This window comes from Nyctereutes procyonoides, unplaced genomic scaffold (assembly GCF_905146905.1).
Source record: "Nyctereutes procyonoides isolate TBG_1078 unplaced genomic scaffold, NYPRO_anot_genome, whole genome shotgun sequence".
NCBI lineage: Eukaryota > Metazoa > Chordata > Mammalia > Carnivora > Canidae > Nyctereutes > Nyctereutes procyonoides.
In genome coordinates this window covers 38258449-38502241 of record NW_026575024.1, presented here as the reverse complement: position 1 = coordinate 38502241, position 243793 = coordinate 38258449, and the positions used below count along the sequence as shown (strand labels likewise).

At 39.6% G+C, this 243793-nt stretch overlaps 2 protein-coding genes and 1 long non-coding RNA gene across 6 annotated transcripts; 1 reads left to right on the top strand and 2 right to left on the bottom strand.

The window, feature by feature from the left end:
* Nucleotides 1–3525: 3525 nt before the first annotated feature.
* SPTLC3 (serine palmitoyltransferase long chain base subunit 3) lies at nucleotides 3526–149995 on the bottom strand. Of its 2 annotated transcripts, XM_055304171.1 has the most exons (13): nucleotides 149548–149625; nucleotides 148283–148423; nucleotides 108042–108227; nucleotides 93171–93325; nucleotides 92393–92541; nucleotides 76661–76785; nucleotides 74396–74489; nucleotides 60280–60385; nucleotides 51896–52115; nucleotides 43131–43257; nucleotides 16911–17046; nucleotides 11700–11829; nucleotides 3526–7326 (listed from the first exon to the last, which is right to left on the bottom strand). In XM_055304171.1, the coding sequence occupies exons 2-13, from the start codon at nucleotides 148352–148354 to the stop codon at nucleotides 7213–7215; spliced, it is 1614 nt and encodes a 537-aa protein (XP_055160146.1). In that variant the 5' UTR covers nucleotides 148355–148423; nucleotides 149548–149625; the 3' UTR covers nucleotides 3526–7212. The 2 variants fall into 2 exon arrangements, with proteins under 2 accessions (XP_055160146.1, XP_055160137.1); XM_055304162.1 differs by lacking the exon at nucleotides 148283–148423 and having other exon boundaries at nucleotides 149548–149995.
* Nucleotides 51978–116690, top strand: LOC129496157 (uncharacterized). 3 transcript variants are annotated; one of them, XR_008661673.1, is made up of 12 exons: nucleotides 51978–52051; nucleotides 53986–54127; nucleotides 56345–56482; nucleotides 57028–57161; nucleotides 57773–57864; nucleotides 89630–89738; nucleotides 92290–92378; nucleotides 93729–93893; nucleotides 110846–110950; nucleotides 111261–111356; nucleotides 113128–113200; nucleotides 114852–116690. It is a non-coding gene; the product is annotated as an uncharacterized LOC129496157 (long non-coding RNA). The 3 variants fall into 3 exon arrangements; XR_008661674.1 differs by lacking the exon at nucleotides 53986–54127 and having other exon boundaries at nucleotides 51993–52051; XR_008661675.1 differs by lacking the exons at nucleotides 89630–89738; nucleotides 92290–92378.
* Nucleotides 149996–198983: 48988 nt separating the features above from the next.
* LOC129522500 (ORM1-like protein 2) lies at nucleotides 198984–215482 on the bottom strand. Its single transcript, XM_055344818.1, is given in 3 exon segments — nucleotides 198984–199224; nucleotides 199226–199444; nucleotides 215433–215482. Coding segments are annotated over 3 exon segments (510 nt in total).
* Nucleotides 215483–243793: the final 28311 nt, after the last annotated feature.

The window sequence follows — 243793 nt, the reverse complement described above, 5'->3', positions numbered from 1 at the left end:
AATTTTTCTGTAAAATATGCTGGTAATACTGACTATTGATAGGACTTAGAGATTTATCTATGTAGAAAATCTATAACATTTGGTTGATCCTACTTAAAGTTGTCTCATTAACGAAATGTCTTGGGATGCCTGGGTGGCTCAGCAGTTGAGTATCTGCCTTCGGCTCAGGGCTTGATCCTGGAGTCCCATGTCGGGCTCCCTGCATGAAGCCTGCTTCTCCCTCTGCCTGTGTCTCTGCTTCTCTCTCTGTGTCTCTCATGAATAAATAAATATGTCTTTAAAAAATACATCTTATCAATGTATACTTTGAAGTTTTATCTAAGAATTTTTGAATTAAAATCTCTTCATAAATATTTAGTTGAAAATGTTTTAGGGGAACTGAATAATATTTTTAAATATCAACACATTATTTTACACATAAGGAAAACACATTGTATCATAGATAGCTATAATTTGGGACCATGCTGTATTGATGCCTGATATGGGCAGAGATGTTTTTATTTATTTTTTATTTTTTAAGATTTTATATATATATTTTAAGATTTTATATTTTTAAAGTAATATCTACACCCAATGTGAGACTTGAACTTACAACCCTGAGATCAAGAGTTGCATGCTCCTCCACCAACTGAACCAGCCAGGCGCCCCTGGGCAGATGTTTTTAAGAAGATAAAGTATATGAAATTGGTATGGACATTATTAAGATAGTTGCATTTCTTAACTAAAATTATTTACAAAATAGACATATTATGGGAAAGTCATGTGTTGTTGGCAAAAGAGATTTTTTTTTTTTTTTTTTAGAAAAACTCCTAGGCTGATTGACTACATCAACGTGTTGAAAAATTTTCATTCAAAAGATGCTAAGATCTTTTTCCATGATCTCACATTGCTACCCATTCATTTTTCACACATGGAGCCTTGTTCCTGCTGGGGCTCACAGTGAAGTTGTAGGCTACGTTGATCTCCTCACAGTGAAGCCATTACACTTCTTTCATTCTTCTACACATTTGCTCCATGCATGCTTAAAATCTGGAAAAAACATACTCATGGGGCTGGAGAAACAAAGAAGCAGCAATTTCCTTGCCTTATTCCTTGTCCAGTGATGAAGTAGAGAATATGATGTGGTGATTGGAGCCAGACCTAACCCTGGCCATAGGCATTGTAGCCGACCCAAACCTAATTAAGAAAGATCCTGAATAAACTTGGGTGACAGCCAAAATCACTAGGCTCCTCAATCAATATTTTTGATATAAAAATTAGCATCTGGGCTAAGTAAAAAGGAGCACTGTTTCATGCCACAGCAAAAGGAAAGAAAGAAAAATAAATAAGAAAGAAAGAAGAAGAAAAAAGAAAGAAAGAAAGAAAGAAAGAAAGAGAAAGAAGAAAGAAAGAAAGAAAGAAGAAAGAAAGAAAGAAAGAAAGAAGAAAGAAAGAAAGAAAGAAAGAAAGAAAGAAAGAAAGAAAGAAATCTCTTCTTGCTTCTACTCTGACCTCCTTATGTTGAATACATTACTGATTTGTATCTGTGATAATTTTCCGACCAGTTGACTTAGAAATGTCAAGTTCTGTCCTCAGCTCTGTCACAGGCATCAGGCTTTTCTAAATGGGTAAGCTGGTCTCACTTGTTCTCTTATTCCTGCTCGAGTTACTCTGCTGATATATAAAGTTTAGCTGAAATAACTTTGTAAGAAATTTGACTGGAAAAGGAATACAGCATTCTCAGAAAAGTAAAGCTGACCCTGTTAGAGCTTTAGAAGTGCTCTTTACATACTGTGCATCCCCTGACAACTTCAACACACTGATCTTCCAAGATGAGTCCACTTTTAATATCTATGAAAATGTCCAGAGGATAATGTATATTGGAGTTCTTTGTAGAGTGTCTGACACATGATAAGTGTCCAAAAAAAAATGATTGACTTGCTATCTTTCAAGACACTACATACCTGCTTTAGAAATAATTCCTAGTCTTGATTCTGGAAATTGGCATGCAGGATATGAGATAGAGAAAGAAAACATTAATATTTGACTCATGGTCATGCTTTTGTTATCCTATAGACTACTTTTTAAAAAGATTTTATTTATTTATTCATGAGAGGGAGAGAGAGAGAGAGAGAGAGAGAGAGAGGCAGAGGGAGAAGCAGGCTCCATGCCAGGAGCCCGATGTGGGACTCCATCCTGGGTATCCAGGATCACGCCCTGGGCTGAAGGCAGTGCTAAACCGCTGAGCTACCCGGGCTACCCTACAGACCACTTTTAATGAGATTGAGACAAATTAAGGGATAGGTGAAGATCTCTCTATCTTTTAGAGAGATTCAGTGAAATATTCCCTAATGAAATCATATGATTTCTGGGGCTTGCTTCAAAGTAATCTGTAAGTGGGGAACTAGATTAAAAAGATTAGCCATGAATTGATAATGTTTGAAGCTAGGTGATATAATGGATTTATTCTACTATTCTCTCTCTCTCTCATTCTATATTTACAATTTTCCATTTTAAACTGTTTTAAAAGGGGCTGAATTAGAAATAGTTATTTTTAAGTGGATGGACTGCTGTCAGCTCAAAGCCAAGTTCTTCCCCCCGAAGTGCCTTTGGCTGAATGGAATTGTCTTGGCCAAGGTAATGCCCTCTCCCACACCTCTACCTTGGCAACTTGTATCTCATGTAGTTGATGTAGTATATCTTGTAGTTGATGGCAGAAAGGGCATAGAAGCCTGACTCCCTTGCTTCACTTTGAGATAATTCTGAATGGCCATCTCTGATGCATAGCTCCCCAGGGGAGTGACTAAGGCCTTTTATGATAAAATCATAGTTAGGCTTCTCCCTTTTCCAATCCTGTCTCCGTGCTCTATCCTACATATTGTTCCATTGTATGTGGTCCCAGTGGTATGCTGGTAAAGGTTTAACAGATGGCTCTCCAGATCCTGAATTTGTAGTGTTTGCTGATTCCATGATGTAAATACTCTCCCTACATAATTTCAAGCTACCAAGATAATTTCTGATGTCGCAGAAGGAGGAGTAGGGAACAGATGAGCACAATTGGTTCTTATGACATAGTTCAAGCCAGCGCCAGCCACCCTTGCCCATTTTCTCTTATGAAATTCTTTTTTTAAAAAGATTTTATTTATTTATTCATTATAGACACAGAAAGAGAGAGAGGCAGAGACACAGGCAGAGGGAGAAGCAAGCTCCATGCAGGGAGCCCGACGTGGGACTCGATCTCGAGTCTCCAGGATCACGCCCCAGGCTGAAGGCATTGCCAAACCGCTGAGCCACTGGGGCTCCCCCCCTAATGAAATTCTTAAATGCAAATCTCTGAGTCTCTATTTAGGGTAATCCAAACACAGAACCATCAGTTATTTTTTATTATTGTCTATTTTGGTGATTTGTCCATTAAAGAAACTAATATTTCATAGGCAGAATGAAATGAAATTGGTCACTAAATGTTTCATGGAAACACACACACACACACACACACACACTCATAATACTATAAGACAATGTCCCACAATAATTGCTTAGAAGCAATTAAAATACAGACGCCTTTTAATTTCCAAAAATTACACAGCTGCATAGGGTGTTCTGAGAAAACAGACTTCAAATATGTTGTCCATACAGAGATCAGGAAAAATAGCCAAGAAATTACCAGGTAAGTTCAAAATATAGTTGTTATTATTGCCATAAATTCAAGTACATGACAGAGAGTTAAGTTTTCCTCATTGAAAATTGTAAGTCAGAGTAAGCCATTTATAATACTGGTTATCTCTGAAGAAAATATAGAGGAACATTGCATGTGTGAAGAATTGTTAACTTTTACCCTATTTGAGAGCTTTTGTTGGAGTAAATAAATAATCAGAGGCAGATTATTCTTAATATCCAACTTTGTAGAAAGAGAAGGTACCTGGATAATGGGAACAAAATGTCCCATTGAGAAGAGATGGGAATAATTCACTTAACTTCAGTAGTATAAACACCTTGTCAACAGAGAATCAGGACAAAGTTTGTTATGTTAGTAGGGACAACTGATCTATGCAAACAAAAGCTCCAACAATGGTTCTCAAATTATGACATGGGTTAGAAGCTCCTGAGGAGGCTGGCTGAATATAAGTTCCTGGGCACCACTACAGCTATTCTGATTATGTGGAAGTCTGGTGGGGGGCCCAGCGATCTGCATTTTAATAAGCTTCCTAATGAATTCTGAAGCCCATGGTGTCTGTCAAACCAAAACATGCTGAAAGGCAGTGTAGCCAAACATCTACAATAACACAGTTCCACAATAAGATTAGGAATGTGTTTATGCCATTTCCCTGTTAAGCAAGTGTATCTCGCCTACAAATATCCCCCCTACGAATACCACTTTTAGAACACCTTCCATCTATTTATCAACCAGATTCTCACCAGAGCCAGATTCTCACCTCTGTACCTTTATACTCTTGCTTGCTCTGTAAAGGAAGGGAAAAGTGTGTGCGCATGCGCACACACATGCATTTGGGATGTTTGGGGTACATAACAGAGCTTGGTTAGAAAATTCTCGTTCTTAACCGAACCGGCCAAAGGGACATTTTGGCTGTAGTATAGTTCTTGAGACTCAATAATCCCTACTGATTTGAAATTGTGGTTTTATTAACCTAGCAGATGTTTTCTTATAAAAATTAAAAATTCTCATAATTACCTTCTTAACCAACCACATTCTACATATGACATATACTCTTATATTACCATCCCTGTGGGATCTGGGCCTTCCTAATGTTCTCAGGAAACATTGTATTTGATTTATAGTTGTTCTCATAAGTGTATTCAGTGTAAACCCTCTGACAGAGGTAGTTTTTTTTTTTCTTTTGTACCTGGGAATGTAATAAATTGTCCCAGGACTCTGGGATCTTGATGAAGCAGGAGTAATGTCCCCCTTGCTCCCTAGGCCATGTAGATAAATAATTATTTTCTTATCATGAGTCAGACTCAAGATCCTCCATAAAAGTCATGTGATAGATGAAAATTCCTGCTTACAAAGACACCCCTCTAAAGGCTTAAAACTCAAAGGGTGGGTGTGAAGGGGTGTGTATGAAGATGATGGACATCTAGAATGGAAGGGGATGTTTATTGCTTGCTGTACCTCAGTAAAGCTCAGATGTTTCACTGCCCTCTTTGTCTACTGTTCCTTTTATAGAACTGAAGACATTTACACATTTTGGACAATTGACTAGAATTAATTTCATTTAAATGCACATTTTCAAGAGGAAAACTTTTTTGGGGGACACGTATACCACGTATATTTTCTTTGCATCGGTAATGGTGCACCAAATCATTGGGGAGAGTTGGAATTTAGTTATCACAACTAGTGACTGGATGGGGCAACTGCATTGTCAGAATTCACTTCCTCTCCTCTTCTGCTGATAGTGATGCTTACAAATGTTTGTGAGAAACTTCATCATTGTGATCCACTTTTTTTTTATATTTACTTATGATAGGCACACAGTGAGAGAGAGAGAGAGAGAGAGAGAGAGGCAGAGACACAGGCAGAGGAGAAGCAGGCTCCATGCACTGGGAGCCCGACGTGGGATTTGATCCCGGGTCTCCAGGATCGCGCTCTGGGCCAAAGGCAGGCGCCAAACCGCTGCGCCACCCAGGGATCCCCGTGATCCACTTTTAAGCTGATATACCTGGTAGGGGTTATACTTTCCCCATAAAAAGCTTTCCACATTGATCACTTTTATCCTTTAATCAGTCATGAGCACCAGGGCATATTGCTCTCTTCAACACTGGTGTTCTGGCCTGGGTTTCTATCTCAGTACACAGCATGAGAGCTTGGGTCCATCTGTGTCATGAGTCAAACCTCTCTTGAAGTGATTTGTTTATACTGTCATTTGATGGAGTGGAATGTTCTGTAACTCATTCGAACTATTACAGAAGCTTTGCTAAAAGGTCACCACTGCTCTTTAGAGTTTCCAAATCTGGGAACCATCTGGGAGCTTGTTAAAGATAAGGTTTTCCACTGGCTTTTTCCATATCAACTAGATCCAATTAGCAAAGAGGTACTATTCCATTTAAGTTTGTGTTCACATTTAGAAAGAGAGAGAGAGAGCAGAGGCAGAAAGATAGAGACAACTCAAGTAAATTACAGTTCGTTGCCCAATAGTGTACAAGCCCACTTTACACCAGAGTTGGATCACATGTGCCAGCAGACAGTGAGAACTATTTAATAGGCTTGAACAGGGGTGTCAGTCTTGAAAAAGTTGAATAGAATTTGCTTTTTAATGTCGGTTTTGAATCAATACATTCAAGTATAGTCTGGAGAGTCAACTCTAAAGGAAATTGAATCTCACCATTTACTAAAAATTTAATAGGAAAATGACAAGTCATTCCTTAGAGAAATAAGGGTTATGTATGCAAGTGAAACATTCACTCCACATGGCACCAAAACCTTCCAGTTGTAACATTACGGTTTTACTCTAGGCCTAAAATTGGCTTGTGTTTGCTTTCTGCCCCTTTCCTTATGAAACAAAAGTCTTGAATTTTCCAAACCTCAAGAGCTCAGCTGTAAAACTGTAGGATACCAGCAAGAGGAAAAGGAAAGTTTCCTTCAAAGATATCTCTAGTCCCTGCTGGTCAGTCCTACTCTCTCTCTCCAAACATTAACTAAGGCTTTGACACTCAGCCTTGGATAAAGTCCAAATGCGGCAAATGGTAGAGGCAACATTTCTTTACCCTCCTGCCTGGAGCTCCCAGTGATATGGATGAGTTGTAGCTGGGGCACATATGGGGAAACAAGGAGGTCGGCTACTGCCCATGACCCTTGCTCACATCTGCAGGTGAAATAAGTAAAAATATAGTGAGATTTACTGAATTAAAAACCCAAACCCTCTCATTTGGTTGGAACGCCTGAAAGAGTCTGGACCAAAGAGTCTGCACAGTAGCAGCTAAAGCATGGGCTCGCTGCCATTAAAAATGTTCTAGGAAGTGTGTGTGTGTGTGTGTGTGTATTTGTAGTAGGATACTTGGGAGAGGAGAAAGTTAAAACCTGGAACCATATTTTTGTCTCTGCACTCCCGAGTTGGAGACATTAAAAACACAACATTTTCTTCAGTTCAATTAAGCTGGTGTGGAAACCAAAATTGTGCATAGAAAGGGGGGGAGAAATCCATTTATATTTCTTTTGAGGCATGGGGGGGGTGTCTTTCTGGCAAAGTCTTTAGGTGCAACTCAGGACCAGGAAACTTAATCGTCCAGTTCAAAGCTTGTCTCATCGTACAGTTCAGGGCGTGCTGACTTCCTGTGCCGGGAATACTTCAGTTGCAGGAGATCACCCATTTCATCCAGGTTTTCCAAAACCTGCAAAGAGATTGCCTTCCATCAGTTATTTTTTAAACCCCTAAATGGCTCTGCGATCCAGAACCTCACTGAGATTCAATCTTCTTTTGCCAACTTCCTTGATTTTAAAGAAAAGGAGAAAGATCCAAATCATTAAGGTATGGAATGATACCAGACCTTATAAACCAGCCCTAGAGGAATGTTAGAGGCTAACTCATTTTACCCCACATTATGAATATTTAATTTATTTTGGAGGGTGTGAGGAGAGGGATAAAACCATCCATGCTTACCCTTTCAGACTTTATTTTAAAGTTTAATGACATGTATAACTTTGTGGAAGAAAGAGGTAAGGCTGCAGATTACATTTGGGTTTATGTCCTCATGACACAGCAAATCAACCTGGCCAGGAGCAAAAGGGAACATTGTGGGAGCTGATTAATATCGTTCCCTCTCTCCCATATTTCCTCATCCTCAGCTTTAAATACTCATCTGTATGTTCCGTGGAATCGTAGGACTTAAAACCGAAGGGGACCGAAAGCTCATCTGTTTCAGTTCTCTCAATTCAGGCAGATAAATGTATCCCCAATTTTCCAAAGAAAATTCTGGGTCCAAGACTGAGACCCAGAATAGGCAAAATGTACTTTTCATATCTAGTATATCACTAATCTTACGGTACTGGGCATGCCTTTTTAATATTTTTAGGCCTGTCTTGACCTGTCAAACAAGGAGGGCAATATTAGGATCTAATGCTTTGAAAAAGGTGAAGATGTTTTTTTTAACACTGGAATAAATGACAAGTGGAGCTTACGGGCTCTCCTCTTTGGGTAGTCTTTCAAACTGGCAACAAGTTAGATATCCACCAACATAGGAAGAGTCATTGATTTCTGTTTGGTAGCATTATGGATAGTTAAAACATTCTTTTTACTTCAATGTACTTCCTAAATTTTCACATCAAGTCTAAGGACTAGGACAAAGCGACAAAAGTTATATTTAAAATGATGTCAAACTAGGATAGTGTCTATTGCTCTTTGCTGAAGGTGGGGATGGAATAGCTCTGAGTGGGCATCTGCATACTTGGGGGATATGAGAGACAATTGACGGAAGGTGTGGAAGAAGAATAGAGGATTTCTATTTATTGTAATCTCAATCTTTTTAACTTCCATTTTTGAGTCTGCTATAAAATGTACATAATATATTGGCAATGCATATATAACTTATAAATGGATTTATGTTGAAGCCCACTGATCAGACTACGCAGAGCACACCTGTACTCAAACAAAGGTAGGTTTATTTTACTTGTGGCAGCTGGAAGCATGTATTAGAGAAGAACCATCTTAGTAAGAGGGAGTTGGGAAAGGCTTCTTACCACATTTGGACTTGTGCTCAGGATGACTCTAAGGAAGCAGGGACCAGTCTGGGTTGATGCTGTCTTGAACAAGTGAAGTTCAGTGATTAGCTATATACAGAATTCTTTTGTATATACATGTAGAATTCTTATGTGGAAGATGGGATGACTATAGTGAGGTCATTCGTAAAGGTGTAGTCATCACTCGTGTTAGAAGAAGGAAATTCTAAGCTACTTCGTATTTGTAGAGTTGCCTCATCTCTGCCTTGTACCAAATGTGGTCATAGAAGGGACTTGTCTAACATGTATTTCCTATGAGTGTTATGTTCAGTTATCTACCTCTATGTGCTCACTGTTCAAGGGTCATTTTTCACTCTCTTATGTGTAGATTAAGGAGTTTGCCCATAGTTTTTTTTTTTTATTTATATAAGTGACTGATTTCAAAAGTTTAGAGGCATCTGTTGAGATGATGTCCCAGTGCTCCTTCTAAACTAAGTATTCCGGGATCCCTGGGTGGCGCAGCGGTTTGGCGCCTGCCTTTGGCCCAGGGCATGATCCTGGAGACCCGGGATCGAATCCCACGTCGGGCTCCCTGCATGGAGCCTGCTTCTCCCTCTGCCTGTGTCTCTGCCTCTCTCTCTCTGTCTCTCTCTCTGTGTGACTGTCATGAATAAATAAAAAAAATAAAAAAAAATAAAAAAATAATAAACAAGGTATTCCATAGGAGTTAAGAACTTGCGAAGAGAACCATGAGGTCTGATGTCTCCAGAATTGGGTATTCATGAATATCTCAGTGCTGTTGGGGGTTACAAAAAATACAAATCTCCCACTGCTGCCCATCCCCCCCCCATCACCTCTGGGAGCATGCTCCCTGGTCGTGTCCTTTCCTCTCCCATTTTCCTTCCTTAATGTGTAAACATGTTCAAGTTTTTCAAGGGCTTTTCTAAATCTATTTTTCTTGCTTTTGCAGTCAAAGCTCTTGAAATATTTGACTACTTTTTCTATTTAAAAGAAACAATTTGTTAAAAAAATAATTACCAGAAATACATACTCCTTTTGGAGAACCTGAACAACACAGAAAGCTATGAAGAATAATAACAACAAAGTTCACCCAGCATCTCAAAACCTAGAGTTAGCTCAATTATTAGTGTGTCATGCAAGAAACTGTTAATATGCATTCGGTAGTGGACACTGGTTTATTTATTTATTTAGGTAGATACTGGTTTAAATCTTAAGAATGTAATGGTGAAGCAGAAAGACAGACACTATGTGTGTGTGTGTGTGTAATTTTTTATTTGAGCTCAAAGTATTCACTTTTTTATTCCTTGTATTCTTATTCCTGTTCCCTACATTCTCCTCAAACTGTCTTCTCTGAGGAACATCAAGTTTCTACTAAGTGTAATACAAAAGTTTATTCCCATCTCTTATCCCACTTAAAGCTGCTGTAGTTTCTTGGAGACCTTTGGATTCTTCCCCTCCTTGAAACTTTTTCCTTTTTACTGTGTTTAACAGTACCCTAATTCATGCCTTTTCAGACTGTTCCAGCCCCATCAAGGTCTAGTTCCTCGCCTATGATTCCTATGTCTAGCCTGGGATGTAGGCAATCTGTAGGAATCTGCCCTTGGCCTGTTCACTTGCATTTGGAAATTATATCTTCTCCTTTAGCTAAAATGATCTCTCAGTTCCCTAAACTACAGAAGCTCCAGCACTGCATACTCTCCTAAGCTTTAGAATCTGATTTTCTTTTCCACAGATGGCCCATAGATGTATAATCTCATTCTGTCTATAATTGAGCTCATTTTGTTCCCGCAGGCCAAGTGATGATTGGCTGTTTTTTATTGTTTACCTTATCTCATACAGCTGCTTTAGCTTTACCATCCTTCCATTCACCAGGTCTGGAGACTTTGAATGGTCTTTGATTCCCTCTTCCCACAAATTCCCTGTATCCAACCATTTGCCAACTCTATGCATTTATAATGTCGGTTAATAGATCCATTACTTTTGTTTCCACTGCCATTGACATCTCTTGTTTTGTTCAAACAGCTCCATTTTATGTCCCTTCTTGCCTTTTCCCTTTCTAATCCATTTGTCACATTTATTTTGTAGTGATGTGATTATATCACTCCCTTGGTTGGAAACCTTGGATGATGTTCCACAACTTTTATTCAAATAGGCCCAACTCAAAAGTCACCTCTCCTATGAAATATATATATACATACATATATAATATCCATATTCATACATATTATGGATTGTTATATGTGCATGTATATTATACATATACACATAATTCATTTCCATCTTCATATATAATAACTCATTCCCACCTTCATGTTCCACAGTTGTCTGTATTTCTTTTCCAAGATGAATTTATTCTGCCTGGTATTATCACTAGTTGCTTATTTATTAGTATCTCCTCTTAGAGTTTTTGCCCCAGGGTTTTGCACATAGTAGACACTCAGTGGGTTTGCTAAATTGCTTTGTCACTAAAGACAGTTCCATCAACTCCAAACTGATTGAGATAGCTTAGTTTTCTGCTATCACTCATTCACATAAAGATCAAAACCAAAGGACAATGAAATGCGGTTTTTAAATCATTTATACCCCATGTAGGTCTGGACCTATCTTTGTTATTACTTTGCCAACATGTTGCTTAGTCGGGTCATATTTTATTATGATGGACGTGGCGGCTATGAGAAGTGTCAGGTTGCAGGCAGTCAGTGCTGAAATAGCACGTCAGATTAGCTTTTGCATTTAGGAACAAGTAACTAGTACAACGTATGGCTACTCAGTCAGTCTTTTTTATGAAACCAAAACACTACCTTGAGTCAAATCTTCACTGAACTCATTTTCTTTTTCTATTCGCTGAGTTGATCACATTGTTGGGCATTGTTGGCATACCCTTGTTTTTTAGCAGTGAGTTTTATTAGTGTTGGTTTTCTAAAACACTAAGAGAAACCCAGGGAAACTTAAGCTAGCTCAATAAAAGAACATGCTTCCAATGCAAGGTACCAGTACTGGTGATTCTGTTGGCCTGTGATGTACTCACTGTGTCTAGCATCTCCCGCGTATGTGCTGCTGAAATACAAAACCGAGCCCGAGCTTCTGCGAGGGGAGTAGCTGGAAATCCAACAACCACCACCCCGATTTTTCTATTTAACAGATGCCTTGCAAAAGCCCTATGGGAAAGGTAAAAGAGAAGGTTAGCTGAGAGATGACAAAATCATGTGGCAAGAAAAGGAATATGGCTAATTGACATTTCTTATAACAATAAATAGAAGATGACTGAAATTACTAAACTTCTGTTACATACAATTGACAAGAAAATGGGGCAGTTCCTTGATGGCACCCATAGCTAAGTGTGTATATTATGGGACCTGGCCCACTCTTTAGAGCATTGTGAGTATTGAGTCTTTGACATTGAGCAGAAAATGCTGATGTACATGAACCTGGATTAATGAGTTGGTGTTGATGTAAAGTCCTTTGTTTGCAGGATTCCTAGAAACAAAAACCCAACAGCTAACACAATGCAATTACATAAAGAAACAACCTATATTAAGTGCACTTGTTTTAAAAGTTTAATACCAATAACAGAGTAGGGAAATTTCAAGAAGCCTACACTTAGTGACTATAATTTGAGAACCAGGATCTGAGAGTCTGCAGGAGCTAATCCCAAGCTGTATTCTCACTCGGGAGCCAAAGATTTTTTTCCCCATTAAACCAGAGATGGAAACATAGCAAGGGTCTCCTCATTTTTTTATTGTGTGAATGAATACACCCATGTATGTTCAAGGATATTAAACCCATTGATTGAGTTGAAGGGGAAATGGGGCAAGAGGGACACGGGGAAAGAAATGTGTATACAGGGCAGCCCCGGTGGCTCAGAGGTTTAGTGCCGCCTTCGGCCTGGGGCCTGATCCTGGAGACCGGGGATCAAGTCCCACGTCGGTCTCCCTGCATGGAGCCTGCTTCTCCCTCTGCCTGTGTCTCTGCCTCTCTCTCTCTCTCTCTCTCTCTCTCTCTCTCTCTCTCTCTCTCTGTGTGTGTCTCATGAATAAATAAAATCTTAAAAAAAAGAAATGTGTACACAGAGAGAGGCTTGTCGGTAGCTTTCTGAAACAGGGTGTAACCTTTCTCAGCTGTGATTTCTTCCCCTTCATTGCTTCTAGACCCTTTTTCTCAGAGCTAATTTCAGTAATGACTCTAGAATATTGAGCTCTCAATGTAGATTTTTTTGTGCTAAGCGCCAATGTAAAAAATGCCCCTAAGTGAATCTTTCCCCACTCTGTGCTCTGTTGCTCTCTGCAGGAAACCTTAATTACTAAATGTCTCTGCCCACAAGCAAGGTAAATGCCTCAGATTTGTTTTTAGCATTAAGAGGTTTCTGGTGTCCTTTTTTAGGCTGGAAGCTGGCAGCACCACGGCACCTTCCAGTCATAACTCAGGAAGAATTCTTGAATCAGACATAGAGAGCTAGCCTGGTCATTTATTCATTCCTCTTGCAATGGAGCTGTCTGCCTTTTTGGTTGCCTCATGCAGAATGCATGTTATCAAATGAAGTGATGGAGATTGCAAGATCTACTGAACACACAGCCTCTCTGGCCCCGTGGCCCAAGCAAGGCAAGATTCGCCTTTGATTTGGACTGGGAAGATTAACAAGGAGATTGAAGCTTTCTGAGAGAGCTTGAAAAGCAGAGGCTGTTCTTTCTCTTTCTTGTTCACCCTATGGAAGGCTGCCCATGGAACTACACAGGATGAGAGCCCATAATTATCTGAGAAACAAGGCAAGTCCTTTTATTGCTAGAATACAAACCACCTGACCCATGATCTCAGGCTAGTTTTCGGGACTCCCCAAAGACCATTTTCACTGTCTGCATGTTTCTCTTTGTACCAGAGGAAGCGAGTTTTGCCAGGGAATGTAGAGCAAAATATATGACTGTTGATTCATTAGGCTAATCTGAGGCCTCCTTGGAGCACTTTGGGGCTTAAAATTTACACTACTAAACCTGGCCTCCTTTAGTTAATGTGTCTGATTGCCCTGAACATTTATTTTATATAATGAGCCTCTGGGTTTGTACTCCCCAAAACAAATTAGAGCCAGTGTGAGCTGAAAGAAACTAGACTATGTGGATAATAATAATAATAAAACATTATCACTGCATTATGTGCAGCATCACTGCATCCTGTATCCTACCATCCTGCAAGTGTATGACAAGGTCCATGGAAGGAAAATGTAAACTCTGCACCAGATAGTAAATGCAATATATCCTTGATTATGTAAGTGAATGTTTTATGGGTGAAATCACATTATACTGAATGTCACGGAAGATTCCAGCATAGAGTTGCAGTGAAACTTTGCTCAAAAGGATATCTGGGTGGAAACTGTATTTTCATCTGTAGTGGGTGGACATGTGGAGAAATCATAGTGCTTTAATAAAATCAAAGGATTGAAAATGAGCAAACGAAAGATGTGCTCATACACTGGCTTATATAATTAATTCCTTGTCTCAAAAGCTTTTCTCCATATAAGCTTTCCGTTGAAGAAATATCTGAGACAAAAACAAGGCCAGCAGGGAAGCTCTTGGCAGCAACTCCTGCCAACTGTAGATGACATTACTTTTTGTAACTAACCTATTCTAAGTTTCCTTAGGCAACTCAAGCAATTAGTGTTTTTTTTTTTTTCCATTTGCAGTGATTGATGTCTTTCAATTCACCATGGAGAGTTAAACTTATACTCTGTGTTGCTTTAATGAGATGTGCATTTTTCCCCCTGGGACTAAAGGTTCAGAGGCTGTGCAATGCACTGAAAAGAGCCCTGGTTTAGGAGGCAAATGGAGCTGGCTTTGAATTCTGGGCCCTACTGCTTACAACTTGAGTGATCCTTAGAAAGTAGTTTAAGTTTTATGGGTCTTGGTGTCCTTGTTCATAAACAAGGGCCAAGAGTCCACCCTTGATAGGTGATCACTGTGTCTAACAGTCTTGGCATATAATCAGCATTCAGCCACATTAACTCCTCCTTAAATAACATCTTCACTGGAAGGTACTAGATAGTGTGACATATCATCCCATGTCCATGGCATATTTGATTCACACAATAGCAGGGTCTCCACCTATTATTTTCCCAAAAGTTCTATTTTTATTAATGCAACCAGATTGCAATAATTATTTTGGAGAGACATGCAACCATGGTGACTCATTCTGCACTCAGTTGAAACTAATACTAATAATCATTATACTTGTAGAAGTACTAGTAGTAGTAATAATAACTACCACTGATTAAGTGCTGATAGTACACCAAGTACTATATTAAGTGCTTTATATATATTAACAATGAACTACTAATAAGAACAGCTCCCACCTAATAGCTCCTATTTAAGAGACAACATAAATGCTGATAGACTTTTTCATGTTTAATTGAAACAATTATGAAATAGGTACTATTACATCCTGTTTTAAAAATGAGAAAACTGGGGCATCAGAAGGTTGTGCAACTTTGTTCAAGATCCTCTAGCTAGCAGGGGGCAGAGTCCAATTTTTCCTCATTCTAAACTCTTCACTACACCAGGGAGCACAGTTTTTATACATAATACCCTCTGATTTTATTTTTTACATTAGCTGTTGTCCATTTAGGACTCCTGGAATATAAAGGAGCGGTACTCCCTTTCTCTTTCTGTTATTGCAAAGTTGAATTCTTAAACTTAAATGCATTTGTTTTCACTCTTCATGGACTCTTCTCATGGCATGGATTCCTGGTAAGATTCTATTTCCAGCCCCCACCATCAAAGTCAGAAGTATCTGGCATGCTCCCTACTGCCACCCTCCAGCATTGAGCACTTTAGGCTCTCAAAAATAAAATAAATTTATTTTTGGTGTCTTCATTTGAGCTATGGTAAAATACTAGATAGAAATGGGCTAAGTGTGAAATCTTTCTTTCAGAACATACCATTTTGCCAGCCATTCTGAATAAATGTAGGCTTTCTTCTGTACTTTCCAAAATCAGATGGTAAAGGGTTTGGGATTGTATGATACTTTGAATCACTGTTGCCATTGCTCCCTGCCTTAAGTACCAAGCAGTATCCCATGTGACATTTCTGTAGCACACCCTCCTCTTGATCACTCACTCCATGCATTGTTAGCCTGATCCAGATCTGTGAGCAAAGGGCCCATTGTTGGTAACGGTGTACATGCTAAAGAACTCATGTGTGTGTTTTAACTGCTTGCTATATTGCTATGGTGAAATGATACAAGAATGTACACTGAAGAATTAATCTTTTGGGAACTAATAACTCAGTCCTATCCACCATGAGTTCTCAAATGATAGCCCCCGAACCTCTTCTTTATACTTAAAATGCTCTACCAATCTATTCAGACTGTTAGAGAGTCAAGCAGAAATTTCCAACAATGGGGTTATGTTGCAGGAGAGTCAGGACCTTCAGAATCTCATAAATATATGTTGACTATTACTTTCCACCATGCACATGGTCAGGCACCCAAATAAACATTTTATATTTAGAAAGGACTTTAATTAACTTCCTTTTAATAATAGAGGTAGTCTGTGGCAGTGTGGAGAATGGCTCATGGATAAAATTGTCTATGCCATATTGAGAAAAAGTCATTTTTTCTCCTTATGCAGTTGTTCTCATGCTCAATTTCAGAATTACAGTCAGTGGGAAACAACTCCACATGGGTTAACAGGCGAGGCATTAAAATTTGGTGTTAAGGGCATGAGCCTAAGTTTGGATTTGATTTGCCTCTTGATGTTCTCTTGATTTTATTACTACTCAACTTGTATGACTTTGGCCAAACTATTTAACTGTCCTCAGCCTCAGTTTCCCCCACAAGTGAAATAAGGCTGCCTCCTTCTGAGGATGGCCATGAAAGGTCAGTTGAGAGAGCATGGAGCCTGGTAATATTGTTTTCAAATGTTGGGAGAGATGGTCTCCAGAAGTTGCCCCTGAAAAAGACTGTGGGGCAGAAGGAGGGCACAGGATTATCCTTAATTTATAGTTGAGGCCTAGGGGGTGAGACCCAGATTCACAGGGCTTGAAAGTAGAGTACACTTGATTCCCTTCTTAGGAGACCTGTGGAAAGGCGTTGCTGATGGGCTGACAGGTGGCTTCCAAGAAGCTGTACAAGTGAATTCTGAACTTGGCACCCCATTCCAAGCAATGCCTATGCTGAGCCTCTTAGAGACAGGAGCACTGTCTTGGTCAGATCACCTTGGGGCTCCAGTGTTATTCTGAAGTCGTTGAATACTTACGCTACTTTGGCAGGCATGTAAAGAAGCAGGGGAATAACGGGAGATTCCTCATTGCCATAGATAATGAATCCCATTTCATTCAGTCTCTGTCTGAAGTATCTCGTGTTTTTTGCCAGCTGCCGTACTCTCTGCAACCCTGAAAGGAGACAGGCGTGAAATCCATCAATTCTCACAAGGAAGAGAGAAGCAAAGGTCCGATGGACTTGGCAAGCATTCCTAAGTTTTTCTCTAGGCCTGCATCATTAGCTGGGAGGGGGTCAAAATAGGGTGGGTAGATGTCTCTTGGTGAGGAGGTGTGGGCACTGAAGCCTAAGAGCTGTCCTGAGTCTGGAAGACAGGATTGGTGGGGGGTGGGTGCTGGTAGGTGCTGCTAGCAAGCAACTAAATGCAGGCTAGCCTGGGTAGGGAGCTAGAGGGTCAGAGGGTGTGTCTAGCAAGAAGGAAGGAGATGAGCTATCATTTACTAGGTAGCTACTGTGTATGGATTCTGTGCTAAGTGCTTTGAAGACATTAACTCAGGGGAAGGGAATGTGACAAGAAGTCACACACACACACACACACAACCCTGTTGTTGGTAGAGGCTTTTTAGCCCAGCTAAGCTGGCTCATTAAGTTGCTTCTCACCCAAATCTCTAATCAAAGGGTACTTCACCTACCAGAACGTGAAGGGGTAGCACATGCCTCAAAAAAGATAAGTCAGGGATGCCTGAGTGGCTCAGTGGTTGAACGTCTGCCTGCAGACGTTCCTGGGGTCCTGGGGTCCTGGAATCGAACCCCACATTGGGCTCCCCACAGGGAGTCTGCTTCTTCCTCTGCCTATGTCTCTGCCTCTCTCTGTGTGTCTCTTGTGAATAAATAAATAAAATCTTTAAAACCAAACAAAACAAAAAGGTCCAGCTGAAACCAGAACTCTTCCGTGAGGCATTTGGTAGTGATAGAGAAATAGACGTAAAGGAATAGAAGGAAGGGAAGAAGGAGGCCTGTTTTCCCCAAGGATAAAAAAATGACAGTGTGGGCTCCAAACAGGGGGTCAAGGAAGGTATGTGTGTCCATTTCTAGGTCACTGGTACTTCAGCTCAAAAGCTTAGCCTCTGTCTTCTATGTGTGTCCTGGGGGTGGGAGGGGGGAGGGGTCACACATATGAGATGACCAAGGGAATTAAAGAGTGGAAAAGTTCTGAAGACATCTGTCTATGCTAATGCTGTCTCCAATGAGGCAAGAGAGCAAACAGCCCAAACCAGAGCGTATTGCTTGATACATTGATCTGCTTGATACAGAAAATTGAACAGAATTGGATGTTTGAGTCCTCTAGAAATCAGTCCAACATTTGCATCTGATACAAAGTACCTGTTGAGCAGGAACAGCTATTGCAGCTGACCTCCATTATGATTGGCCAGGGGTCCCTTCAAACTGATCAGAGCTCTTGCTTGACCAGTTTTTCAATATTCTGAACATCCCTCCTGGATGTCTGCAAATCTACAGATGGAAAATGGGCTAAAATGTCAGTAAATATGTCAATCATAGTCTCCAGTTCCTTCCAGGAGAAAATGGCCTCGGACTGTGTCCTGACCGAGAGTTGAGCAGTGGGCATTTTGTGCTCAACATCCTTCCTTCAGGGGGGCCATCATGTTCAGGTAGAATTGGCCTTCACTTTCCTCTTTGCTCTAAGGGTATTGTGGACCAAAGCCTGGCCAATTGAGATACGCCATCCTCCTGATTATTGGTTCATGACAAAATACAACCTGGGCCTATCAGAATCTTTCAGATCTGCTGAAGAAGAAGTGCATGAATGAAGTCATCCTTAAGCTACATGTTTGTCATCATATGGAAGAAACATGCTTGAGAATGATATTGACTCAAAGCCAAGGTATAAGACAATAAGAATCCTGATGGCATCACTGGAACCCTTAGGCCTAGCCATGCCTAAGTGAGTCTATCCTTTGGACTCTCTGTTGTATGAACCAATACATTTCTTTTTCTTTTTTTTTTTATGATGAAGTCCCAAGAGTTTGTTTATTTATTTTGTATATATTTTTTTATTGGAGTTTGATTTGCCATACATTTCTTTTTCTTAAGCTGTTTTGAGTTGAATTAATACAACCTATAACCAAATATGTTTGAGTAATTCAAGAGGCCACCTATTGGATGAGGTTACCTCTAAAGGACAATAATATCAACAACAATAATACTTGTAGCCCACAAATACGTAATGTCACCACTGTTATAAGCACTTGACATTTAATAATTTATTTAGTCCTCACAACAATTGTATTTAACTAAATGCTATAATCTCGTGTTACACATGAAGAGAAGCCAAGTAACTCACCCAAGTTCACATAGTTGGTAGGTAGCAGAGCCAGAATTTGAACTTGGGTAATCAGGTTCTAGAATCTGTGCTATTATCTCTACATTATGCCCAAGATTAGCAATGGATGATGTCCGTCCAGATAATGGATGATAGCCAACACTTCACTACAAGCTCAAAAAAAAAAATGTATCTCTTCCAGTTGTTAGGATCATTGTTTTACCAAGTTTTTCTAGTAGAGGCAGTTCAGAAGTTGAGCACTGAGCAAGCTTTCAACAGCCTCATGTTGTGAGAAAAGGGGTAGGACATCAAGAACTAGAGTCTGGGGATCCCTGGGTGGCGCAGCGGTTTTGCGCCTGCCTTTGGCCCAGGGCGCGATCCTGGAGACCCGGGATCGAATCCCACATCGGGTTCCCGGTGCATGGAGCCTGCTTTTCCCTCTGCCTGTGTCTCTGCCTCTCTCTCTCTCTGTGTGACTAGCATAAATAAATAAAAAATTAAAAAAAAAAAAGAACTAGAGTCTGAAGCCTACCACAGGGGAGGACTGATGAACTCTCTTCATTTGGGGTGGGGAGCCAGAAGGGCTACTCCTGAGAAGAGTGAACCGGAAGCAGACAGCCCCTCAAGGGCATATTCTTTATCTAATTACCTGACATTTTTCACTAAACTCTACTGCTCCCAAAACACTTCAGATCTTCCTTTGAGGGTTTTCTTTTCTTACTAGGCCCAAATCTACTTGATTTCTATGACCTCTTAAATGTGCTAACAATATATGCAAAGGAATGGAAATTTAGCTGAGTGGAACACCAACCAACAAGGAGGGTGTTGAATGATCCAGTTGTCCCTGTTTTCTGTTCCTACCCTTCACACAACTTCAGTTCTCTAGGAAGACTCCTTTTTGGCTCTGCCAGCAGGCTGTGATGGAGAAAGCATCTGGGTTATTGTACTTTTTCAGGAAAGCTGACCTCTCAATTACACCATGCTGGCACCAGCTAAGAGATGCATGACAGCCTTGATTGAAGGCCAGTCCATTTGGGTGTTGGCCAGAGAACCATGAGATAGTCTATCACCAAAGAGATAATAAATATGAATTAAACCAATAAGATCCTTTTGCTGGTAGAGTGTGAATGGGAAATATTTAGAGGGAACCGACAATTGGTATGAAGATTAGAAATTGAGGGACATAGAAAAGTTTATTCTCAGAATCTGAGACAGAGGAAGACACTGGTCAGTGGCAGTGATGATAAACCACAAAGAAGAGAAGCAGGCAGTACAAGGGTAGTTAATAGCAATTGGAAGAGAATAAGTGGAAACAGGGAAGAGCTTATAGTCTAGTGGGAAGACATATTACATATAAAAATGGATGTAAAATTGCAACTCTAATGAGTGCTTTGAAGAATGTTATGTAGTGTTCTGAGAACTGATATTAGATAGATTGGACCAAATCTGAGGAAGTCAACAGATGATGAGTGCACTGAGATTGAAGGGTAGATAGATGTTAACAGGTAAAAAATTAGAGGGGTGCATTTCAGGTACAGGAAACAGGTGCAATGATCCAGTGGTCTGTAGAAGAAAAGAGTGATTAAGAACCAGGTAAGATGAAAAAAAAAAAAAGAACCAGGTAAAATGTGGTTAAGTGTGGAGCAAGATGAAGACTGGACCGATGGGTAAATTATAAAAAAAAAAAAAAAAAAAAAAAAAGGAGGATAGGGATTGAAGAATCCAAAATTTGGTAGTTGGGAAGAAAATGAACTTAAAAGGGAGACAGAGAAATCAGGGAGGGAGAAGACAAGTCAGCCAATGAAATAGTGGTTTACTGAATTTATCAATATGGCAGGAAGTCATTGATAACCTTTACTTTAGGGTCCCTGGTTGGGACTTTGGTTTTACAGAAACATAGCTGGAAGTATGGTTTACTTTAATTCATATATGCTTTTATTTTCCCATCCACCTCCTTCAAAAAAGAAAAGATAAGCCCTCAACCCTAAAATTCGAGATCTGCAACAAGAATACAAGAGAGAAGGAAAGGCAGAGAACTATTTGTATAAATTTTGCTGCATAGACAAATCCTCCTTGGTGCTTAAAAATGAATTGTTTTGTAACATGCTGAAGTGTTGGAAACTTGTATGTGTACAGAAAGCAACCTATTTGTGGGACAGAACTAGAAATGAGGAGGAGAATATTTGTCTTCACTTTATTTTTTTCCTTTTTAAAATTTAATTTAATTTTTATATATGTATTTGTTTATTGGAGTTCTATTTGCCAACATATTGTATAACAAACACCCAGTGCTCATCCACTCAAGTGCCCCCCTCAGTGCCCGTCACCCAGTCACCCCATACCCCCTCCCACCTTCCCTTCCACTACCCCTTGTTCATTTCCCAGAGTTAGGTGTCTCTCATGTTTTGTCACCCTCTCTGATTTTTCCCACTCATTTTCTCTCCTTTCCCCTATAATCCCTTTCACTATTTTTTATATTCCCCGTATGAGTGAAGCCATATACTGATTGTCCTTCTCCGATTGACTTACTTCACTCAGCATAATACCCTCCAGTTCCATCCATATCAAAGCAAATGGTGGGTATTCGTCATTTCTAATGGCTGAGGAATATTCCATTGTATACATAGACCACAGCTTCTTTATCCATTCATCTTTCGATGGACACCGAGGCTCCTTCCACAGTTTGGCTATTGTGGACATGGCTGCTAGAAACATCGGGGTGCAGTTGTCCCGGCGTTTCACTGCATATGTATGTTTGGGGTAAGTCCCCAGCAGTGCAATTGCTGGGTCATAGGGCAGTTCTATTTTTAACTCTTTGAGGACTCTCCAGACAGTTTTCCAGAGTGGCTGCACCAGTTCACATTCCCACCAACAGTGCGAGAGTGTTCCCCTTTCTCCACATCCTCTCCAACTTCTTGTTGTTTCCTGTCTTGTTAATTTTCGCCATTCTCACTGGTGTGAGGTGGTATCTCATTGTGGTTTTGATTTGTATTTCCCTGATGACAAGTGATGCGGGGCATTTTCTCATGTGCTTGTTGGCCATGTCTATGTCTTCCTCTGTGAGATTTCTGTTCATGTCTTTTGCCCATTTCATGATTGGATTGTTTGTTTCTTTGCTGTTGAGTTTAATAACTTCTTTATAGATCTTGGATACTAGCCCTTTATCTGATAGGTCATTTGCAAATACCTTCTCCCATTCTGTAGGTTGTCTTTTAGTTTTGTGGACTGTTTCTTTTGCTGTGCAGAAGCTTTGTATCTTGATGAAGTCCCATTAATTCATTTTTGCTTTTGTTTCCCTTGCCTTCATAGATGTATCTTGCAAGAAGTTTCTGTGGCCAAGTTCAAAAAGGGTGTTTCCTGTGTTCCCCTCTAGGATTTTGATGGATTCTTGTCTCGCATTTAGATCTTTCATCCACTTTGAGTGTATCTTTGTGTCTGGTGTAAGAGAATGGTCTAGTTTCATTCTTCTGCACGTGGCTGTCCAATGTTCCCAGCACCATTTGTTGAAGAGACTGTCCTTTTTCCAGGGAATATGCTTTCCTCCTTTGTCGAATATTAGTTGACCATAGAGTTGAGGGCCCATTTCTGGGTTCTCTATTCTGTTCCATTGATCTATGTGTTTGTTTTTGTGCCAGTACCACACTGTCTTGATGATCACAGCTTTGTAGTACAACCTGAAATCCGGCATTGTGATGCCCCCAGCTATGGTTTTCTTTTTCCATATTCCCCTGTCTATTCGGGGTCTTTTCTGATTCCACACAAATCTTAAGATGATTTGTTCCAACTTTCTGAAGAGAGTCCATGGTATTTTTATAGGGATTGCCTTGAACGTGTAAATTTCCCTGGGTAGACATTTTCACAATGTTAATTCTTTCAATCCATGAGCATGGAATATTTTTCCATCTCTTTGTGTCTTCCTCAATTTCTTTCAGAAGTATTCTGTAGTTTTTAGGGTATAGATCCTTTACCTCTTCACTTTAAAAAATTCATCTATACATCAAAACTGCACGTTTAAGAAGGTGAGAACATAAGGAGTAGGGGGAGATGGTGGAAGAAGAAGGAAAAGAAAAAGAGGGGCTGAAGTAAGACTTGTTTTAAGAAGGTGATTCAAATGAAGGCACAGATATACATCCCAGCCACCAAAATGTATTCCATATGGCCTGTCGCCTTGTATGTTTAGCTCTTTTGTTGATCGTTAACTACACAATGAATAGATGACTTCATCAGGCTGGGTCTGATGATTCCTAAATGATCCCCCTCAAAGACTAGAAGAATTTCCTGGCCTGGAAGTGCATGAGTGACTTAAATTGCTTTTCCCAATGGCATTATCTTTGCGCTTGCTCATAATGACTCATCTATCACTGGGTTGCCCAGCTACTTAATTGGCCCCGTCTGTCCCCTTTGCCTTGATTAACCCAAGTAACTGGATCATCAGCTAATATCATCACTTTACTACTTCTAGATCCTTTGGAGAGTGGACCAAATAGATCAGAATATTGATCCCAGGGGTAGCTGACTCTTAAGAATTGCCTTGGCTTTTCTATCTTTGAATCATTTAGCACAGCATAGCTGACAAGCCATTATGATACACTTCATGATCACCATGTTTCCTCATATAGATCACCGTTAATGCCTTTGAGGTCCTTTGCATCGACCAAGATACAGCTCCTTTCAATTATTCTATTGCTCACTCTTTAAAATTGGAAACATTCTACTCTTGTAGGGCCTGAAGGCAAAGAGGAATTTATACATATAAAATGCTACTCATCTAGACAGGATATTGGGTGATTTTATTAATTGTGGTGGGCTTTGAGATCCTCATTTGAAGAGTGCCTTGTAAGAGTAGGAGGAATTTTTAGCACTTGTCTTTTTGTACAGAGATGGCCATGTCAGGGTGGCATGGAGAATGGACATTGTGGCCACATTCCCTTCCTAACACTCAAAGCCTCTAATTCAACAATTTCTGGTTCTTGTTTCACATATTACATAGAAGACAGAGGTCTCTGCTCAGATAATTATGAAAATGAGCTGATCTCTTATGTAGGGTTCTGGAGAGTTTATACAGACTGTTTATTTTACTATATTCTGGGTTCTCTGATAAAGGAAAAGGCTTTGGAGTTAAATGGACTAAAAAAACTGAAATCCATCTGGAGTAAGGCTTTAAAACTTCAGTTTTACCTGTAAAATGTAGATAAGTAAGCTCATCATCCAGGAAGATTGGTGGAAATAAAGGGGTTAATATAGAAACATGCTTCATATTGTGCCTGGCATGCAGAAGGTGTTTGGAAGTTTAATTACTTTTTTCCATGGGGTAGTAGGTCCTAGCACCTCAATGGCACCTCAGAATCACCTAGAGAGCTTGGCAAAATCCCATATCCAGAATGTATCCCAGACCAGTTAAATCAATATAAATCAGGATAGGATCAGGCATGAATTTTGGTTTCTACAAGGTATAGCCATGGAGACCTGGATGTCTCAGAAACAGTCATCATTGCTAGTCCAAGACCAAAGTCATGCATGTCTGTGTTAAGTGCATGATTGTGTCCTGGATATGTCTTATTTCTCAGTTGGACGTGGAAAATAAAAGATGGGCACATGATTACCTCCCAGCAGTGCTTGGGTGCTTAGAAAGTACGTTTTTGTGTGTGTGTGTGTGGGGGGACCTGTTCCTTAGTTATCTGCTCCAAAGCGCTCATTTGACTTGAGATCAACCCAACTGTCAACCTCACTCCTCTTATGAGGCTGTATAAAAATCCTACTGACCTGTACATTCCTATTCTGCCCATTCAGATTTCTAGCTCTGCCAACTTGAGAGATGGGCTAGGTTAACAGAGGCCACAAACACTTTAACCTTCTCTCCAATGCTGTTAAAACAAAAACAGCTGGGGCAGGGGAAGGAAAACAAATAAAACACAAAGCATCCCACTACAAAGCTTTGCAGTCCCCTAATAAAAACAATCGTCTGTGGCGTTTCCAAAAATATGTTTGGGGCAACTCAATCTCCAGGGGGCCAGAAAGCATTGCAGACAGTGGAGACTCCCAGAATGACCCATCAGAAGCCAAAGAAGGAAAATTCGTTGTCTGCTAAACCATCGGCATGCCAAAAAAAAAAAGAAAGAAAAAATAAAAAAAGAGAGAGACCTTTCCCTCTGAGACTAAGTGGAAGAGGCGGATTTCGTGAGCTTGTGAGCCAGCACGGGTGCCATTCTCTATTTTCTGCAGATTTTGTAAGCTCATTTGCTAACAGAGGAAACATGAATATGTGCAGATGCCAGAGAGTGACTTATTTTATTATTCCCCAGGCATACAGATGCACATAAAGAAGTACTTGCTGCTGTCCCTCCTAAAATTATTTAGCACACCACCACGACGGTTGGAATACAAATTGAACAAATTCAAACATGCTTTTAGGTAGCATTGCTTGAAAAATGTTGCCTTTTTTTTTTAAGAGATGGGAAGAGTCTTTCTGCAAAACATTTCTCACAATTTAAGAAGTCGATCTTTCTAGCAAATCACATTGATATTAAAGAATGTCTGAATGGCCTGAGAATGCCTAATTTCCTTGCCTCTTGCCCTTTCTTTGTCCATTCACTCACAGCTTCTCCCCCTTGCTCTGTGGGGCAGGGGCGGGTGGTGGTGGTGGTAATGGGGAGGGACCATGGATCATGACAGCAGGAACCCAGCGGTCTGTTATTTTAAGCTCTGGACACCAGATAGGACATTTTGTTTCCAACACACTTAGGGGCAGAGCGATCTCAGTAAAGATCAAGAGGCAGCAAGACCATAAGAATCACATTAGCAGTGACAAACTTCCCAGTGGGATGGAGAAAACGGTTTGGAGTGGTTTGCTGAGAGGAACACACATTTTTATCAGGCACTGAAGCTCTCCCTTTTGATGTCCGGAACATATACATATGTTCCAATGACTCTTCAGGCCACTTAGTTGTACCCCTGGGGAATGCACGCAGGAGCAAGGAGGCTGGCCATCAAGGGTGGACAGCTGTCTGTCCAGCCCGATTTCAAGAACCCCCGGAGGATGCCACTGTGTCCACCTCCCTACCCACTGCTTATATACACCCTCAGGAGTTTAAGCCACAAGGAGAGGTGGGAATGGACATGTCTTTCGTACCTATTATGAGCCAGAAACTGTGTTTTGAGGACCTATTTACAGATACAGAAACTGAGTCTGGAAGATCATTGATGTCTTACCCAGCTGACCCGGAAACTGGCCGCACCCCCGGTCTAATCAAAGTCTGTTCTTTGGAGAGAAGCTGGTAAACTCATTTCTGATGAGGTGTGAATTCCATGATTCACGGATTCACACATTTCACAAATGAAAAGCACTCACTATGTACAGGAGCCGGGCCAGCTGCTAAGGTAAAGCAGAAGATGAGAACATTTTGAGGCTGTTTGGAAAGAAATGATCTAATGGGAGACAGGGCAGATATCAAATAATATACAATTGAGCAGAAGAGCCTTAAGAAAGATCTAGACAGAGTTGGCAGGCTTTTCATATAGCAGTGCTTCACGAATACTTACAAAATGAGTGATAAGATTTAATTTTAATCTGCATTTAAATAGAAAGCAGTTATTTTAGCAAGTTCCAACTTAACGGATTTTCTACATTAAATGGGGTAGTTTGGGAGGCAAGGGGCCTTCTGGGAACTATGTAAATCAGTGATTCCTAGATAGAGGAACACACTGGAGTATTCTGAGAATATTTCTTTTTCTAGAATACATAAAATAAAGCCTCCCCCCGGCCCGTAGAGATTCTGCTCCAGAAAGGCTCCTGGGGTAACTGTGTTGTGCACCAGTTAAGAATCATTGCTTGAAGCCATAACTTTTATTGTGGGTGTTGATTCTACAAAGATACTAAGGCTGATCCTCTGGTCTGAAGACACCAGAAAGCAATTTTGTTTCAGAGTATTTTGTACTGTCAACATATTTGTACCTAAGGTTCCACCTGCCCTTTCCTTTCCTTTCCTTTTTTTTTTTTTAAATGAAGATGAGCAAGTAACTCATCATCTCTGAGCCTTCATTTACTGATCTGTTAAATAGGGATGATAGCAACAACTGCCCCATCTATTTCCTAGGACTTTGGGGGAGGATGATATTTAGTGGCTGTTGGGTTCAGTGGAGGATTAAATGGTGAGTGTATCTACTATTTTCAAGGAACTCACAGACTCAAAAAATTCATGTGACTGTAATGGAAGGTAGAAAATGGAATGCTCCATGAAGAAATGCTCTGAGATTTTGGAGCAAAGAGCTAGAGGTGATAAGTTAATATATGCATCTAAGTTTGGAGGTGAGGGGGCACCTGGGAAATGGCTAACTCACTTGCCACAACGTTTGCATCGCTCGCAGTCATGAGAAAGATCCGTGGAGTCAGACCATTGACAGCTGTGAATAGCACCCTAGGATTTGGAAGCTTTTGGTGGTTAATAGGGAGCCATGGCAGCAACATGAGTCGGACATACCATGTTCTGAGGGGATTTAAGAAGAGAAAGCTCATGGCATATAGAATGTAGATTCGGATGAGGGAAAAACTGGAGGTGGTAAGACAAGTAGGAAGCCAGACCGGCAGCAAATGTTTGAAGTGGGTGAGGAGGTGTGTGTCAGCAACTGTTCTGACCTATGGCAGGAAGACAAAGGAGGTGGCAAAGGACAGGTCCTGGGCTGAGCACACTGGGTTAATGGGGTTCCCGAAAAGTCTCTGAGAAACGATGTAATTAGTGAAAGTGGCCATCTGAGGCAGCTATCTACATGATTCCAACCTCTGGCTTTCAAAGTGTCTGCTGGGGATGCGCTGGAGAAGCCTTATATAGGGGGTGTGGGGAGACAGTGAGGGAAGGCTTAGCAGGTCGGCTGCCCCTCAACCTGCACCCACTACAACAATAGCATCAAGGCCAAATATTCAAGGACTGTAAGCTCAATTTCTTGGGTCTAAAATCAGCTCTACCTTCTTGAGCAAGGCATTTAATCTTTCTGTAACTCAGGCTCTTCATCTATAAAATGGGAATAATGACAATGTAATAATATTAATATGCATTACATTGCACTATGCAGATTAAATATTAAGCACTTAGAAGCGTCTGGCACACAATAGGCTCTATATGATGAGTATTATAAAGTTGCAAAACTATATATATCTTATTAAATGGACTTCCATATACATTTCATTTGAAAAAAATTCTACAGTTCAAAAATGTTGAAATCTATTAATTTGAACCAAAGCCCAAACTGTCCGACTTGGATTTGCCCTATAGCGCTGCACCCTTGAGCTCAGCAGAAGTAACCTGTGGCACTTGCATCCAATCTGGCTGGTCCTGTGCCCTCCTCAGTTTCTTGTTTGTTGTTTGGATTTTTTGGTGCCTGGGACATGTCCTCCAATGGCTTCTTATCCACCAGAATTAAGTGTTCACAGGAATAATTTTCATTTCTAGTTTTCAAGTTGAAGCATATGATCAACTTGTATTTTACTCTTATAGAGTAAAATACATTTTAGGGACATTAGTAAATGTAAAAGAGTAAAATACATTTTAGGGACATTAACCAGTCCTTAAGACCTGATCGGGTGAGCCCTTAGAAGGGACTGGACTCTACTTGAAGAGAGATTCAAGAAGAGAGAGGGGGATTTGATGTGAAGGAGATTCTCCATTGCTGACTTTCAGGTGGAGGGGCTGTGTGGTAAGGAGTTCAAGCAGCTTCTAGGAGCAGGGAGGGACCAGCTTACAGCTGGCAAGGAAATGGGGGCCTCATTCTTCAAACCCCCAAGCTGGATTGTGCCACAAACACGTGAGCTTAGGAGAGGAGCCTGAGCTTCAGAAAAGAGGCCAGCCACGGACACTTTGATTCGTTCTTGTGAGAGCCTGGAGCAGAGAACCAGACTCCTGACCCAAGGAGACCGTGAGATAATAAATGATGTTGTTTTAAGCTGCTAAATTTGTGGTAATTTGTTATGCAGAAATAGAAAACTAATACATTCATTCTCTCTAGCCCAGAGCACACGCTGGGCTTCTCCAGGCACAAATCCACCTGCTTAATCCTCCCCAGCTGTGGCTGGTAGGGTAGCTGGTTTTCTCCACAACTTGTCCAGACAAGAGTGGGGCTGGGGCATGGCACCCACTGCCTTTGGGGGTTTTGCTGCTTTGCTGCAAATGAACCACTTATGGGAAAAACAAAGATCAGCATGTAACAGCAGCTCCCTTTCCCCCTCTGAGATGCTACAGCTGGAATCATGTTCTTCCCTTTCTCCTGTTCTACTGAGCCAATATGGAATTCCACATGTGCTCCATCACAGACTCCCCCATCTCAGAGTCTGTCCACATAGAAGAGACAAAAGCGAAGAGGAAGCTTCCGTAGGACTCATGGTGTAAAAGGATATGTTGTTTGTAGGGCGGGTGGAAGGAAGTGACCACACTAACCTTTTGCCCCAATGCCATCTAAAAGACAAACAGATCCTCTTTACACTCTTGCTAGGGAAATTTTGTAAGGCCTCCAAGCAAGTGTAGAATTTACAGAGCTGCCCTAAACTTCTACCCTTGCCTAACTCTCAAGGTGAAGTCAATGAAGGGATGGAAGATCTGGCAAGCCAGTTCTGTACAACCAGATAAGCTTCCCCTGCTCGTTGGAGTTCAGTTTGCCGGCTGATTCTGTGTTTATGGGATACACCCAAGCTGTCCTCTGTGCACAGAAGCAGCAACGAGGCAGAGAGGCAATGCCTGTCACTTGGCTTGCTCACCCCCACCTGAGGTCCACACATATAAAAAAGGCCAGGTAGGACTGTCCAACCCCCAGCACAGGTGATTAATCATGACGGAGGCAGCCCCTCGGTTGAAAGCCAGCGGAGCGTAGCACCCGGCCATCTGTTTTGTATTAGCTGTTGCTGAGATGCCAGTGGCCTGAAACCTTTAGAAAACACAGAAAGCCCTGAGCTTCTTTCTCTGCCTCTGTCTGGTCCCCTGCGGGTAATGAAGCACATATCTTCAGGAAATAGCCACTAACTCCTCCCTCAACAATACCTGGGTCCTCGGAGGGCCCGTCCAGGTGGGGTTCTCTGTGGCCTCCGCTCCCATTCACTGAGGGATTTCCAAGGGACTGGGTCTGAGGGAGGACAAGAAACTGTAGGAAGCCAGCCTGGTATCCACTCTCGGCCCAGGTAGGTGCTAAGAAACATGAAACGTTTTAAAATCGCAGGTCTAGTTATTGGAGTTTCTTGGCCCCAGCCAGAGTTCTTTTGGTTTTCTCTGCCCCTTCCTCCCTTGGAGGAGGAAACAGAATTCCTGGTGAAGAGTAAATTAGCCAGGGCAGCCCCAGATAAACCTGGCGATGTGGATGGATTAGGGTAGTTTGCAGCTCCCACACAGCACGGAAGAAAAGCAACAGCTTATGAGGGAAGTTTGCAAATGTATCTCATGTCAAATATAAACAGTAAGAAAGTGAGAGAATTCGACTGGAGAGCAAATTGCTGTCACCCAGTGGACTCCTCCCGCCCAAGTGTTAAATCTTCCCAGTTAGTCACTCCCATTTTTAAAACTATCAAACTCAAGTGTAAAAATATGTGTGCCCTGTTCCAGGACCCAGAGCAAAGGTCCAAGGTCACAGCTGGAAGGTGCTGGTGCCACTTTCTCTAAGTCCACATCGGGTTAGAAGCAGGGTCAACACCTCACCTGCCAATCTCATGATAAAAGTTCACAAATGACCAGGATGAATGAAATAATCCATACAAAATGATTTAAAGATAAGGCATGCTTGTCTTTTCCAGTTCAAATGCATTATATTTTAAGCCTCATTCTTTTTTTTCTTTTATCCTTAGGTTTTCTTTCCAAAGGGTGAAAAACAAAACAAAACAAAACAAAACAAAACGAAAGGAAAATGATCGAGGTTCATAAGTTAATGAAGTTCCTTGAAAGATCTTGCCATTTCAACCCACTCTTCCTCTCAATAACTGAATAAAAAAAATCTTTGAAAAAATCTCTTTTGCAAAAAAAAAAAAAAAGAAAAAAAAAAAGAAAAATCTCTTTTGCAAATCTCACATATGGGATAGCATGAATAATCTGGAGTGAACTTGCCCATGTAGACGTAACAGAAACAAATATTAATTCTCAACGTAGATGAAATGTTTCAAGTGGTGTTGGGCAGGATCGTATCTTCATACGAAGTAATCTTGACATGAACTCTCTAGTTTTATTTCTTGGTCTGGTACAGAGTGATGAGTCACCTTGACTAGTCAACTCCTGGGTGGTGGTGTGATGAGCAGCAGAGGTTCAATTCTTGTTCAAGTCTCTTAACCCCATTTAGGTCCATGGTCCTCAAAGAACCCAAGGGTGGCTGAGTAAGAGGATTGGGTGATTCAAAATGACCTCCTCCATTTCAGATAACTAGCCTAAATGTGCATGTTTATCAACTGCATGTTTTAAATTGTAATGTTCTATATTCTGTCCCATTACAGTCCCCTTTCCAAAAAAAAAAAAAAAATCCTACTTGTCTGAGAGTATGTTACTACTATTTCCAAAATATTCAGTCTTCCCTGTCCTGGCCTGACTTCCAGAGCTGTCCCAATTTCATGCCATTAAATTTCTTCTGGGGAAGCATTATGCCCAGGGTCCATTTTCTGCCTCCAAAAAGTGCACACACTATTGGAGAATTTAGCCACATAATAATGATAACGATCTGAATACCTGCCATAGCCTGGGTCTAGGTTCTGTGCAAAAAAAGCAGAAATGGTTGTAGTAAAACCCAGACTAGGAGCCCCGAGAGTCCCTATAGAAGGAAGAGAAATTCATCTTCAGTCCTTTGGATTTTGTTTTTCTTCATTTCTTAGCTTCTTTTATTCCATTCCAGGTCAAGAGTTTATTTACTAAGTCAATAGGGAAAGATTGGGAAACTGTCTAAAATATACAATGTCTTCCTACAGTATACATCCATCAAAAGTTTGGGAAAGAATGTCCTGGACTGAGGTTACGTACTGTGGCAAAGACTGGCTAGCTAGCTATTCACTGAATCCATTTCCTTCTAGGCAGACGGTTACTTCATTTCTCTGGCTGCTTTGTGGTCAGGCAAGGTCATGTGGCTGAGTTATGGCCAATAGAATGTGGGCAGAAATGAAATGTGCCTTTCCAGTTATGGCCCATGAAAACACCACATACACCATCCCCTATGCTCCTTACCCTTTCGGTGGCAAGCTTAGAAGCCAAATGTTGAAACTGGAGAAGCTATAAGATGGAAGAAAGCTAGCTTCCTGGACGAGAACTACCTGTGCAACAGGAACACTCATTTTGGACTTTATACGACCAAAAAAATAAATTTCTGTTGTGTTAAGCGATTAATATATTGGGGTTTGTCTGCTACAACAACTAATTACCTTAACTAATACTAGCTTTATAAGACTGTGTATAACTTGAAAACTTTCAAGGGTTTAAAATCCTAATGCCTTTCTACTTTCATTGGCTAAATGGTATAAAGGGAAACTGTAATTTTTGTTGGAGAAATTTAGTTTCTCAACCTCTCATTACTAGTCACCAAATAATGTCATGAAAACATGAAATTTCTTGATTGAAAAAAATCTTAAGTGCAAATCATCATTAAGATGGAGGAGGGGAGAGAAGGAGGCCCCTCCAGCATATTCAGTGGAAAATGTCATTTTGGATGCCTAAGAATCAACCTACTCTCCTCTATTTGAGATATGTACTTTGCCTCGGACATAGAGGATTAGCTGGTGGCCAGTCCTTACTGATTACTGTGTATAAAAAAGTCACAGGCACTTTTGAGCTTTGGATGTCTCCACAGGAATCGTTAAGTAAGGGATTCAGCTAACTACTTGGATAATTAAAGGAAAAACTCCATTTTTGTTCCTGCTATTTGTGTAGCATTGGCTTGAATTACCCAGCTTATTCACCTCTGTATTAGATGGTGTCTAGACAAAGCCTTAGTATATGTGATAATATAAAACCATTCATTTATCAAAAGAATAGAAAAGGAACACTAAATTTTGGCCCATACATGTATCTATCAAGGAAGTGACTCTAACTCCTGTATTTGAACCAAAATAATTCTATAGGTAAACTCTAAAGAAACATCAAAATCGTCTATCGGTGGTGATTAGGCTCTAAGCTTTGCCCAAGAAATCTGCTTAGCCCCACATCTAGTCATTGAGTATTCATTCATTTACATATTTGACGCTTAAGACACAATTAACCTAACGCTAACTATTTGGAAGGGGGGTTTGGGAGCATATGGCTAACATAGGAGAGAAAAATTGCAGGAGATGGAGGAGGGAAGGAATATTTTCTGAATCCAGTCACTGAGATAGGGCTTAGAAGGCTAAATAGGGGTTAGGAGATAAAGAATGGGTGTAAGTGTGTGCCACCTGTGTGGCTCAGATGGTTAAGCATCTGTCTTTGGCTCAGGTCATGATCTCAGGGTCCTAGGGTGAGGGTTGGGGGGGTGGTCTGTGCTCAGCAGAGAGTCTGCTTGGGATTCTGTCCCCTCTCCTTCTGCCCCTTCCCCTGCTTGTGCTCACTCTCTCTCACACAAATAAATAAATAAATAAATAAATAAATAAATAAATAAATAAATAAATAAAATCAATCTAAAAAAAAAGAGTAAGTATTAGTAGGTTGGGGGAGGGGGGAGGGATGAAGGCCTTCCAGATGGAGGCGATATGAGCATACATAAGAGAGGTACCAATGTGTCTGGTGAATAGTTGATGGGATATGGCCAAAGCTTACACTGAATTGGGTCATTCATTCCATCAACATATATTGCTTGAGGTTGGGGACAGTGTCCCTGTCCTCACAGCATTTGTATTCTTCTGAGGGAGACAGACAATAACCAAGGAAGTAAGTATATAATTCCAGGTTGTGATAAGTGCTATGAAGAAAAATGGTGCAGAACAGGGGAGTTAGAGAATAACCCACAAAGAAGATGGTGATATTTTACGATGGTTAGGGTTGGTGGCAGGAATTAGAAGGGTCATTCTGCATGAACTCCCATTCCAAGATGTTCTGAGTCCAAATTTAACCTGGGCCCTGAGTTTGGTTCTGAGTCTGTTCTGAGAGATGAGCCTGAGTGGCGAAACCACAAGGGCATTCGTGTCTGGGGTCAGGAGCAAGGAAAAGTCTTATGTGGTGGTCAAGGGATCAAAATGAGGAAAAGTGGCAAGCCTCTGGGGAATTAGAGAAAGTCTTGATCATTTCATTTCATTTTGAAGATAGATTCTTTGTTTGTGAGGCTAAGAAAAATTTTATTGGTGACATTTTTTGACTTATCCATTGATTTTAAACATGAGCTAAACTTGTTCAATTAACAATATATGCCCCTCCCAAAAAAAAAACAATATATGCCCCCTTTCCATTAGTTCCTTTTTTTTTTTTTTTGCATAGAAACTGGTCATCTTTGGCCCCTCTGATAGAATAGAACCAAGGATTTTGCAACAATGAGACAGAATACTCAGTTTTAATTCAGAATAGGCAATGTCATCATAAAATAAAGACACCGTGACATAACCAAATGTAGATTTAAAAGACACCACCTCTTCATTTCAGGAATGGAGAGCCTCCCCAGCCCAGAGGCTGATACTCAGAGGGAAAAAGGAGAGAAATCTCATTAGCTAAGAGCCTTCATTCCCCAACCCTGCCAAAGGCAGCAGGGGATGTGCAGCATTCTGGGGCCCAGGTAATGATTTCTTCACAGATGGAATGTTTGGAGTACTTCCCAAGTCAGGAAGGAAATAAAATCTCAGAAAGATTTAGTGTGAGGAAGCCCTCTGTTGGGGAGCATGTCTATTTAATCCTTCCTTCTCAGATCCTGGGCCCATCATAGTTTTGATTCGCCAATGGGCAAAGGAAGCCAGCTTGAGGAAGAACTCCTTGTACTGGCACAATGGCTAGAAGTACTTAGCTTTCATTTGCAGACTCAGTTTCTCCATCCTTCCTTAGCCTTATTGCTCAAATTACCCAAACCAAGGTTTCCAGGCTCTGTTAGGCTTGTTAAGCATTTTCTTCATATTGAAAGTGGAGAATTGAGGCAATTATCTGGCTAATATCTAAGTTTGATCGATTATATCTAAGATGACTGAGGAAGGATACTAGTAATACTGTGGTTGTTTGTGTCGTCCTTTTGTAGCAATAATCTCTGCATACTACTTTCAGAAAACATTAAATTAATAAGATAAACCATCCTATTGTTATTCCATCCTGTCAGATTCCCATAGTTTTGAGGATCTCATGTAGTGGTGAACTGCCTTATTTCCAGGAAGAGCACAATTCATCATTTTGTCTTAATTTTACCTTTAGTTTTTCCTCTACCAACACAATATCCAGACACATCCCCCTTGCTACTCAGAAACTCCCTGCAAAAGGGAAAAGGGGGACAAGTGTGACTTTGAAGAAAAATAGAGAATTTCGTTTTTCTTAACTTTATTGTATAAGCATAGGATATTTTATTAGCAATGGTGATGGTGTAGGCTACTGAAACTGGATATTACACATTAGAAATTGGAATTCTGTATTTATTTTCTCTTCGAAGTAAATTCTCACTACTGTTCTCATTTCTAGGGATACTCCTGGCCACAGGGTATAAACATTAAATATTTCCATGTGTACAATTCCAAAAAAGAGTGATTCAAAAAGTTGGTGATCATTCCAACAGCCTAGCACTGAAGTAACAGCAGGGAGAAGGATGGTTAGATCTCAGATATTATGATTATTTCTAAAGCCATTTTGGTGAAATAAGAAAGGAGTTAGCTAATGGTGTGTTTCAAATGTAAATACTGACCTGTTAATTGTAGCTACAATTGTTCCCAAACTATTCCTGTCTCTGGTTAAATTTCATATCTAAAAAAATTGATGTTACGCAAAAAATAAAAAATGTTACATGTCCAGATTAAATTTAGATAGTCAGATAAATGGGTATGCAGATTGCAGGTTGGCAAGGAGACAAGTGTTTGATAAGATATATAATTGCTATTTTATCCTGATGTGAAATTGAAACTATTACAAAATCTTAGTATCTGATTTTCAATAGATGTATTAGGTTGAGCAGACCATCTTTTTAGAAATGCCAATGTCATTTCAATACCATGTCATCAAAATTGTAACCACAGCAGGAAAATGAGTGTCCAATAGGAAGCTGATAATTACAGTGCGAGTTCAAGCAGACCCCACACAATTATAGGAAAAGCCATTCTTCCCAAGTTATGAATATGAAAGATTTGGTTGTAGCTTTTTTTAACTTATTAAAACTCTTCCTTCATAATTTAATTTAAACTTAGCAGTTGCTCATTGGGGATCTCCTTTGTCACCAAATGGATTTCACCTATTGAAGATGTACTAAAGAATTGGAGTAATTATTATATCAGTTCCATCCCAGGAGACATAACAGGAATTATTAGAGAAATGACAGTCTCTCTGTCAGATGTCTGCTGTCAAATCAAATAATATAATCAGTGTTGTGATCATGAACTCTTAATGACTTTATGCACTTCAAAAAGTTATATGGAAGCGTAGGTTTAAGGGAGAGGCTATTGTGAGCACAGGTGCTTGGTGAGGGGAGAGCTCTTGGCTATCAGGCATCAGTGCACTGTGGATTTCTTATGAATAGAAACCATCCCGTTCACATCATTAGTGGTAAGCATGACACATAGCAGGCCTCCAAACATATTTTCCCAGTTGAATTAAAAGAAAACATGCTAAGTCCCAATTGTGCATAATACAGATGCTGATAACATATCTGTTCTGGGCTATCTTTCCCTGAATCAAACAGAATCTCTGAAAACTGAATATTGGCCATCTGAACATTGAGTTTGCCCATGGAGCTCGGCCTCTTTCTAGGGATTCTTGCCCTATGTCTATGTCTAGTTTTGTACTTATATTCATATGCTAATTATAATGGCACCGATGTCTGAAAAAGTTGCCCACATGTCCCCAATCATCACTTCATGTCTCATGGAATGATGGGACAACCGGATGGGAGGGAGAAACAGACTACAGGCCGTCATACAGCTGTGATTCTCAAATTCTGGTTCCTGGGGCAGCAGTAGCAGCATCACCTGGGAGCTTATGAGATGTGCAACAAGCATTTCTGAGCTAGAAGCTGGCAGCAATCTGTTCTTACCACCACCCCCCAGGTGATTCTATACAGGCTCAAATCTGAGAATCACGTCTCTACATAAGGGAAAGAATAAAGTGTGTGTGTGTGTGTGTGTGTGTGTGTGTTTGTGTGTGTGTGGTATGCTTGTGCGGAGGGAAACATAAAGAGAACAGTGGGTGGAATTCTGGCAAATGCAGACGGGGGGACATACCTAACAGAAAGGAGGAGGAAGAAGAGACAGAAAAATTTTTAAAAAGAACCAGAAGAGAAGAGCAACTCCACAACAAAGAGAAGACTTCGAAGAAGAGAAGAGGAGGTAGTGGTGTCAGTCAAATCTGGCCAGAGGAGGGCTAATGGAGTAGGTGGACAGCAGGGACGTTGGAGGGAGCAGAGTCTATGGAAATGGGCTGAGGACAAGCTCAAATTGCTGAGCACTGAGTGTGGAGGAGGAGGGAGAAGCAGGCAGTAAAGGCCCCTGTTTCAGAGAGATTTGCAGCCATGGAAGAGATGCAGCCTGCTGGCTTGTGAAGAGGAAGAAGGGGTAAGGGAAAGCTTTTTAGGACAAAGGAAGTGAGCAAGTGAATAAAGGAGGGAGTGCCTGTGGAAGGTGGCAAGGGAGAGAATCCGAGCACAGAGATGTGAAGGAGACAAGGCTCATTCAATTGCTGAGCTAAGCATGTCTTCCCACATGCATTTGTTGAGAACCTGTAATTGCCCAGCACTGTTCTCAGGGTAATGAATAAAACAGACAACGTGCTTGCTCACCTGGAGTTTACATCCTAGGGAGGGGGAAAAAAAAACAGGTGATACATATGTAATTTGTCAGGTGCACATAAATGGCATGAAGAGGAGAGCAAGATAAGGAGAATTAGGGGGACAAGGAGGAAGTGTGTTCAGGATAGACAGAGTCACTCCTCTAAGAGGCTGATGGTAGGCAGAGATGCTAGGAACACGAGGGAGTGGGCCGCACAGCTACGGGTCAGAAACACAGGTCTGGAGGGGCTGGCAAAGACAAGTCCCCCTGCAGGAGTCATTCCCTGCGTTCTGGGAAAAGCAAGGATGCCAGCTGCTTGGGGTGGACCGAGGCGAGGGAAAGGCGGTGGGAAAATGGAAGACCACATTATGAGAAGCCTTGGAGGCCACGGTCTGAACTTGACACTCGTTAAGACGGGAAGCAGTGAAAAGTTCTGCACGAGAGGTATTCTGAGTTACACTTTAAAAAAAGCTGACTTTGATTTCTGTGTAGAAAACAAGTCCCACAACAGGCAAGAGCAGAAGTGGAGAGGATATTCAGGAGGCTACTCCAGGAATCCAGAGGGCAGCTGACAGAGCTAGAGGTGGGGCTGGCAAGAAGGGAGCAGATTCTGGGCATACTGTGGGATTTGCTGATGGAGTAGAGGGAGGTCTGATAGAGAGGCAGAATTCTAGGATGAGCAAGAACTTGAAAATCTGGAGGTCGGCAAGTAGTAAATAATAGCAACTGTTGGCTTTTAGTGAGTATTTCCTATTTATCAAGTGTCGTGCTAAGTCCATCACCTGTATCACATCTCTTACTCCTATGTACGACCCCAGTTAAGACTAAGGGACCGAGGCTAAGCGAGGGTAAGCAGCCTGCCACTCACGGAGCGAGGGTGAGGGTGGCTGGGGACTGGGGCCCACGCAGCCTGCAGTCCGGCTGCAGAGCGCACACCTTTAGTCCTCCATGAGATACATGCTCTATTTTCTCCCCAAGAGAAGAAAGGGAGAGTGGGGAAGGAGGACCAAGATCGGCCGTTGACAAAGAATACTGACTGATTGAAAAATGCATATCAAAGACTTAAAATACTTAAAATAAGATAACTGTCGCTTTCCTTAGGGGGTTGTTATGGTTTGGGGCTCAGCCTCCTGTGGCTGCCTGTGCCATGTGTGGGTGAGGAAAACGACTGAGCTGCAATCTTCCTGGACTTCCTCAGAAGTGATGTCAGTTACAGAGAGTCCGAAATACCGAGTGATCCCTTCAGCTACCACATGGCTGTGGAACGCATTGCTGGTTTCCAGTCCTATGAGATAAACATCCCCTCGATCTTGTTTAGCAGAAACACTGTCCTGAAATCGAGGAGGCCAGCAAGATGCTAGTCGGATCATGATGTATTTATTAAGCTGAGCGGTGGGTTTGACACTCAGAGGAACACCAGATGAATGCAAGACACATTTCTTGCCCTTAAGGGGCTCACAGCATTGATTTGGCTTATGGACCACCCAACAATCATTAGGGTGGAGAAACCAAATCTCCACCTTGGGCTCACTGTGCTGCACCACGTGACAGGCCAGGAGATGAAAAGGCCTCGGTGCACATGGAATGTGTGCACGGTCTGCAGTCCTCAGCCTGTGCACATGAACTCCACTGAGCAGCCTGGCTGCAGAGTGAAGGTGGCTGTTGGTGCATAAACATTGTCATTTCACTGAGACTGCTATTTCATCTTTGAACCTCGGCTTCAAAGGAACACTGACCTTATTCCTGTAGCTTGCCTTTCTTTGAAGCCTATGGCTTTGCATTGCAGATTAAAGCAAAGATATTCATCAAGGGACAGATCTGGCCAACTGCTCCCCATACTTAGCCCGAAACAAAGCCTTAAAAGGCTCCAATCACAGTTGCAGTGGAGTGGGCCAAAGATGAAGGCTTGGAGCTGTGCTCTCTTTCTCAGATCCTATAAGGCTGTGCTGGCATGACAGAGTGTATCCCTTTGAGCTCCAGGCAACTTTACCCCGAGAGTCCCCGTGTATCTCAGGAGAGAGGGGAGAGTTAATGCAATATTCTCAACCTGTCCTATTCATTTTATTTAAAGCAGGCATTGTCGTAAATGAGGCCAGCACGAACATTCACTGGTGCCTTTGAATTCTTCAAAAGATGTGTCAGACAGAACCATCTGAAACTTGGCTGATGATTCTGTCAATTTTCTTTTCTACTACTTTCCTTTGTTCACCCCTTTGAAAAGAAATTGTCCTATCTTTCCCCCTGGGTTCTCCCATCTTGGCTCTAAGAAAACAGACTTCACACATTGCCTTCTCTGTTCTTTCTTTCTTTATTTTCCTTACTAAGATGGCAAGAGAAGTAAAGGGAGAAACTTTAACCGGGAGGCAAAAAAAAAAAAAAAATCATAAGCAAATAATTCTTTAATTATAAGGCAAAGAGAGAGAATCAAGAAAAATACTTCCCACCTCAGAGGAAGAAAAATTGATGATAGATGACTATCAAAGAGCAAATGATCATATTTTTCATTGTGATTTTTCTGCAGATCTTCAACTGTAATCAGATAAACGGAGTGATTTCTGTCTGTGATGAAGTGGTAAATCCAGAGGAGGGAAGGGAATGACTGTCAGGTTGGATACATGTAAATCAACTACTGATAGCATATACACTAAAGGGTTTAAGAAATTAGTGATCCTTGCTGAGACATAGGCTAACTTTCTTAGTTATTCATCTTTAAAATATGGCCCAAAGAATAATTCTGGCTATTGTTCATTAAGAAATGCATGGGGGCTCAGTCAGTTAAGTGTCTGCCTTTGGCTCAGGTCATGATCCCAGGGTCTTGGGGCTGAGTCCCCTGTTGGGTTCCCTGCTCAGCAGGAAGTCTGTTTCTCCCTCTCCCTCTGCCCCTTTACCCACTTGTGCTCTCAAATAAATAAGTAAGTAAGTAAATAAATAAATAAATAAATAAATACCTTAAAAAAATGAACGAATGAAGTTCAGGAAGATCATCAACATTGCTTTGTGAGAAGCAGTGGTTCCAGACCAGTTTTTTCATACAACCAGACAGTTCACGTTGGCATGACAGATATGGCTCTATTTTTAGCTTCACTTTAAAAGGTTGAAAGATATCTGCATATCTATATCCATATCCTTTAATTTACCAACTCCTTCTCCCAAAAATTTGGATGTGGTCATATACCTAGTTTTGGCCAAAGGACTATAAACAAGATGTTAATGTCACTTACAGGTTGATGTTCTCCTGTTCTCTGCCATGGTGACCATGAAGGCCATGTGAGGAGATGCCCTAGCCACAGGTTAGAAGTAGCCTGAATCACTGCTCCTATGGAGGATAGCTGTGCAGTTATCTGATTTGTATTAGACTTGATGTGAGCAAGAAATAAACCTTGGTTCTGTTAAGCCATAGAGATTTTCAAGGCTTATTTGTTATGGTGGCATAACTTTGCTTCTCCTGACTAATCCAAGGCCTTGGAGGACATCTAGTCTTACTTCACTTCTATCATAAGAATCTTTCCTACAGCATCCCAGAGATGGGGTCCAAATACTTCTCACTTGAGAACTAAACACCTCAATAATAGTAGCAAATAACAGTAGCAAGCAATTACATGACATTTACCAAAGACTTGTTTTCAGACATAATTTTAAGTATTTTATATATCTTAATTTACCTAACTCTCACAAAAGCACGAACTCATCAATATTATTTTCCTCTTTTTTACAGCTGGAGGAACTGAAGCTCCAAGAAGTAACTTGCCCAGAGTTGAACAGACAAGTTAAATCACTTTCCTATGGCCACAGAGCTAGTAAACGGGATCCCAGGAGTCCAATCCAGGCAGATGCTTTCAGTTTCTGCCCTTAACCATTGCACCACATGGCCTCCCTAGATTGGATTTTTATTTCCTTCTCACACAGCCTATTCAACAAGAGACAGAATCATAAAACCCTAAAGACAAGGTTGGAAGAGACTTTGGAGGACTATCAATCACTGCATTTTACGTGCAGGAACAAAATCACTCTGCAGGCCATTTTTCTGCTTTAGTGAAAAGGAAAGGTCTGTCTCAGGGGTTTTCAAACCAGTGTCCTGGGGAGCACTTGGGCTCAGGAAAAGGGCCTCCAGGGCTGTCAGTATGGAGGGAGGTGTATACACTACTTCAACCAGCTCAGCCCTGTTCTAATCTGTTTTATATAGTAGACTTCTGGGTAAAATTTGTATGTGAGTAAAGTATTCTGCTGCTTTAATAAAATCAGGAAATGGACCTCCCCAGGCTTTACTGAAGTAGCAAGGCTTGGAAGGTGGCACTAAACAATGGAGGGCTTCCCACCAGCTGAGAGGTGGGATGCAGCATGGGGATTCTATAGCCCAGTGACCAGTTTTGGGGCCAGGATAATTTGCTACTTAAATGCACTCAAGATTGCCTGGCAGCAAGAGCTGCCTTATTCATCACTGTATCCCCACTGTGACATGTAGTAGAAGCCCTATAAGCTATATCTTAAAGATAGAAGGCAAGCTCCAAAAGGCTTTGCTGAAACAATTTTTCAAAAAGATTAAGCTCATTTGGGTTAAGCAAAGGAGCACAGTTTGGCTGTGGAGACCCAATGTAAAAAAGATGTCTGGAAAGTTATTGTGTGTTTTTATACACGTATCCCCAAATAGCCAGTGATGGTAAATCCCTCCCCAACTCCTACTTTTTCCCAGGGAAATACAAGTGACGGCCCCAAGCAAGCACAGGCAAACACATATAACTGTTTGCTTTGTTTTAACACAACTGATCACAGAAAGTTATCCAGATTTGCTGATCACATTGAGAAGTGACTTAGAAAGTTTTCTTTGCTTTAAAAAAAATATTTCCTTTGTGTGTGTGTGTGTGTGTGTGTGTGTGTGTGTGTTGGCAGCAGTTTTAGTACATTTTTGTACTATGTATGATTATATATCATGTATAAAGTGGGTTTGTATGAATTTACAAATTGGGTTAAGACAAAGGTATATATCTGAGAAGGGGGCAGATTGACGAGGCAGGAGGAAGACAGAAGTCTGAGAAAGGATCTATGAGAGTTGTGCCCCCTACAGAACCTCTTACCTTCTGTGGTACCATCCAGTCCCATGATAAATTTCATTGATCTGATGATTTGCTCAGCTACTGGGGGGCTCATGGATGTGGCATATACAGCACTATGTGAGTGAACTCGTAAATAATCCACAAGCTCCTTTAATAAAAGAGGAAACAAAAAAAAGAAGGCAAATAAGTCTTAGTGTTGGTGGTGAGAGTCACATCTAATCTGCTCCCCATCCACCATGGCACAAGACATTTGATCCTCACATGTGATCTGATTTTCAAGGGGCATCACCAAACTGTTTATTTTTTCTATCTCTTCTTAGTCTCTCCTTCAAAAACCTACAAGGCATGCAAAAGTGGAATGCTGAGAATTTGGAGTTGAGGTCTGCAAGGCAAAACCATATGTATAAAGGAGAAATGATTTCCCAAACATTTGTTGACTACTTAGCAGGCACAAGCACTCGCTTAGTATTTAGGAGTATCCAAGAATATAGGATGTGGTTCTTGCCATTGAGCATATAACATTAGATTGTGCCAATGAAAAGCAATAAGGGGAAAAGTAACAGGATATGCAGACCACTATATGCAACAGGGGTATAAGACTGCAGAGGAAAGAGAGGGGTATTGCTAGCTGGAGCAGACAGGGAAGGCTTCAGTGAGGAAGCAGAATTGTCTTGAAGAATGAAAACAGATAAAGAGGAGTGGTGGGGGAGAGAGTGGCAGAAGGGAGAGGTGGGAAATTAAACCAGAGTGTAGGATCAAATAAGCTCTGGTTACAACTTGGACAGTAGAGAACTATTGGAATTTTTGTGCAACACTATTTGGAGTGCTGACCCACTGCAGTCTGCTGGTCTTCAGTGGCAGGAATGATTCTTCACTTGCATGCCTGACTCCCGAGGCCCAAAATAAGGTCCCAGGTAAGCCTGCTGAAAGCCTTAAGATGTTCCAATAACCCAATGCCACGATGGGGAGGGGTGCATGGGAGGTGCTCAGCCATCTATCTGCTGACCAGACCCTCCACTGGCCCGCTGGTTCTGGCTCTGGCTTGGGACCTTCAGGATGCTTTGCAGAAAAGCTAATGGGCTAATAATACTTCTCTGCATTAGCAGCAAGTCTGTAAAGCATCAGCCACCTTCTCTCTTCAAGGATGAGGAGACAATTTAGAATACCACTGAGGTGTCTTTTCTGATTATCCCTGCGTAAAGGTGAACTGGGAGGAGCCCTGCTTCGGGCAAGCCCATCTCTTCCTAAACCCCTTCATTAGCTACACCTGTCCCCAACTCCAAGCCTGGGACTGTGCCCACCCTTCCCTTTCCCATCTCTCTTGGGGAATAGGTGGCATGGTTGTTCACAAGCTTCTTAAACATTCTTAGGTCATCGTCTTCAGTAAAGTGAATGGCCTGTCTCACAGGCAGTGGCTGATGTGATGCATCTACCTGCCTCCTGGGGGGACCTGGTAGCTCCATTCTGTCCCTCCTGCTTCCTTCAATGTGTCCTTCATTCTAAATCTCCTCTTTCATGGATCCTTATTCCCTGACTTCCTTTCTCTCTCTTGTCCTTCATTTCACACTCTTCATTTCTTTTCTTTCTTCCTTTTCTTCTACTCTGATTCCTTCTTTCCCTCTTTCATTTTGAATTCCCCATTTAAATCTTTTCTTCCTCTCCAGTCTTAAGTATTTCCTTCCTCCCTCTGCTTCCCTTCCCATTCCCTTCCCCTCCATTACCTCCCCTTCTGCCTCTTCTTCCCTCCCATCCTCTCCTCTCCCTCCCCTTCCCTATCCTTCCTTTTTTTCTTTTTTCTCCGTACCCCTGGGGGGCCTTTGTCCCTGCTTTCATTTTTCCAGCAAGTTTGTGGGAGGACTTGCTCCAGGCTCTGTTCTAGATGTGGGAGTCTAAGAAGAGAAGGGGGATGGAAAGGCTAGTCCCTGGCAGCCATTATTCATTTACATTAAAATGAAGTTTCTACCTATTCTTTGGTTTAGTGATCCTCATACAAGCAGTTGGGTGAGTTTTCACTGTTTAAAGAGTACATGCATGATGATGGCCTGACTTAAGGCACAGGCCACACAGTATTTGGAAAGTTCACTCTGGGGAATGGGAGAGGGGGGAGCCTCTAAGAGAAAGAGGCAGTCATTTCCCAGGCTGTTCTTCACAGTTCTATGCTCAGTGCTGCTCCAAGAGCAGCAGCAAGGGTTTTCTTTGTTTGTTGAGAGTTGATGCCTCCTGGAAATCCTGGGGAAGCCAAGTGGAAGACAGTGGGAAGGACACAGGTGACAGTATGATAGGGGCTTGTGTGGACCAGAGCTGAGAAAAGGGCTCTTCTAAGCAGGTGATCTGGCCTTGAAGGATGGATGGATTGGGACAGATGCAGGGGAGGGGAGAGGCAGGGACATGTGCTAAAATTGGGAATGAGGATTGCATCTTATCAACAAAGAATGGAGGAGTCAATTGGGAGTAGAGGGAGAAGCTAGTGTTTCGAAGACAAGGTTATCCCCATAAAGGGAAGAGTTGCAGGACAAGCTCTGGAATCAGACTGCTTGAGTTAAATCCTGTCTCTCCCACTTAACCGATATGTGACCACCAGCAAGTTACTAAACCTCTCCGTGCTTTACTTTTCTTCTCTGAAAAATGAAATAATACTAATACTAACTTCAGGGTCATCATGAAAATTAAATATGTCTAGAAAAGTGTCTGGTACAAAGTGAATATCAAATGAGATTGGCGGTTATCATTAATAGATTGTCAAATCGAGGATTCTTAGAGCTGGGAGCATGGGCTGGGAGGAGGGGACCAAAATACAAAAACTCCTTGGAGTGTCTCTATCCCAACCCCCTTATTTGGCAGAGGGTAGTGTTTTAAGGTTAGCTAACTACACCCTGGTACACCTGGGCAGCAAACCAAAGGTTTTCAGCCCAGCTCTTCCTCCATCCTTATTGGGATGGTAATGTTAGGAGGGAAAAGAGAGGCATTTTAAAGAAAAGAATACCAGACTTCATGACAGATGGCATGGCTCTGAGAACATTATAGGGCTTGAGCTAACATGACAGCTGATATTCCTTGGCCACTTGAGGCTCCATTTGAAGGACTTTCCATGGATTAACTTATTTAACCTTCCCAATCAGTCTGATGTAGGTATTATTTTTATCTCCCTTATATAGTTGATTACTGAGTCACTGAAAGGGTCAGAAAATTATTCAACCAAAACATGATTGGATAACTAGGATTTGGACCCAAAGAGTCTGGGTCTAGAGTTCCCACCCTTAGCACCATACTATAATACTTTTCCAACTAGAGAGCTGGCTTGGCAGTGAGGGGACAGGGGAGCTCAGAGATGACTTTCTTCACTTCCATTTCACCTGTGGTGCTTTCCCTAGTTCACAAATTGCTCCTTTTTGGGGGGAGGAAGGGAGAATCTCTAATATACTCAACTGTTAACAGTACTAAATTACAGAGTGAATTGCATCAGTCTCAAAATGCTTTGAGGCTATTGCTCTTATATCACCAAAGAGAGTGAGACTACTTTGAGAGTTATACCCTCCTCTAAAAGCCACAGTGGTGGGTACCTAGCAGGGCCTGGTAAATACTGATGATCTAATGAGGAGCAAAGGCCTTTAGGGACTGAGGAAGAACGGTGAGGGTCCCTGAAGTATATAGGGAACTACTAAGCTGCATTCTTAGGAACAAGTATAGAAATATTCTCTTAGTTTTGGGGCATCACTGACAAAGATCATACAAAGTAACAAAACAAAGCTTCCTTGGGTTTCTCAAGGGCTCTTCCCAGGGTCCCCAACGCCTAATTTTCCTTTCCAAATTAGGGAATTTCATAAAGCCAAGGTTGTCTGCTTCTTAGTTTGAATAAATGCCTCATTAGTGCAGTTATTATTCCCTTTTAACATTAAGACTATCTTGCCCACAACCTTATTTCTTTTAGACTGAGTCCCCTTCCTCTGAGGGTCTGAATTTGTGGACCAGGCTAATTTTCTTGTGTGGCTCAGAAAGTGGGGCTCCTTAGGTAACTTCTGCAGAGCATCAAGGAAGGTGTTGATGCCCAGATTCTGATTCCCCCATTAGGCACCAGGAACCATGACTTAGGATTTGGCTTTGGTCCCTTCAAGGAAAGTCTGGGTTATGTCTTCCTTCAGAGTGGGTTAGAGGTCTCCTCATACTGAGGTCTCCAAGTTCACTTGTAAGTTCAAAAACCTGATTATTTTCTCTAGCCATAGGCCTGGAGTTCAAGGGCAAGGGTGGTTTGCTGAGGAAATCAGAGAGGAGGCTCTTAGAATAAACATCATGGTGTTCATACCATGACCCCCATTTACTTCAAAGGGCTGTTAAATGCAGCCGCGGCCAAGCATACAGGGCAGAGCTGGCTTCGGTTAGGGGCCTGCCTTTGTCTGGCGCCCAGGCTTCTGGGGCTAACGCTCACCCCAAATTTGGCTGCCCTGTCTGATTTCCCTCCTCCAGAATTCTAGCCCTACAGCCTATCAATCATGAAGGCTACCTTTGCTGCACACATTTGCAAGTCTCAGTTCAGCCCATGGAGGCTATGAAAGCCAGTGGTTAGCAGCAGGCATACAAGGGGACTAAGGCTGCATGCCTGAGAAACACTTGGATCCCCCCGCACCAGCTCCAAACAAGGTCTTTAGTGTTGACCACATCTCCTCAGCAACTGGACTGACACAAATTAAAAAATAAACATAAACCTAGCTCCATCAGCTCAGGCATCCTTAAAGAAGCCATTCATGGCATGGAGCTCTGATTGGTGGAAAGAAGTAATTATCTGACATTTCACCTCAAAGGTCATGAAAGGACAGAATGTTCCAAGTTGAGTTGTTCGCAGATCATTTACAGTAGCTCCAAACTCAAAGTGAACAAAATAGCAAAATCTTGCTGGCTCTGGAGAGACCTATGGTTTCCCTATGGCGGGGAGAGAAGGTCGAGGCCAGGGCAGTAAATTCCAGTAAGTAGAGATGAATTTGTCAGACATTCTGTGACAGCCAGCCTGGGGCCAAGAAAAAAATCTCTTCTCTGGGGTACTATCTTAGCACCAAATCAAGTTTTTCTTTTCTTTCTTTTTTTTTTTTTAATAGGGAAGCATTTATTTTTTAAAGATTATGTATGTATGTATGTATGTATGTATTTATTTATTTATTTATTTAGAGAGAGAGAGAGGTGCAGAGACACAGGCAGAGGGAGAAGCAGGCTCCATGCAGAGAGCCTGTCGTGGGACTCGATCCCAGATCTCCAGGATCACGCCCCGGGCTGCAGGCGGCGCTAAACCGCTGCGCCACCGGGGCTGCTCCAAATCGAGTTTTTCTCCCCTTGTTTGTTTCTAAACACTTTTCCTTCTGTGACGTATCTTGTCACTTACCTACATAGTCCCAATCTTGATCAGCTCCAGAAAAGCTTCTAGAGCCTCCTAGAAACTGTTAAAAGGAATATAGTCCCTCTACTACTAACCCTAACATTGATATTTAAAAAGAGAGCCAGACAGTTTTATCTTTTTTATAGAGTTTTTGACTCAAGTAATCAAATCTCATGATTTACTAAGATCCCCATGAACGCAGTAAAAATGAAATTATTAGGGTTTCAGAAAAAAATGTAAGGTCCTAGTGTGTGTTCTTTAACACCTTTTTGGTTAATTTTGTTGCTTTTGTGCCCATTGGCTAGAATCCTGGATATTTTGCAGTACCTCCCCAAATTGAGGTATACACGGCAAAATATCCAGGAAAAAACATGATAGAATTCTAAAACTCTAATTATTTCAATAGCTAAGTAGAAAGATTTCCTTCAAATTAAAACTGTTGGCATTTGTCCAATAAAGTCTAAGTGAAATTTTTTCACAAAAATAATTCAAAATTCAGGGAATAAAAGCTATGATTTAAATGGAAACTATACCTAATTTAAAATTAACATAAGTTAAAAAGTTAAAGGTACAGACAAGCAGATGCAAAAATTCCATTAACTTGGCTTATCAGCTGGGAAGCAAACCAGTATATCTGGGTTTGCCACAGACTCATCAAAACCATTCCAGACAGGTGTGTATTTGACTGATTTTGAAATCATCAGGGAACAACACAAGTGGCCTCCAATCTCTTGCTCACCTTCCACGTCTTAAAAACTGCCCTATGTTTTCTAGAGTTTGCATCTTGCTGTTTTAGGGCAGTTAAGTCTCTGCATAGGCTAATGGACCTCTGCCAAAGACTAGCTTGCTGCCATCTAGTGGTCAATTCGGAGACTACAGTGTAGTATGGACGGGGATGGGGAGGGGAGAGGGAGAGGCGAGTGGAGAGGAGGGGGTTGGGGAGGGATGATGCAGTGGAGGGGAGGGGGAGAGGAGGAAGAAGGGAGGGGAAGAAGGAGAGGAGGGGAGGGGAAGGAGAGCGGACGAGGAGAGGGGGAAGAGGAATGGGAGAGGAGGGGGAAGGGGAGGGAAGGAGGGGGGAAGGGGAATGGGAGAGGAGGGGGAAAGGAAGGGAAGGGGAGTGGGGGAGGTGGAGGGAAGGGGGAATGGGAGGAGAGGGGAAAGGGAGGAGGAGAGGGGAGGGGGAGGAGGATGAGGAGGGGGAGAGGGGAGGGGAGAGGGAGAGGAAGGGGGAGGGGGACAGGGAGGAGAGGAGAGGTTGTTGGGGAGGGATGATAGAGTGGAGGGGAGGGGGAAGGAGGGGGAGGAGGAAGAAGGGAGGAGAAAGGGGAGAGGAGAGGAGGGGGGAGGGGGAAGGGGAGGGGAGGGGAAGGGAGCAGGAGGGGAGGGGAGGGAGAGTGGGTTGGGGAGGGATGTTGCAGTTCTCTGGATCCAAGCATGCAGAGGATGAATATTTTAAAGAGCAAGGAAAGGAACAGATAGATCTATATGTTTTTCTGCATTGCGATTAATGTAAACAATTTCCCAGGACTGCCCAGTTGTCCACCCCAAAGGAATACAGGTTACACAGACAGGAACAAATACACTTGTCAAACAGTCCTACTGGCTTGAGGATAGAGAATAAGAGAGAATCAGAGTGAGCTGGTCCTCACTTCCAGGCTAGTCAAGAGCCTTTGTTTAAAGTGAGTATCACAGGAAGGAACTCCAAGGGGAAAATGTGACATCTACCAAATTTGACAACATTTCAAGGATCCGCTTGCTTCCGTTTATTCAGGTGCCCTTGGCAGAGGAAACAGAGTTACGCTTGGTTAAAAATTCTGTAGCTCAGAACTGCTGCTAAAGTAATTACAAAACCACAAGCTCACAAAGCAACGCAGCCGGAAAAGGGACCTCCTAAATTTGAGACCCTCTGATCCCTCCGCTTCCACAGTTGAGGAAGGGAACATTTAACCTTTCACCAGATTTAGCTAAATTTTGTAGCATTCCCTATGTTTTTAGCATTACCCAGCTAATTCCCACAGGCCAGTGAAGGGAGGATGGAAAACAATGCTTTGAGTTCAGAAGAAAGTAATGCTTTTTGAAGGGTCAAGGCCACTGAAAACCCTGAACATTTTAAGCGCTTGTGTATCTCATGGCAGGGCAAGTGGCTATAGATTTCACTGTTTTAAATCATAGGCTTTCAATGACCAGACTGTTTTCTGCTGCAATCCCTGATTTGTCTGACTGGGTTATCAGGAGTCTGAACTTTTGTTCCTGCTGGTCACAATGAGTAAGTTATTGGGAATTTTGGATAAGCTGTTGATGCCATCTGCATGCACTGGTTTGGGGCCTGGTGTGCCTCCTCGGTGGAGCTAGCATCACTGCCACAAGTTACTTTGGGACAGGTGTAGGCCTACATGAGATAGCTCTCAGGATTTGGATACAGGGCAGGCAACTGACTTCTTTATCTATCTCTCAAATCCAGGTTTGAATTTTTCATTTTCTCTTTCTCCCTCCCTTCCGTCCTCTTTTTACATTTCTTTTAAACATGTATTGGTTTATATTGAAAACCCCCCTGGAGATGTTGGTCATAAAAGAACAAGGATAACACTCAATAGTCTGATCCCATCAGATCAGAATTTTAAGTCATGTAGATAGGACATAAGAAGGGCATCTTCTGGCTCAGTTGGTGTAACATGCGATTCTTGATCTCCAGCTCATGAGTTTGAGCCCCACATTGGTGGTAGAGATCACTTAAAAAAAAAACATAAATAAATAAATAATAAAATCTTTAAAAAAATATATGAGAGGGTGACAAAAATTGACCTGTGGCTTATCCAAAATGTGGGAGAGAATTATTTTGCACAGAAAATCTCCTTAAAGGGCATGATATTGCTACAATTTTGATTAAAACTCTTAAAACCCAGAACTTGTAGCACAAGGCCAACCTCATTAATATCTGACCTTTGCCCACTGTTGCTGATGTCTGCTTTATGTTTTTTCATGCCACAAAAACCAAGCTGCTCACAGTTCTGTAGCATCCCCTTAGCATTTCTGTGGTTTGGTATACATTATTCCCTCTTTTTGAAATATACCCTCTCCCCATCATTTGCCTATAAGAATGATATTTATTCTAAGACTCCTTAGATACTACCCTGCAGAGTTAACAACCCCTCTTCTTGTAGTAAGTCTTTGCCTGTGTACACTGCCTGTGTTGTCATTTTATTATAATGGGATTGCTCATCACATGCTCCTCTTCACCATTTGAGGGTGAGTTCCTTGCTATTCTGGGCTTACTTGGCTGTGGACCGACTGTATCTAGGCTGCCATGATTTACTGAGGTATGGTGAACTGCACTGAACTCTCATGGAATCCAGAGCAGCCCTACAAACTGTGTCGCCAGAGCATTCAGGTTTTAAGTAGACACAGGGAGTCCCTCTCTTACCTTCCTTCCAGCTATGTAACCTCCTGCAGCTCCAAAGCTTTTGGTGAATGTGCCCATAAGCACATCGACATCTCGAGGGTCCAGTCCAAAGAATTCTACAACACCCCGGCCAGTTGGGCCCACGGACCCAATACTGTGAGCTTCATCTATGTAGAGGTAAGCCTTGTATTTCTTCTTTAGAGCCACGATCTGGGGCAGATGCACGATGGAACCTTCCATGCTAGGGCATAAGGAGAAATGCTTGTCATTTGTGTATACTTTCCTGGGAAGCTCTGTAATGGTCTCCCTTCCAATGTGTCTCAGACATCGTGCCCTGACACCAGTCAGCGGTGACAGGGACATGCAATTCCTTTCTTCTTACAGCATATTTTATTTGGCTCAGACAACCCTCTCAATCTTGTAAGGTTAATTTGACAATATTTTCCTTGAAAAAAAATAATTTATGTTCAATAGATTTCAGTGCTCTGAGTTGTTATAGCTAATTACTACATAAACAATTAGCTCACTGCACTGTTGATCAGTTTATTCATAAAGTCAGCTAGTGTAACTAGACTGACCTTTTTTGGATTCTAGGTATTTTGCTCATTTTAATTAAATTACAGTAATTCATCTTTTCAAGCTTGCTGCTATTTGACCAGTTCTATCTGACCTAAATTCAGTGCTTGGATTGCCAAAGATCAAAGGAAAGAACTAAAAATACATAACAGAACTCTGCTTAAGACACACAGTATTAATGAAAGCACAATAGAAAGTTCTTAGGCTGTCTTGATTGGAAGTCAAGGGTGTCTGGTAGTGACCCTTTTTTTCTGTTCCTTTAGGGAAATCTTCTCATTTTTGAGTGAGCATCAGAATCCCCTGCATGGTTTGTTAAAACACAGATTACTGCTCCCCCCTCACCTCCTTGCCCCCAAGTTTCTGATTTAGCAGGTCTGAGATGGGCTGACAGTCTGTATTTCTACCAAACTCCCACTTCTGGTTAGGGACAGCACTTTGATAACCACTGCCGTAGATGAACCTTTTTGTTTTAGCCCTAAGTGTTTAATTTTTCATGGTATTGTAAGCTGCAAAAACCTCTTCAGGTCCTTCAGAAAAGGGAAAAATGTGAAGTAAAGAAATAAGTAAAATTCACATTTACATGGCACCTTTGGAACTCAGTGGATGGAAAAGAAGTTTTGGCTTTAATCAGTTCTCAGAACACTTTGTGGGCTGGGTCTACACCACACACAGTTTTGACTGCCCTGACAGTTGAGTTCTATGAAAACACACAGACTCTCACCCTCACCACACAAAGGAGCTTGTCAAACAACTCAAGCAACCCTTCAATTGAGTTCAAGAAGTAATCAATTGATGCAAACAGAAAGTTGAGCTTCTCCCTTCTTCCTATTTAGTTTATTTATTAAGTTTAATGTATTACAAAAATAAACTTAAATGTTAGGTTGATTCAGTAAAAACAGTCCGGCTGGTTGTTCAGTTATCCAGGCCCAGGGGTATTGGTTTGGAGGGAGTATGATGACCATCAAGTGTAGCGTTTGTGCTTTTGGCTTCTTTAAAGGACTTTATTCTTTAGAGCAGTTTTAAGGTCACAGCAAAGCTGAGCAGAAGTTACAGATTTCCTGTATACTCTGTCCCACATAGGTATAATCTACCCCATTATCAACATCCTCTACCAGAGCAGTCCATTTGTTACAAATGAACCTACACTGACACATCATTGTCACCCAAAGTCTACAGTTAACCTGAGTGTTGCCTCTTGGTGTTGTGCATTCACTAAGTTTGGACCAATGTATGATAACCTGTATCCATCATTATGGTATCTTACAGACGTTTTTTACTGCCATGCCTTTTCATGGCTTGAGAGTTCATTTCTTTTTAGTGCTAAATAGCATTCCATTGCCTGGCTGGACCACAGTTTACTTATTCATTCACTGACTGAAGGACATTTTGGTTGCTTCCAAGTTTTGGCAATTAGGAATAGAGATACTATAAACATCCATGTGCAGGATTTTGTGTGGACATAAGTTTTCAACTCTTTTGGGTAAATACTGAGGAGCATGATTGCTGGATTGTATGATAAGAGTATGTTTGTTTAGTTTTGTAGGAAACTGCCAAACAGTCTTCCAAGGTGGCTCCACTATTTTGCATTCCCACCAACAATGTATGAGCCTTTGTGTTGCTGTGCATTCTCGCCAGCATGTACTGTTGCCAGTCTTCCAGATGCTAGCCTCCTAACAGGTGTGTAGTGGTATCCTATTGCTTTAATTTACATTTTCCTGATGACATATGATGTGGAGCATCTTTTCTTACGTGTATTTCCATTTATATGTCTTCTTTGGTGGAGTATCTGCTAAGGTCTTTTCGATCAGGTTATTTGCCTTCTTACTGTTGAGTTTTAAGAGTTCTTTGTATAATTTAGGTAACAGTCCATTATCAGATGTATCTTTTGCAAATGTTTTCTCCCAGTCTGTGGTTTGTCTTCTCATTCTCTTGGCATGGCCTTCTGCAGAGCACAAGTTGTTAATTTTAATGAAGTCCAGCTTATTGCATTTGTGTTTTTCACAAGGTCATTCTGAATGGCTGTTTTCAGATTTTAATGAAATGAAAACCAAATACAGTCATCTTCTCTTATATAAGTTTGTGAATAAATTCCAGTAACTTCTTTGATTAACTGCTTGTTAACATGGTTTTCACTGAGAAGGCACAGCCATCTCACTAAGCTTAGACTGTAGCCACACCACTTACCAGCTGAGGACTTGGGCATCTCACATGATGTTCTCTGCTTCAGTTTTCTCTTATGTCAAGTAAGCATGATGATGGAACCCTCTTTATAAGATCTTTCTAAGGAAGCCTAGAAATAAAGTTTGTAAAGTGTCTTGGCACATAATGAGCACTTATTGGGTTGTTCTTTTTCTTAGGAGGAGCTTTGGGAGAAATGTTTGCAACGAGGCCTGACTTGAGAAATTGTGAGCCCTACACAATGCTCTGTGTTGAATCTTCTAGGAAAGAGGCATATGGGTGTCATACATAATAAATGGCTATATTCCCTCAACATTCTAGGATCTACTTCTCATCTTTAACATGTTATAAGTTGGTAACACAAGTATGCTAAAAACTTGACATGTCACAAATAGCCATTCTTTGTTCTGGAACTGAATTTGGCAGGAGCCAGAGTTAATGCTGAACAGTTTGCAGACACTCAAGGCAGCTAATTAGCCATCCTTCGCTGGGGCTGGTCTAGCTGATGTTAGGAGTCTGCCCACCTGGTTTATATTTCTTTCTCCAAGATTAATGACTCTACAGTACTGCTGATTTCTGGAGTTACTGCAGGGTACACATGAGTCCTAGAGAGAACTCAGCTTTTATAAAAAGCTATATTCACTCACACTAAGTTTTCAATTTCTCAATGTGACCAAATTTGAATTGAACCTTTTCTTAAGGAGGATAATGAGATTTGTGCAGGCAAGAAAAGGTTATCTATGTTGTTCCTGTAAATCGCTGTCAGAAAATACAGTGCCAAAAATGAAAAAGAAAACAAGGACAGTGTTTTATTTTTTCTTCTTGAATGGCAAGTTGTGCTTTCTTTTGACTTCAATTAAAGAAAAACAACTAAAATATAACTATAGGTAGAGATAATTCCACCACTTAATTTGAAGCTCAGTGCAAGGACTTGAATTAGTCTTAAACCAACAAGCTGGTGAACAATTTCTTTATATCTTTTCTGTTACATAATGTATTAGCTAAGTGACAGGACTCTTTTGAAATTTCCTTTTCATCACCTTCTCCTCCACATATAAAGCATATTATCCATTGGCAGGATTGGGAATTAAACTACCGGTATGTCAACTTACATGGTGGAAAATCTCCTTGGTGGGCCCCAAGTACAATCCAACAAAGGAAAGAGGGTGAAAAGAGCTAAGACTAATTAAAAATAAAGTACTTTCTTTTCCTTTTTTCTTTATTTGTTTAAACCATAGGTTAAAGTTCTCAACCCTTAAACTTACACTATTTTGTGAAGGAGAATGGCTTATACCCTTAGAGAGAATGGTATTCTGAGACTTAAACATTTGTTTACATATGTATTTTTTGGAAGGGCTGTTCCCCATACCTTTTATTTTGAAAGTTATGAGTTCTAGTTATGCTACTTTATATCCTAGGTTATCTGGGAACCCCTCCCCTTCTCTAGTACATTTTTTGAATAATTTTGAGATTTCTCAACCACAATGAGTCAACTAACTAGACTTTTCAGAGATACAAAACTAGAAAAGTCTGACTTTAAAATAATACTTAAAAGAGAATGCAGATGACAATACTAAAATAATACTATTGTACTTTTAAGCCCCAAATCATGAACTCACAGATTTTGGATTTTAAGTTTCAATCTCCCTATTTTTAGGTAGGTAAATGATGAAGGCCACATGGATGACTTTACATTTTCTATGTTTACATCATCAGATGGGGACACATGAGTGGAGTCTTCTGTTGATGCTGGGCCTCTGTCCCAGCAGGGCTACCTGGTTTGAATCCTGGCTCTATTTTCTCTCAGTTATCTGCCCCGGCTCAAGTGTCTTCATCTTCACAGTAACCTCAAAGGTACCAGAGAGGCTTAACTTACTCAAGGTCATACATGTGAAGTGGCAAGTAGACACATAGTAAATGTGAGCTGATACCCATCCTCCAGCTGGGTAAAGAGCAAACAGCTTCACTAATGTAGAGAGCTTACTGTTTTCCATGCAGCAACTTCTTCAATTAAAAATGAATTTAATGATGAAGACAGCTGCTCTTGGTTGTGGGCTTACTATGGGCTGGGCTTCTGCCAAGAATGAGATTCAATGATCCTACTTAATACTTACAAAAGAACCCTATGAAGGGCACCCAACTGTAGGTAACAACACTAGGATTTGAACCCAGGTCCCAGGCCTCCTTCCAGATCCTGGGTCCTCCATGTCCTCCTTTATATAAATAATGAGACATAGATGGTTTATGGATGGTGACATTATTATTGTTATTATAATTATCATTATCATAACTGCTTTTGTGGAGTTTAAGGATTTCTTAGACTTAGTATCTGGATACTTTTTTTTTTTTTTTTACCTTGATACCTGCCTGAAACTGATTTGGCTGACTTCTATTTTTAGGAATTATGAAAAAAATTGACTTATGTGAGGCATTTGTTGTGGGGAGACTTTGCCCGTGGTGGCAAACAACAGCAATAGATAAAAACAAATCTGGGAGTGAAAAAACAAAGGAGGCTTTGATTGATGTCAACAAGGTATGTGTCCATAACACATTGCTAAAAAGTAGAAGTGCATTTGTGAACTGTTGATTTCACATTCCTAACCCTGGCTCTTTGGTAAATCTTGTGGGAAATAATTTCATTTTTTGGTGATAGCAGCAAGTGAGATCATCCACTATGGTCCAGAACTCCAGTCTAGGTTATCTTTATTTTACAGATGAGGAAAATGAGGCTCTAGGAAGTACCAAAGCCTGTCTAAGAAATGCCCTGCTTCCTAGCTTCAAATGAGCCCTTTTAGGTCATAATTTCATTTAAAGACAAGATTCTGTGCAGATGAGGTAAAAGAAAGCTCTCTGTGAAGGGAAGTCCATGAAGAGTGGAGGTTTCGTTGTATAAATAAATGTCAAGCTGATTGAACCACTGTGGCAGATTGCCTCCAAAGATGGCTGCCTTCAAGTCTTCCCATCGCTCTAAACACAAGCCAACCCTCCCATCAGGAGGTGGGCTCTATCCCCCTTCTCCTTGAGTCTGGGTTGGCTGGCCTTTTGCCGTCCTTTGACCCATCGTGCTTGCAGAAGTGATGCCATACTGGTTCTGGGCCTAGCCTTGAAAAGACTGACAGTCTTTTCCTGTTTTCACTCTCTCAGAAGACAGCACCATGTTGTAAGGAAGTTCTGGCTTGATTGCTGAGTGAGAAGAGCCTATAGACAAAGCACCCCAGAGAAGAGAACGGAACAAGGTACTTCTGTCAACAGCTAGAACTCAGTGAGGTCATTTTGGATGTTCCAGATCCCAGCTCGACTTCTAAAGGCAACCTCTTAAATGACCACAGCCAACACCATGAGGAGCAGAAGAACTGCCCAGTTGATCCAGGGAACCCACAGTGGTATGGGAAATAATAGCTCATTGCTGTGTAAGCCGTCATGCTCTGGGTGGTTTGTTACATGGTATTAGGTACCAGAGCAGGCACCATTGCTCGTGAAGCCCTAGTGCTGGTTTGGTGCCTTGTTGGCTTGGAGCCGGAAGTCCACACCTGGCTCTCCTGTCCTCCTGAGCTTGTGGTAGGACATAGGCCCCAGCATTAATGAGCCCTGCTGCTGGAGTGGTTTCTCTGTGTAACTGATGGGAATAGTTGACAGTAAAATGCTGGTGGTCTACTTAACTTCAGCCATGATCAAAGTACTTAAAACACGACTTTCCTTTAGTGGAGCCAAGTTTTGTTTATTTGAAGTTGGATTCTGTCAACTCTGGTTCACCCAATCTGCTGTCCCTCAGCTGATCCCTGCTCCTGCGAGTCCAGGCATGAATGACAGGTGTTTAGATAAGGGCTCCCCTCCTGGGCTGGCAGCTGGCACAGATCACACAGGGAGAAAGACCTGTGCTTGAGGTCATGACAGCCCAGAGTCCATATGCGATCATTTCCTGAAAGTAGCAAGTTCAAGGCCAGCGAATAATTAATGAAACTGAATTATTAATTGAAATATTCCACATCAGGGTCTTTCAACCTCAGCACTGTTGACATTTTGAGCAGGCTGATTCTCTGATATAGGGGCCTGTCCTGTGCATTGTAGAATGTTTAACGGCATCACTGGCTTCTGCCCACTAGATGCCAGTAGTACTCTATGGCAGCTGTGACAACTGAAAATTGTCCAAAGTGTCCAGGATAGGGGAGGGTTGAGGGGAAGGAATCACCTTGGTTGAGAACACTGCTCTAGGGTGATCCCAAAGACTTCATAAATAGGACACTGTCTGGGGGCTGACCTGAGGAGATACTGATAAGTGATGCATAAAGTGGGCTACTCGAAATGCCAGCTCTGCAACTCTACGGAAGAACTGGAAACGCCCAGAACAGTGGGCACTGGGGAAAAGGCTGAGGGAAAAAACAAGATGGTACCTGGCTTATTATTAATAATAAATAATAATATTATTATTATTTTAAATTTAGGAGAAAGCACTTATTTTTCCCAAAAGGGATGGAGACTTTTCTTCTGTTATCCATTCAGGGAACAGAAATGATGTGCACTCTGGCTAAATCAAAAGCTCCCTCTGATCTAAGTCTCCTTTGTAAGCACACCTTTCCTTGTGGGGAAGTTAAGCTTTCATTCCCTTACATTCAGTATTGTTCACTTTTCTATAAGAAACATCTCCCTTAATTCTCTGAACATTAGGATTGTTTGAGAACTTATTTAAGGAGGCAGCCCTCTGAGGTAATGTTTCCTTGACTCAAGGACTAGGGCATTGGACAGAACAGCTTGGAGGCAATTTCCATTTCAGCAATGATAATCAATTCAGACAGAGAATGAAGCCCATTCCATCACAATGTGCCTTGTAAAAACTCTCAGTGACTTGGTGGGTGTTTTGTCTGCTTGGCTTCAAAGCAGTGGGAAACTGACCTTCAGATGCCAAGTTCAGCTGCTCCCACCTCTGGATCAAGAATTGCCTTTGAGATTAGCCTTAACCTTGTGGAAAACGTGCAGGCTTTTTGTATTCTAATGCAAACAATTGGCCAAGTTCAGCAAGCAACTGGAGTTTAGGTGCACTGTCCAGTTAGAAGCATCTGGGAACCTATCAGCAATGCCATAAAGGCAAGAAGCATTCTTTTTTTTTTTTTTTTTTTTTTTGCGAGAAAGAGCATGTGAGCCAGGGGCTGAGGAGGGCAGAGAGAGAGGGAGAGAAGAGAATCTTAAGCTCAGGCTTGATATCATAACCCTGAGATCACGACCTGAGTGGAACTCAAGAGTGATGCTTAATCAACTGAGCCACCCAGCCAACCCAGGCAAAAAGCATTCTGATATTGAATAATCCAGCCCCCATAGGTCTTCAAAACTGTGAGACAGCCAAAAGTAGCAGAAAGAATCAATGCAAGTCAGCAATGCCTTGTGATGACCATTCTGAGGACATCTGCTTTCACAAGCATCCAGCCTCTGAGGTGTTCTTCCATATGTTCAGACATTGAAAAGACAGGTGACCCAAGGCCTGACAGCTATATGTTGGTAGCTCTGGCTCAGGTTTCTTCATAATACATTATTTCCAACTCATTTTTCCATTGAGCGAGGAGAGGTCAGACTTTCCTCATTTGTCAGCTTGCTGTGGGACCTAGTGTGTTAAAATGTCCCTGGTTAAAAAAAAAAAATGTCCCTGGTTATTTCCATACCTGTAGATGCCCTCCACTAGGATGAGAATCTTCTTCCAAGCTCTGCGGACTCGAGGCTGGCCGTAGATTACAGCATCTCTCAGGAGCTTCTCTAGGCTTTGCATGTCTTTAAATAATAGCAAAAAAGAAACTGAGTCATGAGGTTTTCCTTTTCCTCTCCCATTTTCTTTTTTGAAAAGGCATCAGATTTCGTAGGCTCAGTCTCAGACCTGAACTTTTTCAGAGAGAAAGATCAGAATCAGAGAACACCTGGGGGGGAGAGAGGCTTATATTTTAGTACAATTTAATTCTGACAAAATGACTAATCAGGTTTGTATAGCACACAGAATAAACCGTCACTGGAGGTGCATGGTTTCATAGGCCCTTAAAAGGCTATGTTCTCCTGCTTCAGCAGAGATAGAAACATGGGATAAAATGCATCCCATGGGCTTTGTTACCAGGTTAAAATTAAATCAGAGAGGTATCATTAACTAAGGCTCACCAATTGTTTCAGCACAAGCATGTTAGAGTTTAGTTGAGTTTATACACTCTGAGACCTGACCTTCCATATAGTCCAACTTCAGAGGCTTCAAAACTTTAAGTTAGGGGAACAATTGGCATTCCTTGGCAAATTATTTGGAAGCATCTGGACACATTAGTAAGTGCTCACAATTACTGAGCCTTATCTGCATTCTGGGCATCCTTCTAAGCATATCTTTTGTAAGAACTCTTCTAATCCTTACCATGACCCTGAAGAGGAGGCACCTTCATTTTATATTTCAGGAAACTGGGGCACAGGAAGGTCTGGTAAATCTCCTGAGGTCTATGATCACAACCAGTAGAGGCAGGATTTGAACCTATGCAGTCTTGTACCATGACCCACATTCAGAACCACTATCTTCAACTGCCTTAAGCAAGAGCTGTTGTCCCTTCTTCCCAAGCTCCGTGGTCATGTAGAACAAGGAAGGATGGATGTCTGCTAGATTGTTCTTGTTAACTTGTGATGCCAAATATAATGAATAGTGACTTTTCATTTATATGCAATCAAATGTAGATGACTGGGCTTTGGTTGAGAGACCACTGGGAAAGACTGGTCTACATTCCAGCTCTGTGTGTGTGTATGTATGTATGTATGTATGTATGTATGTGTGTGTGTGTATGTTTAACCTGCAAAGCCTAGAGAGAAAGAAATGGCAGAGGCTCATGTGCATGTTTTTTAGACTCATTATATTTCTACTCTATTTCTTTGTACTTCCTGAGCTGTCCTTTTTTGAGAATCTGACACTGAAGTACTTTAGATCTAGAATCTGATTTTAATTTGAAAAGATGGAGATGCTACTGAACAGCTGACCTGTTACATAATGTTCTCCAGGCATTAAAGACTCCATTAAAAATGCTCACAGGGGAAACCTAGCAGAGATAAATGTAAAACAGTACAATCAATATTGGTTTGGGCCAATAGGCCAAAGAACAGGTGTGCCAAAGAAACAGCTATTCGTTGGGTTATCACTGGTCTAACTAGGTTCAAGTTAGCTGAGATTCTTGGTTTCAATGGAGAGCCCCAAAACTTTACCTTTTAGTTCCCAGTCTGCAGTTGGATCTATTTTAAGGGTTTCTTTATAGTGCTAGTTCTCGTGGACGATACTTGTGCCAAATCAATGTGTTTTCATTGAATTGGTTGCCTTCCCATGGAAAAAGGAAGGAGAATAACACTTTGGATATCAATAGAAATTATTAGAAAGGATAACTGCTTCATGTCTACGATAATATTTCTTTAATTACCCGTGTTTTGTTTTAAAGACAGGCATACATCTTCGATCTTCACAGATGTAGTGAGTTTTAGTGACATGACATTATTACCCACTAGATGGCAGCCAAGGAAACAAAAAACAGCTTTCTTATTTTGGGAATCTCCAGTATAATAAACCTTCGCCTGTATGGACATTTTGCTTTAGGCTGGGTTCCTAAGATGTTGAAGGAACCTCTGTGATTAAGGGAAACAGCTCCTTTTTCTATAATCTACTGCAGACCTGTTAGTCTTTGAGTCGAATGAAGAGATGTTGAATCTAAGTATTCCTGTTTAAAAAGTGTTTTTCCTTCTGGGAATTGGAATTTATAAGTTCTTTATACAGAAATGACACATGATGAGTGTGGTCCCAATGCCATAGTAATAAAAACAAATCCAAGTGAACGAAACTAGGAGTCATTTCAAAATAAATATTCTAAGACTTTGAAAAATCTGATATGCAGAGATAATTCTATTGTTTATACAATCAAATAGGTCACATACATATTATAGGCTTAAAGTGCCTGGGATTAGGCTTAAAATGAACACCACTAAAGAAAATAGAAGATTCTCCCCATTCTTTTTATAACAAGCAGGACAGAAGGATAGAGGACAAGCCTTTAAATGGCCCCACGATGTATCTCATGCATTTTGCAGATAGAAGCAAGAGGAATCCCGGTTCCTTCTACGGCAGGGAACCCATCCTGTTCCACTTGAATAGAGTTCCATGGGCATAGGGTTTGGTGAAACGTTACAAAAACCCTGGTGTCCACACACTGGGATTCTTGAGCAGAGGGAAAATCAGTCTTTATTTCCCACCTTATTTCCAGTGAGCAGGAACTCACTGACCCCTTAGAAACACAGAAGCAAGGCAGAGAAAGGGATGACTTCACTCATGTGGAATTCTGGACCCACATTAATGTCTGGAAGCTTCTCTTTGTTTCTTAATGTCTTGCTCTATAATGCTACAGTGTATAGGTAACAGACCTGTAGGATTCAGGGGTTTGTGGTTTATGTTCTGCAGGACTTGTAAGAGTCTGCTGTTTCAACAAGCCACATGCTAACATCTGCAAGGGATTTTTAAATAATGCTGCTTATTAAAGAACATATATTTGCATTCTGTTAATCCTCATGACACCTCTAAGAAGTAGGAAAGAAGGATTAGGTTTTTATTTTTTTCTGATGAAAGGTTTGTAAAACCAACCACCCAAAACCAAATGCAAACAAACCAGTTTCTTGTTTCTTCTTTAAAGAAAATTCTGAGATATGGAAATTCACATAAAAGAATACATTTGATGCCATCAAGGTGCACATACACAGCACTATTGTACAGTATCATTCTAAACTTACTACACACTATGGACTTGTAATTTTGCCACAAGTTTGGTATCATCAATGCCTTAGACACGATTCACCACCATCAGGCTGACTAAGGTGATTTCCTTTGGTTTGTGAAGGGCTGAGAAGAGTGAGCTGGCATCATGAGTGATGAACATTTAGCTATTAAAAATGAAAGCATGGAGGCCACATTCTGGTGATCCGTGCAAAGCAAGTCCTGGTCTGTCACAGGAATGGCTAATCAGATTACTGAATTGCTAAATACCTGAAATGATCCAACGAGGTGCCAAAAACTACAATCAGGCTTAGGTGACAAATACACTTTGAGAGCCTATTTCTGAGCCTGTCCTTAAATTCAAAGCCCTGATAATATCAGCAAGCCTCTGGGATCTGGGCAAACTGCAGATAATGTTCTGTGAAGAGCAGGTGCAAGGAAACATGGAAGCCATAATCTTCAGAAAGGAGGTTGGGTGTAGTTCAAAGAGTGTCTTCCTGAAGATATGAAGTTGATATTTCTCTTCTTTCTGGCTCTCCAATATAGTAATAATTTTCTTTTGCAACAGCTTTCTTCTTCATCTTCTCTTGTGCAATTGACCTTTTGTTGAGACATGAGTGCTTCCCTTATTGCCCATCCCTCAATGGCTTCCCCCTCCTCTGGATCCAAGGCCAGTCGTGGTGGTTATGATGAATATCAGCCTCTACTTTCCATATGGTGCTCAATGTGGTTGATGGTTCATACTTGTCCTTCAAAGCTCCACAAAAACCACCTCCAGGTGCATTTAGATATACCCTCTGCTTTTGTATTCCATGGACTGCGCACCAAAAATATTTTCCTGCATGCACATGATAGGCATCCATCAGATATCTCTTAAATGAAAAGATGGTTGCATAATGAAGGAATGCTACTTGTTACTCTAAGTCCTTGCTCCCCATCTGTTCCCCCATTCTTCTTGTTGCTTTGGAGACACTCAATTTCATCCTTCCATATTGAGTCAAAATGTGAAATATTAAGCAATATTACTTAAGTAACTGTGAACAATGATAAATAAATTATTCTAACTTTTAAGCCGGTGATGGGAGGATATGCACCTCTTTAGACTTTAAGAGAAAGCATGATCATAATGGCTAACTTTGGTAAGCAAAGAAAATGTTTTTCTCAAAGTCACATTCATGGAGTCTCTTCCTCATGAGATCAATGAGGGAATCCCTAATGCATTGAAAATTTGGTACATTAAGTTTTACAGTTTGGGTAAATATTTTGGTTCAGATTTTCTTGATAGCTCTGTCAATATGCAGGCAGGTGTTGAATGGCCTTTAGGCAGGTTTGAGAGAAGCAGGGTGATCTCCTTGCAAGAGTGCAAAGGCAACTGGGAGCAGAGGGCCGAGCTGAGTTGAGGGTAAGGCAGGTGCTAGGGGCAGGGCCTGTGTACCTGGAAAGGGGATCATACCAGGAACTTCTGACCTCAGAGACAGGAGATAAGGACAGGAATAACCTAAAGCATGGGAACAGAGTGTCCTTAGGCTCTGGCCCAATATAGCATGTAGGGCTCTAGTTCTCTAGGGAGAATTAAACACAGTACTGAGTTGGGATCTGTAAGCACTTGAGGTCAGTGCAGGAAGGTGAGATATGATTCAAGGAATGATGTGGGAGGCTCAGCAGTCAGTGCTGGGATCCTGCATCTCAGGTCAATGGCAACCAGAGCGAACCCTAGCTGCATCTGTCTAACCCAACTGCCCCGCTCAAGGAGAGCTGCATGGGAGAGCAAGTCTCCTGCACTTCACCAGCCACGGGGAGGCAGTGGTGGAAAGGGCTGGGGAAGGAGGTAAAAATGCTTTGCGCTTAAAAATGGGAACTGGACTCAGATCTCCTCAGTGTAAATGTCAGCTCTGACTCTTACTAGTTCTGTGTCTCCTCAGTACTCTGTGTCTATTTCTTTGTAAAAAGGAGATAATGCTAGTAGGTGCCTTGTGTAGTTATGAGGCTCAAATGAGTTAGTACATGTAAAAGGCTCATTACAGCAAGAGTTCAATACTGTTGGTTGCTGTTAAACATATCGAGGCAATCGCTGTGTTTATTAAAGAGAACAAGCCAGATCAGGAGTCCAAGTCAGACCGTAAGATCTGAAAAGTTGTGGCTCGTAAAAAGTCATCTCAGTGCTGTTTATAGGTTTGACCTTGTACTCAAATAGCACTGCTGAGCCCTCAGAGGCAGAACTGAAGAGTTTTCCCACAAACTATTACACTCATTCTTCTGTCTCCTCTTGGCCTTTAAGTGCTTCTAGGTTCTTCTTCTCCACTTTTTTTTTTTTTTTTTTTTTTTTTTACCAGCTGCTCCAAATTCTTGGCCTGCCCAGGCCTCTGACCCCATGGCAACTCTCCCAGCTGAAAAGACTGCTTTTCCTCTCCAAGACAAGTTTAAGAAGCCCTTCGTGACCCCCTCGAGGACAGAGATTGCCTATAGCCTCACTAAGTGTGGTCCCACCCCAGCAGAATCAGCATTACCTGGGAGATTGGCAGAAATGCCAGAGCTCAGGCCCTACTCCAGATCTCCTGAATCAGAATCTGCATTTTAAGCCCCCACCCCCATCCTGCCCCACTACTGAATTTGGTGTATGTTAGTCTGAGAAACATTGTTCTAGAATCTAGGTCCTATGTAATTATCAGTAAAGTGAGCGGACTCAGAGAAAAAAATATTTTCCCAAATCTCTGGAAGAAGATATCAACTTTTCCAGAGAGTTAACATTTATCCAGGGTTTGAAGGCCTGGAATGCCAGAGCTGTTAATACACAGCTGGGAGGATGTTTACCAAAGGCATCCAGGTGCCCCAGGGAGCTGAGGCCCACTTGCTCAAAATGCACCAGAATGGTGATTGTCCCTGCTTGGAGCTGACTCCTTAGCTTCAGCTATGAAATGTCTAAAGAGTCTGTTTTGTGGTACCTGATGAATTGCAAAGGCAACCTCAGACCTGGCTATTTCACTGAAGCTGCCCAAGGACAAAATGCAAGGAGATATTCTTAGCACTTAGCCAGAGGAATTTAGAGGGTCAGCTTTAACATTCTGAATTAAAATTTAGGCTACTAGCAGGATAAGCCATCACACTAGATTGATTTTTACAAAAGGACCCACAGCTCTTTGGGTCCTACATATGCCCTGGCAGTAGCTGGACTTAGCTAGCAGGTCAGAGCATTAGCAGATGCTGTCCAGGCCCTGCCTGTATCCCTCAGCCCACCTCTTATTGCAAACATAGACCTTTCTTTGTCCATGGGCTTTTCTCCTGGCTGTGGAGGCCATACTCAGCCTGAGCAGGAACAGCCTCCAGCCACCCACAAATGGGAATTGCTGTATAAATAACACAGTGCCCCCACTGTAACACTGGGGGCGCTGAGGTATGTAACACTGAGGGTATGTCTCAAGTGAGATTACATTGAGGTATGTCTATACTGGCACCCAGAGTTTCCTAGGAGGACTGAGCTCCAGTTTTCAATTGTGGTAACTTGCTTGACAATACACCCTTTGTTGGTTGCTTTCCCTTCTTTGTCTCTATTCCCCACTCATCTGCTGGTGCTTCCTGGGATCATATCCTACATAAATGACTTGTATTCAAACCCTTGTTTCAGGCTCTGCTCCTGGGAAAAATGAATCCAGAGAAGAGCAACACACTTGGGTTTGAATTTTGACTTTTGCCATTTATCATGTGTGATATTGGGCACATCATTTAATCACTGTAAGAATCAATTTCCTCCTAACAAGTAGAGATAATGGAAAGAACTATGAATATGGGTTTTTGTTAAAATTAAATGAACTGATTATGTAAAGGGCTTAATATAGTGCTTGGCTCTAGTGAATGCAGAGTAAATGATAGGTACGGTCTCATTAATTGTCAATATTCACTATCCAGGAAGAACTAATCTAAGGTGAAAAAGAAGTCAGGTATCCGACTTTGAATTTAGTACTGCTAAAAATGCACTTCTGATTCCTTGGAGAGTTTCCCTGGAGAGTAGCCTTTGCATGTTCCGATTTTGTTCCCTTTCAGAATTTTCCTTCTGTTTGGTCTCCTTTGATCCTTGTTCTGATTTTGTGGGAAACTGAGAAAGAAGTGAGGAATAGCTTCAAATTAGTTGTCATGCATGTTCACATAGGATTCAAAGCTTATAATGGTCTGAATAGGTTTCACTGTACCTTAGGTATATTTTTTACCCACACACCATTCAAAAATTCAGGGCCTGGAATTCTGATTTACATACAGTTGCTGTAAATAACAAAGGGTATCCTCTGGTACTGATTTATATAAAATAGGACCTCTTCTCCTCCAAAAGTGAGGGTAGTATCTTCAAGATGTAAGCAGAAGACACATGTAGAGGAAAGCTCAGGAGAGCAGAAGTAGAGAGTTGTATGAAATCTCATCATCCCGATATTTAAGAACATTCTGGTTGAGGTGGCTATTCCTAAGAACCTGTCTCACAAGTTATTGGCTTCCATCTGGGCTGGTTGCACGTCTCATACACACACAAGAAGGCAATTTAGTATCTTCTACATCTTCTTTACATTATCATTCCAATCTGTGTGGATGCACATTAAGGATTAAAGCATCATTGTTTACTGAGGAATTTAGTATTATCCTGGGAATAGCAAAGCAAGAAAGACGGCCAGCAGCAACTGATTCCTTACATATTGTGACCCCATTTAATTCTTCCCCTTCCATACACCATCCCATTTCTCTCACCTTTCAAGGAAGCAAGTCATTCAAAAGACCCTGGAAATACCCCTGCTCTCAGAAGTGGCTGTTTTTCTGATGTGAGCACAATAGCTGGGAAAGAATGCCCATTGCAAAAGTAGTAAGCATGCTGGCGAGTGGGAACAAAGATTTTGTGTGTCTGAGAATAAAAGTATATTCGTTTCCTTTTGGGCTGTAAGAAATTAGCACAGACCTATAGCTCACAAACAGCAGAGATTTATCTTACAGTTCTGGATGCCAGAAATCCAAAATGGTCTCACCTGGCTAAAATCAGGGTGTGGGCAGGGCTGCTTTCCTTTCTGGAAGCTCCAGGGGAGAACCATTTCCTTGTCTTTTCTGGCTTTCAGAAGATTCTGGCTTTCCTTGGTGCATGATCTTCCACTTCAAAGCCAACAGTGACCATCAGCATCTTTCTAACACAGCATCACTCTGACACTCACTCTCCTGCTTCCTTTTTTACATATAAGGACCATGTTACACTGGACCCATGCAGACAAATTTCTTTATTTTAAGGTTAGCTGTTTAGCAATCCGAATTCCATCTGCAAATTTAATTCCTCTTTATCATATAATGTAATATATTCACAGGCTTTGGGGATTAGGACATGAACAATTTTTCATTTTTTAGTAGGTTCAACACCCAGCATGGAGACCAATATAGGGTTTAAACTCAGGACCCAGGAATCAAGACTCAATATAGGTCTTAAACTCAAGACCCAGAAATCAGGCTTAACCAACTGAGCCATCTAGGCACCCCCAGGACGTGGACACTTTTAAAGGCCATTCATTATTCTACCTATGACAGAAAGCTAAGAGCAACAGCAGCTCATACATAAGAGAATTTTCGGTTTAGTGCTGCCTTCAGCCCAGAGCTTGATCCTGGAGACCCGGGATTGAGTCCCACGTCAGCCTCCCTGCATGGAGCCTGCTTCTCCCTCTGCCTGTGTCTCTGCCTCTCTGTGTGTGTGTGTCTCTCATGAACAAATAAATAAAATCTTAAAAAGAGAGAGAGAATTTTCACTAGATAGTGGAGTTCGGACCCTTGCTGCACACAGCCCTCAGTTATTTGGAAGGGGTGGCATTTGTAGGGACAGCTCCAGGCTGCACCACTGAACAGCTGTATGATCTTGAACAAGTTGTTTAATACCTCCAAGCCCACATCTCCTCTTTTGTAAACTAGCATCTACCTCATGGGGTTGTCCATGAGTTATATAAGTACATAAGAGAAGGCCACTGGCTGAGCATCAACGTAAATTCTCAATGAGTGCTGGTTGCTGGTATAAAATAACTGCAACTAACAATTATTATAGAGATGTAAGTGAGAACTATTATTTGTGTTCTGTGAGTACAAAGGGAGGACATGAGGAATAAGTTACTGAATGTGTTGAAAGCTTTGTAAAATTGGTAGATAAAATTGATTTCTTGAATTATAATTTCAGCAGAAGATTAAGGAATTAAAATTTTATTTGAATATTAAACTTAACAAAAAATTGCAAGAATAAGAGTACTACAAAGGATACCCATGGGGGCACCTGGGTGGCTCAGTGGTTGAGCATTTGCTTTTGTCTCAGGTCATGATCCTAAGGTCCTGGGGTTGAGTCCTGCATTAGATTCCCTGCAAGGAGCCTGCTTTCCCTCTGCCTATGTCTCTGCTTCTCTCTGTGTGTCTTTCATGAATAAATAAATAAAATCTTTAAAAAAAGAACACCCACGTACTCTTTTACCCAGATTCATCTATTAACAGTTTATTCCATTTACTTTATCACTGTATCATCTATCTCTATGCATGTGTGTATGTATATATGTGCATGCACACACATACAATTTTTTACTGAACGGAGACTAATTTGCATATATCATGGCATCTCTGAACACTGTAGTATATCTTCCCTAACTAAGGATATATCCTCTTATGAGACTACAGCAAGGGTCAGCAAACTTTTTTTCTACAGGACCAGATAGTAATATTTTAGGTTTTGTGGATCGCATATAGTCTCTGTCACACATTCTTCATTGTTCTTTATACAATCCTTTAAAAATGTAAAAACTAGGGACACCTGGGTGGCTCAGCAGTTGAGCATCTGCCTTTGGCTCAGGGCGTGATCCCAGATTCCTGGGATCGGGTCCTGCATCAGCTCCTTGCATGGAGCCTGCTTCTCCTCCCTCTGCCTGTGTTTCTGCCTCTCTTTCTGTGTCTCTCATGAATAAATAAATAAAATCTTTAAAAAAATGTGAAAACTATTCTTAGCTCACAGGCCACAGTTTGTTTACCCTGGATGACAGAGAAGCTATTCACTTCAGTATATTTAACGTTGATACCATAATCTTACCTCGTAGTGTCTAACTACTAGCATATTCCAATTTTGTGAACTGGCAGGAATGTCCTTTATAGCATCTCCTTGTCTCTTTCAGAATCCAGTCTAGGGTCAGGTACTGGACTTAGTTATCACAGCACTTTGGTATCCTTTAATCTGGATCATCTTCTCAGCCTTTCTTTGTCTTTTACAATATTAGCATATTTGGAGAATACATTCCTTTTTTTTTCCTGTTTTCTTTTCAAAAGCATATTTCTACTTCAGGGTTGTTTATTGATAAAATTCAGTGTTCTGATCTGAACACAACATAAGTCATGTTGAGTCCTTCTTAGGGCATCACATTTGGAGACACACACTTCCATCTGTCCCGCATCAATGAAACTGGCATCATTGTTACCCACTGTCTAGATGTTGTCAGATTTCTTTCTCATGTAATTACTATTCTTTCCTTTGGATGTATTTTCACTGGAATTGTTAACCTGAGAGGGGAATCTGAAGTAGAAGATATGCTATAGCTGTGTAGGGTGCCATGGGCTAGACCAGGAGAAGCCGGTTGAACTACTCTATGTCCTAGGAACAATTGAGCAATTGGAACTAATGGAAAGATTCAATCTGTGGCTGAACTGCATCAGTTTATTTGAATATTTAAAATAAAGTTGTTTTGTAGGGGTCTGCTTAGAAGTTTTCCCATTGTATAGTTTCTGATAAATCATGTGTATATAACTGTGTTTGAACAAAACTGTAGAAATAATCTTCACTGATGTGTTCATGTTGTTGGCATCTACTCTGTATATCCATGAATAGGAGCGGTATTTTTTGGTAACTGTGGGACTGGGATACAGGTGACGATTATCCCTTCTCTTTATAATTTAGCCTCAGCCAACAGGAAAAGAATCAATTCAAGCCATCCCCTACCTTACTCCCCTCAAAAGAGGGGTTGTTAGCATGGTGGGTCAGGGCCTGATATTCCTTTGCCATATGAGCCATGGGAAACTATCTCAAAAAATATTAGCCAAACCCTACTTCACTTCCTGACCTATGTGCTATAGGCTCTCAAGTTTCTTGTCTCCATGCAGACCAAGAATGGTTTGTCCTCCACCGTGTCCCATTTTGGCTTCTTTGCCAGTGATTAGGTGTGTAAAGCAGTTGGGTAAAAGGACTGCTGAGTCATTCATTTTAGATTCATAGGAAGAGGAAGTGGGAAATCACACTTGGGTGTCCAGTTTCTGCATAGTAATGGTGGCTAGAGAAGCTCCGTTAGTTATCTATGGCTATGTCATAAATTATCTCGAAACAACAAACACTTATTATCCACAGATCCTAATTAGGATTAGGAACCTTAGGTGGGTGTTCTGCCTCAAGAAAGTTGTGAGATGCAGTCATGATGTTGGAGCTACAGTCATCTGAAGACTTGAGTGAGGCCAGAGGGTCAGCAAAGATATCCCATTCACCTGGTTGTTGGCAAGAGGCCCTAGTTCTTCTGCATAGGCTGTATAAGTGCTTCCACTACTGAAGAGCTGAGAGAAGCCACAATGCCCCTAAAAACCTAACCTTATGAATGACATACCATCACCTCTAATGTAATCTTTTCATGACATCAGCCAACCCTGAGACTATGCAGGAAGGGGCTACCCAAGGGCATAAATACCAGGAGGCGGGGGAAATCACTGGAGAATCACTACCACAAAAGTCTTAAGTTGGAGAGTAGGAAATTCTTGGTTAGTGATTAAGAAAAATTCCGGTTGGGTATGTATGCATATCTATCTATCATCTATCTATCTATCTATCTATCTATCTATCTATCTATCATCTATCTATCTATCATCATCATCATCGCCTCTATAAAGCCTTCAAGGGAAAAGTAGATAATGGTAGAATTTGGGCTAAATTCCATATAATAACAAATGCAGGATAGAGGAGGTGTACGAGAACTGTTTTGGGGGACAGCTGATCTTTACAACCAATAAGCAGATGGTCTTTTCCATGTGATGTTATTCAAAGCTTTAACTTAAAGCCTATATCTCTGTTTTCACTGCCACTAGACATAGGGGAGGGCCACTAAATGTTTTGAGCAAATCCAATTTATCTGGAGTATAGCATGGAATGAAGCAGAACTGTCCAAATGCGTTCTGTTGCTTCTTGAAGTACATATATCATAGCTTGTATATATATCCTAGGGGCTCTACATTGACTGGCCAAGACCTTATTTTTCAGGCTCTTCTTCAAGTAGTTCAGCTTACGCTAGAGGTCTTGCTTTATACCATATTATTCTGTTTGAAATACCTTTCCCCTTATCTCCAATCAGAATTCTCTTAATCCTTCAAAGTCTATGGCAAATACTACCCATTTCACTGCAATCCCCAAAATGAAATGACCTCTGCATTATTCTGGGTCATTATGTTTTCTACTGTCCTTTAGTAGCACTGGCAGTGAAAATGATGAGGATAATAATAATCATAAGAACACAGCAGATACAAGCAACTCAGAAGTTTCTATTGCCAGGCACTGTGCTAAGCAAGAACTTTACATGCCTTCTCCAACATATCATGAATCAGGCATCGTAATTATCCTCATTTTTGAATAGGTAAATTGAAATTCGAGAAGGTTAAGTAATTTCCCAAGGACCACATGCTAATAAGCTATAGAACGAGGACACAAATGCTTGGGTCAAAGCCCATACTTTTCTTTTTAACACCAAAGATATTGTATGCAAACAATTATATTTTAGGAAAATTTATTTACAAGGAAATTGACAGATTTTAAATGTAAAATTCAATGAATTCTAATAAGAATGTAAACATCATCCCAATCAAAATATCAAACATTTCTATCACACCCTAGGAAGTTCCTTTTTGCCTCTTCTCACTGATTCCCTCCCCCACAATCAAGGGGCAAGCATCGTTATGATTTCTATTACCATAGATTTGTTTTGTCTAGTAGTGTTTTTAATTTACTATAAACAAATTCATATTGTATATACTATTTGTACCTGATTTATTTCTTTAGAAGTAATTTTTCTTGAGAGTCATCCATGGTGTGTGTATCAGTAGTTTATTCCTTTTTTATCAGAGTGTCATATTCTATCACATGACTACAGCACAGATCTTTTCCATTCTCTTGTTGATAGTTATTTGGGATGTTTCCAGTCTTGGCTATAATGACTAAAGCTGCTATGGACATTCTTGTACAAGCCTTTTTATGGACATATACTGGAAATTCCAAGATTAGGAATTTATGGGTCACAGTATAGGGATATGTTTAGCTTTATAAGACTGCCAAGCAGTTTTCTGAAGAAGTTGTATCACTGTACCCTCCAGCAGTGGGCAAGAGTTCTAGTTGCTTCATATCTTTGCTAATATTTAGTGTTGTCATCTTTTTGATTTTAGCTATCTTGGTGGGCATGAAAATATCCTCTGGCCAAAGCATGTACTCTTAACCATTGCCCAATATTGCTGTGGCCCTTTTTCTACTTAACCTAAGATACAGTTACTTTGATTGATATGTATCTGCTTCTCCTACTAGATTGTAAGCCGGTGCTGGGGGGTGGGATAGTGAAAGGAGACATTGTAAGGAAGAATATGACTTTTTACCTGACTATAACATAAAACTTAAGTCTTAGACCTTTTCTAAGGCAGAATTATAGAAAAGGAAGTTATAACACCTCTGATAATTAAACATCAGTGTCCTAAGAGATCAGTCATGTCTTCTGAGGTGGCATGGTAAGACCACTAATAATAGTGACATTAATGTGTTTGGGTTACACTTAGCAATCTGGGTGTTTAAAGCACTTCAGCCATTTGTTTTGGGTCAGCAGAGGTTAACAAGCCGGTAGTGAATATAAACATAATTGTGTTTCATTAGGTTAAGTTCCCAGTTTGAAGGGTAAGGACAAAGCCCCATTAATTATTTTTACTTCTTTCTAGAAGCAAGCAGTACATGTTGGGATAAATTCACTGATACTCACTGTTGTGTTTGAAGATCCTTATAGTTGCACCTGAAAGTCGGGCCCCAAGTACAAGAGATGCATGGTTTAACTCATCACTTAAAATGAGGCATCCCTGTTCAGAGAATAAACACACAAAACACAGGCCAATAAATAAAATTAAAGAAAAACAACTGTGGGAAGAGAAAGACACTTCCAGACCTGTAACACACATTCCCCAAACCCTCTTTAATTTTAAAAGGCTGAGTTCCACCTGGTGTCTATATGGATAAAATCCTGTAGACAATTAGCTGATGAAGATGGGGATTTTTTTTAAGGGATTACATCTTTAACCATTTGCATTTGATATTCATCGGAGAACATTATTCAAGATCTTGGTTAAAGGCCGCTCACATTTTCTAAAGAATTGATGTTTGACAGGAAAGTGGATATACTTTTGGTGGATTTTGGACTTGCTGGAGTTCTTCGATCCTGTGCTGGATTATTTGGGAAGGTTTTGGTATACTTCCTCTAGAAGGTTTTGGTATACTTCCTCTTTTCTGTAAGGCCTTTCAAGCTCTTGTTCTTCTATTCTCATTTTCCTCTGTATTGACATCCTTGTACACAAAAGCATCAGTGCTTTCCAGCTAAAAACTTTGCATTTGGAAAAGTATGGATGGCAATTCAGTCTGAGGCCAGTGAAAAAGATCAATCAAATTTACTGCTTATAAATTATGGTTTTGAATCTTTTAATTTCAAATTTTCTAAATTATAAAACTGCTCAAGTGTACCAAAAATGCATAGACAAACTATGGTGGCCATTTGTGGTCACCCAGAATCTTTGAGTTCTTGCTCATATTTTGGAAACTCCATATATTACATGTTTTAAATTTGGAGGGGAAGAGCCAGTGATATTCTTATACCTCCATCCTCTAGATGTGTGTTTATGTATTTATAATTTTTTGGTGGGCATTTGAGAGTTACTGGTAAACTTCATGATATTTCACCCCTAAATTCTTCATCATATAATTACTAAGATTAAGGACATTTTTTGGTTAAATCACAATGCACTGATCATGCCCAGGAAATCATTTATGTAGTGCATTAAGACATAGTCCAAATTCATCTTTCTCCAACTGTCCTAATTATATCAATGACTTTTATAGATGTTATCTCTCATTCTATTTTTTTCAGTGCAGAATCCAATCAAAGAGCATATATTGCATTTAGTTGTCCTGAGTTAGATTTTTTTAAACCTAAATATGATTATGGCACTTGCTTACTTAAACTGAGCCAACCAACTTCCCCATTTTCCTCAGAAAGAATTTCCAATACTCAAGCATGACTACAAGGCTCTTTGCAATTTGGCACTTGCCTTCATCTCTGTTCATCTCTGTTCTCTTCTTCATCTACTATCTTTTATTTTAGTTCTTCCAAAGCTCAGTGCTTTATGCATGCTGCTCCCTTTTCCTTATCTTAAAGAAAAAACTTTACAGACAAGTAAGATTCAGTTCTCATGTCATCCACTTTGCATAGGCATCTCAGCCTTTCTCATGAAGAGCTTGGAAGCAACTCTTTTGCACTTCTCCACGTATACACTTGTCTTTTCTGGGGTATTCATCCTATTTTATTTGGTGCATTGTTTCCCCCCGCTAGACTGTAAACAACATAAATTTACAAGGCACAGGTCTTGTTCATCTTTGTATGCCCTGTATCTTGCCTTATATGAGGACAAAGTAGTTTCTCAATAAGTGATCTATTGAATGAATAAATGAATGAGTGGCATGAACAAAATATTTTATTCAAATAAATGCCCAATAATTGTTTGCTACATTGTAAATGAGGACTTGGGAGCCTTAAAACTTAATTGCTCTTGGGATCCCTGGGTGGCTCAGCAGTTTAGTGCCTGCCTTTGGCCCGGGGCATGATCCTGGAGTCCCGGGACTGAGTCCTACATCGAACTTCCTGCATGGAGTCTGCTTCTCCCTCTGTCTGTGTCTCTGCCTCTTTCTCTCTGTGTCTCTCATGACTAAATAAATAAAATCTTTAAAAAAAATTTAATTGCTCTTGCTAAACTATCATCAAAGATGAAATGTGACCCACATCTAGGACTGTAATTCTATAAACAATATCACTATGAACAGATTTGCTGGACTAAGGTGGTATATTTATTTAGAAAGCTAGGTATTCAATCAGCTTTTCCTAGAAAAAGGATCTTCTCAGCCATACTTCTAATGAAGGACCTGCTCAGAGTTATAATTCTTAGGAATAACATAGCAGAAGACAATTATGTTAACAAATTCTCACCTTTCCAACTAGAGCAGGGATATTCATTGAGTTAGTTGCAAATCCCATCCCAAAGACCATAGCTGCTTCTACATTCAGGAACTTAGCCACAAGGTTCTCCAACTCTTCATGCTTATCCAAGGTTCCTGCACATAAAATGATAGGATGAGTGAGTCTTCTTTTCTCAACAAGATTGAAAATTCAAAATCCAGTGCATACTCATCACCAAAAGACATGTGTGAAATTGTGTATAGCAGGTATATTTGCTACAGCTGCAATCAAGAAACAATCCACATATCCACATACTGTAGAATGAATAAATTAAACACCTTGTGGAGGTATTTACATAGTGGCATTAAACGCAGTAATGAGAAGGAACAATCTATTGCCCTACACAACAAAATGAAAAAAAAATCTCACAAATATGTTGTTGAGTGCAAAAAGTCAGATACTTATACACTCATACAGGCTGAATTCATTTATACAAAGTTTATAAACAGACAAACCTAACCTATGGTGTTAGAAGTCAGTATAGTGGTTAATTTTATTAGAAACATGAAGAGAACTTTGAGATTTTCTTAAGTTAAAGGAATATTGTTAGCATATTCGGAACTATTATAAACCTAAGGATCAACATATTTTACTATTACAGAGTGTGATACCAGAATTTTATTTAAACTGGTAAATTAGCTTGCTTACTGTGTTAAAACGGTGAAAGGCTACACTTGAGAAGGTATTGACTAGTGAGTTCAAAGAGTTATTTTGCATTTAATATGAAAGAGGACATTACATGGATCATCTTTGTCCTTCCTGAGAGGTCACATTGTCATACAACAGATGGCTAGAGGCCTTTCTTCTTAATCTGAATTCATTTACCCCCGAATTGTCAGAAACCATAGTGAACAAATATTCTAGCATAATTAATTTTGGGGGTGTGGAGTTAAAAAATTTAAATTGTCATTTAAAACTTTATTATCAAAGATGTAGAGAAAAAAGAAATACTATAATTTAAGGATAAGACATGGGCACATAGTCACTTATCAGATTTGTTTTTACCTAAGGGAAACTGCATCCCAAAGGGAATGACCCCAAGGATAGGTAATGAAAGACCATTGGCCTGGGTATGACAGCCTTGGGTTCTGGCCTCAGCTAATCCACTAAACAGCAAAGTGGCTTCTGGCTACCTCTCCTTGAAGTTTCCAGAGAGGCTGGGCGAGGTTCTGTTTTAGGCTTCCCTCATGTTGGGAGTGGTCTTTCCTCCACATACAATGGTCTTCTTGTGGGTCCCACTCATTCTTTGAGTCCATCTAATATGATGTCTTTTCTCAGATGCTGTTCTCAGTTTCCCCAGCCAAACTTGGTCATTTTCTTCCGAGATCTCATAAGCTTCATCACATAATGATTATAGCACTTATTAAGTTGAACTGAAAACATTCATGGGGCCATTTTCTCTACCACAGAAAGAGCCCTCAGGTGCTGATACTGTGTGTGAGATGTTCATCTTGGCAACCACAGAGCCTAGACACATGGTAGGTGCTTGTTGAGTTGCATGCTACCTTTTGATGGAGAATGAAGACAGGACTGGGCACAGAGTAGGGGATGTCACAAGGAAGAAGGTTGAGAAGTCACATGATGCCAGGGCAACAAGTGAGCTCCACTTTGGAAACACCCATACCTGAAGAAGACCTCCAGCAAGGTTGGAGGGTGCCCAAACATTGCCAACTTGGTAAATTTCTTCATAAGCCTTTCCTTCCCAGAGAGTCAGGTGACAACTGTGTCCTGGCCCAGTCCCCCAGAAGTAATGAGTAGAAGTTCACAGTGAGTCTCTGTGATGTCTTCCTTCATATTCATCTTCCCCAAATCTGCCATCCAGGGGTTTATCTATAACAACTGCATCACTAAAAGTCTTCAGGATAATTTAGAATGTGTTGTAAGCACTCAAACAGCCAATAAACTAGTAAGAAGTGGGTATGTCCAAAACCATACCGAGAAAGGACCCTCTTTCAGTCTGTACCATTAGCCTTGGCTTAAGGAGAGGAAGAAGGGAGGAAATACAGGTATTCATATTAGGTCTCCAGATCTAGCCTTCTTTTGGATCTCCAGTGGTCAAATGTATAGTAAACTAATATTCAGATATACCAATTTCTATGACCACATATGTCTCACAGCTGAGTTATGAGTGGTTTTGCATGTAGGAGCTTATCTTCGTTTGTAGAAAACAACAGTCCCCACTCTCAACACCCATTTTCATCGAATTTATGTTTGGTGCTCACAGCCCAAATTTAATAAACAGATATGAGAGTTGCAGGATGGCTGGACACTTTCTACTTCAGGAAGCCATACCTCTCAGACTGGGCTGTCTGGATGGGGTGCTCATTAAGGAATACTGAAAATTATGGTTCATTTGAATTAATTGCGTGCTGCTTTCCTTTTCCTGTTCTTCACATTGAAGAACTAAAAATGTAGGAAGAACTTAAGGGAAATAAAGCAGTCACAAAAACTTCATGAGCTTGCTTTCTGCAAACATTCAGGCCATATCCTAATCGGGTGGAGGTGCCTGAGTCATGTCAAGTTGCAGTTGGTGGTCTGAGTGCTGAGTGGGTCCAGAAATTATATTCAACATTTTGTCTTTGTTATATAAATATGGAAATTCTTTTAATCCCCGGAAAGCAGAGCTATAGTCCTAACCAAAGGTACAAATAAATTCCTAGTAATTTTTCTCTTTCTCCCTGACTTTAGCTTCTTTTTTAGTCTCTGAAGGTCAACAACAACCACAAATTGGCTAGTGACACTAGATCTCCAAATTGCTATGCTGTGCATATATTGACACTTGTTCTCATCCTGAAGGTTTATTTATCCAATGGGATACTTAAAACCTGCTTCATGAATAAAACAACTGAATAAAAAGCTGGATGTATCTTCTTCCCAGCTCTCTCAATGGTATTTTCCTGTGCCAAACACTGGGCTTGCTGCCATCAATCAAATCAGTAAAAATCAGATGCAGGAGAAAGCACCAATATTATGCTTATGTACTGTATACTTCTGCTGGATTTTTATTGATTACTGACTGGCTCATATTTTTTAGTCAGAGCATACAGACTGTTGGCCTTCAAACTGACACTGACTAATAGTGAAGAGTGTGGATGTTATTAACAAGCTTATTTCGCCACCACCAATTCTTCCTGTGTGGCACATGTGAAGACTGTTTTCCAAACTGTGACTGTAGTCACTTTTTGTCCTGAATATCCTGTTTGTAGATTGTTTCTTAGACTTGATCTAGAAGCAGGCTCACCTGGCTGTTCCAGTTGTGCCATGGATATCAACCCACATCTGAGCCACTTTGCTTGATCTGGGATCTGGATGTGGGAAGTTAGGGGTAGACATTGACAATGTCCTTGGTCTTCCTAAAGTTGATATCAGTGGCTGTAAAGGATATACATAGGGTCTGATGTTAATGAAAGTTAATTTATATCCTTAGTGTGTTTGGATGCAACAGGATTTTTTTTTTGTCTAAGTGAAGTAAGAGACTAAGCTTTGATGTACATTGATGTGCACTGGATTTGGAAATCTGGACAACTGCTAATAAATCTAGAGGACTCTTCTTCCCAAGTTGCAATGATGGAAGGTACTTATCTGCAACAGCAAACATTTTGTGGAGGGTCAGAGAGAAAATAGTCTGGACTTTGTGGGCCAGATGGTCCCTGTTTTTTAACTATTCAACTCTGCTATTATGAAGTGAAAGTAGTCATAGACAGTACACAAAAGAATGGCTGTGGCTATGTACCAATAAAACTTTATTTATCAGTACTGTGATTTGAATTCCATATAATTTCACATGTTGCAAAATATTATTATTTTTATTTTTTCAACCACTTAAAATTGTAAAAACTATTTGTGACCTGCAGGCACTACAAAAGCAGGAGGCAACTGAAAGAGCCTGGTGACCCTTAAAGTGGATGGTCTCTGGTTTTAGCTATGAATGGCATGGGGTAGTGCCAAGAGCTCTTCAGTGGGACTCAGGAGAACTGATCTCTAGTTTTGACTCCTCAAAACTAGACTACAAAACCATTGGCAGGTTACTAAAAAATCTCTAGACCTCATATATCTCATTTTATGCTCCTTGTATGGGTAAGGAGAAGACAGTAGAAGATCCATATATTCTGAAATTCTGTAAGTTTCAACTTTGTTCAGTCATCCCAGGTATTACCTTACTGGCAAGTATTATACTTACATAAAATTATTGGGATATCTTGTTGAGTTGTTATGCTTGCTTGGCTTTGTTGAATCTACAAAGCCAAATCTACACTTGCAGAAATATCTCTGCTAGTTGCAATTTGGCTGTGCTGTAATTTCTGTCACTGTCAAGAGAAGGGCAATTACCTTGTCAGAACTATAGCAGGTATCGGGAAATTGCCAAAAGGCTTTCAAGAACCAAGATATACTTTCATTTTCCTACTCTCAAACATTTCCTCTGATTGTCTCCTTTAAAAATACTCTTAAAGGAAAATAAAGAGGCTTGAGAGAAATGGAACGAAATCTCATTAATCAGAATTTATAATAATTTGGTCAGAAAGGAACTGGCATTGTTTATGAAGAATTTTGCTGTTGTAAATTAAGAAGGCAAAACCAATTGATGTGGGCATGTTTATAGCTTATTTAATTGAATTCACTGCTTTAGAGCATATTGATGGAATTGATTTGCATAAAATTATGTTAATTAAAATTGCTTTTTTAAAAAAAGAAAACAAGATCTCTATTTGATAGCAATTTCTTGAGACTGCCCATTCTCATAGGAACTTGAAGTCCATAAGATGATATTTATTCAAAATTGCTTTAATTTAGACATTTTGCAGATTTAGGCTAGTCTCTTTTTTAATAGTTCAGGCTAGTGAGACTATCTATACATTTCCTGGACCTAGACACAAATATTTGAAAAAGAAACAGAAAGGCCCTTGATAGTTTGAATGAAATGATAGCAGAGAACTTTTCAGAAAGAGGCAGAGGGAGACAAATTATCAAATGATTTAGGACCATGTTCTGAAACATAAACAGAAATTTCAGCAAATTGGTACAACTAACATAAAAATCATATTTGAAACTTGAAAATGGAAAATAGTTTCTCATTATATCCAGTCACATTGATTCCTAAGTTAATGTGTCCTTTCCAATTTTTTGTCCTTTCCAAATATTTTAAGATAAAAATATTTGAAGGCTGTTTTTTAAAATTGCAATTATAATTTGAATGAATATTCTCCACAAGGCAGTTTTGAGGTATGCTTACTCTTCAGGTTTCTCTGATGAGCTGAATTAAGCACAAGGCTTTCCTTCTCAAAGGAAGAAAGGTCTCTAAGTAGAGAGAGATGAGCTTTCCTTGGCACAGAAGTAGTCTTGCGGCATTCCATGAGTTTGTTTTCTTAGAAGTGAGCTTCTGACTAACAGTTGCTAGCAGCCCAAAGGACTTACAGAGCATAGGCATTCAAATAATACACTGTTACTACACATCTGCTCCTAATCAGGTAAAGAGAGACCAAGAAATTAAACACCCTCATAGAATAAAAATGGGGAAGGGGGAAGAAAGGAAATAAAAGTTTCTCTTTCATTTGCCTAAATTTAACCTTTCCTGAATTTGGAAATCTAGAGCAGCAATTAGATCAAAGCTAACTTTCTTCACTGACTTTCTGGTTTGTCTCTTACTTATCTTTTTTTTTTTTAATAGACCTTATCCCCCTCATCCCCCAGTGGAGTGAAGGTAATATTCACTCCACATAAAGTAAAAGACCATTGCACTTTGGAAAATATTTGATTTGGTCAAGAAAGTCAGCCACACAAGAGAGTTGGTTCCCAGAATGTAGTCCCCAGAGCAGCAGCATGGATATGACCTGGGAAGTCATTAGAAATGCAAGGTCTTGGGTTCTATTCCAGCCTGGCTGAACCAGAAACTCTGTAGGTGTTTTTCCAAGCCCTGCAGGTGATTCTGATGTAAGCTCAAGTTTGGGAGCCACTGGTTTAATGCTAAAGAATCCACATACCCTGTGGCAGGGTCCCTCCAGTAAACTGGAAAATTCAGTCTGATTCAGTGGGCCAATCTTGGAAGCCCAAAGAAATCTGTGCCTTCATTTTAGACTCCTATTGACTTTTAAGGAAATAATTAACCCAACAAATATGAGATCATTGTTGAAAAATCAGAAGATACTACAAAATAAAGTATAACCATCTTTATCAATGCAAATAGTCATGTAAAGTGTATGCTTAAAAATGGACTCATAATAAACATACTGTTCTATAACTGTTTTATCCTCTTAGCAATGTATTTTCCACTTTGAGAAAATGGAGGACTAGGAAGGCATACAGTTTATCAAAGGCCCTAGCTAGTTAAATGGGGGAGAACTAGGATTTGAACTCAAGTAAACTAATCCCAGAGCCTTTGCTCTCAACCACATTGCTGAGAAACTGCATTATAATTTTACATGGTTAAATAATATTATGTGGGCAGCCCGGGTGGCTCAGCGGTTTAGCACCACCTTCAGCCCAGGGTGTGATCCTGGAGACCCAGGATCGAGTCCCTTGTCAGGCTCCCTGCATGGAGCCTGCTTCTCCCTCTGCCTGTGTCTGTAAGCGCACCCCCCACCCCGTGTCTCTCATGAATAAATAAATAAATAAATAAAACCTTTAAAAAAATAAGATTATGTTAAACATATCTACCAAATATATTGTCAATTTCTTATTGTTGGAAAGTCATGTATTTTCCTAGTATTTACTATTAAGCATATTGCAGTGATTATTCTTGATCATACATTTCTCAATCACATATCTTTGAACACTTAATTCAAAAATTTTAAGGCAAAATTTCTCAAAATGACATTGCTGAGTTAAATGTTTTTCTTTTGATATATTTCAAATTGCCTTCCAATGTACTCTACCAACAGTATATAAGGATGCCCTTTTCTTTATTCCTTTGAAACTGTGGGATATTATTTTTTTAAGACTTTATTCATTTATTTGAGTGAGAGAGAGTACGAGCACAAGGGAGAGGGAGAAAGACTCCCTGCTGAGCCTTGGAGATGGGATCCTGACCTAAGCCGAAGGCACTTAACCGACTGAGCCACCCATGCGCGCCTATGGGAGATATATAAATATATATTTTAACTTTTAACTTTTGCCAACTAGGTGAGAAATAGTAACTCTATGTCTTAATCATTCTTTGATTATTAATGGGACAGAGTATTTTCCACAGGTTCATTGGCCACTTGTATTTCTTTTTTCTCCTTAATTGCCCATTTGTATACTGATCCACTTTTTAATGTAAAATTTTCATTACACTGTAACATACATGTAAAAAACGAAAGAAATTCTGAGTATTGAGCCTATGAAGCCCATATTACTGCATAACACACACACACACACACACATACACACACACCAATATAGACAGCACCCAAGAAGTCCCTTTGTGCCCTCTTCTGGTCACCATCTAGTTCCCCTGAAGGGTAACCACTTTGCTATGCATTCTCAGCAGGGATAATATTGCTCCTAAAGGAGGGAGGGCAGATAACTTACTCTATGTATATGGCACAGATCTCCATAACCTACATAAACAGATATTAAAATATCACAGGAGGGAGTGATAAAGAAAAGATTGAGAATATTATACTATCCTGATTGCAGTCTTGCTTCCTTTGAAGTTTCTCAGAATCTTGGCCCACTTTTTGAGATGTTCTTTTTCTTCTAGTTTGTAAGTCTTTACATGTTAAGAACATTAGCATTTTGTTTTATATTTTGCAAATAACTTTTTCTAATTTTGTTCCTCGACTTTTAACTTTGTTGGCATGGTTTTCACATTTCATGTTTCATGTTTAAATGCTTCATCTGGTTGGCTCTTTTCCATTATGATTTCTGGAAGTGCTTTCTCTGGTTCTCCTGAGCATGAGGACACAGTAGACTACTGAGTCAGGTTTGACATATTTAAAGGGCAAGTGTTTTTGTCTAGAAGTTGGGGTGGGAGCAAGCTGCCTTTCCTCTAACAGGGAAGAGTGCTTGCTTTCCATGGATAAGGGTGGCCTGTGTTGCATGGAGTCAGCCTGGAAGTCATTTAAAATGGATCCCTCCCACTAAGAGGATGTACTGCCAGGTAAAGTGGGTTAGGTATAGTGAGTTCTCTGGAAGGTCATTATGGTTATAGAATTGAAAGGTGATTATAAGTGACAAGCTGGAGAAGAGACTGTTGTGATCTGAATGTTTGTGTCTCTCCAAAATTCATACTGGAAACCTAACGCCAAAATGATGGTAATAGAAGGTAGTAGAAGGTAGGGCCTTTTGGAAGTGATTAGGTGATCACTAAGACGGAGCCCTCATAAATAGGATTAATGTCTTTATAAAGGAGGCCCCAGACAACTGGCTCATCCTTTCCACCATATGAAGGTACAACCGGAAGTTTCCCACATGGAAGAGGCCCCTCACCTGACTATGTTCCTAGCTTCCAGAACCATGAGAATTGAACTTTGTTGTTTATAAGCCACCCAGTCTGTGATATTGTTACAGCAGCCTGAACTGACTGAAACAGAGTTGTTACGCACATCAAAGGAACTACAGCCTGACAGTCCTAGCAGGGCCTTACCCAAGGAGTACATAGAAGTGCATTTTGTATTTGAATTGTTGGAGTCATTTTACTCTGTTCATTTGTTATTCATTCATCACTTCAGTTATTCATTCAGTTTCAGTTTATTTATGTAGTTATTTCTGGTGATCTTATTTATTATTCTTACATATAAGATTGTTCTTATATATTTCAATCGCAAATGCATTTGCAATTTACACAAGTGGAATCTACTGAGATATAATATGTGAAGTAGGAATCTAACTTATTTCCTTATGTAATCTGCCAGTTATCATAATACTAAATATGACATAATTGGTCATTTTCCAACTGATTTGAAACATTGTTCTTACTGTATACAAATGAGTATGCCAAGTGTCTGTCTCTAGACTTCCATTTAGACTCCCTACTTCTTCTCCCCATCTATTAATATCACTGGGATGGTGTTCAATTTACATATTCATTTGGAGAAATATTGATAGAAGTATAACACCAGGTCATTCCCTTCTAGGATTTGTTATCTCATTTTTTTCAAGTCTTCTTTTAAGACCTTTACTAAACAGTTTTAGTTTTCTTAAAATAGTCTAGACATTTTCAACATAATTTCCTAGATGTTTGCCAGTTTTGCTCATATTTATTAATAACAATTTCTCCAACATATCTTCTTATTGTTAATTATTGACTTTACCATATGAATTTAAATTTATTTATTTTTTTATTTATGGAAGCCACCCACCTCCTCCAGGGACCAGGCTCTTACACCCACCCACCGACCCACCCACATACACACAGTGTGCCAGTTACATGCCTAACTAGCCCCAGGTTACAGAAACCCCCGAGTATCCTAAATTGCCCTACCCCCCACTGTCTTCTCTGGTGTGCAGTCCTGAGCTAAGATACCCCCATTTCCCTTTCCTACTGTGTCCCCTTGGTTCCTTTTCTCCTGCTTCTCTCTTATTCCTCTTGTCCTCATTTTGCCTGCCATTGACAACAGCTTCCAATGGTCTGTCTGGAGTGTTCATGCAACCACGAATTGTCGTGTGTGGATGCATTTGAAATGTTGGCAAACAGGACTTGTCTACATGCAAGTAGGTCTTTATTGTTTTTTATTGGATATTTATTATTTCTAATAAATTTTTGATTATTTAAATATGTAAATTGGAAGAAAGTAGACCAAAACTCTGTCCTTCCTGCTTAGCTCCCTCTAACATCAATGGTGGCCCCAAGAAGAGCCCATGTAGAGGTCCTCTTTGTTCTTCACAGATCACAGCTTGAAGACCTGGGAGGTGAACAATCAGATCATCTAAAAATAATGGGTGGTTTACCTCTTATTATATCACTTCTTCTTATTCTGTCACACGGTAGTCATTCAATGAATATTTATTGGCTTAAAGAGTGAAAAATAAAATTATGTTGTCTAGGACTTCCAGAGGTTATTAAAAACAGTGGATAAACACATCTTTATCTTTTTTCTGACTTTAGAGTGAAAGTTTATAGTGTCTCAACATGAAATATAGTAGTCTCTTTGTTTGAAGTAGGTATTTTTTATTGCATTCTGGAATCACCTATTTTTATTCTATGAAAATTTGTACTAGGAAGGGATACTGAATTTAATAAATGCCTTAGTGTCACCTATCAAGATAATTGTACGTTTTCTTCTAGGATTTTTCAATGTTATGAATTGCTTTATTATTGAGCTAGCTATCCTCATAATCCCTGAAATGACTACTTGATCATGGTATCTTGTTATTTGAATATACTGTTTGGTCTACAATGTTAATTCCTTACATATTTGTTTTGCTAAGTAATACTGCCTTACAATTTTTCTTTTATTAAATGCTTGTTTGTCAAATTATGTTCAGCGGTTGCCAAGTCTGGTTGCCACTCATCAAAATCACCTCTAGTGACTTATTAAAACACAGATGTAGACATTTGTTCTTCTCTATTTCCTAAGTTTCTGTTTTTATTTTTAATAATTCAATATTTTTGCTTTCCTTTTACTCCTTACTGCATGTGTAGCTTAGTTTACTAGCTTCAATCTTTCTTCCTCAGTAAAATAAGACTATATATTTTCCTCAGTACACAGCTAGTTGGACCCTATGGTGTTCTCATCGTTTCTAAATATGATCTAAAAGTAATTTCATTTCTCTTTTGATTCAAGAGTCTCTTAGGAAAGAGCTTTGAAACCTTCCAGAGATTTTTTTAAAAGGTGAATGGGTGACGGGCACTGAGGGGGGCACTTGACAGGATGAGCACTGGGCAAATTGAAAACCAATAAAAAAAATAAATTTATTATTAAAAAAAATATTTCTAACTTTATTATTTATTTTTAGCTTTATTTCACTGTGATCCAATAATGTGACCTATGTAGATTTCACTTTTTGGAATCTAATGAGATTTTCTTCATGGCATAACATATACTCAATTTTTGTGAAATTTCACTATTTAAAAAGAAGTATACTTGTAATATGTTTAAGGCTCATAATTCAATATATAAATATTAAATGAAAATAATTACATTGTTAGTGTCCTTTATGTTTTATGTTAGTGTCCTTCCCTTCCCCCTCCCCTTCCTTCTTCCTTCTTGCCCTCTCTCCTTCCTTCTCTTCCTTGCTCCTCACCTCCCTCCTTCGTTGCCCTCCTTCCTTCCTTCCTTCTCTCCTTTCTTCCCTCATTTCTTCCTTTCTCCCTCTGTCTCTCCCTCCCTCCTTCCCTTCTTTCCTTCTTTGTTTTTCAAGGACTGAGAGGTACTTTGTGGTCTCCTATCACTATTTTATTTGTCTTGCTTTTGTTTCTAATCAGCCTGTGGAATGTTAAATTGACCCACATGATTTTCAAAGTCTCTCATAATTCATTGTCCTAATTTCCAGGTATACAGAAAAATAAACAGCCATCTATGTCGGTGCTGTGCTACTTGATGCATGGAGGCTATTGGAATTGAATCTGTCTTCATATGGACTCTCCACATAATTTTTATGAGTCTCTTATGTTTATTAATGACTAATAACTTTAAGCTAATCTGCTTTCCTGTTTGTTGGCATTTGCACCACACATTTAGGTTGTCTGTTTATTTTTTAAAGTTTCAGCTTGTTCTTTACACTTTGGCTTGATATGAAAAAAGAAGAAGCAATTATGCATTTTACTTTGCCTCAGAGGCTGCTGCATTACATTTTTCATTGTCAAACCAACATAATCAGATAAACACCTTCCATATACAGAAAAATTAAATCGTCCTTTCAAATAAAGAAATTCAAAGATCAATGTGGAGCTATCTTGCATAATGGAGATATTACTGATTATTGTTTGATGTTAATACTCAGACATCATGAACAATTCTCAATCCCGGTGCTGGAAATTTAAAACTCCATGTAATTTTAGAATCTGTAAACAGTTATTCAAGTGACTTTTCAGCTAAAAATCTGGAGGCAAGCCACCTTAAAAAAGAGTATGTTGAGCAGCAGTCTCTTCAACTTTTGATAAGCCATTCAGTCCAGCGTTCACTAGTTCACAGTGTAATATCACACACAACAATACTCAAAAATCTCTAATCCTTCATGGTGCATTAAGAAAGTTATTAGGAAAAACTGGGCTGTAATTACCAAAGATATAACATATAGCACACTGTTTAAAGGAGACAGCCCGGATCAAGTAGAATTCTAATAAAAAAGCCCCCATGAACACAGAAGATAAGAATGAAAAGTGTCAGGCATTTTAAATGCTTGATTATGACTCCAAATTGCCATTTCACTCTGCCTCGTATTTAAGATATCAAAAAATGTGCCATCCCCCAATCATCCTATGGAAGGTTAAATTGACCACAACACAGTCAAAGCCTCCCTTAATTCTGTATGCCACTATCGTTTAGTTGTACATGAAAATAAATAGTAGCACCTCATTTCACATGTTATAAGCAGCATTTGCAATCCTGTACATATGTGTCTGGAAATGTTTCGTTACTTACAGCTCAGCTGTATTTTGGGCTCAGTTCTGACATTTGCAGGTGCAGATTGGGCACCCAGGCTTACTCTTGGGCTCTTTATTTGTTGTTCTTTTTACTGAATTAACTTCCCTGTTGGGCACTGAGTACATTTTGGTGGTGGTTGCAGCAGGGAGGCAAGAACCAGGTGTCTGGCTGGAACATATCTTTCTACTTTTCATCCTTTGGAATAACTTAAATTTACTTGAATTTGTTTTTGATTACAGCATATAGTTGAGTTTGGTTTTTTGGCCAAATCTCAGTTCTTTTATTTCAGTGGGCAAATATGTTCTTCTCAAATATTTTTGTCCAAGATACCATGTGTGGTCTTCTATCCTTTTACTATGCTTTAAATAATTCCTCTTGATTTATTTTGTATTTAATTTCCTATTTTATGATTTCTGTATGCTTTTCCCTCCAGAACATTGGAAACTATTTTTAAAAGCTCCAGGAAACTACTCTTAAGTGACTAAATGTACCTAAAACTTTTACTTTGGGTTCCTCAAGAAGCATTTTTGGTTGCTAAATTGGTAAGCCTCTATATTCCCAAATTTTCATTGACAATCCACTGCACTGTTACACATTTTCGTAAGACTAGTCTATGCTTTCAAAGGTTAGTTGCATTTCTTGAAATAAGTGGCAATCAGAATTATGCCACTAATCCTTGCATGCTATGCTAAGGTTACTGCTTATATTGCAGAATACATTCAAGTGTATCCTGCTTATTTCTTTATTTCTTGATTGCTCCTATCCACCTTTGTTATCAGTTTTTCCGTTTGCCTAAAATTAAGTGTGGGTGGCTTCTATTTTCTTCTCTCACTGTTTCCTTGAAAACTGTTAAAATCGTCTTCCTAGAGCTTGAGCCAGAGACTAAGAGAAGCAGATAAACACTAAAAGCCTAGCCATTCAGAAGGTTGAGTAAGTGGAGAAAGAACTTACGCTGCAGAAAGTCCAGACTAGGATTTTTATCTCTGCCTGGCTTCTCTGAGTTCATTGAGTCTGCAGAATCAGGAACTTCTATTCCATATCTGGCTTCCATAGGAAGAAAATCATTAGCCTGTATCATGTTGCTTCCCTTTAGCTTCTGCTGCTGTGTCTGGGGAGTGTTCTGTCTCAAGGAGTTGGGAATCATCATCCTCAGGAAATGTGTTTTCTGTCTCGTTCATTAACAATCCTGGTGTTGGTGTCACCGGTACCAGAGAAAATGCCTCCAAAGCTTACTGACTCCATGTCTCTTATGACTGAGAGTAGTGTTCCAGTCTCTGCCCCACCCCAAATGGGGTATCATAGGTGACCCAGTTCTGCTAAGTCAAGTAGAAGTTTCCTTCTGTATTCTGCTTAAATTTGTAGCCCCCCTACCTCAAAATGAAGATAAGATGCCTTTCTTTTTTTTTTTAAGATTTTATTTATTTATTCATTAGAGACACAGAGAGAGAGATAGAGACACAGGCAGAGAGAGAAGCAGACTCCATGCAGGGAGCCCGATGGGGGACTCAATCCTAGGACTCCAGGATCATGCCCTGGGCCAAAGATGCCCAACTGCTGAGACACCCAGGAATCCCTACTTTATTTTTTAAAATTATTTTTACTTTGGTCTGTTATCTTTCAAAGAAATTTGCACAGAAATATACATATGTATGCATACTTAATAGCCTTTAAAAAAGATTTTATTTATTTATTTGACAGATTGAGAGACAGCAAGCATCCCATAAGATGCCTTTCTTAACAAAACTGAGCAACCACTTATAAAGTCTGTAGCTTTAGCTAAATGTTAACTGAATGTATGGATTTAAAAAGTTAACTTTGTTCAACTTGTTCTTTGTTACATGGATCTGAATAATTACATGTTTTTAATGCTCTTCTCTCAATTGGTTATCTAAGAGGGGCATGTGGCTCATTTTTCATTACTGGTAAAACTTTTTAGTAGATATACCTTGGATTCTTAGACTGGCCTGAAACTGACCTGGTAAACCATTCATGTATCATTGTGAACAGGAAACTGCTATCAAGAAGCTAGCTAGAAAAAAAAAAAAAAAAGAAGCTAGCTAGACTGGGAATTAGTATGGTTACTAAACTACTGGGGCACATCACTTAGTTACTATGATCCTCAGTTTCCTCTCTAGAAATGAAATAACATCACTTGTGCTGCCGCCTAGTGCAGAGGACTTTTGTGAGGAATAAATGAGATGATGTATAAGAAAACACTGTCAGGAATAGCAAGACACTTTATAGGAGTAAGCTTGTACCACTCTTTCTCCCTGAGGTGAGGAGGAGCAGAAATTTCAGAGAAAAATGTTTCAGCTAAAAGGGAAAAAAATGAACAGTCTGTTCCACCTTGCCCATTCATTCATCATTCACTTATGCATTCAACACAATGGACAACAAGACCAATTCAATCCCTCCCTTCATGGAACTTATGTTTTTAGTAGCAGCAATGGGCAATGTACAAATACAAAAGCAAGATCAGTGATGGACATCATTAAGAAAAGTCGGAGAAAGAGCAAAATCTAAACAAAAAGTTGTTCAATGGATATGCAATTTCAATGATGCAAGATGAGTAAATTCTAGAGATCTGATCTACAACATAGTGCTTATAATTAACAATACTACATTATGCACTTTAAAATTTTGTTGAAAGGGTAGACCTCATGTTAAGTGTTCTTACCACAAAAGGTGGAGACACAGAAATTTTCCAAGGTGATGGATGTATTTATTACCTTTATTTCCAAGGTGATGATTTCAAAGAGTATATGTATGTCTAAACCCATCAAATTGTACACGTTAAGTACAGTTTTTAAAAATATCAATTATACTTCACTAAAACTGTTTTTTAAAAAAGACAAGTCTTTTTTAAAAAAGACTAAAACTGTTTTAAAAAAAGACAAGGAAAGATCCAGAAAAGGACCAGATATAAGAGGCACAATAGTTGCTATTTTAGATAATGTGGTCTAAGGAAAGATTCATTTTTATTTATTCTGGAGAATTAAAATCTGTAATTAATATACTGCCTGGCAAGAGCATAATGTTTGAAATGTCCAAAAAGACCTTCATATACATTTTTTATTTTGCATTTTATAACAGCTTTTTGAGGTACACAGTCTAGAATACGATCTAGTTTTGAGAAGTTGCCACAAGGAATCTGAGACCCAACTGGACAAAATTTCAAAATGGTGAGCATACATACCCATTTCATGTCTGGTGCTGGCCACACCTAAGCCATACTCTTCTAAAACATCCTTTACTGTCCTCATAGATTCATCATAACTGGCGGCCAAGCCAAGGAAGTTATATGAACCCATGTTGATGACATCTTTGATGATTCTTCCAGTAAACCTGTAGAGAGAAGAATACAAAGGGCTTTCTCAATTAACATCACCCTAGTGCCCCATAAAATACTCTTACAAGGAGATCTTGGGTCTGGCCCAAATCATATATTTTCTTTTTCCTTTCTGATGTGCATTGCTGTCAACACAAAATGGCCTGCGTCCCTGGAGGACACTAATCATGGAATGAAGCTGGACAGAGCACTGGAAAAAGGTCTCCCAAGCCAAGGAGTATTACTTAGCCCTGGCTTTCCATGGGCATTTGGTTCTGTGACACCTGTGCTCTTGTTTAAATTCCAGCAAGGACTTTCTAGGTGAGAGAGAGCCATGGTCATCACTGTCTCCTTCAGCGAGAAGTAGAGGGGCATAATCTGTCAATAAAGCTGAAAAGACCCTTCCTGGCTGGCTTCATGTATACTGCACCTTCTGACACAGGCTTTACTTTTACTAATATAACATAGCCACCTTTGGCAATGGAATTACCGTGACCTCTGCCACTGGACTTATGAGGGCTTGCAAAGGGCTCAATGATGGAAGACTAGCAACTGTTTGGTTCATCAACTCTGTAACTTGGTGCCCATGCCAGGATTTCCTGGAAAGCATTTCTTTCAACCAAGCCCCTCCAGAAGGTTTCCTCACCTAAATGTCCAGTTGTAGTCATCTGACACCCTCTCCATCACATCAAACCGAGATCCCGGGGCACTGCAGATGGGCCGGTTCCAGTTGTCTCTGATTCTTATGTACAGGTTCCGTGTGTAAAAATTCTCAAAGTTTTGATAAAGCGGCACAAAATCCTGTTACAACAGAGGGAGCAGTTTACCTTTGATCTCCTGCTTTTTGTATTGTATTTGCAATTGAAGGCTGGAAGAGCCATGCAAATAGTCCACTTGCAAATAGTTTTTGAGAAAGGGCCCATAGGTAAAGAAATAGGTGGGTTCCCAGATAACGCTGTGGCCTCCATCTCTAAAGAACTTATATTTTAGTGGGAGGAAGTAAAAAATGTGGCACAGAAAGGTAGCAAAGACGATAGTGCAATACAAGATTAAGTCTCCAAATGAGCGGTAGACACAAGAATCCTGCGGGATTCCATCTGAAAAGTAACAATAAGTGTTTATGTCAAAGAAGGTTAGCTGGAAAAAAAGTTCTTGAATAATAATTTGGTCTTAACTTTTTTTTAACATGAATATCCCCACTCAGGTTTTCAGAAATGTGGATGAACTTGATATGGGACCTTTTGGCAAAACTCTTGGCAGTTGGCTGGCTGTCATATCGCCAAGGGCCTAGAAACTCAGTTGATGAGCTTGTGGAGACACCTGGCTTCACCCACAGTTGAATTAACAGCACTGTTGTCCTGTATAAAAGGTAAGCCATGCCCAAGAGTTTTGCTATCCAGCTGAGGCTCAAAGCAAAACATATGTAACTTTTAGCCATCTAACTCCTAAGAGCACAAGGCAGGAAATACAAGACTTTGGTCTAGGCCAAGTACTTTAGGCACTTGTAAGATTAGAATGAGAGGGAGAGTCACATTTTGGTGGAGGAATCAAGGTAACTTTACATATGAGGGGTCTCAAAGCTCGGCACTGAAGGTGGGATGAGATTGTTTTGGGTAGGGAGGCTTGGAGTCGGCACTCAGAATAAATGGGTCTGTGTTGGAAGTGTAGGGCGTTTTTTAAAAGAATGAGTAAAAATAAAACATAAGGCATATTTTGTTACTCTGCTCAGAATCTCTGAGTGGCTCCCACCTCACTCAGAGTCAAAGCCAAGATCCTGAGTGGTCTAATCACTGTTACCTTCCTGATACCATCTGCTACTATTCCCTGTGGTATATTAATGCTGCAGTATTCAGTTGGGCACAGAAAGTGGGAATCTTAAGTGTCTGTATGAAGAATTCACACATTATCCTGGAGGCAATGGGGAACCACTGAACAACTGGGAGGGAGCTTTCTTATTCTCCTATCCTCTTTGAGTTCTTTGTTCTCCTTCCTCTTATGGAATAGAGCTGACTTCCTGTTGTAACAAGGAGGACCAGGGTTAAGGCTTTGTGGAAGACCTTCTTAAGCTACTGGTTTGGCCTACTCATCTCCTAGCTGATCCATTTCAGAGGAAAATATATGGAATCTGCAGGCTTTGATGGCTTGTGGTTACATCCAAGCCAAGTTTGCTTTGCCACATCATTAGGTTTTTGGTGGCAATGGCATCATTTCTGGGGGGAAGTTGTGAATATGTATTAGAAAGAATGTTTATAACCACAATCCCAGTACATATTGGGGACTATCTATTGCACATGAATTTGGAGGATGAAAGCCAACTTTATTAGTTACATCTGAAAGTTGAAAATCTCTTACCAAATTAATTTATCCTCGAATAGCTAAGTATCCTGACAGAAGTTTTAATAAGATTTAAAGCTACATGGTTATGATAATTATACCCTTTTATATTCTAACAGGGAAATGGACTATTTTCAAGAAAAAAGGAGATTTGGTAATTTCAGGAAATTATTTCCAAATAATCCAAATATTTCCTTTTCCAAATTATTTCCTCTTTTTTTTTTAAAGCTGTTTACTGATTCATGGTTACTCCATATCCCCAAATGTCATTTGTGTCCTTCTAGTTCTAAATTTCTTAAATGAAATGACAACATTTAAATTCATACTATCAAGAGAAAATAGAGAAGTAGGTCTTTAGTACTATTTTTAGACTCTGAATGGAATTACAGTTTTAGATATTTTGAGAAATGTTACTCAAAATAGTTAACAGTTGGTTTAGGAAAACAGTTGGTTTTTGGAAGGAAAAAATAAAATATTATATCTACAATATTAAAACAAAATTAATTTCAACATAGAACCACAAGATGCACAGGATACCAGGGCAGAGGGGACATAGAAGTCATAGAGTTCAAACATTTGACATGTGAGGAAAATCAGACCCAGCAAGGTTAGTGACTTGAACTCTGGTCAACCCTCTGGCTTCATTCACTTTCCCAGCAGTCACTTCAGAGTGATTTCAAGCTGTCACCTCACTCACTTGTGCAAGCTTCCCTCCAAAACACCAGTTAAAACAAAAACAAAAACAAAGAAACCCCTCAAAACAAACAAACAAAAAAAACATGACCTATAATATGGAAAGCTAAGGTCAACAGATTGCCAGACCATAGAGGAATATCCATTCATTATAAGGAACTTGGCACTGACTTGAGGAAACAATCTAGGGTTTTTCACCAATGATGCCTCATAAAGATATGCCATTATGGCCTCTTAAGGGAAGGTGGGAAAATGTTCCATGTTGTCCAAACTTTCTGTCTTCTGGCTCAGAGATTTAGAGTTTCTACCTATATGGAAATGGGCAGCCAGCTTTTTCGTGAGATAAATGCTCTCAGGGCAAGATATAGTGATTCTAACGTATTCTGTGGGATCAAAGAAGACTTTCTAGTAGGTAATGATCTTCATATTCAATAATATATATATATATATATATATATTTTGTTTTAGAAATTAAGTATTTAAACTTCTCTGCCAAAGTGAGAGGCCAATCTTTTAATCACACAGAGCCATTTCTTTGTGAGCACAAACTCAGACCTGAAACACAAGCTCAGCAGTCTATGTGTCCCTGAGAGGGAACTGCTTAGAATTCAAGGTCTGGTTTGGGGAAGAATTGCCTTCTTTTACAGCACTGTCTTGCTCTTCCTCTGCACCTGTGAGTCTTCCTGCCTCTGCATGGGTGTATTTTCACCCCACCCCATTCCTTTGAGCACCAGTGAGGTTTCTTCAGGAGCAGTCAACACCTTCCAAAGGTCATTGCCCTCTAATCTCGGGTAAGCCTCCCACAGCATTTTCGCTATACCAGAAAATGAAACTGGACTAGATATTGCAAAAACAGGAGCATTGCAAGAGGACATATCTTTATCCATCTGTATATGTAACTTGTCATTTGGTCTACTCACTATCTTTATTTTTTTTTCCCTGACACAAATGGCTAGATGTGAGAGTGAAACTTGGGCCATAAGGACACAATTGTTTTTTTTTTTTGGGGGGGGGTGGGGTGTAGGAGGGTTGAACAAAATCTAAAAATGCAGCCACAAAAATATCTTTGTTTCAACTGCAATATGACAGTCTTTCTTTTTCCACCTTTAATCTCCTAGGATACTTTATAATTTTCCAAGTGTTAAATGTATTTCTATCCAATTTTTCTGGATGAGTCATTAGAAAGTCAGAAAGTTTAAGTGGACAAATTGGGAATTCCACCTAGTTCTAAAAAAAAAAAAAACAGTGCTCTTTTCAATACCATACTACAGGGTTAGGTGTTTATAAGGAAGTGAAGAAAACATATCCACAGCCAATTGTGAAAAATATTGCCAAATTTGGAAGTCTATTCCTTCTTATTTGATTTAACTACTTGCTTATTCAGTAGGAAATAGAACCATGGATTTGTAAGAGAGAAAAAATCATTATCAAGCACCAGTTATTAATTTTTGCCTACATTGACACTTATACTTCTGTTCTCAACTAATTAATTTTGTGTCATTATCAGAAAGGGAGACAGAACATGAAGACTCCTAACCCTGGGAAATGAACTAGGGGTGGTGGAAGGGGAGGAGGGCGGGGGGTGGGGGGTGAATGGGTGACGGGCACTGAGGGGGGGCACTTGACGGGATGAGCACTGGGTGTTATTCTGTATGTTGGCAAATTGAACACCAATAAAAAATAAATTTATTATTAAAAAAATAGTTCTAAAACATTTCCTGAGAAGACTGGTGTTGATATTCCCTACAGTTAGGGGAGTTTAAAGATAAGAGTCAATAACCATACAAAGTTGATAGGGTGATTAAATGGGAAGCTATATCTCTCTGTCCTCTTTTTATTGGGTTAATAAGTAAGAAGCAGTTATACTGTCCACAGGACAAATCACCTTGCTAGGCACCAGGAACTGAATGAAAGCAATGCCCCAATGTGGAGAGAGGGGGAGTCCACACTGCAAAAACACAAGCTACTGGTCCTGGCAATTCCTTCCATTTCCCTTCTTCAATCACTCAAGATAGGTGAACACATAGGAAAATAAGGATTCTTAAGTAAAAAAAGAAATGAGCATAAAACCAAGTCTCAGTGCTATTTAAGGAAAACTAGCGTTAAGAGGCACCAAATTTAACAAGCAGAAGAACTAACATCTAATGAAAAGACTTAATAGAGCAAACAGAAAAAGAATTTAAAATATATTCATCTTTTGGTACACACAACAGAACAATGCATCCCTTAAGAAGATAAACAGTTCAAAAGTATAAGGAATACAGCTGAAAGGCAGATTAATAAGCAAGACTAGTAAATTGACTGTTTCCCAGGCCATAATGAGAAAAGATAGAGAAAAAAATATGAAGGAAGTTAAGAGATATGTAAAACAGATTCAGAAGATCCAATATCTCTCTAATAGGAGTTACAAGATTGAAAGAAAGGAGAATAAGAAGAAGTGCAAGAGGAGGTAAATAAGGTAAAAAAAGATGGAGGAGGAAAGGCAGGGGGAAATTCCAGAAAGGAAGAAAGATTTGAATCTAAGGTATAAATGATCTCGCGGGTACTGGTTAAATTTCATGTCTCCAGGGATAAAGAGAAAAACTCAAATGTTTTCAGGGAAGGAAGAAAGGCAGTTTACATACAAGGGAATAAGAAATTCATTGCTTTTAGACTTTTGTAGGTGACAGTTTAAAAAGATTATGAAGGAAAATTATTATTTTTTTAATTAATTTATTTATGATAGTCACACACACAGAGAGAGAGAGAGAGGCAGAGACACAGGCAGAGGGAGAAGCAGGCTCCATGCACCGGGAGCCCCACGTGGGACTCGATCCCGGGTCTCCAGGATCGCGCCCTGGGCCAAAGGCAGGCGCCAAACCGCTGTGCCACCCAGGGATCCCAGGAAAATTATTTTGAACTTAGAATCCTGTACTTTGCCAAACCAACAATCAAATGAGAAAGCCATATAAGAACATTCTTATATATGTAAGGAGTCACAAGCTTAAATCCCACAGACCTTTTCTGTAATAATTGAGCAAGTACCTTAACAAAACAAACAATGAAATAACTAAGGAGGAAGATGAGATGCCAGGAAAAGTAGTGAGTAAAGAAACTAATGGACTATGGTTAGCCCAAGTAGTTTTGTGTACAAGGTATAAAGAAACAGAACCTAAAAATTAATAAATAAATTATACCCTGGAAAATGTTTATGCAAAAGAAAGAAATGTTATTAAATTCTCCTGGAAGACTCTCATTACTGAGAAACTGTATCTAATTCTATACATATATGTTAACATTAAAAGAGAACCATTAAAAAGAAAGCCGGGAGAAATACTACGTACAATTTCCTAACAGTGACAAGGAGAAAAAAATGCAGAACAAGGAAAATTCAATCAAATGTATCAAAGATATGAAAGGAAAAGTATTTAAAATAAAAAAAACAGAAAATGTAAGAATAAATGTTAAATATAAAGATGGCAGGAATTAAGAAACACATGAGTAATTAAAGTATTAGGTTTACCCATAAGGAGTTGCCAGTTTATTTTTGACCTACAAAAACAGCAATTTCACATGACTCAAGAAAGTAATTGTTCATAGCTTATGTTATTTTATTAAAACACAGAAGCTTTCACATTTGATTTTAAAGAAACCTATATGCTGCTTATGTAAGGGCTACATTTTCTGAAGTGATGAAGACTGAAATAAAGAGATGGTTGTTGAAGAAAAAGCAGATGTATATTCACATCAGACATGACAGAGTGCAAGGTAAAGCATGATAAAAGGAACAAATCCACCAAAAACTATAAAAGCCATGACTCATGTATCTGACAGTTACACTGAAATATATAAGAAAAAGAAAAACAAATCCATAATCACAGTGGAAGACATTAACACACATTTATCAGAAATGATAAGTTTGAGAAGAGAAAAAATAAGTAAGTCTAGAGGATTCGAATTACATAATTAGCAAGTTTGTTCTAATACACTTAAAATTCTGCAGTTTTTCATGGCACACATGGAAAATTACAAGAAATTTCAATTCAATCCAACAAACTGAGAAGCTGTGTGTGGCAACTAAGGAGAAGTATTCATTAAGGTGGTAGCATTTGGAGTTAAAAATGAAAATAGCTTTCCTATATGCCATCCATAACTAATTAGATATGGGATAGAGAAAAAAGATAATATTTAAATATTATAAGAAAGTATAAAGAAACAGAACCTAAAAATTCTTCAAATTCATCAAAAACTCGTACCCAAACAATGACTGTAAGAGGAAATATAAGACCTTAGAATAAAGAAAATTATAAAATTTTATTAAAGGACATGAGAAATACTGAAATAAGTGAAGAGACATATCATGTTTCTAAATGAGAAGACTAAGTATTAAGATGTCAAATTTTCCAAAGTTAACCTCTGCCTATAGATTTAATAATATATTACCAATTAAAATGGCAACAGTCTCTTAAAAAAATTCAATACCTAACAAGCTAACTATAAAGTACACACAGAGAAAAAAGCTTTAAGAATTACTTAAAAACTTACAAATTTACCTAAAAAATAGACAAATAGATCAATAATTCAAATTAGTGGGGGGATCCCTGGGTGGCTCAGCAGTTTAGTGCCTTTGGCCCAGGGCGTGATCCTGGAGACCCGGGATAGATGATCCTGGAGACCCGGGATAGAGTCCCACGTTGGGCTCCCTGCATGCAGCCTGCTTCTCCCTCTGCCTGTGTCTCTGCCTCTCTCTCTCTCTCTCTCTCTCTCTCTCTCTCTCTCTCTGTGTGTGTCTCTCATTAATAAATAAAATCTTAAAAAATTCAAATCAGTGGGTAAAAAATATCTGTTAATGATATTGAGACCATTTAAAACTCTCTTTTAAAAAAGAAAGTCCTCCTCACATGAAAAGATGCTCAACATCACTCATCATCAGGCAACTACAAATCAAAACCACAATGAGATACCACATCACATCATCTGTCAGAATGGCCAAAATTAACAAATCAGGAAACAACAGATGTTGGCCAGGATGTAGGGAAAGGGGAACCCTCTTACACTGTTGGTAAGAATGCAAACTAGGGCAGCCACTCTGGCAAACAGTATGGAGGTTCCTCAGAAAGTTAAAAATAGAGCTACCTTATGACCCAGCAATTGCACTGCTAGGTATTTACCCAAAAGGTACAAAAACACTGATTTGAAGGGGCACTCCAATGTTTATAGCAGCATTATGAACAATAGCCAAATTATGGAAAGAGCCCAAATATTCATTGACTGATGAATGGATAAAGAAGATGTGGTACACACACAGACACACACGGACATTACTCAGCCATCAAAAAGAACGAAATCTTGCCATTTGCAATGATGTGGATGGAGCTAGAGTGTATTATGTAAGTCAATCAGAGAAAGACAAATATAATACAATTCACTATATGTGGAATTTAAGAAACAAAATGGATTAACAATAGGGGAAGGGAAAAAAAAGAGAAAGGAGGCAAACCATAAGAGACTCTGAACTAGAGAATAAACTTAAGGTTGCTGAAGGGGGAGATGGGTGGGAGAGGGGCTAAATGGGTGAGGAGTATTAAGAAGAGCACTTGTTTTGAGGACTGAATATTATATGAAAGTCATTAATCACTAAATTCTACTCCTGTAACCAATATTACACTCTATGTTAACTAGGATTTAAATTAAAACTTTTTAAAAAGTCCTCATACCTCACACAACACATAGAAATAAGTTCTAGGTGAATTATGGATTAATGGATAAATGCATCACAGATCATAAAAGTACTGAATGAAATTGTAGGAAAATGTGTTTTATCTTTAAGATGAAAAAAATGCCTTCCTAAACATAATGAATCCTCCCTCCCCAAAGAGCAAAAACTAACAACAACAAAGAAAACCCAAAGATGTCTGATACATATGGCTTAAAAATTAAAAATTTAAGTATGGCTAAATAGAACATAGAGAAAATTAAAAGCTACAAAACAGAATTAGAAAATTATTTAAAATTATTTAATAGACAAATTATTCATATATGAATATATAGAAAAAGTTCATCTAAATCAGTGAGAAGAAATGATTTAATAAAATCATGAGCAAGGGATATGAATAGGCAATTCAAGAAGAGTGGGTATAAAGCACTAGTAATCATATAAAAAGAAGCCCAGTCTCACTGTTAATCAGGAAAATACAAATTAAGACAAGAACAAAAAATGTTTACCTATAAGACTAGCAAAAGTAAAAAATGCATTGATCATATCAACATATCAAGTGCTGGTGAGGAAGTAAGCTCTCCTAGGTACTGCTGACTGGAGTCTAGCTGGGCAAGCTTTTTTGAAAGGCAATTTGCCAATCTCTCAGAAGTTAAAATATACATTCCTTGAACCCAGAAAGCCACTTCTAGTAATTATCCTCGAATAAATACATATGCTGTTCATTGAAGAATTATTTGAAATAATAAAATAATAAAAATTGGTAATATAAATAATCATATATACACATTATGGAATACCATCATGCAAGTATTTAAAGGAATGAGGTAATCTTGGACTGACATGTAAAGATCTTCAAACATAGGTGACAAAATAGTAAGTCACACAACAGTGTGTATGATACAATCCCATTTATGTTAAGGGAAGGACAAAATGGGTGCAAATGAGCCTGTATGTAATTAAGTGCACAAAAAAGGACAATTTTGCTCATTATTTCTGTAACAAAAGGGAAAGGAAACAAAAGACACAGGTTTGAGAAGGGGCTCTTCATTAGGACTTGTCATAACCCACTCATTTCACACATTGGCTTAGTAATACTTGGTGTACATAGCAAAGCTCTACCTTATCAAAATCAATCAACTCTGCCTGACTACTATTTGTAGATTCCTTCTTGCAAAGGGAAGCAAAGGAATTAAAAAATGATTTAACGAACATTTTAATGACACAGCAGAAGTTTTGTATGTGTAACATGTATATATATATGCATTTATTTGGATGTTCAGATACACACATCCAAATAAATGTTGACCTGAGTATTCACTGTGTGGAGGCTGTGATTTGATTTTACTGATGATCTTATTTCACAAAATATTTCTAGAGCTATGATTTTATAGAGTTGTCGTTCCAATCTATGGCATATGCTTCTTTGCTAGAAACAATCATAGAAAATATTCAGCCCTTGTGAGGCCATATTTGCTTTTTAGACACAGCCAGAAGGTATTTGGAATGGAGCCTAGTTGGGGGGATTGGGGATTTCACTGGCCATCAATTTCTGCTGCATTCAAAGCTATTGATTTAGTGAAATTTAATTCAAGGAAGTGAGGGAGTGATCATTTGTATACACAGGAAAGTTGGAGGAGGATTGTTCTAAACGTTGGTTTCTAAGTTTCTGCATATGAGAATCACCTGGGAAGCTTTTATGAACCCCACCAAGGATGTACCACAAACCAATTAAATTTGAATTTGGGGTATAAGCCCGGTATTAGCTTTTAAGGCTTCTCAGGTGATTCCAATATGCAGCCAAGGGTGAGAACCCTTCGTCTAATATTACCATCTCACAAGCTGCTGGCTAATTTGTTAAATTCCCAGGGAAACCCCAATGAAAGCTCTCTGAGTTTGGGCTCGCCCAGGTCCAAACAGGAAGACCAGTGCTCAGGCCATCTGTTTGCTTTGGACAAAACTCAGATCCAGTGACCTTAATGGAACCCACCCTTCGAAATACTCAGAAGTAATGAGTACTCTCTGGGTGAATCCTGCTATCATTATCAGGATGCAAAATGTGGATGCAAAAGGACAATTTTTAATTCATGCAAACATTTGAAGATTTCTCTTAAAATTCTTTACAGTTACAACTTGCTGAACACTCTTTGTTTCATGTGGGAGTAAAAATCTCTGGGGATGGGCCAGAAATGTCTGAGATGTACTTGTATGGGTGCTACAGGGACTCTCCGTATCTAGTATGAACATGGAATTGTACTGAAATGTTTTATAAAAGGCTGGTGCCACGTGGAGCAGATCTTGCTGAACCTGTTATCAAACCATATGGATTGAGAAATGGGGCTAGGCTTAAAGTTTTTCAAGTCTCTGATGATGCTTGACATTCATTTAATGATTATATTTGCTGACATTCTCTTCTGGATTTTGCCAAGTTAAGCCATTGCATCACTGAGAAAGTGATTTATCTAGAGGTATTTAATAATTTCAGTTCATTGCTGAAGTGGCCTTTGATTTAAAAAAAATGATATATGTGTCTCCAAAATTAAGAGTTAAAAGGAGATTTTAAGCAAGAATATTTAAACCTTGTACCTGTCTGTATTGTCCCATTCCTAGTCAGTGTCTTCTGATCCTTAGTGGAGTCTGTTTGAGGTGCCAGTTCTCCTGGGCCTGTGATTTGTTTTTTAGCTCTTCTGGAGGAAGATTTTGATTTTTTTTCTTTTCAGTTAGTTTATACTAAGTGAATCAGTAATCCTAAGTGAATCAGTAATCAAGTGATCTAGATAAGAAGATTTTCAAAGCCTTTATGTTTTGGAGACAGTTTCAGGGTTTTTGGGCTAGAAATCAAAGAGAAGAACACAAAAAGATTCTAAATTTGGGGCAACACTTTAGTCTGAATGGATGGTTTAGTATGAGAGGAGTCATCTCAGGGAGAAAATAGGGAAACTGGATTAATAAATTCTTGTATTTAATTAAAACAGGAAAGAAATGAGGAAAGTGACATGTCAATTAGCTTGATTGTAGCAATCATTTTGTTATGTATATTTTTATCAAAATATGCTGTACACCTTACATATACATAACATATTTAAAATAAAAAGAACACACATAGAGTAGAAGAGTGCAATCAGAATCAGACATCTCTTTATGATCTTTTTGAAAAACATTATTGCTATTCTCCATCACCACCTCATGGATATGCTTTTTTCCTTGTGTCATTTTGCTCTTGGCTAGCTTATGGGACAATTCATTCTGCTCTCTCAGTCACCAGCTTTTAGAATAGATTATAATGCTCATTTCTGCTAAAAGAACCAAGAGTCACTGGAAAGCGGTGTGTTTCCAGCAAGATACTTCAAGATGTGCCTCGGGTAGCTTATTAACACAAAACAAGGGTACTTGTCAGAAGTACAGGGTTGGGGGAAATAGTAAAAGGCTAACGGTCAGCCTGAATGTAGGGTCTCTAGTGACCAAGTCCCATCAAAAAGAATACAATGACGGCAGCTATTGCAATTTGTTACTCTGAACAGCTATAAATGTCTAAAGGGGCTCAAAAGGAAGGAACACATAATAAAAAGTGTGCCATGTGAAAGGTATATCCACCAAGGTAACTCAATTGACTGATGGTCTCTACCTCACAGAGATCCAACAAGAGGGAAATCATTTATTTTGTAAAAAAAACAAAAAAAAACACACACACACACACAAAAAAAAAAAACAAAAACAGAGCATTGATTTATTTGATGCACTGTCTTCCTTGTGGGAGGTGGTTTGAGCAGTTCTTGCACCCATAGTGACAGGTTTTGCGATCAAGGCTGCTCATGGTCAATGTATCCCATTGTTCGGGACTAGGCACCCCTTCCCTCAAGTGCTGGGAATGTTGGAGGCAGACAGCTTGCTGAAGGGAGCTGCCTGGCTCGGGATCTCCCTCTAGGGTGGTCGTTCCCATTTATCATCACAGAAGGCTCCACAACCCTGCCCTCTGTGAGGAATGCTTCTGAAGGGCCCTCCTGTCCAGAGCTCCCTGTGGGATCCACTGAGACCTTGGCTGGGACTGCATCACAATTTACCTGGTCTCATTTTGCTCCCTTCGCTTCCTCACAGGTGTATGGGTGTTGCTTCCAGGAGCACACTGCAAAAATCTTTCTGCTCTCACACCTCCATCTCAGAGTCTGCTTCCTATATATAATTATGTTCTGCTTGAAATATAAGAAATGCTTAAAAAAAAAGTGACTAGCCCTGCTAGGTTGCTAGAACAAAAATATTGGCACAGAGGAGAAAATAGATGGCAAAGCTGAAGGCTAAGCCTGCCAAGGGATGCCACACCTGAGAAATTTACATTTGACTCACCCTCTGTCCCAGTACATATACTGAAATGTGCTGATCTATTATGCACCAGTTACCTACACCTGGGAAACAGGCAGATTGGTGATAACAGCTTCTAGAGCAGACTGGCTGGTGTCAGGGAGGAGCTGTGGGGATCCTCATGAGAATGGCCAAGAAGAACTTGCTTTTCTAATCCCAGTCTCCCATTTCATCATCAGCTCCTACTAGACTCAACTGTTTCTAGATCCTTTGCCATTTAAGGACCTGTACATCCTCAAAACTGTATGTGTGTATATCTTTTTGCTATATACAACCTTGCCATTGTGATGGGCATGCCACTACCATTCTCATGTCTGGCCAAAGAAGTTGGGTTACCCTGGTTTCTTCCCTTTATCTAATTTTCTCTACACACAGTCACCAAGACTTGTTGATTCTATCTCCTAAATATCTCTATAATTCCCTTTTCTTCATTCCATCTATCTTTTCCCCAGTTTAAGTACAAATATCTCTTTCTTAAACTATTTTAAGGCCTTTTAATTTGTCACATTGCTTCTAGTTTTGCATTAGAATTCCATCTCTTACATCTATTAAATTCTCTAAAGGTTTTCATTCTCTTCTCTCCCTTCTTTTTTTTCTATAGACCTTCCTTGGGAGATCTCATCTACTTCTGTGGCTTTGATTAATGTTGATATGCTCAAGATATGCTGAAAATGCCACAATATCCATCTGAGACTTTTCTCCAGGGGTCTAGGCCTTTATATCTAATACTAGTTCTCAACCTGGCAAAAAGGAATTGACCATTTTCCTCTCCAACTGGATCTTCCTCCCCTATTCCCCATTTCAATGAATACCATAACCTTCTTCCCACCCAGCTTCCCAAGGCATAGACCTGAATGTGGTCTTTGATTTGTCCATCTCCCTAATTCCCTAAGTCAAGTCAATCATCCTTATTAACTCCATCTTCTTTAACATCTCTTGGCCTTATCTCTTATCACCATTCCTATTACAACTACCCTAGTCTTACTCCAGATCTCATCTAGCTTTTTAAATTTATTTTATTTATTTTTTTAAAAATATTTTGTTTATTCATGAGAGTCACACAGAGGGAGGCAGAGAGAAGGCAGAGGGAGAAACAGGCTCCTTGTGGGGAGCCCCATTCAGGACTTGATCCTGGGACCCTGGGATCACGACCTGAGCCCAAGGCAGATGCTCAACCACTGAGCCACCCAAGTGCCCCTAGCTTTTTTGAATTTGAGCTGGATTTCTGCATCAGCCTCTTAACTGGTTTTTTGGTCTGTTCTGTCCTCCTGCAATCCTTTTTTTCATAGGCCAGTGAACATGGTCTTTCTAATCTGCAAATCTGCATTCCTCTGCCCGAATTCCTTTAATGCCTACCCATTGTCCTTACAATAAATATCTCTGGCTTATAAAAACCCATTATAGTCTGGTCTCTACTTGCCTCTCAAACAATCTTTCTCCCCACATACTCCCACTGTCACTCACAATAGTCTAGTCATTGGAATTTCTCAGTTCCTTGAATGTACAATGCTTTCTCTTACCTCTTTCACACCATGTTTTCTTTCCCTATGGTTCTTTGCTAAGATGTGTTCAAGGCTCCATCATGTGGAGTGATCCATGCCCATAATCATCATAATATCATAATATTTCAGAGCAATTTTTAGAAAAAAAGAATTTGGGGCATCATAAATCATATGAACCGATTTGGAAAACATGTTAGGAAAATACAGGTTCTTTGCAGATCTCTGAATATTTTCCAGGTTGTCCTGATAACTCTATGTGAAAAGAGGATGCTGTAGACTTTTATGAGTTAGCTATCAAAAGTATCTAGATAGTAGTTCTAAATTGAGGTTTTTTGCACTTCCTGACACATTTGACAATGTTTGGAGAAATGTTTGATTGCCATGTCATGTCAAATGTTACGGTTAAAAACCTTACAGTGCAAACAGGGCAGTCTTCCACATCAAAGAATTATCCAATCCAAAATGTCATTGATACCAAAGTTGAGAAACCATGACCTAAATGAAAATAAAATTTCATATTCCACTCAGGCACACTTTTCTATTTTAGGATAGAACATAAATAATACTCATTTTGCAACAAGAAGATCATAGTATAGTCCTAGCCAAAAGCCTCTGCTCTTATATTTTGATTTATTCATCTTTAAAATGGCATTTTAATACTTGTCTCATGGAACTGTTATAAAAATTAAATATGATAATGTATGAGAAAACCCTTAGTTCAGTGTCTGGCAAGTAGTAGTTGCTCAATAAAATGTTTATTAAAAAAAATAAGTCTGACACATGGGGGATGGGGCTTATGGGGTGGAGATGAGTAGATTTTACCCTGAATGGTCCCAGTGCCTCACTCTTTTTAGGTCTGTACATGCATCACCACTTCTGAGAACACTTAAGAAAAGAATATGCATTGACAAAGATCCAAGGAGATACACATACATACTTTTTGTTCTTCTCGTTCTACAGCTGCATTACACTTTTCTATTCCCCAGCTCCTCAAAAAGTCTCTGAGATAGCCAAATAGAGTTCCAAGTCCATATCCCAAGTAAGTGAAAACCATAACGTGAAGGGGTGCTTCTTCAAAGGATTCAGCAATTGGCTTATCGTAAAAATGTGGCTTCCCATTTTGCTGAAAACACAAAAGAAAATAGAAGGTTAGTTCTCTTCCATTATGATAAAATATATACTTAAAATTTTGGACTTTCAAACTTTTAAAGAACATAAAAAAGTGCTTAGAGAAAGGTAGAAAGTGATCATGAAGGTGGTAATCAGAAAGGTACATTTTATTTTACAATCCCCTCCAAAATAATTGATTTTGGCAAAAATTCTCACAGATGCTAAATCCATTAAGTGAAAAGTTAATGAGAAATACATTTTTTTTTGCAAGATGCCAACGTACCACCCCATATGTTACTCCCTAATAACAAATCTGAGGTTACTACTTTGATTGGGTGATCAAATTCCATCACCAATGTTGGAACAAGAGCATCCGTGCTCTTATCATGATGTAATATTCAATATACTAATGACCTGAACTTAGTCAAGTTTTTATATCTAACTTCCATTTCACAAGAAACATCAGGATAAGGGAATGTGGCAGATGACTTTATGAGGAAACAATCAGATAATCCACAATGTATACAACAAAGGAAATTATCAATGAAATGAAAAAGCAACTGATGGAATGAGAGAAAATATCTGCTAACCAAATATATGATAAGGGGTTAGTATCTAAAATAAAGAACTCATACAACTAAAAAACCCTCATATAACCTGATTTAAAATGGTGTTATTCTGTATGTTGGCAAATTGAACACAAATAAAAAATAAATTTATTATTAAAAAAATATTAAAAAAATAAAAATTAGCAATGTCCTGAATAGACATTTTCCCAGAGAAGACCTACAAATGGCCAACAGGTGTATGAAAAGGTATTCAACATCATTAATCATCAGGGAAATGCACTGAGAAACCACAATGAGATACTACCTTACACCTATTAAGGTATGGGTACTATCAAAAAGGCAAAAGATAAAAAATGTGGATGAAGATGTAGAGTAAAAGGCAACCCTGTACACTGTTGGTGAGAATGTAAATTGGTACAACCATCATGAAAATGTACAACCCACTGAGGTTTCTCAAAAATTAAAAAAAAAAATTTGAACCACCACACGATCCAGCAATCCTACTTCTGGATATATACCCATAGGAAATGAAATCAGTGTCTTGAAGAGATATCTGCACCTCCAGGTTCATTGTATCCTTATTCATAATAACCAAGATATAGAAATAATCTAAGTGTCTGTAGATGGATGAACGAATAAAGAATATAAAATATTGTAGAATATTATTTGGCCACACAAAAGAAGGAAATCTGGTATTTGCAACAACATAGATAAATTTGGACTACATTATGCTAAATGAAATAAGCCAGGCACAAAAAGACAAATACTACATGATCTCATTCATATGTAGAATCTAAAAAAAGCTCAACTCACAGAAACAGAGGGTAGAATGGTAGTTACCAAGGTCAGCAAGTAGAGGAAATAGGGAGATGTTGGCCAAAGTATGTAAGTCTTTGGTTATAAGATGAGTAAATTCTGGGACCTAATGTACATCATGGTTCCTACAGTCAATAATACTGTATAGTATATTTGAAATTTGATAAGACATATATCTAAAGTGTTCTCACCATACACAGAAAATGATAACTTGTGAGGTGATGGATATATTAATTAGCTTGGCTGTGGTAATAATTTCACAATGTTTACATATATCAAATAGCATTGCATGTCTTGAATATATACATTTTTATTTCTTAATTATACCTCAATAAAGCTGGACAAAAGAAAAAAAAGAATAAAGGGTAGGTGGTAGAGGGGACTTAAAAGATACAACTTAATGCAGTGTGTGTTCTTTCATGGATCCTGTTTTTTTGTTGATGTACAAACTGAGTTAAAAAATACATATTTTGAACAACTGCATAAATCCAAATGTGGACTGGATATGTATCTTATTAAGAATTATTGTTAATTTTGTTAGGAGTGATGGCAGTACTACAATTATGAGGGGAAATACTTCAGGGCATGCTGAGGTATTAGGGTAATTAAATGTTATGACATTTATAATTTTCTTTCAAATGGTCCATCAAAAATTAAATATACATATATGAAGCAATTTTGGGAAAATGTTAATAATGGTTGAGTCTGTGGGTCACCTGGATGACTCAGTCGCTTAAATGTCTGACTCTTGATTTTGGCTCAGGTCATGATCACAGGGTCATGAAATAGAGCCCCATGTCAGGCTCTGAACTGACAGTAGAGCCTGGTTAAGATTCTCTATCCCTTAGCCCCTCCCCCAACTCACATATGTGTGTGTGTGCTCTCTCTCTCTCTCTCAAAAAAGAAAAATAACTCTTGAGTCTAGGTAAAGGTTATATGAATGTTTCTCTCTCTCTCTCTCTCACTCTCTCTCTCTTTTTTTTTTAATTCATGACACACACACACACACACACACACACACACAGAGGCAGAGACACAAGCAGAGGGAGAAGCAGGCTCCATGCAGGGAGCCCAACGTGGGACTCGATTCCAGGTCTCCAGGATCAGGCCCTGGGCTGCAGGTGGCGCTAAACCTCTGAGCTACCCAGGCTGCCGTATATGAATGTTTCTTACATTATTTTTTCACTTTTGTGTGTGTTTGAAATTTTTTATAACAAAGTTACAGGAAGTATTTCTTTCTTATTAGGTGTCAACATTCCAGTGGAAGGTAACTTTTAGAGCCAGATCATTTTGATTCCTGTTTAATTGATTTCACATAGTAGCATAATGAATATATTGGTTCAGTGGACTGGTGAGTAAATTATTCCTAAGGATAAAATTTAATTAAGTCTTTAATAAGTATTTATACATTCATTATTTCACTCAGCAAACATAATGCAATGCACAGATTCTGCATTTCTCAGTGAGAAGTGTTTTGACCACAATATATAACTTTTAGTGATTTAGAGGAAATTGTCAAATATCTACTAATATTTAATGCATTAATTTAATTTACACATAAATATTTAGAATGATATATAAAATCATGTCAATTAGAGTGGTGTTTTTACTACAACACAGTTTTTGAGAACATGTCACCTTCCTTTCCTCTATGTTGTCAGAGCTGCAATATTTTGGAAATCTCTATGTGACTTAATCACTGGAAGTGTTATCCCAAGCCACAAAATATATGACAATAAAAAAAAATACATCTGTAGGTGAGTATTTCTTTTGTCTACATCACTGGTTTTTAAATTATTTTTTAAAAAGCCTTTTTATAATGGCATTGAACACTTGAATTATTTAGTCAAAACCCCATGAGATATTATTAAATTTAATAAAATTTAATTTTAATAAAAATTCCTTGCCTCCTTATTTATGCATACCATCAGGTTACTTCTCTAGATACTCTGAACTAATGTGAATGGATGTTACTCTTGTCTCATATGACTTCCTCCAACATTACCTGGTGGTCTCAAATAATGAAAGTGAGAGAGCATTGGTTAATATCAGGTCTTGAATGAGAGTTTATAACCAATACCTCATATTTGGGATTATAGGGCATTCAGTATGTGCCTACAGTGAGCTGCCTATGTGTTTGATTTTGGGGGCTCAAAGATGAACAAAACAGACTGAGTCCCATCCTGATTTCTTGACCTATTTCCTACTATGTCCTCACACCTGTCCTGTAGGTCTGATGGACACCTGATCTTACTATTCTAGTGCCAGCTTTGGCTCCTTTCCTTGGCTTTGTTCTGTGCTTAATCTTTGGACTGCATCTGTGTCCTGCATTCCAAGTGACCTCCTGACCCCATTAGGAACCATCTCCTGGCTCCTTCCACATCATGGGGACACATCATTGACTTCCTTCTTTCCTCTATTTGTCAGATTCCAGAAAAAGGGACTGAGATATTCATGAAGGAAGATTTGATGAATTTTTATGAATGATTAGGTACAAGATCAAGGATGAGAAAAATGGAGTATCTGGGATGCCTGTGTGGCTTGGTGGCTGGGCGTCTGCCTTTGGCTCAGGGTGTGATCCCGGGGTCCTGGGATCGATGAGGCTTGGTTTGAGCCATGGTTGAAGGTGAATGTGATAAAGGGCAAATTATAAAGAGAGTATAACAGTAGGTTTGAGACAGAATTTGGGGACGCACGGCTTTTAAGGGCACCATAGAGGAAGAAGAGTGAGTGAAAGGGGCCCAATACAGGTGATTTCTGGAAACATGATTAACGGTTTTGGTTGACTTAGAAGATGGCTAAGTTATGCAGCCACATGCAAAGGGATAAACTTCTAAGCCAACCTGTGAAGGGTAGGAGAAGATTTTCCCTTTTGGGAGGCCTTAAATCCATTTCTGAGCTCTATATGTGGCCAAATCAAGCAGCACATTTCCCCTGAAATCCATGGGAACTTTCTGCTTGAATTGGCTCTGAGATAAACCTGCACTGCAGAACAGTCTACCTAGATGCAAATAACACTCACAGTTGAGTGCACAGCCTTGGCTTGTATAACTAGGGTTTGTTTTTGTTTTTTGTTTTTTTTTGCCCCTGTGACTTATTCTTGAAGAAAGTTATAATACAAAGGAGAAATTTTCAACAACGTCCATCAGTTCAAACCAATATCTACTTTCTCTCACATAACTTGATTTATTTATTTTCATTTAATTTAATATTATTTTATTTGGCAGAGAGAAAATGAGATACCTTGATGGAGAATAAAGTTATCTGGAAATACATAGGTCTTTCTTAACAGTTGGATAGTGACTCATTTACTACATCCCTTTATTTAAAATTAAAATCCATCATACTCCTTGGGAAAGAATTCTCAATCTGGGGTTGGATAGTTATTCTGAAATATGAGATTTTTGTCTTTTTAAAGTAAATGAAGCATTAAAATCTTGCTTATTAATAAGTTTGCTGGCCAAAGACTGACATAGCATGGTAACCCATGATGTACTTTCTTTCTCTGTTCTACCTTTTCTTTCACAGCCCTGAAAATAAACAGATCCTGAGCAACCTAGCCTACAATGCCTGCTCAATTGCAACACTGTGACACTCTGAGGTTTGTTCACTTCCTACATTCCTGTCATATCTGGAAATAAACAGGATGTTGGGCCATGCTGGGAAGACTCACTTTACAGATAATGAGTCTTCTATTCAAATTAGCAGGTCTTTCGCTGCCCACCTATTTTAGACAGTCCAATGCTAACATTAGAGGGGATATGAAAGCAGCAAATACAGTCCCTTTCTCCCAGAATTGATAACGTTATGATGCATGTGAGAGGTGAGGTGGGGGTAGGAAGGGGAGTGAGCAGAAAGTAAACACCATAAGGATGCCACAAATGGAGGGACCATATCACGCTGGGTGATCAGGAGTGGCTTCCTGAAGGAGGTGGAATTTGAACCCAGTCCTGACGAGCTGGATGGTGGAGAGTCCTTGAGCAGCCATAAGACTGCCTGGGTTCAAATCTTGGCACTTCCATTTGCCAACTGGATGACCTTGTGCAAGTTCCTTAATTTCTCTTGCCCTCAAGGTTACAATGGAGCTAAAAGGTTGTTTTTTTTTTAAGATATATTTATTTATTTGAGAGAGAGAGAGAGAGAGAGAGAGCGAGACAGCAAGCATGAGTGGGGGGAAGGGCAGAGAGAGAGAATCTCCAGCAGCCTTATCACAGAGTGCGGAACTCAACATCACAGGGCTCCATCTCATGACCCTGAGATCATGACCTGAGCCGAAATCAAGAGTCAGATGCTCAACCAACTCAGCCACCCAGGTGCCCTAAAGGCTATTTTGAAAATTAAATGAGATAATATATGCAAAGTACCTGCCACAGAGTAAGTACTCATGAAACGTTATGATTTTCAAGAAATCTTGTGAATTGAGAAGACAGATAAAACTGTTAGACTAAAATATTTGGGAAGAAAGGGGAAGAATATGTATGGAGCCCCAGCCAGGACCTACACATAAGGAGAAGCAGAAGGAAGAAAATACACTGGGACAGAGCAGGTGTAAGGGAGAAAGTGGTGGGAGGTTCAAGGGAGAGGAGAGGTAGGGGGTTGGGACACTGGAGCTGAAGAAGACCATTATTTATGAGACACTCACAAGGAAACTTCAGCAAGTGATTTTATCCACCTTTTTTCCCCAGTGGTCTTATGGACACTAGGATTTAAGGAGAAAGGGAGCATGGAGACAATGGGCTTAGGAGTGGTGACTGCTCACTGAAGAAGTGTGGTGCGGAAGGATGGGACAGATAGGAGGTGGTGGCTTTAGGTACTAATAATGTGGGGAGCTGCTGCTCTATGAATAAAGAAAATAGCATATTTAGGAATTGAAAAAAGTACCCAATAGATTAAAGACAACTGGAGATAAAAGGAAGAGATGGTATAATTGCCAGGACAGTTGCCATCCCCTGAGGGGATGGGAGGAAGAGCACATGTGACTATTTTGACCAGAAGGACATTGACAGTCTCAGTAGCAATTTTCCCTCCAGAATTTTGGGGGGGAAAAAACATATATATATATATTTTTTTTTTTTGGCAAAAATACATGGCAAAAAGGGAAATAAATGGCAAACCCTTTTAATGGCAAAAAACCATTGCAGGCTTTTGTTCTGCCCTAGTACTTGGAGTGGGATAAAAAGGGATGAATAAATCTGGACTCAAGTTAATTCTGTAGATTAACCACCTACTCACAAGCAAGCTTTTATTTTCAGACTGAGGCAGCTGTGGAACATGGCGCATTCCATTGTACTGCTGGGTTGGTCCATGGAAAAGAAGAGCCAAGATGAAGATGAAGAGACTGTCAGGTTTTGGTCACTACAAGGGTAGGAAGTCTGGGAATAAAATAGTCTTTGGGCTGACAAAATGATGAGGGGAACTTAGAGCACTGGGGATAAGGAGAGGACCATCTTCCTCTCTGAAGTGGAATGTATGCAGAATTTTCCACAGTATAAGAGTTGGGTAGACCTCCTCTGAGGTCTCCTGGGTATAACACAAACTTCCAAGGATACTGGCATTTTGGGAATGAGTATCTACCTACCGTGTAGTTGCTGGGTTTTGAGCAGAGAAAGAGAACCATTGTGAATACTCTTGAATAAGAGACTTATTCTAGAGATTAGGCTGTACTCAAATGTGGGAGTTGGTTAAAAATCTATGGAAGGGGAGACCATTTCCACAATAGTACCATGAAGAGCTTCCATGGATCTTCCTGACAATAAAACAAACTTAACTGATGAAAATACAATGATTTAAAGTATCTGGAAATTATCTTAAGGACATACAGCAAATGAAGAAACATTTATTTATTGCATGTGTGTGTGTGTATAGCTAGTGTATATACATATATATATATGTATATTTTAAATTATCACCCCTATGGTAGTAAAATTCAAAGCAGCTCTTTCTTCAGTAGAATTCTTACTTTTACTCTAAAATACTTGAGTGTCTTATTGATTCCCAAGTTGCATTTATTTCCCTTTTAAATACCTTGGAATGTCACTTATACAAATGATACAGCCCCAAAGTTCATGAAGGTGGAATGATACAAGAATGATGAGAGTAAGGGGGCAGGGCAAAATGGCAGAAGAGTAGGGTCCCCAAGTCACCTGTCCCCACCAACTTACCTAGATAACTTTCAAATCATCCTGAAAACCTACGAATTCAGCCCGAGATTTAAAGAGGGAACAGCTGGAATGCTACAAAGAGAAGAGTTTGCACTTGTAACAAGCTAGGAAGGTGGAAAAATAAAAAATAAAAAAGAATCCAGTGGGGGGGGGGTCCCCACGAGGAGCCAGGCTAAGGCCCTGTGGCAAGAGCCTCCAGGACAGGAAAGCCCAGGCCCGGAGAAGCAGGAACTTTAACAATCTTCCCGGATGGAAAGGCACTCGCAGGGAACTCGGGCAGGATCCTAGGAGGAGCAGTGGAGCCTCCAGTCTCCTGGGGTCACTAACAGAGGAAGTGTGCCCCAGGGGAGAGCGCGCCACACACCATGGGCTAAGCGCGGTTAAGGGCTGGAGCGTGTACCCAGCAGGGCCTTGGGAGCAGCTCAGGCGGTGGCTCCGGGTGGAGGGGGCTGCAGCCCCCAGAGCGATTCCAACGTTGCAGGCCCCAGATCCCAGGGCGCTGGGGGACTCAGCCCAGGATCCTGTGCTACCCTCAGGGACAGGCGGAGGCTGGGAGTGCACAAGACAGTGAGGACACTCCTGCCACCGGGCACCCTGAGCTGTGCAGGTCAGCGTTCCCCAACCCCAGGAGCATCCAGGCCAGTGTGGATTGGGAGACTGTAGTAGTTACTGGGGGAGCTGACTCCAGGGCTGGGGAGCTGGCCAACACAACTGTTGTTGTTCCTCCTGGTGTCACCCTGTGCCTGGGAGGGTTGGGGCTGCCAGGGAACAGAGGTCCTACAGGATAAACAGCTCCCACTGAGCCCAGCACCTGGCAGGGTGCACACACCTGAGAATCAGCACAGCAGGCCCCTCCCTCAGAAGACCAGCTGGAAGGACAGGAGAAGAGCAAGTTCTTGATGGAGCAGTGCTGGAAAGCTCCAGGGGAAGTCGAGGGATTTACAGTATATAGAACCAGGGATCCCTGGGTGGCGCAGCGGTTTGGCGCCTGCCTTTGGCCCAGGGCGCGATCCTGGAGACCCAGGATCGAATCCCATATCGGGCTCCGGTGCATGGAGCCTGCTTCTCCCTCTGCCTGTGTCTCTGCCTCTCTCTCTCTCTCTCTGTGACTATCATAAAAAAAAAAAAAAAAAGAACCAGAGGTTATCCCTCCTTTTTTGTTGTTGTTGTTGTTGTTGTTTTCTTTGTTTGTTTGTTTGTTTCCCTTTTTTTCTTTCCTTTTTCCAGTACAACTTGTTTAGCCACTCTGTACTGAGCAGAAATGACTAGAAAGAACTCACCACAAAAGAAAGAATCAGAAATAGTACTGTCTCCCACAGAGTTAACAAAATTTGGATTACAATTCGATGTCAGAAAGCCAATTCAGAAGCACAATTATAAAGCTACTGGTGGCTCTGGAAAAGAAGCATAAAGATTCAAGAGACTTCATGACTGCAGAATATAGATCTAATCAGGCTGAAATTAAAAATCAATTAAATGAGATGCAATCCAAACTGGAGGTCCTAATGATAAGGGTTAATGAAGTAGAAGAATGAGTGAGTGACATAGAAGACAAGTTGATGGCAAGGAAGAAAGCTGAGGAAAAAAGAGAAAAACAATTAAAAGATCATGAGGAAAGGTTAAGGGAAATAAATGACAGCATCAGAAGGAAAAATCTATGTTTAATTGGGGTTCCAGAGGGCACCGAAAGAGACAGAGGACCAGAAAGTGTATTTGAACAAATCATAGCTGAAAACTTCCCTAACTTGGGGAGGGAAACAGGCATTCAGATCTAGGAGATAGAGAGACCCCCCCTCCTAAAATCAATGAAAACCGTTCAACACTGCAACATTTAATAGTGAAACTTGAAAATTCCAAAGATAAAGAGAAAATCCATAAAGCAGCAAGAGACAAGAGATCCCTAACTTGTATGGGAAAAAGTATTAGATTAATAGCAGACCTCTCCATAGAGACTTGGCAGGCCAGAAAGGGCTGGCAGGATATATTCAGAGTCCTAAATGAGAAGAACCTGCAGCCAAGAATACTTTATCCCGCAAGGTTCTCATTCAGAATAGAGGGAGAGATAAAGAGGTTCCAAGATAGGCAGAAACTGAAAGAATATGTGACCACCAAACCATCTCTGCAAGAAATATTAAGGGGGGGCTCTGTAAAAGAAAGAGGAAGTCCAAAGAAACAATCGACAAATACAGGAACTGAATAGGTATTATGATAATACTAAATTCATATCTTTCAATAGTGACTCTGAATGTGAATGGGCTTAATGACCCCATCAAAAGACGGAGGGTTTCAGACTGGATAAAAAAGCAAGACCCATCTATTTGCTGTCTACAAGAGACTCATTTTAGACCTAAGGACACCTCCAGCCTGAAAATAAAAGGTTGGAGAACCATTCACCATTCAAACGGTCCTCAAAAGAAAGCAGGGGTAGCCATCCTAATATCAGATAAATTAAAATTTATACCAAAGACTGTAGTAAGAGATGAAGAGGGACACTATATCATATTTAAAGGATTTATCCAACAAGAGGACCTAACAATCATGAATATTTATGCCCCTAATGTGGGAGCTTTCAAGTATATCAATTAATAACCAAAGTTAAGATATACTTAGATAATAATACACTTATACTGGGAGACTTTAACACCGGCGCTTTCTACAAATGACAGATATTCTAAGCACAACATCTCCAAAGAAACGAGAGTTTTAAATGATACACTGGACCAGATGGATTTCACAGATATTTACAGAACTTTACATCCAAAGGCAACACATTCTTCTCAAGTGCACATGGAACTTTCTCCAGAATAGACCACATACTGGGTCACAAATCAGGTCTTACCAATACCAAAAGATTGGGATTGGCCCCTGCATATTTTCAGACCATAATGCTTTGAAACTAGAACTCAATCACAAGAGGAAATTTGGAAGAAATTCAAACACGTGGAGGTTAAAGAGTATCCCGCTAAAAGATGAAAGGGTCAACCAGGAAATTAGGAAGAATTAAAAAGATTCATGGAACGCCGGGACACCTGCACCCCAATGTTTATAGCAGCAATGTCCACAATAGCCAAACTGTGGAAGGAGCCTCGGTGTCCATCGAAAGATGAATGGATAAAGAAGATGTGGTCCATGTATACAATGGAGTATTACTCAGCCATTAGAAATGACAAATACCCACGATTTGCTTCAACATGGATGGAACTGGAGGGTATTATGCTGAGTGAAATGAGTCAATCAGAGAAGGACAAACATTATATGTTCTCATTCATTTGGGGAATATAAATAATAGTGAAAGGGAATAGAAGGGAAGGGAGAGGAAATGGGTGGGAAATGTCAGAAAGGGAGACAGAACATAAAGACTCCTAACTCTGGGAAACGAACTAGGGGTGGTGGAAAGGAAGGAGGGCAGGGGGTGGGGGTGAATGGGCGATGGGCACTGAGGGGGGCACTTGACGGGATGAGCACTGGGTTATCTGTGTTATTCTGTATGTTGGCAAATTGAACACCAATAAAAATAAATTTATTATTAAAAAAATAAAGATCATCACATGGATTTTTAGACCAGATTAAAAAAATAATAAAAATAAAAAGATTCATGGAAACTAATGAGAATGAAGATACAATGGTTCAAAATCTTTGGGACACACCAAAAGCAGTCCTGAGAGGGAAATACATCACAATACAAGCCTCCCTTGAAAAACTGGAAAAAACTCTATACAAAAGCTAAACTTGCACCTAAAGAAACTGGAGAAAGAACAGCAAATAAAACCTACACTAAGCAGAAGAAGAGAGTTAATAAAGATTCGAGCAGAACTCAGTGAAATAGAGACCAGAAGAACTGTAGAACAAATCAACAAAACCAGGAGTTGGTTCTTTGAAAGAATAAATCAGATAGAGAAACCATTAGCCAGCCTTCTTAAAAACAAAAGAGAAAAGTCTCAAATTAATAAAATCACGAATGAAAAAGGAGAGATCACCACCAACACCAAGGAAATACAAACAATTTTAAAAACATATTACGAGCAGCTATACACCAATAAATTAGACAATCTAGAACAAATGGATGCATTTCTGGAAAACCACAAACTACCAAAACTGGAACAGGAGGAAATAGAAAACCTGAACAGGCTGATAACCAGGGAGGAAATTGAAGCAGTCATTAAAAACCTCCCAAGACACAAAAGTCCAGGGCCAGGTGGCTTCCCAGGGGAATTCTATCAAACACTTAAAGAAGAAACCATATCTATTCTACTAAAGCTGTTCCGAAAGACAGAAAGAGATGGGATACTTACAAACTTGTTCTATGAGGCCAGCATCACCTTAATTCCAAAAGCAGACAAAGACCCCACCAAAAAGAAGAATTATACACCAATATCCCCAATGAACACAGATGCAAAAATTCTCAATAAGATACTAGCTCATAGGATCCAACAATACATTAAGAAGATGATTCACCATGACCAAGTGGGATTTATCCCCGGGATGCAAGGCTGGTTCAACACTCGTAATCAATGTGATAGATCATAACAACGAGAGAAAAAGCAAGAACCATATGATCCTCTCAATAGATGCAGAGAAAGCATTTGACAAAATACAGCATCCATTCCTGATCAAAACTCTTCAGAGTGTAGGCATAGAGGGAACATTCCCCAGCATCTTAAAAGCCATCTACACAAAGCTCACAGCAAACATCATTCTCAATGGGGAAACACTGGGAGCCTTTCCCCTAAGATCAGGAACACGACAGGAATATCCACTCTCACCACTGCTATTCAACATAGTACTAGAAGTCCTTGCCTCAGCAATCAGGCAACAAAAAGATATAAAGGCTCATATTGGCAAAGAAGTCAAACTCTCCCTCTTTGCCGATGACATGATACTGTACATAGAAAACCCAAAGACTCCACCCCAAGATTGCTAGAACTCATACAGCAATTCATCAGAGTGGCAGGATACAAAATCAATGCCCAGAAATCAGTGGCATTTCTATACACTAGCAATGAGACTGAAGAAAGAGAAATTAAGGAGTCAATCCCATTTACAATTGCACCCAAAAACATAAGATACCTAGGAATAAACCTAACCAAAGAGGTAAAGGATCTATACCCTAAAAACTACAGAACACTTCTAAAAGAAATTGAGGAAGACACAAAGAGATGGAAAAATATTCCATGCTCATGGGTTGGCAGAATTAATATTGTGAAAATGTCAATGCTACCCAGGGCAATTTACACATTCAATGCAATCTCTATCAAAATACCATGGACTTTCTTCAGAGAGTTGGAACAAATCATGTTAAGATATTTGTGGAATCAGAAAAGGCCCCCAATAGCCAGGGGAATATTAAAAAAGAAAACCAGAGCCGGGGGCATCACAATGCCGGATTTCAGGTTGTACTACAAAGCTGTGATCATCAAGACTATGGTACTGGCACAAAAACAGACACATAGATCAATGGAACAGAATAGAGAATCCAGAAATGGGCCCTCAACTCTATGGTCAACTAATATTCGACAAAGCAGGAAAGACTATCCACTGGAAAAAGGACAGTCTCTTCAATAAATGGTGCTGGGAAAATTGGACAGCCACATGCAGAAGAAGGAAACTAGACCATTCTCTTACACTATACACTATACACTCAAAATGGATGAAAGATCTAAATGTGAGACAAGAATCCACCAAAATCCTAGAGGGGAACACAGGAAACACCCTTTTTGAACTTGGCCACAGCAACTTCTTGCAAGATACATCTATGAAGGCAAGGGAAACAAAAGCAAAAATGAATTATTGGGACTTCATCAAGATACAAAGCTTCTGCACAGCAAAAGAAACAGTCCACAAAACTAAAAGACAACCTACAGAATGGGAGAAGGTATTTGCAAATGACCTATCAGATAAAGGGCTAGTATCCAAGATCTATGAAGAACTTATTAAACTCAATAGCAAAGAAACAAACAATACAATCATGAAATGGGCAAAAGACATGAACAGAAATTTCACAGAGGAAGACATAGACATGGCCAACAAGCACGTGAGAAAATGCTCCGCATCACTTGCCATCAGGGAAATACAAATCAAAACCACAATGAGATTCCACCTCACACCAGTGAGAATGGCGAAAAATAACAAGACAGAAAACAATAAATGTTGGAGAGGATGTGGAGAAGGAGGAACCCTCTTGCAGTGTTGGTGGGAATGTGAACTGGCACAGCCACTCTGGAAAACTGTGTGGAGGGTCCTCAAAGAGTTAAAAATAGACCTGCCCTACGACCCAGCAATTGCACTGCTGGGGATTTACCCCAAAGATACAGATGCAGTGAAACGCCGGGACACCTGCACCCCGATGTTTATAGCAGCAATGTCCACAATAGCCACACTGTGGAAGGAGCCTCAGTGTCCATCAAAAGATGAATGGATAAAGAAAATGTGGTCTATACACTCAATGGAATATTACTCAGCCATTAGGAATGACAAATACCCACCATTTGCTTCAACATGGATGGAACTGGAGGGTATTATGCTGAGTCAGTCAATTGGAGAAGGACAAATGTTATATGGTCTCATTCATTTGGGGAATATAAAAAATAGTGAAAGAGAATAAAGGGGAAAGGAGAGCAAATTAGTTGGAAATATCAGTGAGGGTGACAGAACATGAGAGACCCCTAACTCTGGGAAACAAACAGGGGTAGTGGAAGGGGAGGTAGGTGGGGGTTGGGGTGACTGAGTGACAGGCACTGAGGGGGCCACTTGACGGGATGAGCACTGGGCAATATGGTATATGTTGGCAAATTGAACTCCAATAAAAATAATTTAAAAAATAAAGAATGATGAGAGTACACAATTCTACCTTATTTGGAAGGTACTTCATGCCTGAAAGTTGTCTGGGGATATTAACGAATGAGTACTTTCACCACAGCCTTCTATCACGTGTTTGGTAGACATAAATGTTTAGAGATGCTTTGTGAAGCTCTTATGTCTCAGTTTAGTCTAAGTCCTATCATCTTGTTACAAATAGGTGAGACACTTCTGCTTAGAGTGTATCACTTGATTCTCTATGTATACAGTCATGTTCAATATGGGCATAAGCACCTTACTGATCATTTTATTTCTGTTTGTTACAGACACCTGATATAATCAATCATTAACTGCTGGCAAACCCTGGAATAAGATGTTCTACATGGTACTAGCCAATGTGGAAACCTCTTATCTTGGGTATTCCAGGAGGATAGCTGGGGTAAAAGAAACAGATGCTCAGGCAACTCAAATTGTTCAGGCCACTGAAATACATGACCATGTGATGACTTAGGTTAAAATTTTTTTTCACACAGCCTTCAAACGCCAGCCTCAAGTATACGTAAGAGATCTTGTTATTATTGTTTTCTTCTATCTCAACACTAAACCAAGTTTTACTGAGTGCCCATGTTACCAAATGCTTTGCCAGGAGACAGGATATGCCCAGAGACGGACTAGAGGTTCACAGCTGTTACCACAGAGAAGTCCTGTGGGAACTGGGAGGTTGTATCCAACCCTGGCTGGAAGAGGTAGGGGAAGCTTCATGAATGAGAATGCAGTTGATCAAGGGCTTGAAAGATGAGAGCAGGAAGGATAAAGGCAGTAGGAATGGATGAACAGAAAGATCCCCAAGGTAGAACCGGAAGCATCAGGGGGGACACTCACCTATCTATATTCCAGACCATGGCAACCACAATCACCTCCTGGATGATCTCCTCATTCTATCCTGACTCTTCAAATCTCCAGATGCTTAGGCAACTTTGGCTTTAAAATTCACTTATAACAGAATTTCCAAAGTGCTCCCTAAAGATGGCCATTAACAAAAAGGGTTTTGGAAAGGCTAAATATCTCTGTGTCTCTTGGGTATTCACAATGTACAAAAGCTAGAATATAAGAGCCATCTTTCTTGTCCTCTACTGTTACTCCCTGTTGCTAGCACACAGCTTCCCATGATAGGTGCTGAATCAATACCCGCTGATTGAATCAGCTTTTTGAATGCTATTAAATTAATGGAATGAAAAACCATTTCACTTTGGGAAACCCAACGCATATATCAAATGTATTTTTCACCTTCCATATAAATCCACCTATGCCATGACAAAAACTCTCTTTGGGAAGTGTTGGTTTTCAGCAAAGCTAAGTTTCTTAGCATAGAACTGACCTGCCTCAAGTCATCTGATTTCCTACCTTGCATTTGTTATGTGAGCAACAGTAAAATTTCATTTCACACCTTGATTTGTATGTATCTCCTCCAAAATTTTCTCATGCCGCCACTTCCCTGTGATTTCTTCAGTTTCTACTCCCTTCCTTCACTGTTCTCTGCTGCTGCCCCTCCCTCTTCACTCCACATACACATACCTTTTGCCTGCCTAATAGCCCCTGGTTTAAGATTAGCTCTGGCTGCTTCACTTTGGAAAAAGATCCAGGCTTGATGTTCTCATGGCATAACACAATCATTATATTCACCACATTGTGTTACAATAATATTTTTAGAAGACAAGTCATTTAATAAAAGGACAAAAAATAAAGGATCACTTGCAAAATAATAGCTTTCATTATCTTACACTCAGGCTTTTCAAATATTTCAAATATTTTAGCCCTGTTGTTTGTTCAGTGTGGCAAAGACTGGCTGTTCATCAAACCCATTTCTTTTTCCTCTTCCTCCCAGCTGGGTTACATTTCCCATATCCCTTGCAGACAGATGTGGCTATGTGACTGAGTGCTGACCAAAGTGAAATGGGTAGAAGTAGAATGTGGCATTTCCATGCTTGGCCCATAAAAAGAACCTCTCTCATGATCTACCTCTTTCTCTTTCCTATTGCCATCTGAATGCTGATGGCCAAGGTGACCTTGAAAGCCATACGTTAAATATTGAATAAGTTTTGTTAGCCTGGTTCTCTGAATAACTGCATGAGCAGGGTCCTCACCACTTTCCCCTCCAGCTTCCTATCACTGTCAATTAGACTTACCACAAGCGAGAAACAAACTTCTATTGGGTTATGCCATTGAGATTTGGAGGCTCATTTATTATGACATCTACTATTATGTTAATGAATACATACTATAGGGATTCTGTTAAAATGTTTTTGTTTCTAACTCTTGCTTACATGTGTTTGGGAGAAGTCTAAGAACTGAGTCACCTCCCTAAGGAAACGTGTGTATCAGGACCCATCTGGGCTGCCCAAAGTTCAAATTTAAACCTGAGAAGTTTAAGCCAGAAAATTAACTGACTCAAAGATTCAATTCTTGATTTATTGAACATCTCTGTATGTTAGGCAGTACATGATAAAAAATACTTGACTTAGGCTTCAGTGACCTCAGATGTTGGAAAGAAAGAGAGACAAGATTATAAACATGGAACTTTTTCAGGAGATCAGATCTTTATATATCAGCTATTCCAATCCTTTTTTTCTATTGGTGAACAAGGTATGGTGAGGTTAAGTTTGTTTCCGATTGTCTCAGCTTTCCTCTTTACTGTCTGAGAAGGTAGCTAATAGGTCAGAGCAGCCCATGAAGAGAGCCGTAGGCTTCTAAAGGATGTACCCAGATTAGGAAAATGATTCACAGAAAAGGCAGGATTGCTTGGAGGGATGTAAAGAATCCCTAGCAGAGTGCTCAATGAATATCTGTTGTAGTAATGAGTGACAGAGAGAGAGAGAGAGAGAGAGAGAAGAGAGAGAGGGTGCCAAGATTGGGAAAGTTTGGGAAAGGGGAAGAGGGCCTCTAGGACAGGAGGACCAGCATGGGCACTTGTTGGTAGGTCGAAACAGAACATTGCATGGATTTCTGGTTGGACCTCATGTGTTACCTACTTGGAGATGAGATGTATGGAGTCTACTGGAATTGAATGACCTTTCTAGGGCAAGGTAAGCTAGAATTTATGTTTCAGATAGTAGTCAAAGAAAGATATGTTTTCAGTGGGATGCCTCTTTATCAGACCTGCAGGTAGGAATACAGGGCAGAAATATTTGGAGGATCCTCAGATCTTACCTGGGATGATAGCTGGAGGGGAGGTTCTAAAGTCAATTTGCATAATTAAACTTTGAACAAAATGGCTGTTCTTCACTACCCTGCAATGACTGCATTCTTCTGATACTATTTACAACCAGCTGGCTTACTTGAGGAACACAGAGCTTTTACTAAGTTATCCTGATAAACCAAAGAAAACAATGTACCAGTGATTTAATATCACTGAGAATCACTAGCATCTATTATCTTGTTGATTAGGTATAATGTGCCATGTACGAAGACTGCCTCTCCCTGGGGTTCTCAAAGATTTCATGACCATGACCTTGTTTATTTACATGATATTTTTAAGAGGTAGGTGGTGGATAACTGTAATAGAACTAGAGTTATCTTTACTTAATAAGAGAGACATAGGGCATTAAGCAACTTCTCCATGGTTATAAAGACAGGATAGACCAGGGCAAAGGTGAATTTCTCAACTTTACAATAGCAAGGTTGAAGTAGGAAGGCTTGAAGTTAGACCTTTGAGACAGATTGAAACAGGTTTCAGAAATAAAATGGCTTTAACAGCTGAATCTCTACCTTTTCCAGATAAGTACTGGTAGCTGCAAACACTCTGGGAAGGCTGGCTACTATGTGTATGTACTTGTACTGAGCACTGGAAGAATCATTCAGAGAGTCTTTCTCATAGCCCCATGTTCATTGAGCTCATGGGCTAATGGAGAGATAAAATATGCATATAAAAATATAATATTTCATGACTAGAGAGCAAGAAGTATTCAGTGGCAACATCTAATCAATTTTATAGCAGTAGTAAAAAGCAAGCAGAAAGCTTGATAATTTATCCCATAATACACTTATTCATTCATTCACTTAGCAAATAAATATTGAGTACCTACCCTGTGCCGGCTACTATGTTAGGTCCAGGTGACATGGTGGTGACCAAGGGGGTCACAGCCCCTGACCTCATGGTCTGTATGTGTGCTATCCAATACAATAATCACTAGCCACATGTGGCTATTTACATTTAAAGTTAAATAATTATAATTAAATAAATTTAGATACTTAGATCCTCAGTTATGCTAACCACATTTCAAGTAGTTGATAACCACATGTGGCTGATGGTACCTCATGGAAGAGAGCAGTTATACAACATTTCCATTATCACAGGATCTGTTGTTCAGAAGTCAGCCAATTGTGGCCAATAGGCCCACCACTTGCTTTTATACATAAAGTTTTATTAGAACACAGCCACACCCATGTGTTTATATATTGTATTGTTATGTTATGTATCGTCTATGACTGCTTTCATGCTATAATGGCAGAACTAAATAGCTGGAACAGAGACTGTATGGCTCACAGAGCTGAAAAATATTTATTAATCTGGCCCTTTACAGAAAAATTTTGCCAACCCCTGTCTAGATATAAATACAGATGCATAACAAAAAAATGAAATGATGAATAAATAAGAGTTCTGTGGGGTGAACAGGTTGGGGACCTCATCTAGTTTAGGAAAAGAGAAAGATTTTCCTAAAGAAGACAGTGTTTAAAATGAGATCTGAATAATCTGTAGGAGTTTGCCAGGCACAATGTTCTAGCAGAAGGAAAAGCCTAAAGAACTATGGGAAGTGGGCAGAGAACACAGTGTTTGTCAGGCATGGACAGTGAGGGGGCAGGCATGGCCAAGTGTCATTTCTGGTGGGGGGGGGGCTCCATCTTCTCTGTCCACTGCTAGTATATCAGTGCCTAGAATGACATCTAATATGTAGTAGATACCCAATAAATATTTAGTGAATGAATAGCCTGGGGAAGTTATGCAGAGTTCATAAGCCAAGCCTAGGATTTCAGCCTTGATCCTAACAAGGTAGCCACTGATGAGTTTAAGAAAGTCTGTGGCTTAAGAATCTGATCAGATATGTTTTCATAAGGGCCCTTGGAAGCTGGATGAAGAACAGATCTTTGGGAGCACCCACATTCAGTGATTTACAGTGATTTGTGGTCATATGGTAATTTTAAAGTCTTTCTCTTATCCACTGTGGAAGAAGATTTAATGAAGCAAACTTATTTAGGTGATTCTGAAATTTTGAGTTGACAACCAGAAATCAAAAGGAGTCTCTTAGACTGCATGGGAGGCATGCTCTGACACCAGGTGAGGTGTGCACTGTGGTATTTCTTTACCATGCCAAGCAGCCAGTGACTCATAAGTGAGTTATAACAAGGGTGTGGCTTTTGGAAGCACACAAAATGTGGTCCTGGGAGTCATTCGGCTGAGCTCAGTGGACTGATCTTGGATTGCAAACAATGGTTTTTCTCTTTGAATCAAACTGAATCTATTTTTTTTTCTTGTGCCTCAATGGTGCTGAATTATGTACTTTAGTCACACCCAAAACTTCCTGTCCTGTGAAGCTAGACCAAACAGTGCCTGACATTCAGAGACATGAAGAAGCAGAAGGCCCTGCTACCTAGAAAGAAAGAAACTCACCAAGGATACAGCTACTGTTCCTTCTCTGTGTTTTTTGGTATCTGGTTCATGGTTGTGCCTATCCTCCTCCCTTTCTCTGCCTGTCACCCTATAAAAAGCACACACATTTTATGCATGTCAGGAGCATCTTAGGAACCTATAACCTGGTTCATCCTCTGCTTGCCTTCAAAAACAAAATGTGTCCTTTTTTTGTCTTTTATTAAGAGAAAAAGAGTGAGTGCTTGTTTGCCCAACTGGCAGTGTGGGGGCAGGCAGGAGCAGAGGGAGAGAGAGAATTGTATGCAGAATCCATGCTGAGCCACTCAGGCACCCTCAGAATGTGTCCTTAAAGAGATTAGTTGAGTATATATACATTTCCTGGCTGAAATCTTTGGTTTCCGTGGAAGGCAGCATATACTATTTTATTTTCCATGAAAACATTTTGCTCCTTGGAAAAACAAGTATACTGCTCCAAACAATCCCTTCACCAAGAATATGATACTATAACAATTTATTTCTTTGCCTCCAAAAAATCTGAAAATATCCATGGTCTTGGCTATAATTATCTTATCATGTGACACATAATGTAGAAAAAACTAACTTCTCCAAGAGCAAGGCTAATCTTGACTAGTTTATACCTGTACTTCTAAATCAAACCAACTAAGGAGATTCAGGCATTTTTAGCCATCATAGTTTCTGAGCCCTAAGTAATGAATGAGTGCAAGGCCTGAGTCGTCTGATTGGTATAAAGATTAATTACACTTAACAATAAAAACCAAAAAGTTCCTGTTCATGACTTTTTTTTTCAGACTTTGAGTCATTTTCTCAGGCCACCATGTGGAGTACTTCTGTTTCCAGTCTGTAGGCATTTGGTTTAGCAGTCTTGCTAAGAACTGATCAGTGGTAGGAGGACTGGCTCAGTCAGTAGAGCATGTGATTAATCTCGGGGTTGTGAGTTCAAACCCCATGCTGGGCATAGAGTTTACTTAAAAAAAAAAAAAAAAAAGAATTGACCAGTGGTAAGTATGGCCCTTTAAAGAAAACGCCACCCTCTCTTGTAAAAACTAACAAACCAAATCCTGAGGTAATCAGCTGTGGGTTTTTTCCCAGCACTCCACATTATTTGCATGAGGTGACAAAAAGTGTTAGTGCCAAGAGCTCGTATTGGGTTTATTTTGGTTCTGTGATGTGAAAGTCAGTGTTGTGTAGTGGTGCTAGAAACTAGCAGTGGACACAGATGTGTCTTGCTCTCAATTTGTCATTTTGAGGTGTTGGGCAAATGATGACACCTCTTTGAGTCTCAGTTGCCTATTGAGAAATGCATCAATAAGATCTAGAAAATGAGATAACGTGCTTCTCTGAGATTTGAGATCAGTTCTGCCATTATCATTCAAATGTTTGAGATGATCTGGAGCCTAGTTTCTTTAGGAATAATGATCTGATCAAGTAGGTAACTGAGAAACATGCTATGTTGCAAGAACCTAAGAGCTCCTACCATGTCATCAATGCCATTGCCTTGGGCAAACTCAGAAAAGGAACTAAGAAGTGAACTGATCAGAAGCAAGCGTTTATGATGTTAAGTGTTTGAAAATGAACTTGAGGTTGATAAAGGGCTCAAAAGAAGGTACTTTTGAGGCATACACATGCTATGTAACATAAGGATATAGCCTTTGGCTCGGGGTGTGATCTCAGGGTCCTGGGATCAAGTCCTGCATCGGGATCCCCCCAGGGAGCCTGCTTCTCCCTCTGCCTGTTTCTCTGCCTCTCTCTCTCTGTCTCTCATGAGTAAATATCTTTAAAAAAATAAAAATAAAAGATTTATAGGAAGTGGTGATATCTGATGTACCATGTAAGATCACTCTTCTGCCTAACTATAAACATCTAGGCAAGAACTTGAACATTTTTCAAGCCATTTAGAATCTTGTGGATTTTCTTTTTAATTTACAAAGACTGACCCCCTAAAGCTGCTCTTCTAAGTAAGTATATGTTCTTATTCATTTGGGGAATATAAATAATAGTGAAAGGGAATATAAGGGAAGGGAGAAGAAATGTGTGGGAAATATCAGAAAGGGAGACAGAACATGAAGACTCCTAACTCTGGGAAACGAACTAGGGGTGGTGGAAGGGGAGGAGGGCGGGGGGGTGGGGGTGAATGGGTGACGGGCACTGAGGGGGGCACTTGACGGGATGAGCACTGGGTGTTATTCTGTATGTTGGCAAATTGAACACCAATAAAAAATAAATTTATTATGAAAAAAAACTATTCCCATTTGACCATTTGCAAAGAAACTTTTTGGAAAGTCATTATCTACAACTGCTGGGCCGGAGACTTCCTTATCTCTTTGAGGTGCCACCTGCCAATCACTAGACTAAGTGTCATTTGTATTCCATAGCAACATTTGAAATCAGATCATCTGGAATATCTCCAATTGGTGAAAAAATCAAATAAAACTTTGTTTTACCTTCTTAAAAAATAATAATAAAAATAGCACTTTTTTTCTTGTGAATTAAACTACTGGAAAAAAAAACTACTGAAAGAAAGATGTCTTGATTTTTTCACTTCCCACGTGTTCTTGCAAGGAGCAGTTGAGGGGGTTGTATGTGCTGAATCAGGGCTGGATAAATGTCTATTGCAGCCAGGACTTTGAGACATCCTTGAATGTGAGAGTCAGAATGTCTGGGACTATTGTTCAGCTCTGTCCCCATCATCCATGTGGCTTTGGTCTCATTATTTTTCTAAGCCCTGTTTTTTTCATCCCTAAAACAGGCCAATAACAGTCATTCTGTCTACTTCACAGCATTGATGTGCAGGTCCAGTAAGATCTGGATATAGGCTGATTGTACAGTTATAAGGATCTGGGTAGTTGATGCTGAAGGTTAAAAGGCAAAGAATTGGTTAAGTTTTTAAGAAATCATTAATTTCAGGTTCCCCAGAAGCAGACCCTGAGGAAAGGATTCAAATGCAAGTTGCTTATCTAGAAGGTGACCCCAGGAAGCATTGGTAGAGAGGGGGAATGAGACAGGGAAGGGAAGGAAACCACTGAAGAGTGTGCTGTCAAGCCATTCACTACTGTGGGCAACTGGCCCTCACTTCCAGATGGGGAAACTGAGGCACAGAGAGATTATGCCATTTTCCCAAGATCACAGAGGTACTAACAGGAGGCTAGAATTCAAGCCTACACAGTGCCAAGGGCAAGTCCTACTCCCAATCTCTAAGTGATGAATTTTGCTTATTAGAGCAGCAGGCCTGTGGGGTGTGGCAACAGGTTATGTGACATTAGGAGTCAGATGATCCTGGTTCCACTACTTACCAGCCATGTGAGTGATTCAAACCTTGAATCCTTATGTGTGAAATTCGAAAGCCCATTGTGAAGATTAACAATACTATTTCAAAAAGCATAAACACACATGGTAGCAAACATTCACTTTAATTAATAGTGGTTTCTCTAACATGATGTTCTCAGATACGAAAAAGGAAGCTTTCCATGTGTGGCTTTTATTTTGGGAAATAGGAAAAGAGATGCCTTTACTTCTTACATGAGACAAATGCAATTTTTGCGATATTAATTTTGAAATGGGAAGCTAACGAATTTGAAATAACAGATACCACTTTGAGTTTTCAAATATTGTGGTCCCTAGCTATTTGTGTGTGGCAGGGGGTCCTTACACTGGTGTGACCTTGGAGGTAATTACTTAGCCGTGTTGACCTTCATCCCTCCATCTGTAAGAAGACAAGGGATGGATAGAACTGTAGGGATTTCTAAACTAAATTCCCTTTCTGCCAGATGGATTATACTAAGGTCAAAAAAGGAAAATGGCTCTTGATCCCTTTGGAATTCTATATATACAAGAGGAGAGTTTCTCAGACAAGCCTTCTATCTAGCCTTTCCTTTACCTCATGAGATGCCAATTTATACATTTCTCACTTCTTTTTTAATCCAGCAACTATCTTGCTAGTTCAAATGGAATGAACATAGGAGTGATATCATTCACTCCTATGAATGGACCAGCTAGGGAATATGTAGATTCAGAGTCAAGAGATAGGAATGCTTTTTATCATTCAAAGGAACATACAGAAATGCAATCCCACTAGCTTAGGCACATACAAGTAGTTAGTTTGAGCACATATAGGAAGCACAGTCTTGAACAACAAGCACCAGATGTACCTAATGGAATACCCAACATGAAGAACAAAAGGTCAGATTCCAAGTCTTTTGAGAGGCAATTGACCTCCATGGAACCAAACAGAGGGGCACTAAAAGCAACTAAGTAACATCTATTAACATGACTTCATGGGCCTCCAATCAACAGTGTCTCCTTCCCAGAAGATACTTGCTCCCAGTTTTGCCCTTAAAAACCCTGACTTGTACACCATCAGGGAGTCTGGAATTTTTTAGCATTAGGTCCTTGTTCTCCTGGGTGACACCACACTAAGGAAGAGCTCATCTTCCTTTAGAGCCAAAGCTCTGTGTCAGTTTTTCTTGGCTTGCTATATACCGGGTGGATGAACTCTCATTTGGTTTGGTTACATTTTGTCCAGAGGTTAAACTCCCCAATGTTAAGTGAACAGTTTTATAACATATTTTCACAGTCAAAACTATATTATGAAACTTTTCTCAGGAAGAACAACCAAAAGGCAATGTAGGTCAAAATCCACTGAGTGGTGTAATTCAGATTTGTGCATTTCATTATATGTAGACTTTACCTCAAAAGAAAGAGTAGACAAGTATTGTAGACAAGTATTGAAGCCACATAATATGCCTGCAGAAAGATTTGGGGTGAAGTGTACTGATTGTACAACTTTCTTTGAAATGCATAAAACAAAAGGATAGAGGAATGGATAGATGATAGACATGAAATAAAACGAATATAGTAAAATATTAATTGGAGAATCTAGGTGGTAGGTATACGGATATTTACTGTAGAACTCCTTTAATTTTTATGTGATTTTACAAATATTCACAATAAGACATTTGAGAAAAAGGTGTGGGTATTTTTTTATTTTTTTCCTAGTTATAAAAACACAGAGCCTGGGGCCAGCCTGAACTACTAACTAGAGGTTTAATCTTAGGCAAATTGACTTAATTTTTGTTTGATGAGTTGACTCATCTAAAAAAATGGGATATAGTAAGAGTATCAAACTCATAAATTGTTGTGAGGAACAAGTGAGTTAGTATTTGTAAGGTTCTTAGCATGTAGTGTGATATACAATTTTGCTATATGAAACTTAAAAATCATCTCATATATAGGGATATTGGTGGGAGAAGAGACTGTACTGACTTTTATTTTTTTATTTTTTTGGATATTCAACCCTAAGACTGCAGAGTTTATTAAAACCAGATGACAGGCTTATTATATACCCTGTGGTATTTGTCATTTTCTCTCTAATCCAGGTATGTTTCATCTCATACTAAGAGGAAGGAATCATCAGGATGGTGATATTTAATATCTGTTTTCATTTCCTTCAAAAAGTTCCACTTGCTTAAAGCATGTTCCCTGACCCCAGGCTTAGAGTACATATAATATCTGGATATCAGTATAAAAGCATGTAGCTACCTGGTTGTACAAAATAATCTAGTGATTTGGTGATTTTTAAAAAGAGGACAGTGAATAATATCCATGTTCTCCAACAAAGGTTAGGAGACCTGTAAATTAATCAATAAGAGGTTTGATACTTTGAAATTTACAAAGAAGCCTATATATCACATTAATTGGGACTTGCTCCATACTTTAAAGTACTAGACATATGGACAGCAAATGGCAATTTAAATAGCAAACAAAATAAGCTGAAATGAGAATTCTTACAATAGGCAGTCTTTATTCATTCCACAAATATTATTGAGCACTTACTATGTACAGACTCTGGTTTAGGTGCTGGGGATCCAACTATGAATAAGACAGAAATCCCTGCTCACATGGTGCTTATATTTAGAAGATGAGGCAGACGAGAGATAGGATATCAATTAGCATGGTGTATATATGTGTGTGTTTCTACTTCTGTGTGTGTCTGTGTCTGTGTACAGTGTTAAGGACTAATGAAAACAATCAGGAAGGGGAGAGAGGTGGTGAGAAGACTTGCAATTTTAGATAGGGTCGTGAGCTTATATCTCATAGAGAGGGTAACATCTGAGTGAGGATTTGAGGGCAGGGAGGGTGCAGGCATGTGGATGTCTAGGAAGTACATACAGGAGAGGAAGTGTGAATGTCCCCAGAAGCAGGATGTGTGGCCTGCTTGCTCCAGTGTGGCTGGAATAGATTAGGCAATAGAAAAAGAAGCAGGAGGTGAGTCAGAGAGGACTAAGCCATGAGGCCTTATGGCCATTAGAAGGATTTTGTCTTTTGAGTAAGATGGAAGCCATGAGAAGGATTTGAGCAAGAGTGACATTCTGGATTTCATTTCGACTAGATCTCTCTGGCTATTCTACTGAAAACAGTCTTGCTGGTGGTGATGGAAGGGAAGGCAGAGGTAGAAGCAGAATATGGTGGTTTTAAATTTTGTCCATGAATTCTTTGATATTCTTCCCATTAAGAAGTTGGGGTAGGAGGAGGTCCCTTTCCCTTGAATCAGGTGGGCTTGCTTGTGACTACTTCAACCTATAGAGTAGGGTAGAAGTAAAGCTGAGCTCTGGGGCTAGGTCACAAAAGGCCACGGGATTTCTACTCCATTTACTAGAAAACACTCTTAAAGCCCTCCTGCCACATTGGCAATCCCTATTTGTCCTTTCTTTCAGCTATTCCAGCCCTGATGCTAGACATGGGAGTGAGGAAGCCATCTGGGAGACAGATCCTTCTGGACCAGCTGTTCCAGATCCAGCCAGTAGAGTCATCCCTGTCAAGGCCCCAGATATCATGGAACAGAAAGAAAAATCTGTCCTGGTGTATCTTTTCTGAATTCCTGACCAGCAGAATCAGTGAGCATAATAAGATGATTATTGTTTAATGTCAGTATGTGTTGGGGATGGTTGTTTATACAGCAATAGGTAACTGGAACACAGAGAGAAGAGGTGAGCCTGCTGTAACAATCCAGATGAGAAGTAATGGTGACTGAGACTAGGGTGCTTGCTGTGGGGAGGTCGAAAGTAGATTCTGGGTATACTGTGGAAACAGGATCATGAATTTGATGAGTGAATGTCAAATGAGAGAGAAAAGTTATGAATGATGCTCAAGTTTTGATTTGAGCCACTGGAAGAACAGAGTTGTCACTTTCTGGGACAGGAAAGACTATAAGGGGATCAGGTTTGAAGGGAGAGGGTGGGAGCTCAGTTTTGGACATGGTAAGTTGAAGTTGCCTTTTGATTACCCAAATGGATAGTGGGTAGTTGGAAATGACATAGATACGCGCGCGCGCCACACACACACACACCACACACACACATTGATAAAACAAGATCAGATCATCATGAAAGAGACACAGAACAGAGGAGAATGAAAATTCTGAGCCTTGGGTAGCTCCATTGTTTAAAAGTCAAGGAGATGAAGAGAAACCTTTATAGTTTCCATAAAGGAATGGTGAGTGATAGATGAGTGTTATATCCTAGAAGCCAAGAGAAGAACATGCTTTAAGGAGGACGGGGTGATTACTTGCTTCAGATGCTGCTGACAGGCCAAGAAAAATGAGGTCTTGAGAAGCCACCATTGGATGGTGGAATTTGAGGGTTTAGAACTATCATTTATTGGGTACCTATTATATACCAGGCATTGCCCTGAACACTCTTAGAATAGTTGTAGAGGAGAAACAGATGACTGTAGGCCAACTTTAATACATATAGCTACCATTTACTGACTATCTACTATATATCTGATAGTCATGGGGAACCTTACATATTCTACCTCATTTAATCCTCATCATTGCCTTGTGGGATATGGATCAGAGACATGAGGCCATCTGCTCAATGTGGCACAGCTAGTAAGGGGCAGAGTGGGACTCAAACGCAGTTCTATCTGATGTTGAAGCTATTGGTCTTTCTGCTATCTATTCCTCTTTAAGTGATTTTTCTGGGAAATCCTGAGGGGTGCTGGGGTGCTTGGGTATGGAAACCACCAGAAAAGAAATACCTTTTTAACTTTGAGTTAAGTTTTTCTCAAGGTTTTAGGGAAGAATTTAAAAGTAGTTTTATAGTTAAAGATACATGAATGCATTATAGTGTTGTAAAAGACAAAATGTTGTAGAATGGCTTGGGGTTATGTGTGTTTTTCTTTCTTTGGTGAATCAACTTGTGGATCTCTTACCCTATCTTCTCTGGAGAGGTTGATTTGCTGGTTTTTCTGGTTGGGTTGTGAGAACAGATGTAGCCTAATTAATAAAGGCACTCCAGGGCTGAGGTTGATAACCTGGGAATCTGAGAAAGTCAGGGAAGGCATGAATTCTCTACATGGAAAACTTCGTGATTATGGACTTATTTATCCTTCCATAGGAGGTATCTATAAGTTTCACAAGAGGAATCTTGATTTCCAAAAAGCTAAGCCCCACATGGCAGAGAAAGAACAGTCAGGTATAACTTGTAGCTATGAGGATAATCATGACTTTTGAAGACCCAGTTATATTATATCTAGAGAACAATAATAGTGACCAGGACTTATGATTGCATTGTCTAATGAAAAGTTTGGGGCAGTCCTGGTGGTTCAGCAGCTTAGCGCTGTCTTCAGCCCAGGGTCTGATCCTAGAGACCAGAGATTGAGTTCCACGTCAGGCTCCCTGAATGAAGCTGCTTCTCCCTCTGCCTGTGTCTCTGACTCTCTCTCTCTCATAAATAAAATCATTTTAAAAAAAAGTTTGTGTGTCATTTCCTATAAAGCCTGAGAGATGAGATTTGACCAGTAAAATATTGTCAGTTCTCTGACATTTCTATAAACACTCTGGGACCTAATGTTTGGTCAGGAATGTGTGGTTGGTCATAACTGTTCCTCAAACTTGCACATCCTAGGATCTAGTGTCAATGTAGTAACTCAGGAAAATGAAGATGTGAAACTCATCTATTGCTTTTTAAAAATATAAAGTCTAAATTAAGAGGAGCCAAATTCCCTGAGCCATTTTCCCTAATACGTATGAAAAAAGAGCACTGAATTAATGACCTCTTAGTTTTCTCATCGTATTTACTTATAGTTCAGAGGTTACAGATTTGTGGCTGGTAGCAATGTTTCCCTGAAATCTGTACTATTTGAATTTTTAAAGATTAGATGCTAATGCTTAAAAATCAGGATATTTTTCTTCCCCACATCTCTTCCCACCCCATTTGGATTTCCAGCTTCTTTTGAAAATCATACATTCTGTCAACCAATACAGTAAAACTCTCGAGGCAGCAATATTCAGATTGGCAGTGTGATGGATAAAGTAGATTGCAGAGAAAAAATTTGAATACTTATCAGAGCTATGCTTACAGTGCTATTGTTGTTGTTTTCAAATGGTTAATCTAACCTTTTAATCTGTTTCTAATTTGGTGGCAGCAGCTCCTTCTCACATGAATTTATAGTTTTGTATACTACAGAATTCCAGAGAAACTACATTAATTCAGGCCTAGTGAGACAAATGTGATTATACTTAGTAAAAAGATTAAGTATTTAAAAATAAATGTAGTTTATTTCTTGCAATTAATTAGATTAATATATCTCTAGCAATATTTCCAAAGGGAAAGTTGTTAAAGGAAACTTTAACAAATAGATGAAATTAGTATTTAATTGGCAGATATTAAATATATTTAATTAAAAACATGTATTCTTTTAATTAATAAAAATATCTGCACCTGAACACACACATGCTCCTGAGTCAGCTCTTTCTTCATAGATAATGCAGTAAATTACAGACCTCCTTAGGTTGAATAATTACACATCAGACTTGGCAGCGTTCAAATGATTATGCTTTTGCACTGGTGATATTTGAGTTTATTGTATTTGGTATTGGGCTATACCCACCAGACACTTAAAGTGTACAGTCCTTATTTCAAAACACAAGCAAAACAAAAGTGTACAGCTTCAGGAAAGACATCCTTGCCACCGAATGGATGCAAATGGGTGGCCCAAACAAACCCTTCCCTCAAGATGCAATTAGCAGCTCTGAAAATGGTTATTAATTAAGATTACAGAGTGATTTTTCTAGGCATTTTAAAGATATAGAATATCCACATGCTCATTTATCTACTGCTGCTTAACAAACCATCACCACAGTTGAAACACATTTGTTTGCTCAGCAATCGATAATTGAGCAGGGCTCAGTGGGGACGACACAGCTATACGGCATGAAGTATCAGTAGGGAGCAGACAGGCACTGGGGCTGGAGGTCCCACTTCCAAGAGCTTACTCACATGAACTACAAGCTGGTGCTGCATCTTAGCCAGGGCATAGCAAGGACACTTGGTTTCTTTCTACTTGGGCTACTCTTTGGGATGCTTAGGCTTTCCCCAAGCATGGTGGCTGGATCCCAAGAGTGAGTGTTCTAAGAGGACTGGGTTCAAGCCACAAGGCTTCTTGTAACTTAATCTCAGAAATTCCAGATTTTTCCCTCTGTCTTACGCTATTGGCCAAGTAAGTCATTGGGTCTAACCTGGATTCAAAGGGAGTGGAATAGATTCCATCTCTCAATGGGAAATACCCCAAAGAATTTGCAAGTATCCTCCATCTATCATATCACATGTCCAAGATGTCACTATTACCAGGAAACCCTGTGTTAAGTAAACTGTCTATTCAGGGTGGTCATGCGCCTTTGAAGAGCACTTCTGAAAACTAAATTATCTCCAGAGCTCCATCTGGGGCTCAGTCTGAGTCCATATGACTTAGAGTTACATAGGCCAATTTTCTTTAAATCCAGAGTTGTTTAAAGTGAAGAGTAGGGTGGAGGGTGGCCAGTGCATTGATGTAGTGTGTCCATGAGTGGACTATATTGCATACTGAAAGCTCTGGTATGTGACAGTTTGGAACTAAGCTAAATTTTAATCAAAAACAATAAGGAAATCAAGCAAAAACAATTCACAATACCTTTAACCCACACTGACTTGGCCCTTCAAGGCTGAGGTCAGTTTGCCCCTTGGCTGTGGGAGGAGGTATGAATTCCATTTCTATTAATATCTTATAGTTAGAGAAACAGTGTAGACTAAGGACTTCGGTTCTAGAATTGGACAAACCTAGTTTCAAAAACCAGACTTGATACTTATGAGTTGATGACCATAGTTAACTTAAACTTTGTTTCCTCTATCAGACCTCTAAAATGGGTCTGATAGGGGAACCTGGGTGGCTCAGTTAGTTAAGCACTCAACTCTTGATCTCAGCTCAGATCATGGTCTCAGGGTCATGGAATAGACTCCTTGCAGGCTCCAGGCTCAGTGCAGAGTCTGCTTGTCCCTTCCCTTCCCCTCTGCCCTTCTCTGCTCCCCCAATCCCATGCTCTCTCTCTCTCTCAAATAAGTAAATTTTTAAAATCTTAAAAAATAAAATAAAATAAAAAAATAAAATAGGTCTGATAGTAATAGTATATACCTTAGAGGAATGTAATGAGATGATGAATCCAAAGCACTTAGAATGCCTGGCATTTAGAAACACTCAATACAGAACTCATACAGCAGTTCGGCAGTGTGGCAGGATACAAAAATAAATGCCCAGAAATCAGTGGCATTCCTATACATTAACAATGAGACATAAGAGAAATTAAGGAGTCAATCCCATTTACAATTGCACCCAAAAACATAAGATACCTAGGAATAAACCTAACCAAAGAGATAAAGGATCTATACCCTAAAAACTACAGAACACTTCTGAAAGAAATTGAGGAAGACAAAAAGAGATGGAAAAATATTCCATGCTCATGGATTGGAAGAATTAATATTGTGAAAATGTCAATGCTACCCAGGGCAATTTACACATTCAATGCAATCCCTATCAAAAATACCATGGACTTTCCTCAGAGAGTTGGAACAAATCATCTTCAGATTTGTGTGGAATCAGAAAAGGCCCCCAATAGCCAGGGGAATATTAAAAAAGAAAACCAGAGCTGGGGGCATCACAATGCCAGATTTCAGGTTGTACTACAAAGCTGTGGTCATCAAGACAGTGTGGTACTGGCACTAAAACAGACACATAGATCAATGGAACAGAATAGAGAACCCAGAAGTGGACCCTCAACTTTATGGTCAACTAATATTCGATAAAGGAGGAAAGACTATCCACTGGAAAAAGTCTCTTCAATAAATGGTGCTGGGAAAATTGGACAGCCACATGCAGAAGAAGGAAACTAAACCATTCTCTTACACCATACACAAAGATACACTCAAAATGGATGAAGGATCTAAATGTGAGACAAGAATCCATCAAAATCCTAGAGGGGAACACAGGAAACACCCTTTTTGAGCTTGGCCACAGCAACTTCTTGCAAGATACCTCCATGAAGGCAAGGGAAACAAAAGCAAAAATGAATTATTGGGACTTCATCAAGATACAAAGCTTCTGCACAGCAAAAGAAACAGTCCACAAAACTAAAAGACAACCTACAGAATGGGAGAAGGTATTTGCAAATGACCTATCAGATAAAAGGCTAGTATCCAAGATCTATGAAGAACTTATTAAACTCAACAGCAAAGAAACAATCCAATCATGAAATGGGCAAAAGACATGAACAGAAATCTCACAGAGGAAGACATAGACATGGCCAACAAGCACGTGAGAAAATGCTCCGCATCACTTGCCATCAGGGAAATACAAATCAAAACCACAATGAGATACCACCTCACACCAGTGAGAATGGGGAAAAATAACAAGACAGGAAACAACAAATGTTGGAGAGGATATGGAGAAGGGGGAACCCTCTTACACTGTTGGTGGGAATGTGAACTGGTGCAGCCACTCTGGAAAACTGAGGAACTGAGGTTCCTCAAAGAGTTAAAAATAGAACTGCCCTATGACCCAGCAATTGCACTGCTGGGGATTTACCCCAAAGATGCAGATGCAATGAAATGCCGGGACACCTGCACCCCGATGTTTCTAGCAGCAATGTCCACAATAGGCAAACTGTGGAAGGAGCCTCGGGGTCCATCAAAAGATGAATGGATAAAGAAGATGTGGTCTATGTATACAGTAGAATATTCCTCAGCCATTAGAAACGACAAATACCCACCATTTACTTCAACGTGGATGGAACTGGAGGGTATTATGCTGAGTGAAATAAGTCAATCGGAGAAGGACAAATATTATATGGTCTCATTCATTTGGAGAATATAAAAATTAGTGAAAGGGAATCAAGGGAAAGGAGAGAAAATGAGTGAAAATATCAGTGAGGGTGACAAAACATGAGAGACACCTAACTCTGGGAAATGAACAAGGGGTAGTGGAAGGGGAAGTGGGTGGGGGGTGGGGTGACTGGGTGATGGGCACTAAGGGGAGCACTTGGCAGGATGAGCACTGGGTGTTATGCTATATGTTGGCAAATTGAACAATAAATAAATAAATAAATAAATAAATAAATAAATAAATAAATAAATAAATATTTAAAGAAAGACTCAATACATATTGGGGATTATCATAATTATTATTTTCTTGATTACCTCCCAAGATTCTTAACTACTGGCTAATATGTATTAGGAGTGGGAGCATGGTATTCTAGAATATTTGTGGTCACAATGAAAGCATAAGCCTCTTCCTTTTCTTTGGGAACTTATGCAACTGGAATTATTTTCAGTTCTTAAAGTAAAGGCTTCTAGGCTTATTTTCATGGAAAGTAGATAATACTGTGGGGTCTGGGACAACGTGTTGGAGTAAAAAGAAATTGGCTAAGGTATGATCTAGAGTTTATGTTCCAGTTTACTTCTAGCTGTGTGACCTTGGGAAGTCACTTGTGTTCTCAGAGTCTCAATTTCCTTATCCATACAAACACGGGTCATAAAATCCATTTGGCAGTATTATTATGAGAATTAAATGAGGCAAATTTTATAAAAGTACCTGGAAGGGAGCAGTTACCAATAATATTATTTATTGGCCTTACTATTATTATCAAAGTGATCAAAATAATTAGATTATTCCAATTAAGTTTCAACTTGCTTTTGTACCTTATAGACACAACATGAAAAAACATCTTTTCTTTCCCTTCTCATGGAAACTTATTCTAGCATATTCCTTTCCTTTCCGTTCCTTACTTCCCTGCTCTTCTCTTCCCATTTCTTGCCTTTGTATTTCCATTTGGACTTTCTTCATATCTTTGCCTATTTTTTTTTCTTTTTTGCTTTGGTTTTGTATGTTCTGTATTGGTTTCTAAAGGTTTTTTTACATATTAAGAAATTTGCATTTCATGACATGAATGCAAACATTTTTCTCAGTCTGTAATTTGCCTTCTGCTTCTTTTATGGTGCTATTTTTGTTCTGTTGCCACGCAGAAAGAAATACTTTTTATGAAAATAGTCAAATTTTCAACCTCTTCTTTTATGGTTCCTGTGTAATATAGTTTCTACAGGTAAATATTAAAAATGTATATTGTTAGCACAATTATGGATTGATTTTAAGAATTAAATGTAATATTTATCTATGTGTTTCCTGTGCTGGTATAAAACCACTTTAATTCTTGTACTGCATAACATGGTTTGTTAGTTGGTAGTCCTGGTTCCTTCTCAATGTCATTCTTTTTCATAAACTTGCTGTTTATTCTTGCTTGTTAATTTTTCCACAAAATTTTAAAAGTTATTCATCTGGTTCAAAAAATATGTTGTTTCATTTATTAGGCTCACTTGAAATTTATGGATTAATTTAGGCAGAATTAACATTTTTTTCATCGAGTCTTCCTATCCATGAAGATTGTATGACTTTCCACTTATTCCAGTTTTCTTTTATGTCTCTCAGCAGCATTTAAATGCTGCTCTTCAAAACTGATTTTCAATTCAAATTGATTTTCACTTTTTACATCTATTCCAAGTACAACATTTCTGATGTTAGTGTAAATGGGGTTTTACTTCAATTATACTTTACAATTGATTTTTATTCATTTTCTTCATATCTTTTCCCATACAGAGTTTTAGTTTTTCCTTATGTAGTAAAATTCACTAAATTTTTCTTCATAGGGGGATCCCTGGGTGGCGCAGCAGTTTGGCGCCTGCCTTTGGCCCAGGGCGCGATCCTGGAGACCCGGGATCGAATCCCACATCGGGCTTCCGGTGCATGGAGCCTGCTTTGCTTCTCCCTCTGCCTGTGTCTCTGCCTCTCTCTCTCTGTGACTATCATAAATAAATAAAAAAATTTAAAAAAATTTCAAAAAAAACCCCACATGGGTTCACTAAAAAAAAATTTTTTTTTCTTCATAGTTTCTACTTTTTCACTTACTTTGAGTGCAAAGGGAGAAAATCATGACAATGATATTCAACATTGACAATACTTCTCTTGTTTTCTCTCTTGCCAGCCACAGTAGGAGGTTTTGTTTATGTTGCTTAATTGCATAATCTAGTCATCCATGATGATTAGTCCATTAGGCCAAATATAATCCATTAGCCATGTTCTAAAAGTCACCAGAGATAAAACCCACACCGCCTGAGAAAACCACATCTGAACATGGTGATCCTCTTTTCAAAGGTCCCTCATTACAAATATATGTGACTATACACTTCTGTTGCTATATCTGGATCCCCTTGCATTCTGATGATTTCTTGCAGCAAGCACTGATAGCTTAGTTTGAGGGCTTTCTTTAGTCATATGTAGTCAGGCTAGAAATGCTCTGTGGTTAATGTTCCTGGGAGAATCCCTCCTGTCGATGGACAGGGGTTAGGTGACATATACCTCTTTTTTTCCTGTGACTTCGTTGGGACAACTTTGAGGCATACTCTACACCATCATCAAGTTACCCCCCCCTTCCCAAATATGAGCCCTAGTTACCAACAGAGGTAACCTGTTCATGAATGTATTGACTTCCTTTTCTTCCATGTCTCACTTTACCTTTCCCCTAATTCCTGAGTTCACCTCCCAAATAAAATTCTTGTGCTCAAATCCTTATGTCTGAGTCTATTTCTTGGGGAACCTAAACTAAGACAAAGATATTTTATGATCTTATCCCACCTACTTTTACAAGCTTATTACCTATTTACCTGCATTAAACATTTTAAACTTAGTTCCATTTACCCAATCTCCAATGACCGAACACATCATGTCAATGTTTTGTATCTTTCTAAGAATATTTCCTTCTGTTAGAATGCCTTCCCATGACTGTGTGCCTGGCTACTTTGCCTTTCAGAGTCAGGCCAAGAGTGACTTCTTTGCCTTCCTACCCTGGGTAGGATGCCCACTCCTCTGTATTCCCAAATATGGTTCATAGATCTCTGCTATGATGGATTGTTTCCAAGGATGGTCACAATAATTCCTCCAATCCCTCACAACCTTCTGCAATGTGACTTTGCAAGCTCACCGCATTAAGAAGCAGAGCCCATTTCCCTTCCCCTTGCATCTGGGCTGGCCTTGTGACAATAGAATGTGGTAGAAGTAAGCATGAACCTAAGCCTTAAGAGGACGTGCAGTTTGCATTTTCACTCTCTTGGAAGCCAGCCTTCATGTAAAGAAACTTGAACTACTCTGTTGATTGAAAGACCACATGGAGAGGATATACTTGTGGATACAAAAGGTCCCCCAGATAACAGCCAGTTCCAAGGTCTCAGTGGGTCCATACTGGATGTTCATTAAACACCATATGGAGCACAGACAACCATCCCCACACCAAGCCTGCCTGAATTCTTAGCCCACAGAAATCATCAGCAGTTGTTTAAAACTATTGAATTTTGGGTAGTTGGCATTGTTGTTACACAGAAATAGATAACTGCAACATCTATTACAGAACTTGTCATTAAATATTATAATTACTTATTTACTTGTCTGCCACATTGGTGAGCTACTATAAATGGAGTCAGAATATTCCTATCTGAATAGATGCAATACCTAACATGTGGGAATGCTTTAGAATGATGAGCCCATGAAGAAATGAGACTGTTTAAGGAGATCACGGTGTCACATTGAGGATTTGTTAAAGGAAATGAGAAACAAAAAACAAAAGGTACTAGAGAATGATCGTGGAAGACAAGAGTGGATGAACATTCAGAGCAGTTGCAAGAGATCTCCAAGACTTGTAGTTTGAGTTCTCCTAATAATTGGTGAGATTATTGACCTCCATTTCAAGCAGTGTGCAGCCTAGATGGGCCCAACAGATATAAATATTGACAAGGGCCTGGCAGGCAGCTACCACTGTGTGCAATTAAACTGTAAGTCATGGTTCTCACTGTCTAGAGTTTATATTGTAACAGAAAAGCAGATGTACCAGGACATTGTGGGCTACAGAAGGATATGAAAAAGTGAGGAGTACAGAAGCTCATATTCAATGGTTAGAGAGCTAGGAAGGATTTTTATGAATCTGCTTAATCTTTCCCATTCATGTAGCATTTACCGAGTACCACCTGAGCATGGCATTCCCTCTCCCTCTTATGCTGAAGTCTCACTAAATTGAGAGAAGTTTCTCAAATGTTCCACACTCCATCATGCCTCAGGGCCTTTGCTTTTACCCCTCTTCCTTTCTAGAATGCTCTGTGACCTATGCTCCCATGCCCTCACCTAGCAATGCTTACATTCATTTCTGGGGCTCCTCTCCCTTCTTTCTCTCATTCAGCCCCCAGGAATAAACTCCCCATTTGTTCTACCATTTCAAGTGTCTCCGGATTCAGTATGAGTCCTCCTTGTTCTACAAAGCCATCACTGGCCACCCCAACCTGAAGTTTCTTAGAATGTAGTAGAAAGCGAACTGGCTTCGGAGCAATAAGAATTTCAGTTCAAATCTGGCTATGCTGCTTATAATTCTGCACAAGTTCCTTAATCTCTTGTGTTTCTTCCCCTGTAAATTGAGCATGATGCTACCACTTCATGGGGCTGTAATGAGGGTACAGGAGGTCTCTACATAAAGTGTTTAGCTAAGTCCTGATATGTAGCACACCCACTGATACATTCTATTGTTTTCCTCCTCTCTGAACTTCTGATATTTAATATCTGTACCACTCATTTGTCCTTCACTCATAATTGCTTTATGACAGCTCTTGTCCTGTACCATCATTTAACTTAATGTATTTATTTATTTATTTTAAATTTTTATTTATTATTTATGATAGTCACAGAGAGAGAGAGAGGCAGAGACACAGGCAGAGGGAGAAGCAGACTCCATGCACCGGGAGCCCGACGTGGGATTCGATCCCGGGTCTCCAGGATCGAGCCCTGGGCCAAAGGCAGGCACCAAACCGCTGCGCCACCCAGGGATCCCACTTAATGTATTTATTATTAAACTTTAGCTTTCTCCTAATAGCTAAATTGTCACTTTTTGTACATCTTTATATGTCCAAAGGACAACAGATTCTTAATAAATATTAATGTGTGAGTGAATAGATGGTTGGATGAGTGACTACCTCTCAGGGCTGTCTATACTACAGTTTTAAAGTATAACATTCAAGGTCAAGAACTCAGTGAATTAGAATAACTAATTGCAGGATATTTTTGTTTTCTAGGAAAGGAATGGTTAGAGAAAAGTTCAACAGTTTTCCTTGATTCTATAGGATCAGTGTAATGAGGGAAAAATGCAGACCCCACCCCATAAAAAAATAACTTGAAGGCGATGCAGTACTCAGAGCAATGAAGACACAAGGACTACCTCCCGAGCCTCAGGCTTTCTTAATATGAATGTATGGCCAGGTAAGACATAATGAGTGGGAGTAAAAAAGCAATTATGTGAGTAGTAATTCCCAATTAATTTTACAGGGATTAAGTAATCAATAGGAAATATCAAGTTTCAATTAAGATATTAAGGGCCCTTCCAACATTTATATGGATATGCTCATGCAGAAGGAGAACAAATGCTTTAGACAAGAGTGTTCTGTTACTGAGGCACTGTCTGTCAGAAGTAAGAGGTAGGATGACATATTACAAGTGAACAAATAAAGGTACTTAATCAGTGATGAAAACCAAGAATTAGTGCATCCTTGGGTCATATGGGGTTTAAAGAGAAGACCGCACACAATAAGGTGGAGCTCCAAAAAAAAAAACTCCAGAAAGGAGCTAGAAATCATCCACACAGAAGGATTCTGCTCCCTGGCTAAACTGGACACTGAGAGGACTGAGAGGTGGTAGTGAGATGGACTCGTGTTAGGCTGTCGAAACCAGGCTACACCAGAACAAAGAGAAGGAGGGTTCCAGAGAGATTCCTCAGATTCCTCACAGTGATTTTCATATTCCTTTTTATGCCAAGGAACCCTCTGTTCCGAGTCTTACTGGGTCCCATGACACACAAAAGAAACAGAGATATTGCTGTATGATTGCAAAGAAGCAGGAAGAGAAAGCGTGACAGGATATTGAGAGAAGCTGGGAGAACCTTCCATCTCGCTTCATAGGACCGTGAGCCTGGCAGAACCATGTTGGGAGGACTACTGGCCCAGGATATCTGTCAGCCTTTATGAACTGCTCTTGGCAAGTGGCAAGATTTTTGGTTAAGACCTGTTGGTTAAAGATCTCCAAAGCAAAATGTACTGACCCTAGTGATGCACAATCATGCATTAAGGATGACTACATCACCCACGAGGGAAAAACAGGCCCTTGTCTGCCTTACTCACCAAAAGCTCAGCACGGTTTATTCTTTCTGGAAAATATTTTTCGAGTCATAACTGAAGCTTTCAGTGGAAGCCAATTTCAATTTAGTTACACCTAAATATATCTGAACTAAACAGGTTCTGGACAGTCCTTCAGAGCGAGCTGTTGGAAGAGGCAACGGTAGCCCTCTTATTTCGTGCTGCTCTAACAGAGGGCCTTGATGCTCAAGGACCTTTTCCGTTTTACAAGAGCACTTAGTAATGGATTTTTTGGATCTTGAGCTTCATCCTTACTTAGGGGTGGTTGTAACCATTGAGCTAAGTTTCCAACCTCAGAGACTAGAAGGTGGTTACAAAACCAAGATAAAGTAAAAGAGACAGAAGAACTTTGAAGGCCTTTTCTGCCCCTTGACAGGCCTCAGGGTCAGACTGGTTAAGAGGGTGAACAGGTGTGTGGCCAGTGTTTCCAGCATTTCAAGGGCCAGGAGCATCTTGGGTGGTTAGCAGTCTAAATCAACACTTACTGACAAATAGATGGTGGATATTATTAGGATTGTCCTCACGGGAAAGATAGGAGTCGAATGTTTTCTCTTCATATTGTGGTAGGTTTCAGATGCTCAGCTGGGAGAGGCCAGGCCTGAGGTTTTTGATGGAAGCTTCCAAGCCTAGGATAACGCTTATTGTCAAGAGGGGAACACATTTTGGGACCATAGCCTTTTCACACACACCCCGGGCTCCAGAGTGCCCCTCCCCACCCATTTCTTCCAACTGGGAGCACGAATTTAATTCCCTGGATGGTGGACTGGCCCCCAGCCAGCTCTGCCTGTCCGGTGATCTTAAAACAATCTAACTTTTTCCCTGGGTGGATGCTGGTTCCTATGGGGGTGGATATGTAATGCAGGACTGCATGGGTTCCCTGCCCAGCTCCTCATTTCCCAAGAGTGAAGCTACCTGTTTGGCCACGCTAATTTGCTCCTGAAGCAGGTGAGCTCATCCCTGCTGCTTTAGCAGAGGGCATTATGCGAGGAGGGCGCTGCCTTTTCACAGGTGCCTTGTACACCTGTACACCGGGGCTCCCTCTTTGAATACACTGACAGCATTTCTGAAGTTGTTCCTCCTCCTCCTCCTCCTCAGCACATCCCCATCAAACATTCTGTCAGAGCCAAGTGAGGCAAAAAGTATCAAATGGGAAAACAATGAGAGGCCTGTTGAGTTCCTGTGTGCACTGTGCAACAATGAGCCACACTTTCTGAAGTGTCTCAGAAAGGAATGCCTGTGATGTCGTTTCAAAGAAGGACTCTGGCCCCAAATCAAGCTGTAAGCCATGACAATGCTCCACTAAACACTACAAAGAATTCGCCTTTCAGCCAGAGAGGCATTTGTCCTGGGGGAGGGGGGCTAAATGCGGCCCCCACCATGTCACCTCAGCACAGCCACTATCAGGCTCTCTCCCTGCTGAAGCCTGATGAGAGCAGCCCGCTGCGAGTGTTTGATGCACTGAAACTCAGCCGAGTCTGAGCACTCAGCACTTTGCCCTCTCAAATGCCCACCAGAAAGCAGGAGTCCAGCAGGTCTGTTTGTGTTGCGGGGAGTTTAAGGCTCTGGGACAGCGAAGACATTCTCCCCCTTAAGCCACACTTCAGCTTTTTCGTAGCCAGGCATTTGTCATTAGCTCAAGTGTCAAAACCCATAAAAGCCTGCATGAAAAGGACTTTCCGTTCAGACAGCCCCAAACAGCATCAGAGACAAAGAGGCAATGTCCAAGTGGCTCGGAGTACTGGCCTCTTACCTGGGCTTCGTTCACTATCCCATTCTTCGCGCAGTTTCCACTCGGTGAGCCGTCACTCTGTTTCCCGTGGTTGTGCAGATTCCCATTGCAAACAGCACCACCTCCAGGATTAGCCATTTGTGGGTGAGATGATGGAATCCAGCAGCTTTTCCTCCAGAGGTCCTTGGCAAGCTCTGATCGCCAGTGAAGCTGGTGAGGGGACGAAAGGAAGCACTTTGGGCTGAACCCCTGAAGGAATCCTACCAGTCAGGCTTTCCAGAAGAGCAACAGCTTATCTTTGGGGCAGATCTTGGAAAGGCAAAACAAGGGGTTATTTTTGCACTCCTCAACTCAGAATGCGACCTTCAGGGCAACAAACCTTCTGAAACTACAAAGAAGATTGCCCATGCGGGCTCCTCGGGGGCATGAGGAAATCAGGAGACTGCAAAACCCTGTGGCAAACTGCGAGGAGGCGGGCTGGGAGGTGGAGCATCGTTTAAAGACACACACACACACACACACGCACACGCACACGCACAGTCACAGTCTCCTACATGTAGTCAGTTCCGAATCTATGTCTACCTCCACCCCCTCCCTCCTGCCTCCTGTATCTACTTACAATGTTCGGTTGTAAACTACGCTCAACTTTTTTTTCCCCCTTTCTGTAAAATAGCATTCAGCACTGGCTGCCAAGGCTGCCTGGAGGGAGGAGAAAATGGGAAGTTACTGTTTCATGGGCAAGAGTTTCAGCTGGTTCTATAGATGTCGGTGATGGTTGCACAACAGTGTGACTGTACTTAATGCCACTGAACTGTACACTTAAAAACGGTTAAAATGGGAAATTTGGTGTGATGTGGATTTTACCATAGTACAAAAATGGCAAAAAAAAAAAAAAAGTAATGATATTCAGAACCCACCTGATGGGGCGCCTGGGTGGCTCAGTAGATTAAGCGACTGCCTTCTGTTCAGGTCATGATGTCAGGGTGCTGGGATCGAGTCCTGCATTCATCTAGCCTGCTTCTCCCATTCCCCCTGCCTGCCACTTCTGCTTGTGCTTCCTCTCTCTCTCTCTGTCAAATGAATAATAAAATCTTTAAAAACAAAAAAGAACCCACCTGATGTTAAAACCAGTGATATAATGAGAGGTGTTAACTTATCAAGCATTCTAGTAACACACAAATCTGGGAGACAGAATGTTTGCTTTCTTGTTAAGGCTGCATCACTTTATCACATGACTTTGGGGGCACCATTTATTCTCCTTTTGCCTCAATTTTTTCACCTAAAAAGAGACAAAACATTTTTGATGGGTTAATGTCCAATAAGGTAGCAGGAAAAGAAAAATGTGACTTGGGTTTGTTACTGACACAGGTGTTCTGAGGCAGATGGTGACTGCAGTGTCCCAGTTCTGAACACATGTGGTTTACTCATTAACCCTTATACTCTCAATGCATTAGTCACCAGGGGTCTGTTTTCTCCTATCACCATCAGATGGCATTGTGGTTTTTTGGACAGTGTTAATCATTTATAGCCTGTTCAGTCCTCCTAAGCCCACCTTCATGTTTCCCCCACATGGAGACTTCTTTAACATCAGGCACTTAGGGAAAAAAAACATAGTCATTTATTGTGTCAATGAACAAAAACAAAGATACACACAAGCAAAAAACAAGAACAGAAAAGCAGATGGCCCCTGTTGTCAGAGCTTCATTTCTTGGTTCTCAGCTCTCTTTGATGGGGTTTGTGTCCCCTCCAGGAAGATGTGGCTTATGGAGGAGGTGACCATAATGCTTCTTCTAATCATGATTTGCATAGGAGGGTTGCCATTTTTTTCCACTCCAGGGAAAGCTAAAGGAACAAGGTAGCTTGGTCTTGGGCCAAATGATGGGATGGGGCAATCCCAAGGTATGCCAACCCCTTTGTGTCTCAAGCTCAGACTTTTTACTGCATCTCTCCCAACCTTTGTCATCAGAGCAAAACTAGCTTTTCACTGGTGTCTCTCTTCTATGGCTGTTACACTGGGAGTCGGGGACTAAATTGTGTTGGCTTATTTCCTTGTAGACTTAATGCAAAAGAGAGATGTAAGGGAGGGAAGGACACTGATAACTGTTGGCCTGACTGCTCCAGCTTACTTAGGAAGACAAGTTGAAGACACGGTGTTATTTTGATTCAACTTTAAGGATCCATACAAGATTATTTTTGGAATGAAGATTTGGAGATAAAACTAACTAAATTCTGAACATTAGAGGTTTCTATCCCATCTTCTTTTCTTCTTCCTTCTCCTTCCCTTTCATGTTTAAATTTCCTTCTTTTCCTTTCTTCTTACCCTTCCTCTTCCTCCTCCTCTTTCTCTTTTTATTTTATTTTCTTTTTACAAGGAGACAAAAACCATATATAAAGAAAACATCTTAAAACAAAACTGAAATCTACATCACTCTTTCTCCCCCTTCACCTCAATTACCAACATTAATCACCCATCAATCTCAAGGAAATACCTACTACATGTTCTCATTCTGGAAATTTTTCTACTTTACCTGCCATGTTAGGATATGTGAATTGTTGTATGCACAAAAATCATCTCAACACATCAACCGTTTAGCGTCAGGTACTGTGGATACTGACAGGATTACTGTGGTACTGTAATAGTGGTGACTAATTGTTTCTCCAATCAAAATAAGTGTGGAGTTCTGTTTGAGTTGAATTGTAGCTTTGAGTTTAAAGACATTGGTCACTATGGTCTGAATCTTTGTGTCCCCCTAAATTCGTATGCTGGAATTGTGACCACCATGGTGATGGTATTAGGAAGTAGGGCAGCAGGGAAATGAATAGGTCATCTTGAGGAAGTCTTCATATATGAGATTAGAGCTCCCTTGTCCCTTCAGCCAGGTGAGGATACAGTGAAAAGATACCCATTTAAGAAGTAGCCTCAAATCTTCCAATGCCTTAATCTTGGACTTCCAGCCTCCAGAACGCTAAGAAGTAAATTTCTGTTGTTTATAAGCTATTCAGTTTATGGTATGTTGTTATATCAGCCCAAATACACTAAGACATCAATCAATACTAAAATGCTGACTAAATATTGCATATGATTTGGTATCTCTAAATAACTAGTGTACTTCAGATCAACCAGTAAATTTAATAAATATTTGAATAACTACAATGTATTAGGTTATTTCCTAAGCCTTTCCATACAACAACGAATGAGACAAAAACAGTCTCCACCTTCACAATAGTTAGAATAGAATCAATAGTTAGCAGCACCTTCATATCTTCTATTCCAGATATCTTATTAGTGAAAGTGAAAAGAAACCTGTCCATTAGTATATTAAAGGCAAAGATGAAATTAGTTAATCATAGCTTTGTGGTGTTCTCTGAATGGGATTTTTGGCTTAGAGGCCTACTTCCAGAAGTGGGCAAGAAAGAGATATTCAGAGGCTTGGTAACATATTCTTTTTAAAAAATTTTTAATAATTTATTTAAAATCAATTTGCCAACATATAGTATAACACCCAGTGCTCATCTCATCATGTGCCTCCTTAATGTCCATCACCCAGTTACCGCATCCCCCACCCACCTCCCCTTCTTCAATCCTTTGTTTACCAGGATTAGGAGTTTCTTATGGCTTGTCTTCCTCTAATTTTTCCCCCACTCAGTTTCCTTCCTCCTTTCCCTTATAGTCCCTTTCACTATTTCCTGTATTCCACACATGAGTGAAACCATATGATAATTGTCTTTCTCTGATTGGCTTATTTCACTCAAAGAACTTATCAAACTCAACACCCAAGAAACAAACAATCCAGTCATGAAATGGGGAGAAAAACATGAAAGACATTTGTCTAAAGAAGACCTACACTTGGTAATATGTTCTGAAAACACTGGCAGAAAAGGGAGGAAATGAGCAAAATAGTCAAAATTGTACAGTGTCTAGAAATCTATTCATTCTCTGTAACTTGATCTTTACTTACATAATGGAATATGACACTGATGCAAGAACTAGATTTGTCACAAGTTAAGTGACTTTCCAAAGCCACAAGTGTATGTGGCAGAAGTAGGCGTGAACTCAGGCTAGAATCTCTAAGTCCAGAGCAAGTCCCTTTCCCATATACCATTATAGCTCTCCTTCAGACAACTATCAGCCACTACAAAGAGAAATAACAAAAATTGTTACATTTGAGACATTTTATTGAATTGGCCAAATAAGAAATAAATTTTTATTTTGCCTTCCTGATCCATAAAAGTCCGATTAAATAGATGCAAAGATCAAATGACATCTCAATACCTCCAGGGATTTGATAATCTGGGATTCCTCTACAGAGAAGTATTTAAATTTCCTTAAGAATTCAGTCTAAAAAATTTTCTTTGTAAAGAGAATTCAGATTCAAAGGTTTTCTTATCAATAGGTTGTAAACACTAGTAATATCAGAAGGCCAGATACCAATGTTACAGATATCAGGTATCAGTTTGGTTTTTTAAAAATTTCTTTCAAAACATTGGCTAATAGAATGACAATACTATTTGAAGGTAGAAAAAACCCTGTTACTGATGACTACTACCCCAAAGTCAGCAACAGTGTAGTAATTCTACTTTGCTTCATTTATATCATCCTCCGGGGAGTGGTGTACCTGAGTCCTTGGAGCATCAGTTACCTTCAGAGTGCTCCTAGCAAAGAACAGGTGTGTCCCTTTCCTGGATGGATGTCTGGACTTTTTGGTTATGATACAACATCTGTTAAAAAAAAAAAAAAAACTTACTAAGCTAAGTGAAATAGGTCAGAACAAGAAACACAAATACCATATGATTTTACTTGTATGCGGAACCCCCAAAATAAACAAATAAACAAAAAGCAGCAACAGAAGCACAAAGTAAATACAGAGAACAAATTGATGGTTGCCAGAGGGAAGGGAGGTTGGGGGAAGGGCAAAATGGGTGAAAGGGAGTGGGAAATACAGGCTACCAGATTCGGAATGAGTAAGTCACGGGGATGAAAGACATAGCATAGGGCAATATAGTCAGAGTTATAATAGCATTGTGTGGTGACAGGTGGTAGCTACACTTGCGATGAGCACAGCATAATATATAAAGATGTTGAATCACCTGAAATGTGTGTCAACTATACTTCAATAAATCCCTTTCCCAAATTTTCAGGGTTGAGACTCTCAGAACATAAACTAGGTACTAATCCGAAGTACTCCAGAGCCTCTACTATAATCTGGCTATTCCAGATGTTTGGGGATGAACTCCTAAAGCCACTGAATTTAGATGAAAGCTACCAAAAATTTTTTATTTTTGTCATTAGAGTTCCTTAGTTCCCTGAGGCAATTCTTTGCACAAAGCAATGAGATTTACTTAAGTGGGTTTTAAGTTAATATTTGTCATATTAAATTACAAATTGAAAACCTAGTTAAATTCAATCTGTAAGTCTTTTTTTCTTCGATCTACAAATCTTGTTATGACTTTTGTATGAAAGAAGTAACTATGTTTGTGATTATAAATTCATTAATGTTGAGTTAGGCTAAATTTCCTGAAGCAAACAGTGCCATTTATAATTATAAACTCAGTTAATGCACTGTCTTAAAATATGTAAAACAATTAAATTCTTTTAAAATGTAAAACATAAAAAACACATACAAAAATACTTTATTGTATTTTATTTTCTTTTAAGCACTTTAAACGGCTACTGGGGAAATATCTAGCCTTAATAAACAAAACCTTGCCATGCAAAAAAATGGCTTATATAAATTTAACAAATTTAAATAAGTTTATATGGCAACTCCAAGTTCTCTTCAATATTCTAGTGTTGTCTAAGAATTAGTATTCTGTTAGATGTCTTTTTTTTTCTGTTAGATGTCTTAACTTAAAATTACAAGACAACTATGTGAAAGTATCCTAAATATTACAGATTTTTAGGTCACACACATGCATTATTCTAAATTTAACAGGCAAGCATTAATACTATGCATTTAATTTTCTTTATCACCTCCTTATTAATTTCAGTTTTCCCAGGATTCAAAATACAGTTACCCAACTTTAAGGAACGGTACACCTTCTTTGTAAGGTTGAAGTTTCTAGCAGTGTTCCTCAGGAGAAAGAGAAGTGACACAGGTGTGAATGTCCCCAGGGCCATGGAATCCAGGAGGGCTGAGCCAGAGTCCCGGAAACTGGTTGGCCCTATATTTCTCATCAGGTCATCAAAGAGACACGAGTCCACACTGCTGGACTTCTGGGGCTTATGTGGGAAGAACGAATTCTTACTCCCCACTAATCTCTTCACTATCATATTGTTTCTTGCAATGTTTTCACATTCTTTGTTTAAAAAAATCTGAAGTCATTTTGTAACATCTCATTGAATCTTGCTTCTTTTCATAACATATGATTTGAGAAATTTTATTGAATTGGCCAAATGATAAATAAGTTTTTATTTTGCCTTCCTAATCTATGTTGAGCATTCAGGCCCAGCTTCTTTGTTATCCCAGTGATGATTTCAACCTTTCTGGCTTCACATATTGTTGTGTTACAGAAATCAAGCTCCTTAATTAGCTCATATGTATAAGTTCAGTGTATTGAACAAAGCAGAACTGTAATAATCAAATCATTTATAGGTTCTTAAGATCATAGATAGCTTCCATTATTATTGCCAAGTTTCTTTGGACAGAAGTAACTAGATTGGATAGAAACCAAATGTGGGTCATAATCTGGATTTAAAAAATTATGTCTCTGAGATAAGTTTATTTTAATTACATGTATTTATTCTTTATTCTAAAAGTAGGATGTTACAAGCAGGTTACTGAAGAGTACTTTTGACTTGAATTCTTGATAAAGCTTTACTTTGGTATCCCTTGAATGGTTGAAATGGATGATTAAATGTGAAAACCCATTCATCATCCCATATTGAGGCAAGTTTCTAGTAATAAACTTTTGAGATGTGTCTATTAGATGCAATTCAATCAGATCACTTTCAAATTAATCATGAATGCCTAAAATGAGCCAGTCACTGAGCTTAGATCTCAGGAAATAAAGACCAATCTGACATAGTCCCTGCTCTCAAAGAACTGTGGGCAAGAGGGACAGTGGAGAACTCTAGTCCAATGTGAGAGGACAATTGACAACTAGGGAGCATAGGTGAGGAAACAAATAACTTTGCCTGGTGTGGAATACCACACATCAAACGCAGGATTTGAACTGGGTCTTGGTACATGAATGGGTGAGTATCAGGAGACAAGACAGGGAAAAAATGTTTCGGGCAGAGAGAGTTGCATGAAAACATAAATGTGAAGCTTGTGTGGGAAATTGTGTGACAAAAAAGTCACATAACAGTGAGGAGAGATAGACCAACTTTTTCCAACTGAGGAGGTAAATCTGGATGGAGTCTTTTCCAAATGGAAGGTGGGATATGTGGAGCTAGACGTGCATGTGGAAAGGATGAGGGCAGGTGGTTGTAGGCAATGTCCCAGTCCTCTTAATTGATCCTGGACCCCAGGTGGATGGGAGGAAATGCAGGCATTTTAGTGGGCTCCAAGCAAGGCTGGGAAGTGACCATGAGGGTTGAGGTAGCCTTCACAAGGCTGTGGGGGGAATCACAGAGCTGTCAATGGGTGGGTGGAGAAGGATGGAGGAACCCCTGCTGTGACTTAGTGAAACTCATGATCACTGAACACCTAGGAGGGTGGTGAATTGTGCCTCAGAACACCCAGGGCACCCTTTGGGGTGGTGCTGTGCTTCACTGTTGTCGAGAGCAAGACTGGATGCATTACACTGTGGGAAGGCTATGAAGACCCAGCAGAGTGGAGATATGGCCCTCACTTTCTATTCCCTTCATAGTAGCCTTTTCTGTAGGTAATTCCAGAATGGGAAAAAGACAAAGGGAAAAACATACTACACATGATGGAACATTAAATCTGAATTGGCCAAGAAGTTATTGCAATTCTCTGAGATAACCCAGAGAGTGATCATGCCAGTTCATCTGTTATGGGGTAAAAATAGTTACTATTAATGGAATTTAGTGTTCACCTTTCTGGGTTTTGTGCACAACTGTAATTAGGAAAATCATGAATAGTTCATTATTTATCATTTTCTTCACCAAATCATGAATAGTTCATTATTTATCATTTTCTTCACCAAATCATGAATAGTTCATTATTTATCATTTTCTTCACCAGAAGTAGATCAAATCCACTGAGGCAGAGGCAGTCTGTACCTCATTCATACCCTCTTGGTGTCCCCTGGGGGTCTTGACAGACAGTTCTTGAGTGCCAGGTGCTTCCTGTGTCTCTCTACACTGCACAGATTCTCTGATCATGGGGTGTGCTCTGTTGGTGCAGCATAGCCAATCATGCTGGGGACTCACATCCCTGGGAGCAACCCTCAACCAATGAAGGCCAAGGGCTGGTGCATAAATGGCCTGTGCTCTTCTCTATGGGTGTTCACAAAGGTGTGTTCATAGTCTCTCAAGACTTCCCAGTGGGACTGAGTCCCTGTTACCTTCAGCAGTAAGCTTCTTAGGAAAATATCTAACACTAGCTTTTCTCCCTTCGTTGTTCTACTTATCCAGTCTTCCCAGAAGCACCCTCCAAATAAATGCTTGGAGTCAAATCCTAGTCTCAAAGTATATTTGGGGGAACCTAAACAAAGGCAAATGAGCCCTAGTTACTCCACCAATCTGTTGATCAGAGATCCAATTGTATCTTTTGAATGATCAATATCGGATTGCCCTGAAGATTAAGAGAGACAGCATATGGACAAACTCATTGTGATTATTGAGTAAAACTTCAATAAACTTGGAAGAGAGGCAGGAAAACTGCACTTTTGTGTCTCTCATAGAAAAGGTTTGTGGGACATATATAAGAAGAGAGTCTCTACAATCCTAGTTGGGGAAGAAAGTCATGGATTCAGATTATAGTATTATAAAAGCACTAAGCATTTGAGTGAGGAATGGTCTCAAAAAAGCCTCTGAGAATGTGTTTTATCTGCATAAAAAGTAAAACTAATCTATCCTTTCTTTAAAGATTTGATGGGAGAAAAATCCTTTTGTTTCTAACTAACCAGGAAAATAGAAATTGTATGAGCATTATCCCTACTAGTTTTCTACTGCTGTGGTAACAAATTTTCATAAACTTTACTGTAACAACACAAATTCATCATCTTACAGTTCTGTAAGTCAAGAGCCTGACATGAGTCCTACTGGGCTAAAATCAAGGTAGGAGCAGAGCTGCATTATTTTTCTGGAGGCTTTAGGAGATAAACTATTTCCTGGACTTTTCTACCTTCTTGAGGCCACCTTCCATCCATGGCTTATAGCCACCTTTTCCATTTTCAAAGTCAGCAGTTTTGCATCTCTCTCACCTTTCTTCAGTGGTACATCTCTGCTGACTACAGCTGGGAAAGATTGTCTGCTTTCCAGAAATCATATGATTAGATTGTGACTGTCTGGGTAATCCAGGATAATCTCAGAATAACTTCAATCACATCTGCAAAATCCCCTTTTCCATGTAGGGTAACATATTCACAGTTTCCAGTGATTAGGGTATGGACATCTTTGGAAAGCCATTATTCTGCCTACCTATTACTAATAATTACTAATAATTACTAAAATGAGTCAGAGAGGGTCACTTAATTTAGTTTGTTACTCTTTTTAAGAAAGAAATATAGTAAATGTGTATTTGTAAAGGCTTTCATGGGTTTATTCCTCAAGTTGAATATCCCAAACCTTTTTACAGCATTTTTTATTGTAGTCTAATTACTTAGACAAAAGAACACTATGTGTACAATTCAATGGATTTTCAAAAAGTGAACACATCTAGGAATCATTACCCAGATGGAGAAATAGGACAGTTTAGCCTACAGAATCTTATGTCCTGCCCCACTCATTATCCTTTTCTTTCCCCAAAACACACTATGTAGATTTTTACCACTATAGATCAGTTCTGCCTCTTAATCTTAGGTAAGCAGAATTGTAATATATATATATATATATATATATATATATATATATATATATACACATTTATATGTGGCTTCTTTCATTCAATTATTGCATTTGAGTTTTCCATGTTGTCTGGTGTAGCAGCAACTTGCTCACTCTGGTATGTAGTATTCCATTTTATAAACATACCTAATTTATCCATTCTATTGTAGACATTGAGTTTTCTAGTTTTAACTATTAATATTATTGCTTCAGGGTATTTTCCAGTATGTATACCTTTTGGTAACCAGAAGAAGCACGTGAACCCCCTGCAGGCCCTGAGCGAGTTCAAACCCATGGACAGCATCTAGGGCCACCCTGCCCGCCTGCCGCCTCCACCCCAGGGCTCCTGAGATCGGGCCCTGCTCCTCGCTGATGTATCTGCTCAACACAACACAGTGTTAGATTCCATGGGGACATAGACAGATTTTAAACCTGGCCTGGTGGGGCATCCGGGCAGGTCATACTTGTGTTTAAACTGGTCAAAAATACTTTTGGAGGAGGAGGGGCAAGATGGCAGAGGAGTAGGGTCCCCAAGTCACCTGTCCCCACCAAATTACCTAGATAACCTTCAAATCATCCTGAAAATCTACAAATTCGGCCTGAGATTTAAAGAGAGACCAGCTGGAACGCTACAGTGAGAAGAGTTCGCGCTTCTATCAAGGTAGGAAGACGGGGAAAAAGAAATAAAGAAACAAAAGGCCTCCGAGGGGGAGGGGCCCCGCGAGGAGCCGGGCTGAGGCCGGGGCGAGTGTCCCCAGGACAGGAGAGCCCCGTCCCGGAGGAGCAGGAGCTGCACCAACCTTCCCGGGCGGAAAGGGCCTCGCAGGGAGTTGGAGCAGGACCCAGGAGGGCGGGGATGCCCTCGGCCTCCCGGGGACACTAACAGACACCTGCGCCGCAGGAGAGTGCGCCGAGCTCCCTAAGGGCTGCAGCGCGCACGGCGGGCCCGGAGCAGCTCGGAGGGGCTCGGGCGGCGGCTCCGCGGAGGGGGCTGCGGGGCGGGAGCGCGAATCCCACAGCGCAGGCCCCGGAGCACAGGGCCCTGGGACACAGCCCAGGATCCGGCCTCCCCCGGGACAGGCAGGACGCCGGGGGCCCAGGACAGCAAGGACGCTCCTGCCCCGAGCTGAGCAGATCAGCGGCCCCGCCCCGGAGCCTCCAGGCCCTGCGGACGGAGAGCCCCGTAGTTACTGCGGAGGCCGAATCCAGGCTTCCAGAGCTTGCCATAGCCACTGCGGCTGTTCCTCCTGGGGCCTCACGGGGTAAACAACCCCCGCTGAGCCCTGCAGCAGGCAGGGGCAGAGCAGCTCCCCCAAGTGCTAACACCTGAAAATCAGCACAACAGGCCCCTCTCCCAGAAGACCAGCTGGACGGACCAGTTCCAGGGGAAGTCAAGGGACTTAAAGTCTACAGAATCAGAAGATACTCCCCGTGTTTTTTTTTTGTTGTTGTTTTTTTGTTTTTTGCTTTTTGATTTGTGATTGCTTCCCCCACCCCCCCTTTTTTTGCTTTCTTTCTTTTTCTTTCTCTTTTTCTTCTTTTTTCCTTTTTTTTCTCTTTTCTTTTTCTTTTCTCTTTTCTTCCTTCTCTCTCTTTCTCTCCTTTTCCCAATACAACTTGTTTTTGGCCACTCTGCACTGAGCAAAATGACTAGAAGGAAAACCTCACCTCAAAAGAAAGAATCAAAAACAGCCCTCTCTCACACAGAGTTACAAAATCTGGATTACAATTCAATGTCAGAAAGCCAATTCAGAAGCACTATTATACAGCTACTGGTGGCTCTAGAAAAAAAGCATTAAGCACTCACGAGACTTCATGACTGCAGAATTTAGATCCAATCAGGCAGAAATTAAAAATCAATTGAATGAGATGCAATCCAAACTAGAAGTCCTAACGATGAGGGTTAACAGGGTGGAAGAACGAGTGAGTGACATAGAAGACAAGTTGATGGCAAAGAGGGAAACTGAGGAAAGAAGAGACAGACAATTAAAAGACCATGAAGACAGATTAAGGGAAATAAACGACAGTCTGAGGAAGAAAAACCTACGTTTAATTGGGGTTCCCGAGGGTGCCGAAAGGGACAGAGGGCCAGAATATGTATTTGAACAAATCCTAGCTGAAAACTTTCCCAATCTGGAAAGGGAAACAGGCATTCAGATCCAGGAGATAGAGAGATCCCCCCCTAAAATCAATAAAAACCGTTCAACACCTCGACATTTAATAGTGAAGCTTGCAAATTCCAAAGATAAAGAGAAGATCCTTAAAGCAGCAAGAGACAAGAAATCCCTGACTTTATGGGGAGGAGTATTAGGGTAACAGCAGACCTCTCCACAGAGACCTGGCAGGCCAGAGAGGGCTGGCAGGATATATTCAGGGTCCTAAATGAGAAGAACATGCAACCAAGAATACTTTATCCAGCAAGGCTCTCATTCAAAATGGAAGGAGAGATAAAGAGCTTCCAAGACAGGCAGGAACTGAAAGAATATGTGACCTCCAAACCAGCTCTGCAAGAAATTTTAAGGGGGACTCTTAAAATTCCCCTTTAAGAAGTTCAGTGGAACAATCCACAAAAACAAGGACTGAATAGATAGCACGATGACACTAAACTCATATCTTTCAATAGTAACTCTGAACGTGAATGGGCTTAATGACCCCATCAAAAGGTGCAGGGTTTCAGACTGGATAAAAAAGCAGACCTCATTGCTGTCACAGAGACCATTTAGACAGAACCCACCTGAAAATAAAAGGTTGGAGAACCATTTACCATTCAAATGGTCCTCAAAAGAAAGCAGGGGTAGCCATCCTTCTATCAGATAAACTAAAATTTACCCCGAAGACTGTAGTGAGAGATGAAGAGGGACACTATATCATACTTAAAGGATCTATCCAACAAAAGGACTTAACAATCCTCAACATATATGCCTCGAATGTTGGAGCTGCCAAATATTTAAACCATTTAATAACCAAAGTGAAGAAATACTTGGATAATAATACACTTATACTTGGTGACTTCAATCTAGCTCTTTCTACCCTCGATAGGTCTTCTAAGCACAACATCTCCAAAGAAACAAGAGCTTTATTTTTTTATTTATTTATTTTTTAATTTATGATAGTCACAGACAGACAGAGAGAGAGAGAGAGAGAGAGAGAGGCAGAGACACAGGCAGCGGGAGAAGCAGGCTCCATGCCCCGAGAGCCCGATGTGGGATTCGATCCCGGGTCCCCAGGATCGCGCCCTGGGCCAAAGGCAGGCGCTAAACTGCTGCGCCACCCAAGGATCCCGAAACGAGAGCTTTAAATGATACACTGGACCAGATGGATTTCACAGATATCTACAGAACTTTACATACAAACTCAACTGAATACACATTCTTCTCAAGTGCACATGGAACTTTCTCCAGAATAGACCATATACTGGGTCACAAATCGGGTCTGGACCGATACCAAAAGATTGGGATCGTCCCCTGCATATTCTCAGACCATAATGCCTTGAAATTAGAACTAAATCACAATAAGAAGTTTGGAAGGACCTCAAACACGTGGAGGTTAAGGACCATCCTGCTAAAAGATGAAAGGGTCAACCAGGAAATTAAGGAAGAATTAAAAAGATTCATGGAACTAATGAGAATGAAGAGACAACCGTTCAAAATCTTTGGGATGCAGCAAAAGCAGTCCTGAGGGGGAAATACATCGCAATACAAGCATCCATTCAAAAACTGGAAAGAACTCAAATACAAAAGCTAACCTTACACCTAAAGGAGCTAGAGAAGAAACAGCAGATAGATCCTACACCCAGCAGAAGAAGAGAGTTAATTAAGATTCGAGCAGAACTCAACGAAATCGAGTCCAGAAGAACTGTGGAACAGATCAACAGAACCAGGAGTTGGTTCTTTGAAAGAATTAATAAGACAGATAAACCATTAGCCAGCCTTATTAAAAAGAAGAGAGAGAAGACTCAAATTAATAAAATCATGAATGAAAAAGGAGAGATCACTACCAACACCAAGGAAATACAAACGATTTTAAAAACATATTATGAATAGCTATATGCCAATAAATTAGGCAATCTAGAAGAAATGGACACATTCCTGGAAAGCCACAAACTACCAAAACTGGAGAAATAGAAGAAATAGAAAACCTGAACAGGCCAATAACCAGGGAGGAAATTGAGGCAGTCATCAAAAACCTCCCAAGACACGAGTCCAGGGCCAGATGGCTTCCCAGGGGAATTCTATCAAACATTTAAAGAAGAAACCATACCTATTCTACTAAAGCTGTTTGGAAAGATAGAAAGAGATGGAGTACTTCCAAATTCATTCTATGAGGCCAGCATCACCTTAATTCCAAAACCAGACAAAGACCCCACCAAAAAGGAGAATTACAGACCAATATCCCTGATGAACATGGATGCAAAAATTCTCAACAAGATACTAGCCAATAGGATCCAACAACACATTAAGAAAATTATTCACCATGACCAAGTAGGATTTATCCCCGGGACACAAGGCTGGTTCAACACTCATAAAACAATCAATGTGATTCATCATATCAGCAAGAGAAAAACCGAGAACCATATGATCCTCTCATTAGATGCAGAGAAAGCATTTGACAAAATACAGCATCCATTCCTGATCAAAACTCTTCAGAGTGTAGGGATAGAGGGAACTTTCCTCGACATCTTAAAAGCCATCTACGAAAAGCCCACAGCAAATATCATTCTCAATGGGGAAGCACTGGGAACCTTTCCCCTAAGATCAGGAACAAGACAGGGATGTCCACTCTCTCCACTGCTATTCAACATAGTACTGGAAGTCCTAGCCTCAGCAATCAGACAACAAAAAGACATTAAAGGCATTCAAATTGGCAAAGAAGAAGTCAAACTCTCCCTCTTCGCCGATGACATGATACTCTACATAGAAAACCCAAAGCCTCCACCCCAAGATTGCTAGAACTCATACAGCAATTTGGTAGCATGGCAGGATACAAAATCAATGCCCAGAAATCAATGGCATTTCTTTTTTTTCAATGCATTCTATACACTAACAATGAGACTGAAGAAAGAGAAATTAAGGAGTCCATCCCATTTACAATTGCACCCAAAAGCATAAGATACCTAGAAATAAACCTAACCAAAGAGGTAAAGGATCTATACCCTAAAAACTATAGAACACTTCTAAAAGAAATTGAGGAAGACACAAAGAGATGGAAAAATATTCCATGCTCATGGATTGGCAGAATTAATATTGTGAAAATGTCAATGTTACCCAGGGCAATTTACACGTTTAATGCAATCCCTATCAAAATACCATGGACTTTCTTCAGAGAGTTGGAACAAATCATCTTAAGATTTGTGTGGAATCAGAAAAGACCCCGAATAGCCAGGGGAATTTTAAAAAAGAAAACCATATCTGGGGGCATCCCAATGCCAGATTTCAGGTTGTACTACAAAGCTGTGGTCATCAAGACAGTGTGGTACTGGCACTAAAACAGACACATAGATCAATGGAACAGAATAGAGAACCCAGAAGTGGACCTTGAACTTTATGTTCAACTAATATTCGATAAAGGAGGAAAGACTATTCACTGGAAGAAAGACAGTCTCTTCAATAAATGGTGCTGGGAAAATTGGACATCCACATGCAGAAGAATGAAACTAGACCACTCTCTTTCACCATACACAAAGATAAACTCAAAATGGATGAAAGATCTAAATGTGAGACAAGATTCCATCAAAATCCTAGAGGAGAACACAGGCAACACCCTTTTTGAACTTGGCCACAGCAACTTCTTGCAAGATACATCCACAAAGGCAAAAGAAACAAAAGCAAAAATGAACTATTGGGACTTCATTAAGATAAGAAGCTTTTGCACAGCAAAGGCTACAGTCAACAAAACTAAAAGACAACCTACAGAATGGGAGAAGATATTTGCAAATGACGTATCAGATAAAGGGCTAGTTTCCAAAATCTATAAAGAACTTATTAAACTCAACACCAAAGAAACAAACAATCCAATCATGAAATGGGCATAAGACATGAAGAGAAATCTCACAGAGGAAGACATAGACATGGCCAACATGCACATGAGAAAATGCTCTGCATCACTTGCCATCAGGGAAATACAAATCAAAACCACAATGAGATACCACCTCACACCAGTGAGAATGGGGAAAATTAACAAGGCAGGAAACCACAAATGTTGGAGAGGGTGCGGAGAAAAGGGAACCCTCTTACACTGTTGGTGGGAATGTGACTGGTGCAGCCACTCTGGAAAACTGTGTGGAGGTTCCTCAAAGAGTTAAAAATAGACCTGCTCTATGACCCAGCAATTGCACTGTTGGGGATTTACCCCAAAGATGCAGATGTAATGAAACGCCGGGACACCTGCACCCCGATGTTTATAGCAGCAGTGTCCACAGTAGCCAAACTGTGGAAGGAGCCTCGGTGCCCATCGAAAGATGAATGGATAAAGAAGATGTGGTCTATGTATACAATGGAATATTCCTCAGCCATTAGAAATGACAAATACCTACCATTTGCTTCAACGTGGATGGAACTGGAGGGTATTATGCTGAGTGAAGTAAGTCAATCGGAGAAGGACAAACATTATATGTTCTCATTCATTTGGGGAATATAAATAATAGTGAAAGGGAATATAAGGGAAGGGAGAAGAAATGTGTGGGAAATATCAGAAAGGGAGACAGAACATAAAGACTCCTAACTCTGGGAAATGAACTAGGGGTGGGTGGAAGGTGAGGAGGGCGGGGGGTGGGGGTGAATGGGTGACGGGCACTGAGGGGGGCACTTGACCGGATGAGCACTGGGTGTTATTCTGTATGTTGGTAAATTGAACACCAATAAAAAATTAATTTATTAAAAAAATACTTTCGTAATTCAGGAGCACATTTCTAACTATAATTTTTTTTAAGCTTAAAGAAAAATTCCATAACCGAAGAGAAACCCGCATTACTTGGTAAAGGACGCTCTTGACCAAGGTCTAAGTGCGCACGATGGTTGGGGGCCCGCGGGGCTCAGGTGGGGCCGCTGGGGCCACGTGACTGCAGGTGTTCCAGGGGGAGCCAGCCGGGCGCCTTAGGAGGATGTACCTGGAGAAGGAAGGGCTCGGAGGGACAGACCACACGGAGCTCAGTAAGACATGACGCATCACCAGGAAAACTGATTACTCTCCTTATGACTTGAAATGAGAATTCTAATGCCTGGTTACAGTTACTAACGTTCTCTGCTGCAGGACATTAATAAAGTTGCTTTTTCCAGACTAGAATGTTGTGATGCCCTGATCAGAACATGCTTCTTCCCTTTCCTCAGCTTCAAATGTAAATTCATCACGGGCTTACTTCTAATAATCGCGGTGTTTGCTGCCTCGGGCTTTGCAACACAAGCCTCACAAAATAGTGTTTGCTTAGGCGATAACTTAGACTTTACCTGATTCGTGATTACGACAGCGATGACTATAGCTATAAGGTGTAATTTTACTGTCTTATTTAAATTTCATGAATTTGAATGTTTTTTACACTAACTTTCCCCAGTAAAGTCCACTATGAAACCAAAGAAATATACGTATATGTGTCATCTTTCAGTATGTACCTAGGAATGGAATCACTGGGACATAAAGTGTACATGTGTTCAGCTTTGGAAGATACCGACAGTTTTCCAAGTATGTGTACCATGAACATTCCAGTTGCTCCACATCCTCACCAACATTTGGCATGGTCAGTATTTTAAAAATGTATACATTCTAGTCTATAGTTGTATGTCATGGTGGTTTGTTGTTTTCTTTTCTTTTTAAAAGATAGAATTTACATAGAGGGAAATGCACAAATCCTAAGAGTATGATTGTGAACAAATTTTATCAAACTTTAAGCTTGTTTGAACTTTAAGGTTCCAAGCTATTTAATGGAGAATTTTCTTATCAAGAAAATTTGGGAGGAATTAAATCTCTTGTGGCTAAAGAGGAAAAACTGTATTTACTACATGCTTTTATCATATTCCTTCCTATGTCAGGCATAATACTCAGGCAGAGGCAGGCACTCATTTGGGTCTGTGGACTGCTGGATTGATTGAGTTAGTATGTGGATTGGCTAAGTTAGTATGTCTTACTGACCTGAGAAATCATTTACCTACTTGCCCAAGGTACACTTGTCCAGGAAAGGGAAGGGTAGAGACTCAGCATGTGAGTCTCAGTAACATTATGTAGTAGTCTAACATCAACAGAGTTTGCCTGGTTGTTGTTGCTGGTGCCAAACCACAAGTATGTGATAAGAATGAAGCCAAGAGCATCTGACTTCAAAATAGTCTCTTTCTTTCTTTTTTTTTTTTCTGTCTCCTGTAACATTCTTGTATGAGTCATGTACAACTAGGTATTTGTTTCATGGCTAAAATATATTCTTCTTCATGCCCCTGGCACCTATAGGTCCTGATGTTTCATACTTAACTTGATATAGGAAATGTGTCATGTAGTCTTAATTTGCCTGCAAGTAAAGAAGGTGGGATAAAAACAGTTGGCTTGTAAAAAGATGGTGACCTGGATGTTTTCATTCAAATGAAACAGACTCAACTTTTATTTCAACAATATGTGTCTCATAAAGGCTCAGTATAATGGATAAATGGCTCTGCTGGGATTAGGCAAATTAGTTTTTCTGAAGTTTATTTATTTCCATTTATAAAAGATAGTAACTGCCTCCTAGGGCTATCATAAGCATTATATGAGAGAACATTAGAAAGCATATCATACAGAAGTTTAGAGTCTCTCTTCCTCCTTTATCCATGAATATTGTTAGTGATGATGTAATGACATTTATGGAACTAAGAAGAAAGATTCAAAACCACAAGCTAATTGATGTAAGATCAACCATCAAGAAAGTTCAATAGGAGGAACTGAAACTCCAAATCATCCCGATCCTCTCAGAACTTCTATCCAAGAAACCAAGAAGTGGGGGGCAGACCTTGGCAGGGATTACATTACGTATTTCAAGTATTGTGTCCACGCTGAAGTGACCCAGGGTCTGCATTCTCAGACCATGTCGTCCAAAGCCACTATAGTCATCACGTTTCCCTGTCCAAGGAAAAAGGTCATACAGCAGTGCCTGAGGGAGTATTTTATGGGCCAAGTCTAGAAGTGGAACATATCACTTCTTCCTATTTCTATTGCTGCAACTCCATCTTTTGGCCACCCTTAACTGCATGGGATTCTGGGAAATGCCATCTAGCTGTATGTCTGGGAAAAAGAGAAGAATGTAGATTTCAATGGTCATTAGCCACCTTAGTCACAGATGCCTGATAGCTTGACCCAGGGTAACCTTTCTCGTGTTCATGGGAATATAATTGTAGCCACATCGCTGTGGCAGCAATGTAGATAAAAACTAGAGGATGTCAAAAAATATTCATAAAGTGTTTTGGCCCTGTTGTTTAAAACCTATTTCTAGGTTCCTTAAATGCAAAGGATCAGTGGGAGGCATTTATGTAGGCTGTCTCTCAACTTGCTAGGCAGTTTATTTGGACTCCTAAGTGTGACTGGGTCATTTTATAACCCTGCTGTGTGCAGTATAGTTTAAAAAGCCCACCTCATTCCAGACCCCTGAAGGGTAAACCCATCCTGCGGTGGTCTGACACTGGAGGTAAAACCTAGTACCTTAGGATGGAAATTTTTTTCTAAGCTTCCAAGGGGCTTGTGGCTGAGCCTTTCTCAAATTGACAACAAGATGTTCAGTATTATGGATCCTGGTTAATGATGAATACTGGACCTGCTGGAGGGCTAAATCTTTCTAAGAACAGCATCTTAAATATGGCATACATAAATGACAACCCACAACTCAGCTGTGCAAAAGATGTAACTATGCTTAGAACTTAATCTAAAGGACCCACTCCCATTCCATAAGGTGGTTGAGATAATATTAGTCCATCAGTCTAGTTATGGGGGGCATTCATGAACTAAGGTTATTCTGGAAACAGAAGTCTTGAAGAATGACAATAACTTTGGCCATTGACATATGCTACATAGCACTTCTGCCTCCCTCAACTCCAGTGGATTTCTCTGTGCTGTGTGGAAAGGCAAAGGAGCCAATATTCTCTTTATTTGCCAGGCTAGAAATCAGGGATCCCTTCAAGTTTGCCAGTGGCCCTATCTACCTAGATTCCCTCTGCAGCTATTCTCTCTCCAGGAATTTCCCTCTTCTAGGGAGCACTGGGGAAGAAGGCAAGCCCTTCCCACTGTCTTTGATTTGTGTCTCTACTCTCATTACTTCCCTTCTGGTTTCCTTCTTTCCACCTTCTCATCTAGCTCCCCAGCACATCCCTCTCTTTATAGACCTGCTGCTGTCACTTATGTTAGTCTTCGGTGCTCCTCAAAGTCTTCCCCTTTGGGAACACAAAAGTCCAGAGAGGTTACTGTAACTTCTTCCTCCTGGCTCAATGAGAATAGAGCAGCTGAACAGCTAAGCTGAGGGATGAGGAGAGTGTGCCCATCAGTTACTATGTTATAATAATATTCTACAACAACAATTCAGTTACCTATCTTCCTTATGACATATAGGCACATACATACAAAGAAAGAAAGCAAACATATTGTCCCACTATAGCATTTGAAATGATTGTGTGTGAGCTTAGGCATTTGAAATTGTTTCCATTCAGCTACATATACATATATACATGAATAGACACATATGCACATACACATACATATACACTATAGACAATTTTGTAAGAAAAAATATGCACAATTTGGAAATGGACAAGAGAAATAACAAAATGTCCTTTCAACTGGAGTGCAGGACATGGTCCAGTGAACTCTCGGGGTTATCTGATTCTGTAAGAGCATGCACCTCGTGATTGATTTTCTTTTGACTATTTTACAGTTCTGTCAGGGGTAAAAAATGTGTACAAAACTGATACCAATGCTAATGATTCTTGTGAATAGCAATGCAAGTGAATTTTGCCTGATAAATATACAATTAATTTCTGCCAATAGGAAAAGATATCCCAAATATTACATTGCATTGCCTTTAGAGGATACTATCCATTTTACATTTATAGAATATTAATGTCTGCATTCTTGTTTTTCTCTATATATCTATCTACATCTAAATACATTTGTCTGTTCTTCAAATTCCTCTTTGGCCCAGTCTTAACATATTACTGTTGATTAATTAACTAATAAGGTGCATAAAACCTTTCATATGTATTTATTTTATATTTGAAAGTCAGGTTTTTTACATTTTGAAAATTATACTTCAGGCATTTGTAGCACAAACTGTTTCTTTGGTATCTAAATTGCCACTGCAGTGTTAGATCCAATACCAATGTTCCAAATAGTTTCTCAGGATTTTTCCACGTTTAATTTAGTCATCAAAATAATCTTCATAATAATAGGCCATCAGATTTCTATTTCACACATTAAAAACTGGGGCTCAAGAATAACTTGTTTAAATAGTAGTTCCCAGATTTGTAAAAAGTACTATATAAACTAGCTAGGTTTTAAATAAATATAAAGCTTGCTTTAAACTCCTTTATCCTGCATTACTTTGATCCATTTTAAAGTCAAAATAGGGATCCCTGGGTGGTGCAGCGGTTTGGCACCTGCCTTTGGCCCAGGGCGCGGTCCTGGAGACCCGGGATCGAGTCCCACGTCGGGCTCCCGGTGCATGGAGCCTGCTTCTCCCTCTGCCTGTGTCTCTGCCTCTCTCTCTCTCTCTGTGTGTGACTATCATAAATAAATAAAAATTTAAAAAAAAAGTCAAAATAGCTCAGGACTGTGCAGTCCTCTTGTAAAATTAAAAGTTTAAATTCAAAGCAATATTCGGTGAGATATAAAAATTGGCCAGCTAACAACTTTTGCATCCCTCCTTTACAGAGGGTGGCCTATAGGACATTGGATAACAGACGTCAGTTGCATCAAGGAATCTATGATTTGAGTACATATGGCTAACAGTGGCTAACAATCACCAATCCACCATGGATATGCAAAATGAAAAATGAGAAGTACATATAAGATTAAAAGATCTAAGCAACATTTTTCAGAAAAGTAATAAATGAGGCATCACAATTAATTAGTAATTTGAGACCAAATAGATTACTCTTTTCCTTGGGGGGAAAAGAAGAGCATAGGAAATAATGTTTTACAAGGAAATGTCATTTGCAACAAAACAGAAGTGAAAGATTTCTAAGTGAAATCAGAGAAAGACAAATACTGTATAATTTTACTTATATGTGGAATCTAAACAAACAAAAAACCCAAACTTATAGAAAAAGAGATCAGATTTGTAGTTACCAGAGATGGTGGTGGGGGGTGAGGGGAGGGAATTATAGGAAGGTGATTAAAAGGAACAAACTTCCAGTCACATGATAAGTAATAAGCATGTATACTATGACAACTATAGTTTCACTGCTGTGTGTTATATAGGAAATTTGTTACTAGAGTAGATCCTCTAACTTCTTACGAAAGAAAAAAAATTTTCTGCTTTTTCCTTTTTATAATGTGTATATGAAACAATAGATGCTAATTACACTTATTGTGGTCATTGTTTCACAGTATATGTAATTCAAACCCTTATGCTGTACATCTTAAGCTTATGTTGTGATGTATATCAATTATATCTCACTGAAACTGGTGGGGGGAGATAATGTTTTCTGTCAACCTGATATTTGGGTACAAAATTGATCAGTTCGTCTTTATTATTTTCCTTTTTCTCTCTTCTCCAAACCAAAAAGGAAGGTGTGGTTCCAAGTTGAATAGCACCATTGCTGGAGCACTTTCTATAATAATGTTTATGAGAATTCTTGTTTTCTTTAGACTGGCTTCTCTTGATTTTTTTTTCCTGCCCTGAACTCATGATTCATAATACTTTGTGAAGCTGCCATAAATACTTTTTCTTGAATTTCCAGACAGAGTAAATAACGAGTAGACCTAAGAACAGGGCTAACCACGTACTTTGCAGGACGGATACAAAATGGAAATGTGCACCCTTTGTTCAAACATTACCAGCACCCTAGAATCAAACTCATACTCCCTCAACTATGACTTTCCCAAGGGTAACTGTTACTCCTACCTCCAGTGGCACCAATTAGTTTGGCCTCTTTCTGACTTTATATTAGTGGAATCATGAAGAATGTATTCCTTTTTGTCTGGCTTCTTTTGCTCAACATTATGATCGTAAGATTCTCCCATATCCTTACATGTAATTGTAATTTCTTTGTTTTTATTTCTGGACAAACTTTCATTTTGTAGAACCTGAAAATTGCTATCACTAGTATCAGAATGTTTCCTTTTGCCCCAGATCTTTTCTTTGACATGGACACACAAACACACACACACTGTGGTGAATTCAGTCTACTCTGAGTGGAGGGGGGGAAGGTAGGGTTGTATATTAACTGGGTTTTGACCTCTGAGTAGATAGTTGGTTGCCTAGTAACCACCACGTGCTAAATCTCCAGAAGATATTGGTTGACACGTTTAATCACACCATCTTCTTTTCTAAATTGCTAATTTTTTTCTTCTAGTGAGTGAGCTAGTGCACGAAACTTAAGCTGGTGACATACCAAATCTATATTCAACCTGTTTTTCCAGTTATGGACAACTTTCCCTCATTCCATCTACTTCTCATGGTTTCTACTTCTTGCTATATTGGTATGATAATATGAAGAGATCATGTATACGTAATGACAAATGGAAAAGTTCACAGAAACACACCACAACAAATAAGATGTGCACCAATTGTATCTTCAGTTGTTTTGAATGCAGGGATATGTCATAAATATTTTTGTCTAATGTTTTTGAAGTTTCCAAGACTGAATTTTATTCTTTATGTTTCTTTATTTATAGTGTTATTGATAGACAATTATATACCAAATAATCCACTCATTTAAAGGACACAATTCAATGTTTTTTACTATACTTAGAGTTGTGCGATCACCATCACAATTTCAGAAAATTTTCATTACCCTAAAAAGAAACCCTATACCATTAGCAGTCAATCCTTATGGTCCCTCAATCTCTACCTTCCCCCTGTTGGTCCCCAGGTAGACAAGCACTAATTTACTCTTTGTCCCTATTGTTTTACCTTTTATAGACATTTCATATAAATGGAATTGCTCAATATATGTCTTTTTGTCAATGGCTCTTTTAACTACTTCATTCTTTTTTATGGCTGCCTTTAGTTCTCTGATTCTGTACTCAGTCCTTCCCCCAGGTATTCCCAACTCTGCTTTTTTAGAATATATTTCTAAAATCAGGAATACATATATAAATACATATATATATCAATACATTTTAAGTACACATTTTATAATATATATAATATAGCATATATAATATAATATATAATAATATAATATATTATAAAATATATATATACAATACATAATATAATACACTACATTTTGTTTATCCATCAACTGATGGATATTTGGATTATTTCTGCTCTTTGATTATTATGAGTAATGCTGCTATGATCATTTGTGTACAGGTTTTTTTGTAAAAATATGTTTTCATTTCTCTTGGGAATATATGTAGTTGTGGAATTGCTGGGCCATATGTTAACTAACTCTGTTTAACCATTTTTAGCAACTACCAGACAGTTTTCTAAAAACCATCTTATCTTACCTTGCCACCAGTAACATAGGAAGGTTCCAATTTCTGCACATCCTCACCAACACTTGTTATTATCTGTCTTTTCACTTATAGTTATTCTAGAAAGTATGAGGTAGTATCTCACTATGGCTTCAATTTGCATTTCCATGATGGCTGATATTGAACATCTTTTCATGTGATTATTGACCACGTGTATGTTTTCTTTGGAGAAATATCTATTCAGATTATTGCCCATTTTTAAATTGGGTTATTTTTTTATTGTTAAGTTGTAGGAATTCTTTATAGATTCTAGATAGAATTCCCTTCTCATATATATGATTTGCAAATATTTTCTCCCATTTTGTAGATTGTCTTTTTACTTTTGTTATGGTATCCTTTGAAGCAAAAAAGTTTCTTCTTTAATTGAAGTATAGTTGACATACAATGTATAATATTTCAGGTGTACAACATAGTGATTTGACAATTTTGTGTATTACCCAGTGGTCACTGTAATAAGTATAGTCATCATCTGTCACCAAAAGTATTTAATTTTGATTAAGTCCAGTTTATTTGTTTTTCTTTTTCATTTGTGTTTTTCTGCCATTGAACTTCATTCTTCAATAGGAAATCAAAGAATTTTTGAATCGTTAATGCTTAAAAATTCATTTTATTTTTTTTCTTGAAACTTGATATATTTACTATCATTTTTTTTAAATTTTTTTTAATTTTTTTTTTTTTATTTACGATAGTCATACAGAGAGAGAGAGAGAGAGGCAGAGACACAGGCAGAGGGACAAGCAGGCTCCATGCACCGGGAGCCCAACGTGGGATTCGATCCCGGGTCTCCAGGATCGCGCCCTGGGCCAAAGGCAGGCGCCAAACCGCTGCGCCACCCAGGGATCCCCTGTTTACTATCATTTTAAGAAAGAATTTCTAATGTCAAACCACCCAGTGATTTTCTGTTTTGGGGAGATTAGGATTCCCTTTTATTACCTATGGCTTTTTTGAAAAAAAAAAAAATCTTTTCTTAAAATAAAATGGATTTTTTTCCTAATAAAGGAAATCAGGGTGACCAGGATATGAATGACCTTGGAACCAGCCACAGGATAAGAATGTTTGGTGGCTGTTTGGCATCTGGTTATTTTGGCAGCCAAGATGAGAAAATCCTTAGGTAATCAGTCTAATGATATGTACTTAGTGATTCTGGGCTCCAGGCTGGGCTAAGCATTATGGGAGGCTTTTATAAGCAGGCTGAGCTCTATTGTGGGTAGGATCTTATAAATTAGGCAGAACAGATATATCTAACACAGGAAGTAATTATGAACAATCTCTCTAATTCCCAGAGTATCCAATTTAATGCTCTACAAGTAACTCTTCAATAAATATTTATATAATTACCTGAAAGATGTTGAATCAGGGATTAAATTATGTGGTATGGATTATAATTATGGTGTGACTTTGGGCAAGTCACTTCATCTTCCTAAGCTTTCATTTATTTATCTGTAAAGGGGCACAAATATAATGCTTAGTTCCGGAGGTTGTAAGGAAAGGTAAATGAAATACTGCTTATGCAAACATTCACATAACTATCAAGACTCAGAATTGCTATGAATGCAAGAACAGAGGCAGCATGGAGGAGTGGTTTAGATATGGGGTTTGGAATTAAATAGAACTGGATGAAAAGTCTTTATCTGTGTGCATTTGGATAAGCCTTCGTAAGGCCTACTTTATGAGATTGTTGTGTGGAATATTTTAAATGAGGTCATATATACAAAGGCCTGAACACAGGAGGATCTTTTAGGTGAAGAAGGCAATAGGTGCAAAGCATAAAGTGCATAGATTTCCCAGGGTAAGACTACAAAACAAAAAATTCTAAAAAAAGCAGTGTTAGGAATACCTGGGGGAAGGACTAAGTACAGAATCAGAAAACTTAAGGCACGTCCCATGGAAAATCAGAGAAAAACTTTAATCAACAACTATTTTGTCTGACACTTGGGAAAACCCCTGATATTGGTAAACTGGAGGCCTGGGTTCGGTTCTAGCTCTGCCATTAGTGAACTGTGTGTCTCGGACCAATCACTTAACCTCCCTGGGCCCTGTCTCTGGCTGACTTCCTCAAAGTTTATTTTGAGCAATGGTAAACTCCAAGTTGACCTCGTTTTCCCAACAGTGCCATTGTCAGACTGCTGGTGAAGTTTAAAAAACAAAGAATGTTTGATCATCTGGGACTTGGAGTGATTTTCTAACACACACAGACTTGGTGCTTTGGAACATCATTGATGGTTTATAGCAAAATGTGTGAGCATATTCAGATACCCAATTTCAGTCCAAAGTGGTACTTGGCAAAAATGTTCCAGATTGTTCATATGCCTTTCTGCAGCGCAACATTCCCATGAAATTGCTGCAACATATTTCTTGAACATTTACTATAACACACATAGAGAAATTCCTCAAATCTTAAGTGTACTACACTTCTGGTTTTCACAAACTAAACACATCTGACTAATTAGTTCCCACATCAAGAAACAGAACATAAGCACAGCCCAGAACCTCACTTGCTCCCCCTTCCAGTCATTACCTTCCCCAAGGATAATCATTATATCTTAAAAGCAGAGAGTGCTTTTAAAATGTCAAAAAGCTCATTAAAAATACGAGTGGCTGAGACTTTATTTAAAAATCTTTAAATGTCATGCATAAGTGTAATGTGCCTGGATAAATAGATACTATCCTTTTGGAAAATAATTTGGCCCTATGTCTCAAGATCTGCTAACATGTTTGTTCTATTCTGTTGTTGGAATTTTATCCTAGAAAATCTGCTGAAAAGGGATTATTTTATAGTCATGAATATTTTCACTTCAGTTATATGTAATTATTAACTAGAAATAGCTTTGTGGATGTCATACACTCAATAACAAATGAAGCATTAATTAGTGTATAGATACAAACCATGGAACAGCAAGCAGCTGTTAAAAGGGAAGATTCTATAATAACAAGGAAAGTATTTATTTTGGAATGTCTAGTAAAAATTGAAAGTGTAAAATTGCAGTATAGTAGAATCTTGTCTTTATAAAACTCAAATGCACATGGACTAAAATGGAAAAATAGTTATGGAGCAATGTTGGTTGCTTTCTATATCTGTTATGTTATAAAATTGTTACAGTAATAAAAATCTGATGGGCAAAATAAGAACATGTAAGCTTTTCTATCTAAAATGAACATTTTGTAACAGTACAGCCAGGACTTTTAGAGTACAAAAAGAAATCACAAACCTACTTTTCTTAAATCTAAAAGTTACCCAACAGCTGTAAGAATGACAAAAATGTTAAAGTACAACAACCTCCAATGTTGGCAATGTTTCAAGGAAATGAGTACTCTCATACATTAATGGTGGGTATAAAAACTGCTACAACCTCTGGAAAACAAGAAAGAATTAACTGGTAAAATAAAAATGCATGTACCCTTGATCAACTATATTGCTTGTAGGAATCTACCCTATGTAAATAAGACTACTGGAACTCAAAGATATGTGTACTGAATGTATCAATTTGTCACAGGATTGTTTGTAGTAGAAAAACAAGCAAGCAAGTCACCTGGAGAACAACCTGAATGTTCATTAGCTCTGCAACGGTTGGACAAATTGTGCTACATCCATAAATGAAAAGCTTGCAAGCCATAATAAGGAATGCCTTAGATCTCTAAGATCAACTCAGAAGCATACTCATGAATGGTTACTAAGTTAGAAGAAAGGATTGAAGACTAATGTGAATAATACCAATTTGTTGTGTAAAACTATTACATACTTTTGTACATGTACACACTCATGGGGCATTCAGAATTATGTTAAATTATTCTGGGAAAATAAATGGACAAATATTAACTTTTTCATAAAGTATCTTTACATCTGCAAATTTGAGTAGATACTATTGCATAATTTCTGAAAAGGAACTTCATGAAAAAGATATTTTTTAAGCCAATGATTTTCCCAAAACACTTATATTTGGGTACTGATCAGTAAGTTTTCTGACATAACAAACTGCTAGGTATATAATTATTACTAATGAGGCTATTTTATCTAACAGCAAATGGCATATAAGAATCTACATATGATTCCTCTTGTTCAGTTCCATGAATACAAATGCTTCTAAAATAAAGGAAAAACCAATTATGCATATTCATTTTATAGAATGCTCATTTTTTGCTTATTAGAACTATTTTTAATGTTTCATTTTTTTAAAATTTTTTTATTTATTTATGATAGTCACACAGAGAGAGAGAGAGGCAGAGACACAGGCAGAGGGAGAAGCAGGCTCCATGCACCGGGAGCCCGACGTGGGATTCGAGCCCGGGTCTCCAGGATCGCGCCCTGGGCCAAAGGCAGGCGCTAAACCGCTGCGCCACCCAGGGATCCCCCAATGTTTCATTTTTTAAAAAAAACTAGAATTTAGTGCATCTTTAATTTTTTTTCACTAAATATGACATTTACCTAAATGCTGTCCAAGAACAATGCCATGGGATGAAATGAGAGTGAGAAGTATCTCGTGATTTCTGACATCACAAATATCTGAGCCTCACCTTCAGTTGGTAAAATGCTGGCACTCCTTCCTTTGTTTACTTAGAGTGAGGTGGGGTAGAAACTTGGACCAGATTCCAGATGTGACCTCGGGCATTCCCCAATTCTCAAACTATTCCCCTATTCACATTGTCCAAACTTGCTTTTTTGAGGGGACAGGGCTCCCATCAGCCTTGTCCCCAGAAACCACCTCCTTAGTGGTGAAAAGTGCTAAAAGAGCTCTTACTCCTCCAGCAAGTACTACATAGGAACCATTAAGAGAACAAAGAAAGCACTTTGGCCCTCAGGGTATATTGCAAGCAATGGTACTAAGATTCACGTGTTCCTCTTGCCAAAGATTGTCTGACCAAGGATCTCAGGTGGTCAGCCCAGAGGGCCTATGGAGCATTGTTGATACACCAGGCAAATTGTTATCTACGAGCTCGATCTTAGTTAATTTTGTCTTACCCTGCATTTCTTTTTCAGTGTTTATTATTCAGGTGAGAAAACTCTGACATGATTTCTGCCTCTTCATCCTCCAAAGCATAGGGCATGGACTGACTAATGGTTTACAGAACACTGTGTTATGAAGTACCCTAATTACAGAAAAAGAGGAGAATGGTTCTCAGGGAACACTTGACCTAAACTTCCTCCTTGTGTTCCCCCAAATATCCCACACAGATTGTCCTTAACCTCATGATAAAGCTTAGTTCTCAAAGTTTATTTACACTTTTTATTTTAATTATAAATTTTATTTACAATATTTACAATATGACAAATTCCTTTGGAGTTTGGCATTATGATATTTTAGTTTTTAAGAGGGAGTTGTCCTACAAGGACTCATGTTTAATATATTTTTTAATATCGTAAGAACAGATAGCATGAGGTCTACCTTCCTAATACATTTTTAAGTGTACTCTATGGTATTGTTAATTATAAGCACAACGTTGTACAGTGGATATCTAGAACTTACTAACGTTGCTTCACTGAAACTTTATACCAGTTGAATAGTAACTCATCACTTTCTACCTCCCCTCCCAACCCAAGCAACCACCATTTTACTTTCTTCCAGTTTGACTCCCCTAGATTTCTCATATAAGTAGAATCACACAGTATTTGTTCTTCTGCGATTGGCCTATTTTCCTTAGCATAGTGTTGTCCAGATGTATCCGAATGTTGCCTATGGCAAGATTTCCTTCTTTATGGCTGAAAAATATTCCACTGCATGTGTATATCACATTTCCTGTATCCATTCATCCATCAATGGATATTTAGATTGTTTCCACATCTTGGCTATTGTGAATAATGTCACAATGAACATAGAGATGAATAAACTTCTTTGAGATGCTGATATTCTTTTTGGGTAAATACCAGGAAGTGAGATTATTGGATCACATAGTAATTCTATATTTTATTTATGAGGAATCCACATACTGTTTCATCACAGTTTCATCATTTTATGTTCCTGTCAACATTGTACAAGGATTCCAACTTCTTCATATCCTTGTCAATGCCTGTTATCTCTTTTTTTAAGATAGCCATTCTACAGAGTGTGCTCATCTTGGGTATTATAGTATCTTAATGTAATCTAGACCTCTCATAAAGGTACTTTGGCTCATATATCATTGTTATATCTGTTTCTGTGAGGTATCAAAGACTGGGACTTCTTATTCTGCCATCTTACTGATGTTACTCACCAAGATGTTTCCAGGGACCATTTTAATTTTAGGTGATAATTTCTTTTTAAAAAAATAATTATGGGGGTGCCTGGGTGGCTTAGTCAGTTAAGCTTCTGACTCTTGTTTTTGGCGCAGGTCATGATCTCAGGGTTGTGAGATGAGCATGGAGCCTGCTTGAGAGTCACTCTCCCCCCCCCCACTAATGCTCTCTATCTCTAAAAAAAATTAAATGATGCTAATTGAAATATATCTATATTGTAATTTTCTATTCATGTAATATAGCAGTCTTATGAGGGACAGACAGATATTTTAATTTTATTTTATGAATCAGAAAATTGTATCCAAAGAGGTTAAGCTAATTGCCCAAGAAATGCAGGATAAACTCTGTAAATGCACAGGTTTATCTGGGAGTATGAGAAGCAATCTCCCCTATTCAGTAGCATATAGGAAAAGGGAGAATAGTTCTGAACACTTATCCATTGTTAATTTTATCTTCCTAAAGCCCAGAACCTCCCTAGTTTGGTAACTCCATTGCTGTCCTGAATTGGAGCAAGAAGGTGTGGCATTCCACACCTAAACTTTTATGTTTCTTATTCATATGTATGGGTGCAAGTTGTGTAGTTTGTGTTGGAAACTGAATGCATAAACATACTCACCAAGGGAAGAAAATAAGTGGAAATATGTATATGGTATATATTAACCCAAATATATATACATTTATCATCACATAGAAGCTAATCAGGGTTGTAGCAAAGGCAATAATCATAGAGATAATTTTTAAGTAGAATGCTTAAGGGAAGCAGGTAGGTTTTGAGTAACAGGATAAATTATGTGGCTTCTTTAGTGATGCATCAAAGCAGCAGAAATTTGGTACCTTCTTTCCAGAATCCACTGACATTGCATTACTCAAAGAAATTATTGTTCTCATCATCTTTTTCTGAGGAAATTCACAAGGCAATACTCAGAGAAGATGCAGGAGGAGTCACAAAGAGAAAAGGATAGAAATAACATTTCATAATTTATCAAGCTCTAGAATTTCACAGTTACACATTTCATTAAAGAAAAAAAGCACTGTTTTTAATTTTTTAAAAGATTTCATTTATTTATTCATGAGAGACATACAGAGAGAGGCAGAAACATAGGCAGAGGGAGAAGCAGGCTCCCTGTGGGGAGCCTGATGCAGTACTCAATCCCAGGACCTTGGGATCATGACCCGAACCAAAGGTAGACACTCAACCTCTGAGCCACCTAGGCGTCCCACTGTTTTGTTTTTCTTTTTTACTTGTATTTTCGCTGCTGCAGCAGTGTAGGAATAAATAATGCTCATGACGAGTCATTAAACAGTACTATTCTGGCTCCATTTCCCATGTCTTTGCAAGAATAACTTCTTTCAAATTCCTCCAATCTTTTGGGGATGACCTTATAGGTTTTTCCAGTGTGTTCTGCAGATAAATCTTGTCTTGAGGAAGGAGATGTGCGAGGACACAGACTCCCCATCTCCTCTCAATGCTTTGATTCTTTGTGCCAATCAATCTCCATTTGTCCTGGGGCATTGCCACTGCTCCAGTGTTTGCCGATATCCTCACAGAGGCAGTAGATTCATGATACAAGGGTGCCAACATTTACAGTGAGGGTGCCAATTCCTGGCCCTGCTGGCCCTGGAGCTGTTGGCTAATTGTACTCTTAGTCCTGTGGAAAATATACTTGAAGTGATTTTATTTATCCCCAATTGCTCTTTTACAAGAGTCTCTATCTACCTTTAGGCCTCCAGTATACTTCAGGGCTACACTAAGCTCCTCCACCACACTGACACAATTCTATGATCCTGCTCCATTATTCTTGAACCAAAGGTGTGGTTTGGACCTTGGAAGATGCCCATTAAAATCTGTCTTGGTGGTCCCATCTTGAAAGCCCTTCAAAAATGTCCAGATACACTGGAGTCCTTAGAACATAAATAGTTTAGACTCAAACTGGGCCCCTTCTATACAGACTCACTTCTCAGTCATGTGTAGCATTCCAGTTCCAAAGGCAACCCTCTTGAAGCCTAAATAATCCAGAGGAAAGGTTGCCCAGGTAAAAAGCCCTTGTGCCCCTAGAGTTAATAGTGAACAGACTTTGGAGGGACCAACAATTCTGATATAGTCCCTGATGCTCTCATTTTTCTTGATGGGTAAACTGGATTTGCCTAGAGGCTAAGGGTCCTTGGAAGAATGAGTGATGTCCTGGGAACCCCAGTGACTTGGAGTGCCTCTCCTAGTCATTTCTAGAACACGTGTGGGAGGTTTTCATTATAACCATAAGTACTCTATGTTCTTATCATGGGCTTGCTGCGTTGTCAGGGAGGTGATATAGAAGAGGGTTTGCTTTTATTTTTTCCATTTAACCTCTTGGTTTTCCCAAGGAGGCCAGACTTCATTTGTACCTCCATATCTGTTTAGGCAGGAATGCCCTTAGATTTTGTTTGCAGGCTAGATGGGGAGAGAAAGATGTGAGTCTGGGGAGCAAATATTTCTACCTACGAGTTACTCTTTGATATTTGAAGGCTGGAGAGCTTAATGTGTACCTCCTTGTAGCTTTTGGACATCATACATCCCAAAACCTGTCTTTTTCTGAAAAATACTGTTAGAAAGCTAAATTGTTCCATCGGGTCATATCCCTCCAATGTAAGTGGCATTGCTTTAAAGTATCTCTTTGAAGTCCGCAGTTATAAATATTTAAAAAGTTTCCCCACATTTTCTTCCCTTGATGCTGAGTTTGCATTCTTCCTGTCTCTTACCTTTAGCACCTTTATAAATGATGTCAGGTATGTGCTGTCTCATTTAAATCTTCAGTGTTCTGATCACCATTGCTCCAGTAATCATTATCCTAGATATGGCATGGAGCTGTAAGTGTCCTTGGGCAGTTGTTTGACTTGTCTGAGCTGTTTCATCCTTTTCTCACCCATTGTTCTGAAATCCTTTCAAAGGCATACTGTAGGTGTTGGACAAAGGTGTACTGAATGAATGGGCTTTAGTCTATTCAAGTATGAGTGAGGAGGTTGGGGTAGCCTATTATAAGCTCTCATCCAGTACAAACACTTGAAGACTCTCTAAGTGAAGCTCGGTGTAGCTCAGTGTAGCTGCTCAGGGTACTGTGCCATGTGTTGTATAAACAAGTTCGATGGGACAGCACCCTTCAATTAGTTTTCTACTCTAAGTAGAAGACACTGATATGCACATTTACTTAATGTCATAGAATGAAGACATGTTCATTATGGACAGAATGGGCTTCAAGATAAAAGGGTTTTGTTTGAAAAATATACAGATATTTTCAGAAAATTCTTTAAGAAAAATTCTGAAAAGATAGTGAAAACTTTTTGTCTTCAAGTGACCAAGGATCAATTAAATTTTTCTATTATATGTTGAAAGTATCTAGACCACTTTATCCAGTCTCCTTCAAAGTGGATCGTTTGGTGTCTTGGACTGTTATTTGTAAATTTTCAATGAGAAAATTCACATAAATATGTTAGGGAGCTGGTTCTTATTTGAGATGCTTATACCTAATGGGGAACAAGCTATATACATTTTGAGGCAGAGCAATATGGGCTTCAGTTTTGGGTCTGATCTGCTCCTTACAAATTCTGAGGTCTTAGCAATTCTGAGACTCAAATTTCCTATCTGTAAAATGTACAATAAATATACTATTTCTCCTATGTTTCCAGACCCTCTGGCATATTTACTGTACTCTTTGCCAACTGACAAACCCATTGTTTTAAATTTAATGACCATTATCTGATAATAAAACTGATAAGCTGTTTTAAAATAAAGTTATTGTATGATTTCTACCTTTTCAGATGCATTATAAATGCAAGAGGTTTCCATTTATGATGTGAAATGCATAATAATGAGATATAAAACAGTGTCCTTAAAGAGAGGACAGAAATCCTACAAATTGACTTAGAAACACTCTCATGAACTATGAGTAATCTTTCCTGAATCAGAAAACAGGTCATTGAGGAAAAAATGCAAAAAAGGTTGGTTTTCTTTCCATTGGGGTTAACCTATCCTGAGGATCCTGCAGCATGGAAACAAAACCCTCAATCTCCCATCTTCTACTTGTTTACATGAGTCTGTACTGGGTAACTCAGTCTTCCCAATGAGATTGCCGTATGGAATCTTAATGTTGATGTAGTAGATAGAATACTCACCTTTTATAGTTGAGGAAACCAAGGCCCCAAAAAGTTGTGTGACTTGTGCAGGAAGAGCATACGTGGCTAATGACAGAGCTAGGGTAAGAACCTATTTCTCTTGATGCTAAGTCCAGTAGTCTTTTCACAAGACTATGCCTCTCCTGTGCAGAATATTAGTCTGTAAAGAGAGGTGATTTAAATACTCATCTGTATTCTTAAAAGGAAATAAATTTCGTGTGTCTGGTAGCAATAACTTTGAGCAAAGTCCCTCTATGATTGGGTCTAGAGCCAAATGGCTGATTCTCTGAAGTTCCAAGGAAAGGTCTAGTGCCATAAATAACAAAAACAAGAGGCTACATGGTGGGAGCCCAGCTGTGAGTATGTACTGGCTTTGATATTAATTCAAGAAGCTAGTCTGAGTCAGAGCAATTGCAGCTGAGATAAGATTTAGCCTAATGAAACCTTTTGGGGAGTGCCTCATGCCATTTCCTGTGCTGTTTATGTTTTTGACTTGTGCAATACATAAACTATGTTAAATACTCTTTTTCTGATGTAGCCAGATAGATGCCACACATCCAGTATTCTTTAAAAAAAAAAGAGAGAGAGAGGCTTGAAGCTTAGTACTTTTAGGAATACTGACTCTTTTATTATTTAAAGAATCATTTCCTACAATTTACTCTTGTTATAAAAAATAGTGGGGAGTGGAGTTCAATTCTTCTTGCAGAACAACAACAACAAAAAGGTACATACTGAACACGTACATCACATTTTTCTTCCTGTGACTTTGGCTCACCCCACCCCACTGAAGGAGACAGGAAAAAAGGCCCAATAACAACAAAAACAACTCTACCTGACCACGTTCATATAAAATGACACCAGGACACACCACAAACAAAAAGTGGTGTCATTTGCTCTCTGTTCAAATGTTTCTTTCCTATGTCTTGTACCAGGTGAGTAACTATCATTGAACAGACTGTGTGCTAAATCAAAACATAACTTCAGCATATGTCAGATCTCATGAGAGATGATAAACATATTTGAAATTGGAAATATTCCAGCATTATAAAAAATAACCTCAAAAAAGAAAAAGAAAAAGAAGGGGCATAAATGTGGACATGCTGCTCAAAATCCATGTGTTCTTAATGTGCTGTGGCTAAGGCTGCCCTTGCTACTCAACTGCAAAGCCTGCTTAGATTGTATATGTTGTGCTGCCAAAATTCCTATATGGCCAATGCAGAGAAGAAGCTGGAGGCACTTGCTGTGCCAGAAAAAGCAATAGAGCACACCAGGGTTACTTTGGGCATTAATGTGATTAGCATTGCTTTATCCAATGCTAATACCAGCTCCAGTGTAATTAATGTGACAGGGTCCCCAGTAACATTCTTAGTTGCATACATGATGGTGAAAGTTGGGATGAAGCTATAGATATGAGATTCAACTGTTAAAAGTAGGCCCTTAAACCTATCTCTGGTAGGGAAATAGTTACAATTTTACCACTATGGTAAACCAGCTATGGTTTTGTTGGTCGAACTTGCTGGTACTCTTGCATATAGATCACTTGTATTAAGTGTTTTAATTGCTGAATGTTGAGGAAATGGCTTGCAGATAATGGAAGAGTAACCCTACAACTCTATGTCTTTATATCTTATAGGACCTCATAGTTTGAAGGATGGTTCTCTTTTAAACCTGATTTTTTATACTGTTTGTCCTTTGGCCATGGCATTCTTGGCCAATAATTTCCATCTCCTGTTTTATATATAGTTCTAACAGTTACACCTTGTAAGAGCAGTTATGTATGGGTGAATCTTTATTCTGGTACTCTGTTGTTTGATGGTCACCACTAGCCACAGATGGCTATTGAAATTTAAATCAACTCAAGTGAAATTAAAATTCACTTCTTTAATCATAAGGGTTATATTTCACATGCTCAAGAGCCACATTTATCTAGTGGCTTCCATATCGACCAGTGAAAACATGGAACATTTCCATCATCACAGAATGTTATGTTGGGCAACCCTGGTCTATTTGGTAAGGATTAAAGAAGCAGGGTTACTTAATTTACCAGATTGTATGCTGATTGACACTCTGATCGAAATAATGAAAATGTCAGATGGATTTTTTTTTTTTTAATTTAAGTGCCTTACTGCACTGGTGTTTTAAAGAAAGGTATCTGAAGTTTTCGAACTGAAGTGAAAGCAGGAACCCTGTAAGTTAGATTAAATGTCACAGCTGGAATTTATACAGGAGTTTCTAAGAAACTTGGGGAACTGAATTTCTGATTTGGCTTTATGAAATAGAGGGCACAAAGGCAAATCTTAGGGTCCACCCAAAGTAGAAGTCTATTAGGAAATCTCCTCATTAGGCTGGGATTCTTAAAGGTTATGCTCTTAAAGATAAGGTGAATTAAAAAGAAATCCTATCCCAAAGAAGGGGACATAGATAAAACTTGTCTTTTTTTTAAAAAACTTGTCTTTTTAAACCTTGGTACTAGATAGAAAATAAATCTCATCTAAAAATATATATGCCAGCCCTCATATGGGTTTTAGTCCACATTCCCACTACCTTTGTGGTCTAGAAAATTTCAATCAGATCATTTAATTGAAGTGGTCCCATTCTAATAGTACTCTTAGGCACCTGGAGATGAAAATGCATATCCTTTCTATAAAACCTCAAATTCAAACTCAGGTTAAAAAAAAACTCCCACGGGAAAAAAAAAAAAAACTCCCACAAAAAAAAAATTAGATAAAAAAAAGAGCAGCTCAGAGTCAAAAATCACAATACACAAGAATGTGAAGCTCATATTCATTTGCAATAATAGAAACTAATTAAAACCTGAATGAGACATAGTTGCACCCTACCAGCTCAATAAGATTTAAAATATTGGATGATCCTAAATGATCACTATGGTGTAGAAGAATGACGATTTTCATCTACTGTTAATTTGGGTGTACTGTACAACTTTAGAAATCAGCTTAGTATCAATAAAGTATTGAATCTATGCATTTCTGTAATATAATAATCCATGCCAAGAAACAATTGTGTACTCATGTAAGAGAATATATGTATAAGAACATTCATAGCTGCATGATTCGTAATAGCCAAACATCAAAGACCACCTAATTTCCATAATAGTAGACTGAATCAATACATTGTAATATAGTCATGCTATGGAATAAAATTCAGTAGTGAAAGTGATTAAATGACAGCCACATGCCTCAATGTGGATGAACCTCGAAAACAATATTGAATGAAAGAAGCAATCTTAGAATAATATAGTATAATTCTATTTATGTAAGTTCAAAACCAAGCAGAGCAAAATTATAAACATATATAACTTAAATATAATTATATATAAGGAATATATATCTACCATATGTATATTAGAGATATAAACGCAAATGGTAAAACCTTAAAAAACTGAAAGAAAAGAATGATTAACACACAATCCAGGGATGAGAGAGTAATATGATCCAGAAGAGCTTCACAGAGGAACTTCTAAAAGACAATGTCTTCAATGTCTTAAATTGAGTGATGTAAACATAGCTATGGTTTAAAATACATATGTATTTCATATTTTGTAAATTGATCTATTAAATAACAGTGAAAGTTCTGAATGAAGTACAATACCAATGACCATATGAATAATAAATGGCATGCTAGAATTGCAACCTGTGTCCACCAGGTGAACTGGCTGCTTCTTTCACATATATTCCTCAGCATATATCCTAAGAAGTGGCTTCCCTCCTTGCCTCTTCCTCTGCCATCAACATTTCTTAATGGCTGAGTAATATTCCATTGTATACATAAACCACATCTTCTTTATCCATTCATCTATACTTTCTATATTCTAGAAATCTGTGGACATCTCATCCGGTAACTATAATCTCATTCTTTATTCTCTTCACTGTTGTAGGATAATACAATCACACACATACACACAAACTAACCCAAGAGGATAGAGATAATCCAGGGCTCAGAAAAGAACTGAAAGAAACATACCAATTTAAGAAGATATTGTATACACAAATCAAGACCATAATGCTATGAAACGGAACAAAGTATATAAAATGATCCTTTTAAGGGGGGGGGGATGAAAAAATTCTCAAAATGCAGAGCAACATGAAAAGCATATGGAATGTTTTAGAAATTAAGACAGAGATCTATCCAGGAGATCTAACAGCCAGCAAGTAGTAGTGCCCCAAAGATAGAACAGAGAAAATAAAGTGGGTCTAAATGACTTGAGAAGCAATGAGGGTATTTTTCAGAACTGAAGGGGAATAGAATTCTTTATTTGTTTATTTATTTATTTATTTATTTATTTATTTATTTATTTATTTATTATTATTATTTTTTTGGAATAGATTCTTTAAATAGAAAAGCCTTCCATCCACATTCTGATTGTCAGAAATGTCAGAAAGCTAAGGATAAGGAAAACAAAAGGAATTTTGGCAACAGAATTATCATTGGAAACATCATATACTAAAAAAATAATGGAGAAAAATGCCTCCGGATTTCTCCATCCATCAGTCTACCCACTCCTCCATTCATTCATCCATCCATCTGTCCATCCACCCATGTTGACTCATCTTTCCTGAATTTTCTTTTAGTATATACATTTCCCAAGGGATTTCCTTACAGTAGTTGTCATGTACATTTTAAACAGATCAGTGAGTTTTTATTTTTTTTATTTTTATTTTTTTATTTTAAATATGAACAATATTATTAACTCTTCTAGTATGGCATTTGATGGTCTGTTTTCATATCTTATATTGGTACTTATTTTACCCAAAATCTCTTGTGATTTGTTTTACTTAAAATGCATCCTTATAAAACATGTGATTCTGAAACTTACTTTTTTCTTTTAACATATAAACAATACAAAATGTCAATACAGAACTAATATTTCCTTGTAGACATTCACCATAATTTATTCAACTGCTTGCTCATTAAGAATCATCCCACTTAAAAAAAAGAATCATTCCACTTATTTCTAGTAACCATGTATACCTTAGAGTAGTGGAAACCCAGAGAATTAACAAGTATCTAGAGTGAGTGGGGAGCTGGTGAGATCCAAATTTATCATAGTGTATATTCAAGAGTTTGCACTGTGTGTATCACTATATGTACAGAATTCTGGCATCTTTCCACAGAACTATCATCTGTTTATCACTGGAAAATGGATCTCCAGGTAACAGCTTAGCTATCCTTCTAGAGAAAGGTACATGAATTATACATGGTGCAAGGCTATATTTTCCTTCTTAAATGGACTTTCAACTGCTCTTAATTCACTTTTGCTTCCTAAGCAAGTCATCAGAATGACAAATTCTACAGATTTCTATCTTGCTTTTTGAATAGGAAATATAATTTCTGACTCCCTAAACAAGTAACCTTAAGTATATGATTCATAGCTTATCTGGGTAAGAGATGAATAGTAATTAATTTTGTTCCCTAAGCTAATCACAGAAAGTTATATGCTGCCCCCTTTTTTTTTTACATGAACTCTACCTCCTTGACAGATAGAAGGACACGCTTCAGCAAGCACTATGTTACCTCTCAGAGTGAGAAATAAATACCGCCAAATGGGCTTTATTTCCAAAGCAAATTTTATGAACTATGAATTTAATTGAAAAAATGTTCTTTAAAGGGTTTACAATGTATTCTTTTAAATGTATAAATATGTCATTCGAGCATAATTCTGGCTTTTTCTGCAGTAGGTCTTTAGCCCTTTTAATTATAGATTTCTTTAAACACATCACTGCTGCATCTTTTCACACTGACTTTTCAGAATTTTTGGCCATAATTTAACCTTTGAGATACAAGTTATTATTAAGGTGTTAATTTTATAACATTCATTATCTCCTACAAAAGTTATTACTTTTTGAACTCTAAGCTTATTATTTTATCTTTATTGTAGGTTTTTATTGGCTTTATTGCTTACCCTTAGGTCCTTTTCAACTATTATTTCTGCAATTTTATTTTGACCGATTTCTCAGGTAATGTATTGGAGTGTTGTGATTTGTTAGTTGTTGTTGTTTTTTTTTTTCAGGAAGGTTGTGTGAATGCTACTTTTTTGTGTCCTAGAATTCTCTTAAATTAAGTTATAATTGACATACAATAAAATGCAGAGGTGCCACATGTTCAGATTGATGAGTTTTTGACAATTGTGTGATATGTATAATCACCACCAGAAATAATATTCAGAACATCTGCATCCCTCAGAAATTTTCCTCATGCACCTTTCTAATTGGTTCTCCAATCCTCTCTTTATTTTCTTCCCCTGAAACCCACTATTTGGTTTCTATTTCCACAAATTAACTTTCCCAGAATTTGGACCTCAAATAAACGGGATCACATGGCGCATAGTCTTATCTGGCTTCCTTAACATTATCTTTTTGAGATTCAACCATGTTATTGTGTCTATCAGTAGCTCATTTTTTAAATTTGTTAATATTCCATTATTGCATATACTACAATTTGTTTATCTAATTTTTTATTGATGGATATTTGTGTTGTTTCTAGCTTTTCAATATACTCAACAAGGCAGCTAGCAATATTTTTCCTTCCTTCTTCCTTTTAGAGAGAGAGAACGAGATCATGCACTCATGCACACATGTGTGTGTGCATGTAGGCAGAGGGAGGGGCAGAGAGAGGAGAGAGAGAATCTCAAGCAGACTCCCTATTGAGCATAGAGCCTTGAGATCATGATCTGAGCTGAACTCATCAGCTGCTTAACCCAGTAAGCCACCCAGGTGCTCCTGCTGGCAAAATTCTTATACAAGCCTTTTTGTGGACATATGTTTTCATTTCTCTTGGGTAAGAACCTGGGAGTGAAATTACTGGGTCATAAGGTGAACTTTAAAAGAAATTGCCAAACAAGTTTGAAAAGTGATTGTTCCACTTTATACTCCAATGAATGGTATATGGAGGTTCCAGTTGCTCTAAATCTTTGTCAATATTACTCTGACAGTGCGTCCCATGATAATTGCAATAGCTCTCTGGTGGCTCTACTTTTTTTTTTTTTTTACTTTTCTGCTCTAATTGATCCTACACAGTACTCCAAGGTTCACTGTCCTAAGACTCAACGCTAATGAAATAATACTCAGCTCAACTTCTTTCAGTGGTGTTTCAGTCACTACCTTAGCCTGACACTGAAGGTTCTCTTTGATCTGACCCTTACTTAAATTTTTAATTTTATCTCCTGATTTCTAATATATAAATTCCCCATACCCCACATTCCAGCCAAACTAGCTATACCTGGCTATTTGCCAAACCTGTTAGATGATTTCTCTCTCTGATTTTCTTCACCCTGTTCCCTGCCCTCAAACCCTTCCCTGATATCACGATATCTTTAGCCTGCTCATTCCCCAGCACCCAGCTCACACTGTAACTTTTTCTGACATCTAGTCTTCCAAGAAAGAAATTGAACTGGAGAATCCTTTTAGAATTTGAGTTTTTGTCTTTGTTTTAGGAGTTGCACTTTTACCTTTTATTATAGTTCATTTCCTGTATGTCTTTAGGTTCCTTCCTAGCTGCCAACCATTTTGAAGGCAAAGGTACTTACCCTATTTTTTATCTGTTTGCCATGACTGAACTAGCTGAAAGTGCCTGTAAGTGGAAATGTGAGTGCTGTTTATGATCAGTGGGGGCCACTCCTTTTAAATTGAATTTTGCCTTGTTCACTTATTTAAAACTAGTTATTTAGGGAGGCTATCGGACCTACTTACCAGACACTGTATAAAAAGCAGGAGAAGTGATAAAAGTATGGGCTTTGGAATCAGACATACCTGCGTTTCTGCCTCATTAACTGTGAGACCTTGAACAAGTCACTGAATACTTCTGGAGCTTAAATTTTCCATTTTTATCAAGCCAGAATGAGTACTTCATTGTCATGTTGTGACAATTGAGTGAAATAAGTTCTCAAATATGTTAGTTTTCTTCTTTTACTTAATACAGAATGCTGATCCACAGATCAAACTTTTAAAATTCTCTTTAGTAATTGTTCTTTACATAAAATTTAAAAGACTGTTAGGAGGACATTCACTATAGCCCCATACTGGCAACAATGAACCAAATTTAAGGATAGAGTGAGTTACATACTGACTTAAAATAACATAGGGACCAGGCCCTGCCCCAGGCTTACCAAGAGGAGATACATCATCCCTACTATCCAGGACAGTCAGCCAATGCCCCTTCCTATCCTATTAAAGAATTGAGAGAAGTGGTAGAGTCATAAGAAGTGTGGGTGTTAGCCTGGTGAAGCAAGTGTTCATGATAAAGATGCTTTCTCATCTCCAAAGCCAAATGATGGGATTTCTAAGAGAATCACACATAAAGACCAGGGCTACTGCAGAAGGGAAAAGCTGGATCTCTTTCCCAGATAGGCATCTCCCAAGGCAAGCATGCTTGCCAACTGCTCCACAGCATAGCTGAAGAGGGAGACAAAAGATGAGGCAGCAGGATAGATAGCAAGGACCAGTGGTAGAGATGTTTACACATCCACAATTGGAATGCAGAGTTTCCTATGATAATGCCAGTTTTGTGTCATCTTATTAATTCTCTAATGAAGATGGTTGCTCAAAAGGCAAAGGATGCCTGCCAGGAACAAGTGTGTGGGGTTTTCCTCCAGGAAAATATAAGAAGGGAGAGTGAAAAGGGGTTGATATGAACCGTGACATCAGCAAATTGAGTGGTAGGGAGAACCCCAATAAGGCCTTTGAAATTTTGTGCATGCAACCTGTGAGCCAATGTCTGAAAGTCTCTATCACTTGGGAGTGTGTTGGTAGCCAGTCTGTGGTAGCTCAGAAGCAGCAACCACCACAAACATATCCAGTGAAGAGGCATTTACCATTTCCTCCTATCCCTTCTTCCTCATCCAACATCAGAGTAGCTGGAGACCAGAAAAATAAAGAGGACCAAGAGGGATTCCAGAGATGGACTGTGTCTTCCTATTCACCAAGTCCAAGATGCTGAAGCAGAAGGAAAGAGCAGATCACAGTCTTATCCATTTGGAAGTTTCAACCTTTGGAGAAGGGAAGAGATGAGATTTAAAATACACATTTAGATTAAAATTTTAAAATGAATAGAATCTTGGTGATTGAAAATGACTAGAAAGTCAAGGTATCTGCCCAGGAGTTACCTAAGGGACTGAACTGGGAACTCCAGCAGAGATCAAAGGAAAGCCACAGTGTGGGAAATAGAAAAACTTTTCTTGTTTTTGTCCCACTATGTTGAGACTTAATGAACTGGCCACCAATACATTACAAATAATAAAATTTTCACAAATTACCCTGTAAGTAGTCAGTAGAGCTACATAAAAGGGCATTAAAAAAAAAAGGTTCATGATGAAAAGCTACCTGCACAGTACACATTTAAAATGTTGATTTATTAATTTATTGAGAATAAATTTTACTGAGAACAGATTTCATATGGACTTTTGGCAGGTTTGATTTTTGTTTTTGTTCTTTGATCAGTTTCCTTCCTTCCTCTTTCCCATCCTCCTTCCCTTTCCCTCCCTCCCTTCTTCCTTCCCTCCTTCCTTACTCTTTCTTTTCTTTCTTTCTTTCTTTCTTTCTTTCTTTCTTTCTTTCTTTCTTTCTTCCTTCCTTCCTTCCTTCCTTCCTTCCTTCCTTTCTTTCTTTCTTTCTTTCTTTCTTTCTTTCTTTCTCTTTCTTTCTCTTCCTTCCTTCCTTCCTTCCTTCCTTCCTTCCTTCCTTCCTTCCTTCCTTTCGTTCTTATGTTCTTTCATTCTTTTGTTCTTTCTTCTTCCTCTGTTTTTTAAAATCTTGTGAAGCAGTTTCTGCCAGCTGTGTCCTCAACAGCCTTGATAATGGAGCCCATTTTGTTCAAGTCTGGGGCAGTGTCAGGCCCCAGGGAATGGGTCTAACCAATCTAAACCTACCAGATCCCCACTCCCTTTGCTGGCAAGTGTGTCAGGAACGGGCTGGCCAATGGGTTGTGTCCACATCTACTGGAAGGTGTCTGGAAGAGGTTTTTTCCCAGGCCTCACAAACATTCACAAGAAAAGCCAGCTTCTTCCGTCCCTCCTTCTCTGTTCTGTGTCAAGAAGGTGGCTCTTGGAGCTACCGCAGGCATCTCGGGCTGACGTCCCGCAGAGGGCAGGTTGCAAGTGGGAAAGCGTTTGCGTCCACGAGGGCGTGGAGCTGCAGAGCCACATGCGGAGGAGCCTTCACGCAGCTGACGGAGGCAGGTAGGCGGTGTCCTCCGTCCAGATCCAAGGCACGAGTTGTCTGTGCCTCGCGCAGGAAGCTCCAGCCGACCCACTGGGCAAGGGACCAGTCCTCCCAGCACTGGGAGGAAACCTCCTTCTGAGGCTGGATGCTGCCCTTAGCCGAGAGCCTTCCGATGTCACCAGAGCTCAGGGAGAGCAGCTGTGATTGGTTCGTGCCCAGGAGCCAAGATTACCAGCGGGCTCAGAACCAAGAAGGCCGTGGGTCTCATCCACGAAGAGCATCCCTGGCAAGCGGCCACGGTGGTTTCTGTACCTGACCTGGAGGGGCTTGAGGGCCTCAAAATTATTTCTAGTTAGAAAAAAAAGCAAGTTTATTCCGTGGGCCAGGAGATACCGGGATGACTAAGCTTGGGCTGACATCTCGTGGTTGGTTGTGAAATAGGCGCTTCGGGAAGAAATTCTGGCAGCCAGGGGGAGTGAGTGGGAAGAGAGGGGCCCCGAGAAGAACGAATAAAAAAACCCCAATTAACTAAAAAAACAAACAAAAACCCCCAAGAAAAACCAATTAACGTTTTCTAATTGTATGATGATATTCTGCAACTGCATTTTAAAATATGTATTTAAAAACATAATATTGGGCAGCCCGGTGGCCCAGCCTTCAGCCCGGAGTGTGATCCTGGAGACCAGGGATGCAGTCCCACGTCGGAGCCTGCTTCTCCCTCTGGCTCTCTCTCTCTCTCTTTCTGTCTTGGATAAATTAAATCTTTAAAAAAAAACCATAATATTAAGAATAATATATATTTGCTAATCTGAATGGCACATGTAGAAGTTATCCAAAAAAATGGTTAATTCTGCATCCAATCAATTTCTTCCCTTTACTGTTTAGTGGTCCTTAATCTGAGCAGCTTGCTGGTAGGTATTTCTGAGAACCCTGAGGAGTTTTCCACAAACCCACGTGTGCCCCTGGTCATTTCATGTTCCAGGCTCAGGTTCAGTCCTTCCATCTCCTCCTGCAGGTCTCTGACATGTTTTCCACATTGTAGTTATTCCCTCTTGTCTGTTTTGCCGAAGAATGTAGACAAAGAGGATCCCTCCAATCAAAATTAACAAAAGGGCTGTGTATTAAACAGACTTTCCTAACACTTGAGGACAACACAAGGAAACTGCAGTACATACAAGGGAAACTTAAAAATAATACTCCAGCCTTTATTTTCCTAGAAATCATCAGCTACATTTTCCTTGTGATTTCTCTACTGGCCGTAGCTCCTAGTATGATGCCATGGTACCAGGGTCTGTGCTTTGCTCCCAAAGGGGTCCAAGTTTTTAATGTCTTCCAGAGTGAGAGACCCCAGGTCTTGCCTCTGGTTCCTGTCTGAGGAAGCAAAGCATCAGTTCACATCCTATTAAGTTCTGCAGTGATGCACGCAGATCATGAAGTGCCAGATGCCCTCACTGAGGGCAGAGAAGGAGGAAAGGGGTGATTGAATCAATTACCCTATCTCCTACGTCAGGCCTGGTAACTAGGAGGTGGCATGGGGGTGGTTCAAGGGTACTGGTAATGTACTTAATCCGCGTGCTGACTCTATGTTCATATTTATCTTGTGAAAATCCATTCAGTAGTACTTAATATATTTGCACATTTCATTATACATGTTATTCTTCACCAAAAAAGTTTGTTTGAAAAATCTGAACCTCCTTGCATGCACATTCACAAGGACACACACATACAATATAGCAGGTGGCACTTGTGAGAAGCAAAAAAACAATTTTAGAGAAATCAAGATACCACCTTTCTTCATACATTTGAGCACAGTGTGATTAAATGTGCAAATCTATTTTATATGCTTTTGCTTAAGAAAATGGGTCAAAAATCTACAAACTTGGTAGACTTCCCAAATACCATGACAGTGGCACCATGAGGAAACACTCAGGCTAGTTCATGTTTAATACTCTCTTGAGTGAGAAGTTACCTAGGACCAACTCCAGGTGACAGAAATTAAAGAAGAGATTTAATCGTTGTTATAACTGCATCTTATCATTATAGCTATGTTAGTAGTATTGTTATGTTGACATATTATTGGAAATATCATATATTTTCTGATATTCTTTGTGGTCTTAAAGAACTTTAATTAAAATCTTCTCCAAATTGTCAGCAGCCTCATAATACAGCCAGGTATAGTGGAAAAGAGAAAAGAGAAAAGAGGAGACAGTGGGTCAAAGTCAATACCTTTCAGCAGGTGTAACATGTCAGAGGAACCATATAATATCTCAAGCCGCTTTCTCACCAGTGAGAAAGTCCTCACATCTGACCACCCCACAGCTTGGCAGTGAGAATAAAGGAAATGCTCCCTAAACTTCATTCACAGGATATCTCTTGATGCTTGCAGATCTGTCTGGAGAAATGTTCTGTAACTCTTATGGTAGCTTCATATTTCCAGCACTTTGATCCTTGCTAGATGGTCTCAAGGAAGCAGTGTTGGCCAAATCCAATTGCTGCACCCCCAACAACAGCATTATTTATAATAGCAAAGACATGGAAAGAACCTACATGTTCCTTGATGAAGGAATGGATAAAGAAGTTGTATAAAAATACAGTGGGATGTTACTCAGCCATAAAACACAAGGAGATCCTATCATTTGTGACGACAGAGAAAGACAAATATCGTGGAATCTAAAGAAAATCATAGAAAAAGAGATCAGATTTGTGGTTAACAGAGACAGCAGAGGATGTAGGGAGGGGAACTGGAGAAAGGTGGTCAAAAAGTATAAAGTCCAGTTATAAGATAAATAAGTATGTGACCTATATATAACCATAGCTAATACTGATGTATGATATATAGGAACTATATATAGTTAAGAAAATAAATCCTGAGAGTTTTTATCACAAGGAGAATTTTTTTTAATTTTTTTTAATTTATTCATGAGAGATACAGCGAGAGAGGCAGAGACAGAGGCAGAGGGAGAAGCAGGCTCCACGCAGGGAGCCCGATGTGGGACTCGATCCTGGGACCCCAGGATCATGCCCTGAGTCAAAGGCAGATGCTCTATTGCTAAGCCATCCAGGTGTCCCACAAGGAGAAAATCTGACTTTGCTCCCCACTTTAAAAGAAGTATAAGCTGACTCATCCAGAAACCTGTCATAGGATGAACATACTTACTCTTGGGGAACACAATACCTTGCAAGATCTTTTTTCTTTTCATTGTACCTATATGAGAGGATGGATGTTAGCTGAATTTATTGTAGTCATCATGTCACAGTAAATGTAAATCACACCATCATGTTGTATGCCTCAAACTTTTACAGTGATATATGTCAATTATTTCTCAATAAAACTGGAAAAACAAAAGAATTCAATTGGCCTTTGATTAACGGTGCTTTTTTTTAAAAAAAAGATTTTATTTATTATTTATTCATGAGAGACACACACAGAGAGAGAGAGAGGCAGAGACATAGGCGGAGGAAGAAGCGGGCTCCTTTCAGGAAGCCTGATGTGGCACTTGACCCTAGAACTCCGGGATCACGCCCTGAACCAAAGGCAGACGCTCAACCACTGAGCCACCCAGGCATCCCTTGATTAATGGTGATTAATAATCTGCCACACGAAGTGATTGATATATATAATTGATATCTATCTATCTCTATATCTATCTATGTATATATATATATATATATATATATATATAGAGAGAGAGAGAGAGAGAGAGAGAGAGAGAAACAGAGAGAGAGAGAGAGAATTATTGCTTCTTGAAGCATCACTCAATAAATATCCCAGCTCCCTCACCCTTGGGGAGAGATAAACACTGAGGTTGTATTCTACTTTGACTCCCTGAGCTCTCCAATAGAATGGAGTTCCAGTTACTTCAGGGGTGGCTGGCCTGAAGTCATACCCATTAAAGGGTGGCTTCACTTCTCTGCCTCATTTCCCCATTGTCCTATTCCTGTTTCCTTTGCCTCTCAGGTACACTAATTGCCTTAAATTCCTGTCTTTTTCTTTTTCGAAAAAAAAAATTCTTTACTATAAGGATAATACACAGTAAAACAGAGCTGGAAGGTGGTTTGATCTGGAAAAACTTCTTTGTATTACCAAATACACTGCCCAAACATGGCTTCCTGCTGTGAATGAGACTGATTTGGCCCTTATCTTTCCTCCTCTTTTGATTCAAAGAAATCTGTTCTTTGCAGGACTGGGCCCAAAGATCCCTATTTTCCAATCTATTCTCTTCCTGGGGCTTGGGAAATGTTGTATAGTTCTCAGGCTTTCAGGATACAGAAGACAGTGTGGAGAAGGAAAGGACATTACAGTCCTTTGGTCCAGTGTCATCCCCAGCTCCATCCCTCAGTATTTGTTGATGCCAAAGATATGATCCCTTTGGAATTGGGGCAACTTAGGTGGTAGTATGCTGAGCCATGAGGCTGTGTTGGTGAGGAAGTGAGCAGCATCATACTTGCTATAGAAGCTTGCCAGGAGGTAGAGGACATTTGGAGAGATGCTGAGGGATTTGTGGGAAAAGATAAATTGGAGCCCATAGTCCATCTGTTCCCAATGTGTCAGTGGTAAGCCTTTCCTCTGTCAGGAACTCAAAGTGTGTCCTTTTCACTGTGTGTAAGAAAATACATGTAGCCAAGTTATGGATGATGTTGGTCAGGGTCCAGACAACAGGAATGCTGAAGAAGGGGATGCTGAGTAGAACCACATGCAGGAGTCCTACCAAGATGGTATAGGCCAGCCAGATGCCCTGGCTATTCATCACTTGAGTGCTGGGGTTTCCTTCACTGTGTGCCACTCCCACATTCACCCTACCACAGTGGGGGATCAGGCAGGCGTCCAACTCAATTTCCTTTCAATCTCCTTCTGAGTTTGTTCCCCCCAGTTGTCTCCTAAAGAGCCAAAGTGAAAGAATGAAAGAACTTCCTCAATGTGCACAAAGAAAAAGTTGAAAACCTGGGGGAAAAAACTTAAAAGGCAAGACTGGTCCTCTCTGCTCTTAGAGACCTGAACGGTATTCTTTACTCTGGTCCCTACACTTCAACTATAAATTGAAGGAGGAAGCCTAGGCTTGGGGCAGGGGCTTCAAGCAGCAAAGGAAATAAGTATCTCACTTTATTTTCCTGAAGAAGTTAATAGGGAATCATGAAGAGGTTACATTCACCATCATTTCAGAAGAGGTTCAGGGGAAAAAATCAAGGAAACACTAAGAAGGGGTAAGAGGTAAAAGTACTTCTAATGCCCACCTTTTCCTCTGGGCTTGCCTGTCCTGTCTCTCATCATCTTGGTGTGTAAGCAGGCAGCGTCCCAGTTCCTTTTCTCAGGAGTTGGGTGTGGCCAGGTATTGGCCCGTGGCTTCTGGATCGAGCAAGGAAGAGACTTGAGCTTACCCTATCCCTAGGGGTGGCCCTGATTGTCTGACCTTAGCCCTTTAAAATTGTGCTAGCTCCTGGGTATTATGCTAAATGTTGGCAAATTGAACTCCAATTAAAAAATAAATAAAATTGTGCTAGCTCTAAGGTTAATGATGCCTAGGTGGGAAGCAGACCTTCCCTGCCCCTTTCACCTAAAATTCCCTAAACCCTGGTACTGAGCCTGCCCGTGCTCCTCCCAGCTTCTCTCTCTCATTCATCATTTGTGGGCTGTCCTCAGGCTCTCCTCAGTGCTCCTCTCTAGGTATTTAACTTCCTGGGGTGGGGGGACTCTACTTCACCCCCCTATCTTTCACCTCTTCTCATTTTTCCTCAGCACCCCTCCCCTTTCCAGTCTCTTGGCAGCCCCTGCCTGCTAGCTTCAGAAGCGGTCTCAAATCCCTGTTATCATCTGCCTCAGGCAGATCCCAAACTAAGACTATGACAACAATATTGCCTCTAATTTTTGATTCTTGAAGTTGAATTATAGTCTCATTTGTACGTTCCCACCCCCCGCCCCGCCCCTTCTGTTGTCAATGCCACAAGCCATGGATCAAAGGTTATAAGATTGAATTGGGAATGGAGTATTGGTTTGTTTTGGTGAATACATTCATGTATTCGAAAGCATATTCTCCAAAATCAATGGTTATTGTTTAGTATCAGCTAGGTTGCTCCTTATCTCCAAAATATGATTCTTTGGAGTCCCAAAGAAATAACTTCAGAATGTGTTCAAGATAACAAAATATAAGTTTCCTTAAAGAAAACAGATTTCTAAATGTGCAGATTTATCAGAGAGCCATGAACTATTTTAATAGATGAGATTTATTCTACTGTGCAATTCCTCTGTCCCTCCATTAATCACCCCCCACTTTTCCTCTTCCTTTTATCTCTCCACATTCCTTCCCTGATCTTTTGTCTTCCCAGGGACCCTAACTACCCATCTCACTTAAAAGAAGTATCAGATAGCTCCTCTAGAAACCTGTCATAGTACAAACATATCCTTGAATGGCAGCGTGCCTTGCAAGGTCTTTGTTTTGGTATTAAGTTAACTTAATAGACATTGACTTCTTTTTTTCCTAATTTTATTTAAATTCAATTAATTAACATATAATGTATTATTGGTTTCAGAGGTAGAGGTCAGTGATTCATCAGTCTTATATAATACCCAGTGCTCATTACATCACATGCCCTCCTTAATGTCCATTACCCAGTTACCCCACCCCCACCACCACCCCTCCAACTTCTGAGTATTTCTTTAGCAGAAGCCTTGCTAATTAGAATTCTCTTTAGTGGGATGGGTTTTCTGGCAATTGTATGTCATATATAGTCGAAATCTTAGATACCTTAGAACAGCTCAGGAACAGTTTTCTTAATGGAAAATAGACACACTGTGGCTAAATTAAAACACAAAGGGTAGTATTTTTTTTTTTAAAGGAATCTTTTTTTTTTTTTTTTTTTTAGTATCATACCAGACTCCATCTACCTTCAAGTAATTTCATGGAAGACTGGCTTATAATCACTAAATCATTTTGAAACCAAACCCTCATAACCAAGATTCCACCATGAAATATGTTTTCTTAGCTCCAAGCAAGAAGAAGAGAAGGAGGGGATTTGGTCGGTAATAGTGACATTAAGCCCAGGCTTCTCTTTCTAACTGGAATGCCCGGAAGAGATATTTATTTCTCTCGTGTTTTCTACTAAATAATCCAGGTTGATGTTTGAAGAACTCAGGGACCTTTCAACAGGGGTGGAACTAAGAAACAAAAGAAGGAAGCTTCTATTGTTACTCTTGATATTTTCTCTGGAACTGCAGGACCAGAAGGGGTACTTCGTGGCCTCAGAAAGCCTCTTCTGTAAAATTCAGTAGGGAATCAGAATTTTCAGAGTTCTGAAATGCTCCCTTTGAGGAGGGGGGGCTGTCATTTTGTGAAGGTGATAGTACCTCTAAATTTTTTGTAGGGAAAGGAGTTTGCCGCCAGAACATAAGCTGTGCGGCTGAAATGTAGTTTTTGCTGCTGTGAGCATATCCTAACTTCTTATGGCTTGAACTTCTATTTCTTTGGAAAACATATCTTACACTTTTACTCAGTCAAGTATGTTTGAATAACCCCCTCTCAAAAATTACTAGAGTTTCTGAAATATGCTGAATACAGAGGGGCCCTTTGATGAAGCGGGAATCAGCAACCTATGTGGTAAGAAGCCCACTTCCCACACTTGGGAAATTTTCCATTTGGTGGGATTTAAAGTCTGGGTGCGTTTCAAGTGTTAATATAAATGTGTTCATGGAAAATGGCATTTCCCACAACCTCCATGAGTCGGAAAGTTTTATTTTTATCTGTTTTGACCACAAATTTAAAGATCCTTAATCTCCTTAGGTTCATAATTTGAGTCTATCTCTCCATCAATCAAATATACATAAACATTCTTTCCTTCTTCAAGAAATATAAAAAAAATTAACCATTTCTGAGAAGTGGACATTTCTGTTTTTTTATTATTATTTTTTAAAGATTTTATTTATTTATTCATGAGAGACATAGAGAGAGAGAGAGGCAGAGACACGGGCAGAGGGAGAAGCAGGCTCCACGCAAGGAGCCTGATGTGTTACTGGTTCCCGGGACTCCAGGATCACACCCTGAGCCGAAGGCAAGCTAAACCGCTGAGCCACCCAGGGATCCTTTTTTCTGTTTTTTTTAAACAACAATACTGATTTTTTTCTATGCTATTTGAATGATTCACAACTAAGAAAGAGAATGTAGGGGTGTTCAGGATGCATAACTCACTGGCAAGTTATATATGTTCAAGCTGGGAGAGAATTACAGTTATGGAACAGACTTTCTAACTCTTGAATTTTAGTTGAGACATTTCCTTTTGTGTTCAAAAGCCCTGTGAGTGCTGGGAAAACAAAACTGTCACTAGTGTATGGCTCCACCCTTCCCACAGCTGTATGCCAGCAATCAATAATGTTTGACTCTCCGTGGGGCATTTTACATGTTTGTCAAACTCCCAGCCTCTGTGATATCTTTACTCATCCACACTCTTAAGACAAAATTTATTTTGATATCTCTCTTTATCATTTGAGTTATTGGCACAAATAAGAACACATAAATATATATTTTTATCTCCCTAATGATTTTTGAAAGTGCTGCAAGAATATAAACCAATAAAAACTTATATACTTCTCTAATGGACATGGAAATTTTTGTAGTACTTTGAAGGATAATTTCTGTATCTGGTAAAATTGAAAATGTACATATCGTATGACCCATCAACTGTCCACTTATGTTTTCTGTATGCATAAAATGAGGATAATAATGATCTATCTCATTGGGTTGAGGTGAGGATAATATGATTTAATATATCTGACATACTTAGAAGTTACATTAGTAAAAGTATGTTACAAGTTTTATTTCTAGTAGTGATAGTATCAATGTTGTCATTATTAGATATCACCCTAAAGAAATTCTTGCTCATGTCCATAAGGAAACACATATATGAGTGTTCACAAAATATTGTTTGTAATAGCAAAAAAAAAAAAAAAGCTGGAAAGAAGCTAAATAATAAAAAATGAAATTGACAAAAAATTGCTGTATTCATGCAATGGAATATTATATGGCATATACCTGTATCACTATGGATGAAACTCAAAGATATAATACAGATTGAAGTAAAATGATTTGAAAAAAAACTAAATTATGGTACCAGTTACATGTAGCATATAGACAATATTGGATATTTTTAGGGATGAATGTATATATAGAAAAATATAAAGAAACACATGAAAATAATAATACCCAAAGTCTAGAGGGTTGTTACATCTAATAGGGAGAAAGAGTTCTGTGATCAGGGATCAGGGATGAGACCACTAGGAACTTAATTGGATTGAAAGGCTTTATTTGTCAATTTGGATAGTGTGTAAATGCATGCTTGCAATATTATTCTTTACATCTCTCAGCAAATATCAAATATTGCACAACCAAATGCAAAAGCCCCAAATAGAAAAAATAAAGGATAAATTGCATATTAATGAATCAGGTATTTATATATTTATGAGAAAAAAATGGTTGTTTGTTCACTTGGTAAGGTGGCCCTGTGACTTGAATATATAAGTTTTATAAAATGAGGTCTTGATTCAGTTTGAACCCTTGCCCAGGTCCTGGAGACAAGTGAAATTCAAATGCACTGAGAATTCATGTAACAAGTATTATTAATAGACACTCTTGGGTTGATAATGGCAAGACAGTTTACCTGATGCTAATTACATCACCTAAGTGCAAATAAAACTTCAGTGAAGCTAATTGTTTGGATTTTTTTATGTGTTGCCCCTTCACTCCCCCCCCCCAACCTATGGCCATTGTGTAGCATATTTCATTAGCATAATTCATTGTCCAGAGGTGTCTGGGTGGCTCAGTGGTTGAGCATCTTCCTTTGGCTTAGGTCATGATCCTGGGGTCCTGGCATAGAATTCTGCAGGGAGCCTGCTTCTCCCTCTGTCTATGTCTCTGCCTCTGTGTGTCTCTCATGAATAAATTTTAAAAAAATTCATTGTCCATTTGTGTCTGGAATCTTATGTTATGGTTGCCTGTTTGGATACCCATCACCGAATGCTTGTGGTAGTATTGTCTTTAACGTTTAAAATTTCTAGAGGGCTGGGATTACACTGAAAGCACCCATCATGGCCACCCATTCATCTAATAGACATTTAATGAGTGTCTACTATCTGCCTAGAACTGTATGTACTGCACAATGACTTAACCCCTGTCAATTGAGTCTTTGCTAAACTACACCAGTAAGAGATGATGTCTAGACCAGGATAGAAAGACAAAAAAGTAATAGTGAACAGAGAAAAGTAATAATGCTCTGAAAGACCTTTGATGCTAAGAGTTTTGGGGCCTCTGTCCACCTGCCTTACTTTAATCTCCAAGAGTTTGTGCCTTCTGTGTTTTTAAATGTTTTTTTCCCAAAGCCTGGAGCCTTTTACAATAACTGATAGTATGGATAACAGTATTAAAAAATATAAGGGCATACTGTGAATATAGAAGAGTAAGAAACAGTTCTCACTGAAATCAGCTTCTTTTTTCACTCAACATTAAAGGACAGATTTAAAAAGCAGTCTTAAACACCAAGACTTAATTGTTCAAGTCTGTAATACCCAGAGGAGTTAACGTGGGGCTTGTAGAAGCAGCATTTCCAATGTGTGACAGGCTCTGCCAGCGCTGAGGCCTAGTCATGTAACCACAAGTGAGATTTCTGAATTGATTTTGCCTTCGGAAAATCTCTGCCGTCATGGTAAATGTTTGCTTGTTTGCCTTCCTCCATTAGCTCAAATCGCCCCTCAGTAAGAATGGCAGGAGAAAGGAACGTTTTGGCGGATGAGAATACACAGATTGTAATGGATCATCCAGTTCAGGGGTTTGTGAACTTTCTGTATAGGCACAGATAGCAATATCATTCGTTTTTGTAGGTCATATGGTTTCTATGGCAACTACTAGACTTGACCCTTGTAGCATGAAAACATTCATAAATGGTACACACCCGAATGGGCATGGCTGCGTTCCAATAAAATTTTATTTTCATAAAAAAGCACAGGGTCAGGGGATCCCTGGGTGGCGCAGTGGTTTGGCGCCTGCCTTTGGCCCAGGGCGCGATCCTGGAGACCCGGGATCGAATCTCACATCGGGCTCCCGGTGCACGAAGCCTGCTTCTCCCTCTGCCTGTTTCTCTGCCTCTCTCTCTCTCAGTGTGTGACTATCATAAAAAAAAAAAAAAAAAAAAAAAAAAAAAGCACAGGGCTAGATTCCGGCCTGCCAGAAGTGGTTGCTGACTGCTAATCTAGTTGGATCCTTTTTTCTCGTTTTTCTTTTTTTTTAAATAAGAAAGACCACTAATGTGCCAGTAAGGCCCATGTTCTTGGCGTGGTCTAGAGGAAGTTCAGACTAAAAGAGCAAGAAACAAAATGAGGGAGAACACAGTAGCATTTACTAAAGTTAAAACATGTACACATTATAAAACTATACATTTTATATAAACTCGCAAAATAAAAGATACAATAAACATATAATGATTTTCTTTGGGGAGGCTTAGGTAAAAAGGGAGTGGGGAATTGGAATAAATAAATAAGGTAAGAAAATAGACTTTGAGGAACAAATGAGGATACTGTGCTTTAAACGGAGTTTCTGAATGACCCAACCCCTGATGCCAACACACCTTAAATTTAGGCTCAAAGAGATTGAAAATGAAAGTAAGAAAGATGTATAAAAAGTAACCATAAGAGAGGTGGAATGACTCTATCAATAACAGATCTTAAGGGGCACCTGGGTGGCTCAGTCAGTTAAGGGTCTTCCTTTGGTTCAGGTCATGATCCCAAGATCCTAGGATCTGGCCCACATCCTGGCTCCCAGCTCAGTGGGAAGTCTGCTTTTCCCTCTACCCCTCCCACTCACTCATGCTCAATCTCTCTCTCTCTCTTTTTCAAGTAAATAAATAAAATCTTAAATAAAAATAAAATAAAATAGATCTTAAGATAAGAAATATTATTGGAGAGATAAACATCTCAAAAATAAAAGTTTAACACATCAGGAATATATATTATAAGTGTATACATACCTGATAAAAAAGTTCATAATACATGAAGCAAACACTGCTAGAATTGAAAAGAGCAATAGAAAGTTGACTGGCTATAGCTGGAAAATTCAATACCCCATTCTGAATAACTGCTAGAACAACTGGACAGAAAATTAACAAAGATACAGAAAACTTGAATAACACAATCAACTAACTTGAGATAGGTGGAACACTTCATTCAGTGATTACAAGGCAAATGTAACATCTTTGGGATATACCATATGTCACACCAAAAAGAAATACTGAATTTAGATGATCTAAATCAAAGTATATTCTCCAAATAAACTGGATTTGGTACACTTAGAAATGTGGTAAAATTACCATAAAAATATAACGTCCTAACAGTATTTTTTTTTTTTGCTCAAAACCCCAAGGTGAACTGTCCCATGATTTAAATTTTATAAATTTCCTATATTACATTTATGAGTTAGGTAAGTTGCCACTGTTTATATATTTATATAACCAGTTTAAGATAAAAAAATATGTGTATAAATTTGTGTATATACATAGTGAAATGAAATGATAATAATGGATGTCTTTTTAAAGTCTTAAACTTTATTAAATTTGTATAAAGCTACAGATTTAACTAAATTGGAATTCCCCAATCCTTATCTAATTTTAAGATCTTAGACAAATGAGTTGTTAATTAAGTTTTGAAAGCCAGGTAAGTTTCTAAAAGCAGACACAAACCACTTACTAACATACATAATTTCTACTCTTACTGTTTTAAATTGCAATAGATTAACAACAAAATATACAATTGTCTTTGAATGACAACTTTCTTATTCAAATTATATAGACAGAAGTAAATATATATGTTTCTATATGTGTGAGAATTCATCCACTTCAATTGTTAAAATGATATGTTTATAAAGAAAAAATAGTGAAACAATTCTTGTTTTTTGTCCTGTAGTTCTTTTTCATGCTGATTATTTTGATTAAAGATGTTTTAATATAGGAATGCCTGGGTGGCCTCAATCAGTTAAGCATCTGACTCTTGGTCTCAGCTCAAGTTTTGCTCTCAGTGTTGTGAGTTCAAGCTCCATGTTGGTCTTCACGCTATATAGAGACTACTTAAAAAAATGGTCTTAATATAAATGGTTAACTATATAAGATACAATAAATAATATATAATATATAATATATATGAATTTCTGCTTGAGAAATGTATTACAGCTTATTCATTGGACAAATATAATATGATATCCACATTGTTTACTATACTGATAAATTAATTTTATTTTAAAGACCCAGGTAAAAACTTAAATAATTCCCTCTTTATATATCTGTATATGCCTCAGTATATACACATAAAAGTACAATAATAGATTTTTTGCTCCAAATTATTACATAAGTAGTATAAAACAGGAATAAAATTGTATGCTTAGATTGAGCAGTTTCCTTTTGTAATTTAATTATTCTGTTAAATATCAGTGCTTTCTTTACACTTTAATGAGTTTTTAAAAATTCCTTGTGTTTTTTTCTTAATTTTATTCTTGTGTGTTTTTGCAATGTTCTAAAATTACTTCTGATTTTAGATGGTTATGATTTATATTGTCTTCTGTGCTATGAGTCTTTATTTTGACTTTTTACAACTCAGAATAATAATAAAAAGAAATGGGAATAATTAGAATAATCCAGTTTGTTAAAATTCTTCAGGTTTTAACTAATTCAAAAGTACAATGATAGACTTTGTCCTATAACCTCGGTATTTAGAACAACCAAAAAAAAAAAAAAAAAACCACCATAAAACCAGGCAAATCCAAAAGAGAGTTGATCTTCCTAGGTGAATTGTATATAAGTAGAATGTACTAATAGAACTATCTTTGGGGTGCTTGAGTGGCTCAGTTGTTAAGTGTCTGTCTTCCTCTCAGTTCATGATCCTGGAGTCCTGGGATAGGGTCCCACATTGGGCTCTCTGTTCTGCATGGACTCTGCTTGTCCTTCTCCCTTTTTTCTGCTTCTCCCTCGGACATGCTTCCGCTATCAAATGGATAAATAAAGTATTTAAAATTTTTTCTCCAAGATTCTAGATTCACAAATTCCTTTTGCTTTTTGTTCATGAAAGTTCTGAACAAGTGGTAGTATTGACTCAGTTATGTGAATCATTAGAGACTTCCTGATTATTTCAGTGTTTTGTTAGATCCAGTAGTCAAGCCATATCAAACTTGCTTACTATATACAATAGCAAAATGCATGGAAATTTCCACTGATTTATGAAAAAAAAAAAAAGAAAGAAAGAAAACTTCTGTTGATTTAGTTCTAGGGTCCCTAATACATTTAATGAGTTATTATCCTACACGGACTTTCTCTCTCTCTCTCTCACTCTCTCTCTCTCTCTCTTTTTTTTTTTTACATTTTAAAAACTTTATCATGCTTTACAAGACATAAAAATACACAGTATTTGCACCGAAAAAAGTTAAAAGGTTTTCAAACTGGCTACATTTTCAACATTTTCCTTCAGATATATTTTTCTAATATTTAATAAGCTAACCTCAGACTTCATACTAGCTTCATCAACCTATCAAAAACGAAGAATTAATTCCATGAGAGAACAGTTAAGTAGGTTATGTATTTACTGCTCCCAACACATTCAATTATGGCAAACCCTGGAGTCAAGCATTCATGGGCAAGGCAAGTCATGCTGTGATTTGACTGCCATATCACCGACCCCTCTTTTGCACTAAACTCTGGAGAAGGCAATTTATAAGACCCTTCAGAGATTTCTCAATGATAAATTCTACAGATGCATACTAGTAGCATGTGCTTCAGGCATCAAGAGCTAATGAAGCAAAAGCCTATGTGGTAGGTCACTTGGCCTTGGGGAAGTTGCAAGTGAACAGTTCACGTAATCATCCATCCACCAAAATTGTTTTGGTTCTAAAAAATTTTTCAGTACTCAAATAGTGATAGTAATATTAATCCATTGACTTTTAAGTCCCCAAAACAAAACAAATGAAGTATTCAAAACACTTTCAAAATTACTGTTGTATTTAAGTTACAATCTAAAAGAAGTGTCCATAGAATAACTTGAAGACCTACACTTTTTATTAAAAAGTCCCAATACTTAGCTGATGAAAAGAGAAACTTTAGAATTTCCAAAAATAATATAATCCCATGGCAGTCTGAATTCCCATCAGTCAATTCTTAGAGCTTTTCATAGAAGCTTTTTCAAAGAGAAAAACATTGCATATTTATTGCATAGGTACAAAGATTTTGAAAGAACAACATTTGAGCTAACATGGTTATGAATTCTAATCAATGCACTTACTAAAGTGTGGCAGAGGATTAACAAAAAGCACAATCCTCAGAGAACCACAAGTAGCAGTTGGCTATTACTCTATTGTTGTGGGCATACCACCAGCCTGGAGCAGCCTTTGGTGGAGAGCCTATGTTGGCCTGGCTCAAAATACTTCTGTCCCTTCACCAAAGCACTTGGACAGCAGAGAGGTCTTAGTCACTCACTTATGCTCAGAGGCTACCCACGAGGTCTGGACCCAGTGTTGGTTACTCCTCACGGTCTAATACCTGAAGGCATGTAATTATTATCTTATGAGAGTACTTCACATGGACACAGAAACCCAACTCTTTGGCAGTGACTCTCTTTGAATTCATAATTTCGTTCTTTAAGCTAACATAATCTTGATCTAATGGTAGAGGCACAAATTTCCTTTTCTTTCTCTGATTACCAAGGCAATGTAACATACTGATAACATCATATATATATATATATATATATATATATATATATAATATAGAGAGAGAGAGAGAGAGAGAGAGAGAGGGAGGGAGAGCCTCTTCTATTTTGGAGGCTGGTAACATGCCCCATGGAATGCTTCACAAAGGACTTGGTATAAAAGAACCCCTGTATCCTCACCTGTCTGGTAGTCATGATCACCTACTTTGCCCTTCAAAGGTCTCTATCCACTGCTGCATCATTTTAAAATCTAACCACCCTCCTTTCTTTACCTGAAGAAAGAGAACCCAACAACTATGTAACATCATTTTAGGAAAAATCTACCATCAGTATGAATCTTGTAGATGAGATAACTGATTTTATTATGGTTTTATATGGTTTAAATTTAAAAAAAACCCTAAAAATCACAAAGTTGGGTATGCCATCAAAAGCTTGAATTTGCCCTTGACATATAAGCTTCACCCAGAAATTAAATATTCCAGATGGCTAAATTAATTGCCCTTACCCAGACTTGTTGGCTGATAGAACATAAAAAGGCAAATTTTTTACTGTTAGTAGGTGTGAATTTAGGTTAGTCCATAATTTCAAAATGTTCTAGGAACAAAGAGATGCCCTGGCCACTACAGAGCATGTACGTTGGAGACATTGAGATGCTTTGATCTTACCTAAAGTTATAATAAGCCATAACGGAAATAGAGTTTTTAAAAAATGCTTTATGGCTTTATGATATTATCCACAAGAGCATAAAGTATTACTGAGGATGTTTCTGATATTGTCCCACCTGTTGGTGACACAACCTCAGAAAGACCACAAAGGTGGGGCATGAGCATGGCTGAGGTTTTTCCTTCTGGAAAGCTACAGCAATAATGACAAAGGGAAAGCTATTGCTTGATTTTGTATTTTGGGCTTGGAAAATCCTATTTATCTTTGCAGTAATGGAGACACATGTTTCACAGGTATTACTGTTAAGAACGCTGTATGCTTTACCTTTTATTCAAAAACCCCATTTTTTCATTCATAAACTTTAGGGAAAATAAAAAGAACTAACAGAATTCTAAACCATGACGATCAAAGATCTCAAAACCCCTCAAACTTCTAAGGCCTTATTCCCATTAGCCTTGATGGCAATAAGATCAATTTCTTATAGGGCTCAGAAGTTATCTCCTTCTGCATTAATAACAGGCTGCCTTATGAGTTTGAGAATTACTTCCAATTCTAGATTCAACTGTCTTATATGCTGATATGAGTAATTACTCTAGGGAACTCATACAATACCTCTGACTCTATCACCAATAGGTACAAACAATTTCTGTAACAACCTCTGAAGCAACTGCTGCATGATCTGAGACCTGGAGGTTTGGTCCTCTGAAAAAGGCATCAGAGAAAAACTTGTTTTTGACCCTGAATGGGAAAAGGCTTTATCAAGTACTGTTAGTGATTGTCACAATGAAACTCCAAGATGTTGGTCTCCAGGCTGTATCTCTCAACTTAAAAGACTCCTGTCTACTGTATGTCTATTCCATCAGGAGGCTTGAAACTGAAGGAGTTCTTAGGAATTTTCTGGATGATGTTGAGTGCTGATGATGTAGAGTGCAGAAACAGATGGCTTTCACCTACGACCCAAGATGTCAGAATCAGATTAATTTTCTACTTTTCATTACCCCTTTTCTTTCCTCTCTCTACACTAATCAAATCACATCTGGTGTTGTCCTCTATCATTCTCTTAATATGATTTCCCCCATTTTCATCCTATTACATTTGACTGTCTCTCCCACATGCCATAATCTTTTACCATTTAAGAAAAAACCAAAATACTTCAGTATATTTTTCTCAGACCATAGCTTCTGGACAACTGTTCCTTTAAACATTCAAGGTTAATTTCCTTATACTGATCTTTCTGAGACATAAGCTTCTCTCACATAACTGATCCCAAATTTAGTCTTCTAAAATCTGGACCTTGACCCATGTCAACAAAATGTTTCTGTGAAAGCCATTACAACCCTCTCAGAAAAGCCTAGTCCACTGGGGACTAATGTTGGACTGTGTTTGGTCCAATAGTCAGATACACTCTTGGCTGCTTTGTAGGAACTGATGACTCTCTTGGGGAATAGAGTTTTTGGTCAATAGCATTGCAAAATAATACTTAAAATCCCAATACAATTCATGCCCCATTAGGATCTGTTGCTTATGTGGCCATCAGGCTTATCCTGAATACAAAGATAACTTAGTGTGTATTGACCACCACGTAATAATTCTGCATATACAGGATAAGTGTTATAGACTTTAAAGTATTTAAAACTACTACTGCTCCAGGGGATCATGTTTCTCTGAACAAAAAATATCCAGAAACATCCAAAGAGGCAAACAGAATCTACTTGGGAGAACTCCAAGAGGCATAAGTGACTTTTTCCATGCATAGTCTTTGAATGGCAACCCCCATGATAGGGATAATGCAACTGGAAAAGTTGCATTAAGTCCAAAATTTACTTTTGACACTAGCAGATGTCATGAGTTACACAATTTGTTCTCTGGACACCCAACAAATCCGTTTAAATTTATTAGTCAGAATCATGGATAATCACAAAGACATTAATTTCTCTTAACTAGCTGCTAGAGAGTTTATACTATAGCAAACACTTCTTGCTGCACCTGCATACTCCAGGCAATAACATAGCCTATGATTAGGCTAAAGGAATAGATACCCAGCTCTCCACCAGTGACCTTCCAAGATGTGTTTTCTTGCCTCAGTTTAATGATTAGGCTCCTGTATACAGGCTCATTGAAAGGACTCATACTCATTTCTGTTTCTGGTAACTGCTGGTGATGCAGCCAACTGATCCATCCCATCCAGAGTCTTAAATGCTCCTGGGCAGTGATTGCCATATTAGATGATACAACAACTCATCCTGCAACAAACAGCAGGAGAGATTAACTCTAAGCAGCACAATCTGGACAAACACCTGATTAGCAACGTCTCAGCAGCGGTGAAGATCATCGATTTATGTCTTGAGACCTGGCAGTCTGGCCTTGGCTGAAAGAGGTACTGAGAAAGAGAGAAGCAGCCCCTGACATTTGGGAACTGGCCTGGCACCATCTGTTAAGCTCAGTGCTGCCAGGAACAGGCCTGGCCCTCACAGCTAGAACATATAACACTTTCCTGCTTAGTAGAAACAATTTCACAGAACATCAACATTAGAGAAGGCCACGTTGCAACTCTGATGGGTCAAGGCATTCTGTGGTCCTGTCTGAATATAGTCAGAAACATAAACATAGTTCAAACCACAAAACTGAGCAAACACCCCTCCTGGGTAATTCGTTTAACAGTTACTTTACCAGTCATAGTTTTAGCCTCACATCCTCCCAAATTGTACATTTTCAAGCTACTCTTTAATAGAATCGACTCACTCCTTGACAGCATCTGTTGCCATGCAAAGATCTGATTCTTCAAGGATGCCCCTAAAGCACCCAGTTCAAGCCCCAAACCCTTTCATGTCACCTCTACCATGCTCTTACTGAGAGACTCCACATTTCCCCATGGTATTGTCCCTTATTTAAATGAGAAATAAATTCAACTTGTTTAATCACAAATCTGTTCCTGATGGTCTTTGGCTGGAGGACATTGACAGTGGAGCATAAATAACTCTTCTGAGGGTACATCTTTGGATACCTGGTTAGACACACTTCCAAGGACTGGTTTCAAAAAAAAAAAAAAATGAAATTTTCACCAAAGAGGATGACTCTAAGTCACAAAGTCAAGTTGTAACATCCCACTGATTGAACTACTCATTTCATTTCCCGTTTTTGTGTAAATAGATAACACAAACTATTTAGAATATTATGGTGGTGACATTTAAAAAATATTTTTATTTATAAAATTCTCATGTGATTCTGATGCAGAGATCAGGTTGGGAATCCTTTTTCTGTGCCAATGGGACTCAGGTGAAGGTCTGGATTTCATTACAACTTTTTTTAAAGATTTTATTTGTTCATGAGAGAGGCAGAGACATAGGCAAAGGGAGATGCAGGCTCCCTGTGGAACTCAATGCGGGACTCAATCCCAGGACCCTGGGATCAAGATCTGAGCCAAAGGCAGATGCTCAACCACTGAGCCACCCAGATGCCCCTCATACAACTTTGTTGTAAGTAGTCCTTGTAAAATCTTTACCCACTGTCTCCTTGGGCCCTAGGATAGTGCTTTGAGGTTAAATGGTACCTTCAAGGCTTAGATAAATCATTTGTTCACAATCAGAGTAGTTGGTAAATCATAGTAAAAATTATCTGAATCCTTTGTGATTTTAACCTTACAACCCAGAGGCAGGTACTATTATTACTATCAGCATTGCTGGCCAGGAGGGAGACTGAGCTACACAGATTCAGGAAACCTGTCCCAGGACTCTGAGATAGAAGGGGAGTCCGGAGCAGGGGAGTGGGGTATTTGGGTCCAGGGTTCTTGATGATCTGGGTCTCAGCACCAACTTGGCCCAATACTTGTCCTTCCATGTACAGAGCTTCCAGTCGACTCCTCTTCTAGAATTTCCTTCTTGGCAAGAGGCAGAACAAGGTGAAACCAGTGAATAGCAGAGAAAACTGTACCGTTCAACCCTGTCAGAGGCTCCTTCAAAATGTGACATTTCTCCACAATGCCAAGTTCTCTTTTGCTCAAAGTTATGGGACAAGAGCAAGGCTGAAGCCAAGGGTGGTTCACATGCCTAACTTGCTCCTGGTGAAGTCTGAAGTTCCTCTGAATATAACGGTGTTTCTCACTGACTTGTCTCCCTGGCCCCAAGGGAAGCTGGATGGCTCTTGGTCAAGCCTTATGCAGTTAACAACCTTCTCCATCCATGGGAGTTGCAATGAGGCTGATTCCTAGAATTCAACCAGAATTAAAATTCTGCAGGAAGCCTGATTCTCTGTGGCTTTTAGCATCTCCAGGACTCTGAGCCCCAAGAAGGGGCTGTACCCACATGCCATATGCATCCAGACAGACAACCTGTTTCTTGGCAGAAAAAAAATGCTTTTTAGGAGAAAAATCATAACACGTATAACCAAAAATTCAATCTCCATTCTTACGTTCTCCTCTCCCCAGAGTTGACCTTGATCTTGAAGGTGATGCACGCCATGACTTGGTATTTGAATACTCTTATCATGCAGCCCTGTTCAGTGAACAATATGGCCCCTTGTCTCCCATGTTATAGGACTACACATCAATGGCCTCACAGTTCTTGTCCCTTTCAGGTCCACTTCCTCAGGACATCCTACTTTTGTGTCCGGGTATTTTCTCCTGGACAGGTCAGCCATAGGAAAGGGAACAGAAAGATGCCTGCTGATAGTGGTGCCCAGTGTTCACACAAGCATAGAGGATCATTTGTTTGGAAATTACAGGTTACTGTGACTCCATGGCTTAAGAGCACAGAGAGAGACAAACAAGCAGGGGCCTGAGCCTGCCTGTTCCAAAGAGGGCCAGTAGCCCAGGCTGATTTTGTGCAATGTTATGCATCCTGGAGCATGCTGTGTTTCTCTGAAGGAAACAGGCCCAGAGAACAGAGGCATTTTCTCAAGCTCTCAGACTGTCCGAGGAGAGTAAGTCTCAGATCCCAGGCTCCTGACACCTGGCCCGGTGCTCCCTGCATGGGCCCTGGGGCCTTTGATGTCAGAGTCCTGGCAGGTCATGGCAACATGTTACTTTTCCCCCTTCCTCTAGCAAAGGGCAGCAGTTTATATAAACTGTTGGAACTGGTGATTTCCTTGCTCTGTTTCAGGGAAGCTCTAGCATACTACAGACCTCCCTGGGCAACCACAGCTGAACTGGTAAGAGTAATGTGCTAAAGGAAGATAAACCCTCCTCAGACCTAGGGAATGAGCCTAACCAATCTAAACTGATCATGGGGTTCCCAGTCTTCTTGCTGGTGATGGTCTCTGGGACAAGCTGGCCAGTGAGCTGTACACCTACATCTGCTAGAAAGCATCTGGAAGAGGTTTTGGTGGGGGTCTCACAGAAGTCCACAAGGAAAGAAGGAAAAGCCATCTTTCCCCCTCTTCTCCATTGTGCGAAAAGAAGGTGATTCTTGGAGCTACTGCAAGGTATCTTGCACCTATGAGGGAAGATTCTGCTGACACCCTGGGGAGGACAGGCTGTAAGTGGGGCATTCATCCATGAAGGCATTGAGCTGCCAAGCCATTCTAGAGTTGCCTTCGTGTACTGGCAGGAGACAGGTATATGGTGTCCTTTCCGAAACCAGGGACACTGGTTTCATGTCCTTGCGCAGGAAGCACCAGTGGACACACTGGGCGAGGGGTCAGTGTTCTCTCGGGCCTGGGGGCCGTGGTAGTCAGGAAAGCTCCTCTGGAGGCCGGACGCTGTTTTTAGCAAAGCTCCTTCTGAAGCTGCTAGAACTCAATGCAATCAGTTGTGGTTTGTTAGTGCCCACAAGCCAATGATCATTCCTCCAAAAAAGAGGAAGAGAAGGGATGAAGAAATTGGTTTGTGGCCTGGAAATATACAGAAATGACTAAGCTTAGGCTGACATCTTGTGGCTGAGACAGAAAAAGGCGTTCCACTAAAATAAAAGATAAAGGGAGAAGTTGGGGCAACTGCTGGGAGCTGGGGGTGGGATGGGGGCAGGGAGTGGGCGAGGAGGTGGTCTGTGATCTAAGAACAAGAAACTTGCACCTTTCATTCCACTTTCATTTTTATTCATCCCCTTTATTATCATATGCCATACTTCTTCAGTAGTCTTTTTCAGCATAGTTCTAAGAAAAGTAGTATTTTAACTTTCATTATCACAGACAAACTGATTTCTGGCTGGTAATAAATTATTATTATAGCTCTTTCTTCTTCAGTTAATAAGCCACTCACCTAGTGTCATTAGATGACCCCTCTCTTTGGATAGTCAGCACAATGTAGTAGACCTGAGTGATTCATATAGTTCATAAACTGGACGTTAAAAAATGTTCCTCATACATTTCCTTCTTCATGGGTAGGCCGGCAGGCAAGACATGTTCCCATTTCACCTAGATAGAACCTCTTAGCGATGCCTGAGATCACATGGCCAGCAGGTGGTATAGGTCCCTAGGACCCCAGAGCCCAGACATGGAGCTAATGGTCAACACTTCCTTGCAATGAGTAGGACAGGCAAAGCCTGTACATTGCCTCATTTAATTGTTAAAACCACTCTCTAAGTTACAGAATGTTATGCTCGCTTTACAAGTGAGGAAGCAAAACTGAGGGTCATGGAGGCTGGCTTCATGGGAATCTAAGCTTTGGCCTGTTTCCAGAACCCATCCTTGTCATCTGTCTCCACTTTGTGAGATCATCCACCTTGTCCTTCTCTCCCCACTCCACTCCCTTTCTTATACATGCCTCTCCTATATCCTGGGCTTCCAAGAAATTGTCTTCAGCATTTGTTGCTATGATTCTCCTTGAAATATTAGTTGATAAAGAGCTTTTATTTTTTTCCCAGAGACATTTGCATTATAATAGATAAGGAGCTTTGAACACAGAAAACCTTTGGGATTGAAAGGGAACATGTCAGACTGCAAGAAATATATGAGGCAAGGACATTTTGGGAGCAGATAAACAAAGATCTCCTTTAAATAGCCCCACAAAGACGACACTGTCCTTGGCAGCCTGGGGCTCCCAGACATCAGATTACATACCTGATGTAATTGAAAATCCAACTTGAGGCAAGCAGTTGTTTACTCTGTGTGCTGGACAGATTTATCACTAGACCAATGCACGTGCTACCTGAGAAGAGCTAGGAGCTGCTGCTAAAGCAAACAGAGGTGTTCCTCTCCTACCATTTTGAAAAAAAACAAAACAAAAAACAAAACAGTATCATTATAATTCCAAAATATAAGAGACCAGAACATTTTAATTCCAATTAACTTTCAGTTTTCATTTTTTATTTTTTTTATTCTTAAAATTTATTTATTTATTTATTTATTTATTTATTTATTTATTTATTTATTTATGATAGTCACACACAGAGAGAGAGAGGCAGAGACACAGGCAGAGGGAGAAGCAGGCTCCATGCAGGGAGCCCGACGTGGGATTCGATCCCGGGTCTCCAGGATCGTGCCCTGGGCCAAAGGCAGGCGCTAAACCGCTGCGCCGCCCAGGGATCCCCAGTTTTCATTTTTCTTAACATACATTAGAATAACAGTGAATTGGTGTATGATACTGCCCTCAGCTGAGAATACACTCATGGAACACTTGTTAAGGTCAGTAAAATTCTGCACTTGATTCCAGTGTGGTGGCTCTTTTCCCCACAGCCAGAAATTCTCTGATACCAGCTGAGTCTCCTAAATTCAACTCAATTCTGACATTGTCTACCTGGAGATGGCATCAGGTCCCACAAGCCTGTTTGGGGTTGTAGGGATGGAGCAGGGATCTGAGTTTAGACATATTCATAGTATCTACCTCATGTTTTTTGTAGCAAAATGAACATCAACTCTGATATTTTAGAAATTGTCCTTTTCCTTCCATGGTAGTTGATATTGAAGGGAGGGAAAAATTTGTCTTCTACCCTTCGAGGTCTTCCAGCTAGACTAAGAATTAAATTGGCATGACACAGATTAACAGGATGAAAAAACCCAAAATATTTTTATGATCGAGACCTCAAGAAAGGACCATAGCAGATAGTTTCTGTATTTTTAAAATAGAGAGACAATGAATCTGTGAGAAATTGACAGGTCAAAGAAAACTTAACTTTGGGAGCTTTAATTAGTAAAGAATTCTAAATAGAATTTGGGCTGGGATAATGATTCAGTAAAAAGTCACAGGGTTGGGATGTCTGGGTGGCTCAGGGGCTGAGCGTCTGCCTTCAGCTCAGAGCATGATCCCGGAGTCCTGGGATCGAGTTCTGCATTGGGCTCCCTGCAGGGAGCCTGCTTCTCCTCTGCCTCTGTCTCTGCCTCTCTCTCTGCGTCTCTCATGCATAAATAAATAAAATCTTAAAAAAAAAAAGTCACAGGGTTGTTTATAAAATCTTCTCCTCCCTGAATTTTCCATCTTTGGTGATAAGGATGTCTCTTTACAGAAAGGGTAACTTCCACATGAGAGATTTGTTTTCTGCTTCCAGGAGGACAGAGCAGGGTCTGAATGTTCTTCATACACAAGCTGTCTCTTAAATAACTTTTGTTTATTTAATAAATAATAATAATTGGTAATAAATAACCAATATGTCAAAATAGTGCATTTTGGGACAACCTGCCCTTGGCCCCCACAAGAAGGGTGGACAGGGACCTAAAATAGGCATTTGAGTTCCTTTAATTAATTGTAGTTGTACTCTGTTTCCCTGCATTGTGGGAGGCTCTCTCTCTTTTACTGTCCAGTGGTCCCAAGTTGGAATACCCTTTGGGTAACAGCAGGCATTTCTGAGTACCCTGGGGAGTACCAGAATGTTCCTCAGGCCTACTTCTGCCCTCAGCACCTCATGCTGCACAGTGAGGCTCACTTCCTCCTTTCTGCCACTGTAGGGCTATAAACCTCTTTTCCTCCTTGTGGTTATTCCCTCTGCCAGAGAGACAGCAATGGACAGCAATGATTCCCTAAAGAACAATTAACACATGGCCTCTGAGTTCAACATTTAAAGATGATGTGAGGAAATTACAATGCAGAAAAGGGAGACAAAATAAAAATAATCTATCCCTTTTTCTAGAACACAGCAATTTGCTTCTTCTCTGGGGCTCTTCCTGCCCTCCTACTTCAAGAGTCCAAGTTTTCAGGACTCCAAGGTGGATCAGTGGTTGAGCATGTGCCTTTGGCTCAGGTCGTGATCCCAGGGTCCTGGTTTCCCGTCCTGCATTGGACTCTCTGTGGGGAACCTGCTTCTCCTTCTACCTAGGTCTCTGCCTATCTCTCTGTGTCTCTCATGAATGAATAAATAAAATCTTTAAAAATAAATAAATAAATAAATAAATAAAATAAAAAAGGTTTTATTTATTCATTCATGAGAGACAGAGAGAGAGAGAGAGAGAGAGAGAGAGAGGCAGAGACACAGGCAGAGGGAGAAGTAGGCTCTAGGCAGGGAGCTTGACATGGGACTCGATCCCGGGACTCCGGGACCATGCCCTGGGCAGAAGGCAGGGGCTAAACCACTGAGCCACCCAGGGATCCCCAATAAAACCTTTTTAAAAAAAAGAGTCTAAGTTTTCAAGCTCTTCCAGAGTTCAAGACTGCTGACTCCTGTCCAGAAAGCAAAACATCAATTCCCATCATAATAACCTGTAAGGGGAGATCACCTGTACTGTGAAGATGGCAGCTGTTTATGTTTCGAAACAGGATGCCTCTTTCCCAAGACACACAGTCAGCATTTAGCTTGACTTCACCTATGGAGTGTTTCTCCAGGACACTGGCCCTGGCTTGTGTTTAATAACCATTTGAACAACAGAGAGGGTGTGCTAAAAATATTTCCTCTGAAAACCAAGGAAGTTTACCCTAAATTCACCTTTCATTTCTACCTTTACCACCACAAGGAAGGCAAGCTTAAAATAAGTTGTTTTTTTCTTAAGTTACGGCTGTACGTTGGGGGCAAGCAGTTGAATTGCTCCAGGCCTCTACATGAAGGTAGTCAAACATATCCCACAGAGTCGTCTGAGGTTAAAAAAAGGCAAGGATTAAAAAAGCATCGTGCAAACCATCAAACACTATAAAGGCAGTCACTACTATATCCCTTTGTTTTCACTGTTGTTTGGCCCAATTCTTCTGCAGTTGGTGAATTAGAGCTCATTAGTTATCAAGTGTGGTTCTGTTTACATGGAGGAATATTGGGAAAAATATGCCAAAATTAATCTTTGCATCTTTTGAGATAAATATTTTTAAATATCTGAATGTGCTTTTCAGTTGTATATCTCTATGTAAATGAAGCCGCTCTCCTCTTCCTGAGGCAATTTTTTCTTTTCATTCAAAGGAGGGAAATAGAGAGGTAGCAGGGGAAAACAAAAATTAGGATTAGAATGATTACAGCAGATATTTAAAGAGAAAAAAAAAAATTCAACCCTTGACTGAAATCCAGGATCCTGTCACCCTTCCCACAAAGCAAGTCTTGAAAATTCACTTATGATTTGTGATGAGGGATAGAAGCAGAAAAATGTTCATCTTTAGCCCACAAGGCTGCCCTATAGCTTGCATCCGTCTGATAAGGATCAAATAGGTATTGGCTGCTACATTCTTAAAGGGTCTCATGACTGCCTGTACATCTCACTGGTAGTTAATATCGAGCTGAATGATAAGCACCAGAGAAATCTTGCAGAAGTAGTTTTACAAGTAGAAATTTGAAGAAAACATTTATGATCTAATCCTCCCTGTACATCCCCCCCTCCTTGAGCACCAGATATAATCACCAGCTTCACACAGCAAAAGTGCAGCTCAGTCTATCCACGGGCCCAGTCCTTGTGCTATAATAAAAGCAGTTTTTTTGCACTGAAAATGCCTCCAGAATCCTTTCTTGACCATTTGCTCATGGCCCAACATAATTTGTATGTATTTCTGTATTTATATTATACTTTAAGAAAAGATAACTTAAAAAAAAATCTCTACAGGTCATCTACACTCTACCCCACAAAATGACATACTACACACAAATACACCCCAGCAGTTTGTGAGAAACATGAAGTCAGTCATAAAGAAATAAAAAATACATATTTTTTTCTGCACTTTTGTGATTAGTATGAGCAAAAGTGTGACTACTTCCTATACTTTAGGAAGAAAGTGAACTTCCTATACTTTTGCTAAAGGAAGTGAACAAACATCACTGAAACTGGGAAACTCCCAAAATGTGATGGCAGGGACACTGTAAGGGATGACTTGACATTTAATTTTAGAGCAGTATTAGTCCCAGTTTTCCGGATTTTCTGACTATAGCAGTTTCAGAACAGACTTGGCATCATTGTACCTGCATAGATGATAGACATTTGTTGAAAGATGTTTCATTTACTTTTATAGTTATTTTGTATATTTTTAGAAATGTCAGGTCATATTCTTGGAGATCTTTTTTAAAAAAGATTTTATTTATTTAAGAAAGTGAGAGAGATTGAGAATGAGGAAAGGAACAAAGGGGGATGGAGAGAGAATCTGAAGGAGATTTGCCACTAAGTGTGGAGCTCAACATGAAGCTGATCTCACCACCTGGAGGTCACAACCTGAGCAGAAATCAAGAGTCCGATGTTAACCCTTTGAGCCACCCAGGTGCCCCTATTCTTGGAGGTCTTAAGTCAGCTTTTTATTTTTTTTTTAAGATTTTATTTATTTATTCATGAGCGACACAGAGAGAGGCAGAGAGAGAGGCAGAGGGAGAAGCAGGCTCCATGCAGGGAGCCCAATGTGGGACTTGATCCCAGAACCGCGGGATCATGCCCTGAGCCAAAGGCAGACACTCAATCGCTGAGCCACCCAGGCATCACTTAAGTCAGCTTTAACTACAATATTCCCTGATCTTAGCCTGAACCCTCCTGACATGCTAAAATTCAGCAAGGTCTAGAGGAAGGCATTTGTAATTAGAGGAAGGAGGACCTGTGCTGTAGTGTGCCCCCACTTAGCGCTGAAAGGACCTTAGATGAATTGCATAACTTTGCCCCACGGTTGCCCCAGAGTCTTCCTCCCTGGGCAGGGTGAGGGGCTGAGCTGGGGAATGGCTAAAGTACATGTCTCTTTCTCTATGGGAGATTTAGAGATACACAAAGAAAGATTTGGTAGAGTTTCAAAAAAGTTTGGGGATGAGTTTGTCAGACTGGGACTGACGTTCTTGCTTACCTGGCAGGATGTTACGATCATTTCAGCACACTGTTGCACCTCTGACTAGAAAGGTATCATTATAAGGAAGGTTAGAGAATATGCAGATGGCTTAATGGCTACCAATCCTCACACCAAGTTAAGTCTGCCAAGTGAGTGGTCATGTGGTTCCAGAACAAGACCCTCACTGGGACTATACAGATGACATAGACTGAGTCAGAACACTACATCACCTCAGCTGTTTGTCAGAGGGATGGATACAATCTGTGAATTATGATAAGGTTAGAGAGGTTACTTAAGAGAAGGATGAAATCCTCACAGTCTTTCTGAGCTGGGTAACAGAAGCATTCAGAAAGTATATTGACACAGACCTGGAGTCTGCAGAAGAAAGGGCATTGCTTACCATGCATTTTTTTAACCCACTCTGCTCCAGACATTAGGAGAAAATTGCCAGAGTTAGAGGCCTGTCCTCATACTCCACCATCAACCTCAGTAGAGGAGGCATTCCAGTTCTGTAATAATAGGGACAAGGCAGAGAAACTGATAGAGATAGGAGATTGGCCATAAAGACAACAGCTGAGCTAATTCATCCATCACCTCGAGGTCACACTCAGAGCACAGAAGACAGGACAACCAACAGGAGATTGCAAGCCTTCCACAAAACCAGTGTGCTTATTGTTGGAAGGAGGGACATTGGGAAGGGAATGCCAGGAATGCTCCCTGTGGGAAGCCTTGGCTGCATCTGCTGCTCGCTAATCTCTTCATGAGAACTTGTACATGGATTGATCCTATGCAGTACCTGCCCAGCTCCAGCTTCTGCCCAGCGCATCACTGTCTCTATAGTGGAGCCTTTGGCCCACCCTTGCCGGGTCAGGTAGGAAGACTGAAAATTGTATAGATACTGGAGCTGCCCTACTCTGTCACCACCTGGCAGAGGCACCAGGCATATTGGCGCCTCTCCAACCACAATTGCACAGTAATGGGGAGAGTTGGAGGACATAAGGTAAGGTAATTTACTTCCCCTTTTGCTTGTGAGGTCAGGTCTGCTACTATTACTCATTCTTTTCCTATAAATGCCTGAGATCCCCTGCAGGGAAAAGACCTGCTAAAATAAATTCAGAGCCCCCATTTTCCTAAAAAAAGAGTAGAATTCTTTTTGGAATGGAAATGGAACCTGCAGTAGATTGGCAGGGTCTCCATCTACTGGCACTTCATAGGGTCCTGATCCTAACCCTCTAAATATTCCCAAGGAGGTTAGGGGCCAAGTAAACTCTTCTGCATGGGGCATATCTATCCCAGGAAAAGGCTAAAAATGTTCCATCCAATAAAAATAAGGTTAAAACCTAGAGTAGAATTTCCTTGAAAAAATACAATGTCTCCTAAAACCTGAGGCCTTAAAAGGAATCCAATTACTAGTTGCTAAATTTTTAGAAAAAGGGGCTAATTAAACCATGTCAATCTCCCAGCAATATCCCAATTCTCCCTGTCTGGAAGCTGAACTGGAAATATTAGTTTGTATAGGACCTATGGATGATAAATGAGGTGATTAGCCCCATTTATCCAGTGTCCCTAACCCATACACCTTACTCACCCAGGTTCCTGGAGATACTCAATATTTCACTATGCTAGATCTTAATGATCTTAAAGAGTAGCATCTAAAGATGTCTTTTTCTTTTTTTTTAAGATCTTATTTATTTATTATTCATGAAAGAGAGATAGAGAGAGGCAGAGGGAGAAGCAGGCTCCATGCACGGAGCCAGACGTGGCACTCGACCCCGGGACTCCAGGATCACGCCCTGGGCCGAAGGCAGGCGCTAAACCGCTGAGCCACCCAGGGATTCCCTAAAGATGCCTTTTTCTACATTCCTTTACACCCTAACTCCCAATACCTTTTTACTTTTTTTGAGAGAGAGAGAGAGAGAGAGAGAGACAGGCAGTACAAGTGGGGAAGGGCGGAGGGGAAGAGAGAGAGAAAGAGAGAGAGAAAGAATCCCAAGCAGGCTCCTGCTCAGCACAGAGCCCAATGTGGGGCTTGAACTCACGACCCTGAAGTCATGACCTAAGCCAAAAGCTAGAGTCAGGTTCTTAATCAACTGAGTCTCCCAGGCGCCTCCCTTTTTGTTCTTGAGTGGAAAAAAACTCGATACTCTAGAAGCTACTCAGTATACAATGGACTGAGTAGCCCTATTCTCCCACAGGGCTTCCGGGACAGTCCTCATCTCTTTGGAAATGCACTGACAAAGAAACTAAGAGAATTAGATTTAATGAAGGGAACCCTATTGCAATATGTTGGTGACCTGCTAATAATTAGCAGCCAGATAAACCAAGACTCAGAGGTAAACCTTAACTTCCTGGAAAAGAGAGGATATAAAGTCTCCTTGATGAAAACTCAGATCTTGCAATAACAGGTTCAATATCTGGGTTTTGTTGCATCTGGACTTCTAATTAGGCCTAATGAAAATGCCCCAATATGAGACTCTAAAAGGGGAGAAAAGGAACCCATATAATGAATAGGGAACACCAGCAAGACTTTGAGGCTTTAAAAATTAAATTAGCCAGGGTCCTAGTCCTGAGAACTCCCCATTCTGAACAAACCCCTTACCTTGTCCATTCATGAGAGACTGGAGCTTTGGGGGTTGTAAACCAAGAGTTGGGATCTAACCAGAGGCGGGGGGTGGGGGTGTTTTCTCAAAACAGCTAGATCCAGTTGCACAAAGATGGCAGGGCTGCCTACAAGTGGTTGCAGCCACTGTTCTCTTAGTTAATGAAGCTTCTAAGCTTGCTCTGGGCCAACACCTGGAAGGCATAACCCCTCATCATTTCTAGACAGTACCAGAAATTAAAGAACACCACTGGCTAATGGGAGGATGTTTAACTAAATATCAGGACACCTCAGCTATTCCTTTAAGAATATGCCAAACTTTAAACCTAGCTACTTTGCTCCCAGCCACAGAGGATGAAGGTTTGCACCACCAGTAATAGCGATAATAGAGCAAACCTATTCCAGTAAACCTGACCTCCAGCACGAGCTCCCCTGACAACCCAGTGATAGAATGGTTTACCAAGGGGGGCCATTTTATAGAAAAGGGTGTCTGGAAAGCAGGCAATAAAGTAGTAAGTCTCAATGAGGTTATAGGAGCAATATCCCTCCCATCTCAGATCTCAGCTCAAAATGCTGAGTGAATTGCCCTAATCAGGGCCTTACAAATGGGGAAAGGAAAAAGATTAAATATTTTACTGACTGAAAATATGGGTTTCATGTGTTACATGCCCAGGCTGCCACCTGGAAAGGAAGCGGGATTCTAAAAATCCCTGATAGGGATCCCTGGGTGGCTCAGCGGTTTGGTGCCTGCCTTTGGCCCAGGATCGAGTCCCACATCGGGTTCCCGGCATGGAGCCTGCTTCTCCCTTTGCCTGTGTCTCTGCCTCTCTCTCTCTCTCTCTCTCTGTGTGTCTATAATAAATAAATAAATAAATAAATAAATAAATAAATAAATAAATAAATCTAAAAAAATAATCCCTGATAAAGCATAAAATTCCCTGATAAAGCATAAAGATCTGATCCTGACCCTCTTGGAAGCAGTACAACTGCTTCCACTCTGGTGGCCATGGTCCATTGGAAGGGCCATCAGCAATATAGGTGACTTGTAAGCCAAGGGAACAACAGAGATGACCAAGTGATCATAAAAACCTGATCAGTCATGGCTCAGTGACTGGCCCCTCTGAGCTCCCCACATCCCTAATATTCCCAGCAGGAGGAGAAAGGTGCTGAAAATGGAGATATAAAAAAAAAAAAAAAAAAGAGTACTGAATGGTTCATAAAGGATGACAAAGTCCTCCTCATTCCTGGGGCCCAACTGTGGAAACTCATTAAGTATTTACATAACACTAGCCACTATGAGAGAGGCTCTCTATGGGATTAAGTATTAAAGATCTTTTCAGCAAGTGAATTTAGAAAAATGGTAAGACAAGTCACAGGAGAGGGTAACCCTGTGTTTCTAACAATCCACAGGCCCATCCAATCCCTCCTTCATTACTTAAACCAGTCCAATATCAAAGGTCATACCTGGGAAGATTGGCTAATAGACTTCACCCAAATGCCCCCATGATCAGAGTGTAAGTATCTTCTTTATGTTCACTGACACCTTCACAGGATATGTCAAACCTTCACTCCATGTCAGAAGGCAATTGAGATTTGCAAGTCCCCCCTAAAAGAAAGAGTTATTTAATTTGGCCTTCCTGAGTCTTTTCAGAGAGCCAATGGGCCTTCTCTTATAGCCAACATCACCCAGAGCCTCTCAACAACCCTGGGGAATAAAGTATTAACTACATGCCTCCTGGAATCTCCAGTCTTTAGGAAAGGTTGAAAAGATGAGTCATACCCTAAAGAAAACCTTAGAGAAACTTTGTCAGGAGATTCATGAGCCTTGCAGTAGTCAGGATTCACAGAGCCCTAAGACTAGCTGAAGACTCAGTCCACTTGAAATACATACGGGAGACCCTTCCTAACTGCGTATTTTACTAGATGGGGAAATGAGCCAAGGGTTGTAGCATATTAACTTGAGCCAGGCTCAAAAATCTATTTTGGGTTATGCGAATCATGTGCTACCAGCACCCCCTAGAGGTAATTTAGAAGAGGTCACCCCACTGCATTTTTTTTTTTTTTTTTGTAAAATATCTTTATTTATTTGACAGAGAGAGAGAGGGAGAGCACAAGCAAAGGAAGCAGGAGAGATAGAAGCAGGCTCCCCAGGCCTGTCGAGAGGCTCTGGGTGACGTTGGCTATAAAAGAAGGCCCAATGGCTCTACGAAAAGACTCAGGAAGGTCAAGCAGTGAGCCCCATGTGGGGCCTCTATCCCAGGACTTTGGGATCACGACCTGAACCGAAGGCAGGTGCTTAACTGTCTGAGCCACTCAGGTACCCACCCCACTGCAAATTAATCCAGGGGATCAAGTTCTTCTTATAACCTGAAAAGAGGGTTCCCTGGAAGATTGCCTACCCAAGCAGAAAGGACTCATCTAGTGATTTTAGCCATCAACAGCAGTTAAACTACTGGGAATCCCTAGCTGGGTACCTCTTTCAAGGCTAAAAACTTTTTCTTCTGGACATCTTTGGGAATGCTTAAGAGGCCAAGAACCACCTACTCTTATAAAGCCCGTGGAAGACTTTAAATACTTGCTCAAGTAGTGATCTTCAGAGGCAGATAAGCGATTATGCCTTGGTAGATTGGTTTGCTGAGTTTTCTTTTTGTTGCCCTTGTTTTACTTTTCTTTCTCTACCAATACCATTTTGGGTCACCTCCAAACCCTGAGAAAGATCTGTTCTGCCCCTGGTGGGTCTAAAAGATGGAAACCAAGGATAGGATGGATGAGGCAGACCTTTCTCATGGCCCTTCTCCTGGGGATGAGTTGGGAAGGAAATAACAAAAGAAGGGAAGCCTGGAGAGAAAATTCAATTGTCAACTTTTCTAGCATCATGGTCTCAGAAAGGTTATTCTAATTTTTGGAGCTATTATCCTCACCCACAAGAAGGGGTTCCTAAGCTCTAGTTTGTACCTATAAATGAAGATACTAATCTCACCTTGACTTTTGAACCCATTAGGAGCACATCACTTCTCATAGTGGAACTCAGTGATGGTGACGATTTAAGATGTGTAGGGCTTATTGACTCTTAGAAACAAACCAGTCTCCAGATTAAGCACCCACTTCTCTGTGAAAAACGGGGACAACCTTGTTGCTCCTGCCAGATAGATAGCTACCTCACTGATATGGGAATCTCACCCTCTATTTATCCTATGCTATTTTCCTCTTCAAACTCTTCATGTACCCCTGACCAGACTCACTGATGTGTGGACTCATCCCTACCTCCCCAGGCCACCAATCTAACTCCTCCCATATGCCCTGAGAAGTAACAGTAACCCCTTCCTAGAGGTTCACCTGTCAGACCCCATCTGCCTTGGACAGCCAGGAGAGAATAAAAGAGGACTTAGAACTAGATGGGGAGGCTATTGGATGAACAGCCTCTGCCTCCCAGATGTAATAACACATCTAACTGGGGGCCCCTTTAATAAAGATGGTTTAGTTCCTCTTTACCCTGCCAAGTTTGTAGCCTGCTCCACCTCCCACCCCCATCTAGTCCTCTGTGGTCTGCCACAAAATAAACTACACTATGAAGAGAGCTCAGATTTCTCCTTCCGTGGCTTCTTTGGGCAGATAATGTTCCCTTCTGGGGAGAGTCCACTTTGGGACAATTAGGCCCTAAAGGACTAGACCTAAATGATTAGGTCTACCTAATTAAATTACCTTTTAAACCAGACAAAACAGAGCACTCTGACTCATCTTAGCAGAAATTGGAGTGGTCATAAGACCAGCCACCCCTGAAAACAACCACAAGGAACGCTACCCAGGCCTTAGACAAACTGGCCTCAAATGCTGGTGACACCTTGGAGGGCCTTAGGAGTCCCTAGATTCTTTGGTGAATAGGTTGTATTTGGCCATAGGTTGGCTCTAGATTATCTTCTGGCTGAATAAGGAGGTGTCTGTACAATAGTCACCAAAGTTGCTGTATATACATCAACAATGCTGGGGAGGTTGAACTGAATATTCATATTTACAGATAAGTCAAATGGTTTCATGGTTTAATTATGCCAATACCCAAACTCTGTGGTACTCTTTTACATGCTATATCCCTACCATTATCTGGTTCCTGCCTTTCCTTGGGTCCTTAGTGGTTATTATATTGCTGTTATTTTGGGGGCCCTGTATTCTTAATCTCCTGGTAAAGTTTGTGTCTTCCAGGCTTCAAGAGTTTGAAGTCAAGCTAATGGTGGCACAAATATTCCAACCTACATCACGAAAGAGGATGCTAGGGCCTACAAGTCCTTAGAACAATCAGTGAGAGAGATTTTTACACCTCCAGGTTAGGGATAACAGCGCCCTGCTTAGTCGGAAGCAGTTTTAGAAGATGAGACCTTTGGTCCCTTCTCCTTAGGAATAAGAGAGGCCAAAGGACTCAGGTCCCTTCAACCCTAACAATGCCCCTTAGGATCTCCTGGGATAGCTACAACTCTGCCTTTAAGTAGAATATCCTGCAGGAATGCAAAGAGAGGAAGCTCACTGAAAGGAGAGATTCAACTATGAAGATAGGACAAAACCAGCCTGCACCAAGATGGACTCCAGTACCGAAACTTTCCCCTAATTATGGTACTAAAAATCACAGCTGGGATAGAGATATACTGATAAGACATGTGATGAATGTAAAAGCATGTTCTGTCCACTGTGCCTACATACCCAACCTCTTTATCTTCCTGCCCCAGCATGCCTAGATGTCACTCTTTTCCCACCTCAGCCCCTATAAAAACATTCCCCAGGGAGCTAGCCTGAAGGACACTTTCCTTTTGTTCTGTCTCTCTTGTGCTCCAGCATAAGCCCTAATAAAAGCCTCATCTGGAACTCCTTTTTGGCTTCTAGGCAATTTCCTGTTTAAAGACCCAAGGACCTGAATTGATACCATTAACACTCATCTCAGCAGGCTCAAAAAATGATATATAGGACTTGACAGGTACATTTCCAGCTTCCTCTTCCCGCAGATGGGTTAGTTCTAGGGCATTGTGTTCTGTACTGGTCCCACACTTCCTGAGTCACCTGGGTGTCAGCTGGCTCAATAATACCTTTATTGGAGATGTTTCCTTCCCTACTCCTCTCCCCAGTGTTACCTTTATCATGCCAACCAGCTGAATGCCCATAAATTCTCAATTTAGGGTATGTTTCTGGGGAAAACTTCACTGAAACCACTATCAATAATGTTAGTTCCCCATTATGGGTGCTGATAATGTGTAGGTATGGTCTTATTTCTGTTGTGCCTGAGATCTAGCATCTTGTCTTGCTAATGAGCCACACCTAAGAAAGCTGAGAAGTAAGAGGGGTCTTGGTTTATTCTGGTAGATGTGTATTTGTGTGTACACGGATATGCAGAGTTCTTTTTCTTTTTTTCTCTCTTTTTAAAAGACTTTATTTATTTATTCATGAGAGACACAGAGAGAAAGAGAGAGAGAGGCAGAGACAGGCAGAGGGAGAAGCAGGCTCCATGCAGGGAGCCTGAAGTGGGACTCGATCCCAGGTCCCCAGGATCATGCCCCGGGCCTAACGCTAAGCCACTGGAGCTGCCCCCAGAGTTCTTTTTCTAAAAGTAATATTTATTTAGCCTTTTGAGCACAGCTTTTGCCTTACTGATACTCTGAATATTGACATGTCCATACTGAATATGGAGTATTCATTTAGACCCAAAGGAATAAACCCAAATTGTATTAAAGAAAGAAAAATGATATGTTTTCTTATGGTAAATTATCAGATTTCTTACCATATTCATTTGTCAGAACCGTGGTTTTGTGAGATAAAGTGCAACAGGTGTTTGTTCTGCTTTTTTCTTTTTTGTTGTTGCAAGAGGCTTTATTGCTTTTTAAAAATATTTTATTTAAATCCAATTTACCAACATATAGTGTAACACCCAGTGCTCATCTCATCATGTACCCTCCTTACTGCCCATCACCTAGTTACCCCCACCCCCCACTATCCTCTATTTCTGCAACCCTTTGTTTCCCAGAGTTAGAAGTCTCTCATAGTTTGTTTTCCTCTCTAATTTTTACCCACTCAGTTCTGCTTTTTTCGTTGTTCCTTCCTCTGCTTGTTCCCTCTCCCTTTCTTTCATCACTCCACAGTCCTTCCCCACAGTGATCTTCCCTGGACCTCTCCCAACTCTCATAGACACTTTAAAAAGACATGAACTGTGATGGGTCCTCCAGGAATCTGCCCCAGGGTTAACACATTTCTGCATAACAACCATTTCCCCTGTCTTCACCTCTTGACAGTGTCAAGACATTTCAAAACATTTCAAAAGACAGTGTCTCCTAAAGAGTGTAAAGATTGCTAGTCAGAATGTTACTTAGAAGTTGTTGGTTGTTCTTAGAATCATGAGCTAGCTGTAAATCTTGAGAAACAAGAGGCTTCAGACTTAAGTTTTGTAATGGAGAATAGATACAATCTGGCTTGATCAAGAACCAAATGGAGAGAAAGATCTTTTAAAATGGTCAAGTACTCATTTTTTTTTTTTAAATTATGGAAGATTCCATCTACCTTCAAGTGATTTCAAGAGAGAATAAAAACTGGCTTATAATACCTAAATAGCTCAAAAGTCCTTTCAATAACCCATTATCTACCGTGAAATGTATTTACTTTGCTTCAGGAAAAGAGAAGGACAAAGCATTCTTTCTATCCCTGAGCCTCAGGCATTTTGTCAGTAACAGTGACACCAAACATCTCTTTGGGTTCTCTGGAAGTGGAATGCCAGGAAGAGATCATTGATTTCTTTCAGTATTTCACATTGGATAATCCAGGTTGGTTAAAAACTCAGGTTGTTTCAAAATGGATGGGACTGAAAGACAAAAGAAGGGAGATATTTTGATTACTGTTGTTTTTGCTGGGGTTGCAAGATCAGAGGAGATGGTTCATAGCTAGAAAAATTCTTAAATTAAATTTAATAGGGACAGGAATTTTCAAAGTCCTGCAATTTCTCCTTTGACAATTAGGGTATAATGTTTTATGGAGGTGATAGGACCTTGAAGTTTCTCTGTGGAGAAAGGAGTTTGCTGTAAAAACAAAGGATATGTAACTAAAATATAATTAATTTTGTTGTTAAGGCCTATCTTAACTTTTCACAGCCTGAATGTGTTTTTTAGTAAAACAAGGCCACCCTTTTATCCAGTCAAGCATGTTTTCACAGGTCCCTTACAGAAATGCCCCAATTTCTGGAATCCACTCAACACAGAAGGCCCTTTTATGAGGAAGGAATCTGTAAGAAGCTGTAGTGAGAAGCCTATTTCTTACACTGTGGGAATTTTCCAGTGGGTGTCATTTAAACTCCCTTTGGGCTTAAAGGGTTAATACTAATGAACTAATGGAAATTGGTGTCTTCCGTGGCTTAGTTATAAGGGGTTATTTTTGGGGGGAGTAGGTTGGGGGTGGTCTTATTTGAACTGAAGACTTTTGGTGTGTTCATACTTTGGGTGTGTTTTCACATTGATCAAGCATACATAATAAACTTTTCTTTCTTCTAGAGAAGACAAAAGAAAATGAGTGAATGCTGGTGAAAAGTGATAACTTTAGGTTAAAAGGAGTGTTATTGATTTGTTCTAGGTTACATGAATAATTCACAACGAAAAGGAGAAAGCAGAGGTGCTTAGGGACACAACATTTATTGAAAAATCATAATATTAAAAGTAGGGAAGAATTAAGAATTAGCGATAAGGGAATTTTCCATCCTCTGATCTTTAATTCAGATATCCCCCTATAGTCTTTGACAGCAAAATGAACACTGGGTAAAAGAAGAATTAGCATGTGTATGACTCTATTGCTTGGTGGGTATGTGCAAGACTCCCAATTAGAAGTCTTCTGTTAGAGTGTTTCTACTGAGATTTCAACTCCTAACTTCTTTGGTTGCCTTTCCTCATTCCTGAAACAGACTTTACTCTGATTGCTCTGTCTCTCTATGTCTCTATCTCTCCATTTCAAAGAGTCAGTGAATATACTCTTTACATTATCAATCTCTACATACATACTGGAAAACAAAATTTAGGGGGATCCCTGGGTGGCTCAGCAGTTGAGCATCTGCCTTTGGCTCAGGGCATGATCCCATGGTCCCGGGATCGAATCTCACATCGGGCTGCCTGCATGGAGCCTGATTCTCCTCTGCCTGTGTCTCTGCCTCTCTCTCCGTGTGTGTCTCTCATGAATAAATACATAAAATCTTAAAAAACAAAAACAAATTTTAAACCTGATGGTATCAAGTTTGGATGAGACTGTGGAGCAACAGAGATTTTTATATATGCCTGATGGGAATATAAATTTTTATAATTGGATAATATGTTATAAGGTAGAAAATTTGCATTCTATAACTCAGTAATACCTTTCTAATATTTTCCTTATTGGTAAAATGGAGTTAATAATGTATCTACTTCAAATAATTTTTAGATTAAATCATTAAACTAATTAGTAAAGCCAATTAATTAATCAGTAACTAGATTAGTAAAACAAACTAATAAAAGTTAGCTCTTATTATCCTTAATAGTTGCAGTGACAATTATAGTATATTACTCTTATTGACTATGAATCATGGAATCATAGGAAAAAAATTGAAACAACTTACTCATCACAAAGAGAATAGATAGATAAATTGTGTATATTCGTATAGTGGAATATGATACAGGTAGTACATGTATCAACAGAGATGAATCTCAAAAATATATGATGGAATAAAAACCAATTTTTAGAAAACCAAAGTATGATATCAGTTTATGCTTAGACTAAAATATGCAAACAATGCTGTATATTCTTTATTTTTTATTTATTTTATTTTATTTTATTTTTTTGCTGTATATTCTTTAAAAGCTATAATTACAAATGTTTTGAAACTTAAAGAAAACATGGAGATAATAATCTCCAAATTCAGGATTGCTGGTAGCTCTGGTGGGGGGGTGGGGAGTTTCAATTGGATAGTGGGGTGTTCATTGTATCCTTCTTTATCTTTTGCAATAACTTAGAGATTGTCCTCCAAATAAATTAACACAGAACAAGAGAAAGAACAAATACTATGTTAATGAACTGATCTTCCGTGAATAATAGTTATTTGTTAACTTAGTAAGCCCCTGTAGATTGAATATCAGAAGTGTTTGTCCAAGAAAAGGCTCGAGTCTCTGCTGAGACTGGAAGAAAAACACACACTGTGGGAATCTGTGCATCTAACATTCACCAGTGAACACCCATAGAGTTACAGAAGGGGGATCTGTTGACCTGAGAACCAATGATTAGCTTTGACCCAGTGAGCTGTATTGCCCAAGTTAGCTGCATTGCTTTGTCTATTCTGAATTTCACAAAACATTTTATCTTCTATGGCCCTAGGGATGGTTTTATACATTTATGTTTGAACTATTTTTATATTCCTCCCTGGATGTTATCATGTCTATACCAGCATTTCTCTCATGTTTACATTTCTAGAGTGTGGTATTCTATCTGAAGTACATATCAGAACCCATTCGTTTATTCAGCAGATATTCATTGAGAGTCTATTATGTGCCAATCATTGCTAGGTATCAACTCAACTCTTATTTATTATTATTATTTATTTATTTTAAATTTCTGTTTGTCTGTTTGTTTGTTTGTTTATTTATTTATTTATTTAATTTCTCACAACCCTGAGATCAAGACCTGAGCTGATATTAGGAGTTGGATGATTAGGGCACCCGGGTGGCTCAGTTGGTTGAGCATCTGCCATCAGCTCAGGTCATGATCCCAGGGTCCTGGGATCCAACACTTCATCAGGCTCCCTGTTCAGGGCAGAGTCTGCTTTTCCCTCTTCCTCTGATCCTCCCTCTTGCTCATGCTCTCACTCGCTCTCTGTCAAATGAATAAACAAAAATCTGGGGAAAAAAAAAAGTCAGATGTTTAACTGAGCCACCCAGGTGCCCCTTGACTCACTTCTTTAAATTGTTTGATAAATGGCTTTTGAATCTATTTTTCTGGATATTAGTTACCCAAATGAGAAATGTTGTGTAGGTAGGCCCGAAGGATGGGGTTGCTCTAAGGAATCTCCTTCTGATGCTTATCCTCACCAGGTCTTCCTTGAACCTCAAACTGGGGCCAGGCATGTTTATAAAAGATCTCCCAAAGTCCAGAGCCTTTTATATTATGCTAGAGTTACTCATAATTACTTTAAGCTTATAAACATCATTTACATTTTACATTTTTAGTGGGAAAGAGTGAGAAACATTTCTCAGATCAATTTATTTTTTTCACTTGGTATCTGTTATGGGGCTGATTTTAAAACAGTTTCTAAAGTCTTATACACTATTGCTTCATTGTTTCAACTCATAGTCCAGAGGAGCGAACATGGGGCCATGCTGCATGTTGAAGTATTTCAAAGGACTGAACAGCTTCTGCCAGCATGTGACAGCAAGCAAGATTTCTAAAGTGAAAATTTGCTTTCAGAAAAATCTGCAGTTACAGGGATTTCTGCAGACACAGTACACAGTGATTTGTTTGTTTTTTTCCAATTGGCTTATTCACAGCTTCTATCACTGGCACAGCATTATTGCTCTTTTATTTGCATTTATCCACAGAGTTTATGATAATAATAATAGTTATTATTATATTTGCTATAACAGCTAAAATTACATCAAGTATTATTATGTACCAGACAGTGTTTTAAGCAGAGTTGTTCTAGCCCGACTGGCTGAAGACCACCAGGGACAAGCCTCTAGTCCTACTAAGTCAGATTATTGACTCATTGCAATGAGGGAGAGAACATGCTAGAGGACATGTGGTGTATCTTACCAAATAGAATAGGAAGTGCAGTTGTAGGATTTTGGAGAAGGGTGGAATTTAGGTGAAATGTAATGGAAGCAGCATCTTGATGGGCTGAAAGCAAAGCAGGGCTGCGTATTAGGAGTCAGCAATTAGGTCTGGAGACAAAGTGGACTCAGGACCCTTTTACTTTGAGGCTGTGAAGTTCAGTTAAATGTGGAGTAGAAGCTCCTTATTTGGAGATCTGCACATGGCTTGTAAGTCTGGACTGTTTTTCTGTGTCAAAGTGACTTCAATTCTCTAGATGGGAGTAGGATGCTTTTGTGGGAGGCTGTCAGGAGCAGACATAAGCCTGGCTGACAGCAAGAAAGGAAATGGGACTTCAGTCCTACAACTATAAGGAACTGAATTCAGCCAACAATCTGAATGAGCTCAGAACACTTTTCCCCAGATCCTCTGATAAGGAATGCAGCCGGGCCAACACTTTGAACCCATTATTTACAGGAATCAGGTGAACCCCCAGGACTTATGATCTACAGAAACTGTACAATAATAAATGTATCTTTTTTTTTTTTTTTTTTTTTTTTACAAAGACAAAAAGCCCAAACCAAACAGAATGAAATGTTTCCTTCATACTGGTATGATTTCAAATGGCAAGGTTTCTCAGAGTCTATGATTTAGAGAACAGAGTTTCTTAGTGGGTAAAACAGCACTTTTAATGAAGATTTTAGTTGACAACCATGTCACCTAATGAAGAGGGTTTTAGGACACTTTACAGCTGTAGTGTGCCTTTGGGAGGAATGTCACTTGCTATTAACTTCGCTGATGGCTTTACTTTGTCTATTTGCCAAGCCTGATTTTTACTTTAAAGTCCAAGCTCATTTTTACTTTCTCAAGATATTGACTTATTTTATCTTTACAACATTTCTACAAAGTAGGTAGTACTATTATCCTACATTATAGATGAGGAAACTGAAGCATTGGAACTGATAATCACCAAATGGGAGAAGAAAATCATAAGGAGTGGTACCAGGCTTTAACCTAGGCCAAAGCACTTTAAAACCAAGTGCTTGGGGATCCCTGGGTGGCTCAAAGGTTTAGTGCCTGCCTTTGGCCCAGGGTATGATCCTGAAGTCCTGGGATCAAGTCCCACATAGAGTTTCCTGCATGGTGCCTGCTTCTCCCTCTACTTGTGTCTCTGTCTCTCTGTCTCTCTGTGTGTGTGTGTGTGTGTGTCTCATGAATAAATAAATAAAATCTTAAAAAAAAAAAAACAAGTGCTTACTTAACTCCTATGCTTTCCTCCTAAGTGAGCCTTTACACTTAGGTCAATAATAAATATTACTTTAGAAAATGGAAAGAGAATTCCTCTAAGGGAAGAAATTAGTTTCAACCATTTCTCAGGCCAGGATATAAGACAAGAATTAGTACTGGTAATGGCACAAATAGGGTAACTGAGCAGCTCTGCATTAACCACAGTAAAAATCCTAACATATATACACATTCATTAAGTGCTAGGGCTACCTATGTGTATTAGCTCACTTAACTCTTACAACAATACTGTAAGTGAGAATGATTCCATTTTATAGATGAGCAAACTGTGGCCTCCAGAGCTGAAGTAACTTGCACAAGATCATGTGGATTATAGTGTGTAGAGCTGGGATCCACACATCAGGGGCCTGTCTCCAAAGCTCAACTTATTAACTACTTTGTTATATAGGAATACACAAGAAAAAGGGGGCACAGGGACAAAAAGATGGGAAGTAGGAATAGAGGTGATATGGTGACTAAGCCCATTGAAAGGGAACAGAAGAAAAAAAAAAAAAAAGAAAGGGAACAGAAGGACTCCCCAGCTCAGATGGCTGATATTCATTTTGCACTTGTTTACATTGCTGTGATATAACTATCTCTATTTCTCCAAATCTGCTCTGCACATAAAGGTTTCTGTAAATGGGATTCTTTGGTAGTAGAGTTGGGAAAATGAGTTTCAGAAAAAAGTCACAAGATGTATAATGCAAGGTGTGTAATTCATGAGACACTGGAAATAATAGCCAGAATGAATGGGCAAAACATCACCTTAGATATTTACAATTTTTTTGGTGGTGGGGACTTTAGAATTTTCCACAGCATGCAAAGGGAATTGGAGTCAATCTTGCTGAGATTGTAGGGACTGGAAGACTTTAGTTGACAACCATGTTGCATGGCTGTTAAGCAGTAAAAGTGAAAACACTGAAGAGTTCAATTTAATTATATCATTGACAAGTGATATATTAATAACTGTTAATTATTTCTGGTATCTAGAATAACATCAGCTATGTGGTTGTCCCTGAATAAATATTTGTTGAATATAAATAACGAATAAATGAATGACTGGTTGTTGTTTTTAAACAACAATTAAAGGATAGACGTCAATGATTATATTCTGTTGTACTTATATAGACAATTAGAAACTCTCTTCCACCCATATGCTACTTTTATCTTTATCTGGCGAGGTAAAGTATAGGCTGCAGATGGTTGCTAATGCCTTCTAGTGCACAGCAATGCTACCTAATACATGTGTCAGGACTGAAATCAACAAGTAGGTGGTACTTGATTCATCAAATTCCACATACTGAAGTCAATTTTGATAAGATAACACAGACTAAGTGCAAATCACAAAGTCTGTCATGACCAATGCTTAATTCTTTTCCTTCCAAAATGTTTGCACTAACCATTTTCTAAAATGGAAGACTTTTTATAATTTTCTCAACATATTAAACTTTTTTTTCCCTTTTGGTGATTTATTTTCAGAAGCCTTATTTACTGAGTGCCCATTTCTAGGCTGTGATGCAATGATGGTCTTTTTTTTATTCTTAAGATTTTATTTATTTATTTGAGAGATAAACAGATAGCGAGGGTGAGGAGTAGAAGAGGCGAGGAAGAGGGAGGGAGAAGCAGGCTCCTCACTGAGCAAGGAGCCTCACATGGGGCAGGCTCGATCCCAGGACCCAGGACCTGAACTGAAGGCAGACACTTAACTGACTGAACTACCCAGGTACCCCAATGCAATGGTGATCATGAGGTAGGCAACTGGCATTCTTGGTTGCAAATAACAGAATCCACTCTACTAGTTAAGTAATACAATAAACTTATTCTTAAATATTAGATAGTTCATAGCATTATAGAGGTCAAGAGAATTAAATATGGAGCCTAAGCAGCAGGAATGATGCCTCAGCACTACCACTGATGACCCCAGGAGAGACCCAGTGCTGCTACCGTCGGGTACCAGCTCTAGAGGGGTTACAGGTGCAGATGCTATTTCTGTTTCCTTAGCCAGTACTCCATGTGAAATAGGAATTCTCTTAACTACTCTTAGTAGTTACTCTCACCAGCATTCCACCATGGATTCCACATGGCAACTAATTTCTCTTCCAAATCCAAGTTGGGAATATGTGTTGGTGGAGTTGAAGTCACATGTCTGTGTTTTAGTTACAAAGGAATCTAGAAATGTAAATAAGTGAATTCTGGATTCTACTTGAGAAAGGCAAACTTATAATGTGGGAAACTCCAAACACAGAAAGGCTGTCCAAAATACACTAGGTAGACACATGCATGGCCGTGGACTCATAGAGGGGTGTATGCTGAGGCATATTATGTACAAGGGGGAGGGATCTCCTTTAAAAGATCTTATCCTGCTGCCCTGTTTTAATTGGTCTTTCCTGGTCTTGTCTTTTCTTTATTCTGAGTTACAATTTCTTCCCACTGCCTGTTCCAGGGGAAAGAAATGTTAATTCTTTTTATTAGTCATGCTGGATGCAATTTGCTGAGCTTTTGATATGTTCTGGGCACTATGCAAGTGAGCTTAACATATATTTCAAATTTATTCCTCATAAACCCTTCATAAACCTGTGAAATAGGTATTCTTCCAGCATTGAATTTAATAAGTGAGGACACTGAGGTTGAGAGCAGTTAAGGTGTCTTGCTGGGATCCATGGTGGGATGCAGAGTGAGTGACAGAGCTGAAATTTGAGCCACATGCCCAGGACTCCAACTCTGGTTCTTTTCCTACTCATTATATTAAGTCTTTCTTTTAAGTTTAGACACAATAATTGATTTATAGGCTCAATTGTTCTTCAGGTTGATTAACTACTTACAGGTAAATAGATTGACATTTCTTTCCTCTATCAATAAGTAAATGAAATATCCTGAATTCATGTAACTCTCATGTAAGAAATTCAAAAATATAAACAAAGCAATTGCACCTGGTAGCACTCCTTGAAGAGATAAATCCAGTTTCTTTGTGTCAGGGTTATTCTAATGTGAGTTCCGAGGGAAGCAAGTTAGGACTGCTGATCTTGCAAGAAACATGACCCCACTGCACTGATTCCTGGGGATTAAAAAATGAGTATGGCTCAGTTGCCACCTTTTGGGGCACAGAATCAGAAGGAGCCCAGTTAGTTATTCTGTGGGTTTGGTTTACCTATCCCTTTCTCTCTCTCTCTTTTTAAAATTATTTATTTATTAGAGAGAGGGAGAGAGAGAGAGAGAGAGAGAGAATACACAAGTGGGCAGAGGGGCAGAGGGAAAGGCAGAAACAGACTCCCTGCTAAGCAGGGAGCCTTAGGCAGGGCTTGATCCCAGGACCCCAAGATCATGACCTGAGCCAAACACAGATGCTTAACCAACTGGGCCACTCAGGCCACCTGGTTTGACCCATCTTTTCTGGTAATTTTAATTAGTGCCTATCCCTTGACTTATACCCTAATCTCTCTCACCATCACATTCACTAATACCAAGAGGTAAAATTACAGCTTTAAGTTTCTTTCCCCTTTCAAGCTTCAATGAGTAGATTTGCCCAACTACTCACTTACCTCTTGGATAAAGGTGAAACTCACACAGGATAGTGTCTGCAATAGGAAGAATGATTACTACATTGATCTTGAGAGTCATTAGGAAGATTCAAATTTACATGTTACCATGGCCTATGCTTTCACCAGAGATGCTGGGTTTAGACATATTTCCTATAAAATTCACAGACACTTTTAAAATATAAAGACTCACACTTTTTTTTTTAAAGATTTGTTTATTTATTTGAGGGAAAGAGAGAAAGAGAGGATGGGTGGGGCAGAGGCAGAGAGAGTATTAAGCAGACTTGGTGCTGAGCAGAACCCCCACGCAGGACTTAGTCTCATATCCCTGAGATCACAACCCAAGCTGAAACCAAGAATTGGACACCTAACTGACTGTGCCATTGAGGTGCCCCTAAAATTTAAACTCTATTTTCTACCAGGTGCTGATGATTTTTATCTTGGGAAAGATATACAGCTATTTTTATAAAAACAGTTTTGAGGACAGGAGTGTAAAACAAACTTCTTAATGTTTTTCCCTCTACAGAGCGTACTTCTGTGTATTTGTGCAGAGAAATTAAATCTTTGTGCCATGGCATACCCAAGATATACATGAGCTCCCAGGAGAAATAGCAGTAGGAAGGTTGGGGGCGCCCTTCCAAGTTCACAAGCCCTTCCATGCTTCTCCAGAACCCCTCTGCTTGAGCCTGTTTGGTATTTGGGGCTCTTTCATTTGGATTTCACTGCTCCCATGAGTTTGGAAGCTACTGAGGTAGAGAAAGGTTGAGAGAAAGCAATTTGTTCCTATTCACCAATGGCTTCAAGGAAGTAAGTTAGGCTGTACTTTCTGACCTTTTTACACTTGGGTTTTGGTTAGTTTTTTTTTTTTATTATTTATGATAGTCATACAGAGAGGAGAGAGGGGGGGCAGAGACATAGGCAGAGGGAGAAGCAGGCTCCATGCACCGGGAGCCCAACGTGGGACTCGATCCCAGGTCTCCAGGATCGCGCCCTGGGCCAAAGGCAGGTGCCAAACCGCTGTGCTACCCAGGGATCCCCTGTTTGTTTGTTTTTAATTTTCCTTAAGGTATGCATTCTCAACATCCAATGAACCCATATCCATTTGTCAATTCAAAAATGTGCCCAAATCAAATATATATTTTTTGAGCAAATCTGCTATTTTAGGAAATCCCTAAATGATTTTGTCCATGAAAGCAAATCCTAGAATGTTGTTTTCCACAAAAAATCAGGTGGGATTTTTGCAGTAAATCAGGGAGGATTAACATCTTGTGACACACCCAGTCTATGCTCTCATTTCTGGGAAGTGTCATGATTTGGGTAGATCTTCCTGGATTTCTTATGTTTCTGGAAATTTCTAATTCAATTTGTAAAAGTTGAGTTTTCCTGTGGCTGAGATTGTCACACTGGCTCTCTGGTTCTTTTTCTGTCCCCCGCCCCCCATCCACTTAGCAAAATGTCTTCTGCTCTCTTTTTAAAGGGGGGAAGGAGCTTTAAAGAGACCTGAGACATGCCCCAGTGGTTTGTTTATAGCTCCTTCAGACTGCTTTGCTCTAGAGCTGACACAAACCTCAGCTTTGAGGGAGTAGAATATTTCCCTCTCTCTGTGTGGGTGTTTTTGTTCTGTATCTGGGTCTGCCTATGGGTTTGGTCACTCTCAAGTGCTGGAAAGGTTTGGCTAACACCATGCTGTGCATGGATTGCATATTATCTGCCAGTGTCAGGCCTGGCTACCCTTGCTACTGATTGCAGGGCTCATTTCATTTCATCCTCTCCCACATTTGCAGACTTGGGGCTCTCTCTGCTTTCCTTGCATTCACACACAGCAACGAATGGCCTTTTCTCTTGTCTCCTTTCAGTGATGCTGCGGTCCTGCTCTTCCTCAGAGGCTCAGAGAACCATGGGCTGCCAGTGCAGTGGGGAGAGTGCAACCCTGAAGTGGAGCTGGACTCGTTAGCAGGCTTCTCCTCAGGCTCCTTTGTGCAGGGCAGACATCATGATAGATAGAGAGGCAGGATAGGATCACAACTAAGGTGGGCTCCAAATTATTTCTGAGTTTTGCTCCTGGCAGAAAAGTCCCACATCTGACCCTAAGCAGCAGCCTGCAATTTGGTCATCAGAGCTCTCCTTGGTGGTTCGAGAAAGAACCTAACACTACAATCAAGGCTGGGCCAGACATTCAATTATCACTGTGCTTTTTCTACTGCACTGGACTTTCTGGAGTGAATGGAGTACCTCCTCCGTCACAGAGGGCAGCCCCAACCCCACTGCTCTGGCTGGAGGGACACATTGCCATTTGAGCCTTATAATAATAATAATAATAATAATAATAATAATAATACATTTTATGTTATATATCATAATTGTATAATATGTTTAATATTATATATAATAATATAATAATTGTTACTATTTTAGCTACTTTCCAGGAAACTTTTTATGTTTCTTATCCATATTTCAGGCTGTGAAGGTGAACCTTTCTTTCTTCAAGTATAGAGAGGAA

What these genes read in the sequence shown, in the direction of transcription:
- SPTLC3 (XM_055304162.1), bottom strand. Translation starts at nt 149,664, where the DNA reads ATGGCTAATCCTGGAGGTGGTGCTGTTTGCAATGGGAATCTGCACAAC. An exon ending in GGATAGTGAACGAAGCCCAG is followed by an intron (nt 108,228 to 149,547) that starts GTAAGAGGCCAG and finishes TTGTGTTTTCAG; the next exon opens with CAAAATGGGAAGCCACATTT. An exon ending in TACATGCCTGCCAAAGTAGC is followed by an intron (nt 11,830 to 16,910) that starts GTAAGTATTCAA and finishes CCTTTCCCATAG; the next exon opens with GGCTTTTGCAAGGCATCTGT.